Source organism: Trachurus japonicus, chromosome 6 (assembly GCF_045865225.1).
Source record: "Trachurus japonicus isolate A0001 chromosome 6, Traja_1.0".
In the NCBI taxonomy this organism is placed as follows: Eukaryota; Metazoa; Chordata; class Actinopteri; order Carangiformes; family Carangidae; genus Trachurus; species Trachurus japonicus.
The window spans coordinates 9,740,700-9,948,422 of record NC_140912.1 but is presented as its reverse complement, the minus strand read 5'-3'; the positions used below and the strand labels follow the sequence as shown (position 1 = coordinate 9,948,422).

Below are 207,723 nucleotides of genomic sequence, written 5' to 3'. Positions count from 1 at the left end.
TTAGTGGAATTTTTGCCAACAACTTAAGGTGAAAGCAGTGCACTTTCATCAAGAGTTAGCTGGCATTACATTAATTGTGCAATTGGAACATGATAAATTAGCATTAGCGCCAGGGTAAAGGTTAGCATTTAGCATTTGTGAGACCTCAGGATGTATGAGCTTTTTTAGTGCGCCCTACTCCTCCATGGGGTCTGACCAAAAGGAGTTGCTTGCGATTTCCGACAACAGCATGATGAATTGAAGCACTGGTGTTGCAGTGTCTGCTACAACTGCTACAGGGTGCTTCTGTCTGAATACATCATGCAAATAAATGCACGTATTCTACTTTACACAGCACCAGAGACTGATTTCAGTTTAATTTTATGGAATAAAGTTCACATTCTCCAAAATGTCAAAGCCATAGTGGATTCAAGTGTGAATACATGATAAGAAGTCATGTCTGCAAAAGTCAATGAAGCATACAGAACATATCCACTGATTCTGTGATGGCTGTTTTAGCAAGTTTGACAAGAACTTCCTCTCTGTTTTTCTGTGTAAATCTGAATGTTATTGATGTGGTGTGAATCACTGGTGCACAACAGTAGTTATTGCCTAGTCATAGTCCAGCAGAGTCATTCCTGTCTACACCAGGCTGTAATGGTTTGGCCTTCGGCCTGTCAGAGCCATTGGGCACACAAGTTTGATGTGATAATTCCCAGGCAGTGAACATGAAGCCCTGTATATGGCCCTTGTCTCTGCATCACTGCACTTCTCTCTCCACGGTCGGTTAGTTGGACTCATTTTGGAGTGAACAGAGCATGCGTATGTAGCTGTCAGTTTTTTACTTCTGTGCTCCTGTGCATCTGTGCATATTGAAGGGTCAATGGTGAATAAAAGATCAGCAGGCGGTGTGCGTGTGTGTGTGCTTGTCCGTGTGCATGACAAGCTCAAATACACCCGCACGTTTCTACTCAGATCACTTCTCTGTATCACAGTGTGATGTGCATAATCAGGGTTTTGTCTTAACCCAGGGCTCAAGTTTAGTACTTAGTCAAAACGCCACCTGTTGAGATGCTTAAGATGAGAACAGCTGAGACCTTTTGGGATGTGACTCAAACAGTGATTTGAATAGGTTGGCAGACCATGTTTTATTTTGACAATGTATTCCCAGCTGGATTTCCATTGGCTCATTTGGTATTCATTGGCCTGTAGGAGTTTTGAGTCTGTGGTAATGTCCAGTGTCAGGGGGTAAGTGGAAAGATGAGGAGCTCAGAAACAATGAAAAGTGACACAGACAAACATATCCATTTACTGCTAACTGCCTTTGCCAAACGTAACTGCAAGTTGTGAGAGGGAGGATGCCAGAGTAGGTGTTTAAGCATTTAAAGCAAAGGACTTTGAAACTGAGACACCTTTTATCCAGTATGCTGTTTTTAAACTACCAAAACATATCTATTCGCCAAAGTATTCAATCTCAACATTTAACAATCATTCTGTAAACCTAAGGTGCATTAAATTGTGTTACCTAAAATTACCTAGAATTTTGCAGGTATCCTCAGTAATTTTGCTTTTGACGTGCACATTTCAGATACAATCAATATAAACATGTCCTTATTTAATTTATCAAGTAAAGAATGTAATCCAATCTTAAACTTGATGTTTCCTCCTAAATTTACTTGGTTGCATATTAAAGTGAATGGCTGAAGATAGAGTTGCAAACTGGTCGACTGTTTATCACCTGTAATGTAGTCAAACAAAAAGAAAGAGCAGTAAAGTTGAATGGAAGCAACCGACACAAATACATTTATACACAATCTGTATCTCTGCCACAGATGAACATTGTTATACACATGCAGACACACACATGCACACACACACACACACACACACACACACACACACACACACACACACACACACACACACAGCTGACATCAGTTTAGAGGAGTTCATTTCTCATAGTAAAATGAAAGAATTTATCATACAATTTGAAAATCAGGGAACAGAATGAGAAAGTATGGGAGGAGTCTGCTGCTCATAGAAAATGAATCACAATTCATAGCTGCTTAGTATTCTTGCTAGTCCACTCTAGAAATATTGCCATAGCCCTGAGCAACTGGCCATCTGTTAGAGAAAATCACCATCCAGCAGTATGCGTGTTGTTGAAGCACCACAGTCATCTTTCTCAGTGCTAGTGTGTTGAGACAGGCAGACAGTTGGTTATTAGGAAAGATCCCTGCCAAGGGAAATCAGCGAGTCAAAGGAGCAGGCAGAGATATTAATTTGTTATTCAGCTCAGGATGGAGACAATGATACAGATCTAGATCCATCCTAAGGAATGTGTAACACTGATGATACATGCATATAGTATGCAAGAACCCACATGTTGTGACAGGTCCTCCTTATCCAGCTCATGCTACCAAAGCCAAACACCCCAGTTACTCAATTTCAGTTTGACATAAGAACGAGAAACAGAAAGAGAAAGACTTGTAAGGCAGTGTTATTGGATCTCAAATGTAAGTACCTCTCTTTTTGCCTGTGCTTATCACTTTTTTCTTTTCTTTCTGACAGGAGACACAGAGAATTGTTTAAAAGCTGACAGGGCTAACTCTCTCATGAACTGTCATGTTTTTTTTTCTCATTATGTTACTCTGCAATTTGTCAAAAGACTTTTAAACCACTTAAAGTGAGCTAAACATAATGAATTGGCCAACACTTTGTATAGCCTAATGCGGAGGAGTATAGCTATAATTAGAAAGCACTACTATGAAGAGTGCTAATTTAATTAATGCTGTTACAAATTACGGCATAATTGTCAAACTTTTGCTGACTGCTGTTTTAATTATAGCTGGCTGCAGCCAATGTGCAGTGATCCCTGGCAAATTACATATCCTCTCTGAGTCTCAGTGTGCTCTGCCCATCCATTTTCTCTGCCATCCTGCCCCATAATAGCCATGGGAGATTAATTGGTGTCTCTTACCCTCACTGACTGCGACGAGTGATGTGAGGGAAGTGCCTCCACCTGACCGGGAAAATTAGACTATTTAGCTTTCTATCGAGGTTCACGTAGCTGCTCCATCCTCCCAAATAATTCATGCACCCATATTAACCTAACTAGAGTTAGATGTCAAAATATGAGTTCCATCCCCCCCTCAAACAGCTTGTATTGTCAGCCATGTAAAAAATGATAGTGTTTTCGGGTCAGCCAATTAAGCATCTGTCTATACATGTTTATGCTTGTGTATATCCCTAACCCCTACTTAGCTGATATGAAAGGGAACCATCACTTAACTGTAGAGAGATGGAGCATTTCCTCAACTGTGTTGACAAACTGTCACAATGCACATACGTCATCAGGTACTAATGTTCTGAATTAGTAAGCCTGATTCAGTTTACAAGCCCCATTAGTGAGGGTGAGCGGCTCCAAAGATCTGGCTTTGACATAGATAAATAGGAAGTTCTCCAGAGCCAACAGGGGCAGTTAATGGGGAGTTTTAGGGTCATAGATTGTATTTTTATGAGGCAGGTTGTGAAAGGAAGGACTTCATAAACTGCTTCTTAAGCCACAATATTGTTTGGTATTTTTGGCAGATGCCTATCTCTGCCAGAGACACAGCAGGGGCTGTATCTGGCAGTCCAGTAGTACACTGCAGTTTTGGTGCCCATTACCATTCACAGCCCATCTGTGTTGACCAAGTCAACACAGCACAGTCCAAGGCTTGCTTCTATTTTGTGCTCATTATGCTGCTTTAGTAGGCAGAGGTGCATGCATCTTGTACATGTGTGATGTAATGTGAAAAGGTTGCTTAGCTACCTCTGATCCGAGTGAGTAACATATCCTCAGCCTGGAGCTCTGTGCACTGACACAAAGTCCCTCAACAGGGGCTTGTGTAGGACCCGGGAACAGCAGATCTTCACTGCATATTTAAGGGCCTCTCTCCCTGCAAATCGCTCAGGGTTGGTTATCAAAGCAACATGCCTGCATATAGGTTTCATACTGTGAACATCTTGACCAAAAATGGTCTCAGTTTTATCATCTAAATCACCGTTTAAATGAATTTAACATCAGCGTACTTAAAGAGCAATTATTATTATTATTATTATTATTATTATTTATCACATCATCTGATTTGGTTATCATTTCATCCATGTTAACTGACACTACACCCTTTGACTTGTCAAGCTGAGGCTGAGCTTGCCGTCACTGGAGCTCTCAGAATATTTTATGTTGACACCTGAGTGAAAAGGTGTCACGCAGATGCTTTGCATTTATGCTTTCTGACAGCTTGTCGAAAAGTCCACAACAGGAGGAAAAAAGCTCACTGAAGGTGTACTGGTAGATGTCAGTTGGGCAAAATTCATATTGCCATATACTGTAAGCAGTTGTAGATTGTCCATTGATCATCCATATGGATTTCACAGCACAGGCTAGTGACAAGAAAATTAAGGTATGGCTTTGTGTATCATTAACTCCTTTGTTGTGTGTTAACCAGCTTCATATCTAAAATGTAGCTTCAGTGATAATAACGAATGTCAAGGGACTAATTAGTGGGCATCACCTGTGTCCCTGCAACCCCTGTCAACTCCACTATTGTGTGTCACAATTATCTGTATTTAAGAGGATTAAAAGAAATATAACAACAAAAATCTCAAATAGATTAGCTACTCCAGCTTTACTACTCTGTTGGCTCCAGTACATTGCTTTGCACAGACTTTGGTTCGATTCATTTATAGTAAATGACTGACCGTGTTGCCATCAATCAACTAGTAAACAGCATATCCCTGAACACCTGTGCTTTCCCGCCCACCAACAGAGTAACTGATTACTGTTAAAGTATGAACCTGAAGCATCTGCCTCTCTGTTTGAATTTGTGATACCAGATTGTAGTCGATTCTGAGGAGAGACATATTTTAAAATTGTTTACACTTGTTTAATGATGAAGCAATCTGGACTTAATGACTGGATTTCACATTTTTGAGGTATTAATCCAAACCTTTTGCCTACCGCTGCTATCAACTTTGCCACTGTCTTATACCTCTGTTAGACCAAAGTGCACAAAAAGACCACCCTCAGACCACTGAGACTGAAACGCACTCTCCCATTCTGGCTCCACTGTTTAATTAATCAGTTGCTTGGCAACATCTGGCAGGGACATGATTTATGGCATACAGTCTAAACACCTGTTATGCTGAGGCAGGAATGGATGGAAGTTGAGTCATTGTGCAGCACATCGGGCCCTCTCACACTGTGTAAATATCTGGCAGCAAAATGGAGTTTGACTGGGACATTTACATATTTAGGCCTCCCTGTGCTCCGGATTTGAGCATATGATTGGGTTTCTATTCTAAATGAATACAATAGCCTGGAGGATGTTGCATCTCAAGTTTCTATTTATATTTTTTTCACCAACATCACCTCAGAAGATCACATGCTGCATGCCTATTGTGGTTTCTGCAAGTACAGCTAATATAAATAGAGGATTTTTTTTTTTTTTTTTTACTTTATACATTTTTCCCTCACACCCTCATTAATCTCTTATCTCACATCATATTCAAACAAAGCTCAACTACAAAGCAGAGATTTCCAAGGGGCACCTCCAATTATTACCAAACCTTTGTCCTGTTCTCTTGCAAATCCTCAAGCGTGCTTGTACCTGCAGGGACGTGGCAGTCATCCAGAGTATAGTCACATTTTTCAGGCTGCTTCCCTGGCATCTGTCTGCCTGCAAAAAAAAAGGTAGTCTGTGCCCTCTGCATGGCACTGACTCATTCTAAACAATAGGCTCTTTGCCTGTTTGTTTTTTTGACACAGATGTCATCTCATACAACTTCAGAGCAACAAAATACTGAATCTGTCAGTTGATCTGTAGCTTTATTTCTTGTTTCTACATTAAAGGTGGTGTGTGTTTTAACATTGAATTTAGGGCATATTATTCTTCTTTATCCCTAAATTTACACTTCTTTGACTGTGCCGCTCCCTCTCTGTCTCCTTCTTTATTCATACTGATGGAAAAACTTCACTTCCTGAAAGAGGATCATGCTTAGCCTGGATGGAGTGTTGTATGCTGCAGTCTGTCTCGGTGCACTGAGGGGAACTCATTCATCACAGCTCACTTAATAAATCAGGAATCCATTAATTGCATTTCACAGCAGTCATGATCTGCAAATTAGGAATCAAGGAGCTCATTTTGTGTACACTACTGTAATTGCATGGTGGTCACAAATGCAATTATTCTAATCTTCCTCTGACTTTTCTGTTTCTTTCATTTTCAATCATGTTGTATCATGAATAATGGGAATATTTCAACATTGTACACAAATAAACAGAAAAAAGGCCATAGGTTCACAGGGAGGCTAGAGGAAGTGGAGAATAACATTGCGTCATTTAAAATAAATATTTTATTGGAGCAGTACTCGTTATGTGGCTACTGAAAGCAGCTCATTTTCTGTCTTTCCTCATCATTACAATCTCTCTGAAGTAGATCACCTCATGACTCCAGGAGGGAACCTTTCGTATCTTAACAGAAACTTGTAAGTCATAGCGTTAAGGTGGATTCATTTAGAGTTGATGAGCCATTGGACAGATGTATGGACATTTTCTACCCTGTGGAGAAATTTGTTACTCTGGATCAACAGGATGGTGGAAATTAAGGAGGAGTGGAAACGCATGTTGCAGCTGGCACAGCATGTACAGAGATATTTACTGATGATATCTAAAAAGGTGTGCAAATCTTAACAAACCAAAGTAGTATCGTTCTTTGGAAATCTGCCAGTGGCAATTGATTTCATTGTTCATGAAGTTGCCTAATATCCCAGTTGTGATTAAGATTTGTCATCAGGAAGTGGTTATTACACCTGATGATGAGATTGTTCACAAGGAGAAAGTACATGTGCAATAATGTAAGTCAGCTGCTGACTATGTTTTTGGCTTTCTTGAGAAGCTCTGGTTTCTCTACCACATTGAATGTGGCTGAGGAAAGCAACATCTAAAACATCCCATTGAAACTGAGCAGGTGCTATCCAAGTTTCCATAGAGGAAGGATTAGATAGTGATTTTTGTCCTCAATCTGAGGATTTGATGCATGCATGTGTAAATGTGAAGCAGCTCGAAGGGGTGAAATATTGGTAAACAACACTCACAGAACAAAAGCTCATGCAGGGAGTTTTCTGTGGTACTGTTCTACCACCTTTATATGCCCTGTAAACTTTACTGTCATCAGAAAGCTCTTTGATCTGTGGCTATGGAGTGCACACATTTGCATATGTCAGTGTGTGCATGTAACCACTGCTGCTTTATTGTCACTTTTCAAATAGGTATTATGCTGCCATTGAAACTAGTTTTCTGCCTGCAATATCTCAACCTGTGCAGAATTAATCCCATCCATCCATCCATCCATCCATCCATCCATCCATCCATCCATCCATCCATCCATCCATCCATCCATCCATCCATCCATCCATCCATCCATCCATCCATCCATCCATCCATCCATCCATCATCACTGTCAGTTTGCTCTTTATTTATTTTACCTTTCTGCTGAGCACAGCAACTGCAGTGAATGTGAACCATCCAGCCGACAAAGCACTGATTAATTGTCAGCCTGCAACAAGAGAGGAGTGAGAGCAGTGGAGGGAGGAGGGGGCTTGGAGTTAGGCAGTAAAGAGGATAGAAGGGGGATAACTGTCCATGCAAGCTTTGACACGTCCAGTCGGAAAAGGGGGCTATAGTCTTCTGGCTGTGTCGCCCCCAGTGTATGTATACCTAACCCAAATCTGCACATACCTGTTCTTGTGTAGATCTGTCTTCTTGTCCTTCAGTGTTTGCCTATGGCTTCCTGTAAACCACAGGTATGCAAGTTTTTTCTTCTTCTTATGTCTGCGTAATGCGGTGTCTTTGTTACACAGCACAGCACCCACCCCGCTGACACCCATCCCTCGTTCTCCTCCCCCTGCAGGAGGTCAAATGTGTGACATCTCATCAGCCAAGCTGCAGTTGAGATAAGTGAGGAATCAATAGTTATTGATTAGGAAAGCTGCCACAAGAAACTCTTCCCTTTCCCTCGCCTGCTTTGCCTCAGCATCGTCCCAGTATGGAAAGCAGATGGCCCTGCTTACTCAGTGGTACTCAGCACACGAGACGTGTTTAGTGGCCCAGACACAACCTCTCCACAGGACCCAGCTGTGTTCGACCGCCCCTCCAACAGACTGACAAATTTAGATTCTTATGCAGACATACACATACTGTGTTACACTCTCATAGAAAGAGGTGTCAAGGGATAATAATTTTATGACCTTTAGGAATATTGTGTTGCATTTAATTTAATTACAGAACAACAGATTAAAATGGTGTTTCGTGTTTTTATTTTTTACTCTTTATTATGGTGAGTGTGTACAGTATAAACCATTCTTTAGATTTCTGTGCAATGTGTAGTAAATGTCTGAATGTTGATATGCTACCTATACTGGACCTCGACGAGGGAGGAAATGAGCTCAGATTTCCTGCAACCAATCACTCCTACTTATTGATTCAGAGCCAATTTACGGCCTGAGCCCTTTTACTGCTGCTGACACTGGTCATCGTAACAGATGGTTCAACTATATATATTTATCTTTTAGCATTTGGTGTAGTTTGGAACCCTATATTCAACACCCCACAGGAAACACTGAACTCACCATACCTGAGCAGGTGTGGAGTGCGAGGTAAAAGCCAAAAACTGACTCAGCGCAATATGCCACAAGCAGTCTGCCACATAAGCAAAATAAATAAGTCATCAGTTTACTTGTGAAGGGCAGGTATACAAAAACAGTTCATTCAGTGACTTTGTGTTAATAAATGACACTATGATTTGACTTTTGTTTGTTCCACATCTATTACTAAACAGAACACATACCAGGGGCACTGTGTCTTTGTCAAAGTTTTATTAAAAAACATTTCCTAAAACATTTGAAACAAACTTTGGTGTGTTTCAATAAAGCTGTGCCTACAAGACTCTTCTAATGTTTAACACATCAAACTATTTCAGATTTTTTTTTATATGCCATCCTAACCTGTTGACTGTGCTTATTTTGATATTCCGCTACATTAACACATTGTGTGGGAGTTTCACTTGTGACTTGTGATGCTGCAAAATGACTGAAAGGCACTGTTTTGCTTGGGTTGTTTTATTAACATGCAGTAAAATGCCAACCTCATGAGGTCTCTGAGGACAGATCGTTTGTGGTAGAACATTAAATCCTTGTCCCACATGTCAACTTAACACGATGGGTTGTATAAAGCTCTGTGGTTCCTAACGGCATATTACATCAATCATAGCCAGATCTGTCCTCTTAGGAAGTTACTACAGAGCATGGCATCATAATATATACAAATAAATAAGGCAGAACGCCCACTCGGAGTTCTCAGTAGTTTCAATTTCAGTTACACAATGCTGACGGGAAAAAAAAAAGATAATAAACTGTGACAAATATGGTCCACTTCGGATGTAGATGTTAGTCACTCGTTTTCTTTTTGAATTGACTATACACTTCACTGAAGAGCATGATTAAGTGCACACAGAATCAACACAGGCCCAGACAGACAGAGACATTTATTTTCTGTGGAAATCCACAATTTCACAATAACTTCCTGTGACTGAGTCGTTGGACTTAAGAACAAATCCAATGAAGAAATCCCCACGAGTGTGCAACTAAACAACTTTCCATGTAATACAAATAAGGACTTGACTGAAGCCATAATGTTACTTTGATCATGAAAATGGTTGTGCAGATCTTGCTGCTTTTGCGTGACCTTGAATTTTAAAAACTCCAGGCCCAAAATAGCCCCAAGCAGAGCAGATGTTCATACATAAATATGTGTGCGGCGATGTCAAAGACTGGGTCATATGTTTCCTTCCTTTTCTGGAATATGTAATTTAGACTTATTTTCCATAATTAATTACTTTGTAGATTACTCCAACTCATCTGGATAGTGGGATATATACTGTATTGTATTAACATTGTCTTTTAAGGTCACGAGTTGATAGACACATATGGGTTATGTTATGACCAAATCTCTGTGCTCATTTTGCTGATTCAGCATGACAAAGTAAGCCACTTTTGTGTTCCTATTTTTTTTTTTACACACAAGATGTCCAAATAATATTAAATATTGGTGATAATATTATATATATTTCCTTTAATTTATTTAGAAATAAATATATTAGCCCTGTATTAGTCCTCTTTTGGTTAGAAAGTATATGAGGCGGATTGATCACATGACCAAGAAGTCAATTTTATTGTCCCAAACCCCGGAATCATTTGGGAATATCAGTGTTGTCCTTGAGGAGTTTTTGCCGTCTGCCTTGAGGAATTATTCCTGGACTGGAGCCTTTCTCACTGTCGCTCACATGACCCTCGATGCCCTGAGAAGATGCTCATGACCTGTTTGTCACACTGTTCTGCTTTCCCATCAGACACAGGATATGTGTGTCAACAGGGGAGGACTTCATGCTGAGACATGCTGAATATTGCAAAACCAAACAGATGTTCAGATGTTGTGGTTGCACTGTTATACACATGTCATCAGCCTGTAAAAATAGATACCGTTTCTTTTTGTTCATAATGAGTATATGTAGTTATGGTTAGTTTCATACCAACCTTAATTAAGATTGTACATCACCTCAGACATTTATTGTGACCGCGGTGAAATGAGGCCTCATCCAAGATAATCATGCCTTTACATTACATCACACCAGCACTTGGCATATAGTACTTCTCCAGGAACTGATCTATAAACTGCTATACTTTACTGTAAGCATAAATACGCTGCACAGGCTTGCACTCATGAAGATGAAACCAGGGGTTGCTACGCATCACGATTTGTGATGTCAGCACATGAGATGAGCTTTAATGAGCCCTGTATATAGGAGAATCACACCACTTTCAGGTTATCTATGCATTATATCAAAGTGGAACTTAACCCTGATCAATGTTAAGTAGTCCTTCATCTTAATTAATAAAATGCTCTATTACTTAAACACCACAGCAGGGTCTTTTGAGTAATGATGGCAGCTGCAATCAATAGAGAGCCACTCATGTTGGTGTTGGATGATTTAAAGTGCTGAGCATTTACAGTTGCCTTTTGTAGTGCTTACTAAGTACAGATTGCAATTAATAAAGCAGTTTATGGTGCACAGAGAGCCGGAGGGAGCCAGGGTTAATTTCATTATGTGCACACAAAGGTCCTCATCTAAACCAATAATGCCTTAAGACAACATGTAGGTATGGTGATTATATTTGTTTAGATAACAAGCTCCTTAATCTTCAGAGGCTGAGCATAGAAATATGATACATTCCTACCTGGTTCTGCTTTTGGTCTTGGCTAGGACTCCTAACCTCAGTCTGCAGCTCTGCAGAAAGTAACACAGTCAACCTTTTGAGTGTGTAAGCACTTATAAACTCAGACTGAACACAAGTCCAGCTCTGTTTTTAATTTACATTGCTAAGTAAAACCCAGGCGTTGTGGGAAAAATAACTGCTGATTTTAAATGCATTTCCTCTCACAGTCACTACAGTCGCAACTGACTCAGGCCAGTTACAGGGTCCTCTAATTACAAAATAGAGTACCCACTCATTCGGTCTTAATGACACATATCACTAGTGGAAATCTCATAAAACTTGGAAAGAAAAACATTTGGACGGCACCCAAGAAAAGGCTGTGGATCCAGTGAGGTCATGTGGTGAACAGAGAGTCATTTGTGGGTTGGGTTTTTGTCAGACTGTGACTAGCAGTGATTCAGAGATGTATGTTTAATGATTCAGAGGTGAGTTGTGAGGACTACACCTCCCCTCATGGTCTGTTTTCCACAAACTTTGAAAGCTATAGTGACCAAAATTCCTATCATCTGCATTGCTAGTACTGTACACTACTACTGACACTACTACTGAATTAAGTATTATACCATTTTTTCATTGTTGCCTATTACCCTCACTGCTGACTTGACTGGCTCTAATAGCTGTACTGGTTTGCGGGTTGTGCATGCCAGTCAAATGATACTGTGTATTGCAATCGGAGAGGCACAGATGACATCATATTCACATCATTGAGCAATGTGTAAGGGATGGGATAAACATGCAGTCCCATAGGAAGTTATTGTGCCCAGGAAGTTGTTTTTTTCCCCCCAGTTACCCTGTGCTATTTATGTGGACTCAATATTGTCCTGCCTGAGGCCCTGTCTTTTATTTCTATTTAATCACATAATAACTAATTTTCCCCCAGTAGTTGTTAGCTGACTATATAATTAAATTCCTTCATTTACAATCCACTAATTTCAAAGCACAGTGTGCCGGCTGAGAGATGGCTCTATCTGCACAGGCTTTTGATTCCAGCAGATGAGAGGTCTGCACAGATGCCAAGTGTCTCCAGTCTAAAGAGGAGAGTCCTCCCTCTTACCTAGCACAGGCAGGCACAAGGCTACCGCTGAGCTGGCACCAGAACGAAGCCCTCCAACAGCTGCTTCATAATGTGCAACCATTAATTACATTCTGATGCCTCAAGTCTTGCCTGTGTGGCTGAGCAGAGAGCCCTCACCTTCCTGAGTGTGGAGCAATTATGTAAGAATGTGTTGAACAATGTTAACCAGACACAACACTGTGTGTATTTAATAACGACTCTCTCATGCACCTTTACATATTCAGGCCCCAGGTCCCCTTTAGGAGATGAATTAATATTTTGTGAGTTGAATTGAGTCTTTGAGTGGCTGGTTGCATTGTGTTATTCAGCTAATTGACTTTCTTTTACTCAGTCTACAACAAGGAAGTGCATTGTACTTGCAAGGAACAGAGAACATTAAAAAATTTCAGTTCCTTAAGACCCTTCTGAGTTTTGTATTTGCATACCACTATGAACAGTGCCTCACTTCAGTAGCGTCACATTTTGTGGATCCCAGAGAAATCAGTTTCTGACAAAATGAATAAACATCTAGGGCAAATCTGCAAGGTTCAAGGGCTTAATGGCTTCAGATCTGTTTGGCTTGCTCTCAATTTATTTCCCTTTTCTGTTATCAACTTTAAGGTCTATGCACAGCTTATCCTGCACAAGCGCTAACTATTCCAGGAAAACAAACATATTTTGTAACTCTCATTTAAGCTCCCACTAGTTTGCATAAGTGCTGATGATACACTACAGAGAAGCATATACTGTACTTCACCCAAGAGACTGTGGGACACAGTTGACAAATGTCTGTTCCAGCTATAAGAAGTAATGCATGAACTGACCCATAGAGTTAGACTTTCTGTTATGTCAGTACTGTCAGACCCTGGAAACACTAGTCCATGCAAATGTGCTTATTGACCAGGGCACCTGTGAAGTTCTCACTTTACCCTGTAACTCAAGGCCCTGTGGACAGTAGTCCAGTCAAGGCAAAATGAATTCAAATGAGTTTCTTTAGAAAGATATTTTATAGACCGAAGAATACTTTTGATTAATTTGCCAATTGATCCCAAGCTTTGTGTGTCAGATATCAGGCTGGCCTGAAATTTTAAGAGCCAGGAATAGGAAATAGTGTTTGTATATTTCACATTTCTTCTCTGAATTGAACTATGAATGGTAAGACACAGGCTTTTGTTGGCTAATGGTAAAATGAGAGGCAGAAAATCCTGGCTCAAAGACACTCAGATCCCACAGGTATAGCAGCACAAACAGGTGGGTATCAGACTCTAATCCAATCCTTTCCACCCTAATGGTTCTTTTTCATGGATGTTATGAAAGGGATTAAATAGTGATGGAAAAGGTGGCACTTGGGCCAGTAAGGTATTGAACATATTTCTTAAAAGATACATAAACTGTTTAGAAAAGTCTATAAGAATATACAGATTCCAATAGGGAGTTGGGGGTGGCTTGTATTTAGCCATGCATTATGCAACAGGGCTTCTGTAACCCCATCTTAAATCAATATGAAGTAAATTTTTGATTGAAGTTCAGCTTAGCTGAATATTGTTATCTTCTTTCTTCTCACAGACCATTGGATTAACTACCAGGGGGAAAACAGGCAGCTATTTTGTATGCTGCATTACCTGAAAGCTGTTCTGGCTCAGGTAAGTAAATACAAAGGGCTCAGTGTTTGACATCTGACCAGGGGAGGCATCACTCCCTGTTTGTCCTTCCTTGAGATGTATTCTCCAAAGTGAACGATTTGACAGTTGGCAGATACGTCCACTTCCCACCAACATCACCAGCCCTCTCAAAAGCTGTGGCATAGCATGTGTCCAGGACACAATGCAACACAATGCCAACGAACAGGCCAGGCACAGGTGTTGGATGACTTGTCTTTGTATGGTGTGAAAGGCTGATGCTGCAGTTTCACAGCACAATGACAGAAGGCGGAGACCAAGAACCTAAAGGTAGAGCTGAAAGTGTGGGTGTACAGCTGCCTGTTCGTGCCTCAATGCAAGGCTGGATTACTATATGTCAGCAGAGAGGGCAACAGGGCCCCAGAAGTCCAGAGACTGCAAAAACTCCAGCCCTAGTGGGTGGCATCTGATTTGCACTAATTTAATTGATCATTTAAGCCGTTTTCCCACTAAAATTAGCGGGTCGACGCAGGTTTTTTAAACGCGGGTCGACCCGCTAACAATCGGCATTTGGCCCCTTTCCCATTGACCAAAATAAGCCGAGTCTGACCCCCCCCGTGGGGGGATCAGACAGAGCAACCATGTCGCCCCGCTCTCATCCGCGGTGCGAGTCATGCCACAGCCGTCCGCCGCGGAGGTCTGTCGGCCGAGGCAGACGAGGCGCCTGGCCGACCTGCGGAGCACCAGGACCGCCGAGGACAGCGAGTCTGCCGCGGCCATATGACGGTTCGTCCGCGGCACAACACAACACGTCAGTTAAACACACTGTCGTTTCTTTTCTTTTTCTTTTTTCAATCGTTTTCGGTCAGTATTCTTTGATCTTTTGATCCCAGTCTCGTATGAGAGCAGAGCGGAGCAGAGCTTTGTTTTGGTACGTGATATGAGACGCGACCGGCGCGATGACGTGGCGTCACGTAACGCTCAACGTCGTCACGTAAATTAGCGGGTTGACGCGGGTCTGGCGTTCCCACTGCAAGCCGATCAGAGCCGAGCCGATTAAAGGTGATTTTAACCCGCGTCGCTTGCCGAGTCGTTTGACCCGCGTCGACGCGGGTCGATGCGGCTCAGTGCGCCTTTCCCACTTCCACCAAAAGCCGATTGTTAGCGGGTTTAAACGGGTTTTTTGGCCAGTGGGAAAGGGGTATTAGTTTGGGATATGTTAATGCTAAAGTTCAACTCTACCTTACATGATGGGATAAAAGGGGAAGGAGGTGCAATATTATTTAAAAATGGGAATTAAAACTAATCTTCTTGCCATGTGTTAGTGCACTGTTCATATAAAAAGTAAAATGTGACCAAATAAGAGAGGTCAGGAGGAGTGAAAAACAGACCAAGGGAAAGTTCAAGCTATGATTCCTCTCTCACATCTCCTGGTTGATTATGGTGAGCAATCAAATTCATTAATCAACATACAAAAAACAACAGTCATGCAGGGAATACTTGTTTTTTGAGGACCCTGCCTTCTGGGGCCCTCTGTGACTTGACTGCTTTGCCCAGTGGGTATCCACATGTGTTTATGTGTTTCATCTAGTTATAAAACATCAAATCTAGAGCCAGGCTATAATCCATGAAAAAACTGTTCACACTAAAGAATGACAAACAGGGTCTGTTTTAATTAAAGACATTTTGACATGTCAATTTGGGGATAGCACATGTGTAAATAGCCTAATACAATTTGTTATGACTGAAAATTATGTAGCTTCTTAAGTTTCAGGGTCCTGCTGTTGTGCACACTGGCTCGCTACACTGTCCTGGTTTAAGACAGCTTTATGCCAACTCGATGTATATTCATCTTTTGTGAAGAAGGGTTATGGGGGGGGGGGAGGGGGGGGCAGCATATCGATTTTGCCCTGTGGCCCCCTGCAGGTTAATCCGGCCCTGCCCCCATGGTTGTCCATACTGCTGAGAGGCGTCTTTCTTTTGAACAATAAGCATCCACAGCCACACAAAAGGAAACAACAACATAACCACAGGAAAACAATGTGCGTCGACAATTATACAGCAGACCACACCACAAAGCAAGAAAGAAAAACAACTTTTTAGAGTGGTGATGACACATTTTTTCATTTTTCATTTTTTTTTAACAAATAATAATACACATTTGTTATGTCTGTGAGTCAATTAAATCATCTCCCAGACGTATTTATTGAGTACCTGCCTCCCCTACCCCCTGGTCTCCTGCCCTCCTCACAGCCATCCGCCGTTGCCAAGGTTTCCGTGTACGCGCTGCCTGCGCGAGCTGAGCCGCGCGATTGTCATACAGTATTGGCAGACATGGCGGCGGACCTACAACCCGAGTGGATTTCTTGTCTCCCTTCTTCCTGGAGTTACGGGGTTACTCGGGATGGACGCGTCTTCTTCGTAAAGTAAATATCCCTCTCAGAGACAACGGCTCAAGTCATTTCTGTCCGTCTCTGTTACGAACAAAGTCGCAGTGTAGAGTAATGAATGCGTCTCCTTTTCTCAACAGCGAAGAAGCCAAGAGTACAACCTGGCTGCATCCAGTGAGCGGCGAGGCGGTAATAACCGGACACAGGAAAACTCCAGGTGAGGTGTCAGTCACTGAGCGGCTGTCAAGTTTCTCCTCCGTCTTTAACGGCTCGTGTCCGCCGCCGTCATGTGCTGGTTGTTGTCACCCACACAATCCCGACGCCGAGACTTCCCACGGCGTGTGTGTGTGGTGAGAGAGGCTGTGACATCCATGCCGTGTTTTCTTAATGCATGAGTGGGCTTTTGGCGCTCGTGCTGTGAAAAGTGAGCCCTCTCGTGCCCACCTCTGCCCCGGCTCGTGAGCCTCCTCCTCATGTTGGTCGGTCAGTCAAGTGGACGCGGGCTAACGACTCTCTACTGACCAAAGACACAACGTGTTAATGCATTTGGGAGACGTTTACTGTCACTTTGAATCAACTATAGCCGCTCGTGTTGACCGTGTACCTGTGCAGTTGATGTGTGCCGGTTAAAACGGAGCCCCGGAGCTCGCTCAACACTGGTCTCCTAAGTTGACAGGTAGATACAGCAACAGCTGCCATTGACTGGGGAGCTAGGAAAGGTCAGCTGTAAATCTACAAAATTAGCTTGGTGTCACCCACCCAAACAGCAGACACCGCTGTGTAAAATCACCTTATTTCGTGTGTGTGTGTGTGTGTGACGTTACCATGCGACTACACACACAGCAGCAGCCGCCACCTCACAAGACCTGAGTCTCTGCAGAGCATTCCCACGACCACTGTGTAGCCTCTGCATCTCAATAGGACTGCAACTACCACAGTTCTGCTTTTTGATTAATCTGCAGAATATTTTCTCAATGACTGATTTGTTTTTGATTCATAAAATTTCAAGAAATATTGTGTGTGGAAAGTGTGTTACAATTTCAAGCTGAAGAGGTTAAACAATACGGTGACTGACTGGCGGCAAGGATTTCAGCAGCAAACATTTTTATGATTTTCAAATTTCAAACAAAGATGCTAAATGTTCTTTAGTTAGCCTAAATCTTCTCAGTTGTAAGGATTTCTTGTTTTTATTTGTCAAGTAGCAGTCAGTCAAATGGTTCTGGGTTTGGACTGCTGCTCAAACAAAACAAGCAATCTGAAGACCTCACGCTGAGCTTTTGGAAAGTGTGATGTGCATCTTTGCAGACATTTTATAGACCAAACAACCACCTCACTGGGAAAATGGTTGATAGATTAAGTGATTATTAAAATAATGGTCAGTTGCAGTGGAATCGATAAATCTCTTAAATTTTCCAAGCCACCATCCTCAACTATTATATCCTCTGCTGTTATATTAGAAAAAACAGAAAATAATTGAGAGTTTAGTGCTGAAATCATATCAATAGTTGCCAAATAATGTCCTTTTGATCAACTAATTGCTTGGCTCTGCATCTCAGTGTGTAAGCTGACAGCTGAGAAGGTTAATGTAACACACACATCTGTTTGCTCCACCAGTTTGTATTCACTTGTTTTTGTCCACCCCCTGCTCTTTCACAGACCTACCCACTGGATGGGAAGAAGGATATACTTTCGAGGGGGCGCGGTGCTTTATCAAGTGAGTTAAACTCCCTCCCTCCCTTCACAAGACACACTCATTACAACCTCAGAACCCACGCACAACATCTAAACATGCAACACGTCACCATGAGGCCTGAACTATAACCAGGAATTTATCTATTTCCTTCTCATTCACCTCAAATTGAAGAAATGCTCTTTCAAATGCCTGCTACAACTGAGAACATGATCTATTTTAGAGCGAAATACTACATGGCTATAAACCTGGAACCTTTACCCCCTATTTCTGTGCTGTAGAAGCCTATTGCAAAAGTTAATGATTACACAGGGACATTGTGCAAATATGAGACGGACATGCAAAGTGTGGTTGCTGTCTTATTGCGAGCTGTTTTTATTTATTCAGACTTATCTCGCTCAAAGCTGAGCCTACTTGGGGAGTTGAGCCAAAGAATAATGCGTCCTCTTTCTGTGACAGTTATCCTCACTGTTAGGGTTTATATGGTCTGCTCACAGTTTACAATGACACTTGTCATTAAGTAGATGCTGGAAAATATTTCCGAGGTACATGCCAATGTACGGCATTACAGGATTTTTAGAGACTCCTTAGTTATCTTCTTCCATTGATTTTTCTTTGAACATCATATCCACAGCCTGATCCTTTGTTGTGCTATACTGTATGTGGGCAGGAGCAAATGTGATATAAATCCTCCATGTCCACCAAATGACTTTGGTTTGTTCAGTGTGTGCCCCCCTGTGTTTAAAAACCAGGATCTACATGAATTACATTAGTAGCTGTTACACAGTCTTTGAACTACACTATATTTCTCATTTTCCTCTCTCCTGCTTGGCAGCTTGATGCATGCGACTAATCAAAAGACATCACAAGCACTGTCATTCAGTTAGCACTGATTCATCATGTGTCCTCACTCAGAATGTTTTAAATCCAAGGATATGAGCTGAAGTATTTCTTTATTTTGCATGTCTTAATGAAATACTCCACTCACACAGCTGGTATAAATAGCTTGAAAATGGATTTCTGTGAGAAAAATACCAGAATGCCTATGTATGATTGAAGTCATTGCAATACACAGGCTATGAATTTAGGATATTATGTCTTATTATACTCACTGAATCTGCTCTCCTTCTTTGACTTCCTTATGAATTTGAGCAGCTTCATGTGGCAGGTTGCCAGACGGGTCGGACTGAAAGGCAGTAATTTTATATTCTGGTGTTTTATCAGAGCCTCTCAGTGCGAGGCAGACTTGTGGATGACATCGGTTCATCCCTGTGATTCTGGTGGTTAAAGTAGTCATATTGTCCCCAGCAAGGTGAGAAGACTGTATCTGTGCAAATGGAAAAACCACTGGCGTAATGCATTATTGGCATCTTAATGAGTTTAAAGTTTTAAGACATGTAAATTCTGTTGTTGTGTCCTTAGAAGCTGTGGATTAATTAACAGCTTTGTTTTATTCTAAAGCCGGCTGCTCTTTCTTCGACAAATTAGAGCTCACTGTGCTGTGTGCAAGATAAACCTGGTGCAGACACACTTTAACTGAGGATTGTGGAATGTACTTTGATCAAAGAGATATAGACGAGCTGTTATTTCTTTTACCATGAATGGTAAATTTATAAGTGATAAACAATATAATCTGCCTTTTATTTATTAGCTGACACATACAGCTGAATATAAAATAATATTGTGTGATTAAAATCTGCCTCAGTCTTCTTAATAGCAGTAAGGAGCTTATTGATTACCTGGCAGACCGAATAGGACAATTTAAAGCAGCCATGTATTAGCTGATGCACCACTCTGCTCAGCAAAGAGGACCTTCTGTTTCATCTGTTTGTCTGCAAAGATGCAGGTTAGCTGCACATGAATCTTTCAGTCACCTGTAAGTGACAGTCACAATAAACCGTTCAGCTGTGGTGTGCTGTAGAGTGCAGCTATGCAAGTAAAAAAATAAAAACTCCAGCATATCTCATTTGTTTGAAAACGAAAAAAGAGAATTTCAATTTCACGTTGTCAGTTTAAAAAATGTTACATATAGTAAACTCTTGTTGTGTGCCTACAGAAAATCCTAGCATATGGTGCACTCACTGCACTGCCTGCTCATTGCGTTCTATTTTAATGGAAGCTGGCGCAGATGGTGGAGGATGACATGTAGATAATAAACCTAAATGTGACCAATGCGCTGCCTTGTGTGGACTGTTTTTAGTAAGACACATTTTCCCAGCTTGTTGCCTGGAACTGGCCCAGGAGGTTTCCTTTTGTTGTTTTTACTTAGCAGGAGCATTTGGAATTCAAGTCATGCGGCCACAACTGTGAATGTCATAAAACTGGCTGCATGCAGTGATAAACAAGCATGGTCAATTAAAAGGCCCAAGATTGGTTTGACAGTCGCTAGCGACGTCTCTTAGAGCACTGCACATGGCCTTTGTGAAACCATGCCTGTTAATATCGTTGCGACTCATTGTTTTGACGTAGAGATTCGTTGACAGGTTTATGTGATAACTGCCTTGGATGGTGCTTGGAAAATTTTGAGGGTTTATGTGAGGCTGCCTCTGAAAAAGCCTGTGAAAACTGTCCAAAGCCATTAGCCTGGTGACAGCTAGATAAGTCTGTGTCTTGTATTTTTCAGTAGGCTATCATTACATTTCATTACCAATCCTTTATTCTGAAGTATTGCAAGTTTAGGGTTATAGTTTTGCCTTTCTAATCCAAATAAACAAACTGAAACCAAACCAAAAAAAAACAAACACTCTCCTCCTGTGTTCAGACTGCATCATTGATTCATTTCTGTGACTCAAGTCTTTTTGGAGCCTGCAAAAGGATCTGGCCCATTCACATGCTGGCTGCGTGGTTTCGCTGTTGCCATCGGGTTACACAGTGTGAGCATCAGCAAGCAGATTGTGCTGACGTAGGCTGTCCTCTGATGATATGTGTTGGGGAGGATGGAGTGCAGGTTGCTGGTGTCATTGCGTTGACATCACATGATTTGAAGGCAGCATACGCTTTTGATTGAGAGACATTAATTGATGCAGTCATTGTTTACTGCCCTCCTCTGACTGAGCAGTCTCTTTTGAGTTTCTGGGTTGAGTGCAGGTGGCCGGATGCCAGTGGACCTTTTTTTATTTTGGGAAGCGATGTGTCAACTGCCCAGCACTTGCTTCCCCGCTAACAATGAGTGAGATCGTGTGGAGGTGTAAATCTGCAAGCTGTTAGCTTGTCATTTTAATTCACAAGCAAACATGTAACAATCTGAAGTGACTCTTATTTTCATTGTTGCCAGGACAGTTGTCGACAGTTAAAGGTGCTACAGTAAAATACTTAAATGATGATTTAAAAAAAAATGAAATGATGCCTCTTTTCAACCTGACTGCTTTTTATTTATTTATTTTTTTCTTCATAACAAATACCAATCACACACACACTGTATTCCTCCTCTTCTCTGCTGTGGATCATTGAGCGGAAGTGAGGCACAGGTCAATATCACCCACAACATTAGAATACATTTAAGTTTTTGAGCCAGTGGCTTTTGACTCTGCGGTCGCAACTGCTGATCTTGGTGATAAATCAGAGAACACTGAGCTGCATCCAGCTACTGTGTTGTTTTGGTTCTTGAAGAGTTGGAACAATAATCCCCACATCAGAGTAATGGACACTTTCTATTTTCGATTAATCTGTCCGTTACTTTGTACGCCGGGCTGAGAGCTAGGAGGAGTTGGGAGATTTATATCCTATTGAACTGCACTTCTGTGAAAGGATCCACTCTAGAGTGAGGCTGTCTGATGCTGATGATAATATGCAGTTTTTTAAAGAACACATATGCCTCATATGCTCTATGCAGCTTGTTACATGCCAAGCCAAGCCATTGGTTGTTTCATCTCCATGACATTTCCTCTGTTATTTTCTACAGCCTCCCAAAGTAAGATATCTGCTTTTTTGTTGGTGACACAAAAACGTGTTTTGATGAGACTTTGCCATCTGGCAGATATGTGATTTCCTTTTTATCTCTCGAGCACATAATCCTCTCCTTTTTAATTTGAACCTCATCTTAAACAAGACAGGGGGACATGGTTTGGGCAATTTAACGTGCGGTTTGTCAAAGTTTTTGTCTGTCACTTTCTGTTAATGAGGATTTTCCACCTTTGAAGACCTTTTAGAGGTGTTTGTCGGGATAAATGGGGTGAAGTCAGTTTGGCTGGTGCAGAAGGAGAGTGATGACCCTAATTATGAGCTGGATGCAGGAAGTGCTCACAGCAATTATATGTATAAAATAGACAGGTGCAGGTCTCCTGCCAGTTGTCTATCTCTGTTCGTTATTTTTGTCTCATTAATTCTGGCTGGGAAAGGAGGGGAAAACCTCACTGTAGAAATCAGGGCTAATTGCAGTGGTTACACAATGAGATGGCTGACATCTTGTTTTGAGGGATAATGAGTGAGTAATAAGTACAGTAAGCTTCAAACAGCTGACCCTCATAGTGCTATAGGCCAAAAGTTGAGGTTGATTGCTCTCCAGTTATTAATGTTTCATTTGATGACATTTTGTGGGTGTCCTTTGAGGGCAATTTTCTGTTTCCAAGTACTCATCAGTATAAAGTGCAACATAAAATATAAATATTGTACCAGTCTGCTCTGGAACCAACACTTTCATTAGGCCGCTCACTTCTACTGCTGCATAATTCATCACTCACAACAGAGGAAAGCATGTCAAATGAAATTTGGCCAATTATTGCAAAAATCTCTCCAGTGGATCTCTGTTTAGCTGTAGGTTCATTTTCTGCTTTGAAGGCCCACACTGTGGCTCACTGTATGTGCATTTAAAAGCTGGAGTTACTGGGTCGCTCTCATGTGGATCAATATTCAATTATGGTAATTGTCACTCAAAGCAAAAATAATCGAATCCTCTTTTTGGATGGCTCGGTGTTTTTAAATTTTTTTTTTAATAACCTGTTAAAGCCTTTGTCTGTCAGAATGGCTAATGAGGTGAAAGCTGTTCTGAAACCTAATATTTCATGTGACAAATATTGTTCTTTAAAAGACACAAACGTTTCTGATTCAAATTTCATGATGGTGCTATTCCCTAAAATCAACTACTCACAGTTTTGCAATTGCTACATAGCCAATATTAGTATTGACAGATGTTTACTTAACACTCTTGCCAAGAGCTTGAGCCATCATTGTGTAGTACAAAAGGATTGCTTTTCACTACTGGAGGCAGCTCTCAGTGAGTCAGTGAAAGAAGTTTCTTTTAGACTGGCAAGTAGATGGCTGTTAATGTTGATGTTGGCTATGTAGCACAATCAAAACTTCAAAATAGCTCCTTCAACTAGATACTGTCGTGAAAACACCAATGTATGTACCACAATGTAAATGCAGTAAGGAAAGGGGGATCGGACTGTATGAGTTTTGCTCTTACCACGCACTGCTCTCATGCATGCACGCTTCTCTGTGTGTGTGTGTGTGTGTGTGTGTGAATGCCTATACAGTAACAGAGAAAGAGCGCTATGCAGAGATGAATGAACGGAACAATATTACGTTGGTCGAGCCAAAAGCCGAAAAATGTATTTGTGGCGGACGTGAATGGATGCACTGTAAACACTGACCCTGACCTCACCCTATATCAGCAGGAATTAGCTCCAGCTCCCCAACGACTCTGCATGAGTGTGGATGGATGGGTGGATATTGGTTTCACAGACAACATAACTTCAAATATTTTGACAAAAAACATATTAATTTTTCATATTCATTGTTGTTTCTAATTATCAAACCATTAACAGACAAGAGAATTTGGACCAATTAATGCTATCAGTTTAACAATTAACATATCCTTGGACAGTACCATCTGTGACAGTTAAAACTGTCTGCGACTAACCCCACAGCATTTTGCTACTTCTGGATAAAAACCAAGACAAGATGTCCTATATCCATGCTGAAGACTTTGGGTAGACCCGACCTTTTATTTCGAGATTTATTGCCAGTTTGACTGTGAGCAGTAGTCCAGCTGTTCACAGCAAAAAAAAAGCACATTTCTCCATGCTGGTCAAAAAGTGATTCTGCCTTTCTGCTCTTTTTTAATCGCATGTGACTTTTATAATAACCTCATGAGTTCGAGCTTTTCATGTATTCTTCGACAAGTTGGGCATCATCATTTCAGCTGTAACAGTGAAGTTGAAAGGACCATCTACGTGTGACAGGATCTGCCTGGAGGGGCTTCTTTCCTGTGTGTACTGTATGCTTGTGTGTGTGTGTGTGTGTGTGTGTGTGTGTATGTATGTACGCTTTTTCTTTCTGTTTAGACTCTCTGGATCGTTTCAGCACACTTACAGTACGTAACCCATTTGCATTGGCTGTGTTTTAATGGGTTATGTTAAAGGTTAAAGGTAGAGTCTGGAGTTTTGTTCGTGGCAGTTTGTAAACAAAACATTGAGACTTGGCCCCTCCTCTCGGGCTCAACTGTGTAGCCTCCTGCCCCAGACAGCAGTAATTGTCAGGACCACAAAGGAAAGGAAAATACAGTCCGAGTGACACGTTGGAGCTGTGGACCGATAGCCGTCCGTCAGCAACAACGGGAGCCTCCAGTGTTATGTTGTTATGCCGTTGTGGTGAGTTGGTGGCGGATGCTAACCGCTACCGCTAGCCGAAGTTAGCATTGAGCTAGCTCACGACAATGGCCCTCATACTTGTTACCAGTCGAGGCTTTAGTTGTCGGTGACATTCGGGTATTGGTCCGCAGCTCCAGCGCTTCACTCAGTCTGTATTTATTTTTCTTTGCGGTCCTGACTGCTAAGCTGCTGCTGAGAGAGAGAGAGACATGCTAAGAGACAGCTAGTGCGGCTAGCAGCCCTGAGCCCTCCTACTCTGCTGCACGTAGCATCACCTGAGCTCCGTCATTGGCTGGAGAGAAAACACAGACTCTCTCGCTCTCCACCCAGAAACGTCCACGTGCACAACAAAACAAAGCAAAAGACCAAAATACAGGCAGGGGGAGGGGGCGCTGCAGACACAGCCCCCACCACACAGGACTAGAAGCCCATAGGTGATGATTAAGACGGATTTCATTTGTATAAGTCTAGTGTTTATTTTTGGGCAAAAAACTCCAGACCCAACCTTTAATGGCTGAAAAAAGAAAACTGAACATTTCTAATCCAAAATGGTTAAAAATATCGGTAACGCTTCCTTTTACAGTACGGTAATTACCAGGCAATTACCAGGTAATAAGATGTATTTACTAGGTAATAACAGGTAATTAAATGCAATTACAGTGTAATTACCAAGTACTTACTAGGTAATTACAAGGTAATTACCCAGTATTTACAGATATTTTTCCTGACTACTACCAGGCATTTACCCAATAATTTCCTGGTAGATACGCAGTAATTGTATATTGTAGATTTTAAACCCGGTAGTTACAAATATTTACCTGATATTTATCTGGTAAATACCAACAAGTTACCTGGTATTTACTCAATAATTACCAGGTATATCCTGCAATTGCATATTGTAGACTATAAACCCACTGAATGTGTCTATATGTGACTTTGTTAGGGTGATAATAACTTATTACCAGGTATTTACCCCAAATCATCACATGTTTACCTGGTAACTACCACTTATTTACGTGGTAGTTACCTGATATTTACCTGGTAAATATCAACTAGTTACCTAGTATTTACTAGAAATATACGGAAAACTACCAGGTATTTATCCAGGAATTATAGATTATGTATTACCAGTCAACCTGTGTAGTGACAGTGAGGGTATAACTTGCAACTATTTACCAAGTAATTACTTTCTAATTACACAGTAGTTACACTTTACATTATCAGGTAAAACCTTGTGAATTACCCTGTAAGGAAGGTGGAACTGTACTGTAAAAGGAAGCGTGGTTTGTTTCAATGATATTACCATGTACTTTCCTGGTAACTGTTAGATTATAATCCTCTGCCCCCATCAGGGAGTGTAGTTTTGAACATGGTACCTGGCAAAAACTCCCATATCTACCTGATTAATTAACAGGTAAATATCCAGAGTTTTACAGAGTCGTTTAACCTGTAAGAAAGGTGGAACTGTACTGTAAAAGGAAGTGTGGTTTGTTTCAATGATATTACCATGTACTTTCCTGGTAACTGTAGATTATAATCCTGTGTAGTTTTGAACATAGTCTGGCAAAAACTCCCATATCTCCCTGATAATTATCAGGTAAATATCAGGGTGATATCAGAGTTTTACAGAGTAGTTACCATGTAAGAAAGGTGGAATTGTACTGTAAAAGGAAGCGTGGTTTGTTTCAATGATATTACCATGTACTTTCCTGGTAACTGTAGATTTATAATCTTGTGGAGTTTTGAACATGGTACCTGGCAAAAACTCCCATATCTCCCTGATAATTATCAGGTAAATATCAGGGTGATATCGGAGTTTTACAGAGTAGTTACCCTGTAAAAAAGGTGGAATTGTACTGTAAAAGGAAGCATGGTTTGTTTCAATGATATTACCATGTACTTTCCTGGTAACTGTAGATTATAATCCTCTGCCCCCCATCAGGGTGTGTAATTTTGAACATGGTACCTGGCAAAAAACTCCCATATCTACCTGATAATTAACAGGTAAATATCAGAGTTTTACAGAGTAGTTACCATGTAAGAAAAGTGTAATTGTACTGTAAAAGGAAGCATGGTTTGTTTCAATGATATTACCATGTACTTTCCTGGTAACTGTAAATTATAATCTTGGGAGTTTTGACATGGTACCTGGCAAAAACTCCCATATCTCCCTGATAAATTATCAGGTAAATATCAGGGTGATATCGGAGTTTTACAGAGTAGTTACCCTGTAAGAAAGGTGGAACTGTACTGTAAAAGGAAGCATGGTTTGTTTCAATGATATTACCATGTACTTTCCTTTACATAAAGATACAATGCATTTTGGTTACACTCTGTGACAAATACGCAAAAACATGTGAACTGTCAAAGAGACTAACTTTAATCCTCTTAATCTGCAAAACAGTGAACTTGAAGAGTGTAACTTCAATACTCTTAAAGGTATACGCAAACATTTTTTTTGTGTGTCTTGTCTCACTCCGAGTCCATGACAGGCAGATAGACACCATCCTTTTAACTGTGCGTGCAGTAACAAGGGAGAATACGGGCAGAAGCTGGCGCACCGCTAATTAGCTTAGCTCAAACGTTGGAAAGTATATAGGTAGTGTTAGCCTGCCTCCACCTAAAGTCGCTAATTAGCTTAGCTCAAACACTGGAAGTGTATGGGTAGTGTTAGCCTGCCTCCACTAAAGTCATCAGAGAAACTCTTTCAGCAACTCTAAACGGTAAACCGGCGGGCCGATCTTCGTCTCAGAGCTGACAAAACTCTCTGGTAAGACATCTTGAGCGGTCAAATGCCGTTAACAAGACGAGATCGGTCAAAACGGAGGGTTCAAGCAGAGACGGTTATTTTGGTTCAAGCGAGCTACATCGAGGGTAGGTTAGCTTCCTATTTCAAACAAAAGCACAAATTATATCGTCATGGTTTTCTGTATTGTAAAGAGCAACCGGTGTTTGGTTGGTCACACCGCAGCTTGAGTAGCGCCGAATTTGTCCTAACAAAATTGTAAACCACAGCTGGTATTTTGACAAATTAACGACACACTGCTGATCTAAACGTCTACTTTCTCGCCTAAAAAATGTTTGAAATGTTGATAAAGTGATATATTTACAGAGTTTAGAGCTAAAATGAAATCAGCTTCTGACTGCTGATTTCGGCTCAGGTAGGAGGCAGACTAACACTACCCATACACTTACAGCGTTTAAGCAAAGCTAATACCGACGATAGGGGCTCTGCCTTGTTACTGCACGCAAAGTCAAAAGGATGGTGTCTATCTGCTGGTCATGGACTCGGGAGTGAGGCAAGACACGGAAAAAAAATGCTGGCCTATCCCTTTATGTGCTAAACATACAATAACTTGCATATTAAAAAATAAATGAAAAGAAAAAACACAAAGTGCAGAGCTTTTTGCCTCCTTCACATGTCCAGTCTACACATTTTGGCAAATTACATCCGTAAAAACTATAACCTATCCACACCCCACCCCACCCAACAGAGATGGGTGCTCCAAGGCTATCCCAGTGATGCTTCTCCCTAGCATGAGGACATACAGGTATTCTGTGCTACTGCTTGTGGTCGCCAGGTACTGCACCATGTTTGTTCCAGGCTGAAGAATAAAGAAAAAGAAAAAACAAGATTCAAAAATTAGTTTGTACAACAGGTTAGGTTCATCTCTACAGGTAATGCTGTACCAGGACACTGTATCTGGAGTCTTAGCCCATAGCACATTTCTTTAGGCACATGTAACAGCCATCTCAGGTAGATATAAAAATCTGTACACTGGGTAACTTAGTTACAGTAGCCCATACTGTATGTGCACAGCTAACAAACTATGCATCTCTGCATTTAACCCTTCAAATACCCATCCTGTTGATGCCCATGTGGTAAAACAAATCATGAACTCTATTTTTTACAATAATGTTTTCGAAAATATCTATTTATTCCATTAATTTTTAATCAGGGCCCTATATGAATTTTGGGATGAGGGATTCCTTGATTTTTAGCCATAAGTCGAAATCAAATATGCATTTTAGACAGGGCAACACACAAACATATACTCACCATGCCTTGAGTGTCCATGAGAGGGAGGCCACAATGTCATTTGCCAGCACTTCTCACCAGTTATACTGGGTTCTGTAGTGGGCAGAGAAAAGAAAGACCACCATAATCTCAAAATAGCAAACCCAAATACTCCAACCTAGCACCAACAAGCACTGCTAGCAAAACGTCTCTGCTGCTAGTCACTATGGTGACGTCCGTTACGCCCCCCCCCCCTCCACTAACGACAAATAGACGGTGGGCCCTCCCTCCTCCCTCCACTAACGACAAATAAAAGCAAAAACAGTTCGAGCGCACATACACACACACGTCTAACAGAAAACTACACTCACCCTACACTCATAGACTTTGATAGACAGCTATGTGCAGCAGAAGCAGAGTAGGAGGGCTACTAGCACCACCAGATGCCTGGATGTTAGCCAGTGCTGGTAGCAAGTCTCTTCCTCTTAGCAGCAGCAGCATCGCAAAGGAAAGGTGAGCTAGCTCGATGCTAACTTCGACTAGCGCTAGCAGTTAGCATCCGCTGTTAACACCCACTTCCCAACTCACCACAACGGTCCTCCTGTCAATTAAAACACAAGACTGGAGGCTACCGTCATTTCCTTTCCTTCACGGCCCTGACAATTGATGCTGCTGCTGCTGTGCTGGAAAACTATTCTTATCAGGTGAAAATAACTAGCTAGCTAGCAAGTTAGCAAGCAAGCAACACGAGGAAACAATGCCTGGCCGCAGAGTGAGGTGAAGTTTTTAAAGTAACACTAATTGGCTACCACATTAAACTCCAAACCTGTAGGCTAATAATTATAAGTTTACTTACCAAACACTGTTTTCTGAAGCTGGAGAGTGATTATGTGTCGTCCAAATCTCAGCCCAATCTGTTGGGTCGAAATATTTAAACCCAACCTTGGAGTTTTTTACCAGGTAGCTACCATGTTCAAAACACCCTGATGGGTGGTAGAGGATTATAATCTACATTTACCAGGAAAGTACATGGTAATATCATTGAAACAAACCATGCTTCCTTTTACAGTACAGTTCCACCTTTCTTACATGGTAACTACTCTGTAAAAACTCCCATATCACCCTGATATTTACCTGATAATTATCAGGGAGATATGGGAGTTTTTGCCAGGTACCTACCATGTTCAAAACTACACAGGATTTATAATTCTACAGTTTACCAGGAAAGTACATGGTAATATCATTGAAACAAAACCTCACGCTTCCTTTTACAGTACAATTACACTTTTCTTACATTGGTAACGACTCTGTAAAACTCTGATATTTACCTGTTAATTATCAGGTAGATATGGGGAGTTTTTGCCAGGTTACCATGTTCAAAATTACACACCCTGATGGGGGCAGAGGTTTATAATCTACAGTTACCAGGAAAGTACATGGTAATATCATTGAAACAAACCACGCTTCCTTTTACAGTACAGTTCCACCTTTTTTACAGGGTAACTACTCTGTAAAACTCCGATATCACCCTGATATTTACCTGATAATTATCAGGGGATATGGGAGTTTTTGCCAGGTACCATGTTCAAAAACTCCACAAGATTTATAATCTACAGTTACCAGGAAAGTACATGGTAATATCATTGAAACAAAACCACGCTTCCTTTTACAGTACAATTCCACCTTTCTTACATGGTAAACTACTCTGTAAAACTCTGATATCACCCTGATATTTATCCTGATAATTATCAGGGGGAGATATGGGAGTTTTTGCCAGACTATGTTCAAAACTACACAGGATTATAATCTACAGTTACCAGGAAAGTACATGGTAATATCATTGAAACAAACCACACTTCCTTTTACAGTACAGTTCCACCTTTCTTACAGGGTAACGGACTCTGTAAAACTCTGATATTTACTGTTAATTATCAGGTAGATATGGGAAGTTTTTGCCAGGTACCATGTTCAAAACTTACACTCCCTGATGGGGGCAGAAGATTATAATCTACAGTTACCAGGAAAGTACATGGTAATATCATTGAAACAAACCACGCTTCCTTTTTACAGTACAGTTCCACCTTCCTTACAGGGTAATTCACAAGGTTTTACTGATAATGTAAAGTGTAACTACTGTGTAATTTAGAAAGTAATTTACTTGGTAATAGTTGCAAGTTATACCCTCACTGTCACTACACAGGTTGACTGGTAATACATAATCTATAATTCCTGGATAAATACCTGGTAGTTTTCCGTATATTTCTAGTAAATACTAGGTAACTAGTTGATATTTACCAGGTAAATATCAGGTAACTACCACGTAAATAAGTGGTAGTTACCAGGTAAACATGTGATGATTTGGGGTAAATACCTGGTAATAAGTTATTATCACCCTAACAAAGTCACATATAGACACATTCAGTGGGTTTATAGTCTACAATATGCAATTGCAGGATATCTACCTGGTAATTATTGGGTAAATAACAGGTAACTTGTTGGTATTTACCAGATAAATATCAGGTAAATATTTTTTAACTACCGGGTTTAAAATCTACAATATACAATTACTGTGTATCTACCAGGAAATTATTGGGTAAATGCCTGGTAGTAGTCAGGAAAAATATCTGTAAATACTGGGTAATTACCTTGTAATTACCTAGTAAGTACTTGGTAATTACACTGTAATTGCATTTAATTACCTGTTATTACCTAGTAAATACATCTTATTACCTGGTAATTGCCTGGTAATTACCGTACTGTAAAAGGAAGCGTTACCAAAATATCAATACATTTTCTTTTGACCTCTTTCTCCGAAAAAGTACAGCTCTTTTTAACATACTTTTTATTTTATTTTTATTTTTTTTTTTACATAATGTTGCTTTAAACTTGTAGTGACTCTCCTACCACTTTAACACATTTGAAGATGTTTTTCTGACCACTTGGCGACCTTAAGAGTACAGTAAGACACTCTCTTTTTAAAAGCTGTTTTCTTTTGTCAGCCTTTGTGGCTTGGAGCCTGGGCAGGTAGTGCACAGTGGGTTTTTCAAGTTTTTTTTTTCTTTTGTACTGAACACAATGCTTCGCGAGGAGTGAAACTGACCAAAAACTTTTGAAACTGAAGTTTGAAATATGGTAAAACACTCCATAGAACCGAGGAGACCTGTAGAGTCAGGTGATAGCTCTCTCAGTTCTCTACTTCCACATTGCTCACACAAAAATTGCCACAGCCACTTGAAAGAAACATTGCAAGAATACAATTGTTGGCCATATTACATAATCAGACGATAAAGACGTTGAGAGTTAATGTCTGCCTTTGTGGATTTGCACTGACTCTCTGTGTACTTTTTTTGGGCTGAATGAAGAGCATTGGTGCTTGAAATGTCACTGGGTTTTTGGTGCAGTAAAGACATGGAATTTGGAGCCCTGCAGTGTGTGCACTGTTCCTTAGTTTTATACTTACTATATCTTCACCTGGAATGTAGTAAAAATTGATTGCTGAAGTCTTGATCTTTCAAGGCAAAGGGCAATGGGAAGCACTCGTGTCCTCCATAAAGTCAGACAAACAGTTACAACAGACTAAAAGCACTCCTTTTCTATTAAGAGAATAATCCATGTTTCTGTGAGCCTCCTTATATCAGATCTGATTACATAACCCTAAAGGTCTAGACACAGTAGTGAGAGTGTGAGAGAGGCAGGGCCAATTGTTTGGACCTGACATTATTATGAATGCAACACAGGGTTGTATACTTATTAGAATTTATTAGATAAATAAGAGAGCACAGTTTTGGCCTCCATGTTCAGACTAATTAAACTGATAAACATTTGGCTTAGGGTTAGGGCATTTGGCTAACCCTACCCTATCATATTAGCCTCAGCTCTGGTACACTGAATCAAAAGCTCATAGTCAAAATAAGACTGTTACCAGTCACCAGTGTATTTCATTCATGCTGTGACTGACTACTCTGCTGCTGAAACATGATTGCAGCTGCAGGCAAAAGCATCGTCACCACACTATTAACCTTTCGTGTAATCCTCCGTTACAACGCCATTCTCTCCGTTTGTTTACGGCATGGACCTAGAAAAAATATATTTCTGATCAGCTGGCGGGTGTATATTGGGAACCCTGGGGGATAAATCCAGTTAAATGTTAAGGTACTGTTTTAAATCAGAGTGTATGGTATATTAAAGGGATACAGTAGTTCAACATTTTGTCAAATTGGCCCATTGCCATAATCCCTATAGTTTTAGGAGTAGGTTCGTTACCTTTAATTGTCGTTGCAAGCTATTTTTAGAATGGTGGAGCAGAGCCGTGAGCTGCTAATGGGATTTCTTGGTTTCCCTCATCAAACTCATCAAATACACAATCCAACAACTCCAAAACCTACTCTGAAAACTATAGGGATTATGGCAATGAGCCAATTTGCCAAAATGTTGAACTATCTCTTTAAACTTTGATTATCTGCCAGGTCCACCAGTGGCTCCATTCACACATGTGTTGTTTTATTTTGTGCAGCCACATAAACCCCCACCCCCAAAACGGTATTCCGTGCAAAATGCAAAAAAGGTGCACAAAACTACAACCATTTTGTTTTATGGAATTTTTCAGTCATAAAAATCCAACAATGCAATCAGCATAAACATCAAATGTGCCAAGAAATGTGGGAACAAGTGCACTAAATAGACCTGAAATTTGTTATTATTTTAAAATTAAATTAAATTAAATACTACTAGTTTACTCTCATTGCTGAAACTAGACAAATCAAACATGAACCTTATTAACCGTGGTTTATGCTGGGTTCCTGGGGCCTCACTCACATTTTTTTTTTTTGTTTGTTTTTCACATTTTCTTTTTATAAAATCAGTAGCAACAGTTCATTTTCACACCCAGGCGTCTCAGGCTCTGTTTTCCACAGTGTGTGTGTGTATTCTGGCTGGGAGCAACTTGAGTACTTCAAGAGATTTATTGTTAGGGCAACAAGTAGAGCCAGTTTCTTTCATTTGTTTTGCTGGAGCCACAGTATATCCCAGCACACACAGGCTGTCACACAAAGACCGATGACCACATTCACACTTCTTGGGCAAATCAGTTTCCAATTCTCCAAACCTACATGTCATGCATGTTGGAGGGAACTCGAGCACCCTTCGAGAATCCATTTTCACGGGGACAACATGCTGGACTGACTAGAAAACATGAAAGATAGATGGATGTCATGCTAATTTTCACCTTCACCACATCGTAACTACACACTGTTTTCATTCGAAAGGACTGTTTGTTTCTTAACGTTTCCATACACATGGCTAATATTAACAATGCTCACACTGGGGACAATGCCTTATTGAAACTGCAAATCTCTGAGTGAGTGTTTACTCACCTCCTTGGCAGGGAGAGACTGTGATGGCTGTGGCTGCTGACTCACAAAGTCTGTCAGTGCTCATGCAGCTCACTTTTGTGTGCAAGTTGATTTAGGAGGGAAACCAGTGGATCTGGATCTGCTGTACATCATGCTTGTCTGTGACTCTATAACTCTCTATTGTGAAACTGGGAGCTGAGTGGAAGACAGTCAGGCAGACAGGCAGTGAACTAGGCACTCTTTGAGCCGCTCTCAGGCATTTCGGTCTCTGTGGGGGTCCCTGCCATCTGGCATCGACTGGAAGAAAAGTGTGTGTATGTTTGGATGCTGCTCTGCGTGTGAACATATGTGTAAAAAGCTCCTGTGATGTTGGTGCCTGCCCCAGGTGCTGGTTAAGACTTGAGTTTCTCTGTGAAAATCCACATCAATCCATGTTAGCCTCTGTTTTTGTTCATGGCATTCTTGGCTTCCTATCTCAGAGTTTTGTAAAGCATTTTGTTATCTACAAATTGTGTGCACAGAAAGTTGATTGTTTCTCTCTTTATCTTTATCTCTTTATATGGGGAGGGATTATTTTCTCAACAATGGAAATCAGAGGCAAGGCTTCTTTTATTAGTATCGAGAGACTTTGTTACTGGTCCTGATTTCCTTAGCAAGAAGATGATGGCTTTTTAAGTGTAATATACGACAATCTTTTGACATTTTTCATTTCTGTTTTACAACTTGTTCCTTATTTGATCAAATTGTCTTTAATTGAAACTGAATGCAATGATTCGTGTCTCTAATTAAAGAGTATGTGTTAGATCCTCAGTATACAACATGTTGACTGAATGTGGGCCTATGTCTTGGGTTTAGGGGAACGTGTGGCGTCAGTAATTCTTTGGTCCTAAAGCCTCTTAGTTGTGTGGTGTCTTTGATTTAATGCTGAGAGAGATGCTGAAGTTGAGTAATCCCTGCAGTAATCTGCAATGAGCCGTCTTTTGCTGATGTTGTGCCAGGTTGAATCTGGGGGCAGCTGCCTTCATCGGTCATGTTGTTGGTTTACTATTATTCCACACATTATTGGGTCTATATATAAGAATTTGATATACCAGCCTCATTCCAATTTTTAGAGAACGAATCAGATTTCTCATAATTTATATTTCTTTAGGAACAACTTAAAAGTCTTGCTCTGCATTCTGCAGGCTGTGCAGTCCACTATTTTTAATCCCTATAGTTGGAAAAGCAGAGAGGAATATAAAGTTGGAGCGGCACAAGCGAGAACGATTTAGCAGCATCTGATCTCAGGCCATGTGTTGAAGTTCAGGATCCTGGCAGTTCTCTGCGCTCTTCTGATGTCAAATGTTCAAAATACCCTTCCAGCCTCACTAACTGCCTCTGAGGGGGCTGTTTAGTTGAGAAAGTTAATATTGCTTGAAGTTGAAACTCCCATTACAACCATTACAGAGAGCGTCCTGTGGTAGAGAAACTCCGTCAGTGTGGTTGAATTGCTCATGGTGAGATGCTGTGGAAACAAAAGAAGGCCTGATCTGCACATGTGCAGGTGGAAAGCAACTTTCATTATAGCTGATGATGGATTCCCTTTAGTTTCTATCTCTTTGTGGTCTTGGTGATAGCTATCTTTTAAGCTCTCGAAATGGTACGGCTGCCATATCGCACCATGACAAAGCAAATACTCCCTCTCCCTATCTCTTTCTTCCTCTCTCTGTTTCGCTTGTCTGTCTACCTCAGTCCAGTGGACAGCGCACGGCCCAGTTGTTTTCCAGATGGTCCGCGATGATTAGGGAGCTTTTGGAAGCCGTCACTCTGCTCAAATGCTCTACAGCTGTGAGCTCTTGGAGCACCACGTCAAAATGTCCACAGAGGGCCCTGGAACAGCATACTGTTTCCTGAAACCAATTGTTACAAATTCAGCCCTTTGAATTCATCTTCATCCACATCCAAACAGGCAGTCAGTAGTCCCCCCACCCCTTCAACTGCTAAACAGAAAGGGAAACCAAACCTCTGTTTTCATGGAGATCACATTCATGAACCAGATCCAGTAAAAATATTGCGGCATTACTCCTTTTTTACACTCTTCCAAAAAAAGATTGAATAAAGGCTGATTTGGTATTACTGATGTACCGGTCGTTGCCAAGTTTTCAATTTAGTAGCAGTAGTGGAGGGATTAATATTGTACCCTCCTGGTTCTGTGGCTTTGGCTTACTCTCTCCCTCCTCTCTCCTGGCAACAGCTGCACTGTCTGTTCTCCCTGCAGACCTCGCATGTCCCGTACAGTCTGCATACATATATAGTGTATGGTATCAGCAGGACATTGTTTCTCTCTGTGATTCTTTTAGTTTTTAATCCTTTTATAATTCTTTTCTGTAACTCTTGAGCTCAATGACAGCAAAGATGCTTTTTGCCCTATTTGTGTGAGCCTTTGATGTTTTCTCTCATTCACTAGAACCAAATAGTGAGTTTGTTTTGATATTTCAGTGTAGACCTGATGGCCCATACATTATCTCTAATGGTTTAATAAGTTATGAGAGGGAGAGTTTAGACGCACTGAGTGGCTCGTTTTCTCTCTAGTCCATAACTGGTACTGGTCCTTATGCAGTATCATAACTGTATGAAGCACTTCCAAAGCTATTCCCAACAAACATCAACCTGAAGGGAAACTGCTTTTTACAGCTACTTACCGGGCCTCTCGTACGTCTGTGTGCATTCATTTTACTGTGAGTCCCATCATGACTTGAGCGCACTGTAAATTCTGCTGCTAGGTGGGCCACTTGACAGATATAAATAGCACTCAGGTCATCACGACTGCCTCAAATAGCACTATGTTCTCTGAGGTGTATTAGTTCTATTAGACCCATCAGATTAGACAGAGAGCAGTGATACTCAAAGTTTCATCAGAGTCTGTGTGGTAGGCACAGTGAGTTACTTGATGGGGATTTGGCTGTGATACTGTGGACTGGGAGGGACTCGTAGACACTGACAGTGATTGGATAATACACTGCATTTATTGCTCAACTGTGGGGTAGTGAGTCTTCTGCTGTCAGGGTCCTCTCCCACGCTCTGTCCTCGGATCCAGCCGTCCCTGCCTAAACAAATATTTGAACTCCCTGCCAATTCTCTCATTGAATAATGTATACCTTCTGTGATTGATATTGTACATTTGTGTTTCTCACAAGCTTTAATGGCATCGCTGGAGTTACCAGAAGAGGAATGTGCCTTGCTGTGTTTGGAGTCACAGAAAACATAGAGAAATTTGTTGTCCCCCTTTTATAAATGAACAGGAGTGCTTTGCGAGGCAAACACAGAAACCTGGATAAAACAAACAGCTAAATGTGCATCCCTTGATCTAAATTAGTGCCTTGGAGGCACTGTTTGCTTCCTGCTTCCCGGAGTTCTCGCCGTCTGTTTGAGATCAGGTGATTCACAGATAGTTGAAGAGAATAGCACAGTTGGATACTGTACACGACCTTGAGATGATAAGATAAAATGTTGATATAAGGCATCGTCAAGGCCTAACAAACATGGTGAATGCATTTCCTACCTCATAATACATTTGCAAACCCTTTGTTATAAACTTTTTTAAACCTGCCTTGTTTATAGCTTAACTTTTTTTTAAATTTACACTCTTCACAGACATCTGTGTCGCTTCAGTCTGTGCATGTGCGTCCTGCGTGGAGACAAAAGTCGAGATACAAACAATAAGTGGATCTACTGTACACACTGTCAGTTGTGGTTAAAATATCCATAGATTACCTTTATAGGACACATGTAATGAAATCGATGTGTTTCTAACTTCATGGTGCGTATCGGCTCCATGCAGCCTGCCCTCAGCTTCAGTTAGGAGTATGAGAGTATGTGAGAGATAAAGCCAGCAGTAGAGCGAGCGGATGGGGGGCTTCATAACTGTAGTAATGGTCGCACCTCGTAGTGATCCATCAGTCTAATCAGCTGTCAGGCCTCTGCAGTGTGTTTCTGCAGCAGCAGGAGGAACCTCTTTGGAAGTCAAGCGTCTGGTTGAAATATCAGCACTACTTACTCAAGGATAAATGCAGCCTTGCCACCTCTGTGCTGCTATTCACAAACGGATGTGTATGCAGGCATTCCTCCTCCACTCTGGTTGAGAGGGAGCCCACTGTTTTCCAGGCTAAGACCTCTGCTGGTGGTTCAGATAAACACACTCTCCACTTCGACTGGGATGCAGTGATTGCTACGTTTTCTGTCTCTGTGCTTCTAATCGGAGGCAGCACGATTTAGCAGAGGTTGTTTCTTGCCTGTGTGACAACTTTATTACCGCCTGCCACTCGGCTGATGACGGTCCCTATCAAGTGTGTGGGTAGGTGGGTGGTATGATGTGAGCCTGGGGGGGAAGTATAAATGTCACAGTGGCAGAGAGATGACCTGTGATATGAACTTGACAATGCTTTTTTATTCAATTAATGAATTTGTCGATCACAATGTGCCTATTCTGATTGATTTAAAGCATTGATACCAGAATTAGATTTTTGCAAGTTTTCAAATATGTCAGTCTGTTGCTTTTTTTTTATAGGTTAGGCAGTAGGCACTGTTATTGAGATACTGTAAACCAAGAGGTTTGACAGGTTCTAGATGAGCAGTATCTTTGTAATCAGTACATTTATTTGAATGAGAATCAGAATTATATGAGGACGTTGTTTTGTTGTAGTTGTGTCAGGACAAAAAAGGAAGGGAAAAGTAGAAATGAAATAGAAAAATCTGACCTGAAAGCAGCAGAGAGGTATCGAAAAAACACCTGAATCTCTGTGTTTGACACTTGTGTCAGGGGTTTCTATAGGTTAGTGGGAATGGACATTGCTGTCTTAGACCATAAATGTTCAGGATGCTGCTGTATGCTTGTCCCTGTTTGAATGAACATTTAAAAAAGAAAAAGAAAAAAAGAAGCACGTTAGGTTGCACCCACAACCGATACCATTTTCCAGACTTAAATTTTCCTGCAGCACATTATTGAACAGCGCCAGTCTTGTGAATCTTCAGTTTAACTACCCAGAATAAAATACAAGATGTCATCTTTGATTTCCTTTGGCTCAGTTTTGCATAACAGTGATGCCCCTCTCTCTCAAAGAAAAACTTCCAGTCCTTGTCTAGGAAGCTTTCATGTTTCTTTGAGTATTTTTAGTCCTCAACACACTTGATGTGCACGATTTCGAGGAGTTTTCAGTTCTGAAACGCTTGGAAAAACACCGGCTTTGGTCCTTGACAGTACAGACAAAAATCTCAACTTTATCAAATCTAAAAGAAATTTCTGTGCAGTGATTTGGAACAATGCATTAGTGGACTGTAAGATCCTCTGAGCTGTTAGATTTGCCCCTCTGCCTATTTGTTTTCATCGTTTATGTATGGAGGAGGGAGGCTCATTAGTCATTCAGTGTGACAGAGTAAATGTGTACACAAGAAGTGTGCTCTTTGCCAAGAACTAAAGCACAGCTGAAGCTGGCTCTCTGCCAGACTTAAAATTGGCTTTACCTTCAGTTGAAATGGCATTGTTCTTAAAAACATGTTTATTTGTTTTATTCAGAAGCCCAGTGAGAACAGCGCTGACAGGAACTATTGTAATGTAGGCTGGTTCTTCAAGTCCCCAGCATAATCTTTAAATATTGCAAAACTGAGATTGATCTGTTTTTATTATTATTATTATTATTGGCAAAAGGCTAGTCTGAGTATCATGGTGGTTGTGTGGCTTTTAGCTTTCACACTACCCCATGAAAAATGGAAAAAGGACAGGCGGGTCCTTTAAAAAGAAGCTGCAAGAGCTTAAATGAATTCCTCTCTCTGGTAAAAGAGGTCTGTAGTGGTTATAACAGGTGTTCAGTAAAAGCTTTGATCATTTTTTGAATAGAAACTGGTAAGTGACTGGCAGTCAGAGGCTTGGATGGGCATGAAACTCTTTCAGGTGAATCATCAATACAAAAGATGAGCAGCTGTGTTGGAAAGTGATTGAAAGTCAAATCTGGTACACATAAAAACCTCAGAAGAGTATGAAAACAGCATTTTGATCAAGTGCATCAAAACCGTTGTCCTCGATGAAAGCTGGAATTCTGCTGCTTTTGTCACCAGCAGCTCCTGGTTGAATCACTTTTGAAAAATGGGGCAATTTTGGATGAATGCTGCAGTGTAGCATAGAAAAGAAAAAAAGCGCCTGGCCTGATGTGTCAGCGCAGAATCAGTGCATTTCATAAACAACACACAGTACAACGAGCAAGAAGATGTGTTTTATTAAAAAAAAAAAAAAGGAAGCTCGACCCGCCCTGACATGACCTGACCTGACCTGAGTCATTTGTATTTTCGCCCCGGACCAGCACATTGAGAACTCTCAGTTGTTAGGTACAGTAAGTGACAGAATAGGTCCATCAGAAACCTAGTGTTGAGGAGGCGGGCATGTGTCCATCAACTATTAGATTTTTTACCCAGTTGCATACAAACTGGGACAGGGACAGAATGAGCATAGCTTGACTTAGCTGTGCATGTAAACGCACTGACTGAGAGGCTTATTTGTTTCTGTAGTGGAGCTAGCTGTTCACTAAACAGACCAGTTGGCATGCTCAACCAAATTTTAACTGTAGGCAAGATGATCTACGGTGCAGACAGTAATATCTCTGTACTCCGATGTTCGTCTTTCTTGTTATCCTCATGATAACCGTGCACCTGAAACCTGTTGAGTCAAACCTGCAGGGAGGCACTGTGGTGCTGTCTGCTCCGGGCTGTTTTCAGCTTTCAGCTTTCAGCTTGAGCAACAATTCCAAAAGCTCTACAGTTACAGCATTGCACCGTTTCTCTGGAAGCATGAACTGGTATGTGGGTAAAGCCCAGCAGCCATATCAAGCCAAGAGGTTGTTGGTTATGTTCCAGCAATGTTAACAGAGTCATCCTTGTAATGAGGTACTAATGGAGTCATGTCGAGAGCTTTCCTCGGGGAGAGATGAGAGAGGTATGTGTGTGTATCTGGCCAGCTTTTCATTCTTATACTCCCACATCTCATTTCAACACTGCACACAGTTTTTAAAACTGACAAAATAAATCTCATAAATCTCTAGGTATTAATGAGTGTTGCTTGTCCTCAGTTGCTCTTGATAATTGTGCATTATGAACTTCAACCCAAAATATGAATCGGAGACATATTCCCTCCTTCCAGACAGTCAAAAACAGGAGCTTTTGGGTTTTTATTTTCATTCATCAACGCAACAACTGTGTGGCCTGATGTAACCTCACTGCTTGAGATTAGTGTGTCTTCTGAGAGGAGAGCAGCAGTGTTTTGTTGACAAATGCAAAAGCACTATTAGCGCTTGCATTAGTGTGTTTGTCAGCGGCGAGGTCACAGCCAGGCAGAAAGCATGTGGAGCAACAGAGGGACAGGCATGAGGCCTGATATCAAATCAACAACAGATTTTCTCTCATAAACTCGTCAGTGTTCACATCGTGCAGTGTTGACAAATGTCCAGCCAGGAGTTTTTAAATCAGTGACGTGCCACAAGCGATACTGGATATATATCTCCTGTCACAAGGAGTATCACAGTGCAGCGTGGTCTGGCAGTGCCTTGTTGATAGACTGCAGTAGGGGGGACAGTGCAGTTTTGTTTGGCATCGACGCAACAAATGTTTCTAGCGATGTTTGTAAGCATTTGCGCAATGTTGCCTCTGCAAACTTAATTTCTCCTTATAGCCTTTCTTTTGTTGTGACCTAACAAGATCTGACAGCTCTGTTTACTCCAAGGGTTGAGAAATTCTTTTAGGAAGTGTTCTGTTTTGTTTCATGAAGGACATTTAAAGTTGCCCCTGGTACTTACAGTATGTGAAAATGGTTGTGTTTCTTCTTTTTTTCCCCTTTTTCCTCCGCTCTTTTAATGCATCACAGTTACCTTCCTGTTTTACTGTACAGTAAGGCTTGGTGATACAGATAGGGTGGAAATCAAACAGTCCTTAGGGAAGAAGATCGTGCTCTGTCTGCAGAATTTGTCTCTTTTCCATCTCACTCTTTTCACGGACACTATTGTAGTAATAATAGTCACTGCTATGACAGATGTTTTAGTCTTTCTATATTACCTTATACACAGTAGAAGTTTAGTGAAGATGATTTTTCAGGTGTCTATTCTAAATCCTGTAATGTGTGTTTTGTACAGGAAGACAAGAGTGTGAGTGGCAGCAAGGGTTTCCCTGGCTCTACCACAGTACTCTCATCAAATGTGTTGAAATGAATAGTGAATGTTTAAGGAGAAAGTCCTATTTAGGATGGGTTTCAATATAGTTTTTTTTTCCATGCAATCATCTTCACTACAAAAAAAGTATTGACATTCTCAGTTTTCTTCCTGCAAGACATGTTTGAGAAACAGAAAGCTATTACCTCAGCCATTGTCTCCTGTCTGAAGTCTGACCCACGGTTCTCGTATAATAGCTGCAGTGGCAGAGGGGGGAAAAAAGCAATACATACAGTACAGTATGTACATTGTTCGTGCCTGTTTGCAGTATGTGTCAACTTTTCATTTAACCAGGCTCTTTGTGTTGAATCTATTCAAAATGAAGTGGTTATATTCAAAGGGAACTGTGTGTGGCTGTTTGGCAATACACATACACAATTTTTTGTGAAACAAAAAGATGGCGTCCCAGCTACCTCTGTCTTCTTGGGCTGTAAAGAAGAAACCCTAACACCACAGACTACAGTACATAGGCATTTTGTTTTTGACACACTGGCAAAATTACTTTACGTCTTCTTTCTCTATTCTGATTTGAATGTACAGCAAATTAAGACTGCACAGCTCAGGCATAAAGAGCAGCTGCAGTGTTTGTGATTATTCTGTTGGCTTAATTTGACCGCTATGTCCCACTGAAATTATATTGTTTTGATAATGATAATAATAATAATTCTTTATTTCTATAGCACTTTCCACAGATTGGAGTCACAAAGTGCCTTCCCCATTATTTTGTAAAACAAGCAGATTGTGATGGTGCCTGTGGCGTTTATGTGATAGTCAGTGGTATTGAGACGTGATTCTTCATGTCTGACTGTGGGGTTAAAAACAGCAACGCCTGACTCACAAGTTAGCATTTGTGGTGACCTCCTTGTGTCGACCAGTCTTTGGTAACAAGACCTGAGATGGAAGCTGCCAAAGAGTAAAGCTTGCATCACGTTTCATGTTTAGTTTAGTGGCTCTGCTGGACTCTGGAGTTGAACAGCTGATTCACTCTCTATTGAGCAACTTGCAGTGATCCAGGCACATGGGAAAGGATGGCCCCTTTTAGTTTCCCTTTTTTTGGAGGTTACTACTAGAGAGCAGATGACTGAAGGGAGTCCTGGGGGCAGACCTGTGATACAGTCAAGAGGCCAGTCGTTGAAACTGACCTGTGTGGCACTTGGGGAAGCCCTGTAGCATACACTCTGCTCTGAGGAGCCTGAAAGAGAAAACAGTGTTGTAACTCTGTGACTGCACCTGAAGTGGAGAGTAAATGGAAAGATGCATTGATGTTATTTGGAGGTCTGAATGAAAGCAGTTTTTTTTTAACAATGCCTGGGTGTAGTCTGTAGGAGACTAGTGTCTGATTGTCTCGGTGACATATACTGTTATTTTATTTCCCCCCAGCACAGCCATTAATAGAATGAGCTGCACGTCCATGTGTGCACAGAGATGAAAGACACTTTGATCTGAATTATTTTGAGGTTCCTTCATTTGATTGAAGTTATTTTCATAAATTAAATGTAGACTATCCTTTGATCAAGGTTTAGTTTCTGTCATTGTCTGATTGAGTTTTAAACATTTGTCTGCTTGATCTAAAAACTCTCTGCCTCTCTGATTCAGCTCTGCATGAAAGTGAGTCTATATGAAAATAAGACTTCACCTTTTTAACAATCCATCTGGGTATTGCCTGTACTAGTGCATTTTATTATTGAAAATACCACCTTACATCTTCTGTCAAGGAAAGCAGTATATTTCTGTTTGTGTGTGATGCTTAATGCCATAAACTCATAAAGATAATCTATGACCGTCTTGACTATCTCAATTGCCCTATTTAATTTTTTATTGCATGTTTATTTATTAATTGGGTTTAAGGACCCATTAATCATTTAGAAGAATAAAAAAGATGTGTGCACCAGATGCAGCAGAAAGCTAAATGTTTGCATGCTGTAGTTTACAGAATAGTGTATTTCCAAGACTTCTCCTCTAAACATAGATGAGTCTTCAGAGTCAATCAGCTGTACTCACAAATCTTTCTTTTTTTTAATATGTGCATAAATTTACTGAGATCATCCAGGCCTCCTGTGATGTGGGGTTAATTGTTTGTGCCTGCATGAATTCCCATGCTCATCTTCAGAAAGTGCCTTTCCTTTGCATCCTGTTCCAGCTGCAGGGATAGGCCACTGTGTTGCTCACAGTGGGAAATGAGCATAGAGATGGAGACCAGATGTTAGCCTGCATTCTATTAGTGGTTTTGTTCACCGGGTGTAATGACTCATATTCCCCAGCAGGGGGCATTAGAGTAGCATAACCTAGTCTAATCCAAACCCAATTTAAAATTCAAACACTGCATTGGTAGAGAGAGACCTGCAATGCTTTAAACATTTTAGATATGACAGGTTATCCCACCGATTGTATCAGTATGTTTCAGGGTTAGCAAATACTGAAAACTGTTTTAATATGAGAAGAGTTTTATCTCATCTATTGTGATGTGATCGCACAGCCTGAGTAAACTGAAATCAAAGTCTTAAATCTTGAAGTCATTTTTCATGTAATTACATTGACTATACTATACAGGCTCCTGCAGTTGCCACACTGTTTTTTGGCAATTAAGCGTAACTGGTTTTCCATGCCATCAGGGGGCAGTGTTGGATTTTCTGCAGATGTGATCTATTCCTGGTCTATACTGCTTATCTGTACCAAGGGGGCAGTTGTCGGTCTGAGAAGTGAAGCTCACTTCCGCGTTCAAAAAACTGCAATCCCCTCGGATTCCTCTGGGGGCTGGTGTCAGAAGGGAGCATTCCCCATAGACCCCCATGTTAAAATCGCCGATTTTACATCCTCAATAAACATGTTAAAAGCCTGGTGTCAGAAAGTTTTTTCGTCTCAATCGATAGTTTCTACCCCCGCACACACTCTGAGGGGGGTGAATTTTTTTTAAACTCTACCGTTTTACTGTTATTAGGTTAAAATTCTGGCCAATCAGGGCACGGAAACGTTGAGTGACAGGTCCGAGCAGCTCCGTGAACAGCTGCTTCGAGGCCAGTGGGCGGGTTCTCGGCCGGCCAATCCAACATGGCGCTGTTCAGGCCGCCATATTTGAGTCACAAAAACGACTCCCCAAAACCAATGGGTGACGTCACGGACGCTACGTCCATTCTTTTTACAGTCTATGATCTGTACAGGGGCACTGGGGGCTGGAGCTGATCCCAGCTGACAGAGGACGAGGGTGTGGTTATGGTACACCTTGGACAGGTCGCTAGTCTGTCACAGGACTGACAAAACCCAACAAAATCATTCACATTCACACCTACGGGCAACTTTGAGTTCTCCAATCAACCTGGAGTTGATGTTTGGACTGTGGGAAGCCTTAAGCGAACCCACATAAGAGCATGTAAACTCCGACCAATCAAACCATGAACCTTCTTGCTCAGAGGCAACAGTTGCTAACCACTTCTTCACTGTGCCGCCTTGCAAACATTATGTCATTGTAATTAGAATGAGAGCAAACTTTATTCTGGTGAAAACTAAGTGTCTAAGTCTGTTACAGAGTGTATCCATTCCACATGTGTTTGTGTGTGAGAGAGGGGCTGACTATACTTCAGACGATATTGCACAGTTGAAATAACGTCATATTTTGTGTTTTCCCCTTCTCTCGTGCTCTTTATCACCACTTTTTGTGGTTGTTGCATCATCAATCCAGGTAAGTGTCACATAAGTGCAGACCAAAGGCCTTGCCGGCGCCAAAAGTAGTGGGATGACTTGGTGTATTTGTCCTCAAGGTGTTTACAGTCGAGTGTGTTGTCCAACTGGGAACGTTTTGTTTCTCACACTGTCTGACTCTTCACTGCCGTTCACTTAACTGCTCACTCTCTATTTTTATGGAAATTGCTGCGTGCATTTGGCCCATGTTCCGGTAGAAACTGTTTTTATTCAGTCTTTTTTTAAGGTCTCTGTAGTATCACTTACCCTTCATATGAAAAGTGGGCAGCATTTGTTCCTGTTTTATATTGTTTTTGCAGTTCAGTCAGGTTTGTTGAACCATTCCCCCAAGTTACTCTCTGTGTCTTTCCCTCCTGTCCTTCTAAATAACCTCCTCCCTTCTTATAGTCTATGTTCTTGTCAGGATGTTGATGTATTGCCTTTGTGACCCCTAATAAGTCTACACCTGACACATGCAGCTGTTGGTCAGAGAGGACAGTAACCAGGAGGGAGCTGCAGCCCACAAAATGTGTAACAGATTTTTCATGGAGCTTGTTGATGTGAAACAATATCATCTTTCCAGAGTTATCATGAATAAGCTGGACGTGACTGCATGGTGGTAGGCGTGCTGAGCTGTAAAGGAATGGGGATTTAAACCTAGACAGAAGTAGCTTGTTATTCTTTTTCACAGAGGATTTGAGTAATGCAGCTGCTGCACCTACAAAAACAACAGCGGGTGACCCAAGAGGAGACACTCCCTTTAAAACAGATTAAAAAAAAACGTGGATTCTCCCTCTGATGAGTCTGTTTTTATACAGCAAGTCAAATTATGGAAATGATGACGAAATGTGCACCCTGTGATAAAGTCAGACTTTGTTGATCTGAATGAGGAATACGATGGGAGATTACACAGGAACGTGCCAGCCTCTTGGATTGAATCACTACTGCAACTGACTGCCCTGCACTGCAAGCTGCCCTCAATTTGTCAGCTGTGCCTTCCTCTGCACATTCCCAGTCGTTGTTTTAGACTGGCATTGATTGTCCCCGTTTCAAATATAGATTAACAGGGTGTTATAATAGAATATCAAATCAGGTTGTGAGAAAGTTCAGTGGGGACGTTATTTAGGATGCACTTAGGTAGTGTGCTTTTATTTTATTTATTACCAGTACTCAAGTTTATTTGTGCCTCGCACTAAAAATACCCTGTTGGTACTCAATGGCCGTTTAAGTGCTCATGAGTTACAACTCTAAAGCTAGTAATACTTCCACCTGAACATGAGACCGTCTACAGCTATAAGTTACATAAACTGTTTAAAGAGAAATTAAATACAGGATTCCTTGTGGCTGCAGAGAAATCATCTCCTGAGTCAAAGTCACTGCTGCTTCTCTGTCTATAACTGTTGACTTGGATCAAGCTAGAGCCAGTCCATTTCTTTCCGTGTCTGCACAGGACTTTGTATTTCAGATCACGTTTTGTGTCTTAAAGGAGAATTCCGGTCATTTTTAACCCCTAAATCGTTGTCCTGATGGTCACCAAGTGTTGGGGGGGAGCAAAAAACACGACTAAAATTGATGCAGGCAAACCGGAGTTACACCATGGCCAGACGGCGCTAGCGATAGCAACAACGCTAAACTATGGGGGCAATTTTTTCAACCGCAACAAATACTCAAAAAACAATCAAATATCTATGGTACATGACTCGAATCCTTATGACACACCACTGAACTCATACAGTGTACAAACAGTATAAACTTTGTGTTTTTGCATGTTATCACTCACCTCAGACAGCTGAACTCTGAAACATCCTGGAAAGACATTACTGTCCGATCGCAGAGCGCCTTCTACCCGCCACAGAAACAAACACTTTTTCCTTGTTGTGATGATTTCTTTACAAAAGTAAACAGTTGAGTAGTGCAGTGGTAATGTCCAGAATATCTCTGACCGTTTATTTTTGTAAAGAAATCATCACAACAAGGAAAGTGTTTGTTTCTGTGGCGGGGAGAGCAGGCGCTCTGCGATTGGACAGTAATGTCTTTCCAGGATGTTTCAGAATTTGGCTGTCTGAGGTGAGTGATAACATGCAAAAACACAAAGTTTATACTGTTTATACTGTACACTGTATGAGTTCAGTGGTGTGTCATAAGGATTCAAGTCATGTACCATAGATATTTGATTGTTTTTTGAGTGTTTGTTTTGGTCGAAAAAAACTTTAGCGTTGTTGCTATCGCTAGCGCTGTCTGGCCGTGGTGTAACTCCGGTTTGCCTGCATCAATTTTAATCGCGTTTTTTGCTCCCCCCAACACTGGGTGACCATCAGGACAACGATTTAGGGGTCAAAAATGACCGGAATTCTCCTTTTAACATGAGCCTTCTGTGAAGTTTTATCTATCACTCATCTTGTACTGTTGGTTTGCCTAATGCATACTATATCTCACCTGCGGAGTGGATAGGAGTAGATGCATGGCAAAGGTAACAATCAAATGAGTCACCAAAGGTAGGCTGCAGGACTCATTAGGTGAGGTTATGTGCTGTTTATTAACATCCTTCTGTTTCACATGACTAAAAAGTGGAGGAAAGAACTGGAATATGTGCTCTCCAAAATGTTTGTTTAGTCATCTGCTGTTTGCTTTCCTGCCGCCTGAAGCTGTTATTGACAATCCACAGCACAGGATGAGTGTTTTTGCTCTTGTTGCCAGATAGCTCATCTGGTTCAAAAAGAAGAAGGAGAAAGCCTGAAAGAGGAATGATTGTAATCAACAAATTTACATGTAATTGTGAGGTAACACTCATGTTGCAGTAAATATTTCCTTGCATGATTACAGGCACTGTGTCATTTTGTTGTAAACAAACACTATTTACCCCTACACATCTCCTTCCTTCTAATTTCTGTCACAGATAATTGTCTGAAGTCGTACACTCTCATTTACGTGAGTTTCCTCTCTTTCTTTCTCTCTCTGTCTCCTAAAGTTTCTTGGTCTGTCACTCTCATGGCTGACCCACTTCTGCTGGTCATCTTCTTCTATAATGAGTTAGACCGTTGTCTGAGTGAGACAGTGCTGGCCCGTCTCTATGCTCACGCTAGCAGCTATTTTTGCCTGGGGACTAGAGGAACTAGAGCCTAACAGATCCTGCATAGCGTTTCATTACATTGTCAGTTAAAGCCTGCCATTCTCTCAATCTCTTTGTCGGTCTGCAGTGGAAGCATTTTTCCGTGTTTGTGTGGTTGTGGCTTTTCCTGCAACTCAAGTATGTCCATAACTTTGCCTGTTAAACCGGAATGATAGATGGATCAATAATGCCCATCACCCACGGTGGTATTATTTGTTTGTGGCTGTGGTTGATGAGATTGGATTTTGCTCCTATATTGAGGGCAGACTCCTCTCTGTCACACATTCTCGGTCAGATTGACTCACACACACACACTGCATTGAAACTTTCCATGACATTACTGGTTTTTATCAGAAGTAGGCCAAAGCAGGAGCCTGGCCCTCTGGCAGGTCCACTGAGCATGCTCAGCACTGCTGAGGGCTAGGTAGTGGATCAGTTCTTCGTTCTAAGCTACTACCACATTTGTGTAGCTCAGAGTGGGTCTGTCACAGCTAAGGCTCAATGAGCTAGACACAGAAGGAGACCACATATACAGGATTTAAAGAAAGTTAGACAGCGCTTTATTCTAAAAGTGCAACCAGAATACATTTTACTATTAGTTTAATTTAGTTGATCATTGTTTTGCCCATAAAATGAGAGAAAATACTGAATCATGTTGAACCCGTGTTTAACACAGTTGCCTATGTGTTCCAGCAGTGCAAAATTGAAAGATAGCCAATTTTACTTTTCAAACAAGCCCGACAGATAGAAAAAAATAAAATAAATCCTCATCGTTGAAATACAGGTGTAATGCTCATTGCTCAACATCAAACTGATCAAAATTGTCAGGTTTACTTTACTTACTGTAAGACCGTTTATTGAGTAAGATGTGGTCTCCGAGTCAGTCTTGTGTGATGCGTTAAATGGATATATGGTATTAGCCAGGAAAATAGTAAGAAGAAAAACACACGCAAAGGGTTAGTAATGATGAACTACAGTCAGCTGAAATAGCTTGGCCAACTCCTATGGATCTGGACCCCTCCCATCCCAACATGTGGGTAAAATAACAACAACAACACACGGTCGAGGGGCATTTGAGATGATGTTGTAGTCCTTGAACAGTTGAAATGAATGCACTCTTTACACAGTTCTTTAGCAACGGAGGAAGTTGTGAGACCAAGAGGGGCCTTTGGAGGCAGTAAATTGTCCTCCTGACGGTGGCGAGTGGAAATCTGATCTGGATGTGGAGTCATCCACCTAGACAATAAAGTTACAGTTGTTTGGAAGGGAGGTTAGTGTAATATTTTATTATATGCACACATACAATAGCTCAAATCTGTGTAAGCATTTGTCTTGTTTGCGCTGCAAAAGCTGATGCTGCATCTCGAGCCTTTTCTACGATCAATCTGAAACTAAAATGTGATCCCAGGCTGGAAATGAATGGATAGAATGAGCTATGATACATGCTGCGCTGTGCTTCTGCAGTGCTGTGTAATCATCAGTTTTACAGTTAGTTATGGAGGCTCCCTGTGTATGTCGACAGAGTTGCTGTTATTGGATCTATCAGATCAGCTCCATGGCCTACATTATCCACTCCCTGCAGGCTCATTGCAGCAAAAGAAAAGAGTTGATACATTCATTAGACTCACAAAGAACTGTGTGCATCTTTTTATGTGTCCACTGTGGAAAATCAAAGTGAGCTAGGCCTGACTTAAAGCATTTCTCAGTGAGCCTTAACCTGGAGGAAGTGTGGGTGGATGTGAAAGGGGCTGTGTAGTTAAACTGCAAACAGCTATTTCATATTTTAGGATGATACCATCATTAATAAAATGCCATGGTTTATCATGCAATTGCTAATGTATTTACTTACACCCAGCTGAAACGAACACACCTCTCGTATAATGCAATGCAGGCCAATAGCAACTACATTCGCAAAAGTTAAATAACATTTCACAGTCTGAACAAAAAGTCAACATAAAATAACCCCCCACGAGGTACAGTTGTATTAAGACTGCGGCGGGTTTAGCTTAATGTACCTAATAAACTGCCAACTGACAGTACAATATGTTCAACCCACATTCGGCCTAGTTATATGGAACTGCTCACAGGTTAAACACTTTTTCTTACTGTTCACAGACTGCTCACAGACTGCAACTGTATTTCCTGACACATTACTGCACACCCACAGAATTACATAGAGTGATGTAACCTATCAAATAAAGACTCGGATTCACTTCTCTCAGTATGCCTGTGCGTTCTTGTTTGGAGTTGGTTAAATGTTGCTGAAATGCCAATAACAGATTCCCATCTCTGACTGTCTGCCAATGCTGCGTGCAGAGCAGCCTCTCGCTCCAGTGCACGTTAACCCTTTGAGGTCAGTCTCTGACTCAGATTTAACACATGTCACTGGGTTTTATCTGAAAAGGGTTACGAGGTGATATCTGCAGAAGAAAACAGTGATAGAAGCTTTGTGAGCGCTATAATGCATGCACATGAACACCTCCTCTTGTATTTATATGCAGGGCCCCAAAATTTGGAATCATTCTGCTGCTAGTCCCAGAGCTTACCATATATATATCATGATTTTTGAACAGATTCCAAAAGTTTTTTTTTTTTTTTAGCTTTCCACAGGACAGAGTGTAACATACTCGTGTCATCATTCTGCAAACTTGAAGCCCCTCAGATTGATGCCGTGCTTACTCGAAGATTTTACCATTTGCTTTGAACAGTTGAACTATAAATTATTCATAAGCAAATGATTACCTCTGTGTTTGGTTGCCTCTGTGATGTAAAAACAAAGTTGACAAGCTGATGCTGCACAAAGCTGACAGACTGATCCTGTCAGTTATGTGATCAGTGATGGAAAGTGTATGTACATGTAAATGTTTCAAGAGTGACTGCACTCTTTGTTGATGCATTAATGTATATAATAAAACTAAAGTCAAACCTGGTCAGTCCTGAGTTGTGTTGCAGAGACCTGGGCTCCTGCTAGAGGACATGGCTATTGGTGTTTTGACTTGTAAACTGTGGAATTTTGGGTGTCAGTGCTGCCAAGGCTCACAAAGCAGCCTGAGCAGTGAAGCGCGTCTGTCCGACCCCTCTGTTCTCATGCTGACCTTCTGCGATGTCACTCACCACAGCCATTGTGCAGAGAAAATCTGTGGGTTCAGTGATCCTCGGGTCTAATTTTCCTCTCTTTCCACTCTTAATTTTCCTCATCATTGTTGCGACTCGAGCATCTTGGTTTAATCCCAAGAAGTGCACATTGCCAGTGCCTTCCAACTTAGCATATCTGCTCTTGTATGAGACAAATCCTGTATACTGCCTATTGATTTTCAATGTGTCATTAGCACAGTGATTTTTTGGTCGGCTCGTGTAATTATGGTCAGTGGGGTGTTTTAATTCACGAGAGGATTTGGCTCTCCTAAACTTCCTGGCAGCCTGAGGGAGCGTGAGTTTGACTTCCTCATTGACTGGTCCATTTTGTAAGTTTCTGCAAAATTACCCACATTCCTTTTGATCTTTTTCTAATTAGTCGTTTCTTTAGTGTTGAAGTGTAAACACATTTTCCTTTCATTATCTTCTCCCAGAGATGTGGTTGGAAAGAAGGGCTTGCTTATCTGACTATGGTTAAGTATACTGTGAAGGATTGTGTCACTGATAAAAGAGATTTCTTTTTTTACGTTTTAAAGTAAGAGTCATCCAGACTGGCATTTCACCTTTAGTACAGTGACACAGTGTGATCATAGTCATTTTAGTTTTTTAGAGAGTTATACTTTCAGGTCAGTATCAGATGTAAATGCTTTCATCTCTTTAGTTTTAGTTTAGTTTAAGTTTAGTTTAAGTTAATCAAAGCAAAGGATGAAACATTTCTTTTGCTGAGACTTTTCAATTCCCATCAATCGTGTTTTTCTCTCTGTCGCTCTACTCTTTGGGGATCATGTTGGATAGCATCTGTCATGGTTAATATTCTCCCGTGAGCATACAGTACCTTGCTAGTCATAAATTAGCTTTAAGTCTTATTGAAAGTTGTCTGTTGTGCCATTTTACAGTTCAGTTTCCAAATTGAAATGACTTAAATTGTCCTTCACTGATGTCATTGGAGGGACGTCTGGTAGTATCTTGGGTGATCTGATCAGTGGACAGCTCAAAGTGCAAGTGTGATTGGATCCAAGACACATTACGAATAGATTTGAGATCCAAATGCTCAGAGCTGGTCTGAGCAACTTATGGATACATTATTTTATCAGTGTGTATTCAGATGTGTCCTGGGACAGAGTGAAGCATTTTCAAAAGCTGCTTTTATCCAAGATTTCTGAACAGCCCAGAGAGATATATTACCAGTGGGTCTTATTTGGTTTTCCTTGAACCGCCAAGAAATATACCCAGTCTGCATTGTTTTGATATTTTTCTTCTATTTTTAAATTTCTGGCAGACTAGCACAGGAACTGTAGGTTTAAAATAAAAACTAATAAAATACTAATTTGCAAACAGAAATTATGTATGTGGTTATGTGGAAGTGAGATCTGATCTAATGTACTCATGATTGGACCACCCACAATTCATGTTATTGCTAAGTATAAATCAAGTGTTAACCTCTGGGGCTGTAAAATGCAGTTCCTTGAAAAAAGGAGTCATTTCCCATAGACTCCAATGTTCAAATGCATATCTTTTATATCAGAAATAAAAATGTTTTTGTATAGCTAATTTCCCTTTTCATTGCAATGGTTGGGGAAGTGAATTCTTATATAACTTGTTTAAATTTCATGGAGGTTTTGAGTACATGACAGGTGGAGCATTTCCTTACCAAAAACAGGCATGAAAAGCTGTCTCAGAAACACTTGCCCCACCTCTACCCAGAAGTAAGCGGAATATTTGTGTTAATATAAGCAGGGCCTTCCCTGGGCCCTAAGCGAAAAAATTTCGTCGGGCCCTCCTATAATCGATTATAATGCAAACTACAACCACTAATACTGGCAGTTTAGCAGTTCTATACTTATACTAATATTAATAAAAAAAACTATTGCTATTGCTATCTATTATTACTATTATTGTCATTATTATCATCATTATTATTATTATATAGGCTACAACTACAATCCTAATAAAACATACTAATTCAGTACCAAAGAGACTGATATTTCAAAATGTAGCTACATTCAAATTTAGTTCCTTCTGTCAACCAAAGTATCAAATACACTCATTTTTATCAATATTTATCTCTAATATCTCCTCCAAAGCTGTCTGTCATAGATTAAATTCACCAACAGATCCTTGTATGGAGATAAAATTGATTATAAAGTTTAGCCGAAAATACGACCAACAACTGATAAATTTACCACTGCCTTTCAACAGAGGTGAATGCATATGCAGACAAAGGTGTTAACAAGACATTTACCGTAAAACTCGGAATATAAGCCGCACCGGTATATAAGCCGCAGTCTATTTTTTAGGGCCTCAAACTGGGAAAACAAGGTTTTCTATTGCTATTTGTTAATAAAACATTACACATGTTATTTCAACACTGTTTCCATTTATTTTAATTTGAAACATTCAAAACATAACCTATTCAGCAGGTTTACTTTTCAGATTGCAGTTTTTCAAAGGCAGTACAGGTAACCTCTTAAGTAAACAGTAGTACAACATCTAAACCATGAGCTTAAATTAACTTAAACATTCTTTAACCAAGTACCTTAAACTCATTTTCTCTTTTTTTAATAACAAGACTGTTTACCTTATTACATTGTGGAGGCTGTAGCTATAAATGCTTACTAAAATCCCCAAAACTCTTCCTCAGAATCGTCACTGTGTCCAAACATTGTGACCAAGTCATCATAGCGCTCTGCAGCGCCAGCAGATTCACATCACTGTCCTCCGACTCGGCGTTAGTCCCAGTTCCAGAGTCAAACAGAGCGTCGTCCTCGGTGGCATCCAGTCGGTTCGAAATTGAGCATTTCAGGAAGGCCCGTGTTATAAGCTCTGAGGGGATGTCCTCCCAGCTGTCTTTTACCCACCCGCACACTGTGGCCAGTGCGGGTCTCTTCAGATTACCCCGCGGTGTGAATGCGTGATCATCTCTTTGAAGCCAATCCACCCATTTCTGCCGAATCCGGTCTTTGAATGGTTTGTTCACTCCGACGTCCAGAGGTTGCAAAATCCCGGTCATCCCGCCAGGAATGATAGCCACATCTGTTTTCATGGTCTTAAGCTGTTCGCGCACAGACTTGTGTAAATGACCTCTGAATGCATCCATCACCAGAAGCGCCTTTTTCTTTAGAAGTCCACCGGGTCTTCTCCCCCAGACAGTTTTAATCCAGTCAATCATGCCCTGAGATAAAAAATTGAATAAAATGATATTATTATTTTTTTCATATAAAAAAAATTAAAAGCACAGCGCAAAGACATGGTTTAAAACAAACAAATAACCTACCGTTTCCTCCATCCATCCTTTCTTATGCACTCGTACACAGACACCTGCCGGCATGCGCTCTTTGGGAGCCGTCTTCCTTTTGAAGATGATGAGTGGCTGTAGTTTGGTGCCATCAGCGCAACATGACAAAACAACAGTGAAATGTGATTTCTCGTGTCCCGACGTCTTGATCTGCACTGTTTTTTCGCCTCGGTTATTGACGGTGCGGTCGGGCGGCATATCAAAGCACATCGGCACCTCGTCCATGTTTCCAATTTGGCCGAGTGCATATGAATTCTGCCGGCGCATTTTAATAATGAATCGCTGGAACGTTATCATTTTTTCTTCATAGTCCATCGGCATCTTTTGTGAGATGCGAGTTCTTCTTCGAAGGGACAGTGCTTTTCTTTTCATGAACCTGTCACACCAGCTGAGGCCACCACGGAAATCAGTCTCATCCAACTCTTTCGCTACCTCTATTGCTTTCATCCGAATCATGTTTTTTGACACGGGGACTAGTTTGCTTCTTTGCTCAGCGATCCACTCAAAAACGGCATCTTCCACCCGTGGCCACAGACATTTTCTCCCTCTGTTAGCTTTCTTAGTTTTCACCATGACTTCAAGTTTAGCTTTGTTTCTCCGCCACTCACAAACCTGTTTCTCATCAACATTAAACTCTCTCCCCGCGTGGCGATTTCCATTCTGTTCCGCAAACTCCACAACGTGGAGTTTTTGGGCTGCCGTGTAGCTCTTTCTTGTAATTTTCCCAGGCATGTGTAGTCGTACTGTCGTCGTGTCGGTGTCGTGCATGTGTCTGTGATAAAATGGCGTCTTACGCACACTGGCTGGCTATGACGGCGCTACGTAGCTACGTAGCGCCATCTTGTGGGTCAAATTTACAATGTCAGCATTTACCCTGGTATATAGGTCGCACCGGTGTATAAGCCGCACCCAACTTTTTAGATGAAAAAAAAAGGAAAAAAAGTGCGGCTTATACACCGAATTTTACGGTAATAAATGGTAAGGGCCGTTGGAAAATGACTTTCATCTCCAGACCACAGTCCACATCTACTGGAGGCTAGCATCTCTCCTCCTACCTGCAGCAGCAGCAGCTGTGCTGAGCATGGAGGTTTAATGCTTGATTATGCCACAAGTTTTACATTTTTACTAGTGCTGGCGTTAACACCATTAGCAGCGTTAACGGACATTAACGGTGGTAACGGCGCCCAGCAGCACTAACTTCAACAAATGCCCACCTTCGAGAGAAGCACGAGCTTCCTCTTGTTTTGCTTTTTTCCCCCTCTAACTTGGGCCTGAGTCGTAGGTTCTTTTCGAAGCCATGATCACGTCTTCACCTGCAGCTGCTTGACAAGTGCCTGCAGCGCATGCACATCTGACCAATGATTGGTCAGATTGACGCGTGACGGCGCGTGCGGTGTCAGATTACAAAAAAAAGGTCTCTTCTCCCTCTTCTCCTGCCTCACGCTGACAGCTGATCTAGTAGCGCGCACCACGGCTGTGCATATGCGCATCCTTTGTGCAAAACGGGGCCCCTATTGGATCGCGGGGCCCTACGCACTGTGCGTGATCTGCATGTAGGCAGGGACGGCCCTGAATATAAGTCTTAAATAGTTATATCTTCCGACATCACTTATATAGAGTGTTTGGTCCGAAACACGGGTCTGTCAGTCACTCTGCTCTGCTGTAAGCCGAGGAGAAAACTTTCCTTGTATCCTACAACCCTTATCCAATGAGGAGAGAGAACGGCATAAAGGGGCGGTCCTCTCTGTGTGTGCAGCCAAGGGATGCGTGTGAATGTGGTGACGTAGGGACGAGGGCGGGGACTGCTAACTCCATCAGCTGACAGGAAGTTAGCCAAAACGACTGGATCGCTTACTTCTGCTTTAAGCAAGGAGCCAGGTCAAGTCAAAGCCAAGCCGAGCCAAGACGGCAACAGTGGAGCAGTTCACTCTGAGCTTTAGAACCATAATTCAGAAACCTATGGTTGTCGTCACAGATGCAAAGTCTATAAAGTGTAAATGTACAGTATGAACAGAGCCTACATTTGGTTTGTTGGTCTGAATGTAGCTGCTCAGGGACTGAGGGGTCCATTGTTGTTTCTCCTGCTCCATTACAGCTAATTACTGGAGCGGGAGAAGACCCCTACTCTGTGCACTCACACACCAAAGCACCAACAGGTTGGACATTTCAGCCCATCCTCTCACTGGCTCCCTGAAGACAAGCTGCTAATGAAACTCTTCATGCATTCATCATTCTTTCACTGTCACCCAGTTGGAACAGAGGACCCTGCAGAGCACTGGCAAACGCTCTTGATTCCTGCCGTCTTCCTTACCATCATGTCTCAGGCCGATGTTGCTTGCAGCCAACGTACTGTATACCTGCAGCCGACCTGCGCCTCGGTGACAATGGAGAGAGCGTGGGAGTGTAGGTGGAAAAGGAAAGAGGCAGAGACGAGAGTGTGAGTGGGCAGGTAAAAGAGGATCCTCTGAGAGTGGATAAACATGTGAACACTTAGCAATTCCCTCTCCCTTCCCGTCTCTGTGTGACTCTGTGTGGGCAGTTAATGAGTCTGAAAGCTTCTCCTCGGCATCTGTCAGCCAAGAACTGGATGAAGCCTCTAGTGCAAGCTTCTGCAGGAAAGAAACACTCTGTTGCTCATTGATAATTGGTACAATGTATAGGAGGAGATTTTTTTAAAGGTATTTTTACCTTGCCACTTCATCCGTAGACTCCCCTATTACCTTGTTCTGTACTGCACATGACAACTGCTTATTAGACACATGAGAAGATTATGCATTCAAAGGTATTAATACAAGACCTCAACTGGAAACAGTACATCAGCACCAGAGGTGTAGTGCTGTTGGTCTAAGCACACCTTTGACATATTGACTGAAATCCAAAAACATAGCCAAGCAAGCCTTCATTTTTGCTTGTTCACCTTAGCCAGGTAGAAACACAGTTACTTATTTCAGTGTATGAATTACAGTAAGGCTGTGAAACAATCAACACACCTTACATATCAGTATGGCAACTTTGGTAATTTGGTTTGTTTTTATTTGCTCCCTAGCAAGACATAGGCTTTAGTGATTATTTGACCTTCAGTTGCTTAAAAGGTCTGTATGAATTTCAAATGGATAATGTGAAATGCAATTATTTCATTTCCACATTTAAAATATTAAACTGTTGGACTTATAATTAGCTAGTCTCTAAATTGTTTAATGTCTACCTTTTTATGAACAAGGGGCCTGAGGTGACCACCACCCCCCCCCCCCCCCACACACACACCTGTCTGATACCCCAAAAACAAATCAAACTTTATAAGCTTTTCTTTTCTTATGCTTTTATAGCATATTGTACATGGGTTTATACCGGATTACACTCTGTTACGCAGGTGTTGCTGTTGTTCATAGCCTTTGTACCTGCCCCCACGCATGGTGGATCTTTATTTTACAGGGCTTTCAACTCTGACAGCCTGACAGGAGTGGTGGAGCCGAGCCATTCTGCTGTGATAACAATCAACAGATCTGAGCTTGCCCACCGTGTTCTCCCTCCTTGTCATAAAGCCTAATGGTGTGGAGCAGTAAAATGGGGGAGTAGCTAAGTTTTGGGTTGAGATGAAACAGTTCCTATGACCTTGTTATGGTCATTCACCTCCCCCTTTCTAAGAGATTCTTGGAACAGTAGTCAGATCTCCCACTCCTCTTGAATGCCTGATGAGCTGGTGTAAAAGCGAGTCAGGATTTTTTTCTGAGCTTGGCACGTTTCCTAATTTATCAAAAGGAAGTTACAACACATAGCCTACAGAGCAAAAAAAATGAGCTGCAGCAGGAATTATGCTTTCAGTCTCCCCACATGACACTTTGTGCCATGAGGCAGCAAAATGTACAACATATTGAGCAACTTACATCAATGGCATTTGTGATTTTAAACCCAGGCTGAAGATGTATTTGTTTATGTTAGGGGTCCTTTAAGAAGGCATGGTAGCTGTGATAGTGACTTTCATTTTTTAATCATCTATGCCCCGACTTCAGATGTGTCAAAAACACGACCTGGGTGTTGTGAGGATCAAACCTGTATATTGATGTCTGTGACCGCCATGTCTTGTTTCCATCATAGCAATTTCACAGGCTCGACAGTTGTTTGAGTTGGACACTGACAGGAAACATTGATTCACTTATCCTGCACAATAAAAAAACCCACACACTGTCCTTTGACAACACAGCACATACACAGATGGCCTAACAGCTTGATTTGACTTTCCCCATCAGACACCTTTTGTGGGCGTTGGAGCACAAGATCCTTATTTGCTTCATTGATTCATCTTTTATGGATCGGGTCACTAAATATCATATCACGTGTCGTCCAGATACTCATTATTCCCTCTGCTTTCTCTTGGGGTATGGTGTCCATTCTGTGCCGCAGGTGGTGGTCATATCCCCTTGGCACCAGGCACCAGCATGGGAGGCCCACCCTAGAGAATGAGGGAGAGCTGAAGGACTGAATGTTTTAGTGCAGCCCACTCCCCCCAACTCCCCCTCCCTTTTGTGTAAGGAAGCTCAATACATTATTTATGCTGTACAGCTGGTCAAAGTATTTCACTTGTTACTGATAGAGTTAATGTCTTTAATGTATCTTCACTGTGTTTTCAACCCATGAAAATGCATTTAGCGTTTAGCAAGTTTTTATTTAAAGCTCAGTGACTTTGACAGCTACAGTGCTCTTAAGAAATGCTGAACTATCACTAAATGGAGGGAAGAGGGAGAGAAATGTGGCCATTAAAAGTGCGCATTGACTGTCTCTGGGTGTCTTCCTGCACCATTGACTGCACCCAGCAGGTTGATGAGCAGAGGAGGCTGTTTGGCTTCTAGGTTGGAGCTGAGGTCATTGTCCAGGCTTTCATGTCTTCAATAGCTTCAGGCTCCCTGCTGAACCTACTTAATATTCAGTTCTTTCTTTCTCTTCATCCTATTGAAACTAACAAGCCTCAGCTAGATAGCATAGCTCCGGTAACTGGATAATAACGGAATAATGAAAACCAGACATGAGATACAAGTATTGAACTCTTGTGGTCACAATGTTTTGCAACACAGTCGCCGCAACTTTTTATCAGGATGATCCAAAAATCTTCACGATGAGCCTGATAAATTCCCGTGCTGCCATAGTTCATTTTTCAACATGTCCCCTTTGTCGGGACTTGCTGGAGAATGAGCTGAGGGCAGTGCAGCAGCAGCAGCAGCCCACATTCATGTGTAAGACTTTAATGCCAGAACTAACATAGTTCGCAGTGGAAAAGAAAAGCTCAAATTCATCTATGTGCAAATTATTGACTTGCCTGGACGCTGTCCCAAAATAAACAATGGAGGAATGGAATATGTTTAAATAATCTGGGATATGGTGTCACTTCAGCTCCTTCATGTGGTTGTATTACACAGTTAACAGTTTTCCGTTGAAATTTGGTTGTCCCCTCACTTTTCCATACAATATTAAATTTCATCCATGTGTGGAGGGGTTTGGAAAAATTGCAAGCTGTATGTGACAGTGGTGAACAGTAAAAAAAAAAAAAAAAAAAAAGAAGTCCTGAATATTTTCTCCTGCTTGCTGTTTTTGTCCGTCTAGATTCAGTTGTATTTCATCTACTATGCACCGAGAGAGAGAGACAGAGAGACAGAGATACCGTATCTGTGTGTGATCAGTCTCTGTGTCCATTCCCTGTTTGCTCGGTGTGTAATTGTTGTGGGAGGAGGGAACAATAAAAGCGCCGCTGACCACCTTGCTTGCTTTACATCCGGACCGTGACATCATCGCCTCTCTCGGGTTTCACGGTGTCTTTACTACTGGCGCACGCGGCGCAGCAGTCAGCGCGAGCCCCTCTGCCCTGTGAACACACAGCAGTCACGGACCGAGAGCGCACTTCTCACTTATCGCTTCTCCAAAGTAAAAGAAAGAAGAAGAAGAAGAAAAAGAAAGAAAGAAACTCTGACGTTGTTCCATCTGACGTTCACATCTGGATAAAACGGTTACGCGTTTTTTCTCTTCCGTGTGACTTCGCCTGGACATTCATGGGAGCTTTTCATCGTAAGTAGAGAAGCTGCAGTGCTGTTCATGCGTGCTACATGCTGTCCACTGAGCGAGGGGGGGTTTGCTTTCAACGCCATGGTGTGTTTTTGTTTGGGTTGTTTAATTGTGCACACGATTGATGCTAGCAGAATGCTTTTTTTTTTTTTTTTAAACATGCAGTCCTCAGCTCCCAGCTCCTGCCAGGCTCTCAGTCAGCGTTTTTTGTTCCTCACATGGCTTTATGTACAATCTGCGCCTTTTTCCACAGGACACCACCAGATCCTGATCCCTGTAGTTTATTCATGGTGCTTTTAAGAACAGCCCGGTGCTGTTTAATTAGATGATCCGATGCCATGTAACTTGTGTAGCCCTCTGTAATTAGTTTCAGATATATCCTTCATAATAATAACTGTCCTTCTTCTCCTTTATTGGCAGTAAAAAAGCATGCTTAGTTTGACAAGCAGATTTCCTACACTGTCAAAAGGAAATTGCAAAGCAAATAAATATAAATTGTATCTTCCAAAGAACTGCACTCTGTTGGTCTGTTTAGCTCAGCCCCAGGAGGATCCATCAATTGCACACAACAGTAGATGCAAACCCCCTGGAGGGAAAATATTTTTGACTCTCTGTCTCTGGTTTGTTATTTTGAGCGTCAGTATGATGTTGATGCAGATTTGTTGTTACTCAGAGGACAGAGCTTGTCAAAAGCATTTCTATTTCCATTTTTTTCCTGAAGTGTTGGCCTTTACTTTACTATAAGTAGCACTTAGGAGACGCAGTCCCCCCCCCCCCCCCCCCATGGCTGCTTTCCATTACTTTGCAGCAGATGATATTTTCTCTTCTTGACGGTGGTTCTGGATGATTTTTAAAAGCTTTTATCTGTTAATCACAATCAGTGAGGCCATAATTATAATGTTGCTCCCTGTCTCTACTGCGGTGACCTAGAAGACTATGTGGTCTCTTTAATAACCCATTCAGCCCGGATCACATCCACTAGATCTTCTTAGCAACATGAGGTATATTGTCTTTGCTTTTTGATCATGCGGTTTGTGGCATGATTCCTGGAAACACACAGGGAGCAGTTGAACCTGTTCCTCATGATCCTGAGGGATGTTATTTTAGGCATGATGATTTTAGTTGTGTGGCGTTTGATCTTACAGAAGCATCGTCATCTCTAAAGCTAGTTTTACCTTATTTTTAGGTGTAATATTGCACATTTATTTTCATCCTTCGTGTTTTCATGGAAGTATAGTAGTGTGTTTGGCTTGTGGTCTAATTGATTGAATACTAAGTGCATGGTTGCATACAGAACAGTTGCTCGCCCTATATTAAACATCATACTCATAAAATGATGTGGTTACGCATGTGTGCAGTGTCATCATCACTTTACAAAGCCTACAGACCAATGTGACGCTTGTTAAAGCCACAGGAAAGAGAAGGAATGGCTATATATGTTGTCCCAAGTGTTTGTCCACTTTCCATACGGCTCATTCAAGGTTAGAGTTAGGCCATTGTTGACTGACTGCTGTTTTCAGCGTAGAGTCTGTTTTCTACAGACCTGAAACACCGATGGTTCAGCAGTGTTTCCCAATGTTTTCCTCCAGACAGAGTTAATTTGAGAGGGTGGGTCTGAGGAGGAGCGCACTGTTATCTAACACAACACAACTTCAAAACATCATCTCCTTCACAAGCCAACATCTGTTTTAAGGACGTCAGTTTAGTTTTCATCAATATGATAGATGACTCTCTATCAATTGATTACACATTCTTGTTTGGACGTGTGAGCAAAACATCTCGGATGGGCAAAGCTTATCCAGACCAACCTTCCAAATAATTATTTTAAATGAAAAATTCTAATTCTATCATCAAAGAGCTGGTCAGCAGTAATGGAGATAACCAGATGTGTGTTATTGACTACTGGTCTAGTCCCAGCACTGACTGAGCAGAAGACATCAAGGGGAGAGGAGAAGGGCGGGGCTGCATTTGTTTTCAGGCCTGGAGTCTTCAGAGATAAACCAGCAAAAAGCACACGAAGAGCCCTCCACATATTCAACCCATGCTTGTATCATCATATGCTTCAGTCCTTGCCAGGTATTTGTGTTTTTATTGAAAACTAATGTAAGAGGTGGCTTTCCAGTAAGTTTCCCCAACTACCCCAACTCAATGTGTGCGCAACATTATTGAAAGAAGCATTTTCAATTTTGCATGCATTCAAATGTTTCTCATTCAATTTGCCTATTTACTTCAGGGACTGGTGAAAAGGGGAACAAACTCCTTAAAGCATGTGCTACTTCCCACTTCTTACTACTTTTGTAGTAGAGGAATGACGGTAATGTTTCCAATGACCTTTTCACACAGCTTTAAAAGTACTTGTGTTTTTTGGTTTTGCCTTTTTTTTTCCTGCACCATTTTAGCCTCTCATCCATCTATTTCTTTAAGTAGCTGACCTTGATTTGATGAGTCTGACTATTTTGGTTCTTCTGCTCTTTGTCTTGCATTGGATCCGCAGAGATTTGCACCATGGGTCTGATTCCCACCTCACTCAAACAGTTCTCGATGTTGTTCTTTAAACAGACTGATTTGGGCTTCTTCCCATACTACCCAGAAAGCCATATTGAATGGCTGCCTGCCTACTGATGTCTTTAATGAAGCCTGAAATTGAACGGCAAGTACTTAACAAGAGTATTTCACAGATACTGAAAGTGAAGATAGAAACTTTAGATATGTTGCAACAACATTGCTGGAAAGTTTGTTTCTTTCTCATGAACAGAAATTTTAAGTAATCAGCCCCTTTGTGACATGTCAGCCTCCAGTCAGAAGGCCACGATAAAGCTTGGTTGGTATGACTGTGATCTGATGGCACTGCTCTGCACTCCCCCCTTAGCTGCTTCCTGATTTCTATCCACAAATAAGAAATTTCTCTTCTTGCAATCAGCGTTTTATTTTACCTCGAGAAGGCAGCTTGTTTCCATGGCTTTGAAATCTTCTTGAATAGCCTGTTCAGCTGTGTCACCTTGACACACAGCCACAGCTGCTGTGACGCTGCTAATTGAATTGTTTGTGGAAAAAAATCAGATTTGTTGCCCGAATGAGCAGCTGGTTTCTGTGTTTAAGTGAAAAAAGGTCTAAGGTGAAAGTCAAAGCCTAACAGGCATGCAGCTAACACTGTGGACTGTGTCTCTCCACAGTAATGTGTAGTGGTGCAATACTACTACAACATTTCGTATGTACTCTAATTTGTGAAGGACGTGCAGGCAGGTATTGGCCGTTTCATGACAACACGTTGCTGCGCTGCATTTCGTGTGGCCTCTTGTGACTGCAAAGCCCCTGTTTAGTCCCTTTTTTGTCTGTTCTCCTGCTGCCCCCCACATGCCCTCTCACAAACTGCCTATTCTGCTTATTCAGCTCAGCCTTTGTAGGGAGGGCTATTCATACCTCCAGTCAATGTCCGTGTGGTATTTAGGTGTTCCACTGCACCCCGACTCTTTTCTGTGATGGTGAAGCGCACTCACCTAATAATATGAGAGAGTTAATCAGTACCCACTGGCCTTGTCTCACATTGTATCCAGGTTCCTTCCTGTGTAATAGGATTAGATTTATGAGCATTAACAAGATAATTAATTATCACTGAAAGGTTGTGTTTTTGTGATTTGCAGTTGGATTTGTTGAAGGGGACAAGATGTTTTCCTGCTTGGACTCTGGAAGTCATAGCCTGAAGGTTTTCCTGTTACATGCTGGCAAATTTGTGTAATATTGGTAATACGCTGCATTTCCACAGTTGAGTAATAGTTTAGGTTAAAGGGATAGTTCACCCAAAATTTAAATTTCACTCATTATCTACTCACCCTCATGTCAACTAAGGGCTGGGAGAATTTTCAAAGTCCTCCGTGCCTTCTCTGAGTTACGGGGGGGGGGTCCGTGCAGCAGTATTTGTCCATATAATGTTTGTGAATGGTGCTCACTTTTCTTTGTCCAAAAAGACACGCCAAAAAACATCCAAATACCTCCATACTGCTCGTCTGTAATGTCCCTCTTGTATTGAAGCCCCGACATGAGAAATTGTTCTGAAAAAAATTAAATAAGTCTATATTTTAAGCTTGTTTGTAGCGGAAACTCCCAGTGTCTCAGTTCACTGCTCTTCCTGTGCGAGATTTGCACTGACTGGCGGAACAATTTCTCATGTCGGGGCTTCAATACAAGAGGAACATTACAGACGAGAAGTATGGAGGTATTTGGATGTTTTTTGGTGTGTCTTTTTGGACGAAGAAAAGTGAGCACCATTCACAACCATTATATGGACAAATACTACTGCGTGGACCCCCCCGTAACTCTGAGAAGCCACGGAGGACTCTGAAAATTCTCCCAGCCCTTAGTCGACATGGGGGTGAGTAGATAATGAGTGAAATTTGAATTTTGGGTGAACTATCACTTTAATTCTGCTACATAGACTCTGGTTTAAAGAGGGTGTGATCATTCTTGGCAGATACATCCTAAACTGTTCTCACTTTTGCTACTGTGAGGAGCTCTGATTAGAGCATCGATTGTGTGCCTTATCTGTCATCAGATGATCCTTGGGAAAGGAGGATGGATTGCATGATTGTTCTGACCTGCTATCTTCACTTCTAGTCAATAAGAAGGGCCGACAATAGAGGCCTTGAAGCAGCTTGAAAGGCATTCAGTTGAAAATAATTAGGATAAATACACTGGCTGTTGGAAGATAGCCCTTATAGAAAGAACAGTAAGCACAGAGAGGCATGGCTTACTTTGCTTGATGCTTCCAAAGGTAAAAAGCTATAGTAAAAGCACAGAATGAAATTAGATATGCCACATTTTGAGAGTAGTGTTTTTGTTATACAGCAGTAATGATTGAAGTGTTAATGAAAATCATCTTAAAGAGAATTTCTATGCTGTACACCGCATTTAGCCTTTTCTTAAAACCACCGACCACTAATCACTGGCGCACTTCAGTTTCAACTAACTTGACATTGGTCAAATAATAATGAATGGATGTGTGTGAGTCACACTTCCACTAAAGTCTTTCCCCCTCTCTTATTTAATATACAATACAGAGCAGGTAATAGTCTCTTCCAGTTGACTGTTCAGTATTAAGTGTGTCAAGAGTCACAGATTTGGTTCCAAAAGTTTTTTTCCCCTTAAATTCCCTCATATCCACATTAGCTACAGCAGCTCAAATGCTTCATGATGAGTTAGAGAGAAATTTGTTCCAGGAAATCCCCAGAAGTTTGTACAGTTACTCTTCACTGAAAGCTCTGACAAAACATACAACCATGAATAGTTTTATTTTTCTTCTGTCGCCCACAGAAACTAAGGATGTAATGATGTTAGTTATCCTCGTAATGACTCTCTAGTGGTTGACAAACAACACACTCTATTTGCTTCTCTTTTTCCGTATCTATTTTTACTCCACTGTACCTTCAAGCGAAAGGAGAGATTTAGGGAGAGACAAGGTTTTTGAGTTCAGATTTTTCGACAATGATGTAGGAACTCACCAGTCTAACACCTATGTTTTTATTTTTTTTAATGAGCTTCAGACTTGAATAAACATCAAAGGTAATTTTTTTCCTGGGTAAATTACTAAAAAAATTAAACAGCTGTTTTTGGCTTCACAGATGATACGAGTGATGTAGAATGCTAATGTTTGCCCCCACTTCACCTTTTTAAAAAAGGCATCAAGCCAAGATCTGGGGTCCAGCTCTGGTTTGATTATAAAATGAAAGATTTAGTCTAAAGACTTCCCAATCTTCAGTGTTACAACACAGTGATGTTGTCAAAACTCATGAAGCCCCTTTCCCCTTCTCTCTAGTGTGAAAAACCTTTTTTGGTTGTTTGTGGTTAAACTACAGTACAGTAGAAGATGGGGGTGGGGGGGCAGGCTCGAAGGCCCACCCTGAACAATAAAAGCTAAGCCTGTGGAGTGTTGACCCCCGCAGACCTTAAGCTCTTCATTACTGCAGCTCACTGCTAATTATTGTGGACAGGATAGTCCAGAGCCCAGAAACCGGCCCAGCCCTCACTGTAGCGTGGTTGGCTATTGGAGCCACTCCTAGTTCCCCACCTCCACACGTCTGAGGTCAAGAGGCAGGGAACCTCCTCACACCCCTCATCCATACCCACCCATAAACTAAGATACAAAAATAGGAGGAAATCCTGAGCCTACATGAAGAGCATACAAAGGCTTTGCCCTCCATTGAAGCAAAAATGATACCATATGCTCCCACTACTGTACAGCCCCACAGTTTTATACTTACTTAATCTTGACTGAAGTCACCACAGACCACATCCTTCAGAGCATGTGTGACCATTTTTCAGGGGGTGTTGTGAGCTAAAAAGGAGTTGGCAGAGGTATTTTTGAAAACATGTTTTGTCAAAAGAGGAGATTTAATTTTGAGCTGGTAGCTGTGCAGCATCAAGTGATTTTGATGCAATAATGGCTGCTGTCAGCAACTTTGTATTGTATTGTATTGTATTGTTATCAAGTGATGTTTTTCAGAGGGCCCTTGTGTTGTGTTGTGTTGTGTTGTGTTGTGCAAGACACGGAAATCAACCCACATGTTTTGTCAATAATTGTTTCGCAATATGATCCTGTCATGTTTGCAATCAGCTCCCGGGCTGCCATGTGGAGGCAGTCGAAGTGATTTTGAATTATATTATCCGTGTCTGCAGTGTGGGATGCCTTTTTTCTCAGTGTTGTCAAGCCTGTCACATTGGTGTGCTGACTGTCACACTGTGTAGTTTGAATAGGATAGCAAAATGGCTATAATGGCTATCTAAGACCACTACTGATTGTTGTGCTCTACATTTGTGGGTTGCCCAAAAGGAGAGTTTTCTACTAAACTGCTTTTTTCTTCTTCTTTTTTTCATCCTGCTCCGGCCTACACATGACCACAACCACCACGTTTCATCATTGCTCCCCTTTTTTTCCACTGAAGTTTAAGACCTCAGTGTCCTCTCATACCACATGGATCATGTTATGAATGTTTAGGACCCTCCCAAATAGCTTCCGTCCTTATAGGTGTAGAGAGTCTTTGATGTCCCATAACCTTCTTGTAAACATTGACCTTGCACACGTGTCAATCAACACATGTTTAACAACTTTCTCAACATCAGGAGGACCTCTTGATTTTAAAGATATATCCTTCAGATAGTGATATTTTGACACTTAAGTCAATAATGTTTGTTCACTTTTTCAACTATTCTTTATTTGATTGAAGTCAAAAATTGAATTTCATTAGAAATTAAAGTTATATGATAGATTTTTTTAAAAAATGTGCATTTGTAACCTCTCCACATCTAACTAATGTCAAACTGCTGGAAAGAAAGCTTAGAAATTTGATGAGATCCCAGAACACATGGTGCACATCCACCAGCAGCATACTGGACTATCATGTTTGATTGTGTGTCCCTTCAAAAAGTCTTGATGAACAGGTGTTGCTGACAGGGCTTGTATCACGTTACTTCCGCTAATATTTTAGCAAACACCTGTCAACCATCACTTAGATCTGCAGAAACAGAACAGCATAGAGATGATATGGTCTTTAGTACAGACTGAGTAGAGGCCATAACTTGCCTTGTAGCACTGGTTTGGTCTCTCTAAAGTTTTTCACCCGTTGACTTTGGCTGTTTTTCCTTTTTACTTTTCCACTGTGCAAGTCATTTATGTAGTGTACCATCATTTTGGGGGTGCTTGGATTTCACCATATGAATTGCCAAACCAAAACAACAAGGAAAGCAACTAAAACTGCATAGAGCTGCAGAGTAATAATACTAGCAATTATCCCATATTAAGCACTGTTATAAGGTTCAGTGTTGATGTAAAACAGCTTAAAGATGTGATGTGGACAGATAACCTGTCAATCGGTTGCATGCCACTCAAACATGGTGCATGGGAATAACGTCATCACTATACGTAGGTGGGCAAAATGGACCTTAGTTAGTGGTGCATGTATTAAACTGTTATTTGAGGCATTCAAGTATCAAAGCTAAAAGCTTCTAAAAAAAAAAGACATTGTTTGGAACCGATACATCGTTGGATCTGATTATAAATTCCAGTCCACATAACATCATCCTTTCATTGGGCTTCTGTGCACTTAAACACATTTTCAAACTTTCTTTCTCTCTGACTGTAGCCAGCCAATGTGCAGAGCAGTATAGGCATGTGTGATGGGATAGCAAAAGAAAAATGGTGCCACTGGTCTGCCCCAAGACCGCACAGAGTGCTCTGCTGCCAACAGTGCCTCCAGTAATTATAGACCAGAGCTGTGGAGACAGTTGCTCTGCAGGCTAAACTGAAACTAAACCCCCTATTTCATTCTTGGTATTTGCTCTTTTCAGTACGACTACCCCATGTTTAAAAATTGTTATTTTTGGGCTGTAGTTTGACTCTCCTCTGTTTATAGTACAGCCCAACTGAAATATAGAATAACAGCACATAAAGGCGGTAGTCGTCCTAAATACCATTGTTGACATTACAGTCCGTGACTTTACTCATAATCTCTCATGTTTGCAGCTGTCAGTATACTTGATTTACAGTACATTCACCTTAACATGCTCTTTACAGCTCCTAACTGTAACTCTGGCATAATAAAACAACCACTGATTTTGTATCTTTTAATTGCAGGGTATAAGATAGGAAGTTGATGACCTGGATCTTCTTGAATTAATTAGTCAGTCTTGTAGTTTCCCCTCCAAAAAGCACTGGTAAAAAACAAAGACTTGATTAAGAATGAACTTGCAACAGTGAAGAACAGTGACGCTTGTAATTCCCACTGGGAAGTTTACCGAGGCCCTCCACCACCCTGCAGGCAAATTCATCACACACACCACACTGACCAGGCTCAGCTTTACTGGAAAGCTGTTCTTGTTGTAAGGGCTCTGGTCCTTGGGTTTCCCCCACCTACAAAGACTGTGTGGTCTGTGTCCATCAGTTGAAAGGTCTATGATGGCACGTCAGCCTCATGGAGCCTGTAGATTTTGTGTGATTTCTTAAAGTTTAAGTTTGACACACTGATCGAGGTCTACATTTTTCTTTTTTCTATATTGTTTTAGTCATTATGAAAGTTAGTAAAGTTATGAAGCTCTTTTTGAAGATGAGGGGACCTTTTGGCGATTCCTTATATGGCATCTGTTTGTTTTTCCTTGTCATACTTAGTCTTTTCACTCTGCACCTGAGAGCCGTTGTTTACATCATCTGTTTGATCTGGTTTATGGTATGCCTTGAATGCTTGCTCCGGTGTCATGCTAAAACAATGTATGTGTGTGTGGTTCGACCAGTTTTCACAGTTTTATCCACAGGTTTGCTGTTTGAGACGTTTTTTAATAGAGAAACTCAATTTCCACAGCTCGCTAATATTATCTCCAATATTGTGTATCTATCCTGTCTCCACTGAATACTCTAATTTGTACCCAGGCAATACGAACTTCACATCAACCGCTGTCATGTTTTGCAAATGAAGTTCTTTGAAAATATGTTTGGGTTTTCAGGGCAATACGCAGCAACAACAAACCATTTTAAGCATAGATCAAGTATCACTGACGGGCTTTGCTTTTATTAATGTGTGTGTGTGTGTGCGGTATGCTCCGGCATTGATGACTCTTTCTTTTTTCTTTCTCCCCCCTCTCCCTATTCTCAATAGTCACAATGAGCGGAAGGTGACCTGCAAGCATCCTGTCTCAGGCTTACCCTCACAAGACAACTGCATCTTTGTCGTCAACGAACAGTAAGTCTCTTGTGCATGCCTTCAGAATGCCACTTGGTAGCATTTTTGAACATGTCTGTCGCTACTGAAACTCCAGATGTGTAGGCAACATTGCACCAGCCTTTTCCCTGCCATCCTCTATTTGTAGTTCTGCCCTTTCAGTTCAAAGCCTTTTCTATATTTCACTTCCTGTCTTCATAACAAATTCCTTAAATAACCACAAGAACAAACTTACTGTGTGGAAACAACACTTTTTCGATACTTCTGACTTATTCATATTGTTAAAAAAAGGTTTTATTCATTGCATAATTGGGCTGCTGTTGCTGTGTCAAGGCACTGTTAATAATCTAGCTGACGATAAAGGGCCATTTCATCATGTTTCCATCAGTAAGAGGGAATGCAGTGATTCACAGTTCCCTCTTTGAGAAGGCAAAAGTTCACGGCCTCCTCAGGTCATAAGAACAAAGATATGTCCAACAATGTTACGTCCATGTGATCATCTACACTGCTTTCAGCACAAGAGCCATCACATGCCTGCCCACATGACAGGATTGTTGAGTAGTCATCTTGAACTTTCACATCAGGGAGAACAAGCTCTGTGGATCTGCCGGACTAAACTCTGTTCAACACCATTTCATAACAGTGGCCTCCTTAGGTAGTTTCCCTCTCAGATTTGCTTTTGTGTCCCAATCTGAAAGTGCACAACTGTCTTAGTGTGTTTTCATCATAGCCCACACCATGACACTAGCTTCAACTCCCATCTGCCAATGGAGTCATATTAGCTTAATTTTCAGAAACACATTATTTTCTCACTTTGCTAACTGTCTCATTTCCCTCAGAAACCAGTCACAGTAGATTTCTCACGATATTATATTGTTCGATGAAGCCATGCCACCACAAGTGGTATCAGTTGGTAGATGAATGCTAATTGAAATCTAATGGCGGATGAATTCCCTGATGACCCATCGTTAGAAATTAAAATCCTTTCGTTATTAAGATATGATGTCGGTTTTTGCCTCACCAAATTCTTATGAGCTGCATTTTGTTCAGCAGAGATGGAATAATTGAAAAATGGTTGTGAAGAAGCTCGTTGTGCCAGAACTGTCACACTGCACTCTCTCGACACATTCCTCCCCTCACTGTGTTACTCTCACGTCTCTGCTGTTTTTCACTCCGAGAGGAGCAACATGCCGCCGCAAGATGATTTCTAATTTTGCAATTGGCAATTTTATGGTTGTAGGATATATAAACAAAATAAATCTTAAGTCAGATGTATGAGACGGCAGCTCGGTGACGGCAACGGCAAAGTGATAAACCTTAAACTTGACTCATTGTTGTTTTAAAATGTATTACAGCGCATCCCGTCCAACAGTTGGCTGTGTTTTAGCAAAAGTAATAAGGAGGAAAGACTTTACACTGGATGAGTAATAAAAGGCAAAGACGGATTTAAGCTGCCACAGGGATAAAGAGGCCAGGCTAAAAACCACAGCCTAATCTGCTCTGCACTTTAAGTAAATCCAAAACACAAAACTTCAATTTGGCATTATAATTTTAGTGCCTAGCATAGCCTAGTATAATGTGTGAAGAGCATGATCCCAACGCTCCTCAACCCATAACGTAAAGTATAAATATTATAAAACAATGCAACCAAAAAGGAAATATAAATAATTAAGAAGAAAACCTGGGTTTGATGCGAGTTGACAGATATTAAGGAGAAAGAGAGGAAAGAATTGAAGAACTGCCATGATGTGTGAATCCTATTCACACATCCATCATGGATTACATCATAGTGACAGGGTGAAGAGGCAACACAGAAGAGCCTAAAAGAAAGAAAGACACTGTGTTAGGGGTGGTTGGCAGACACTAAATGTTCTTGTCGAAAGAAGGACTCGCACCTACAATATTTTGACACAGATAAGGCAGAACTGCCTCCACCTCTACTGCTGGCCGAACAGGTGAATCATTGATTCCCAAGTCTTGTTGCCTTCAGTTTAATGTTCGGTGTGTCAGTTTAGTTTTCTTGAGCTTGCAGTCAACCCGCAGTTGGATAAATACACAGCAGGAACACACGGAGCAAGTGAACTCCCTGTCGGTGCTGTGACTGAGGGACCGGTTTAAGTTATTACTTCTACATCAGCCTGCCCTGATCTTCTTTACATTACTTATGGGGTACTAAAAGGCTATATTACACAGACAACTGCCACTCATCCTTACACTCTGAGCTGTGCTGTACTTGTTACTGCTAAAGCTCAGCCACATCTCTGACATGCCATGCCAGACACATGGCTTCACCCACCTCCATGGATGCCTCCCTCAGCATTCTACTGTCATTACTGTACATGATGTCTGAGGCTATTTTAGTGGTTCACATGGCCATGCGCAGGCTGGCGAGGAATATTTGTAGAACTCACATGTCAAACATGTTTACCAAAACATCATCTGACCATGTCTACAACTTACTTCAAGGGCAGAGTGTTCACAGCAGCTTGTACCATAATTTGCCTATTATCAGTATTTTGACAGTGGTGGATTGTTTTACAGTGATGGATTATTTTACTTAAAGGGATAGTTCACTCAAAATTGAAATTTCACTCATTATCTACTCACCCTCATGTCGACTAAGGGCTGGGAGAAGTTTCAGAATCCTCCGTGCCTTCTCTGAGTTACAGGGGGGCTCCATGCAGCACTGCACTGCCATATGACGGTTGAGAACGGAGCTCACTTTTCTTCGTCCAAAAAGACACACCAAAAAACATCCGAATACCTCCATACTGCTCGTCTGTAATGTCCCTCTTGTATTGAAGCCCCGACATGAGAAATTGTTCCAAAAAAAAAAAAAAAAGTTAAAATTAAAATAGTCTATATTTTAAGCTTGTTTGTAGCGGAAGCTCCCAATGTTGCTCTGCCGGAATCTTGTGCGACTTGCGGAGCCGTGAACTGGGTGTCAGTGCAAATCGCGCAAGATTTGCACGGACACAGGCAAAGCAGTGAACTGAGACACTGGGAGCTTCCACTACAAACAAGCTTAAAATGTTTTTTGTCTTTTTGGACGAAGAAAAGTGAGCCCCGTTTGCTACTGTCATATGGACATGCAGTGCTGCGCCGAGCCACCCTGTAACTTAGAGAAGCCATGGATAACTCTGAAACTTCTCCCAGCCCTTAGTCGACATGAGGGTGAGTAGATAATGAGTGAAATTTCAATTTTGAGTGAACTATCCCTTTAATTTGAGTACAGTATGCTCACTCCATGTATATAGAATTCAGTTTGCTAGATTAGTGTATCAATTCATAAACATAATGAAAGACTGATTCATGCGCTAATCAGCTCTGGCCACTACAAGCATCAGTCTCTTTACAGGTAGTGTGTTAAAGATGTTAAGGCCGACAGAATGACAGGTGGTGGACTGTTAGAATGTTTTATCTATCAACCAAATTACTTTTGCTTGTCCTTTTCCTTTTCACTTAAAAAAAAAAATCTGTATTAGCAAAATAAATATAAATTTGGACTCATACAAGATCAACTTAAAAAAATAACAACACAAAATACTGTTAATCCACACTTGAGTCTTCAAAATCGTCATTTGTAAAAAGATTTTAACCTTTATTCTCAACAAACTTGTCTTTCCTCTGTTTTGTAGTGTGAATTGTGGGAAATTGTGTCACCCAGCGTTTAGCAGGTAATACACTATGAGTTGCAAATGGATAACTCTGTCTTCCCCACCTTCTGTGTTTTATTTTGAAGATATGTGATCATTGTTTGTTAATAATCCTCGTTGTTGCACACTAACAACAAACTGTGGGTGGTTTGAATGGTGTTTTGCCTGACGACCTGTTATGCATTTGCATTCCGAAGTCTGTAAAGGTGCACCCTACTGTCTGAACCATTTGTTGCGTTTATGTAAGGCTGTATGAACGACTAACTGCAGGGACGTCATTATTCTCTTTCTTTTTTTCCTGAGCTGAGGGTCAAGCTGAACATCCTTGATGAGAACTGAGCTGTTGGACAAATATTTTCTATCACTACCAGTCAGCTCTCTTTGTTGGCAGGTTACTGAAGCTTTAAATCTGCTCTCCTGTCTGGCTGCTGGGTTGTAATAAACGGTTTCTTTATGTTGAACCAAAAGGCATCAAAAGGTTTGATCACTTCTTTGACACGCACGGGTCAGTTAAGTCCTCATTTTGTCTTGACAGCTTGTCAATAACCTTGACTTTGAGAAACACCACTTTACACTGTTCCTTATGGATATACAGGCTATTTACAGTAAGACAAGAGTCTGGCTCCTCTCCCTGGCTATGCTGGAACATCAGTGTCTTTTATTCATTAAAAAGTAAATACTCAAGGCAAGGCAAGGCAAGGCAATTTTATTTGTATAGCCCGTTTTTACAAACAGTTTGTCTCAAAGGGCTTTACATGGCATCGTAACAACATCCTCTGTCCTTAGACCCTCACATCGACTGAGGAAAAACTCCATGGAAACCCTTTTAACAGGGAAAAGTCGGAGAAACCTCAGGGTGAGCAACAGAGGAGGGATCCCTCACCCAGGACGGACAGACGTGCAATAGATGTTGTTACAGACAAGAAAACAGTTTACAGTTGACTCAGGATCACTACTGACAGACATTTTCTACCACTCTTACTTCTTTAGAAATGGTATGTGGTCATTTTGAAATGCACTCAGTCGAGTGTTTTCCTCCTTGGTTTTGCTTTGATCATGTACACCTGTACGGACTCACAGAAAAACAGTGTAATGATGGACCAGGCAGTGATGTGACTCTTAAATACATATGAGTTTGTCTTTGTATGTGGACTTGATAAAAGGACCTTGTCAGGTGATATAACCCTGAAGACAAAAAAACAACGCTGGTGGTTCATCTTCATGTCTCAGTCGGATGTTTTTTTATTTCATACAAATCACCTGATATAACTCCACCACACTTTTTATAGCAGTAAACCTATGCCAAACCTATACCCTCATCATGTTGTGATGCACTATATAACATTTAAAAAAACTTGCAAATTATAATGGGAATTAGTAAATCGTAAATACTTCGAAGCAGTTTTTTCTTAAAATGTAATGTTCGACTTTATATGTTTAATTAAAATCCTGCAGCAGCATAAAGCACTTAAATATAAGACTGGTTAGGCCCAATCCCATTTCACCCCTTGGCCCTACCACTTACCCCTACCCCTCCGTTTTGCGCGTTCACGTGTAGGGGTAGGGGTGTCCCAATCCCCGTTAGGACAGAGGGGTAGGGGGAAGTGGTAGGGCTACATACCCCTCCAAACGGAGATTTTTCAGAGGCACACTCCAAACGGAGGGGTATGAAAAGTTTCCCATAATGCATCTTGCGGCAGCCGGCAGCAGTGGCTGTAAAACGAAAAGCTGTTTTATTTCTTGCTGTAGCGCTGTTATTACGTCACTTTCTTAAGTTTTAATATTTTTTCTTGCGAGAAAGTAACTGTTTAGGTCCCAAATGTGCGGTTAGTTTACCCAAATGACGGCGGGTTAGAAGTTTGCTCCGACGATTTTTCGGAGAAGTGAAGCTCCAGGAGGAGCGGCTCCTCACAGAGGCAGCAGCCGGCCTGCAGAGCTGCTCCGCCGGCCAAATTACGTCCTCGTCCCGGTCCCGCCAGGAGAGAAGGCGGTCGTTAATTAACTTATCCGCGGGTTTTTTAGAGGTTTACCACCAGCATGTTAAATTCTTTTTAGCATTTAAATGTTGGTCTAATTGATGAAATCTGACAATTGTGGTTGTGGCAGTAGCATTAGTTATTTGGATGAAAAGTGAAGCTTCATGTATCAGACAGAGGAGCAGGCAGCTGCCTCTGGGCTCTGCACGTACAGAAATCACCACATTTACATCAGTAAATAAATGTTTTACAATGAACCGATCAGTCTGCATTAAGTTTTATCTTATTTTATTAAGTTATATGGTACACGGCTATTTGATTTCTGGCAAAAGCTCGCCGCATCAGCTTACGTAAAAAAGCCAGTGAGACTACGTGATGACGTATGTGACTGTTGAAGGGGTGTCCCAATTCGGAGGGGTTGACTTTCTACCCCTACCCCTTGTAGCTCCGTTTCAAGGGGCGAGGGGAAAGGGGTAGGGGAAGGGGTAGGGGTAAAAAAGAGAAATGGGATTGGGCCTTAGTCTTCTGTCCTGAGGCGGCACTTTCATCTCAGTGAGCAGAGAATGATTTGATCAGGGAGAGAGTCGGCTTGTTCTCTGTGTCCCTTGGTGTGAGTTGGTGGAAGAGCTGTCTCTTACAGACGATATGCATATATAATATAGGTTGTGTTGGATCAACTTTAACACTAAAACTAGGGTTGAGTGTGGTCATTTTTCTGTGATGGACATGCAAACTGTCTGCAGGGTTCTATGTTTTTCTCCGCTTTGCAGATAGACACATTATGTTTTGGTGGGATCCAGAGCATTGTGGCCCCTCCAGGTTTCAGTTTAAGATTTTTTGTATTTGCTGTTGACATGGAGCTACAGTATAAACACAAACATGGATATTTTTTTTAGCTCTGTTATTATACAGTTGCTCTGTCAATGGACAAGCTCCAACCTAAACTAAAGAAAATAGTAATTTCAGGCAGACAGACAGTCAAAACAACATGTTGTGGATATGCACAGTGACATAATCCATTTGGCATTTCATGTGAACACTGCAGCGGAAGCCAGTTAGAGCCTAGTGTAAAAATATAGATGTCAAGCATTCGGTGGTGTCACATTGCATGTGTACATTGTATTTACTGTAAAGGACAGAGAAATAAACACTGGGGAGGCCTAGCTAGGGAAGAACACGGGAGGTGGCCGGTGAATCCTGATCATCACAGTGTTATTTTAGCACAGAATGTGTTGCTGCCCTTATTACTAGTACCGGTGCCGCGTCGAGACTCCCTGATCCTCTCCCCGACACACAGCTGCTTCCAGCTGCAGCTGACCAAGGTGCTCTGCACCCTGCACACCGTGGCCCTGCTGAGCTCCTGGTCTTCCTCCTCTCCCCGACACACAGCTGATTCCAGCCGCAGCCTGAGCGGTCTCTCTGCACTGCGGTGCCGCGGAGCTCCAGGCCCCGGTCTTTCTGCTCCTCTTCCCCAGACACAGCACCCTGTGGCCGGTCACCCAGCGCGAGGAGTCTCCCTGTAGCATGAGGCTGTGCTAATGGTTGCTAATGGCGGCGCTGCTCGTACCAGCGGTCGCCGCGGTCCCGTTGCCGGGGATGGCGACGACGGTACTGGCACCGCCTCGTTACCGGCAGCTGGTGCACTGCTCCTCGTTACCGGCAGCTGGTGCACTGCTCCTCGTTACCGGCAGCTGGTGCAGTCGGCAACGGGACCGCGGCGACTGCTGGTACGAGCAGCGCCGCCATTAGCAACCATTAGCACAGCCTCATGCTACAGGGAGACTCCTGGCGCTGGGTGACCCAGGACAGGGTCCTGTGTCTGGGGGAGAGGAGCAGGAAGAGTCGGGCCTGGAGCTCCGCGGCGCCGCGGTGCAGAGAGACCCAGGCTGCAGCGGCGGTGCTGAGTTTATGTTGAACAGGTAATCTTTGATTTTATTGTGGAAGTTGTGACTGTGAATATGACATTTTACTCCGCATTCAAAGCCGCGTTTGGTTTCTGCAGGCAGCAGGCTTGTTGCTTGCTCCGCTCTGCTCTGTGAGGGGAGGGGAGGGGGGGGGAGGCGTGTCGCGAGGAGGTCCCCAGGGGCGGGCCATACGAGCTCAGAGGGGAGGGGCGGGGGTGTGTGAGAGGTGCTTTTTTCAAATTTTTCTCATCCTCTTTCAAAACGTAGACCATAGCTTTAAGTTACTTTGCATAATTGGCACAAGATTGAACTTTTCAGCAAATTTTGTGATAAGGGCAAGTCCACATTATCCACGTAGTTAATTGCTTCTCAGCCGTCATGTGACGACTTCATGTGGAAATGTCAGTAAACATCTCTTTGGGATACTTTTTTTTGTTGTTTCTTCATTTTTTAATTTAATTTTCATGTGTTTCATAGAAATAAATATCACAACAACCATTAGTCAAATGTATCTCTTCCTTTTTCAATTATATAAAAATACCATTTTATCTTTATTTGGTATTTTATTGTTCTTTTTTTCCCCACAATAAAACATGGCTGTTTTTGCTTATTGTTAATTACTGTATGCCAAATACTGCATTGCATGATTTCACTTTGTGTATTTGTACGTTGTGTGGTAGTTATCTTTGTGTTGTCACAGGCCAACTCTTTGGCTGAGGCAGCTAATTTAACACATTCACCGTTTTCAATTTTACTGAATGTATGTAGATTGATTATCGGACTCAAACTAATTATCAGCAAATCTCTGATGCGGACACTCACACGCACTGGAGCCCAGAGCCTGGAAATGGTCTGGTGGCTAAGAGAGCATCAAACAGAGCAATGTCTGCCCCTCCCAACATTTGTTTTGATGACGTGAAGTGGACACACTATTGATTATGGTTCATGTAGGATTTCTCTTGTCACTGGAAGTGCTGAGAGTCTTCACAGCTCATTTTCTGGAGCGAGCTCATTAGACCGAGAAGAGGGCAAATTTCAGCAGCTACTCATCACTTTGCACAATCGGCTGTTGGAGTAGTGATCTGTGCACGATGTGTACTCTAAGTCGAGGGTTTGTTAGTTAACTTGTCCACCGTATGACCAGAATGTGTCATTTTTACACATGAAAGTGCAACACTAAAGAAAAACATGACCGCAATTGGGATATCAATGTGGGTGTTACTTTTTTCAGACTGTATGAAATTCTCCCTTTTAATCGAGCATAAGTGAACAAGTACAGGTTCACAATAACAAAATACAGCTACTTATTGTAATTTTGCTTCTAAATACAGGTAAGAAAAAGTCAGGCCGTGATTGTCATTGTTGTGTGTCATGTTTTCCCGAAGGGTCTGCAGGTTGTTTCAGACCTGTCACTGTGCTGCACGGGAATGAACTTCTTGTGTGTGTTGCCTGCTGTTGTGAGCCGAGCTGATGTATCCCTTGTGATCCCTCTCCGTGTTTGTGCACCTTGAACATATCAGCATGGAGTCTGAATTGTTAAACCATCCTTAAAACTGACTCTGAGTGTCTTTTTTTTTTTTGTTTTTTTTTTGTTAAGTGTTGGCAGTCTTGTCCTGGTGTCTAACAGAATGACAGATTGAGGGACTGAACTCTGATATAGATGATGTAGATAGATAAAAAGTACATGCAGATGATGGATGAATTGAAATGATTCATATTATATGACTTGCATTCATACAGGATGGTACAGTATAATCTTAAGGCTATGAGTGTTTAATATTGATGAGCAGGTTAGATGGGAGAATTTGCAGTGCAGAGTTGGCAGTTTCTGTCCTTATTCAGTGACCTGAAACCAGTATATCTTGGAGATTTCACTTCTTTCACTGCTGCAGTATCTCTGCTCTTCTCTGGTTTCCCCTGCCGTGTTCCCTCTTAAGCGCGACGTTGTTCCCTTCCTAAAGAATGTAGGACATCTCCATGGGCACAAGGTGTTCTATCCTATGGTGAATGTATTGAACGTGGTATACTTTGAGCAACACGAAAAAAAAAAAAGACTTTAGAGACGTCGTGGTCTCATTCACTGCTGCAACTGCTGCTCTCCAATATGTCAGACAGACTTTTCAGTCCATTTAAAACAGTTGGAGAACTGGAGATGGATCTGCAGTGACATGGTGGGAGTAATTGTCTTCATAGGCCCATGTTGAGATCTCATTATAACAGAGATTGAACTTCATTGGAATGATGAGGGGACAGACCTTATAAGCTGCTTCCTACTTTTTCTTTTTCTTTTATTAAGGTCATTGACCACGAATTGGCAGTCTGTATTTCTGACTGATGACTTGCCTATGTGCTCTTGGCATGCTCTCTTTTTACTTTTTTTCATAGGTCTGCCTCCACTGTGCCAGTGAATGAGAAGAAAGACCGAGCAGTGAAAACCATGAGCGAGGCTTCCAACTACACAGGCGGCTCGGACTACGCCGCAAATCCCAGTAGCCCAGGAGGAAGAGTGAGTGACACGTGATTGTGATGGACTTGTCATTCATGCCTATTAAATATCTATTGTTTTCTCTGGATTGAGCTTTCTTTTCTGTTAACATATTCATCCTGTGTTTCTAGCCCTCAAGACCTTCCAAAAAAATCCATAACTTTGGGAAGAGATCCAACTCTATCAGGAGGAATCCAAGTGCCCCAGTAATCAAAAGAAACTGGCTTTATAAACAGGTATTCAAGAGTTCCTTACCAACATTATCAAGAACACTAGTACAAGTATATAATGATGTGATATGAACTTGGTACAGTATGATTTTAACCCACTCTAAAGGCTTGACTATGGATTTCCATGAAAATTGACTTCTGTATTTTATGTCTAGTGCACACATGTTGGTGTGCTAAAACACAAAACTGATATGGTAAACATTATACATGCCAAACATCAGCATGTTAACACCGTCATTATGAGCTACGTTCTATGCTGGTGTGCCCTTTAATTGCTGCTGTGCATTGGCAGAGTTGCAAAATGGTGCTACAGTACATGACTGTCGAGTATGAAAGTCTGTCGAGTTAGACTGAAAAGAGTCCTTACATTGCAATGAAATTTTTACTTGCAAGTTTTTTTTTGTCATAAGCAGAGAAACAAAGTAAAGATATAGTAACTCATATGTAGCTAAGCGTAAAGAAATAACTCATTATGAGACAAAAACAATAAAAAGTATAAAAATAAAATAAAAATATATGCCTATTTTTTTAATGATTGTCTGCAAATTCAAAGTCTGGTTTTGGATGTTCATTGGAGATACCGGTCTGAAGGTTAGTTCAAAGGCAAAGAACTCTGATTAAACCCACCTCCCACCCCCTAAATCCCTCACATGCAGACTAAATGTCCCAGAGACACCTTGCTTACATCAGAAGACTTATAGTACACATCATTAGGGGCAGCACTTAGGTGGAGCTTGGGGCAGCAGCAGGACACCGTAATGTGCCTTAGTAAGAGGTTTAAGGGGGTTTAAATGAGGTTTCTTTTTCCCTTGGAGGCCTTGAACATTTGCCCGGTCTTCCTCTCCTGAAGGTGCTCCTCTGTGTATGTTATCCAGACATTTATTTTAGCTAAATATGTTTGGTATTACAGTGAACCTGATATTCAGAATGAAGGGTATGTGGGAAAAGTGTCTGAATTGTACTTATTGAACAGGACGTCAACTTGTGAATTGTTATTTTTTCAACACGTTTCCTCTATTTTACACAGAACGGAGCTGACGCTCTCTCTCTCCCTGTGACATTTGTGGTGACAGTCTTAAGATAAGCACAAAGGAAGCTTTTTGATGTCTTACAGGATCTGAGCATTTCTTTGTCCAGTGTTTCTGCTCAGCCAGTCGACCGGCACAGGCAGTGTTTAAATACCAATCCCTCATCGCAGCTCCCTGGTTACTTACAGGAGGGTGAAAAGGGGATGCTTGAGGCAGCTCTTGGCCAGACAGGACTCTCTCATGCTTCCTAAGTGGGAGACACATTTAGTTTTGATTGCAGCCTCGCGGCGCAGTTTTGTGAACACACGATGGCCTCCTTTGGTACAGCTGCCAGCTGTTATTTCTTTGGGGACCTCAATCAGGGTGACGTAGATCAAACTAAAGACTCACAAATCTGCTACCCTGAATAAAAGCTGGATTTGCACTTTTATTTTCCTGCCTCATTGAAACCTGGAAGCTATTGAAGTCGTTGGCTAAGGGAAAAGCTGCAGCCCTTCAGTTGATCCACTGGGAGAACAGAATGCCACAATGATTGATGTGATTGGTGAAAGCCTCGTTCTTCTCCCCCTGCCTGAAAATGGAAAGCTCTGACAGTACTTTTGATAAAGAGTTACCGTGATACACGTTGTAAAATGAGTAGTTAAGATGCAAAGATGCAAGAAATTTTAATCCTATTGTTCTATTCACAAGTATCTCCATTATTTCCATATTGAACAGCGTCTTTTATTGTGTATTTTCTTGATGCTGATGTGTAAAACATGATGGTTCACAGAACCAAAATTTCCATTTAAAGTAAACTGCAGCCCACATGCCATTCGACCATAATGACAGACTTGCTGAGGTCCCTCCCCCTACTTTTGTCTCGGTGTGGAATCCACAAGTAAGGACCCTGCTCAAGTTTTTCAATAATGCAAATGGGGGAGTTAATACCCTTTTCCTCACCCTTCATCCTTTTCAAGCAGCAGGCTGAAAGCCCCTTTGATCACAGCATTGCGATACAGAAGAACAACTTAAGCACGGGAGGTTTATTTTTGCTGGCCACTGAACAACATCCTCTCGTTTAAAAGTGAAAGCTGGTTATTGGGTTGAAAATACAGCAGAGCACTTTCATTATTATGTTTACTTCAAGCCAGACATCAAATGTTTCCCTTGGGGAAAATAAATTACCCTTAATCCATCCCAGGAATATGTAAAATATGAGCTGTATAAAGTGGATGAAATCCACACTTTCTCCATTAATTATTTTCATTTACTCCCAAAATTAAAAATGACAAAACGTCTAATGCGGCATACCCATAAAGTAAAAACAACAAGGACAAATGGATACATTGTGTGTGTGTGTGTTTAACTGTGCCTTGTTCCTCTGGTGTCTTTGTAGGACAGTACAGGGATGAAGCTGTGGAAAAAGAGGTGGTTTGTGCTGTCTGACCTGTGTCTCTTCTACTACAGGGGTGAGTCCTGTCCTCTTGGCTATCGACGTGTTTCATTAGTATGGCACTGCTTACAACAGCAGCAGCTTTCAATTAGTTCAGCGTGCTGCTGTGACCTTCACAGCCCCACAAGCCATGCTCTTGGCCATTCTTAATGTATCTGGATCCAAGCCCCTGTGGTTAGCAGCCTGTCAGGACCAAATGAAGAGATATAACCCTACTGTAACCCACCCATTCTTAATGCACTCGATATTAATTGAAAAGGTTCTCCTGTCGTCTGATTTGCTGTTTTAGAGATAACTGTTTCCTCAAGCAATCCCCCAGCTTTAAACAAGTCTTAGCCGCAGCTGTAATTTTGAAAGCGAAAACTAAAGCAGGAAATTGGATTTCACACTGATGTGAAGTCATGAAACAAGAGTCCATCAATGACGCTCTTTTTTACACAATGATTGCATGCTTACGTAATACTTGGATTTAGATACATCAAACAGAATTTATCCAGCTAATATTTACAGATCCTCCTCTAATTACACATCATAGGGACCATCATTATTAGAGCGGCCACTCCTTTTGAATATCTGTGGTTTTTATATGCTTATATAATTTAGGGAAGACAACCTATATTTTTCTAACCAAGTAATTAAATGTTTTACTTTGATTGCAGGGGAGGACTTAATGTTTTATTTTGATGACTACTTCTCCAGTCTCAAGCTAGTTCACTTCACCTATTAAAATATGGCTTTCCCCATAAATCTCACTCATTGCTACTATTACACAGTAGGAACACATTTGCACAAGTGTTAGATGTGATCTTTCCTCTAAGCTGCTATTGACTGAACTGCTTTTGACCAGTCATTTTAGCTTCTCTCCATCATGCAGTGGTAATGTTCGCATCAAATATTGACACAGCTGTGTCCAGTGAATGTTTGAGAACTTTCCTATTGAAAAAAAAAGAAAAGAAATGATACCGTGGATCAATGAGCCTGTCAGGTCGGTCCTGCACGGCGCAAATCCACAAATCACAGTGAGCCCTGCTCGCTTGATGCGGATACAGTCATCATTTCTGCTGATCAGGATGACATCTAGTCTGTGTTATTTCTGGCGTCTGCCGGTCCTGTCGCCGTCTTTCCGCCCACTGCCTGACAAAAGCCACAGACAACAGCAGACCCACAGGCTTTATCCAGGCAGACATGCTGAGAGACTGTATCCATCAGCAGAGAGTGGGCAGAGAGGTTGTGACCCCCACCGCACCTCAGCTATCTGGTGCAGTTATCCGGCGCGCTCAGGATCTTCCACAACGTTAGCTTATGTTCAGAGACTGTTGTGCAGTAACTTCTGTGTATGTGTGTTTTAAAGAGAGAGGCAGGGACGCGGAGCCTTGATGAATAAATAAATGTGCAGCCAGTGGGCTGAAGTATAGCTGATGCTGGAGAATTAAAGAATCCTGAACTCCTTCAAACTCGGTCTGGGGTGAACAGCTCTCCATCTAAACTCCTAGAGGCTGACCATACATCCGCTACCGCTTAGTCCCCAATATATTACTCTTTATTTATAGTGAGCCTTACTTGTTCCAGTCACTACCGGTATGTGTTTAAGACTATATTGTTTTTGCATCACAGCTCCAGTCAACACCCGTATACAAATATTCACACATAAGCAAACAAATCAAATGCAAATATGGGACTGCAGCAGTGACTGCTTCATGTTTATGTTGCACTCTTTTGAGTAAGCAGTGCAGATTGCTTCTTATATCAAACTGGGAGGTTAAGAAATTTCCTGCTTAAAACTCTGGACTCAATCCCCCCTGTGGAGAAAGCTCCATTGTCAATATGGAGCCCTGTCTGTTAACTTAATGAGGATTAGAGCAGCCTAGTTGCATAGGACATTGAATCAATGCTCAGCTTTTCTGCTGATTCAAGTCTGTGCCCGCTGTTCGTCTCCTGTTTAGATTCTTATCACAATCAACTTGGTTTACAAAGAAATGCATGTACAAAACAGTCCCAAATGAATTGTGTTTGACTTTTATTTTTCTTTTCAGATGAAAAAGAGGAGGGGATACTTGGCAGCATCCTCTTACCCAGCTTTCATGTATCTATGCTGTCTGTGGATGATCACATTAACAGAAAATATGCCTTCAAGGTCAGTGTATGGTTTCATCCCTGTCAGATGTTTTATTCACATTTTATGCTTCAGTGCATTAAGAACAAATAAACATCAGTATTAGTTTTTGGGAAGACAAATATCTCATAAAATGATTAGAGCTTAAAGCAGGGGAATACAGAATTCAAGTTCAAAAGTAGTTTATACTGTGGTGGTCTTATATTGCAACTATGTTTACTTAAGCATATAAACTTTGTTTCTATATTTACTTTTCTTTGAACATGTTTTGTCTTTGCTTTGGAAATCATTTTCAGTCGCATGACAGTGAGGTAATGCAAGTCATTCTTTAAAAACTAAGAAGAGCCAAGAAAACACATGTAAGCAGTCGAATCTGTGCTGAACAGTCAGTGTGTGTGTAGTACTAGTGGGTCGTAATACTCTTAGCTGACTCGGAAACCCCAAGTAACTGGGCAACAGGCATATTTTATGGCATCTCAGTGGTGTGTAGAGTATTTCACTGTGGGTCCGTCATAAACCCGGAGAGACAACAGAGTTGTCCTGCCAAGTACAGCCAAACACAGACGCCCGGGAGTCTGCTCAAGGTCTCTCTAACCACACAGCCCACTCCTTTTCCAGCTAAAACTCAGGCTGAAGGAGGGTGTTGAGGTACAGCAGGGCACTACTTTTTCAGCCTACATTGATTCACTTTGGATGGGATGACTTTTTGACTGCATATTTTTCATTCTGAACTTTTCCTGTTTCTTGTTTTTTTTTGTGTGGCCAAAATAACCATGTCATTAAAAGTTACTTATTTCTCCAGATTATTCTGAGGTAATTGGAGCAATGACGGTGCTCTTTTGTTTTTCAGACAGTGGTAAACAGGATATTGAGGTTGTTCACTAAACATTCTGTTTTTCTCTTTCTGTGTCTGGCTTTAACAATGCATTGGACTGTTCACTGCGAGGGAGCAGAGCAACACAGAACAATGTGTCTGCCATACAATGAACTGCATGGTAAGTCCTAAAGTCCTGTGGCAGATTTACTGCCCTAATCTAGTGGTATGCATGACAGTGACTCAGATGACTCATGGTTTGATTTATGTGGATGGTACAGATGCCTACAACCAAGAGTATCTCACAAACTAGCTTTTTACATCAGTATTTGTTCAGAAACATGACGTGCAATTGTACAATGACTGTTGCCTTGCAAAGGGTCTGAACAGCTCTATATTCCTCTTATTTACATAATCAACATAACCACAGGAAACCTTGATTTACCCATCAGGGTTTAAGTCCTAACGATCACTACTGACCTGATTTTTTTTGTATTCTCTCCTTCAGGTAACCGTCATTGTCCCCGTTTCCAATCTTGTCACAACAGGCAACTCATCCCAACATGCGGACATACTATTTTTGCACAGACACAGCCAAAGAAATGGAATCTTGGATGAAAGTAATGACAGACGCTGCACTTGTTCACTCAGAGCCAGTCAAAAGGTTTGTAAGCATATCACTAATGCAGTCATTTTCACAGAATGCCTGCATTTTTTTGGAAGTTGGGAGATTACAGTGGGTTGTTTTGCGTTTGAAAGGAGAAAAAGACTTTTGAGGACAATTTTTAATGACTTGCTTGGTTCAGTCTTCCATCCTGATGTTCTTTTTTAGTGTGTACCATAAGCAAGTGCTTTAAATTTCCTCTGTTAAGCCTGTTAAGTTCTTTGGCATCAGTTCAATTCGCAATTCTTGACATTTCTGGTGTCTGGGTTTGTTGAAGAAGCGGTGACTTTGTTTAATGAAAAATGTATGTAGCTATGTGCTTTACTGTGTAAGTTTATAGCGCAACATTTACACAAAATGCCATGTGGATGTGAGCATGTGTGTGCTGTGAATGCATCGTGCAGGTGGCTCAGGAGCTCTTGTGCACAGCTGCACAAACTGATGATGATCAGTGACTCATCAGGATGGGGATTTTTCCTTTCTTTTAAAAAAAAACTCTGTTAAATGTCTGTCATTTGACAGCCTGCCTGTCTAATGTCCTCCTTTCTACATAGGCAAGCAGAGGCGTAACGGTAAAGTGCTCTGTAATTACACAGAGCAGTAGTGCCTGAAATCCACTGGATAGCACTGTTAAAAGAGACAGTAGCTGGGTTTCCATCCAAGTCGTATCGAATTTAAAAGCGGATTTTGTGAAAATGCGCAAAAAGCAAAGCGAATTTATGCCCGTTTCCATTCATTATTGTTTTGCGATTACCGTGAGATTACGTCATAAGAAAGCGTGAATGTATCCAACAGTTGACACTCAGCTGACACTCAACATCATGGACAATTTACGTACTTTCAGGACTATAGACGCACCTGTATAATCCGCACCAGCTACATTTTAAAAGAAAATACATATAGCCTATAGGCCGCACTTGAATATAAGCTGCAGGTTTTCATGTTGTAACATGAGATATTTACACAGAAAGACAGTAGGGAACTGTGACAGTCCGCTCTCTTTTCCGCTGTTTTGGTTATGCTCCTCTCGCCCATGTGCATCTGTTTACATACGAAGCCGGTGAAAAATCAATAAGTTACATAACGATGTTACGGCATGTGTTTGTGTAGTCTTAACCGTCATAAACAAAAGATTATGGGTTACGGAGCGCGTTTGTGTTGCGGTGTGCAGAGAGGAGAGCTGGGACACCGGGGCGTCGCTGGGTGAAGTCCAGCAGCTTCACCCACAAACTCTGCCTCAATTCGCATAATCTGTTTCCATCACAAAAACTCGCATTTCCTTTATTCGATACGCTGACAAATCCACCCCCTCCAAGCGTATAAACTTTTATGCGCATTTACTGCCTTTATTCGAATTTCTGGCGTTTCCATTCAAGTATTTATGCGCATTTTCACAAAATGCGCATAAGAAAAGGTGGATGGAAGCCCAACTTGTGACTCTGTCACAAGCCTATTTAACAGAATTATAACATCCATCTCGTTAAGGCTATCTTAATTTCAGAGTGGTGAGTGTCTTTTGATCTCTAGACGCTATCAGACCTTTTCATATTCTAAGCTGGCGTTTGGTGTTAAAGGAGATAAAGATGTAGAAATCAAAACCTGATCTGTTAAGGACCTATTTCCGTGTAAGTACTTCCATAGCCTCTTTCTAACAAGTGTGAGTAAATGCACTCAGACTTTCACGGTGCTAAATGTGTGCTCTACTGGGCTGGAGGAGCCAGAGAAGGCTGGAGAACACATTACGTGACCAGTGCTGCTATTTAAGAGGATACAAGTGGAAACTGTGAAGGAATGCCTTTCCGACTGCCTTCTTATTGGTAACCCAGTGAGCCATGCTGTGAGGGGGAATTTGCAGAACTTTGAAGTCGTGACCTTGAGTCGGTCTGAGGCCAGGGAGTAGTGGTGTCTATTACCTCTTGAGACCTTCCTAATGACCACAGAGCTGTAGATAGGTCTTCTAGAGGGGAGGTAGAGGGAAGTTGAAAATGGATTACCGGGGTCTGAGCACCACCTTTGAGATGTGCCCCGGCAGAGGCAGTGTTTTATTGAGGATATCTGATTTCCTTTTACACGCCTGGCGTCCTCTGGCAGCTGGAAGAGACATTGTACAACTCTGCCCATTTTCTTTGCACTTTCCTTTTTACCAAAGAGCTGCCCTTATTGGAAGAGCTCACAGAGAGAGTGTGTTAGGTCCAAACACATTTTACTGGTGATTTAACACAAAAGAATATCCTGTGTACTTATCATCTTCATATCAGGGGTGATCTTATCTGTCCTGATTGCTTTAGATAATACAGGGTCTTCTTGGATTGCTCCATTAATCATACTCAGGCCTTCCCTTTGTCTTTTTCAGGTTGGACCGGCTAAAAGTGGAGCAGTGTGGCCCACAAGAGATCAACCATGTGGCCAACCACAGGCCAGCACTTACACAGCCTGAAATCCAAAACAATGAGCGCAACCGAGAGGTCGACCTTGAGCACGCTGCAGCAGTCACCTCCTCCTCGGCAGAAGAGGAGAGGAAACAGCGAGACGCCGAGCGCTATGGTTTCCAGAAGGATGGGGAAGAACGTGAACGTCCACTCACAAAGATCAACAGCATTAAACTGCAGCCAGCCCAGGCTGCGGCCCTCAAAGCCAACATCATCTCTCCGCAGACTCCAACAGAGATAGATGGGTCACACCAGGTCAACGGATCTGGTGAGCAGTGTCTGGCCGATGGGACCAGAGTCCCCCCTCAGCGAAGTCCCACACATGAGCCGGAGCGCACCTTGAGTAGGACCAGCTCTATGCAACAGCTTGAGCAGTGGGTACGCACACAGAGAGGACGTAACCAGGACGATGACACCAGGAGGTTTGTCTGATTACATGACCTACTGCAGTTTTTGAAAACTTGTTTTATTGTGAGATCCCAAAATATGTATGCAGCAAAAAGAGAGGATATGCTAGCACATGTTATTTTTGTTATCTTCTCCAACAAGAAGTGGAACTTTGCTAAACTCGGTATAATCTCGGTATAAGAACTGCTGATTCACCTGCATCCTGAGACGGGAGGGATTCTCCGTGGCCGTGTGAAGTACAGACTCAGCATGCAGAGTCAGATTTTCCAAAAGCGTCTTGTTCCCATTTCTTTCTAAAGCTGTGTTGTTTCAAGCTGGGGGATTCACACTCATCAGCATGAGTTTAACACTTTGGCATTACAATGTGTAACAGGAGTAAGACCTGGGGATAAATAATAACAAAGCAGAGCTGTTAGCCAGAGTCACTGTCTGCCACTGACCCTGCTGAGAGCTGTCTGTCTGCCTGCCAGTCAATATGTCTGTCTCTCCATCTGGTTGCCCAGCAGCTCATGTTTGTGTCTTTTTTTTCTCTCTCTCCACTCACTCCCTAAGTTGATTTTGAGAAACGGACATACAGTACACACCTGCTTTGAGCACTGCATGCATTTAAGAAGATTATCATGGATAAAACCACAACAAGGCCTTGGCACTCGCCATTCCCTCTCCATTCAAGAGCCTCGATTACATGCATGTCCTCCAGAGTGATGTTTGCTTTCCACATGGTGGTTTATTAATGCCAGTGTTCAAGCAGGATCTGTCAGAGAGTCTTAATAAGAAGCTGTCATAATGCCAGCTGCACTCACTTTGAACCCACTGTGGAAGTGGGGCTTTTCATAGCTTTGATGTCATTGGAAAGGTCTAATTTGTCCTGGGGGGGTTCTCATTTGTCTCTATCTGCTAAATACACACTCAGTAAAACATAAGAAACAAGCATTTTTACACCTAATTCATGTCTTTGCTATTTGGATACATCCAGAGCAGAGGGAAGGACTGCATCTTGTTTTTTTTGTTTTTTTCACTGATTTGCCATTTCATAACATGAGCTTGTTTTGGTGAGTGTAATAGCTATTAGCTAGTGATGTATACTTAAGTTTTTATATCTGGCTTTTTTTTTTTAAATGCAGAGGCAGCAATTGTCCTCTTTATAGAATCACTGAATTGCTGTACTAACTTCCGTCCTCTAACAGCTGATGATAAAGCCATAGTAAACATATAATATGAAGATGATGATGAAGATAAAGAAAATTTTATTTCAAACATGTGAAAATAATACAATTAAACAAGGCAAACACAAATCAAAACAGTTAAGACAATAGTAAAAAAAAACAAAAACAAATGGCAGGTTTTAGTCAATAATAATAATAATAATAATAATAAATGTAATCAAATTTCTGTTTTTCTTTCTCCCCAGCATCACATCATACCAAACACTGCCTAGAAACATGCCAAGCCATCGGGTGCCCTATATGCCTCATTATGGAGACGGCTACCGGAGTATGCCCAGGAACAGCATGGCCCAGAGGGACAGCATCTGTAGTATGTCGCCATCATTGTATGATCAGGCCCTGGGTCCCTCGCCGGTGGACAAACGCCGGTCCATGCGTGATGACACCATGTGGCAGTTGTTCGAGTGGCAGCAGAGGCAGGCCTACACCAGGCAGCCGGGGCTCTACAGCAATATGGCCAGTCCCAAAACCATGATCAACCTGTCGGAGCATGCCGCGCCAGCTCACTCCATCCCCCCCTCGCCCTCCCACGGCTCCCTGTCCATGTACGGCGGCTACTCTCCGATGCGATCCTACAACATGAACAGCGCTCATTCTGAGGTTTCCTCCCCCGTCTACAAAAGAGACATGAGCATCGACAGACGGCACAGGCCTCAAGTCAACAAGGTCAGTTTAGGCACACATGCTGCACATGCTGACGGTGACGATGATGCAGCAACATGACAAAAAAAACACATTTATCACTTACATTTAGTGGTATGCAGTTATAAAATTTGTTTCACATCTTTGCCTCCAAACGAAGTACAATGCAACAATATCTGTTCATGATGATTCATGATTTAAAAAAAATATTACATCACAGGAACTGTAAAGTAGAAATTACCCTCATTAAAACTGTCAGCAGTGTGTATCTTTGAGTAAACATATACTTGAAAAAATGGAATACCTGGATAAAATGTTGCTGATTATATTTTTAAATGTCAATGTAAGTATGTAATTAGTTTGAGAGAACGGTGTCTGTCAAAGGTCCACCCACCAGCTTTTAGAGTGTTTGAGCTTATTTTGTTCCATGTAATTTTCTAAAACGTCATGCTCATGCATTTTTCGATATTTTGGGCTAGACAAAATAAAAATACCACTCATCTGTGCACCGTATTTGTGGTGACAGAAATCTGAGAGGGACATCTCAAAACAAACAAATATGCAGATAATTAAATGCCACGACAAAAAGTTCATTTGTATTTGGGTGAGTTGCTATAAACGTGTATGCAAAGCAAGCTGATAGGCATTCTTGTTTTTGATTTGCTGTGTCCTGCAGTATGCGTACCCACCTGACAGGAGGTCTATGCCTGTAGGGATCCCAGTTCAGACGATCACTGCCCAATCTCTTCAAGGCAAAACAGTAAGTCGTTAACTGAGTCGTCCCTTCTTGCATCCGTCACTGTCCACCAACAGCCCAGGTCTGAATCGGTGTTCTCCCTGCAGAAGATGCGAGGATGAATTTCTGAAAATGCACCATCCAGTAATTTCACGCTTGGGTTTTACACACACACACACACACACACACACACACAGGGAGACAGATTAGGCTATTTTCATTGCGCCACACACACCCTACCCCACTCCCTCTTCCCTCTTTTCTCTTTTTCTCCTTCATTTCCCTCCACGGAGACATTGTGACAGAATCTTTAGGCAGATTTGTGCAGAACTCAGATGTATGTTCCAAGTGGTTGGATTTAGGGTATGTTCACTTCAAGAGCTCCTTAGAGTTGCTGCACATCACTGGAAACTTAAAAACCCTGTCACTCACAGCTCTTTAAGCCATATCAGGAATTTATGTCAAAGCTGTACACACTGCTACAGTATGTCCTCATGGAGCTGGTAAAGTGTGAACTGGAATATGTACTGAATGTGTAAGTGTCTTTCTGTTTTGAGCGGGACCTGTAGATTATGCATGCTGGTGCGATGACACCTTGGGTAATCTCAAGGTCCTGAAAAACTCAGTACCTATAGCAACTCTTCACTTGGGAACTTGATACCTCTAAAATCTCCTGTCCTGGTGTGTTCTCTCCTTTCCTCTCCCACCCTCCCTGCGGTGTGTCCCCGTTTCATTGTGGCTGTATGTCCCTTCCTCCCTCCCTCCCTCCCTTACAGCCTGAGGAACTGACTCTGCTGCTGATAAAGCTGCGGCGGCAGCAGGCAGAGCTAAACAGTATCCGGGAGCACACTGTAGCACAGCTTATGCAACTAAACATGGATGGCGACAACCCAAAGGTCAGGCCCCCAGAGATGCCTCCGCAGGCGTGTGTGTTAGAGTGTGGTGTGTATGCCATCTTTACCCACTACCATTATCCATTTTAAGCCAGAGGATTTTTTGTGGTTTTCTCACATGGACGATTAATGAGCAAAAGGCTCGAAAGAAGACATTTTCACTGCAAAAGACCATGTGCTTTGGCTTGAAGGTGTCCACTCGTCACATACAGTACAGTAGGGGAATCAGCTACATTAGAAATCAGCCTTCCCCAAAATGTGTGGGATGTCAGCAGTTAAAATTGGAGTTGTTTTTAATTTAGGATCTGACTCAATTGATGAAATTGTCACATTTGAACTATTGCAACCGGGCAAGCAGCTGAGTGAGTCCTTTTACTTCCATGTCAAGTCCAGACAGATGTTTGCTGGAGATGAAACTTAAAGCCACTGGCGAGCTAAAACAGTTACAGGCTAAGAAGGTCAAGACAACTGGCAAACCTAAATGTTAAATCAGGATTTTTGCATTTTAAGTCTCTTCTAAGACATCAGGCTACAGATTTGACTGTTACTGATGTAGGTCAACCAGGCTTGAGGTTGCAAATGGTTGAGTTTGAGTGATTAGAGCTTGTAATCACTTTTGCACTGTTTTTTTTTTTACAGACTGCTCAACAATTTATTTAAAGTCTTCTTATACCAGTATAGATGAAAGATGGCTGCCTTGTCTAATTCAGTAAGAGTGGGCTTGAATCAGGATACCAACAGGTGCAGTTAAAGTATTCAACTTAAGCTTCCTGCAGTCTTTGTGTACACCATTTGCTCATAATGGAGCACTAGTCCAACACTGCACTCATTACCTTATGTAGTCCAGTTTTTTCACCTTCTCTGGTCCTACCTTACTTTCTTCCTTGTTATCTGTGGTTACACTGGACGTGTGTGTGTGTGTGTGTGTGTGTGTGTGTGTGTGTGTGTGTGTGTGTGTGTGTGTGTGTGTGTGTGTGTGGTGTGTGTGTGTGTGTGTGTGTGTGTGTGTGTGTGTGTGTGTGGTGTGTGTGTGTGTGTGTGTGTGTGTGTGTGTGTGTGTGTGTGTGTGTGTGTGTGTGTGTGTGTGTGTGTGTGTGTGTGTGTGTGTGTGGTGTGTGTGTGTGTGTGTGTGTGTGTGTGTGTGTGTGTGTCAGTGGGATTGCATGAGTGTGAGAAAGATAACACAACTTACTTTTTTCTTGTCTTATCTTTTCCTCTTCTGCTGCTGACGCTAGAATGACATTCTCTCCCATCACCTCCAAAGGAACCTCATGTTTTTGGACAATCAGGTGGGGTAATGCATGAATGCATGGCCCTGTCCCCTGCTGTCATCGGTTGAACTCATTTAATGCTTTGCTATTATCATATTAATACATAATATAATTACTTGCATAGATTAACACATGCAGAATTATTTCTATAGAGATATCTACATTGCATGGACCAGTGTCATGTTACTTGAGCATTAATAGGCTAAGCTACCCTGCAGAGCCTTTACCTAGATGAACCTTTTTATTCATTTGCTCCTCTGAATATAGACCCCGGACTCACTCCTGCCTATATTAACTGCATATTTGGATAACACTATTAGCAGCTGGGAGATGTGAACAAATGTAATGTTTTTCATATAGTGTGAAACATTATTGTACTTAAGTTCCTGCAAATGGATTTTTAACTTCTGATGTGCTTTGAGAATTGGAGTAATTACAATTATATACAATTTCTCATAATGATTTTAGCCAATATAGTTTTACATACTCATTTCTGTGTAACAATTGAATACAGAATGTGATTTTGATTTTAAAATTAAGCAATGAGGTTCAAAAATTATCACCTGCTGCCACTCACTTTTGCCACAACAGTGCTAGCCGTTTGCATGATGATAATACATTAACGTTTAACAGGAGCTTTCTGCTGCTAACAAGTAAGCGCCTCGGAGTTTTGCACTACAATCTCTTCCTGATCCCGTTTGTAAGCACCTCTTATTGCTTCTCATCGCTGTACCCATCCCTGTCCACTTCTAGATGCACGTGTTTATGTTTGAGTCTGCTTCATGAGGGAGCGCAAGTGAGGTGTAACAACATTGTGGGTGTTGTCTCTGAAGTGAAGCACTGCTGTAAAACTGACACTTGCTATATCGCTCCTCTCCACACTGGACTAGATGAAGGAAAATGACCCTTTAATCGTCATGACTCACACTTTGATTGAGAACTCTGCCCCAAGGCCTCAACTTTACCAGCAAGTAAGGCCAGCCAAAGGCTTTGCTCCGCCTCATCCTCACCAGTCACTGTTGTTCTTTTTGGTCTGTTTTGCAATGCTCCTCCTTCGATGTCCAAGTCCCCATGGCATCTTGAGACTGGTCTCCCTGTATCGCTTGTATCGCCAGCACCTCCTCATCCATTGCTTTTGACTGTTCCTCTCTTACTATTAGAAGTCATGCCGAATATGGACATGACTTGTAAAAGAGTAGTCTGATGTGTATACTTCACCACTCAGTTGAATCCCTATTGTACCTCACCCTCAGGTTTGTGTGTCTGAGGGTGAGGCCTGCTGCTCTAGTTCAGTCCAGAGGTTTTGTGTTGAGAAAACATTCAGCTGGCTCTGGGACCAAAACAAGCATGAAAGCTATGTTTACACCCACTCCATTTAGTTAGCAAAGCCTGTTGTCTTTGCTTGTCTTGTTTTGTCTAGTGCCTTACAAGTGAAGGTCGATGTGTGATTTTTCATAACCTTTTTTAGAGAGTGTTCCCTCTCATTAGCCACCTAGACTTGGCAGGAGGATTCTAATTAGTGTGACTTAATTCTGCATTGCCAGACTTTTCACATGTCAGTGCAGTTCATTACCAAATACTATGTCTATTTGTGAAAAAGAAAATACGCCCACTTTAAAGCCAGCTGGGAATTGTTTTTATAGCATAATTGAAGAACAATAAAGTTAATTGGTATCCACTTTAGGGTGCTTTCTTGTTCCATTCTGTAAAAGAGATATGCAACTCAATACCCAAATAACTCAAAAACTCAATACTCTGTTTTGCAGTTCATTTAGAGTTTAGTTTTTATTTATTTAAATCTGTTTCCATTCAGTCACAGTCACTGTTGTTAGTGAATGTAAGTGGTGTTGTAAGACGGGACATGCTTGAGAAATAACTGTTGAATAGACTTTATACCTAATATGGACTGATGAAGATGAGGTAAACCCATTCTTTTTACTTGTATTCGTTCCTTTCCCCACAACCCCCTCCTTGTCATTCTGCCGATGGAAAGGATAAACAGAGATGGTTTGTGTGTGACGATGGCTATGACATCACTTTGCCACTTTTGTCAACGCCTGTTGAGGTGTAAAAGTGACGCTGGAGACTGCCCCCACCAACCTTCACCCCATTACCCATTCATTGACATACCAGCCCGGCAACAGCTGCATTCCAACCTGTTCAGCTGCCAGAAGTCTGTCCTCCTCCTCCTCCTCCCGTCACGTCACTTGTAGTCCACACCTCACAACAACACACTCGGGCTCTCTGAGCTGTGGACATGTCTGCATGTTCTGTGTGGAATGCTTTGTGGTTCTTAGGTCCCACCTGCTTTAACTGTGCTGTGTGGTTCGACTGAGGAAAAGAGGTGCGAGGATGTGCGTGTGTGAGAGAGTGCAGGTGTGAGCTGGAAAGTTGCTATAAAGTGGTGTCTTAAAATATTTTGACAGTGAGTCTTTTTTTGTTGTTTTAACTCTGTAGACCAGCATGTGAGATTTGAATCAAGTAATGTCATTTAAGTTTAAGTTTCAAATTATAGCTTAAAGTTAGTTTGGTTGTTGAGTATATTTAGTTTCATTAATTAGCACTATCAAACGGGCCCAAAACAAACAAGAAATAGCTAGTTCGACCCTGGCATAGTATTACAAAAGTATTACAACTGATATGATGACCATTTATTTTAAACGCATGTCAATGTAAACCAAGAATGTAAAGCTAAAAGTTTCATCATTGTGTAATTTCATATCCAATGTGAGATCAAACACACCACAACACAGAAATATGTCACTGTCCTAATATTTATGGACTGCACCTTATTTTAGATTTAGAAGAATGAATGAATGAATGGTGAGGCATATGTAATGAATGCATTACTTGGAAACATGGGATCCAATGCAGTTGAAATCATTTCCCCTGTTTTTTTTGGCAGTACTGTTTTTTTATTATTTATTTATTTATATTTTGAATAAGAGTGGGAGAAAAAGAAGATGAGTGACGTTACTACAAGAGACAGAAGGGATGCTCTTTTTATTTTCTTGGCTTTACTACATTTATAGAGGTCTATAAATATGTAAACTGCAGTTGTGAGATTAGCAACATGCCTGGATTTTAGTCTGACTGTATTTTATCTTGGATTTAAGTAAAATGCGTACCTGCCTGTAATTGTTGCCAGCATCATGATGTTAAAACATCTTAAGAAGATCTGTGGTTAGCCTGTTATTCTGGGATTATCTCCAGGTAATATTACACTTAGTGCTACCTACGCTCAGTCGAGCCCATCTTAGAGAAAGGCACAGTCCTTGGGTCCCTCCAGTAGCTGTAGAGCATGTGCTGGATAAAACACAGTTGTGGTTAGAGCTTAGGGGCCGATTCTAGAGCTCAGTAAGAAAGCTTATCGAACATGCCTCCCCTTTGCATTTCCAATACATCCACTGCATTGTGCTGATGAAGACAAATGACTGTGGCTGATGTAACATGAGGCACCAGAGTCATCAGACTGTTTAGGCTGGCCGCTCTCCCGTTGCTGCTGTGCTAACTTAGATTGTCTGATTCAGTGAAATGTGAGTTTCTACTTAAGGACTAATACCATGGCTCAGTGAGACAGAGCCGCGTCATGACACTGCATTAGATCTCCAGATTCTATGCATGTGCGTATTCAGTGTCTTGGTCTGATGTTCTGTCTTTCTTCACAGCTGAGTCCAGAAGACTACAGAGAACACGCCTATACGTGCATGCCAGAAGAGGTGGACATTGATGTGAGTGTAGCAGCCTCGCATGACCTGATACTCGTTCAACAACTGTTCACAGTGGATCACGATTCTTTGTTGTTCTCTCTTCAGACCAAACTAAGCAGGTTGTGTGAGCAGGATAAAGTGGTGGGGACACAGGAAGACAAACTTCAGCAGCTGTACAGAGAGAAGGTGACTACACACTGCACATTTGTCGTCTTTTACATTCAACACTGCTTATGTGGTTGTGGTGCCAAGTGAAGAACGTATAAACTAGGGCCGGGACTTTAACGCATTAATTACGATTAATTGATTACACATAAATTAACGCGTTAAAAAAATTAACGCATTTAATCGCACTTATCTAAAAAAAAAAAATTTTTTTTTTTTTTTTTTTTTTTACACGTGTGTCTACGTGCGGTGCGCCCGCACGCGAGAGAGGCGGCAGTTTGAGAGGCTGACTGGTAGAGATGAGAGCTGGTGAAACACTAGCATGGTTATTTAAAACACCATCTCTGATCTCTGCCTGCACATAGATACACAGACACGGGCGCACGCTAAATGCGCTATATAGCGCTAATTGCTCAGCTGCAGCGCTATATCTATGACCTGTCACTGTCACAGGTGCATCTCATCTCATTATGATAGGACTTCACCCTCAGAGCTGTCTGTCTTCATATGGAAGTTTTTCTGTGCCATCTGAGTTTGAATATGAATTTCTAAGACTGAATTTTTTTAGCATCAAAATCAGATTTTGAATTTTAAAAACCATCAAATTTCTCGCACTGATTTTTTTTTGCCTCTTGATTTTTTTAAAATGTTGAAATAAATTCAGTGTAAAGAAAATCAATGTCTCAAAATATTCTGTTTTTCAAAATTCGACATTTAAAAAAAAATCAACATAAAAAAATCTGTATAAAAAGAAAATCAGTTTCTAAAAAAAATTCAACATCTCAAAAAATTCAGTGTCCAAAAATTCAACTACAAAAATTCAATGTCAAAAGAGTCAACATCCGGGTCACCAGGGAGAAGCAATCGATCCCTGTCTCAATAAGGACTGCTTCTGTGTGACACAGGTCACACACACACACACACAGGTAGGCCAGACCGGTCCCGGCCATGGCCACAAACTTAGGCGACGGTGCTTCGGTGAGTCTGTTTACTTTATTTTCCATTTGTGTTTGTTAAATTGAGTATTAGATATTAGCCGGATTTATTTAACAATATCTACAATTAACTTTTAATGAGGTGGCGTTCGTGCTAAACTACGTTAGTAACTAGCTAACGGTATGTGAGCATAGGTTGAGGCTAACTTACTTTCGGTTCTGAGGCAGCGAGTATGACGACTGACAGTAACTTACAGTACTAAGTTACATTAAACAGTGATAGTGTTAACTGGTGACACAGGATGTTGGGGGGGGGGGGTAAGTAGCGGCCAAGCGCGACCTGCCCGTGCGTGCGTGTGTGTCTGTGTGTGCGCAAATGGAAATTCTGGGACGCAGCTGGCCACAGTGGTCTATAACAGTTATTTAAGGAGCGCAGTCCGAGGAATAAATACTCAGAAATTAACTACGTTTCATTTTAGTAAGGAGTATGGAAAAATATGGGAAATGGGATCGTTCAGTCAAAGAGGAGCTGATGAATGCAGCTTCTGGTGAGCAGGCTGGGCCAAATACAGGTAAAGCAAGGAGAGTAGTCCAGCTAATGGGAGGACTGGTGGGTATAGACTGGTTTGTTGTTTGTAGCCGTTTGTCAACAGCTGCCATCACTAACTTAGCGCAACCACGATATGCTGTCACCCAGTGTTTCAGAAAAAAAAAGCGTTTCACCATCGTACACGCACACACAGACACACACGCACGCACGGGCAGGTCGCGCTTGGCCGCTACTTACCCCCCCCCCCCCAACATCCTGTGTCACCAGTTAACACTATCACTGTTTAATGTAACTTAGTACTGTAAGTTACTGTCAGTCGTCATACTCGCTGCCTCAGAACCGAAAGTAAGTTAGCCTCAACCTATGCTCACATACCGTTAGCTAGTTACTAACGTAGTTTAGCACGAACGCCACCTCATTAAAAGTTAATTGTAGATATTGTTAAATAAATCCGGCTAATATCTAATACTCAATTTAACAAACACAAATGGAAAATAAAGTAAACAGACTCACCGAAGCACCGTCGCCTAAGTTTGTGGCCATGGCCGGGACCGGTCTGGCCTACCTGTGTGTGTGTGTGTGTGTGTGTGTGACCTGTGTCACACAGAAGCAGTCCTTATTGAGACAGGGATCGATTGCTTCTCCCTGGTGACCCGGATGTTGACTCTTTTGACACTGAATTTTTGCAGTTGAATTTTTGGACACTGAATTTTTTGAGATGTTGAATTTTTGGACACTGAATTTTTTGAGATGTTGAATTTTTTTTAGAAACTGATTTTTTTTATACAGATTTTTTTATGTTGAATTTTTTTTACATGTCGAATTTTGAAAAACAGAATATTTTGAGACATTGATTTTCTTTACACTGAATTTATTTCAACATTTTAAAAAAAATCAAGAGGCAAAAAAAATTTCAGTGCTAGAAATTTGATGGTTTTTAAAATTCAAAGTCTGATTTTGATGCTAAAAAAATTCAGTCTTAGAAATTCATATTCAAACTCAGATGGCACAGAAAAACTTCCATATCTTCAGACTGTCCTGACCCTGAACATCACACAGGGACAACATGGAGCTGCCTGTGTGATTGGTTACTGAGTTTTATTAATGTTTACATCAGGCTGAGTTCAACAAATCAGTTTATGCTACTGTGATTTAAGTAGCCTAGTTAAATACTACAGTAATCATCATAGTGTATTGGCAGGAAAGACCATTTAATCTGTATGTATCAAATATCGATTAATGAATTAATCGATAATTTGCATCCCTAGTCTGTTGGTCTTGGTTAAGTACCACCTATTCAGTCATTCAATGGTATACTAAAATCCATGTGAAAAAAAAAATGCTTCTCACTGTCCTCAGGTCAAATATTTGTATGCGATTAAAATGTGATTAATTGCGATTAATTAATTACAAAGCCTCTAATTAATTCGATTAATTTTTTTAATCGAGTCCCGGCCCTAGTATAAACCAAAATGATTATACAGTTTATACTTTCTTAAAACTATAAGAATAGCTTGACTCAAGTTTATTTGCAGAAGACCTGAGAAAGAGAGAAAAACAAATGCCTTGTTTATCTGTTTCTATGGTTAACTATGGCCTAGCTCCTGCTGGCTTCAGTCAGGGCCAGAGGCATTATGGTTTTGGGTTGTCCACCCATCCGTCCCTCCATATGTCCATCCCAATCGCATGAATGCCATATCTCAGGAACATCTTCAGGGGATTTCAAATTTGGCACAAATGATTACTTTGACTGAATTTGGCCCAATTTTGGTGAAGTTCAAGGTCACTGATTTTATATCCAAAATAATCTTTTCTGGCCAATACTCAGTGTTGTAAATCAGGAGAGGGATATTGTGACCACATTTCCTGCAACTGTGCTATTTGGCAGATGCATTTGTTATGTTTTTTTTTCTTATTTTATTTTTATTTATATTTTGCACTAAAAACAAGGTCACTGACCAGAAAAGTTTGAGACTCTGCTGCAGGCTTAAATAATCTGTCAAGACTTTTTACTAAATTTAGCTGATCTCAAAGGTCATGATGGCAAATTACATACTCGTTCTGCATGTGTGTTTGATATTGTTGCATGTTTCTTCAGCACACCCTGGAGACAGCGCTGTTGTCGGCCAGTCAGGAGATAGAGATGGGCTCTGAAAACCCGGCTGCCATGCAGAGCGTCATCCAGCAGAGAGACTTACTGCAGAGCGGCCTGCTCAGCACCTGCAGAGAGCTGTCGAGAGTCAGCGCCGTGAGTCAAACAATACATTTACACACAATACACATGCTCGTGCTGGACACTGAGGGTGTATTCACACCTGCAGTGTTAGTGCGCACTAAATCTGGTGCGCACTAAATTTGGTCCAGTTTGGGTTGGTGTGAAAGCACATCGCACTCTAATACGCACCAAAACTAGTGCGGCCTGAGGAGGTGGTCTCGGTTCGGCTCCAGCTGAACTCTGGTGCGCACTAGTTTAGGTGTGAAAGCAACCACACTCTGGTGCGACCCAACTGCCAGGCGAACTCAACACGTTTGAGCTAAAAGGGCTCCCGTAGTCACTGACAACGGGTTAACGCAGCGGGGAGACCGCCCGGTGCTCCGGTGCTGCGGAGCTCTGTCCCCACAAACGAAGCAGCAGCAGCGGGGCAGCCGGTCGCTGCGTGTCCGCTGAGTCCGCTGCTCAGACACCGACAGGTCGGCGGCTCCGTCCCTTGTGTCCGCGGAGCAGCTGGTTACCGTGGTTACCGAGCAGCAGAGGTCCGCCCGTGTTTAACCGGGAACTAACGGGACCGAGCTGGGTGAACGCAACCGGAAACCAGCCAGAAGTACCAAACAGAGTTATACATGCAAACAATATAGAAATAAATGACCAGAGCTACTAACAACTTGCCCTACTTGAGTCTCCATCATGAAAGTTTTATCAATCAGCGCTTCCAGATTCCAACCGGTAGTCATGGAGACGTGACGTTCTCCAAGTTTGGTCCCGAGTGACAAAAAGCAGGTGTGAAAGCAACCGCACTAACTGAAAAATGAAACAATGTATCATTTTAACATTTGGTGCGCACCAGGGTGCGCACTAAACAGGTGTGAATACACCCTGAGGTTCTCTTTCTTCACGAGTGTTATTCAGATGAGACTTTTTCTTACAGTGTCATTCACAAAGTGCATTTCTCCCAAACCAGGAGCTGGAGCGGTCTTGGAGGGAGTATGACAAGCTGGAAGGAGATGTGACTCTGGCTAAGAACAACCTGCTGGAGCAGCTAGAGGCATTGGGAAGCCCTCAGGTAGGATAATTCTTGCTGTACTAAAAGCTGTACTTCTTGTACTACGCACCAGCTCTGCTGCCTAACACTGGCATAGAATAATAGTCGGGCCTTGGTTGGAGTGGATGTAGCACAAAGCTTCAAAGCGAGCTGAAAATGTGGCAGGTTTCCCTTGAAAACCTACTTATCCTTTTTGTCGGCACTTTTTTGACTTTGGGGAACAAGTAAAGAAGAATTCTCTCCTCCAATGCCCTTAGCTGAGTGTGGAGGGAGTTAACCGGGTGATCAAAGTAACATAGTGGGTGATTGATGAGTGTGGTGATGATAGAGCAGGTCTTGATTAAGTCTGTCTTTTATCTTGTCCTTCATCATGGGAGAGGTGTAGAAACAGAAAGAAACCGCTCCGACAGTTATTCCTGCTTGAGCCTGAGTCACAGAAAGTGCTAATTCAGAGTGAAGTCAGATGGCCAGCATGGGGTCTGGCCATCCTCTTCTTAAAGTGCCCTTCAGGCTCAGGCAGAGCTGTCATCAGTGAGAAGGAGTTCATTAGGTGTCCGTTTCTCTCCCTCTACCCTTACTTTCTTCTTCCTAGCTATAACCCTCCTCTCATCTCTCCTCTCTGTTCCGAGGCTAATATTTCTTGCAGACAGTAGGAGCTTGAACAGATCAATGTCTGCACCGACTGCACACCTGAGCACACACATAATCTCCACTCTCGCTATTGCATATTCCCATCTCTTTCATTTTCTTGTGCCTGCGTTGGGTGTTAATATTGCATCATTAGTCCATGAAGTCAGAGTTGGGGGGGATAATCTTCAGGTAATGTTGTGTGATTTGTGAACGTCTACGTGTTTTGTGTGCACACACACACAGACGGAGCCACCCAGCCAGCAGCACGTCCGCATCCAAAAAGAGCTTTGGAGGATTCAAGACGTAATGGAGGCCCTCAATAAACACAAAGCTCAGAGAAATGCCGTTGATGGAATGGGTTTCTACGGACCCAAGACCAACTTCAGTAAGCACAAAAACGAGGTGAGGCACCACTAACAGAGAGACCAAACAGTAACAGAAGATACTTTGTGAGATTTGTGTGAGATATTTGTGAAACAAACTTTCTGGGTCCTGTGAGGACCAGTTGATGTTGGCAGAAATAAGTTACCCAGAGTTACCCGGACCTCCTATGCTCATGGGCATGGAGCGTGGATGTGTCAGTCATGCTGTAGCATCTCTCTCTCTCTCTCTCTCTCTGTGGCGAATCAGCTGGTTTGCCCGCCCTGTGGGGCAAAACTGCTCAGTACCAGATGGTGGTTGCCCTAAAGCGTACGTGGTGGCACCATGTGTCACCTTGCTGCCTGTCCTGTCGTCCCCCCTGTATAATCCCTAGGAGGAGGACTTGGTACCGCCACGGCCACCCCTACCTCAGTCCTACGAGCCCAACCCCCCCACTGTGCCCCCTCCTATGTCCTCTCATGCTGGTGTGCGCCCATCATCACTCCACAGGCCGGAGGACAGGAAGTCCAGTCACAGGAATGGCACACACAGCGTAAGCTTGTTGACCCATTAACCTCATAGTTGACCCTGCCCTCAGCTGTGTCATCACACGTCATTGCTCGATGTGATGGTTTTCACTTTGATTTTGCTGGACATCTCACGTGATTTGGATTTGGTTTTGGTTGGATCGTATCCCTTTTCTCATTTGATGCCATACTCCCTTCATCTTTTTTTTTCAGGATAATGGATGAAGCCTTGTTTGTACTTTTTTTTTTTCTTTGCTCCCTCATTTAATTGAGTTGCCCTACTTTCCATTTCTGTGTACGTTTCTGTATGTTGAATTGAAACAGTTCTATTTTTGTTATGTCCTGTGGTTGCACATTATGACATTTGTCTCAGTTTGAATGTCTGTCTGCCTACTTTTTCTTTTGGTTGTTGAACAGTGTGTCAATCTCAAACACCATGGGGAGTTTTTCTTCAAGCTGTATATATTGTATATGTCCATATTTAAAGACCGCACTGTCTGTAAATACATAATTTTTGTGAAAAAAAAGAAAAGAAAAATTGCCATTATTGTCTTTGAAGTCACTTTGAAAGAGAAAAACCCACTGTTTTCCAGTGCTCGATATCTCAGTTTGGAACCAAACTCTCCATAACTAAATCAACACTACTCTGCACATATTTTAATTTTTTTGTTGTTGCTCACCTGCAGGGTCCAGACTACAGGCTGTATAAGAGTGAACCAGAGCTGACCACAGTAGCCGAAGTGGATGAGAGCAATGGAGAGGACAGATCTGAACATCCGTCTGACAGAGAACATTCTGGAAACAAAGGTACATGAGGGCAGAATGAGGCCAGGTAGCATGATGCCAGTGTCTGATAACTGCACATTTTACCGGTGAAGATTTTTATAAATAGATTATTAAAAAAAATTTTTTTTTAAATCTGTCACTTGTTTCCAGCGATAGTGGTAGCCATGGTTACCATGGCAGTTATGCATCACTTGACAGAACATAAATAGGAAGTCAGTTTTTTCTCTATGACAAAAGTTCATGTCAGTATATCACTTTGTAACTCTCATATCAGCCCTTACTTACAGTAATGTCTAGTTGTTACCATGGAAACAGTGGCATTTACACAGGAATTTGCTCAGAGTTAATTTACACTGAGTAAATCACCATACCACTCAGGTTTGTTATTGCTGGGTTGAAATGAGTGTCTGTGCTGGGATAACTTACAGTAGCTATTCCATTTATTTGACTTCACTTGGACTTTATGCTACAAGACATTCTCTGTGGCAAGATGGATTATAATTACCTAAAGAGCAAATGGGTCTAAATGCGATGAAACCACTTGCACAGCATAATTCAGGCCTTCTGAAGTTGAATAATTACACTGCAGCCTCACACTTGTTCCACATCACCACACAATCAATGTTGCAAGAAGCTGATGTTGCCTGAAAACACTGCTTGAAAAACTGTAATGGTCGGTACAGCTTTGATCTTATATTAAGTATTCCCACATTACATAGGTGCACAAATTGAATCCAGACGCTTTAAGAAAATGTTATTTGCCAAAATGACGAGAAAACTAAAGTAGCTGTACAGTATTATTACCATTCTCATAATAGGGCTCGTGCTCTAGTGTGTCCCCTACCGTTCTATTGGCGGGGCGGCCCGCCCCGCCTGCAAAGGCCCCCGCCCTCCTTGAAAAACGGGACATCTAGGAGCCAATCGCGGTCAAAGCGGACCTGTTGGTCTGATAAAACTGTAGCCGGCTTAATGGGTTAGCGAGGTATGTTGAGTCTAAAAAAACAGGCTCTCCTGTACTACAAAGGCTCTCTTTTAACCCGACTAGATCACCATAATTTATGGTCCCGACCAGGTTATGTTCAGAGTTTAATCATAAAACTGGCGATAAAAGCACCGCTGTTTCACTGTGTAACTCATTTACAGCTGGCATCAGCTTTACTTTGAAAGTCCAGTGGATCTGGATCAGGTTTGTACGGAGGGAGAGATCAGCTGATCCGCTGCTGTTGACTTTATCTCTGAGCGTCTCCGCCGAGAGTTGTCTCCGCCTCCTCGCCCGTTGAGCTGAGCGTCAGGAGCTCATTATAATATTAGACTATAGCCTATATCTTATTTTTTATACAGTCAGTCACCACTGAAAGAAGTTGTCCCCTCACAGCAGGACAGATGGATAATCGGTAAAGTTAATAATTTCACTTAATGTGGCCATGAATAAATCAATTTCGATGTTTTGCCTGTTATATTTCAGTGTTGCCCAAACGCAAATCTTGAATAGCCTAAGTCTTTGTTGTCTTTGTACAGAGACAATATGAGATTTGCTTGTAGCCACAGTGCCTAAAAACCCCACTATTTTCCTACGCACATACGCTCAATAAAACACACACTCGTATTCTATATTTTCGATCAGTGAAATATATGAAAACAATATAAAATACAATTTAAAATAACTTGTTGCTCTAGTTTATTTTATTTAAATGAATAAAGCTTCATATTTAAAAGTAGCGCAATGTTCAGCTGTCAGAAATTAACAGCAGCCTCCTCTCTTGTCATTTGCATCACTGATGCTTCAGGCTGCGATCGTGCTTTTTTATATCGCTTATACTCTCTCCATTAAAACAACCTGCTCCTCTTGGCTGAAATCAGCCCGTTGTGGATCCATTTCGTGCGGGAAAAGAATCATATGACGCCAAACGCCTTTGCCTTTGATGTGAACGCGCACAGATCATAAAACTGAGAGCCGGACTTAACAAACCAAGTTGATAACCAGCTTCGTAGTACCGTGTTAACTCGGGCCTGGGCTTCAGGTTTTGTTGAGCTGCATCATGAACACAAAGCCTGGCCATGTCGAGCCTCCTTCGCAGTAGGGGCCTCCGGTCAATTTTCAGACCCTTTTCAAAATAAAACACCGCAATTAACAAATACTAGAGGCCAATGTGTGTGTTTGTAGCCTATTTGTGTTTATTTAAAAATAAACTCATCCACCCCCCCAAGACAAAACGGCTAGGGGAAACACTGAATATGATATAATAAGTCTTTTCAGGTTCAGTTCAGATTCATCAAACATTATCTGCTTTAATATTGTGCATGGTCAATTAATTTAGAACAGTAAATGTCTTAAAATGTAGTTCAATTATCAGTGTAAATATGTTACAGCAGGTTCTTTGCCATTGAACCAGCTGGCTAACTGACTCTTCCTCTTCCTAGGCATGTCCTACCCAGTTGGCATTGTCCCCCCCAGAACCAGATCTCCAGTGCCTGAGTCTTCCTCCATAGCTTCTTATGTTACATTAAGGAAAAGCAAGAAACCTGACCCTAGGACGGTGAGTATCCGGCCTTCATTTCTCAATGTTCTGGTGTAACTTCAAGTAGCACTTGGAATTTGTTTTTAGCTAATTTTGACTCTTATTCTGTATAGTGTCAGATAATGCCATCAGCTGTTGAGAAAAAACTGAAATGTAAAATCTAAACTTTCTTGTGCATATTTTCCTTTGTGGCAAAGTACAATTAGCACTAATGACTACCAAATGCTTTATGCAACTCACCTTTGTTTGTTCCTCTGTGGACGAGAATGACGGGACAACCCCTTCATTTTCTGTGACTACAGTTAGTCCAATCTTAATTGGTTGTCCGTAAGCTGTTGGTTACATGTGCAGAAAGAGGCTGCTCATCACGTGGCCAGGGTGTGACTCATGCTCTTAAAACCAGGCTGTAATAAAATAGATGCCAAGCTTGGTTTATACAATTTCCAGCCTCAAACACTATCAACTTAAATATAGTAACCATATAATTAGTGCACCACACTGCTGGGTGTGTCCTGCTTTTAGTGTGTCAGTGTGTGTCTGTGTTGGAAAGGTGGACACACAGGGTAAATTAACCTATATGTGAAGTTAGTAATGTCAGCAGGACGTGTAGTCCTCCGTGGAGGGCAGAAAGACCATGACTGTGAGAGTGTGTTGCAGGACTGTAGAGTTTAGTACAGACTCTTGGATACCAGCCTCTTGAACAATCTGGACAGGGGGTGGGGGGAGGGGGGCTGTCCTCAGGCTCTTGACGGAATCCAGATCTGCCAGGCCCTCCAGCATGGCACAAACCTGAGAGTGAACAACTGCTCCTTAGTTCACTTCACTCCATCAGCCGTGGTCATCAGCTCTCCTGCACAGGCATTAGCAAGCCCCAAGCTTCTCCGAGTGCACCTATGTGTGCCGGGCAGGAGCGTGCGAGTGCAAAGCAGTCAGGTTGTTTTTATATGCTTTTGCACTCCTGCTCAGTTTGGTTCCAAGAGAGTGAATATTAAAGAGCCATTTCACCATCATTATTGTAGCAATTATGTCAATCCTGACTGTTAATTTTGTTTAAAGAAGCTAAATGTTTTTTCCAGTATTTGCAGTATGGGCAAGGAAAGTACGCTCATTCTGCTTGGTCAAGTTTAGACACTTGTCAGCAACACCCATTGTGGCTCTTAGTACCATTTGTGTCCTATTTTTGAATATCTGACAGTGATGCTATATTCTTATTAAGTCTGCATATTTGTGGTCGTCCTCTCTGGCTAACAGGAGCGCCCACGCAGCGCAGTGGAGCAGCAGCTGTGCGCTGCAGAGAGTGGCCGGCCCAGGATGAGTGTGGAGGAGCAGCTGGAGAGGATTCGCCGCCACCAGCAGGGAGCCCTGAGGGAGAAGAAGAAAGGCCTGAGCATTAGGGGTGGCAGCCAGGAGAACACGCCTTCTCGCAGTCACTCTTTCAATAAAGAAAACCATTTCCGCAGCGTGCAGGTACTGGATGACTGACGCAGATATTATTTGGACAAAGTGGTAACGCTGAAGTTCAGAACAGGTTGAAATCAAATCCCGGAGCCCCGTCGAATCGTTCTCTATCTTTAATTTGTCGGTTCTTTGTCTTTTCTAGTCCCATATGAGACGCAGAGATGAGGTGATGAGCAGTGACATTCAGGAGCTGGAGGCCTCTCTCAGGCAGCAGGAGGTAGTGAGGGAGCAGGAGACGCCCGCCGAGGAAATTGCCCGTCTCAAAGAAGCCTCACAGGCTGACCACCACTTTAATGTGGACCGAGAGGTAAGGCACAGGAGTTGGCTGTCTGACTCATCAGACTCAAGAGGGCTCACATTATCACAGGCAACTTATTTAGAAAATGTTTACCAACAAAACAACAAGACTTGTGGATGGTTTGAGCACTGAACCAGGAATAATTGGAGAGAGTGACATAATTAAATGGTATTACTGTATTGAACAACAAATAAAGGTAACAAACCTACTGCTATGACTATAGGGATTAATGGGTCATTAATGGGCCAATTTGCCAAAATGGTGAACTATCCCTTTAACAATGGTACTTATATATGGTATATGGCTGGACTAGATATTATGTTTGAAAAATGCACTCACTCACTTGTATTATGTATCACACTTATTGCATGTGTGCAAAACTCTGCAGCCAAGTTTTTTTCCCACGTCAAACTCAGTATTAAAGCAGATATCAGTGGAATGTTTTTGTTAATATAAGTCCTAAATAGTCCTATTTTCCGTCAGCAATCACTTACATGAAGTATTTCAGCCTAAACACGAGTCTCTCCGTCACTCTGCTCTGCTGTAACCCGAGGAGAAAATTTTCCTTGTGGGATACAAGTGTTATCCAATGAGGGGAGAGAACGGCATGAAGGGCTGTGTGTGCAGCCAAGGGATGCGCGTGAATGTGGTGACGTAGCACGAGGACCAATTGATGCCTGACAAGGGCGGGGGCTGCTAACTCATGGTGCGTTCAAGGAAACTCGTACTTTGTGTTTTTCCTTCCTGTGAAGTCATACCAGTTCGATCTGGTACGAGTTCACGGGTCGGAAGTTACGAGTGGCCGTTATAGGGAACTTTCCCAGACAACAGGACGGTAAAAACACGAGCTACGGGTTACCTGGAACGCTACCAAGTCGTAGTTGTGACTTGAAGCTGTAACTTACGGTTTCAAAAGCCTGCCTTGAACACAGCATTAGCCGAAACGGCCGTGCCGCTGTTATCTGCTTTAAGCAATAACTAAATTTTTCCGTAGGCTGCCTGTCAGCTCTAAACTTGATTTTAAGGTACTTCTTGCTGTTTAAGAAAAGTTCATGGCCTTTCTCTGGGTTATGTCAAAGAACTCTTTACAGTTGATGTCCCGCACTGATCTCTGCATGCTGCAGAAAGTCTCATATTGTGTTTCTCACTCTGGGACGTAGCTTACAGTGATGCTCCATTTACTTCTGACAGACAGCTTCAACAGTCATCCTGTACTGAATGATGATGACGATAATTAGCATCTGTGATTTATTCATGAATGTCATTTATTTATTAATTTACACGTCTAGCTTCCGTCTTTTTTTTATTTGCAAAGCACAACATTTTTCTCTCCATTGTGTGAAATGAGCTACATGAAGTGTTTGTTCTCTGGCTGTGTTTCCGCAGCTTTCTGTGCCTGACAAAGTGCTGATTCCTGAACGTTATGTAGAGTCTGACCCAGACGAGGCTCTGAGCCCGGAGCAGGAGGCTGATAAGCAGAGGAAAGTTGACCGCATCAAAGCCCTCATAGCAAAAAACAGGTAAACACCATCACGAGCTATTGTTACCCTTAACTATTTACTAGCAAGGACAATCTTGTGCTGGCCTTTTATGCTGGATTGGGATGCTTTGGTGAAAGGTCTATCTTTACCAGTGCGCGCTGATATTTCCCAGCAGATTTCATGCATGAAATTCTTTCGCAACCGAGGGGTAAGTTTGGGGTCATTACAAGACATAACCATAGATGGCTCAAAAGGGGCCACACTGCCAGTTTGCTCTTTCAGTGCCTTAGACGTGCAGAAAAGTGCACATTCGTATCTCTCAGTCACTGTGACATTTAATTCTAAATGCCATCCCCCTTGAATTGTTTTAAATGAGATGTCTTGTTTGTCCTGGAGTTACTACTGTACTGTATGTATATCCTAAAAGTATGTTTTAGAATTAAAGCTGTTGTATACTGTACACTGCAGAAGTCAGTTGTGTGTTTGTGTGCTCCTAGCATGCAAAATGTGCTGCCTAGCGTGGCTCTAAGCCCAGAGGAGGAGACTGAAGAGGAGGTTACTGTACAGGAGAAAGAGAAGATGATTAATATCTCCTACGAGCTGGCAGCTGAGGCCTCCAAACGCAGCAAGCTGGTAGCAGGTACATCTCTAGAGAGAAAGAGGGGCGGGCGTGATAAAAAACAATGCATGTGATAAAACAAAAGCTAGTGGGAGCCTCTTCTTACTTCATGTGGTGGTTTGTTTAACTGCAGCTGCTTCCATTGAGCATGTGTTCAGTCATTTATCATCGCAGTCTCATTTCTTTCTTCATTAATTTCATCGACTTTGATTATGATTATTTGTGTTTGTTTTTGTTCACGATCTCATGAGCATACAGATGGAATTTGTTTTTGTTATTTTGTGTGTGTGTGAGTTCATCATGTCGCTCTGTTCTGTTTGCAGTGAAAAGCCTGTCGTCCTCTTCCCCACCCCTTCCACAGTCTCCTAACACACCCCCTCAGCTTACTGACGGGTCTCACTTCATGTGTGTGTAGTAGCACCAGTAAGGGCCTTCATCACCTTGTTTTGTCCATACTTACAATACTCAAATGTTCTTGGCATTTTGATTGTTTCTGGGGGAGAAGAAAAACATTAATTAATATAATGGGATTGAAAACTTAAACTGAAGTAATGGAGGGGACAATGTTAGTCTATGGCATGTTTGTATGTATCCTGTGTTGCTGTAGCTGCTGTAGCTGTACCTGTATCTGACACTTTTTCACACTGTGTGAGATTTCTTTTGGTAGTCTGCGTAGTTATTCACAGTCTTTGTTGTTGCCTACTCATCGACCTCAAAAGACTGAAATATTGATTTCAGTTATTGCACGTAGGGAATCCTAGTCATCTTGAGCCTGATATTATTTTTGGAGCATAATTAGATTTTTCTCACTTTCTCTTTCTGCAGCACAGGCCCTGGCGTCAGTAAAAACCTACACATGAAGGAAACAGCAGCAGAGGTTTAAAGAAGCCCCTGAAGAATTACCCCGAGGACATCAGCACAAGGCCATAGGCCCACGGAGAGTGAAACTGCCCAGTCTTTCCTCTGGGGTCTTAACCTCTGACTTCTGTATGCTCACTGTGACGTCTTAAGCTCCGATGCCACAAAAACACACTTTCTTTGTGACATTTCTCTGCAATCGCCCCCGTTTTGGGCATCAAACTCTTCTTAATCTGGTGAGACAGCTTTGATTCTGTTGTTGTTGCAGTTCCGTTTTCAGTTTTTACAAGGCTTTTAAGTTTATTTTTTAATATTTATATGGTTTTATTAGGTTCTTCTTTGAATATGGGCTAAAGTCTGTCTGTAGATATCTATGAGGTTAACAGACAGATTTGCTGTAAGCTTCAGGGCGGGTGATAAATTCATGTTGCCACCTGTCCAAAATGTTACAAGAACACCTTTTCACATGATTTGAGTTCACTTAAGTCTTTACTCAATTTGTTTTTCAGGCATTGACCGTCAGCCAACCATTCATATTTATCCATTTATTGTAAAAAAACATTTGTTGATGCAAAACATGAGTATATAAGCGATATAGATTCCTCTATTATAATGAAGGAGGAGCCACTTGCTGCAGACTAAGGTTATTTGTATTTTCTCCTATTTCTGCGTTGTAATTATTTAAAATGGGATCCTCTGCAGTCCCTGTCACATTGTTGCTGACAATTGTGTGAATGTTCTTGCTTAAGTCACACGATCCTGTCTTTTTTATTGCTGAGATATCTATTTAATTGAGAGATGAAAAAAGATAATTTGGTTCTATTTTATGATATGTTGGTTTGAAGTCCTCTATCTTAAAAAAAGATGAGCACATGTAAAAAGCAATAAAAATGTTTGTGGATCCAGGATTAATTTTTTCGTGTGTATAAAGTGTAATTATCAGAGGTTTACTGTGTATATAATGTACATGGTAGAGCAGGATGGGAGGATGTATCCAACATATGGTTACGTGCTAGATTTGATTTGCAAATGTTCATATCCCATCTGTTTTATATCATGTTAAATAAATGTTGCCGTTTTAATGAGTTGTTGTATATTTGTGTCCTTATCACTCCTGAAGATAGTTTTAAAGGGAATGCTGAAGGTAAAGTTATACACTCAATGTGTCGGCTCATATGCAAACAGGTAATATATTTAACATGAGAACCTGTGTTTGGTTTGAGATTATGTGTGGAAGTGAACCTTGTTTTATGCTTTAATAATGTATGAATTATCAGGTTTATCAGAAACAATAATGTGGACTGAAGCCATCAGCTTGTATGATGGTTAGTTTAAATATGGAACTGTAGCTCCCTCTAGTGGTCAACAATTTTTCATGTCCTGCAACGTTGAGTACATTTTCTCCTCGGGTTACAGCAGAGCAGAGTGACGGAGAGACTCGTGTTTAGGCTGAAATACTTCATGTAAGTGATTGCTGACATGATTTATGGTGAAATCAAAATTTACAAATAATGAGAATACAGTAGAAAAGAGATTTGAATCTCTAGTAAGACATCTATAATATGAGGTGTAAGTTTGTGTTTCATGGAGTTGTATGAAATGGACACTATGATGCTTAATGCTTTATGTGAGCCATTAGAAAATGCCCTTTTCTAATAAGAATCTAGAAAAAATCTACAGTTGCACAAATTAAGATTGAGAATAGGGCCCAGATGGGCTGTGGGTCTTTTCCAGAATATAAATTATCTATGTGCATATTTGATAAACTACATGCTTAAAAAAGATAAATCATAATAGAGGTAAATAAACACCAGCTAAAAAGGGTTTCACAAACTGGCAACTTTAAACTTATTCTTACTCAATCAAACATCACACATTACGATATGATAGCGACTTCCAGTAACAGAAAACAAAAAGAAGGGAAGGTAATGCAAGCTACAATACACATGCAAAATCCAGCAGACATCTATGATCAAAGTTAGACTTGAAGATGATATTAAGGGCTGTAGAGAGACATCACATTATGGTTTTGATTCACTTGCCCTTTCTTATGACCATTTTCTTTACATTTTATTATTATTGTTAACAGGGAACATTAGGAGAGTTGATCAAAGTCATTGCATTGTCAAAAACGCTAAGCAGAGAAATACTCTGAAGCCAAACTAGAGTTATTATGAGTGGGTCCCTTGGCCTCAGCTGGGGGCCTCTCTTGTAGTAAACACTGACTCCTCTATTTAAAAGAACGGAAGAGACTGAAACACATGGAATGTTTAAATGCCAACGTCAGAGTTTGCCCTCCTCGTGCCGCATCTGACCAATCAGAGAGCAGACAGTGATTTGACCCAGCCCTCCCTCTGCAGTGAGGCGTTTGTCTGTGCCACGGGTAAATTTTAATACCGAAAGTATCCCACGGAACGCGCCGCTGAAATGGCTTCTGCGGCCACCGAAGAAACCCCCGCGCCGAGTGCGGAGAGCGATGCACCGGCCGTGGAGACGAACGACAGCAACGGCGAGGAGAAAGACAAGGGCCTCACCGAAGCGGAAACAGACGAACCAGACGGCAGCGCAGAACCGAAAATGGAAGAGGAGGGCGCGGAGGCCGGCGGAGACAAGCCCGCTGAAACGGCAGACAAGGCCGCTAGCGAAGCGGTTACACACGACGGGGTTGTGACGGTCACCCAGGAGCCGACAGGCGTCCCCGAAGAAGCAGAGCCAAAGCCGGAGCCAGAGCAAAGCTCCGGAGGCGGCAACAGCGAGCCCGCCGCCGGTAACGTGTTGAAAGACGCGAAGGAGGAACCGGGAGGAGACCAGCGGTGCTCGGGGATAGACTGCGAAAAGAGCAAAGCAGTTTGTGAAGACAGCGAGAAGCCCAGCGGCGGAGGTACGGAGCTGGGCGACAAGAGGCGGCCGAGTGTGGAGATATCGTCCTCGGATGGAGAGCCGCTGAGCCGGATGGACTCTGAGGACAGGTTAGTGTGGGGAAACTGACAGGGAGCTCTTGGCCGCTGGGTGGGTGTGAACATGTTACAGTAGTAGCCACTGACAGCATCACTCCCTCCATCCCAACTCTGAACAAATAGACAGAGGATAACAATGAAGTTGAGTTTTTGTTGTTCATTGGCTATACAGTTGATATCACCATCCAAATGATAAACAACCACTTTAACGTGATAGGCTAGTTGTTGTAAATATAGGTAAGACATGTCCTGAGATATATAAAATAATACTCTGGCTTCACCTTAAAAATGGTATGCTCTATTTAGTCTACTTTGTGCAAATATTTTCCATTTCCAGAGTGCTGCAGGTTTCACATTTACCTATCATACTCCTGTAATCAATAATGGCTTACAAACTATCTATGTTGCACTAACTTACTAAAAGTTTGACTTAAACTCAAGATACCATCCACCTTCATCTGAATTAATGAATTATAATCATCATACAGTAATTAACCAATTAATCTGCAGTTTAAAACTTTGCATGCAATGCAACATAATTCTGTACACCAGGGTCAAACACGAGTAGCAACAAGCAAAACACATTTTTAAAAGGAGTGAGGGTTTAAACATGGTTGGAAAGGAATCTATTGCTAATTATACACTATTTTATTCCAAAAACTAGCTAAAAAACTGTAACTTGTTGAATGAGTAATGAGTGAACTATTCCCTGTGAGCCCTTTGGTGAAGTTGACAGCACAGCAAATGAATGATATAGTGCAGGGAGCACTGAATACAAGGATATAATTGATTTGCCACGAGTGATGAAAGTGGCATGCATGAAAAATCAGTTGCAGCCTGTAGGCTTTCACGCATAGGGACAATGTAATGTGGGAAGTGATATCTGCACCTGTTCGTCATGGCTGTGCAAAGCCTGTTCTAAACTATGAAGAGATTCTTGATAGCCTTCCTGTCCATGCTTAATAACTATGGAGCTCTCTCTCTTTCCCCTCTCTCTGACCTCTCCACCCTCTCGCTCACAGTATCAGTAGCACCCTGATGGAGATGGAGAGCATGGTGTCCAGCGGTCGTTCCACTCCAGCCATGATGAATGGACAAAGTAGTGCCAGCTCCTCGGGGGCTAAGACAGTGGCTTATCCCTGCTGCTGGGACCTCTGTCCACAGTGCTTCAACTCCAGCCCTGACCTGGCAGAGCATATCAGGGGAATTCATGTGGATGGACAGAGAGGAGGGGTTAGTTGACCTTCAACCTGAGCCTTAACGTTGACATACTAGCAGGCCGTAGCTTTACCTTGTCAGCGCAGACACCCAAGACACAGTAGTTACTGTCATTACCATGCAACCATACAACATTTGTACGTAGTGTTAAATGGCTGGTTGAACTTGGCGTGAGAAGTTAGAATTAAAGCGACTTTATGCTGAATAAACACCAAGTGTTACTTACTTACTGCCCTTTATGCCAGCTGGCATGTGGGGCAGCAACAAAGGGTTTCCACTCCTGTCTGTTTTGGGCCAGTGTCTTTATGGAACCAGGTGTGATGCAGGGCCTTTAGCCCCTCCACTGTCCTACGCCTCTTTTTTGTTTACCATCTGGTGTCCACTGAAGATCATTTTGGATAATGTTGTCTCATTCTTTACGTGTGACATGCCCAATCCATTTCCAATCCAAACACCAAGTGTGCTGTGGGTTATTTTGAGTAATGACACTGTTTCTTGGTGGAGATGTTGCTGTTGAACCTTAATCAAATCCTGTCAATGAGTGCTGTGACCGTGGCAAACACAATTTGTTAAAGGGACATTGTGTAACTTCTCCTGTTATCTATTCACAAAAATCGATTATTTTGTTTTTCATTAATCAGTAATCACCCTCATCAACAAACTGAAGTGTTCCGGTAAGCTCTGAATTTGCCGTTCATATCATTCATATCTACATGGAGCGGGTAAGCTCGGTGCTGGCTGCCATGTGGTGTCGCCATGTTTTTACGTTCAGTGGCAGCGTGACGGTAGGAAACCACGAAAAGACACCAGAGTTGTCGGCTCAGGTCGAGGTGGCGTCTGTGAAAAGTCACCGCGGTAACGCAGTGAGGAGGAATGGCGCGTTACACTGATGCTGCATTCACCTGGAGTCGGGCAGACAGCCGTCGGTAACAAACCAGATGTCATTTTAGTCACAGAAGTCCAGAGAAAGCCGGTAAAACGTGGGTCAGGTAAACAATACGACATCGCCATGACAACATATTGTCACGTGTATTGTTTTGCCTCGTGCTGGCGGACCACTTGTTTACATAGAGGCTTGTTTATGCCGTTATGTGCAGCAGCTGTCGTCCGTCTGCCGTCTGCCCAATTTCACGTGAATGCAGCATGAAAAATACGATTGAGTTGCTTACGATATACAACCGCAACGCTAGATGGGAGTAATTCCTACACAATGTACCTTTAATGTCTAAATACCACTTGTGTGTGTGTGTGTGTGTGTGTGTGTGGTTTTTTTTTGTTTTGTTTAACCTCTATCGATTGCTTACCTTTTTGGCAAAACCATTCAATTATTAGCCGTATTTTGTCTCATCTGCTGTGCGCTCCCTACATTTTTAGGTTTTATTAAGTCGCAGCTGTAACAGTTATATGCTGGGAGTTTGTCTTTCTTGAGAAAGATGTATGAGAAATCACACCGACCTTTTCCACTTGTAGGCCACATGCAAGAAAGTCCTCAGACTCCAGAGAACAGAAATTCAGAGACCTCAGGACTAAGCAATTTCTATATCTATGTATAATCTGAGAGATTTGCTGTCACACCATCCTTAACCAAGCTGTTTCTTCGTTCACAGTGTTGTTTTATTGTACTATGTCTATTTTTGTCTGACTACTTCCATATAAACTCGTTGTCATGTCTTCTTCTCTGTCTGTCTTTAGGTGTTTGTGTGTTTGTGGAAAGGCTGTAAGGTGTATAACACTCCATCCACCAGTCAGAGTTGGCTCCAGAGACACATGTTGACTCACAGCGGAGATAAGCCCTTCAAGGTAAAACCAATAACTTAGGCATGCTGTGTATTTGTGGCTTTTTTCATATTTTGATTATTAAAGGTGTACAGAAAAGAAAATTGAATTTGAGCCCACTCTGGGTCATAAAATTAGTGTAATAACTCATCTATCAGACGATGTAGGCCAAACTTTGTGCAAAATTCTATTTTTGAGTAAATCCGTGATGAAAGTGTGTATTTTAGTGTAGTTTTTTTTTTTCGTATTGGATAATGCAGGCGCACGGATTATACGTCAGCCTGTACACGATTCACTAGCCACTGATATTGGATCCGTAATCCGTCATTCAAACGTCTGAGACACGCACACACACACGGAGCTCGGGCTCGCCCCAAACTTTGAATATCCCGCCCGCTCGATAACGACCAATCAAATTCATTTTCCTTACTCGGGTAAACTCGTGTTGCAGCTCGTGACAACTCGGCGCGACAAACGGGACAAACGGCCATTTCTGTACACCTTTAACATTCTTGTGTATTTGGTGAAATTCTACTTATGGATAATGTTTATATATATAAAATATATGTCAACATCTAGGTTGAGCCATCATCTTAGTTGTCTCATTTGTGATACATGTCAGTGAATGCATCTAACCAGAATCTGTTTAGCCATGCCATTAACAAAAATAAATATTTAACAGTAGTCAATTTGTAAAGTTACAGTAACAGCTTGTCTTTTACCTGTCAAATTTTGTTTCTCTGCTTTGCTGCAGTGTGTAGTTGGTGGCTGCACTGCCAGCTTTGCTTCCCAGGGAGGGCTGGCTCGACATGTACCAAGTCACTTCAGCCAGCAGAGCTCCTCTAAAATGTCCAGCCAGGCCAAACTCAAAGAGGAGTCCCCCTCCAAAGCCGGACTCAACAAGAGGAAGAAACTCAAGAACAAACGCAGGTGCTCCCTACGTACGTACCTAACAGGCACACAAACTAACCCCGTCTCAAAATGTTTTTCATCCTGTTTTCAGTCTTCTCTTTGATGGTTAAGATTACAAGCTTAACACTTTTTAGTTTTAGTGCTATTTATGTTTAGCTGAAACAGATGTTTTTTTGACTCCTGACCTCTCACATCTCTCTGATAGACCACACACACATACACACAGGAGAAGACAGAAAGAAAACGAAAGGTAAACTTGCACCAGGTAGACAGACAGATTCTCCCCATGGCAATGTTCTGCATTTCAGAGAACGACTTTTGGTGTTTTTTTCCTCTGATTCTCTCTGCTTATGTCTGTGGTAGAGGTAGATACTGATAGTTAGCCCCCTGGTGGCTTTGCCTCAGATAGCCTGTGTCTCATAGCTCTTTTTTTCTCCCTGCAACCTCTTCTGGCTCCCTGCAAAAGCAAATGTTTTTATCATTACAGAGTAGACAATTCAGAACCTGTAAAACACATGTCTCATATTACTGAAGATTTTATGAGGCCATTAAAAGACCATATCAGTAGTTTTGTGCATTTCAGTACACTGAATGTATTTTACATTATGTACATTATTTCCATCTGTTTTCACAATAGAAATTAAATAGAAAATCCAAATACAGTTGCAAACAGAAGAACTACCTGAGGTAATGATTTATGATCCATCAAAGTTAACAGTTTTAGTCTTATACTCATGCACAGTGTCAGGACTGGCTCCTTTTCCTGACAAACAACACGCGGAGAGGGGAAGGTGCCGACAATAATCTTATTTATTTATAACAACAATCAAAGGTAGACAATCAGTAGTGGAGGATATCAGTGGTGAGTGCGGGTGCATGGATGGATATGTAGGTGTTGTCTGTGCATTAAAACCAAGAGGACAGTCGCAGCGGGGGAGCTGCAGGACGCCAGGTCATGAATGGGATGAGAGAGAGGGAGACGGCGATCTCCTCCCGGCTTTTAGGAACATAGCCACGCCCCCCTACGGCACACACACCGGAGGCCCATGAGTAATCCTGAGGGAAGGAGAGACAGAGAGCGAGAGGGGCGCCGCACACACACACGCACATACACACAATCACTTGGGGTTGTCACACCCCCCCCCTTAAGACGGGACCCCAAAGGGGAACCGGCACAATAAACCCACAACCTATTAAGGGTAGCAGGACCAACTCCATGTTAACCATTTACAGTTATAACCATACTCTAAATAACATGAATTATATGAACAATTCCCACTGCAAACCCCAACCCAACTCACCCAGCCATCCCAGAACTCTGCAACCTGGTACCGGGGAAGCCTATTTAAGAGTTTGAAAGGACGGAGGAGCAGGAGTGTGAAAGCGGGGATAAAGTTACATGTCATCATACATACAAGATTAACAATGCACAACTGACCCAATACCCCATCAACTCTAAGGCAGAGGCGCCCTAGACAAAACATCTGCCAGGATATTATCTTGCCCTTTAATGTGGCGTATGTCTAAATCATAACCCTGCAAAAAGAGAGACCACCTGACCAGTCTCTGATTTGGAGTTTTCAAGGAACCTAAGAATGTCAAAGGGTTGTGATCTGTGTAAACAATTAAAGGTGCCGTCCCACCTACGTACACCTCAAAATGCTGTAAGGCCAGAATGAGACCCAAAGCCTCCTTTTCTATCACTGAATAGTTGGCCTGATGTCGATTGAACTTTCTTGAGAAAAAACAGACTGGTCTCAACAACCCTTCGTCCCCTCCCTGGAGAAGGACGGCACCGGCCCCGACCTGGCTGGCATCAACCTGTAAGACAAACTGTCGGTCAAACTGGGGAGCAGCCAACACAGGACAGGAACACAGTAAAGACTTTACATTCTCAAAGGCCTGCTGGCACGCAGTAGACCACACGAACTTAGCTCCACCCTTCAGTAGCTCAGTCAGAGGAAAAACAACAGTAGAGAAATTTCGGCAGAAACTTCTATAGTATCCAACTAGACCCAAAAACCGCTGGAGCTCTTTCTTCGTAGTGGGCGGTGGAAACTCAGACACAGCTTGCACTTTAGCCTGAACAGGAACAACATTACCCTGACCAACCACACGCCCCAAATAAGTAACAGTGGCTCTAGCAAACTCACACTTGGCTAAATTTACTGTCAACTGGGCCTCAGCCAACCTCTCAAACAACTCTTTCACTCTCTGTAAATGTGAATGCCATGTGTCACTATACACAACCAGATCATCCAAATACACTGAACAGCCCTTTAACCCATGCACAACCCGGTTCATAAGCCGCTGAAAAGTGGCCGGAGCGTTCTTTAAACCAAAGGGCATAACAGTATATGAGTAGAGGCCTGCAGGAGTGACAAATGAAGCAATTTCTCTCGCGCGCTCTGACAAGGGCACCTGCCAATAACCCTTGAGCAGGTCGAACTTGGACACAAACTTGGCAGACCCAACCATGTCTATACAATCGTCCATGCGCGGCAATGGAAATGAATCGGACTTAGTGACAGAATTAACCTTCCTCATATCTGTGCAAAATCGCAGAGTTTTATCTGATTTAGGCACCAAAACACAAGGAGACGCCCAACTGGACGCAGACGGAATGGCAATGTCATTCTTCAGCATGTAATCAATCTCAGTGTTCAAGTGCGTCAGCTTCTCAGGACCCATGCGGTAAAACCGCTGTCTGATCGGCTGCGCTTCCCCCACATCAATATCATGTACAATCCAGGAAGTACGAGAAGGAACATCACCAAAAAGCTGCGGAAATCTACCGATCAGCTCCACCAACTCGACCCGCTGCTCTTCAGACAGATGTGACAAAAGGGACTGCAGATTACACAAAGACTCAGAATTCTTCAACCTACCACTCAACAAACTGTCATCCGGCTCAGGAACGCCGTCTGTCTCCTGCGCCACACTACAGGTGTCCACAGCGAGCGCTGCACCAACGTCACCTTTTACGCACTCACCATGCCCCGAGCGTTGGTAATATGGCTTCAGCAGGTTCACATGATACAACTGGGACGACTTCCTTCGACCTGGTGTAGCGACAAGATAGTTAACATCAGAAATTTTTTCAGACACAGTGTATGGGCCAACAAACTTAGCCTGGAATGGTGACGTGACCAGCGGAGTCAGTGCGAGGACCTGGTCCCCAGGACTATACTCATGACGCACCGTACCCCGGTCATACTGGGCTTTCATTTTCACTTGAGCCTGCCCCAGCTTTTCTTTTGCCAACAGACCCGCCCGAAACAATCTGTGCCGAAAACCATTAACAAAGTCAATCAGGTTTCGAGGCGCCTCGGCAGGAACCAATCCACCCTTCAGCGCTGCCAACGGCCCGCGCACCGAGTGCCCAAAAACCAATTCGTTCGGACTAAAGCCCGTGCTCTCCTGCACGGCTTCTCGCGCTGCCAACATCAACCAGGGGAGCCCCTCCTCCCAGTCCCGATCCAACTCTGTACAGTAAGCGCGCAACAAGGACTTGAGCGTCTGATGGAACCGCTCTAACGCGCCCTGACTTTGCGCATGATACGCAGTGGACTGGTTATGGCTCACCCCCAGCGATTTCAACACTTCCGCAAACATATGCGAGGAGAAATTGGACCCCCGATCACTTTGTATGACCTTGGGTATCCCGAACACTGAAATGAACTGTGCAAGTGCTTTAACAACCGCTTTGGTGGTGATGGTTCGAAGCGGATAAGCCGCTGGGTATCGAGTACACTGACACATGACAGTCAACAAATACTTACACCCCGACTTGGCACTAGGCAACGGCCCCACACAGTCTATTATCAGATACTCAAACGGTTCACTCACCACAGAGATGGGCTGCAACGGTGCCGGTTTTACGCACTGGTTGGGTTTCCCCGTCAGCTGGCAGACGTGACATGTTTTAATATACGCCGCCACCTCTTGTTTAAGCACAGACAGATACGTTTTACGCACCCCAAAGTGACCACTTTCATCATGTGCTGCTCTCAAAACGTGGGAACGAAAATCCTGAAACACAGGCGCTCCCACAACATCCTCATCACAAGGCAACCATTTGCGGACCAACATCCCATCCTGCACAAAATAGCCCTGGGCTACATCACCAACCTGGTGACGCGGCACAACCTGATCCCACAGTGAGGACAACGAAACATCAGATTTCTGAGCCTTAATCCACTCCTCTCTTACCACAAGTGGAGGCAAATCAGGCAGCGCAACCGGTTCCACCGAGGCCGCAGCCTCCGCTGGCACAGACGCACGTTTACTCTGAGCGCGCGTCATGGCACAAACAGGAAAAACTTCAAGCGCTGAACTGTCAGACGCCACCGGTTCGGACACCACCACAGGTGGCGGGGGACCACTGGACCAAACCCGACCACCACAAATATCATTTCCCAGAATCATTGACACGCCTGGCAAAGGCAACTCAGGCCGCACGCCCACAGAAAACACACCTTTAGCCAGATCACAATCCAACACCACATCATGGCGTGGCACGGGAACGAAGCCAAGCTCCATCCCCCGCATCACAATGAAATCTCCAGACTGCGTATCAGAGGAAAAAGGGAGCACAGACTGCACAATGAAAGAATGTCGGGCCCCTGTGTCACGCAACACTCTCACAGGAACACATTCAGTACTGCCCACCAAGGACACACGCGCCTTTATGATGAAAGGCTCAAACCCAGACTTGTCACTGACAGTCGCCTCCACCGCCTTTTCCTCTCGCACACTTGCACACAACATAGCAGGAGCTGGGGAAGGCGCAAAATTTTTTCGCCTGAGCAAAGGACACTGGTCCTTCCAATGACCTTCCCCACGACAAAAATTGCACAAGTTTGAACGTCCTGGGCGCACAGAGACAGGCGCGCCACGGGCCGGAACAGGTTTGGAAAAACGGCTGCGCGTAAACCTACTGTCATCCACAGCGCGCTCGCGCCCCTCAGCAAAACCAGACTTGTGCGTCAGCAAGAAATCATCAGCCAACTCAGCTGCTTTAAGCGCAGTAGCTGGCCCTCTTTCATTTAAGTAGGCGGCTACGCGCTGAGGAACAACATTTTTAAACTGCTCCTTGATTATCAATTCACACAGACCATCAAATGAATTCACTTTTTTCGCGGAACACCAGCGGTGAAAATGAGTGGTCAAATCGCGCACAAACTCCACATTAGTTTGTTTATCAACCTTCACCCACTGTCTAAACCTCTGGCGATATGCCTCTGGAACGAGCTCATATGCCTTGAGGACGGCTGACTTCACCATGTCATAAGTCAAACCCTCCTGCGCGCACACAGCCGAGTACGCCTCCTGCGCCTTGCCCGTGAGGACGCACTGCAGCAGGAGAACCCTATCAACATCTGACCACTGCCTGGCATCTGCCACGCGCTCAAACAACGTGAAAAAAGTATCAGGATCTCGCTCATTAAATTTAGGCACAAGGCGCAGACTCGCCGTCAAGTCTCTGCCCTCACGCTCAGCCACAGACCCAGACGCGCCAGGATCCCTCTCATTTCGGTCCACAACCCTCAGCTTCGCCCGCTCCACCTCTAACTGCAACTCCAAGAGGTTTTTCTGCCTGTCTTGACTGTCCTTCTCTCCCCGCTGCATCTCTAACTGCAACTCCAAGTGGTTTTTCTGCCATCCTGCTCTTTCCCTCTCTTGCGCAAACGTGAGCCTCTCAGCCTGCTCAACCAGCGCCGCAGCCCCCGGCTCTCTCTTTGATCCAGCTGGCCCAACCCCTGGCCCTTTCGGAAACACACCTCTTTCAAACAATGTCAACAACACAAACACCTTCAACTCATCCTTCAGGATTCCCTCTTCCAACTCAATCTCATAATGTTCCGCAATTTCAAGCAACTCCTCTTTCTTACATGATTCCAAAAACACCGCAGAGGGCGCATCATAGAAAACTGACAAATCACTCATATTCACCGTAGAGCCGGATCCACACCGCTATGCGCACTTAAGCAGACAATGCCCCCCAGAGCGTTCCCCTCACTGCCTATCCAGAATCTAACTAAACTCAACCCTGGTCTTCATGTGGTTCTGCAGCGGGCTGATTAAGCACAAAACCAGCGGGGACCACCAGCGGCGACCCCACGGAGTGCCCCCGAGATGATTGCTCGCGCAACCAACGCTAGCCGCTCCCCACAACACTACTGACAAAAAAAAACAAACAGACACAATCCCAAAGGAGACGTGTCCTTCGCCTAACGGGAACCTCCAGAAAAAATGCGCATCCAGTGTATCACCTACCCTTCACAGGCGAACCAAGACTCGGACAAGCCCCCATTTGTCAGGACTGGCTCCTTTTCCTGACAAACAACACGCGGAGAGGGGAAGGTGCCGACAATAATCTTATTTATTTATAACAACAATCAAAGGTAGACAATCAGTAGTGGAGGATATCAGTGGTGAGTGCGGGTGCATGGATGGATATGTAGGTGTTGTCTGTGCATTAAAACCAAGAGGACAGTTGCAGCGGGGGAGCTGCAGGACGCCAGGTCATGAATGGGATGAGAGAGAGGGAGACGGCGATCTCCTCCCGGCTTTTAGGAACATAGCCACGCCCCCCTACGGCACGGCACGCACACCGGAGGCCCATGAGTAATCCTGAGGGAAGGAGAGACAGAGAGCGAGAGGGGCGCCGCACACACACACGCACATACACACAACCACTTGGGGTTGTCACAGCATTCCTGGGCACTCTTGACATTGAACTGTTTCTCCTGATTGCTTTTCTGTCAAAACTCACAGAATAAAAAAAATAAAAAAATAAAAAAATAAAACTACAAGAACCTTTTGTAATAGTAGAAACAACACTCTTAACAGTTTTTTAAATTGAAGACATATCACCATCTTTTGTAATGGAGCAACAAGCTAACAGATCCAATAACGAACACAGGACAGTTTCAGTTGCTATAGATCAGGGGCAGTATATCAAGCGTCTTAGAGTGACATTTTCTTAAGTGCTAAGAATTTGTGGAATTTAGTCCTCCTCTCAAACTTAAGAATAAAAGCTATTTATCCACAGTCTCAGGTCTAAGAATCACTCCTACTTCCTCAGATATTTAAGAAACCTCATGAGGTGTCCCAAGTGGTTAGGAGTTGCCAGTAGGAGATGGCACTGAGGCAAGAGAGACGTGCGCGAACATTCTGGGATGGATGTTCTGGCTTTGTTTGATGATGAGCAGTTGATCAAATGATCGTGTCGACAGGGCGGGTATCATCCTTGTAACAGATTTAAAAAGGATGTCACCTCACCAATAACCTCAGAAGAATTTTTTTTTACAAGTCAACTCTTAGCCGTGTTCTGAGGAATCATTCTAAGGGTGTATTCACACCTGTTTACTGCGCACCCTGGTGTGCACCAAATGTTAAAATGATACATTGTTTCATTTTTCAGTTAGTGCGGTTGCGTTCACACCTGCTTTTTGTCACTCGGGACCAAACTTGGAGAACGTCACGTCTCCATGACTACTGGTTGGAATCTGGACGCGCTGATTGATAAAACTTTCATGATGGAGACTCCAGTAGGGCCGGTTGTTAGAAGCTCTGTCATTTATTTCTATATTGTTTGCATGTATAACTCTGTTTGGTACTTCCGGCTGGTTTCCGGTTGTGTTCACCCAGCTCGGTCCCGTTAGTTCCCAGTTAAACGTTAAACACGGCGGACCTCTGCTGCTGCAGCTCGGTAATCAGCTGCTCCGCGGACCCGAGGGACGGAGCCGCCGACCTGTCCGGTGTCTGAGCGGACTCAGCGGGCACGCAGCGACCGGCTGCCCCGCTGCTGCTGCTTCGTTTGTGGGGACAGAGCTGCGTAGGACCGGAGCACCGGGTGGTCTCCCCGCTGCGTTAACCCGTTGTCAGTGACTACGGGAGCCCTTTTAGCTCAAACTTGTTGAGTTCGCCTGGCAGTTGGCTCGCACCAGAGTGCGGTTGCTTTCACACCTAAACTAGTGTGCACCAGAGTTCGGCTGGAGCCGAACCGAGACCACCTCTTCAGGCCGCACTAGTTTTGGTGCGCATTAGAGTGCGATGTGCTTTCACACTGACCCAAACTGGACCAAATTTAGTGCGCACCAGATTTAGTGCGCACTAACACTGCAGGTGTGAATACACCCTTACATTTGGCCCCCTCTAAATCCAGAATTCTCTTTGCCACCTCATTCCAAGTATAAAGAAAAATGTGGGTACGACTACGATCCTTGATTCCAGCTCTGCCTTAACAAACACATCACCTCTGTTGTCACCACCTGTTCACTTCAGATTTAAATTCACAATCCTTCTGCTAACTCAGGACCCATCTTACATCACAGATCTCATCCATTAGCACTCAGATCCTAGACATCTCAGATTGTGAAGCTCATTCTTCCTACATGTCCCATGAATTCATGTCTAAGACTAAAACGTGACAAAACCGTTGCAGGTGCTGCTCCAAAACTATTAACATCTGGTATCAGATGTGCTCCCTCCATCCGCATTTTTATAACTAAGCTAAAGACACATTTTCGTCACTGGCTTTTCTTTAGCTCACTAACCTTCTACTTTGGTCATACTGAATATTTGCTTCTTTATTTTTTTTCCTTGTTTTATAATATAGCATAATTATATGCCTCTTATTTAGTACTTTACTTGATTTTATTTTTTAGATTGCCACATTGCTTAGCTCAAGCTGTATTTTTACTTTTTATAGCATTAACATTGACCTGACTTCACTAATGCACGGCATTAAGACCCAAGTCCTGACTAAAAGGTGCACATGATGCATTTGTGTGCCAGTTTAGATTTAGTGAACCCAAATGGAACAGTAAATTAAAAAAGCAAAAACAAATGCGTCTTCTCTTTCATAGACTACAAAGTTCCTTGCATAGACCAGAACTACAGCTCCTGATTAAATGTATTTTATAATAACATCGAATTTCAAGAGGTCTGAATTCCTTACCACTGAATATGTGCAGTAAAGCACTTATTCAGAGCAACTAAACCATAAGAATTTCATTACTATAACTTTCAGTGGAGAGTTTCACCTCTTATTTTACTGACTTGGGACTTTTGTTGCTGCAAAGCAATATTTCAAAACCACAATGGAATAGCATTTTTCAGTCATGAGATGATTCTGACGTAGTTATGGTTAGTTAAAGAAAGACTTGGAGAAGCCATGGAATTTTTATATGTTGGAGCCACAGTGGGAACCCTGGTGTTATGTTTGTTTGAGTTTGGTCTCATCTGATTGTGTCCTTCTTCCCATCCAGCGAGGCCCCACGACTTCTTCGATGCCCAAACCATGGACGCTATTCGCCACAGGGCCATCTGTCTCAACCTCACCACCCACATTGAGAGTGTGGGCAACGGCCACAGTGTGGTCTTTCATAGCACGGTGAGTGCTTCACTACTTTACTAGGCAGTATTTACTGTACATGGCTACCTGTTTTTTGTTTTAAACTTCCTCTGCTCTGTGCGTTACAAGGCCAAATTATATTTTGACAATGATTGTTTTTCATTCACTTATTGTAATTAATAAACACAGCATGCTCCACAATAAAGAGTAGTACTCGCTACATGTGTCAGTGAATGTAGACAAAAATGTAGCTTGTATCAGATTTACTCAAACATAGTTAGCATGTCCCATCTGGAGCTGTCTAAGATTAACACAACCTTTGTCAGCAGTCAATTATGTGTCTCACTATGACTTTACATTTGAACACTCCACATCACATGGGTTAAATATATCCTGACTTAATAAGGAATCGGTGAATAGTTTATAATCCCTCATTAGTGTCAAGACATAACATAGCCAGCAGTTGAAGCAGTATTCTTCCAACACAACAGACAAATCAAAGCATCAACATATGACAACTGAGACATTGTCATGTTAAGTATTTATTCTGTTTCAGGGCTAAATCATAACCTGTGGAGTAATGAATATAGACAGTCTGCCTGGTCTAATATACATAATTGCTGTCATATTTGTGCCCCCCTTGATTTTTGAAATTGCTTTATTTTTTTGTTATTTTCTTTTTAGACAACAGGGGGTGTGAAAGAATCACTGGAGATTTTTTTCTCTGTGCACTTGAAGTGAACCTTGTGAATCGCCTCAAGACTTGACGTTGTTTTTCCTCTGAATCAGGCTTCACAGGAAACACAATTGGATTGTTTTTATGTATCACGCTCAGTCCATTCTGAGCCCAGTGCCTGATACATGATTAATGAGCTGTTAAGTGCCTTTGCACCTTACTATTGAGGGCACTTGGGAAACATTGTTTTTCAAGTGAAAGATTCTCTGTCTCTCACTGACAATGACTTAAAAGAGTGGTAAAGTGAGATCTACTGTATAGTAATACTGTAGAGTTCAGATGTAGTGACATTTTGAATGTGAAGGGTGTGAATCATAGTTGGGGTTTTTTGTTGTAATTGCTGTTCTTACTCATCCCCACTAGGGTGCACCCTGTCTCCTGTTCAGAACCCTGAATTTGCATGATGGTGTCATTTTTGCTTATAAGCTGGAAAAAGAAAGGGTCATCGTCTACTGCCTCATTTCGCCTTCTTTCACACACTCTTGCATGAAAAACCATTGAATCCCACTTGTTTCCCAGCATAGTCTCCCATTATATTCACAGAGAGGCTCCTCCTTTAATCAGCAGCAGTGATCTTGTTTACAGTGGTTACCTTAGGGCATTTGGCCTATAGTATCTTTTCGTAGCACAGGGCGAATCAGCACTTTGGTGTTTTTTTTTATTTATTTGCCCCACTGAGTTAATATCGACATACATATTACATTCAGTGTGCTGTTTTGCGTGCTGTTGCCACCACTGGCAAACCCAGCAGAAATAATTAGTGTGCTCATTAGCGGAGGAGTATACATTTCATATACATTTTCTCCTCTAAGAGAAAAGCAAAAACATATCCTGGGGTTCTTCATGTGTAATTAAAACCACATGGAGAGATAATCTACATTTAAAGACAAATACATCACAGACAGGCTGGTTGTTTTGTACAAATTATAGTTATCATGATATTGATAAGTCGTTTTGGATACAGTAACAGTGATAGGATGTGAATTTATGGCTAACTTACCCCAACAATTTTAAAGCCAGGAAACTGTAATGTCATCACACAATTCAAGAAATGTTAGTTGGGTCATTTACAGAAGTTCCGTGACCGTGGAGAGCGAAGGTTCATTTCTCACTGGATTTGTTATCTATGAAGGTTAAATAGAAAATTTAGCTAGGGTGCCCCGCCCAAAAATGTGGGGAAATTTTTTGAGAGCCCTAAATCCAAAATGGCTACCGTCCGCCAAGCTGGAAATGATCTTTTCAATGGTTTGGCCCACAGAGCTGCATAATACATGGTTTCTATGACTATTTGGGTCAAGAAGTTCATAAATTATGTAGATTTATTGATTTGATCTATTTTTGACCTTCAAATTCAAGATGACCACCAATTTTTGGCCCTTTAAATGGCAATTTTTCTAAATCGTCATAGAGCCTCAATATTAGGCTCAAATGAAAGCTCTGCTCATACTGAGTCCAGTTTAGGACAGTAAAATTACAAGTAGGCCACACAGAAGTCATCTCAAAGGTCAAAAAAGATCAAGGTTTGTGGTAAGAAACAAACTTTGCTGATGTCCTTTTCCATTAGTTACCTGAACTGTGTTGGTCAGTGGTCCCATCAATTCATTATGAACCAGGAAATCATTTTACACTTCTCAATAGCATAAAATATCTCTAAAGTTGTCTTCTGCAGTGATTCAACAAAGCTTACCTTACTCTTTAATAATACCTCACTCAACCAATGCTAGTGAGTCGGGCGGCTTGTCGGGTCCGAGCTTCAGCACTCATGTGTTGGGCCACATCGGGTTTCAATCAATACGGGGATAAACTTTGCACACAAGCCCTCCAAGCAAAATTTTAATTTGGGGCCCACTATTACTGCCAATAATACTGATTATTGATTATTTACACACCTACTACAAACTTATTTAATTTTTCTAATCAGTCATTACGAATCATCATCCTAGCCTGCCTTCTTTTTACACATCTAGCCTATGTTTTTTTAAAAATCAGAAATGGTACCAAACTCAGCTGAATGTGCAGCCTGGGGTTGATTTACACTTAAGTGTGATGCTATGAACTAGGCCTACAAAAAGTAACAAAATAAACCAATATACAATGCATTTGCTGTAAACACGTCATCTGCTTTTTAATCTTTGGTTTAAAATAAACTGCACAAGTGCATAAATTTGCAACAACAACTTGAAGTGCAACAACAACAACTAAGGGTAATTGTAATCATGCAGGATTTCTGTAGGGATCGACAGAAGTTACGCACTACAGATTTAAAAAAGTGAATTGTTTTTTGGGGTCCCAGTGGGCATGGGGCCCTAAGCAGGTGTTAAGTTTGCTTACGCTTTGGGCTGGCTCTGTCTGCAAGCATAACTAAACAATCACAAGTGGCTTAAGGGTCAACAGGTAGATCACAGAAAAAAAAAAAAAAAACGGTGACCGTGTGGCAGCCGCTGGCTGTCCTGGACTACCGGCAGTTCTGTGATTCTCCAGAATACACAGATGGCCTGTCCGCCCCTGCCCCTGACCAATATTCATGCATTCATTCATTCATTCATTTTCTATACTGCTTATCCTGCACTAAGGTTGCAGGTGAGCTGGAGCCTTCAGGCATGGTACACCCTGGACAGGTCGCCAGTCTATCACAGGGTTAACAACCGTTCACACTCACACCTATCAGAGTTAGAGTCACCAATTAACCTCACCTGCACGTCTTTGGTCTGTGGGAGGAAGCCAGAGTACCCAGAGAGAACCCACATGCACAGGGGGAACATGCAAGCTCCACCCAGAGGGGCCCCACGGGCCTGATCAATATCACCAATATCACCGCAATAAAAGAAATCCTCCTCCTCCTCACTCAGTCACTCCCACCCATTTACAGTATTATCTGTTGTGAGGGATAATCCCAGCTATGGATTAGCTTTAGTTGTGAAAAAATGTGACCATGTTTTACATTGCAAACAAACATAAAACCCCAGTCTATAACTCCTTGCCGTAGCTACATAGGTGGTTTGCAGGTGACGTCACGTGGAACGTCACAACTGCAGATGGGGGGACAGGAAGTGTTTTGCCGACAGGATAACGGTTGGAAAATGCCCAAGTTTTGCGCTGTTACGGCTGTACAAACCAGTCAAACCTGGAAAAACAAAATGATAACAACATTGAGGGAGAAAGAAGTTATTATCTCCATTATGTGACTGAAACATGGCATGTAATTCCCACCAGCCGTGTGGTGTTCACAGCTCGGGGCCGTTCACCGCCTGACGGTGGAGGAAGAGGTGTCATAAGACGACCAAGGCAGATGCGACTTTTCAATGATGCGACACAAGTCAGCAAGACTGAGACGCCCCGTCTGCCTCGGCCATCTTACCGACCCACCGTCCGTCCGATCCTCCGCCCGATCCTCCGCCCTTCCTGATCGGCTCCGAGCTGCAAACACCCCACAGATGAAAGCGGGGCGGTTGGTTTTTGCTCCAGTCCAGTCTCTCCACTCTGCTGGCCTTTTTTCCCCACTTTTCCTCAGTGTGTATGGATCACATCCGATATCTTTTTCTATTTTTAGACAATACCTGCTACTTGCAGGCTTACCCAACACTTTTAAGTACTCGCTTTCCATTCATTTCCAATCACCGTTCTCCACTTCCTGCCCCCCATCTGAACTTCACGCGTCATTGGAATCATGTGACTGCACACCACCTATTGGTGCACATAAAATATTACCTGGTTGTGGATTATCATTGAGCTGTCATGATTACATGCAAAGCAATTAGCTAGCGGTGATGTTACACAAGCATGACATATTATGGATTTGCACCGTCAACAAAATCGATCCACAATGACATTATGAATGGCAAAAAGGCTTTTTACATGTTCACCCACTCTTTAAGTTTCCACACGCTAATGTCATTGGAAAATTCCTAGCTGAGACACTTTGAGGAATTGGGGCTGACTGATTTGGGAATCACTGCAGAAGACAACTTTAGAGATATTTTATGCTATTGAGAAGTGTAAAATGATTTCCTGGTTCATAATGAATTGATGGGACCACTGACCAACACAGTTCAGGTAACTAATGGAAAAGGACATCAGCAAAGTTTGTTTCTTACCACAAACCTTGATCTTTTTGACCTTTGAGATGACTTCTGTGTGGCCTACTTGTAATTCTACTGTCCTTAACTGAACTCAGTATGAGCAGAGCTTTCATTTGAGCCTAATATTGAGGCTCTATGATGATTTAGAAAAATTGCCATTTAAAGGGCCAAAAATTGGTGGTCATCTTGAATTTGAAAGTCAAAAATAGGTCAAATCAATAAATCTACATCATTTATGAACTTCTTGACCCAAATAGTCATAGAAACCATGTATTATGCAGCTCTGTGGGCCAAACCATTGAAAAGATCATTTCCAGCTTGGCGGACAGTAGCCATTTTGGATTTAGGGCTCTCAAAAAATTTCTCCACATTTTTGGGCGGGGCACCCTAGCTAAATTTTCTATTTAACCTTCATAGATAACAAATCCAGTGAGAAATGAACCTTCGCTCTCTACGGTCACGGAACTTCTGTAAATGACCCAACTAGTAGTAGTTGAAACCAATACCTATGAAATTCCAGGATTATCAACGCTAGATTTGATACCACAGCAAGAAACCAAACCAATAGTGGCTGCAGCACACACTATGTTCATTTGTATCTTAGCCCACTCACACACATTAACATGTAGCATGCACCTCTATACAGCCAGTGTGAAACAGACAGAGCTGTTGTATGAAAATGTATTTAAAAGTGTCGCTTCAGCAGATGCCCACAGCTGCAATTTACAAACAATAACAGTTATATTTCAGGACAATAATTTAACAACATACAGTATTGTTATGTGGACAACAACTGAAACTCACCCTCTTGGATAAATTTGAGATATTTCCTCCTTTTATTTGAAACACACTGTTTGTGTATGGGCTTTTGGTTGTTTATAACTTGTCCCTGCTGATCTGCATCAAATGCAAAATATCTCATACAACAGTCTTTTTTGTTTTCCCCACAAATTTCGGCTGACCTGTTTTTACTTAACTTTTTTTCTGGAATACATCCCTGCACTTGCAGCTTCCATTATGTGTGTTGTTAAATTTTTCTGCTTGCCGTCTTCTTCTCCTCAAGTTTGTTGTCAGACAGGGAAGCTTGTCGGGCAGCTGCTGAAGAATCACACCACCGAGGCGTGTTATGAATCTTTCTCTTTCCTATGGCAATAATTTGAGCTCTTTTGAGAATGAGTGCTAAATGCAGTTTTAGGCAAGCCCGTGCTTCTGTTCTGTTCTTCTGTACTTTTTCTCAGTTCCTTTCAATTGTTTTCTGCTCCTGCAATCCTCAACTGTTCTACAGCAGCCAAGAATTTTAAAAGAAAAGCTCAGAAAAAAAAGTGAAGATAAAGCTTGGGAAGAGGTTAAGAGAGGTAACAGCATATTTGGACATGGACTGAGGAGGAGGAAGATCCAGCCAGGGGAAGGAGAGTAACAAATGGAGAGAAACAGAGAATTTGAGAGAAAATACAAGGAAAGGGGGTTAAATAAAGGTCAGGGTCATGAAATCGGAAGGAGATCTGGCCAGTTGGGCATACATTCTCCTTCTCTCCAGCCCCTAGAGGATTGTGGTGGAGAAAGACTGCTGCGTTGTGTCAGACCCTCGGCCCCAGCGGGCCCTCCCAGGCCCAGGGAGATGGAGCAGAGCTGTGGGGGTTCTGTGGAGTTTGGCCAGTGGGCCTGCTGACACGCCAGAGCAACTCAGTCATGTTTATGATGGGATATTTTTGTTATTGCGCCAATCTGCGTCATCCACTGCTTGACCCCTTGACATCAGACAGGCACCCAGTTTTAGCAGGCCTGCCCTCCCCCGGCTTTGGTCCTGCCGTTTTCACTGCCTTGTTTCGGAGCCGCACTAATATCCACTGTGTACTCCCTATTTCCTCCTGCTCCCCCCCCCTCCTCTCTCTCCCCTCCCCTGCCTCTCTTGGGTCTATAGAGGATAAAGATCTGTCCCTTTAAAACATCAACTGCTATCATCAAACCACTCAACTCACAAATCATTTCATGCTGCTTAAACACAAACCCGCTTTTTTCATTTCCAGCCTTTACAGACATGGCCATGGTCACTTCAAGTGTAGCCTGGGTTTGCGATTATTAACCTAGCGCTGTGAGGCGCCTGAGGGCACAGGTTAACAGCTATGTATTTTTAATTAAAAGGGCAGTAAAGCAGCTGCTGATGTACAGAGTCTCCGCCGCAGGGCTTCAGACACTTAAAGGCCCAGTGGCGTCAGTACTGGACTGAGGATAATTCTGCAGCCAGGCTGTGTTGTTGTCTCGTCGGCTGCCTCATGTGGATTTGCAGTGCAGCAGAAGTAGCTAGTCAAGCCCTGGTGGAAAGCTAGCAGATGAATAAGACAAACTCAGAGACAGTATTAATGTGTGAAGTGAAATTGATTCTCTGAGTCAGTGAACTGTGGGGATTATAAATAATATTGTCTCTAATAATAATTAAATGTTCTCTTCTTATTCCAAGGCTGTAATAGGTATTATGTTCATGAGAGAGCTTTGAATAATGTGCAATTTAAAATGAGGTCCTTAATTTTACAGAAATGATTTGAAGTATAGCTTGAATACTTCTTTTCTTCTGTTCCTTTTTTCTACTTTCACTTTACTCCCACACTTTTTTCCATTTATTTCTCCAACTGTCTCTTGTTTCATCTCTCCCCTCTGTGTGTATCGCACTCATTGACTAAAGTCGCAGTGATTGGCTGAGTAGCATCATGCGACAGGTGCCGTAAAGGCTTGAAAAGCTGCGGTGGTAATGTATTGTTTGATAGTGAGTCACTGTAGTGTCCCGTCTGCCCTGAAGCCATAGTGCAGCTCATTGGACATCGACGTTTTACAGACTTTATGTTCACAAATCTGCAAATACTGTAAACCTCCACCTTATGCTCACATTTTCTCTCGCAGTAGTTGAATCATAGGGCACATGGAGTAAGACAGGTCACACAGTCTAAATAATGACGTCTTCCCTTTTTCCCTACATGTTCACATATGTATTTCAGAGAACACAGGTGCACAGCAGGACACCCTTATACAACCGACTGAATCGCTCCATCTCATCCTTTTGTTAAGGGGATCGTTCACCCAAAATTCAAATTTCACTCATTATCTACTCACCCTCATGTTGACTAAGGGCTGGGAGAAGTTTCAGAGTCCTCCGTGCCTTCTCTGAGTTACGGGGGGGGGGGTCCGTGCAGCAGTATTTGTCCATATAATGGTTGTGAATGGTGCTCACTATTCTTCGTCCAAAAAGACACACCAAAAAACATCCAAATACCTCCATACTGCTCGTCTGTAATGTCCCTCTTGTATTGAAGCCCCCAACATGAGAAACTGAAAAAAAATTAAATAAGTCTATGTTTTAAACTTGTTTGTAGCGGAAGCTCCCAGTGTCTCAGTTCAGTTCTCATGTCGGGGCTTCAATACAAGAGGGACATTACAGACGAGCACCATTCACAACCATTATATGGACAAATACTGCTGTGCGGACCCCCCCGTAACTCCGAGAAGGCACGGAGGACTCAGAAAATTCTCCCAGCCCTTAGTCGACATGAGGGTGAGTAGATAATGAGTGACATTTGAATTTTGGGTGAACTATCCCTTTAAGTCACTGACAGGGAAAAGGATGCAGAACTCTCTGCAGAAGTCAGATTGTAGCACTCATATTTGTTATAATATGTCATAGAAAAAGGTTTAGATTTCATATCAAAACTGTTTGTGTTCAAGCATTTCAAGTCATTTTTCTCAGGTTCATCACTCATGCTGTTACTGCTGCTTTGCACTCCCTACTTGTCCTCTTGTCCACTCTAAGGAGTTTTATGTTGGAGCACTTTATTACAGACAAGAGGCAACAACTTGGTTGATTTGCCAACTTGGATGCTGTTTACATAGCTTCTCTTAGACAAATGTGATGGCACCAAGCCACCAAAAACAACATTTTATATCTGCTAACCTACTATAAATATTACTTCCAAAAAAGTTAATCAGTCAGTAACTAAATATGTTTGTCACCCATTTATTTTCCTACAGACGTCTTCCAACATCCTGTATACCTGGAAGCTTATCAAAATATAAATATGGATTTGCACATGTCTCTTCTAAAGCCTCTCCTGCATACAGGGGGGAGTGAGCTATTTCTTAACACATTAGCTAAGAGAAAGTATGAAAAGAGAAAAATGACATGCAGATATTTGCTTTGTGCTGGACAGACAACAACGCAGGTCAATGATTAGAAATATGGACTATTGTCATAATGGTGACTTAAATTAAACTGACTGAGGTTCTGTAAAACAAAGAGATTCATCCATGTTTTGGCTTTAATGTTGGAGGGTGGGAAAAGGAGAAGTAGTAGTGGAGAAGAGTGATTCTAGGTCTCTGTCTGTGTCTGTGTCTCTTGTCTCAGTGGAACCTCCTCCCTCCTGTCCTCAAACCAGTTTCCATCAATGCCGCAGCCAATCCCCAGAGTCATAAAAATAATTTGAGAAATTCATGTGCGTAAGAGAAGTTCTTCACATGTGAACTCATTCACGGCCCTAAAAATAGACATTCCTCACAAAAAAGAGCCAATTGACGCAAGAGGTTATATCTGGGGCTATTTTTGACACTCCTGGTTATTTTTCTAGCTTTTCTTCTCCCTACTGACAATATTTGTGTGGATTCCAGACCAGTTTTACTATAAACCAACACAGCGTGATAGATGAAATGTTATACATGAAGAGGGCCAACTATTCAGGAAATCTTGTATTGACTCGAGTGTATTTTCACAAGAAGGACTGCCTTGAAGCTTGTGGCTGTGTTGACAGATTAATTCTTGAGTAATTAAACCAGGTAACAAACACAGATAAAATGAACACATCATGTCATGTTATGAGGCAAACATTAGAAAGTGGGTGCTAGTTTCAGTCAGACACACTCTGGTGTAAAGTGTTGAAGTGTGCTGACATAATTCAAAACAAGAGCAGTGACTTGTTTATGGTGATAACTGCTCTGTCTGTGGCTCATTTCTATCTTCTTGGCTCTCGACAATGCCAGCTGTGATAAACAGTTCTCAGTTAAGTCCAAACACTCCGATTATATTCAACTTTTGTCTGAATTTGGACTCCATGGTATGTTGTAGGTGGATGTGGAAGAGATCCCGTTGAAAATAGAAATCTCTCTGAGCTCTTGCATGCATTATTAAGATTGCTCACATTGCTTATTAGTGTAATGATCAGCCACTGTATCACTGTGTGAGATGTTTGAAGCATGTAGCCTCATTATTTGTTAGAGATGGGGCAGGATGGGGGCTTGTCTTTGAAGCTTGTTCTCCACAGACAACGAGACTGCTGCAGTATGAGCGAGCAAGACACATTTATGCAATGTGATGCTTGAAATTGCAAACTATCTTGACATTTGAGATAAACCCTGATGCGTCGATAAAGGCATATGCCTTCTGTAAATAGCTGGTGATTACTTTTGATTGGTGAAGCCAGTTACAGTTACTTGGTTTTGCATACACCAAATGATGGCAGCGCAGCAGACAAATTGACTGAGTGAAATGACGACAAGATGACACAAATATTATTTTCTTGCTCTCAGTACTTTTTTGTGTCTTTTTGTAACAGTTTGGTTTTGCCTGATTGTCTCTGTGCAGGTGCTTGCCAGGAGGAAAGAGGGGTCCGGCAAGGTCAAGGTTCTCCTACACTGGACACCTGAGGACATGTGAGTAACACCTCTCCTACACTATAGACATCATCTGCTTAAAGGGATAGTTCTCACAAAATAGAAATTTCACTCATTATCTACTCTATTTCTACCCTCATGGTGACTAAGGGCTGGGAGAAGTTTCAGAGTTATCCGTGGCTTCTCTGAGTTACAGGGGGTCTCGGCATAGCAGTGCATGTCCATATAACGGTTGCAAATGGATACCAACTGTCTTCGTAACAAAAAGACACACCAAAAAACATCCAAATACCTCCATGCCGCTCGTATGTAATGTCCGTCATGAGGGTGAGTAGATAATGAGTGAAATTTAAATTTTGGGTGAACTATCCCTTTAAATTCATGAATTAAGTCATGAATAATAAGTTAACTTAACAGAAAGTTGTATCATTGTTGAATCTGTTGCTTAGAGCCTGTCTTGGTTCATTTGGTTTAACAAATAGATGTAGACAGGCACTAAACCAAAATACTTCATAGAGGAAGGTTATCACTCATCGTCTATTACACTCTCAGTGAGACATTGATCCTAACAGCAGCATGCTGTTCTCATTCATCAGTCTCACTGCTCTCTTCCTGAGCACCTCCCCTCTGACTCACTCATTCTAAAGACTACATACCTTCTCGAAGCTTGACAACTAATCAGAAGTCACAAATGACATCCTGTCACAGTGACACAGTGTTACAGAGAAAGTGTAGTTCTAGGGTTTATACCAGACAGAGAGATTAAGTGAAGTTTTCATATCATATGCCATCATGATCAATTTTTGATTGGTCCGTCATTATGGGTCTGAGTGACATAAAATTGAAATCTCTTTGATAGTTTTATGATTCTCCTTCACATCCAACCGTGCAGTCAACAGGGTAGCCTTCCTTTATGTCATGACTCACTGGATCAGCGAAGAGAACAAGGTTGGGTAGATTGATTGTATTTGTTGTGGAGAACTCTCAGTGTGAGGAGTCCATGTCCTCGTGTAAGCACCGGCTAGTATCCTCAATCAGTGTTACAAATGCGCATTCTTGCTTTCAGCGCTGATGGAGAGAAGACTGGAATGAGCATTAGAAAAATCAGTCTCTCCTTCTCTGGGTCTGGCTCCACTTCTATACCATCTGCTTGGTTTGGTCTTACTCGGATAAACCGTGAGTTGGTCGACTGAAGTGTATTTTAAACAGTGGCTCACCATCCGAATTTACTTGAGGGCTGCATTTTTTCTTTGTATCTCTCCAGTAAAGGTTTCATCAATCTCGAGTTGAGATAATAAATGTCCATCACAACATTTTGGTTTAACCTCTGGATGAACTTCCATCAAAAAAAAAAAAAGCATGCTCGGCCCACTGGGGCAGGAGCTGCTCTGTCCAATCCTCACGAGCTAAATACTGTACATAATGCCCAGGTCACCGTCAGCGGGCTCAGCCAACTGGTGGTGAATCTTGGCACCGTTTAGCCCCCAGCTCATTTAAGAAAACTGGGCAGAAGGACGGGCAGGTTCGGCACTGTGCAGGAAATGAAATGGGTCTGTCTCACAGAGAATAGGAGCTTCATAGAGCAGTGTGATTCTCAGCAGAGCTCTTGCTCCAGGGAAGCTCCCACCACGCTTGCAACACTCCCACACTCCCATTAAAGGGTTTGACTGCATGGCCTCTGAAGTTGATTAGAGAGAGGAGAGAGAAAGAATAAAAGGGAGGAAGACTGGGGGCAAAGGAGAGGTGGGAGATGAGAGGAAGGATGCGGAGGGAGGGGCAAGGTCAAAAGAGACAAAAAGAGGTTTGAATCAAAGAGAAAAATAGGTTTAACAAAAAGAGCAAAGATGGTACTGGACAAAGAAACATGGATGATGCATCGTGAAGTAAATTGCAGCTGACAACCTCCAATGAACATACTGTAGCTAAACCCTTGTGTTTCTTCTTCTTTCCTTTCCCCCTCTCTTATCCACCTCTGCAATCTCCTCCTCACCCCACATGTGGGAGTTTAATCTTGCGCATAGAGATATAATGAGGGAAAGGGATCAGAAGAAAGAGATGAAGTTTGGTGATCAGGAAAGACTCATCAGATTAATTCCAAACAGAGAGACATAGATGGAGATTGATACTGAGACTCAAAGGCAGAATGGATGAGGGAAGGAATGGGGGAGACAGAGAACGGAGGAAAGTGAGAAATGGGAGTGGGAACAAAATGGCTGTGGGAGAGAAAAATGCGAAGAAGCAGAATGAAACCAGAGAGAATGAATGATGGGGAAAGAATTAAACAGAGAGACAGAAAACAAGAGGGTGATGCTTTTTGGCTTGGTCCAAGCAGGAGAAATCAGTGATGCCACTGAGTCATACATTTGCTCTGCAGTGAGCAGATGCCTCGGTCATTAATACGCACTGCCAGAGAGGAGTGGTGAGGGAAATACACAGTGAAATCTTTAACCACGAGCCAAGGGTAGCTGTATTATCTCCCAACAGATAAAGGTCTTGTGTATATAAGCCTGTCCCCTTAGTTACTGTAACTATGACCATATGGGCCGGCCCCCTTTATGGTATGTAGTTTAAATGATAACATGGACAGGTTGACCACCCAAAACTTGGTCATTTCTGAAAGCTAATTAAGCTTAATTTAGCTCTAATATTAAGCTTAATTTAGCCAGTCAAATATGTATGATAAGAAAATATATATAGGGAGATGCACATACTTTTGTTCCAACATAACCCTGTTTAGTTGTTGCTGAGCTCTCACACTTGTCATCACAGCAGAAAAGGATGAGGACTAATAGATGTTGGGGAAATGTAGTGCTATTTTGGGTAACTTTCTTGGGGTCTTACCCAGTTCCACTGAAGGGCCTGGGAGAACTGCTAAAGTTAGCCTGAAAACACTAGTTTGGTAAACTATTTACCTGCCAATGCTAAGAATTACAGTTTATATGAGGGCTGATAAACACATTCTATAAACCATTACTTAAACTTACTTGTATGTCTTCTTCTCCTTTGTTTCTGTTTTTGGAAAGGCTAAAAAAAAGACCCTCAGTGTATGCTCTTTAAATGTCAAGAAACTCTATTACGGGAGTACACAGCACTTTATCATGTGGAGAAATAAAAACCTTGATGATCCCGTTATGCTAAGTTACAATAACAAAGTAATGGCTGGACAATTGCTGTTCAGGGGTCAGTGGTGAATCTTAATTTGGCCAAGTCGTTCTTCACAATCTGTTGGCCAAGTTAGTATTTAGTCTTTTTACTCAGTGTAATGCCCTACTGGGGGTCATTTAGTAAGCCATCAAGTATTGAGTGGGATAATAGTAACATCAAGTACTATAGTAGTGTATGTGTACGTGTGTGTGTGTACACGTGCGTGTTTTCTCAGTCACTGAGTAAATGATTAGTCATGTGAATGTGGGAAGTCATGTTTATTAATGTTAGAGCGAACCATTCACTTTCTGACTGACACTCATTAACTCCATTTGGATTAATGAGTAACTGATTAACATGAACCATTCTGAACATGAACTACCAGCAGCTCACTGAGGAGGAAAAGGGGGCTGGGTGGGCTGAGAGAGAAAGACACAACCATAATTGCTGTCTAATCTTTGATGGATGAGTGAATGGATTCCCCTGTTTGTTGCTGAATGGTTTTGAATAATAAACAGTAGACTACATAGCCATTGACACCAAGCTGTTTTACCCCTTTGCATCCTGATTCCTGACACATTATTTGGGCAAACTACATGGTTATTGTTTTATTTTTATTTTTTTTAGATGGATAGCAAAAGCAGTTAATAAAGTGCTCATTGGTCATACGCTTGCCAGTTACTGAGGCATGGGGCCTTTTGAATAACCCTTACCCCAATGGTAAACTGAATAAATGGTATTGTTCAATATTACATTGCATTGAGCTAATGATACCAAAACCCATATAGAGTATAAAAGTATAATCTTTAAAAACAAATACAGAGACAGTTTTAACAAAAAAGAACGGACACAACATGGACATCTGCATAATTTCAGAAAGAGACATAACGGGGCAAACAAATGCAACTTACACATTATGTATTTAAAACACATAGTGTAGCTCATGAAACAGGCATAATGTTTAAGAAATCAGATTTGTTGTACAGCCTTGTGTCCTAGAATTATTGTGTAAACCTCCCTGAAGAAATTTTGATCATGAATCAAGTTGTTAATGCTAAAGCTGTGGAATCCAGTATGATCAATGTAGTACCTCTACTTTTTTTTCAGATTTTTTCAGATTCCAGCCAGGTCCAGCATTCAGCAGCAGCGACCTCTGAAACTTCAATACACTGTTAATACCAGAGTAGTTTTGTCGATGAATCTAAATCCTTTGAGTACAAATCCATTGATGGATCAAACGTACTTCACATGCATTTTGGAGTTCAGTTGCAAAAGTGAGCAACTCTCTGGACTGTAATTGTACTTTTGTTCTGCGGTCCTCTTGTTTTTGCCAGACAGGGTTTTCCTTGAGGCTGCAGTGACCTTTCACTCCCCTACCCGGCTCTCTGGGCCTGCTGTCTTCTGTTTTGCAGAATGAGGCAATGTATAAGGACATTGAACTCCTGCAGTCGCTCTGGCTGAGTCCAGTATAAAGCAATTTAATATGTTAGTGATTTAATATACACTTTGCCTGCTTTGTGATGAACTTATTGCTCCTATCACCATGGGGAGCGTCAGGGCCTAAAGCTGGCCATCAATTCAGGGTGGAAGACTGGGCTTCGCTCTGGCAGGCACCCCCAGTAGCTCTCCCCACAGAGGCCTCATTCACAATATACATTTCTGGCTCATAAAGAAGCGAGGCAAACAGTCTCCTCTGGAAAATGAAATAAATCCATTTGTCTTTATTTGGCTTGGTGTGACTGAATGGAGTCTTAGGTTGGAGATGCTTTCTAGCTCTTTGAAAGCCTGTGTGTGCGTGTGTTAGTAATACATGTGTGACACACTGAATCCACCACCAGTGCAGCCGTGCTGTGTGCTTCCCATCGATCAGAATATAATAACTCATCAGTACCACAGCACACTCGGCTCTGACATGTTTATGGTGACTCTGGAGGGGAACGTGCTTGTAACTGTGCATGTACACAAACACACGAGTGTTTACCACATATTTAACACTCTGCAGGTCCTCCTCTGTCATTTGAGGTTTGCTTTTCACAAGGACAGTAACTCAAGACTAACCCAAACTTTAAAGCTGCTTTGAAGGGGGCTGTTTCTTGTCTTGTCCCTCCTTCTTTTCAACTTCCTCTTTTCTGCTCTTGCCACCATTAAAGGGGATACAAACACTTTTGCCATGCACTACAGAGGACAGAGAAAATTCATTAACAAATTGGTATCGACTTTACATTTTAGAAGTAACAATTTACATACCTTTTTTAAGCTTAGACAAAATTAAGAGGGTTATCCCTAATCCTGTTAGTGCTCAACTATATATAAGCTTTAAAAAAGCTGCGCTCATGGGTAGAAACTGCCAGCATCACATGCCTCATACTGTGCATAAATATTTCATATGGGTAAATTTCTCGATTTTAGTTTTCGTTTAATTGGTATGAACTTGACATGTCATCTTAATTTTCCTTAATGTCAGTCGTTATCATTTGTCAACCTTACACCATGTATTTGCCTTCAGTTCTAACAAATGCTTGTAATATACAGTATGTACACACTTTTGTCTTTTTTTTTATCAATTCTGGTTTGTGTTTGTCTGTGCATGTGTGTTTATGCAAAGGAGCAGCACTTCAAAATCAGAATCCCTGGTTTTCTGCAAATTTACAGTATTGACTAAGTTGTCCCATGTGGCTGGCCCCGCCCCCAGGGCACTTTAACATGCCATAAAAGGATTTGCAACCTCTATGGAAGTGAGTTGTCTCCCCTCCCTCCCCACTTTCCCTTTTCCTCCACCCCTCTCTTACATTGTCCTTCATTTGTCAGTTTTCCATCACTTTTTCTGCATTTTGTTCTCCATGTGTACCGATGGCTGTGTGTGTGTTGAATATGCTGTGTGTGTGTGTGTGTGTGTGTGTGTGTGTGTGTGTGTGTGTGTGTGTGTGTGTGTGTGTGTGTGTGTGTGTGTGTGTGTGTGTGTGTGTGTGTTGTGTGTGTGTGTGTGGTGTGTGTGTGTGTGTGTGTGTGTGTGTGTGTGTGTGTGTGTGTGTGTGTGTCTGTGTCTCTGGGGGCGCCTTTGATGACGCACATAGTGACGGGGGGAATGCTGGGGGTGGAGACAGGGGAGGCTGAAGGAGGGAGGCGAGGTGCAGTCAACTCGCTAAGCTCTTTGTTTCTTTCTCCTGCACCTTGACTCGCCGCGCCAGTGCTGACACACTCCCTTCTTTCACGGGGAACACACACTGCTATGGGTACAGTAAAGTACAGCTCTGCAGTACAGTACATCATGTGCACACGGTGTGGATGTGTGCGTGTGTGTCTCCCTTTGAAACCGTCACCTCCAGTTTCTGATTATTAGGTGCCAGGTATCTGTTTGTCAAGCAAATATTCATTTGATTTTATTTTGCATTCATAAAACATTATAAATCCACTGTATAGTGTAGTTTTTTGTTTTGTTCCAGTGAGGTAGGAAAGCCATCAATGACTTGTGCTAAACCTGAGTGTAAACTTCAGTGTAAAAATAAAAACTACATCATACAAAATGAGAACGGGGGAAAGACAGACAGGGCATGAAAACACAGTTATTAAGTGTGGGACCAGGGAGTAACTAAGTGCGCACTAGTGAACAAAAAGTAATAATGACGGTATTGTGTAGTTACTAAATGACTGTCAACATGGGAGGACTGTGTGTGTGTGTGTGTGTGTGTGTGTGTGTGTGTGTGTGTGCCTATGTGCATATCAGTCCCGGTGCTTTGGTCAAGGCCGTGTTACTTATGGAAATGTACTCCGTGTTCAGCGGAAGGTGTCAACATGTGCCCTGGACTCAATGAGACTCTTTGTCCATCTCTCCCACCCACTCCATTCAACCTAACACCGACTCCATCCCCCCTTTTCTCTCTCTTTCTCTCAGCTTAAAACCTGACCACATGTCCTCACTGTATGCATGATGTGTGTTTGTTGTCTTGTCTTGCAGACTACCTGACGTGTGGGTGAATGAAACAGAGCGATGTCAGCTGAAGACTAAAGTGGTGCACTTATCCCAGTTACCGCAGGACACAGGCGTACTGCTAGACCCAAACATCTATAGGTGAGTGTGTGTGTGTGATGATGCCAGTGGCCTCTTGGGGCATACGGACACATGGACAAGCAAGCATGCATTGCTCCAAAGAACAAACACAAGTTGTTCATGTGTGAATGTTACTCGACCTCAGTTTGTGAAGCATTAGTGCCACAAGAAAGTGTTTGTAAGCCATTGTCTTTGCCCACCGTGTGTGTATGCACACGTGTGTGTTGCACTGACACGTTCTCACTTTCTACCACCAGGTGGCACCAACCATTGATTTCAGTAATCAGGTTAAAAAACAAGTGCAGGGAAAACACTTTGTTTGGTTTGTCAGTGTGAAGAGGCAAAAACATTGTCTACTGAACATCCTGGATGTTGGCTCTTTGACAGTAGCCACATATGATGGTTATATTTTTACTTGTCAACAATCACAAACAAAGACAAAGGGGCCTGTTTAAATATCTTTCACGTCAGATATATTCAGCTTGCATTTCATGCATATACCTTTTTTTATGAACTTGTTCAGCTGAGCTGATGAATACTTTGAGAACAGAAGAACTGCAGTCACAATTTGATCATAATCTATTTTTTCTCTATTTTCATGTTCACCAAATTCCATGAAAAATTAGCTAAGATATTTGATTTGTGCAGCTCTGCAGCTTAGCACACTCGTCACTGACATGAGAAACAGAGTTAGCTTTATGGTACACCATAAAAGGCTGAAAATGAATCCTGAAAGAGGAACAATGTGCCTAAAATAACAGAGTGGTCATCTTACCGGAGATATATGGCACACAAGTGTGCTGATCAGCACACAGGCTGACTGATTTTAATTGGACCTGAAGGCTCAGTAACTGCAGGGCCTGCTGCTGGACTCTGGTTTCATAGTTGGATATAACCATCAGCACTCAGCCAATTTATGTCAAGGTTGTCCTACTGCATGAAATCCCTAAACAAATGAGGCGATTGGTGCCTGTGGTAGTAAATATTGTGGGGCGAACCCCTGTTCATGCTGATGGGATGGACAGAAAGAGACTGACATAGTGGCAGTTAAGGATTATTAGGCAAGGCAAGGCAAGGCAAGGCCATTTTATTTGTATAGCCCGTTTTTACAAACAGTTTGTCTCAAAGGGCTTTTACATGGCATCGTAACAACATCCTCTGTCCTTAAACCCTCACATCGACTGAGGAAAAACTCCTCCATGGAAAACCCTTTTAACAGGGAAAAATCGGAGAAACCTCAGGGTGAGCAACAGAGGAGGGATCCCTCACCCAGGACGGACAGACGTGCAATAGATGTTGTTACAGACAAGAAAACAGTTTACAGTTTGTGCGAAATATGGAAATGTTAGCAGGAGTTGATGGAGGCAGTCTCTGGTGAGGGGTGGGGGTGGGGGTGGGGGGGGGTGGGGTGGGGAGAGCCGGTCAGCTCAGAGTCGGACCCCGCGGTGACGTCATGAGTTTCGATCGCCGCTTTCGACCGTGACGTCACACAGGCAGGTCACAAACAAAAATCATAACAACAACGGAGAAGGATGGAAGGAGCTGAGGCGGTGGGCGCGTTTCTGGTTTGTGTGTTTGTGCACATGGCAGCTGATTGTAATCCTGCTTGAGTTTTTTTTTTTTTTTTTTTTTTAACTTTTCACGGCATTGTTTTGCGGCGTGATGGATCCCCAGTGTGTCGAAGTGCGCTGATATTTTCATTTCGCCGCGATGACTCAAACCCCCTCAAACTCCTCGGTGCCATAGACTACAATCAATGTCTGCACCTCGTCGTCGGTCCATTTGTGTACATCTTCCTGCTGTTTTCTTGTTGTTTACAGCGGTGTCTGCTAGGCTAATGCTCCCCTTCTGCTCCCCCTTTTAAAAATGCCGGTTGGTTGTTTTGGTGCTTTCTGGTAGCGTCAGAGCCTGCTCTAGCTTTAGCCAATCAGTGCCGGGTTAACCTCGAGCCCCACCCAGGAGCTTTTCAGGGCCGAACGGAGTACCTACCCTGGAGTAGGTACTCCGTTGGCCCCCGTAAAAGTTCCTGTAAATGGCCCTGTGGGGGAGGTTCCTGCAGTGGAAACACGCACCAATGGGGCTGGCCCCATAAAATTACCCCGAAGTTCCTGCAGTGGAAACGCGCCTAATATACTGAGGAGAGGAGTGGAGAGGAGGGGAGAGGAGAGGAGAGGAGAGGAGAGGAGGAGAAAGGAGAGGGCTCTGTGTAACCAGATGTGTCCCCAGCAGTCTAAGCCTATAGCAGCGTAGCTATAAAATGGTTCAGAGCTACCTGAACCAGCCCTAACTAAAAGCCCTGTCATAAAGGAAGGTCTTAAGTCTAGACTTAAATGTAGTTAGAGTGTCTGCCTCTTTGACCCATGGAGAGAGCTGGTTCCACAGTAAAGGAGCCCGGTAACTGAAGGCTCTACCTCCCAGTCTGTTTTTAGAGATACTGGGAGTCACTAACAGACCTGCATTCTGGGAGCGGAGTGCTCTGGTAGGACAGTAAGGAATGATTAGTTCTTTCAGATAGGTTGGAGCTTTATCATTAAGAGCCTTATAAATCAGCAGAAGGATTTTGAAGTCTATTCTAAATCCTACAGGAAGCCAGTGGAGAGAAGCTAAAGTGGGAGAGATGTGCTCTCTTCCTAACTCCTGTCAAAACCCTTGCTGCGGCATTCTGGACCAGCTGGAGATTTTCGGACATCCTGACAGGAGAGAGTTACAGTAGTCTAGCCTAGAAGTGATAAATGCATGCACTAGTTTCTCAGCATCACTCTGGGAGAGGATATTCCTAATCTTAGTGATACTGCGCAGATGGAAGAAGGCGGTCCTAGTCACGTGTTTTATGTGGGAGCTGAAGGAAAGGTCCTGGTCAAAAATGACTCCAAGGTTCCTCGCAGTTGTACTCGGGGTCAGGGTGATGCCATCTAGAGTAGCGATCTGATTAGAGAAAGTGTCCCTGAGATGTTTAGGTCCAAACACAATGACCTCAGTTTTATCTGAATTCAGTAGCAAGAAGTTAGAGGACATCCAGGATTTAATGTCTTTCAGACAGTCTTGCAGGCTTCTGTCATCTGGCTCCATGGACAAGTAGAGTTGCGTGTCATCCGCATTATATTTCAACAGTGTTTCCATGTTGAGACCATTGTATTTTGAGTCATGAATCATTCTGTCCTGAAATCAGCTCAAATACATGATTACATTGTATAACATATCCGAGCACTTTATCAACTCATAAGCCTTTATTTATTTTTTATCTATTTATTTATTTTATTAGTGATAGGTTACCTTTTTTGTGTGCCTTGTCTTTGTATCTGTTGCTGCTGTGACACAGTGAATTTCCCCCTTGGGGGATTAATAAAGTTTTATTCTATTCTATTCTATATTACAGAGATGCTCATACATTGTGGCCTCACAAACATTTTCTTTTTCTTTTTCAGAGCACTTCCTCAGAAGCGACTGAAACACAGGTAAGCTGAGCCAGTTCAACCTGTGTACATGTAAGATATAGGTTTAAAACACATTGATATACACTTAAAGATTTAACTAGAGATAGATCATATACATACAGCACCATGGTGATTGTTTGGCTTAAACACCTCCACTTGGTAGCTTCTAGTGACATTTATAATTGTGTTGATCGGTTACAATATTAAGTGCACAAGGGTTTTGGTTATAGATCATATTCACAAGGTGGCCCTTTTCCTTTGATGTCACAAAGGAAGCCTGTTTAAGACATGGTGAAATGGTTGATGAATGTGTAGATTAATTTGCAAGGATCCCCAAAAAGATTTTTTTTTTAAAGATACAGAAACTGGACTGAATCATCTTACATCCACAATGTTGAAGGTAAGTACAGCAACACTGGAAACACTGTTTTCCAAAAGCTTCTCCATTGTCTTTTTTAGTTGCTGATTGATTGAGAAGCAGTAAAATGACACCGATATGTCAGATTCTTTACTTTTGTACAGGTTACAAGAGGAAAATGGCCATCATGTGAATATGGTGTATTGATATAAACACATCAAACTGCACAAAAAAGGCACAATAAGCAGATGCTTGACAAACAGGACCTCACACACTGTGAGAAAAGTCACACAGCACTGCATGACAACCACATAAACATGCTGTGAGCAGAAATTAGTATTTCAACTATATAAGTTCACATTTTATCAATGCACATAAATAAGAAAACTGAAACTGAAAACATCTTGCAAAAATTAAATCACTCATTTTGTTATTTTACAAATGTTTTTTTAAACTAGAGAAGCATTGGCATAGTTGCAATTCAAAAATATACAGAAAGACAAGACTGGTGCATGAAGACAGAACATGTGACAACATCCTTGTCCTTTAAAAACATTTGTGCATCTATGCACAACTTTTGAATATCAGTTGTGTTCTACTGTGTCCAACACACAACTGCGTGTTAAAACTACATGTCTCTCCTGTAGTATACACGCAACATTTAATTGTTCTTTTGTTATAGACAAGATCAAACAATGCTGATGTCTTCATCATGCGGAAATAGTTTTGCATCTGTAGTATTATCTGTTGCTGTAACTCTCCTGTGGTGAAACCTCCTCGTAGAGGATTACTTATCACACCTCAGTTTCACTGTTTCTGTATACTGTGAACATGCCATTTTCAAGCCACGACCCTTGGCACTCACTGGTCTCACTCAAACGTGAGGTCATATTTGGCCATTGTTCATTATTCCATTAATTCAACTCAGTAGCTCAGCGCAGCAAAAGCTCTAAAATACACTGTGTAATGTGTCTGCAAAGGAAGTCAGCTCAATGTCTGAACATCCAGGATAAAGCCCATTTCTCATACTGTAATCTCTCTTATGACACACTGGGAACAACTCATTCTCTCCCTCTCTCTGTCTTTCTCTCCTGTCTTTGTGCTCAGCCTGTAAGGAGTCATCTGTGGACTTGATACTTAAGGGGAAATCCCTGTTCATAGGAGGTTTATCTGTATGGGATGGGACGCTCTTCATCTGTCTCTACAGAACGGGGGGAAGTAAAGTGGCGATAAAAGGAAGTGAGACTTGGCTAAGCTGCAGCTCTCCCTTTTCCCCTCTTCAATGTATTTGTATATCTGAAATGACTGTTGTAGCCAAGTGTGGTGTAAAATGGGACTAACAATTTTTAAACAGTTTGTGTTCATCAAAAACTTCAATGAATGTTTTTTTTAACTAGCATCAAGCTGAAAATATTCTCAATACCCAATGGTGTAAAAAAACTGTTTTATGTAACCTTGTCAGAAAAATGCAGCATATTTTATAACTGTTTTGTGTAAAATATTTATGCAGATTTGTAACTTATTTTTATACCTTGAAAATGCTGGTGTTCTGTGGATTTTTGTGGAGGTTTAAATAGAACCGTATTTACTGTGATATTCCATGTTAACTGTCACTTGTAGGGATATTTGGATATTTCTAGTTGTAATTATGTTGTACATAACAGAAGTCTTAACAGATTATCCTATTTATACTAACTGAATGCAGTACGACTACCTGTGTGTATGACAATGAAGTGTGTGGTTGTGCCAGTCATGTCACACTTGGATACAATGCGATGCAAAGTGTTACAGCAGCAATAACGCAGTAGTTAAGGGCACTACTGTGTAGCTCTTAATCTCACCCTGACTGTTGACAACACAGCATTAAAATGACTCACACCGTTCAGCACACACTTTTCTCCCCACCTCCTTTCCCCCAAGTAACATGAATTGTGTATATCATAATCATTATGACAACTTTTCATCACCTCTACTCAAGCACTCGAACATTATTGTTTAAAAAGTTGTGTTTTCTACTGTGTTGTCACTGTTGGAAATGGAATATTTGTTTGTAATAAAATGGGGGACTCAATGTTGATGAACGCAAGTTGTTTGGACAGATGAGGATGCAAGGTGTTGGAATGGCAGAAATGCGTCCATTGTGGTATGAATATGAGTTCCTTATGTGTGCGTTGGAGGGATTGGTGGGGTAATTTGGCGTCCATGAGCAGAACAGCTTTGGGAGCATGCTGTGGAGGAGCTAATGACTGGGCTAGCAGGGCAGAACCCCTGCCAGCCTCAGCTGTTAGTGAACATGCCTGCAGAGACAACTAAGTTCAGACAGAGGTCTGCTGTAATACGCTGTCCTACGCCTCAGTGTCTTATGCACATACCTGCTCCTATAAACTATAATTCACTGTAATATAAAGCTCCAGTATTTGCTGTCAAGAGGTCTTCAGGTGTTGTTCAGTCTTTTGTGGAGAAAAGCGCAGAAAGTTTGGTGACCCCCTGCTGTGTTTGTGAGCTTTGGTATACATATCTCATGTCTGCAGTGGTCTGTGGTGGATTAAGAACTATTTGGTGGCAAACTGATAAGACCAAGAGATGAAAGCTGCACATTCTTCCTTTATTATATAACAATTGTCCTTCAGATGCCAACATAAACCCAACTTAAATTTTGTGCAGTAATCTTTCTGAGAGACCTACATCAAGATTTAAGTATTTCTGAAACTGCTGATCTCATAAAGATTTCGATAAAGTTTACTCAAGGCTGTGCTTAAAAAAAATGTGAGCGTCAGTCTTGCCGACGGAAACACTTTGTTGATGACAGGGAATTGGAGGAGAATGATCAGATGGTTTGGAGCTGACAGAAGATAACTGGTCTTTACAAGTGTGGTGAGCATAAAAGCATCTCCAGAATGAACAAAACCTTAAACCCTAAAGCTGAACATCAACAGAAAAGTATCCTTATGTGCCATGCCCATGTCCAAGGTAAAAGTCATCTTAAACTGGTTTTGAGTTCATTGTCTGAATCCAATCCTTTTGGAATCTGGTTGCATGAATGTGTATCTGACATCTGTGTGATACAGATGGACCAGTATGTTTAGACCTCTTTCCAACATTTTGTGGAATCCATAGCATGAAGAACTGAGGCTCACCCCACCATTAGTATGGGGTTTCTAATGTTCTTGGAGAGTGTATTTTTCAACCTATTTCGATTGACAACAAATGTAGTCAGGTCAGCTTAAGCCAATTAACTTGTTCAGTCAAAGCAATATTCGTATACTTCTCTACAGAATGAATAAAAAAAAAAAGAAATACTTGGATGTCTTGACTACAATTTCAGGGTTTTCATACTCAAATCCTTTAAACAGTTAAATTTAATTAAATGGATGTCATGAATTGGTTTGGTAATATGTTGCAGTTTTGTTTGATGAGGCAGACATAAAAAACTCAGTATGGAAAGTTTCATGAGTTTGGACAGAAAATATTGAAAATTAAAGGTTGTATTCGGTCCCTGTTTATCCTATTTAGAGTGTGGGACTTACCACAGGATCACATAATATAAGTCATCTGTTAGCAGGAAGTTCTTGATAAGCTCATCCTGTGAGCTTGGAGTGCACACACTGTACAATAATTTGGTTGCTCATGAGTCATAGTGAGAGACAGTTGAATAGACCTGGAGTGTTTGGAGTGAACAACATTCCCACAGTTCTGTCAACGACACTCAGCTGATTAATTTCAGAACATTGGCTGAGACAAAATTGTCCAAGAGTCCATGGGGCCACATCTGCTTTCTCTAATAATGATTGCTGTTGCTCAGTAGGATGGCGGGTCCTTTTTTTCCCCTCATTTGCAATGTGCTCTGCTTGATGTGCGCTTGTTTTTTGGCTCTGACAATTCCTGTTTGCGGCTTTATTTGTTTAAAAAAGACTGCTGCTTTGCCTTTTGTGTTCTGTCCTCAATTTTCTCCAGCATTGTTGAGCCGTAGCTGAAGGAATCTGCTTTTGACATCATGTCTGCTGATCTGGCCTTAAATCTTACACCATACTTTATTTATTTCTTTGTTTTCTTTTGCAACGGCTGATACTTGTTACTGCGAAATTACTGTAGAAATTACTTCAATTTTTGAATTTATTATGAATTAGTTGACAGATGTTCCTTTCATCATTTCATAGGTTTCTTATTGTGTTATACCAAAACTGTGACCTGAAACTTAAATTTGACTTTATTGAAAATGATTTCATAGCTGTCATATTTAACTGTTGTTTTTCAAAGATCTGAAATCACTGTAGTTGAAATGAGTATGCTTCGTGTCTTCTTTTCTCTCTGGTAGATAATATTTCAAGCATTTTCCCAAAGGTGATTATTTGCAGGATGTGTTTGAGTATAATAACACACAGTAACAGCACATTGATACCAAGCTTTTGTCTCAAGCATGACTTAAGAAGTTGAGGAGTGACATCAGCTGGAGCAAACAGAATGATAGAAAGGCTGGCAGGCGGATTTAGAAAGCAGACAGCAGCACCGCCTGCAGAACCTAATCCTGTCTGTGAAACACTGAGGAAACTACCCCGAAGTGACGTCTGTTCGCTCAACCCAATAAGATGAACCCCGCCCCCTTCATCTCATCTTCCCCCAAACACCCATTATGATGCCAATCCCTTCCCCTGTATCTTCACTGATAAATACCAAAAAAGTAGTTTTTGTTTTGGATTCATCACAGCATGTTTGCAGATGTGACCTTATTGATGACATGTACTTGAATTTAGAAGTTGCACCAGATATGGAGACAGTCTGTTCTGTGACATGTGAACCTCATTAAGCTGGACCATTAATAATGTGTGACGCAGTATCTGTGTTGTCCACTGGTTTTTGTTGTCCAACCGCTTAAACCTGGAGCCATTTAATTCCACTGTCTGCAGCTCTACTTGCACTTGGTCCTGAATTATGCGTCTCTGAGTTTCTCATTGTGCACAAAATCTTCCCTCTGCTTTGGCTGTGTGCACTGCTGTCTAAGTGAAGAATGAAGGCATTACATCAAGAACAAAAGTGATGAGCTGCTGCTCCAAATCCTGGACTGGAATTGTTTTTCCTCACCATCTCACATGTTTCGGGGAAAGAATTGCAAGGAAATGAGTGGGACCTGTTCACTGAAGTGATTTCATATTGGCTGATCAATAAGCCTTCAACATTAGGAGCAGAGGTCGGTTTCAGAGGAAACATTAGGAGCAGAGGACGGTTTCCTGACTAATACATTTTTTACTTGTCACCCCTTGCAATCTACATACATGTACACTCTGGCCTCTTGCCAAACAAAAAAAAAACTTTTTTACCAACATCATCCAGAAATTGTATTACATAAACAGTTCAGTTTAATATGCATCAGTGAAACAACAGGCCATATAAGGGATTCATTCAGGGAGCTGGAGCAATATGCACATGACGCGTGCCTGTAAAATAAGGACATAAGGCATATCAGCTGCAAGACCATTTGTAAACTGCCCAAGTCTTTCATGTGCTACAGCAAAAATGCCTAATGGTCTTTTTATTGAGTGGCCTCTCCATCTCATGTTTTACTTTTAAGTCTATTAGAGATGCCGCAAGCCTGTGTTGTGACATAACTGTCCATCCACTCCTTGTATTATTCATTCTGATGGCTCGTTCATTTGTTTAAGCGCTGGGCACAAATATATTTTGACAGCCTCGGACCCTTCCATTATTGCAGACAGCATAGTGGAGAAACAGTCAATAATCTCTCAAGTGGCCCTGACTGTTGACCCCTCCTGTCAACACAAGGACCTGATCCTGTCTAAACATCTTCCAGCTGGGGAAGCCAGTCGAGTTATGGTCTCTAGCTTGCTATCCAGCAGGTTATTGAGCAGATGATCCCGTCTTTCAGCGTATCTCAGACGTTGTGGATCTCGGGGATTATTCTTCCCTCAGCACAGAACAGTTTGACAAAAAAACAAAGGAAAAAAACCTCAGTGCAGAGATTTGCCAATGAAAACTCACACAGCAGAATTCAGTTAAAGCAGAAGTAAGCGGAATATTTGTGTTAATATAAGGCCCAATTCCGATTCTATTTTTCATCCCTACCCCTCCCCCTAGCCCTACCCCTAGCCCTTACCCTTGCCCTTGAAACGGAGCTACACGGAGTAGGGTTGAAAGTCAACCCCTACGAATTGGGACACCACTTCAACAATCACATGCGTCATCAGTCGTCTCTGCTGGCTTTCACATAAGCAGACGTGACGAGCTTTTGCCACAAATCCTCTATTCAGAACCACGTTAACTTAATAAAATAAAATAAAATTTAAAGAAGAATGATCGGTTCATTGTAAAACATTTATTTATTGATGTAAATGTGGTGATTTCTGTATAGGCTACAGATCCCCCAGGCAGTGCTGCTTCTGTGTCCAAAACACATGAAGCTTCACTTTTAATTCAAACAAATTAATGCGACAATTGTTACATTTCATCAATGAGAAGAGCATTTATCTCCTAAAAAGAATGTAATTACGCGGCGGTAAACCTTTAAAACCCTGCGGGTAAGTTAATTAGCGGTCCTCTTTTCTACCGGGACGAGGTCGGGAGGTTGGCCGGCTGACAAGCTCTCCGGACGGGGTGGTGTCTCCGTGACGAGCCGCTGATCTGCTCCACAGGTGGAGGCTCCACCGGCAAACGTCTAAACAGCCTCATGTGGATAAACCTAAACAGCTACTTTCTCGCATGAAAAAATATTAAAACTTAACAAAATGACGTAATAACAGCGCTACAGTGAGAAATAAATCAGCTGCCGGTTGCCGCAAGATGCATTCTGGGAAACTTGCCATAGCCCTCGGTCCGTAGTGTGCCCCTGAAAAATCTCCGTTTCGAGGGCGAGATAGCCCTACCCCTTCCCCCTAACCCTCGTCTGAACCAGAATTGGGACACCCCTACCACTTCACGTGAACGCGCAAAACGAAGGGTTAGGGCCAAGCAGGGGTACCCAAATACATTTTTCGAAGGGCCAGAATTTTTCTTAACAGACACCTTGGGGGCCGCACATTCAAATAGGCCTAGATTGAAATTAAATTCACCTTTTTCGTCTAATAATTTAAATATTTTTTATTTTACTTGTAAGCACATAATTTTTATTTATACACTTCATGGTGTTTTGTATGATATAAAATGAAAAATCTTGACATTGTCATATCATCATTTACATATCATGCTGGAGCTTTACACTGCTGACTTGTATCCTCAGACATGCCCTGTGATTTTCAGCTTAAATATGAAAGGAGGCTGACCATCACAGGACATGTCTGACTCTGTTCTGAGGATACAAGTCATTGGTCCTGAAATGTGTTTCTCTTCTATAACACACATTCTACATCTCGGAGGCGACGTCTTTCCACACATGGGCTTCCTTCACCTTTCAAACGAGGCAGAGCTCAGTGGAAAACATAGGTGACACAGGCCGATGGGACCGGGACACAACAGCGGGGGAGAAGCAGGTCGTGCAGCTGTGCACCGCTGACGTGCACGAAAAAACAATTGCGTCTCATCAAATGCGCGCGGCTACGGCTTTTGAGTTGTGAGCGTGCATGACTCGCGGCTACATTGAATGGGTTTGAGCGCGCGCAAAAGACGCTTCATCTGAACGGCCCCCCATGCATGATGCACACACAGTTGAACCAAGACGGCGGTGAAAATCACCCACGGTCTCTGCAGACAGGCAGGGAAAATCCTGCAGTCCAGCCCGCTCCCCGAACACTCGCGCATGGTGATTTGGGTTCGTCAGCGTTTCTGTATCCCAGTGCAGCGCCTCACAGGCACACACAAACGCTCCGCACGTGTTTCTATGTCCCAGCGCTTTGACTTACAGGCGCACGGAGCCCGAAAATACAGTATACAGTAATATGTAAACTAGTAGAACTCAGTCGCGGGCCTGATTGGAAGGTTCGGCGGGCCGGATGCGGCCCGCGGGCCGCCTATTGAGTACCGCTGGGCTAGGGCTAAGGGGAGAATCGGAATTCGGCCTAAGTCTTAAATAGTTATATCTTCCGACAGCAATCACTTATAGTGTTTGGTCTGAAACACAGGTCTGTCAGTCACTCTGCTCTGCTGTAAGCAGAGGAGAAAACTTTCCTTGTATCCTATAACCTTTATCCAATGAGGAGAGAGAACGGCATAAAGGGGCGGTCCTCTCTGTGTGTGCAGCCAAGGGATGCGCGTGAATGTGGTGACGTAGGGACGAGGGCGGGGTCTGCTAGCTCCATCATCTGACAGAAAGTTAGCCAAAACGACCGGATCGCTTACTTCTGCTTTAAGTTTTGTAAGTTTAATGTTTTGCACCTATTCATAATTATATAATAGTTAATGCTATGTATGTGTTCTTATCCAGGATCCATGATGTGAATGAATGAAGCTGGTAACAATTTTGTTTAGTATTGATTAGATATTGATGGTGATAAATAATGGTATTTTGAAATGTAACAGTCCAGTGAATCAGTCAAAAAATAGTTCCCCCTCAAGAGAAAGAGTGAGAATAGGTGAGGATAGAAGCCCCCAAATTAGGAGTAAATGTATGAATAAAAGCTCCGGTGAAAACTGACAAACAACTGGTAAAGATGCTAAAATACTAACGTGATGGCATGCTGGAGGTCAGCAGACACTGACATGACAGCCAGCCAGCAGCCATCTTGGTCATGGCCATGTTGGTCAATGTTGGTCAATGTTGGTCAAATATGTTAAAGGGACAACGAGGAGTTTTGGAAAAGCGAAGCGTTTTCACACTACATTTATGAGCCTCCGCGCGCACCGTAAAATTCTTTGACCGGCGCAAGACATCAATAATAATAATAATAATAATAATAATATTCATCAATAATTAAAGTCGGAGGTTCAAAGAGGTTGACATACCGTCGTAGTTCCAACCATAAACGGCGATTCGGCTACGTTATTCTCATGACTCGCCATGAATGAAATGCTGGTCGGCTCGACCAGCATTTCCGCCACCACTAATAATAACAAAATAACGATAGAGACAGAACGATATATTTATCGAAAATGGGCCCATTAACAAGTGTGGGTAACGGAGATTCATCCACATTAACGTGAGACTTTTTTATAACCGAATAGAAACTCCTCGTTGTCCCTTTAAGTGTTAAGTTTTGGACAGAAGACAAACCCGTGATTCAATGTAACATAACCTATTTAGCTTGTTACAGCTCAACACAGATGTATAGGGCTGACAGTTTGTCGGTTTACAGGTAATTATGTATCTTAAAAATGAATTCTTGACAAAGAGCTCCTTTAATATATCGATTCCGTCATCACGGTGTCCAGTCCCAGAGAACCACATGGGTAGTGTCTCCATACAATCAGTCCAACACACTCTCGGTCGACATCTTGTAAATATCACAACAGGACCCTCAGAGGGGAGAGTCACTGTGTAGATGTTATGTAAGTCATCATTACAGTTGACCTGCCAGGAATGGGACAGCCTGCATTAATGAGTTAATGTCAAGCTCTGTCTTCGTGCTAAGACTCATTCACTGCCGCTTCACCATTCAGGCTCTGCCACAGTGTCGAATGGCCCTTTGGCCATTTACCCAGCATCATGCTCCCTCTCTACTCTCCCATTAGGCTGTGCAGCTGAACAATAGTAACAGCTTTTATTTATAGATGATAGTATTTCATCAGATCTGCACTCTGTCATCAGCACCGGAGGAAAAAAACGGCAACAATGGGGGAAGGAAGCGACACAGTATATATGATGATTGAGGCATTATGTGCTCCCCACTACAGCTCAGAGTAGGGCTCTGTGCTTTGATGTGTGGTAGAAAATAACATTCATATCACATCTCTTTTTTCATGTTTGTTTTCTGGTTGTGGTGGGAATAAGTGCAGATATGGTTGAATTAGATTCAGCAGAGAGATAAAACTGTCCGACCTCCAGCTGGTGATCATCATACGACAAATAATCACCAGTATAAACTTTTTCAAAGGAGGTTAAATCGAAGGCAACTGGACTTAGTTATTTGTCTAGGAAGACGTTTCACCTCTCATCCAAGAGGCTTCATCAGTTCATGTACGCATCTGACCAGGCTGGGACTGGTCCGAAAAGCAGTCCCAGCCTGGTCAGATGCGTACATGAACTGATGAAGCCTCTTGGATGAGAGGTGAAACGTCTTCCTAGACAAATAACTAAGTCCAGTTGCCTTCGATTTAACCTCCTTTGAAATACTATGACCTGGGCAAATGAGAATATGCACCGGCTTCACCAGTATAAACATAAACTAATTATACTCCCCCACTGGCTTTCATTTATATTTCTGGCCTCTACTCATGATTGCATTTCCTTTCTTTTATTTATCCTCTATTATTTATCTGTAAATCTGGTTTTGTACTATATACAGCAAGGTCAAAGTTAATTTACATGCTTAAGACTTATTTCAGTTTACAAACAACTGTGAGAAAGTAAGAGTAAGAGACAGATTTATGGAGCCTATATGTCTACGTTCAGTTGTTTCAGTTTTGACGGTGTGTCTTAAAGGGATAGTTCACCCAAAATTCAAATTGCACTCATTATCTACTCACCCTCATGTCGACTAAGGGCTGGGAGAAGTTTCAGAGTCCTCTGTGCCTTCTCTGAGTTACAGAGGGTCTTGGCGTAGCATTGCATGTCCATATAACGGTTGCAAATATATGAAATATAGATTTATTTAATTTTTTTCGGAACAATTTCCCATTTCGGGGCTTCAATACAAGACGGACATTACATACGAGCAGCATGGAGTATGTGGATGTTTTTTGGTGTGTCTTTTTGTTACGAAGAAAAGTGGTATCCATTTGCAACCGTTATATGGACATGCACTGCTACGCCGAGACCCCCTGTAACTCAGAGAAGCCACGAATAACTCTGAAACTTCTCCCACCCCTTAGTCAACATGAGGGTGAGTAGATAATGAGTGCAATTTGAATTTTGGGTGAACTATCCCTTTAATTGGGGCAGGCTTATTCCTGAGGGTCAAGGGCTGTGGATGGGGCGATAGGATGATGGTAGTGATTGCAGCGTGCTGTGCGGTGATGACAGATGCAGGAAGAAATGGTTAGGGCTCTTTTCTGTGGTCTGAACTCAGACCCTGGGGAGAACCAGTTAGTGAAGGCACATTAGCCATGCCCAGCATTGGCTTCTCTTCGACCTCATGTGAAACTGAGTAAGTCTCTCAATCTTTCAGATACTGTGTCATAACATACTGTAGTTCCAATACATATGTCTCTGGGGGATAGCGGTTTTCTGCGTGACTGAGGTCACATGGGAATAATCCATGCGCCTTGTCTTTCTTTTCACCATTCCCCTCCTGTCAGATCGCCTCTAGAATCACAAAGGGCACACATGACAGGGAAGGGAAAACACAGTGCAATTGTTCAGTATAACACCAAAAAGGAACCACTCGGAGGACATCAGGTTGTACACCAATCATTTGCCAGAGCAGTGTGGCTTACACTCATCAGCACTATCTCCACATCAGTGGCCTCTCCCCCATCATCACGATAGGTATCAGTGAAGTAATTGGGGCTTGCTGGTTGTGTTGAGTTTCCTCTTCTGTCTAAGATGGACCCCTCTTTTTCTCTGATGATCAAACACATTTGTCCTTGAAATGTGATTGGTCCACTACCTCTCCTCTTACAGCCTCCCATTTTCCAGGCTTTAGCGATTTATCAGCATTGTTGCCTGGCATTCTGTGTGGTCCCTCTGTCTTTATCTTTCATCCTCTCTCCACCTTCTCCTCCCTTCGTTACCTTATGATACGGTGCACTAGACTCTGACAGATACAACTCTATTCCTCTTTCTCTACTCACATTAGCAAAGAGTAAGACGGAAGTCCATCAGTCCCATATGGATTTAGTCTGCCAACAGGAAATGGAATATGACGTGTGATTTACCGCGCATGGGAACCGCTTAGTTACTGTGCAGCAGCCTGTTTTATTTGGTTTCACAGTACACATCTCAGTGGCTGTTGACACATTACTGTCATATAGACAAACAAAGTAAAACATATTGCTAGCAGGATGTTTTATTAGGTATGTTATGGATCGTGTGCCGACTTGATCGCACTCTCGAGAGTTGTTTATTTGAAGCTGGATCTCTCAGAGCTGCTCATCATTATTAGTCAGGTGGTTTCAATCTGCATAATTTATAATCAATCTGCTCCCAGATGAGACCAATCAGAACAGCAGCAGACTAAACTGACTCCACTAGAGAATAAAAATCTGCCTCAAAAAGGATTCAGTAGGGGAAAAAAAGGAAATCACATTGAATCTGGTGCATCACACATTTAATACAATTAATAAATTATTCAAAAAGAGCATTTTTCATAACTCTGTTAACCACATTCAGCTTATCACTGTTGTGCTGACCATGTTAGATCCAGCTGACTTACACGGTTAGTGTTTAGCTGCCTGCTCAGGTCAGATTACTTAATGCAGTGGTGACCAGTCTCTCTCACCCTCGCGCACACAAGGAATGGGCATGTCACGCTAACTCTGGCATGGATGCTACCTCTTTCATCTGAGGGCCAGCGTACCTCTCTGAATGGGCTCCCCACCTCCAGCTGCATTGCCTGATATGGAAATATCTCTTGTGGCTGTAAAAGTGTTACTCCATGTAAGTGGACGCCTGTGTCTTTTTCAAACTATTGAATGGCCCATGTCCAAAAAAATAAAGTCTCTGTCTGTACAGCACTTTTAGATATAGGATCATGAAGCCCCAGACAACATGAGAGTGTCTCTGTTGCCAAGTACTGTGAAGCTTTCCAAGAATGGCTGGGAGGGTTTTTTAACTTGTCAAAATTAGCAGTGTTTGCAGACAGGTAATAGCTTAGCCAACCATTAGCCTCTGATCTTCTCTGTGACCACTTGACAGCTGTATCCTCCAGATAACATCGTGAGACTCTGTTTAAGATGTTTCCTTGAACACAGCATCAGAAGATATTCAATCTCTGATGACAAAGCAGTAAATTCTGAGCACTCCTCTTCTTTTAGCTGACACAAGCCCAACATGGAGCTTTAAATGCAGTATGTCTCTTGAATGTTTCTTTTCCTTTCTAAATCTGTTTTCCAGGACTATATGTCATGTTTGTTAGTTGTTATTGGTCCCGGTTGTGTGTTAAATCACAGTTAGGGAAACAATGGTTTAGAATGCGGACAGAAAAATGGAGGCTTGTGTAAATACCTGAGCAGGATTAATGTTGGCTATCTGTCAGTTTTGTTTTGGTCAGTTATTTTAATCCAAAGGGAGCCACCAATCAGACGCAGATCCCAGTTCAAAATATAAACACTGACGTCATATTTGCTCATGTAATAGATTGACTCAACGACGGACAACTTATATCTTTACTCGCAGTGGTTCCCAGGTCTACAGTCTCATCGTCGTGTCCTTGCTGATCAAACCTTAACCTCACAATGAGATACATGGCATCCTCACATAGCAACAGTGGCCAAAGGCATGATGACAAGCTGCCTCCTGCTCTCAGAGAGACTGAGGGAGGACAGTGATGATAAGGGCTGAACACAGAGCGCTGCATTGTGTCTTTGTGCTGCAGTTGGGGATGACACGTGGAGAGGGGGGCCTTTGCAGCCTCCTGCCTCTCAGGGCTCCTTTGGCCTGTGTATAATTGATGAGTGGAATAAGAGATGAGTTTGTGACTGTCAACCAGCCTGATGGGGATGGACAGAGCTCAAGTTTGGCTCTCCTCATCTGGCTGATGATGACAATGATGGGGATGATGATGCCCGTGCTTCTTCCGCGACTCTCTGTCCCGCACACGTCTCGGGCCGTGCATCACCGCTAGCGTCACTGCTACCTCATCTGGATGGCAACACAAAGACAGAGGGACGTGCCAGAAAACGAAGAGGCAAGGGGAGGAGAGAAGGACGAAGGCGGGGTTGGTGTGTGTGTGTGTGTGTGTGTGTGTGTGTGGGGGGGGGGGGGGGGGGGGTGGGGGGGGTGGGAGGGATGAGGAGTGCAAGAATGGAAGATGGATAAAAGGAGGGCAGAGGATAGGAGTGGGGGAAGGGAGGACTGCAACAGCAAGTGAGTGGAGAAAATCGTTTAAAAGAAAAGATGACTTGGAGGGGGAACTCATTTGGAGAGCAAATAACTCATCAGAGTCCAGAACTCGTATATATTTGGGATGTGGGAGATGATTCATTGTGCAATAAATCTTTTGAAATAGCAATCTATTAGCATATGAGCTGACCAGGCAAAATTACCCTCACTCATTCCTTCTTTCATAATTATACCATGTTTGTTCTTCCATTGCTCTCTGAGGAAATGGAGGCCATTTGAGTCAAAAGAGCGCAGGATGTTTGTGGGTCTTCCCTCATGAATATTATGAATGGTATCATGACGAGGTCAACTGGAGTCACCAGGATTTGGTTTGCCATAAGCCTTTAAAACCCATGGTCTGATGGAAAGTTATTACATGGTGAGATGAGCTGTCTCTGAATGTACAGATCATTGTTGCACCAGTACACAGCAGGGGTCAGGACCTTTATTGTACCTGTGCACTCCACTGAGCTCTACTGGAGACTGAGATTGATGTGCGCGCGCACAGGTTAGGGATAGGGAGAGGGAAAATGTCAGAATATACCCCTGTCACATTAGAGCCAACGTCAGGATATGAGATGGCAGAGAATAAGGGCAAAAAGCTAAAAAGCCTCCGACAGCTCCGAGCAGGATTGAGTGCTATACTTTATCTGAAATTTTTATTTTGGAATATTTGTGGCACAAGAGTTAAAAATACCTCAGAGGGAGCCGTAATGGCTACTTATTTTTATATTTAGAATATCTATTTTCAATCCTACGCTGCTGTGGAGTGTGTGATGGAATGATTTGGGTAGAAATGAGCACAAACACAGTAGGTTAAAACAGCCATATCCCTTTAACTCTGCTCTGTTGGAGATGTATCAAGCAGGATTATAAAGTAATGATTGCCATGCAAGTGTTAGCGATGGTGCATTACATTTGAAATGTTAGGACAGTGGTGTGCTGTGGCATGAATACATTACAGAGGTCGCTCCTGAATCATTTTCAATCTGTGTCCGCTTTTTAATAACCATTCTGCCTTTCTGAGACAACAATTTACATATCAATGCGTTCCTTCAGAGAGGGATTACCGACAGAAGATGGACTTGTTACAGATTTGATGGAAAGAAACGTTCTACAAATGGCTCATAAAGAAATGCATTTTCTTCCTCCCTGACATGAATGCTGATGCTAAGTTGTCATTGTTGTGTCCACTACAGGTCCCATACCAGCCTGCCTTTGAGAGGTTCCCTACAACTGTTAATGAGATTACAGAAAAATGGGATATTTACTCATTTGAACATATTGGGAAAAAATATATTCACCTACAGAGGCCTGTAGAATTTACGTAGTAATTTCAAGGTCATGATTCATTTTATGGGTGCCAGATGGGTCATCATGAAGCAAATCAGTGTGAGGGAGCAGGTGGTGTCTGGGTTGTTGTATCCTGTAATTCGTATTGTACAGAGGAATTAACGATTAATGCTGCAAAACGATGTAATCAAGACCACATTTTTTCTGAAAATGTAATCTGTTGTAACAACTGAATCAATTCTCAAACAAAAATTAAGATGTTACATTCCTTGAATTTTACATTGTAAAGAAGATGAGAAACCTCATCTGACCACTGCTTTTGAATAGCTCTAAAATACAGAGGATCAATGTTGACTTGGTCGCCCTGTCCACCTGTCCTGTTCTGTCCTGCACATCTGTGGACACTTTCCACCATTTGAAACACCCCGACACAGAATTAAAGCAGTTCTTATAAAATTAAACTTTATTACATTTCATTTATTTCATAAACTACATATTCAGTGCAACAGACCTACAGCATAAGAGAAACTCAAGTTAGCGCTGTCCTTTGAGCGCTGTCCATGCAGCACCGGCAGCACCCCACTTCCCACACTAATACCTGAATTAGGGCTGGGACGATATGCTTTTCTCCCGATTCGATTCTTCTACGATTTTTTGGATGGCGATTCAATTTAAATTGCAATTCTACGATATTGCAGATTCTCTCGATTTTTAGTCTGCTTTTTTAATATTTATCTGCACACAAATACTGTAGGAGCCTATAAATTAACATACTCCATTATAAAGTGAACTTAAACCCTTTTCAAAACCTGTACTCTCTGTATGTAAAAAAGGCTAACAAATGCACATTGCACAATATTTTTAAAAAATCCCCCCCAAAAAAAATAGATTTTTGAAAAAAAAAAAAAAACGATTTAAAAATCAAAAAAAAGATATCGTGATATTTATGTGAATCAATTTTTTCTCCCACCCCTAACCTGAATGTGGGGATCTTGGTCAATCGGTTATCTTTACAACTAATGGTGAATTTGCAATATAGTTGTGTATGGATATTCATGGTTCGCAGCGATGATTGACTTTTGATCCGCTCAGTAACAGCCCGTCACCCAAAGCCTTGTTTCCACTGTCAGTACGGTTCAGTACGGATCGGTACGGGTACTGTTCGGGTCGGATATGGTCAGCTTTGCGTTTCCATTGTATAAAGGGGACCTTCAGGGGTAGGCAGAGTGCGTGTTGTAGCGTCACTACGTTGACTTACGTAGCGACACTGGCTCGCGGTCCGGTTGAACCCATTCTCTGCCACTTTTACGGCAACCAGCTGGAAAACCTTCTCATTCCGCGCAGCGTCATGGAGCTCCCGCTGCACAGCCTCCTCACCAACAATAGGGAGCAGAGCCTGCACCTCCTCAGCACTCCACACTCCGTTGCTAGCAGACTTTTTTTTTTAAATGGCGCGGTTGTGCTGTTGTGCTTCAGATATCCGTCGCACTGCACGATGACGCCATATGCTCGACCAATCACCGGCTTGCAGTGCTTTGGCTCCTCTCCAAGGGAACCGGTCCTGTGTGCTAGGTACCCCAACCAGAAGGGTTACAAAAATGGTAATGGTTGGGACCAGTACGGTTCCATGGTAGTGGAAACGCTGAAATAAGCGTACCGTTCCGTACCGACCCGTACCGTACCGCATAGTGGAAGTTTTTCATGCTGCTTTTCTCCATCCTCTTTGCTTTCTTTACATTCTCTCCTCAGCAAATGCTGCAGTTTTGGAAAGCATTGGTTTGTCCTTTTTATTTGTGCACTTGTTGCAGACCGTGGACAGACTTTGGTCCATTAAAAGAGGTCTCACACTAGTTTTTAATGCAGACTTCCATGATCCCTCGTGGATGAATGTTAAACAGTCTTTGTAACCCGCTGTTGAACCCCAGCTGTAAACAAGAACAGATTTCCATGAGATTCACTGAGCAGCTGGGAGCTTGCTGGTGATTGAACTGTTTTCAGTTCAGACTTTCTCACCCCCCTCTGTCCATGATGTTAAATCAGTACACTAAAAGTACATTGTTCAGTAAACTCACTGCAAAACAATTTCTCCCCAACCTCTTTTATTTTTATGACGCTACAGACCCTTTGTCCATAAGGCCAACCTCAAACCTATCTGAAGGATTCAATGCCAAATTTCGATTTTTATTTTTTTAATTGAGACCAGAGCGTACAAGCATATGTCACCTATAGCTGTCTGTTCCGTCCTTTGTAAATGAAATGGAGACATGCTATGGGAATCTGTTGGTTTAGTGGATAGCTGTGGTGGTGGTGCTATGGAGAAAGAAAAGTCTGCCCTTTACACAACTGCTGGGACTGGGTGACTGACATTTCTGTTAATGCCATCACATGAGCCATGCCATTTCAATGAAGACGTGGACCCATGCCACCCTGTGCTCACACCGCTGTGACCACACAGGAAACTCCATGTCTCTCTGTGTTTTCAAGTGAGAGCCTGCAGAGGTAGATTCTTCTAGCCATCTATGGACGTACGCCGCCTCCTTCAACGTCATATGTTGAATTTCTCAAATGATCAACGAGTGCAGGTGACAGGGTGGCGGAAACGCTGGAGGAGTAACAGTATAGCCTGTATACTCAGACATCACGTGGCTACAGCAAACATCGCTTCGGTGAAGATTTTATGTGGTGCATTTTACAGCTTTAAATGGATTCCAGACATGACGAGTCATTTTGCGTTGCATTGACCTCAGACCAATCCCGTTCGTTAACAATACATCGTCCACTTTCATGGCCCTCCTTGCACACGGGGTGGAAGAGGAACGAACAGGGCTCAAGGACTCTCTCTGCTCCCTGAAAGACTGTACTCTCCCCCCTCTCCTTTGTGTCTTTTGGGGGAAGGTGTTAGTTGGATATGAAGCAGGCAAGTAGGCAAGCAGTGTAGTGAGGGGAGCTGAGAGTTTCAGCTGAGTCCAGCGTTTTTCTCTCCGCTCCCTGATGGCTCCCAGATGTTTTTTTAAAGCAGGCGCTCTCACTCCGCTCTTGCTCCTTCTATCTTTTCCCCTCTGTGTCTCTCTAGCTTTCCTTTCACATATAATGCCCCCTCCTTCTCTCTGTCCCTCCAATTTTCCCTCTCTTCAGGGATCACACCCTTCACAAAAGTACTGGCTTCACCTTGTCTGATCGTAATCACCCCTCGCCAAATAAACAGTTGTTCTCCACACTTGTTCTCTTTATTTCTCTTTTGCTTCTCCCCTTTTCCCTCTTCTGTATTTCCTTTATTTCCTCCTTTCTCTCTCCTTCATCATTCATCACTCAGCATTCATCTGGTCTGGTCTAGGAAAACAGCATACTGTTTCTTCTATAATATACCAGACCATGTTATGTTTTTGCTGTGTTTAACCACAGAACCAACTGTCTTCGCCATCAAATGCATTGCACATGTAAAATGCATGTGATTCTAATGCACCCTAGCTTCACTGTGATTCCTTCCTCTGCTCATTCACCGGGACTCCAAAACATGGCAGACAACAGCCTCGGCCATTGGGTTTCAGTGCTGAAATGCCTGTGGTTCAGGTGCAGAAATAACGGGAGTGCTTGCTTCTGAGTGCTGTATGAAATCCAACTTCCTCAAGCATGAATTAGTGTATGCGTGTGAAACTGTAAAGACAGATATAGAGAGAAAGGCAGTAGAGTGAGTGGGAAAATATGTAACGCCCCCCTCCCTTCCTTAGCTATTCTGAAAACATAGGAACTGTACCTATAGGAACTATACGGATGCAGACAACAGTGTTGGTGGGTGACTCATTCATCATTCAGCATGTGCATATAGCATTAAAAGAATGAGTACTCATCAAGCAGTGTTATTGTAAAGAGACTAAACATCAAATCAATATTAAGACATCCGAGGCCACTAAAAAGACACAAGTAAGATGATGGCAACATACTGTCTCCCAGCTCTTAGGTCAAGTGATAAATACAGTCATTTGAAATAGTATTATGTACCTTATTATATATATTTATGTGGTGATTTTGCTGGAGACAGGTGAATACACAGATAAAAAAAAGCTCATCAGGAGATTGTCCCCAAGTCAGTTTTTGTGTCCTTTGGAAAAGCTTTTGTCTCTCTCTTTAAAAGCTTAAAGTTAACTTCCGCTAGCAAGAGCATATGTTTTCCATGAGCACAAAATAACCCTGAAATTAAGATTTCTAAATAAGATTATTTTCTGAAAATGATGTCCATGCCTAGACATGCTCTTTGTGTCCACTGTCCACGAGAGACGCTCTAATCGCACTGAGTCTTACAAGATAATCTGTGGCTTGGCTCCAGCGTATGGGCTATAAAGTTAATGATGCATCATACACTGAGACAACTGACGGCTCCAAGGGGAATAACAATGTCTTTTTAAGCGCTAATATCACTGCTGATTTGATTTGGACAAGATTTAAGGGACTTATTTGTCTCATTGCTCTATTTGGGCACATTTAAACTACCCTGATTAACCAAAGAGGGATGCCACGCAATTTTGCTGCTGTTTATGTCTCTTATTCATATTCTCCTGAAGAACTGAATACATAGGGTCATAATGTTTTTGATGGATGAATTATAAGCAGATTTCTGTCACAGATTGCAGAGGTTTTTGTGACATACAGTTTTTCCTTTCTCTCTCTCTAGAAACAGGTTTCACACGAGTGTTCACAGTCAAGTTGACTGTAAACAGTGGGATATGTTTTGATGACGCACAACCCACTGCAAGCTCATTGATATGGAGAGGGAAATGAGGGCATGGGCTTCCTCATCAGCAAACACATTCCTGTGATGTTGACCGAATGAACTCCAGATTCTAACACATAGCACTGAAGTGTGTGTGGGTAGATGTGCATAAATGGAGCTAAAAATGCCTTCAGACAACTTCAGTTACACTGATGTACCCTGCTCACTGCAACATACAGTATATCCGACTCTTTTTGCCCTTCGTCTAGTACTTTGGTGGTTCATTTCATTTCAACCTGTAATCCTCAAATAGACATTTCTATTCAAAACAAATCTGCTGTCATCGAGTTTCAATCAAGCGTTTCCTGTGTGTTATATATATTTTTTTGTCCTGCCCCAAATCTTCTAGGAGGGGATACACTGACTTCTGTTAGCTGTTCATTTGATTTGATAAATATTTATTAACTATTTTATACTAATGCTAGCTTTTTCTTCTGTGTTCATGGGCTGCAATGCACCTGCAGGGGCTGCATGCATGTGTTCAAAAGTTACGGCACTGCTGATGTGCATCTCCACTGCTGCGACAACTGTGACTGGCTGCCGATGTTTAAGATAAGATAAGATAAGATAAGATGGATATTCAAACAAACATTTTGTAGCTAGTAAGATTATGCTAAATAAACGTTGTGGCAAAACTGTGGAGTGTGTTTCTCAGTGTGGAATTGAGGCATTTGCGGTTGTCACTCCTACAGTAAATCATGTGTGCGGGGCTTTTGTGGATGCTTGTGGCCAAAAAAAGTAATGAGGTCAGAGCCCAACACCAAATATCAACTCTGAACAGTGTGTACTCTGAATTCACATCATTTGTTTCATGCGAGTTGTGCGTCTGAAATGGTGTCAATGTAATTATGAATCACGCAAATATGCAGACTTCGAAAGATACAAGGGAGGAATGTCTCATACATTCTTTAAGCAATCACTACTTCCTATTTCACATAACTCTCTTCAAATGATTTTTTTTCTATTTACTAATCCACAACCCCTAAACCATTAATGAAAAACAGATATGTTTGTGGTCATGTTGATACTGGAATTTTGAACTATGTGATGGAAGACATCCATAGGGACAGTTTTTCCTCTTCAAATGAGACGAGTATGAATGTAATTATCACACAACAGTGTATAATTAGCACTTTAGCAAAATGACGAGCTGTGCTCCAGATTTTTTTGAATCAAATAGTTTTTTCTTCTTGTAAAAATATTCATTATCGTTTGGTGAACTGTTGACCTGCCTCATCTCATTCCAGTCATTTTTCCCCACTATGACCTCCCCTTTTTGTTCTCCTCCATCTTTTCTACTTTAGATATCTCCATTTTCCAAAAAGATGTTTACCCTGCTGTTTTTTTTCTGCTCACACTCTCCGCTGATTACCACTTACTGTAAAGAGTCCTTTTTATAATCTACCCCTTCCGTTCCCTCTCCTCCCCCTGTCCCTCCCTTACCTTATTAAAAACTCTCCCACTTTAGTGCTGCCCTGGCCTGGGTCCCATTTGCCTACACTGAATGATCCGAGGCATCCCATCCTCCGGGTGCTTTGACTCCTCTTTTTCCACCTTCCCTCTCTACCTCCTCTCTCTCTCTCTCTACAGTAGTTCCCTCTCTCTTTCTCCCTCCCTCTCCCACTCTTTCTCTTTCTCTCTCACTGGCTGGGCATGTGAGGAGTGACGCACGGCTCTGCTGTCAGGGAGAGATAGCAGACCTGACTCTGGCTGTGACGTCATTAGGTTATCTCCAAGCTGTCCTTCTGCAGAGCTCAGACCTGCTGTACACATGCACACACTTGCCATTTGCACCTATAGTATTGGGCTTCACACAAGCACATCAGGCGTCAAGATTATGGAGATTGTTCTTATACAGTGTATGAGACAAATGCACACACATGCGGCCATGTTTCACATCTCCAAAGCCCCAGAACAATTATCAGTGCATACGTCTCATTGCCACACTCTTACCAGTCACACTGTGCAAATCCTTTACACAACACATCCATATATAATTATAAACATGCCTGATATATCCTTTCCCCAGGTCTGCAGTTACAGTGGACTTGTAATTTAACACCAGAAGCCATGCATCCTTTAACAGATATACTGAATGTGTTAGGATAAGACTTCACACTTTTAGTATTGCTCAACCAAAGCATATCAGTTTGTGGTCTTCGCCAAGGCCATCACAAATATGCAACAAATGACATTTAAATTATATAAAACAAAATAATGTTGTTACATGCATTCACAAGGATATCAACCAAAAATGCTGCTAAAAAGCATCGGCTGCCAGGCATACTGTATGGTCATGTGCCCAGGCTTCAGGCTAATCCTTGCCCCAGGACTGCTGGGGAATGTCCAACTGAGGACAAGGGTGACACCAAATTTGGTCTAGTGTTGGGATTTGGAAGTTTGTGCAGAAGGGGTCTTTGATGTGGTGTAACCAATCTTTAAAAGCACATGTCAGGGCTATATTTTGAAAGGGTAGCAAGTTCATGAAAAATATCATGTAAATACATAACAATATCCAAATCACAAAATTACTTTTCAAAGTAAAAGTACTTTTCACTATTGCCTACAGCTAATGTGATATCTTCAGGTTTCTCTCTCTACGACCACCAGTACTAAGCCCTAAAATGTTTATTAAATTTACAATGAAATAAGCAGAGAAAAATAAAAGAAAACCGCCTATTAATCAGCAGAGCAATAAAAAACCAAATTCACCAATCTGTGATGCAGTTGTACCAACATGTTAAGATGCCAAGTGAAGCTCTGCTCCAAAGACAGATGATGGAAAAGCATCCCAGCTGTCCAACCATGATTGGGGTTAATTTGGAGCCAGTGAGCTCCATTGCTGCACCATCTCCTCTACTAATGGGAGGAGAGGTGCTGCGTTTTCACAGGTGGGCAGTGGATACAGAATATCCATGATGGATGGATAAGGTGGTCACCCCTGGACAGCTGTTTCATAACCACTCTCCCTTTGTACTGTATTTGTTCCCTCCATATGATTTGTGTGTGTGTGTCTTTCTTTTTTGTTTGCTTCTCTCATCAAATTAAGTATTTCAAGTTCTGTCTCAAAATATGAAATACGATGCAACACTTCACAATATGGCTGTATAAGGGTTAATGTAGGTCAGATTCTGTTTATTCATTTGACACTGTCATTTGGGATGCAGTCCCTTATGTCCCTTCCAGTTTGAACCTTTCCTAATATGCCCTGCTTCTAACACAGAGGTAGGCTTCGTTCTTCTTCTTTGTTAATGTGACAGCATTTATCCCTGAGGTGCTATCAAAAGTACGCTGGGTCCACAGAGGGCTCCACAGGAAGAGGAAAGATTTTTTTTTTTTTTTTATAAAATGTTCGATGTCTGATTTCACATTTACCATCAGTCTTAGGGTAAACCCCAACTGGGTCCCAAACTGAAATGAACCCTTACTCACAAAGCAGAAAATAGGGCCACTCTAAATATTCCTTTGAAGTGGAAAATCAGGCAGTGGTGAAGTTGAGTGGGTTTGGGTGGGATTCACATGAATAAAATTGGACGGCCCGCTATTTTTCCATTCCATTGAATTCAGATCAGGACATGACGCCAACTCTTAGATGTGTCGCAGAATTTGGCAATGCCAACGATGGCAGAGACAGCTGTATCCAACAGCTCCCCTCCTCCATTAGAATGGTAAATGCTATACCGACCACAACATTTCTGCATTCTGATCATCCTTCTCTTTGTAGGAGTTTATCGATCCCTCTCTTTCATTAGAATCATATCCTCTGCCGGTTTACTTGAAAAGAAAAAGACTGTCCCAGATTTCATGTTGTAGTTCTCCGGATACATTGTCATCATCATCCTGTCCAGCACTTGGCTGAAAGGGATCCTCGGTCTTAACCAGAAATGTGACAGCCAGATGCAGGCAGATGTTTGGATTGGTGTCTGGGTGCGGTCAGGGACTATATCAGAGGAAAATAGAAACAGCAGGGACAGGCTTCCCCAAAGTAATGACGCCGGGCAGAACAGCAGAGCTGCTGAGGGCTGTGAAAGATGGAGCCCCTGCCTTTTCTTTTGTGTTCACCAGCTTACATCAGCCCGCCATGATGCAACACTGTAAAGCAGAAGAGCCTCATAATAGACACTGCAACGTTACAGAACAGCACTTTGAACGTGAACTTTGTGTGTGAGCATGATGTGACATTTGCAGCTTGTCAGGAGTAGTCGGATCAGAGTTTTCTTTCAAAGCTGGGGCGTGGAGCTCGTAATACTCTGACCATTTGATCACACTCTCCCTTTGTTCGCTCACGTTCACTTGAATCTGAGCTGCGTGGAGCAGGAGCAGCGTTACAGTGGCGTCAGCTTAGAAAGGCTGGAACTGACGAAATAAGAAGGAGATAAAATGTACTGAGCAGCAGAGATTTATCATGAGTGAACAACTTTACTCATATCAAATCCATGTATTCAGATGTTTGGTTTGTGATGCAGATGGTAAGACTGGCACTTCTCCTCCAGCTCTGGACCCTACGCTATTATCACTATCAGTTCCAGTTTTCAGCCCCCCAATATTGATCTCATTGTCAAACTGATATTAGCTGATATTGATTAATAGCCAATACCACTTTCCCTCTTAATTTCTCATGTCACAAGCAGTGCACACCACATCGGCCCACTCTTGTATGTGTAAGGTGACACTGTAACCGCAAATCATTCTTTTCATATGATCAGAGAATTTGCTGTCTTGCTGAGTCGGTTAGCATAAATACTGGGGTAACAGCTGTCCTGGTTCTGTTCAAAGCAGCTCACTAATTAACACATTTCTTTTAGATCCATAAAAAGACTGAAGTGCGAAAATGGCAAAATGTAGTTTAATTGTATTTTTTTTTTGACAATCTTTCAACCACAATATAAATCCACAACATCATTTTATACATAGTTAATGCAATAATTAAACAAATAGTAGTTTATTAATTGATGAATAGATAATTTTCCTTGTATTTTTTATTTATTCTTCAGTAGAATTTTTTAAAGTTGAGTGTGAAGAGTCAATTGAAGAACCTCAGGGTTAGGGTTAGGCAGGATTTGTTTTGAAAACAAGCCTACAGCTCCCAGTATCTTTGACCAATCAAATCTACTCTGGTCTGGGGGTTCCTGTGATTGGTTGAAGGGCCGGCCCTACTCTGTCCTAACAAATCAGGAGGACATTGGTTGAGGGCCAGTCCCAACCAAAATAGATTTGATTGTTCAAAGATACTGGGAGCTGTAGGCTTTTCAGGCTGACATAGAGAAACACTGTGATCGGCCCAAACACAGAGACATTTCCTTACTGATAGTTGGAAAACACAATTTTCTTAAAAAAAAAAGTTAATATTTTGTTCTTAAAACAAATCCTGAACTTCAATTTGTCATTATTATGTTACTTATGTACTGGCAAACACACAGATACAGATGTGTGACAATCTTATAGTGGCTGGTTTATAAAGTATTTAATTTGCATTATGCGTCATCATCAGCACCAGTCTTGATCTTAAGTGTTTGGTCACTCCCAAATTATCACACAGGAACTCACCTGCCATTCCTCCTATCCCACATATGCTACAGCGTAGTAACAATACAGCAACACAATACTGTATTTACTATACACCAGGCTGAAGAGCAGTCATGCCATAGCCTACTCTTGCAGCATAAATCAAACAGCTCTTACATGTCTTGTATATGTAGCAGATAGACTTGTGGTCCATTTCTCTTCCAATATGCAACATACATTGATGTCATCTGTCATGTTTTAGATGTTCTAGATTCCGAATCCCCCTCATTATGCAGAACTTGATTTATTTTAACCTATAAGTAATTCAGAAGCATAAACAATACCCAGTGAACAATGAATGAGCATGACAACTGAAGTAAGTTAAAAGTGAAGTGATTACATGGAGAATAGATGGAAGGAAGTCACCTGAGAACGCTGACAGTCACTCCTGATTACATTATAGCGCTCACCGTCATCATATATTCATCATCTCAAGAAACAGGTATAAAGATGTGACACTGAAAGTAGATTATGTATCCTTGTTATTTTATTTAATAACCGTTCACCTCATGATTCAAACACACTTGCTACTGCTCAGTTTTGTTTAGATTGAGATATTAATCTGGATCCGGTAAAAGAATGCTGAGAATGCTGAATCAATCCACATGTAGTGGTGGTATGTGCTCTGCCGAGAGCCATTCTGTCTATAAGGCGTGCATTCATACATGATGCTAAGATGTTTACAGTCTGGCCAACATGAATAAAAGAGAATAATTCATACGGTATGAATGAACGGGTGGAAATGGGAAGAGCTTCAAAGATGCTCAAGTGTGTCTTGCATATTTCTGGGCTCCTTCCTCCTGAACACATGTGACACAGCATCAGGCATCACAACAGTCTTTTTGGCGTTGATACATAACAGCAGGCGATGTGCGGTGACGACATCCCCCTCTTTTTTTTGGATGGCGCTCCTGCAGGCGTGAGCAGAGTGATTCATAGCTCAACTGACTGTTCGTCAAAGGAAGGAGAGAGCAGAGAGATGGGCAGTGACCTCAGTATCCTCTGATGTGCCAGTGAACCTTTAGCTCTCGTTTATAGTTATAGAGAGAAATGAACAATGTGAAAAAGGAAGTTTGTCTCCTTTGCTCCGAGCACTTAACCTGACAGAGAGCGAGAGAGAGACAGAGAGAGATCCTTCACAGTGATCAGAGGCATCACAGGAGACATAGACAGTGCCAGAGCTGGGGAACATCTTCATTTCTTGACATCAAAAGCTTGTGCTGTCTGTGAAGGTAATGGCTTTAAAGAGGACAGGAAAGACATTAGTGGAGAGCTTCAAATGGGAGACAGCTAATCGTGTCCTCAGTTTGCTTTGGCAAGATCCTTTCCTTACTCAGCCAAAGGTGGCGTGAAGGCCAATGACCAATTGAGACAGATAGCCCTAACTGAGGATTCACATAATTGGACGAAGCAATTTTACCCCTCTCTGATTACAGCAGTATATCAACTCAGTAAAAGTTGTTGTTGCACACTTCACTTCATGATGACACTGCGAGACTGAATTAGTTTGGGTTTTGAAAAAGTACGTTCATGTTGTGTATTTCATATCAATGCTTCAGAACAATGATTGAAACTACTGAACATGTAGGGCTCAGTGTGCTAAAGGCTAAAGTGTGTGTTATCTGTTCCAAATGGCCTGTTGGCACAGAGAGGGGTAGGAGGCAATGAATTCTGCAGATGAGAGTAATAGTCCGTACTTTTGGACAAACTGGCGCATGTTTCGTCAGGGCACCGCAATTGCGTAATTGGGGTTGGCATGGGAACCCGGCACGTGCCTCTCAGAGTTTGAAACGTCAGTCTGTGGCCACACTAACTGTGGATGATTGACTGGTTGGTCTGTGGAACCCCCGACCAAGTGGCTTTTTTTCCCCCCTCACCTCCTTCTCGTGTACACCAGCAGAGGATCAACATATTTTTAAATACAGGAAGAATAAGGAGGTAAATAGAAAGCAACACACATTCTGTTCAGTGTCATCATTTAGCTGTAGGTCATAGCGGCACGCTAATGGCAACCACTGCAAAGACAAGAGCGCAACTATCGCGAGTTATGTGCTTATTAATTATTGCAGACGTTGCACATATAGCCACAGAGACCATGAGGTTAACAGAGGTTCAAATACCTCCTCACCTGTTCTTACCATCTATGCATGAAGTGGCCATTCTCAATTTTAAAAAAAAAGAGGAAACGGTAACTACAGCCACTCCAATTCTTGAGAGCTGCTGGGGGGGTTTCCAGATGCTGGTAGATAATCCAACTCTGCTTGAAGCACACTCATCCCTTATCATTCTCATCTGTTTCAGTTAAGTGAAAGCCTCCAAAATGTCAACTGCTTAAGGCCTGAAGGTGGTGAAGGTGAAAAGCCATCAGATCTGCAAACAAAGGGGAAGTTACACAGTTTCGGTAATTTCACAAATCCAAGGTAGGGCGGTGTGTAACAACACAGTTTCCAAGTTAACAATTGATGCATTATCGAGTCTTTTTTGTGTGTGTGGTTATGGATTAATGTAACCTCAGAGGTTACACACATTGGTGTCTTCACTGTGTGTGCAGTGCTGATAATACCTCTGTTGGTATACTGTAAAGCATTTTAGGTAGAAGTTGCTAATCTATGTTTTGTAATCAGTAGTTTTGATAATTATAATGTAAACTTTCGCCAAAGCTAACAAACAGATTTACCGTAAATGTATAATTGACAGTAAAAACTATTTTAAAAATGTGAGATTCACACTTCAAGCAGACTTTGAGTCCAATAGTGACAGAGGTTGTTTGAGGAACTGCACAAAGTTTGGAGACAAATCTTCATGCTTTAAAGCTGCTTTCCTCTATGTTTCTAATTGTTTCCCTGCAATTCTGCACTTTCACGGGCTGCCACTCTCCAGGGCGTCCGGTGATCAGTTAGATAATCTACTGGTGTTGTCAGCATGATAGTAGAAGGCCAAACCCTGAGGTGGCTGTGATAGATGACTATGGTGGCCTCTGTGCTGTTTATCAGACCTCATCCTTTTTACTGCCTGCATCTATCAGACTCACAGTAGTTAAATACTGAAGATAAAAGCATATCGCACAGGCCCCACATAAAAACAGCCACTGCAGATTTATTAGGTTGTCCTCCACCAAAGATCTGTGATTCTCAGGGCCACAGTGCAATGACGACTGGCCCGCAACATGCCATGTAGCCAGCGTGTCGTAGCTACTGACAGCTCTATCCATGCTGTCTCCTGGCAATAATTGTCACCTCCTTAATGGTTCTGTTTTTCTGCTTTGATACATTTTCTCATGTCCATGAAGCATGGAGCTACTTGGTACATGGTGTTCTTTAACTTGCTGATTTTGCACTAAAAAAGACTAGCTGGTGGCACATGTTGCTGCACAGATTTGCTGCACCGAGAGTGATTTTACTGTAGCAGGGCTGCTGCTTCTTATTCCCTCTTTGAAATTCAAGGTGTCTTCATTTAATAGGACTTGGGGAAACACGTCTCCCGTCTCTTGCCCGTGGCTAATCTGAAGCTGACACCGCAACGGTTGTTTAAAATGTGTTGCCTGCAGTTCCTCTCTCTATTTGATTGACATTTAGAGATGGCTGAGGCTGATGGAAAGGGTCTGTTTGCTCACAGCAATGCAGGAGGAGGTCACGGAGAGAGGGAGAGAGAGAGAGAATGAGAGAAAGAGAGGGGAGAAGATAGAGTGATAGAGAGAGAATGGGAGAGCAGAACATCCTGAACTGCGATAACCTTACGTCCTCCTCTGATGACACATGCTCCCGTCTCTGACTGAGTTGATTATGGTGACAGCAGCCTTTGCTCATCTGAGTCTAGCCTCCACACCACATTCCTCTGATGAAGACACTGGGAAGGAAAAACTGTCTTTGTTGTTTGCTTTGGGAGCAATGCCTCCGTGTACTCTGTCTCACCACAGAAGAGGGGTTTCTTTTTATCAGACGGCAAAATCTCCTTTAGAAAACATCATTTTGACAAACCACAAGATTTTTATGTTATACATTTGAAAAACAAAACAATTCAGACAGGTTGAATTCTTTATTTTGCAGATCTACATTACACATATATTACAGGTATAGAAAACACATCAGAAAAACAGTTAAATTCAACTCACCATTAACATTGACTTAAGCATCTAATACTTCCCAGCAACAGATGAGTGTTGTTGTATATTATCCCCTTTCCTACATTGTTTATGTTTAATTTTATTAACATTATTGCAGTGTTCATGTTTAATGTTATTAGCATTATTGCAGTGACCTTTCTTTTGAAGCCAAATGAATATTCTCTGAGAAACAAGAGCAGTTAATCTCTGAGAAATGACCAAACAACACTTTATTTATGGAGGTCCAAGAGGAAGTGTGCAGCATGACTGCAGATAACTTCACCAGGCTGTTGATAGGGATTGAAAGAGTGCTCTTTGGACTTGCCGAGAGTTTTATGACACTATAGTGAACTATAACAACACACTGTCACTGTGTTTTAATCAAGATGTCTACCCAATCTGATTTGATAAATTCTCATCATTTGAATTATTAGGCGCTGAGTGGTTATGCGTAGGGTTAAATAATGGTTGTGTGTAGTGCTGATTATCTACCATGATCATGTGTGGGCTCATCTTAATGAAAAGCTGCCTTTAGAGTTTGTGTTACTGACTAAAGTGGAATGAAATCATAGATAAAAAAAGATTAAATGTAGTATTCTGACGTCTGCATCATTGGTGCGGGCTTGGACGTCAGTTCTCTGAAAACATCTCACTGTGTGGTCGAGCATCTATTCCTCTAACGCATGCTCAGCGGTGCTTGTTGGCTTCAGTGACGTAGACAGGAATGTGATGTGCCTTTTTATTGTGAATATTACTTTGTATGTAAGAGAGAGAGAGAGAGAGAGAATGCATTTTATTTTTTTATTCGACTGTTAATTATCCAGGATCATCCCTGGAGATGGAAATCCGGGCAAAAATGACCACACAGTTTGCTCGAGAAAAACCAACATCCACAGAGGAAAAGGAAAGTCAGAAACGATGGAAAAACAATAAAAGCATTATAAGACTTTAATGGGGATGGGCACATATATACTGCATGCCCTATGTGTGCGTGCATATGAGTGTGCATGCATGCATGGCTCAGTCTCAAGAGATTCTCCACAGCCACTGGCATTTTTACATTGCATCATGTTGTCTTATTCCGTCTCTTACATGAGATCATGAAGGAAACACAGTGAGTGAGGTTTTTGTTGAAGCCTTTCACATTTAGTGGAACATGATTCTCGCATGCATTTTCATTTCCATCTTGTCGCTGCTCTCATTCAGGAAATTTAACATGCATGCTACAGTAGACACAGAGATATATGATTGGAATCTTCCAGCCCGACCACAACCACCGCTGCCGTCACCACTGCTGCCACAGTCCTTCTAAGAAATAGATCACCTCCAAATATTGTGTTATGTAACCTTTAAACAACTGCAGATTTCTCCCTGTGCTTCTTTCTTGAGAGTCGCCGGACCGCAAGCGTGCCTGGAGGCCAGAAGCAGATGATGGTCTGTCAGTTTGCGGACCCATGGTCAGGCCATCATGATGACATTAACACTCCAAGAATGTCTGTAGCACTCACTCTCAACCATCTTTCCACCCTCAGCTCGAGCAATGTAGGCTAATTCTCCCCTGCACAATGTGGATTGTTATGAGGGATTGTTAGTTAGACCGCAGTGCTCGTGCTTTAGGTGAGGCCCTTTTCTTATGTGGTGTATGAAGCTGGATGAATTTTTTATATATATGACACACATAGAGCCAAAAGTACGGATGAACCTTCAGGGTTAGCGAATCTTGACTGAATTCCTTCTGTCACCAATCAGCTTTGATTCGGAGCGCAAACATCTGCTGAGTTATGTGTCAGATGGTGGCAACAGCAGACTGTCAGACAGTTTTGACCATTCGAGCAATGCCGTGCAGCATCCGGGTGTGTAAGTGAGAACAGATGAAAAGAGATTTTTCACGCATCACAAAAGTCCCTGTGGATCCGCTCATGACATGCACAAGAGCTTCAAATACTTTGAGGGGGTCGAGCTCATTTCCATTGGCTAAACTGCACCACCTGATTCCAGCCTCTCTTCCTCCTCCTCCTCCTCCTCCTCCTCCTCCTATCCGTTCTCCTCTTTTCTTTCTCTCACTGACCTTTTTTGTGATAGCAACCCTGATATGACGAGGGGTTTCATGAAAGAAATATTTAGACAGATCACAAGCTTGAGCCTGTGCTTTGAAACCCATGATGGTGGTGTTGACGGCAGCTACTGCCTAATTAGGCTACGGAGACTGCACCTTACTGAGGGTTTCTCTGATGCAACTTGGAAAGATCCCAGCTAATGCCACCACACAGTAACACTGCAAAGATAAAGCCTCTGAAATAACTGATTAGTCTTTACACTGTGTCACTTACATCTCCAGCCTGGATTTACATTTAGGATGTAATTGCTTTGGCGCTTTGGCGACTATCCGGGTGAAGCTGTTAAGCTGTTAGTACATGGATCTGAAACTTGAGGTTAGCAGAGGTGAAAGAACTGGGCTTGGCATATCCCTCATGTTTGATGTGCAACTTGCTGAACATAAATCTAGGCCCTGAGCTCCATCTTGATAAAATATCTGAGGCAGGAAAGTGGAATGGCTGTCGCCTGTAAAGCCAGCTTCCTGTATGGAGGCTCGCTCTGCGGGGCTTGTATGAATTAAACATGGACCGGGGCCATTATAAATGACGGGGTCAGGACAGCCAAATAGGGATGTTTGAAAAACAATGCAACCAACAGAATCCATCATCTCTGCCAGCTCGGTGAAACTTTGTCAAGTAAGGCCAAGTCAGCAGCTCTAGTGAACATTGTAATACTGAAATAATCAGAGCCTCAGTCAAATGAGTGTGACACTAATGGCTGGAGAGGAGTGCAGTGACGTTGGTTGTGCACTGTGGTATTGCTCTTGGTATGGTTTGAATGATAATCTGATAGAGACTGCTTATTACCCTTCTATTAAGTTACATGTGCACAGAAAATAAAGATTTAATGCTAAAAACCATCTAGGTCACCTACACATGGCACATTGCACATAAGTTTAGGAGACAATTCTATTTTGCTTTCAGCATTCACCCGTATTTCCTTCAGGAAATGCATTCTCTGGTTTTGTTTTGTATCTCCCCAATTTTACAATTATTCTTGTCAACGTAATACTTTCAATGCTATTTTCTCCGATTGCAGATGACACTTGTTTTCATTATCTGTTAATATCCATTGTATTTTCACATTTAATTCATTAACCAATTAATTGGTCTGTAACATGCCAGAGAATAACAAACAGCCCGTCACAATTTGATCAGACAACAAGTCTAAACACTCTTTATACTATTTATTTTCAGTTTTTGAAATTGATTATATCAAACTTTGTCTTATATGACAGTAATTTGAACATTTGAAAAACTTCATAATCAATAACAAAAATAATTGTTAGTTGCAGACATAATTAAATGATATCTGTACATGACATGACTGATGTTGTTTAAGTTAAAAGTAGCTGATGTCCAGGGTGACATGTTTACATGCTCTGTGGCCAGCGAGACACTCTCGTCTTTTCCTTGACAAATGAACTGCTCTTTAGTATTTAATAGATTTTCAAACAAAGCCACACTGGCTTTTCCTGACATCAGTGACTGGCCACTAACAAAACATCTCTTCAGACACATTGTTTTTAATGTGAAGTGGTTTGTTTTCACACGGCCAGAAGAAAAAGAATGGCTGTATACAGAAGTATATTTCACAATGATCAAAGAGATAATCCTCCCATATTAATTGTCATCTATCGGTTTCTTTCATCTTCACTCGTCATCAAACGTGCCATGGTATTGTTTCCTCTTAAGGCGCTGCCTTGTCACGTTCGTGCAGACCATCTGCAGATGACGGGGCGACACCGGGTGCCAAGACTCTGGCAGCTCCATCCAAGTCCCTCACTGGATAAAACTTGGACTGCCTGTTTGTTTCATATGTCTGAGCTCTGTTATCTGGACCAGGAACAGACACTTTGATGAAGTGGACTCTTGAAAAACGGTGGAGGTTGACCAAAACACATCTGTCTCTCTTGTCATGAAAATAAACCAAACAAGAATATAATTAACACTCAGTAGAGGCTGATCCTTACTGAGCTGAGCTGAGCAGTAAACACTGTTGGTTTTGTTTAATTCTGAGAAAAATTATAATGAAGGAAAAAAGTTGTAATTTATAAGACACCACATCCCTTACCAGTAATTCACAGCCACATTCTTTGTGCCTCGATAAGAGGGTTATTGTTGATAAATGTGCATGATGCTAGTTGTTTTTTTTCAGGCCTTCAAAAAAGTCAAGCTGGGGAAACAAGTAAATGAAAAATTTGTTTGCAAACAGTGGTTTATTTACATAATACAGCAGAAATATGGCTTACTGTAAGTCTGTAACTGTGCCCATCTGCTGTTTGGTGCTGAGCAGGTAGTATACCGTGGTTTTTATTTAGAATCTTTTTGCTAAAAACAGAGGCCTGCTGTACTCCTACCTCCATAAACAACTCTGTGATGGTGGTGAGTGTGTCAGTCAGTAAAGCTATGGGGCAAACAATGAGCTGAGACTAGCAGTACATTTCTGTAAAGCCGAGGGGAGCTAGGACAAGGTTAATCTTGGTTCAGATGTTTTAAGCAGGGACAAAGTTTTGCTGAGTTGTTGTGTGAATATATTATTATTTTTGGATGCCATCATCCACTAACAACTAGGAGCTCACTTGTAATCAGTTGTGTGATCTTTGGAAACTGAACTGGTCCTTTTCGTCCCTTCACTTTCAACGTCAGGCTTTTTCCCAGTCATAAATCCAGTCTCTAACAAAATGCTCTAAAAACCATTTAATTGTACATTTCTGACCAAACAGATTCCTCTGTTGATTACTGTGCACACAGCCGTGCTGGAAAGTTTCCCCTTGTAGATTTGGTGCTGAGGACAGAAGAAACGTTGGTGTGGTGTGGGGGGACAGACTAGGTTCATGTTCAGAGATAAACTGGAGGGTCAAGGATTTCATCTGCACTCCGGCCAATGCAAGAACCCCCAGAAAAAGTTAACAAAAAATTAAAAATACAAATAATATTGAAAACGTTTATTTCTCCTTTCCTCTTGATGATCGCCTGGGAGATATTAAAAGTCATGCTGATAGGTAGATTGAACTGTGGTCTTGTATTGGTCAAATTAACACATTAACATCTTGTTTCTCTTATCTTTTATGGAATATTTCTACACATATTTCCTTTTTTTCTTATAACACGTACTGTATTTCACTGTGGGTGTCCTGCAGTGTTAGAATGGCTATATCTCTCAGATTCCTCCTTGTCAGATAGACTGTCGTCTAGTGTGGTCTGAAAGGTAAACAAGACCCAGGGGGGTCTGGGAGCTCCGGTCTGCATTTACTGCTCAGTGTCAGAGTCAAGTGTTGGCTAATGGAGCCTGTCAAAATCCCTGTAGCCTAAAACCACCTGCCTTGAGAGGCCTTGTGTGTGGATGTCAACTCGCTATATACCCACCAGCCATGCAGCTAGACTCAATACTGTGCTGTCACACTTGATTCATACACCAAGTGGGGAGAAATAAATGCTACAATTAATCTTAATTAAGCCTTAGTAATCCTGATAGAACTCTATTAGCTATGACTTGTGTGACCTCTAAATTGAAAATGCCTCTGTTTGGACTCGGTCAATATGGTAACAGGCCTGCCAACTGAGAGGTAACTGTGTTGTAGTTTTTTTCATGTTTCTTGTAGTGATTTTTTTCTTTTTTCAACATCATTGAAATTTGATATCCTGTTGTGTGCAGGGCTGTATTCATGTCTCAGGAGATGGAAGAAACACAAAGAGATGGACTAATTGAGTAGACTAGTCAGGAAGTTAACGTCACAACCAACATACAGTAGTGTAGCGACGCTGTGTACTGTTTTTGTGATATCGCATGTGTTGTTACTTTCTCTGTGGTGTTAGCTCACGTGACTAGAGCTGTTCACCATACTCCTCTAGATACAGAATCACAGGCGTGCGCTCCTGGTTTGCACTAGCACTGCTCATTCATGCTGCAAACACCCTGCTGGTGGACTGACTGAAACAGGCTCTCTCAGCTTGCATTACCAAGAGCTATTAGCTTGTATGAGCTGTAGAGCTGTGGAACGTTCAATAATGCCCGCACAAAAAGTCCTCTATTTGTCCCAGCAGAGTTGATCATTCCCTCTATTGTATTTTTTTCTTTTCTTTCTCCTTTATTTCTACAAACTAGGTTAGCTGAGCATACATTCTCTTTTAGAGCAGTGATCTGAAGGATAGATAAAACACTGTCAAAAGGGAAGTCACACACGGAATTCATACACAATAAGAATAGGGGCTCTGTTGTATAGTTAACTATTGAGAAATTATTTCAAGGCCATAAAGTTACAGCATAGTGTGTTTTGATTTTTTTAATGTGGTTTTGCAGATTATTCCATGAGCTCAGTTTGCTTACAGAAAAGCACTCTTTCAGAGCGAGTTAAGTACGGACCAGAGTTCCAAAAATGAGATATAAGATTGCAACAGGAGCTTTGTAGATAAATAAATTCCAATGTTTATTAGGTCTCTCATTCAGGAAAGACCAGCCAACCTTATCATATAAAATGCAGTGGTGAGTGTTGTAATTATGTCCAGTAATGAACCTGAGAGCAGAATGTTAGACCGGATCCCAGCGCCTGAATTTGGAGGCAGCACTGTCTATAAAATTAGATCCCTAATACAGAGAGGAAAACTTCAGTAATCTTATTCCCACAGCTCAGACTCTTTTTGTTTCTTTAAAAGAAGTCTTTGTTGATCGAGTCTAGTTGTCTACATCATACCTAAATGTAAAGCTGATGTAACAACAAGATGGATCAGTATGAAGATACTGTGTTCTGAATCTGGAGATATTGAATGAATAGCAACACAGGTTTAAATAGCATCGTCTGCATAAAAATGTATGTCATCCTTAATCAGCTCTTTTCATATGTGGGTTGTGAACAAGACAGGATCAAGTACTTTTTCCAAAACCCATGAGAGCTGAATTTGTTGAATGTTGACATCTTACCAACATTAATGCAGCATGTGGCCAAATCTTGGCACACACCAGTATGCTCTTAACATCATTTTGACTACGCACTACTTGTCTGACGATTGTTCTTTCTGGTTAAAAATTGCAGTAAATAAGGGGATGTACTAGTTCTAGTTCTCATGATTGGATAAATGTGAACCCTTGTCTGTCCAAGTTAAATCAAATGGATTGCTCAATGTATTTGCCAATTCATTGCTCAATCAAGCACACACAATGAAGATCTGGAAAACAACATCATTTCATCGACCTTAGTCAAACTTTCCATTGATTAATGGACACTGACATTGACATCTGGCTGTTTTTTGGTCGTTTCCCATAAACCCACGGCGGATATATGCTGAATATCTGCGGATATTGTCTAAACACCTGGGACCATCTCTTACCTTGGGTCATCCCAGGGTTTATGAAAGTGTTCACATGATGTCGATGTGTCCTACAGAGCACTCTACACAGCAAGTGTTTCTCCTTCTTGGTGTGATGGAAACTCCATACGGCTGCTTTGCCAGTCATCATGGATCAGCAAAATATCCAGCCAAGGAAACTTGAAAACACTGAGTATGTTCTTCGCAGATGGTGTGCCTGCTGTATCAGCCAAACATGATGTGCATGTGCCCTCAGCTGCACATACAAACAAATATAAAATGCTCTCGTACACATGCAAACGTAGCCACAGGCTCGGTTTGTCACACACTCTCAGCCATGGTTACATGCTCATACATCTATCCATGGGCATACGTTCCCTCAACAGACTTTATCTTTGGGTAGCTGAGTGGAGGGCCTATCTGGCTGCTGAGACCATAATCAGAGTGCACGTGTAGGGGAAGGAGCACTCTCCTCGTGCACTAGAGGAATAACAAGCCCTGCTGCGTTTTCTTGCCCAGCACAGATTAGATCAGAGCCAGGGCCTGATGGTTTGTTCTGTCTGAGAGCTCCAAGTCTTTGGCTTTTACCTCTTGGACTACGCAGAGGCCCACTCCCCGGGGAACAGTCCAGTTGAGGCCAAGCGGAGTGGAGTGCTGCGGGGAGAGTCCAAGTCCAACACACAGTGGTCTGAGCACCAGGAAGTACAGACAGGAAATGACCTGGGCCTTTGGAAGTCATTAAACCCTTAATCGGATACCACAGGGATAGGACACACTTCAGCAGCTCCCATCACCACTCCTGTGGATGTTTTATTCAGTTTTTCCAGTGAATTTTTCAGTTTGTAATTTGAGTGTTTTTGCTGCTGGAGGCCATATTTGCTTGATTTGATTTCTGATGATGGCTCAGCTAAATTATTAAATGCATTAAAGTGTTTTATCTTAAATATTTAAAAATCTAAGATATTATGACAAAGTCATTTTTTCATCAAAATACCTCCGAAAGAGATATGATTATAATTAGGAGAGTCAAAGATTGATCGGTTATAAATCGGTTAGGGATTTAGAAAAAAAAAGATTATATCTTTTATTGGTTCTTTGTGAGGCTTCCCTTTTTCTTTATTTTTTTTCTTATCTATGTCTCTTATACCTCCTTTTGGTTGTTGTGTGTGACAGTTGTTAGCATTGTCTTTAAGTTGCTGTATGACACATCCCCCATGAACATTAAACTGGTTGGATAGTGAGAGGAACAGTGCATTGCACAAGTCCAGCAAAAGGGAGTGTTTAAATTTTTTAACGTATGCCATTTTAGTGCTTTAATTATTGAACGCTGCCAGTGAGCTGTGAATAACTTGTGCATAATGCAGTGCCAGAGAAATGTTTCAGCACCATATATTCTGAGAAATTTGGCTCATGCTTGTACTCACTTGTGTGTAGTGTGGTGTAGTACTCATTACAGTTTTTTGAAAGGGGACAAAGGAAACGTCTCAACAGTCTGCAAAATGCATTGTCAACATGAAAACAAATTTATAGAGAAAACAGCATGGACCTAAAAAATTACCGATCTATTCCTTAGAGACCCTGCAGTCAGGTGAATACTGATGTAAATGTATCAGAGCTGATAGAAAAACATGGCAACTCAGATTATAGAGGATAAAGGACACAGAGGAGTGTCCAGATGCCATTAATGTCTTTGTCTCAACTTAGTCCTACAGATGCAAACAAAATACTAAATGGCTGTTTTGTTTACTTCTGATATGCTTAATGTTAGTGCACGTTTGGGAATGTTCACAGATCACATCTCAAAACACCTTTCATTCCCAATCATTATTTCAACAATAACATTTATCTCCACAGGCTTTGCCCTTAAAGGGTAACAGGGATCTGCTGGCACAGAGTGTCTGTGTATGCACCAGGCTCTTATAAACACTCCTGACACGGGGTAATGTTCAGTGTATCCTGGGGCACACACGCCTCCTGTAAATTGAACCAAATTTCTTTTACTCTAAACAAAAGGAGCTAGACAAAGCTCAACATCCTGTAACAAAGGAAGACAAACATTACAGCTTTCTAGAAATTAAAATTGTGCTCTTTTATTCCTTAAAGTACAGCGATGAAATCTAGATTTCATGGTAAATTAAACACACGCTCTCTCTCCCTGTGCCAACACCGAATCTCTGTTTAAACAACATCAGCGGTGAAATCTCTATTACCAACAAAGCTCTGTATGTACAGATTAATCCAGCCAAATACTTTTGCTGAGCTGCTGCTAACTGACAACGTTGTATTTGTGTCGATTTCCATGACAATCTCGTAAATATATTTAGGAGGTGAGTGCTTGACCAGCTGAGGGAAAGTGACTTGACACATGAACATTATGAAAACAAATGTAGGAAAACGTGGGGAGGATAACGTGCTTCGGCAAACATGAGAAGTGTTTACGTTGTCTCTGCCATCACTTTGGCATTTTGGCACTGTGCTGGGTTTGTGGGTGTTGGGCCTGGTACTGCTTAGACTGCAGATAATACAGATATGGGATAAATTCATTATCAAAAGAGGCAAGTTTGCCGTTTTTTTTTTTTTTTTGGAGGTAATATAAAGTACAAAAGTATACAGACCAGTTCTATAGCACACCTGGAAGCTTTTTACTGCTGGGGTCAGGCATTCTTTTATCAACAGCATGATGTTTTATGTCATGCTACATACAGTATATCTGCTTGGATCTCTCAGGTTATAACAAGGTGTGAGGTGTTTTCATTCCAGTCTTATGAGGAGAATAATTAATATCATTTGAAACTCTGCTGTGTAAAACTTTAACTTATAGTACATATTGTACTTGGCAGAGGCTCTTGAGCAGCAAGGATCATGCACGATTTTCCCCTGATGTTTACAATGCTCAGGCTTAACCAAATGACAAGTGTAAGCTGTTAGAGAGGTTTCTCATTTTTGTCAGTTTACTTAAGACAGACTTTCCTCCATTAAATGACGTCAAACAGCCACTGGGAGGACAAAATAGGGCTTTTTAAAGTCTGTTGCCGTCTACACAACTGTCCTCACACTGTTCTTAATAGGAGATTTTAAGTCCCTCCTACTCAGCTGATGAAGGAGGAAAAGTGAAGGGGTGGAGATGCTTGATATTCTCAAATTAAAAGCTTAAAACGTTGCCTTAAAAGTCTCTGTTTAGGCTATCAACTGTGTAGGTGTTTCTCATAAAATGTTATTGATAGAGGAGGGATTGAGAGAGGAGAGTTTGGAAATGGAGTCCTGGATCTGCCTGTTTCCTCTTGAGGGACCACACACTTTATGGATAACTTCCTCCTGGTCTCTGGTCCAAGAACGGCCTGACGTGTGTCGGCGCCATGCTCTGTGATGGCAACCAGGATAAACGGTGTAAATGGCAGGGGATACATGGCAGCTTAAAAGCCTCTGTCCCAAATAAAAGTTACAAAGAAACAGAAAGAGACACGGCTGTCAGAATCTAAAGATGAAGACCAGCCATGTGAGATGGAGGCTTATTGGACAAAGCCAGACTGAGGCTGAGCCTGCTGCTGCTGCTTTGTTGGGGACAGGAAGTCTGCTCTGGTGTCCTGTCTTCTCTCTGCCTCTCCTTCTGTTTAGGTGCCAGTTTGACTGTCTGCCGTCTTTGTCTGTCTGCCATTTTAGTTCTAAGCTTCGTAAGGTCGGCCAACATCAAGCTGAACTCTCATTCTTCCCTTTTCATCAAAGAGCAGCGTCATGTTTTACAGTAAATCACCTGACAAGTTATTCAGAAAAAGTGACTTTTATGAAGCTCTGCTAAAGTTTGAAGGATTTGGCCTGGGGGAGAGGAAAGTTGACTTGCATGCTTCACTGAAAGCCCACAGCTGTTGGCTGATTCCGAGTGGTACCCTAAATTGTTCCGTAGGTTTTCATCCTTGATGATTGTTTGTGTCTGGCATTTGAAAGACCAATAGCATGTACTTCAGATTCCTCTGCGTACAAAGTTCTCCCTAAGCAGCCAGACACATTCTCCACTAGCATATTTACACATCAGGAGAATGAAGTGGCCAGCCAGCCTAGGCAATGTCACTAAATTATTACTTACAGCTTGGAATATGACCTTTTCTCTCCTGATACTGATTTGAATACATAAACTCAGGGTATCTGCCAATACAGAGAGCCAGTGCCAGAGTACCAGTGCTCTTTTCTTCTCAGCTTTGAAATATGTAAACCCTTGCTTGGAATTTAGAGGGATAAGTTGGATGAAAGGTAACATAAGGCAGAGGCATCATACACCTGATGAAAAATTTTACCTGCATTAACTGGTTGTTTTGGCCTGCTGGGTCCAGCAGAAATACCGGTAAATGAATTGTAAAGTCATAGATCAGGGCTATTCAATTACTGGGGAACTGGGGCCAGTTCATGAAACTGAGGCCAAATAAGGGGCCAGAAAATTAGTAATCATGGTAACATATGAACAAATTTTAACAACATACTGAAGGAGTTAATATAGAATTTATTTTGTAAGTGCATGGCAACATGTGCATTGTGTTATATTAAGACACATAGGTCCAAGGCACTGTTAATTTCAAATAGCAACATCATGTTCAAAAATCAGAGCCATATCACACATATTTAATATTTCACTAGTTTGACTGACAGGCAAAATCAGAACTCCACCAACAATGATAAAACCAGTGAATAGAACAGCAAATAGAATAGAATTATAGCAACATATCACTGCATGCTATTTTATCAAGGCAAAGTATTTCAAATTGCATCACTCTGTTAAATGAATAAAATACAATACAATACAATACAAAGTAAACTTCAAATGCACCAACAAATACAAAACAAGACTACATACTATGCTACTGAACAGAATTATACCAACTAACAGTGCATGGTATTTTATCAAGCCAAAATGTTTCAAATTGCATCCAAAACTAATCACTTCATCCAGGTTAGTCCTGCTAAAACATGAGATCCTGAGATGAGATGATCAATTTAACAGTCCCTTAGTTGACCTTGCTTGACAATACCAATGTGAAACTCTTCCTCTGCTCCAACTACTCAGCCAAAAGCAGACACACTGATAAGGAGATTTGGTGAGGGCTTTTCATTCTTATCTGTCCAAAAATTGTACCAGACACCTCAATATTCAGTTCAGCTGAGCCATACCACATGAAGAAAAACATTAAGTGCATAATATGGCATTATGGGGTGAATAACATGTAAACTGCATCACACTGTTCAAAAATGAGTCCTCATTGCTGGCTTGACTAACATGCCTGTTACCTCATCCATCTAATGAGAGAAATTGCACTTTCTTGACTTAGCAAGAGCAGTGAAGTCAGGGGTATATGTTGTCAGAGCAATGCGCAAGCAGTGTTGCAAATGCTGGTCAGTGAGAGATATCCGATTGTGAGTTTTAATGGCATTCATGTGTGAGAATGACGATTCACAAGTGTATGTTGAGCCAAACATTGTAAGGAGAAAAAGTGCAAGACCCCTTGAGAGTGGAAATTTCTCTTGGCTGACTTCATGAGTCCAGAATTTTTCAAAACCTGCCTGCTGCAATGACTGTCGCAAGTCTTCTGATGACTGAATGTCAATGAGTTCCAGTTGTAAAGGTGCCTCGTCCAATGACGTGATCAGCTCCTTTGCTTTCATTGCAAAGTCTGCCTCAATGTTCACACAGAAAGGGTCCTTCACAAATCTCATCACTTCATGGGGGATGCTGAAATCATCAAACCTAGTGGCAAAGTTGTTTTTTAATGAGTCAATAAAGCCTGACATCACTTTTGTGATTTGTAGGCCTGATTTCCTCAATGTGGGGAAGTGGAGCATCTTCCCTGGACAAAGATCAGCTGAGAAAAGTGAGAGCTTCCTTTGAAAAGCATGAAGTCTCTCCACAAGTTGCGTGACTGTTTTATCTCTGCCCTGCAGTTCCATGTTGAGTTGGTTCAAATGATGGAAAATATCGCTCAAAAAGCATACAGCAGCATTAAACTCGTTATTTTCCATCAGAGACAGGAACTTGCCAGCTTTTTTCAGCTTTGAATTCCGGAGAAACACCACAATCTCCTCTCTTAGTTCACAAAATCGTTTCAATGCGTTTCCTTTGCTAAGCCATCTAATGTCATTGTGAATGAGCAAATCTTTGTATTCAGCTGACATGTCAGTCAACAACTTGCGGAAAAGTCGGTGCTGTAAGCTGGAGGTACAACGGATAAAGTTTATAATTGCCATGACGGAGTCCATGGTCTCTTTTAACTCACCACTTAGCTTGGCACACAGGAGGCTTTTGTGGATGAGGCAATGAACCGATCTCAGCTGCGGAGCCGCGGCTGCCATCCTCGCGGCGAGCCCCTGCTCCCTGCCCGCCATCGAGGGCGCACCATCCGTCACCAACATGTTAACGCGCGCCAAATCCAACTTGTTCTCTTCAAAAAATGAAGCAATTTTTGTGAATAAAATCTCACCGGTGGTGTGTCCTTCCATGGGAATTAATCCAAGCAGATCCTCACGAAAGCATTCCCCATCAAAAAATCGGACGTAGAGGCACAGCTGTGCAACATCGCTGTTATCCGTCGATTCGTCCACGGCCAAAGACATCACCTCCGCCTTCCTCAGCTTGTCCAAAAGCGTCTCGGAGACGTCCGATGCGAGGGCCTCCACTCTCCTCATATTTGACGTGTCAGATATTGGAATTAGCTTGATTGAATCGATTATGCTTTTTCGGGTTTTCTCATCTGTAACCACTTCCTCGATGGATGCCAGCATACACTCTTTGACAGTCTCTGAGTCTGTAAACGGCCTTTTCTTTTTGCCTAATATCCATGCCACCCTTAACGATGCAGCCGTTGCTCTCTCCTGATCCGTACAGGCCCGAAACAAGGTGCGACGTCTTTGCTCATAACAAGATGTAAGCCCCGATATCTTCTGGCTCCAAGCAGCAGAGCCCGGTGGGAAAGTAGCATCAAAGTTAGCATGTGTTGTCTTGAAATGCCTTCTCAAGTTGTACTCTTTACACACGGAGAGGCACTCGTTGCAGATTAGACACACAGGCTTCGCACTTACAGCAATAAACACATATTTCTCTGTCCATGCACTGTTGAACTGCCTATTCTCTGAGTCAACTTTTCGTTTTTTTAAAGTAGAGAGAGACATTTTGTCTTGTCAGTCGAGCTCCGTGCTTCGCTTGAAAGAAGAAACAAATTAAGAGCGCGTATGGGCAACTTTGATTGGTCCATTGCGGTCCCCCAAAATATGTGTCCGGCCAAAACAGGTAGCTATTCTCCCGCCTCCTTTGATTACGGGGTGCATACCGCCACTTACTATACCAGAGACTGCATGAGGCATAGCCATGAGCTGTATATGAAACTACCTGCATGTATTCCCTATAGTCCGCCCAAAGGGCCGGCACAAAATCCCCCGCGGGCCGGGCCCGCCCGGGGGCCGCCAATTGAATAGCCCTGTCATAGATGTTATATGAAGGTAGGTTTCTGAAGAGCTCAGAGCAGGCTCTCCGGCTGTTGCTATCAATGCCTGACTCTGCCAAACTCTGAGCTTATCCACAAATAGGTAAAGACGTTGGGCGTGTGTGGGAATCAAGTACTTGCCTGTTGCCATCTGTGATCAGTATTCCCTAACCCACCTGTCACTCAGCAGCCACACTCTCAACTATACAGAACTATAAGAATCAATATAATTTAAATGGGTTAGTTATGTACTGTAAACCTCATGAAGTGGTACAGTTGTCATGAAGGGAACAATTAGCTGTAGAGAGCAAAGCCCTTTTTGTACCAGGTTGAAAACATGTTTATTTCTGTGGTAAAGTTATTTATATATTTAGATATTTTAACATGTGAGCTTTTGGAACCAACCTCAAGCACACATTCGAAAAATTACAATTGTTGGTACTTTTTTTCCCACTCCTGGACATTGCTGTTTGCTGTACGTCAATGGATCAGTGACACCATCACCTTTTAAAGGGACAACGAGGAGTTTTGGAAAAGCGAAGCGTTTTCACATTACATTTATGAGCCTCCGCGCACACCGTGAAATTCTTTGACCGGTGCAAGAAGGACTCATGTTTGGGCGGTGTTTAGCTCAGTTGGTAGAGCACCCGCCCCATGTGTAGAGGCTATAGTCCTCGCTGCAGGCGGCCCCGGTATGGGGTGAAACCGATGTCAAAACAACCGGAAAGACGCGCAGCGACGTGTGTGTGCACACATGGTTACTTTGTTACGCGTGCGTGCGTGCGTTGTTACGCGCAGGTTGTATTTCACGCGTGACAAGAAGCTGCGTACGTATGAAGCAGCGTGTGCACGTCTGTCAGTCACTGTTTGACAAATTATGTTACGCGTTCACACACACGTGCGGTCGCAGATTTTGTTGCTGCGCAGCAGGAAGTTGATCTGCACCGTGCGCACCACTCCACGTAACTTGACGTGTAATGTAGTTGGCCTTTTCATTTTAGTCAACCAGGGGAGGCAGCAGTGAGCCAGACTTTGCCTGCCGGACGAAAAGAAGAAGAAGCAGAGGGAGGAGAAAAAGCAGAAGGAAAAGGAGAAAGGAAAAGACCCATGAGATAATTATATTATAGACAGGAGGAGGCTCAGTGATGTCATGTCTTTTTATGCTCCATGGTTGACACTGATTCTGCTGATTCTGCATTGATATTTCAATTTCAACCTTCCTGATGGCTCGACAGTTTTGTTACAGTATCTATATAATTATTAATAAAGTGTAAAAAAAAATAAAATAAAAAAAACTCGGCCGGGAGTGTGTTGCAGCCTCTGTGCAGCTATTCAGGTGCACAAACCTAACGCACATCTCCGACCGGGTCTGTGTACGTTTCGTTAGTTTGATTTTTCCTTTAAACGGAACTGTCAGAAAACGAAAGTCAGCTGGTAATTTGGTTTTCCGTTTCAAACCAAAATCCAAAAAACCACAATTCAGGCTGGTTTTTTCGTTTTTTGGTTTTTGGTTTTAAAACGAAAAAACGAGGAAACCAAAATCAAATTACGGTAAAATTTTGATTGTCTTTTTGTTTTTGATCTTAAACAACACATTAACGCCGATGACAGACCGGAAGTGTCGGAACTTCAAAATAAAAGCTCAGTGAATTGCGTTATAGCCACAGACTGTAGATGAATGGCCTATAAAATCTTTTTTTTTCTTTGTAAATGTTGTGTTTTGAGCACATGGGTACATTTTCACAGCTGTGCTTATTTTTACACATAGCGAAGCTGATCGTTAACTCATCTTCCTCATGTACTGTTCTCCTCGCTGCGCTGGGTCTCTGTCTCCATTGCGCACGCTGTAGCGCTTAGCTTCCACTCAGTCAGATCATTTTCACAGCGGACTTCTGTGACGGCTCCACCATGTCATGAGACAAACATGCAAGAAGTAGCGCAGTTTATTGTGTTTCACCGGCGAGGAGCTGTCATTACGCGCGACCATTACGCACGGCGATTCCCCTCATCTAAGCTGGGGACAGCCCTCCATTCCGACACCCCTCCATTTCGACACCCCGCTGTTCCGAAATACCCCCACTTCGAAACACCGCTGTTCCGACACAGTCCCCCCGCAGCTGTCCAATGTCGAAGGTGCTGAACCACGTGATGTTGTTTACATTCTGCTTTGTGGCTTGTCTGTGAAACGTGCGCTGCTCAGGGACTGGGCAGATCTGTCCCACTTGCTTTCTCCCCGACTCCGTTGTTGGAGATCTCCACACAGTAAAAGGAATACACTTTTTTCTCCCCCCCTGCGCCGCTCGAGCGCGGCTGAACCCGGCTTGAGCTCACAGGGGCGCAAGGCTGCTGCAGCCGCCGCTCGTGCTGACAGCTGACTGAGGGAGATGCTTTGGTTGGGCTTAGGCAATGAAGAAAGGAGTTGGTTAAGTTTAGTAAAAAGACCAGGTAGAGGCTAGACGGGGACAGCTCTCCATTCCGACACCCCTCCACTTCGACACCCCGCTGTTCCGAAATAGCCCCACTTCGAAACACCGCTACTCCGACACCCCCTCCTCCCCCCCGCAGCTGTCCAAGGTGCTGAACCGCGTGACGTTGTTTACATTCTGCTTTGTGGCTTGTCTGTGAAACGTGCGCTGCTCAGGGACTGGGCAGATCTGTCCCACTTGCTTTCTCCCCGACTCCGTTGTTGGAGATCTCCCACACAGTAGGTAGAAATACACTTTTTATCTTTTTCTCCCCCCCTGCTCCGCTCGAGCGCGGCTGAACCCGGCTTGAGCTCACACGGGCTTAGGCAATGAAGAAAGGAGTTGGTTAAGTTTAGTAAAAAAGACCAGGTAGAGGCTAGACAGGCTAGAAGCATAATGAACGTTATATGTCATTAATATGAAGTATTTGCTTGTTTTGCAGTTAATTATGCACATGATCCGTTTGACCCCAAAAAGGAAAAAAGGATCAATGCGCACTGCGCACTGGGGGTTTCCCCCAATAGCCTTTTCGGAGTAGCGGGGTCTTTAGAAAAAATAGAAAACCCCGCTATTACGATGAATGGAAGTCTATTGTCGGAAAGGCGGGGCTTCGGAAAGGCGGGGTGTAACCAGGCTAGACAGGCTAAGCATAATGAACATATGTCATTAATATGAAGTATTTGCTTGTTTTGCAGTTAATTATGCACATGATCTGTTTGACCCCAAAAAGGAAAAAAGGATCAATGCGCACTGTGCACTGGGGGTTTCCCCCAATAGCCTTTTCGGAGTAGCGGGGTCTTTAGAAAAAATAGAAAACCCCACTATTACGATGAATGGAAGTCTATTGTCGGAAAGGCGGGGCTTCGGAAAGGCGGGGTGTAACCATCTAAGCTGCCAATAGAGTGCCCTGTGCCGGGAAGGGAGCCTGATGAAATCCTGGACTGTAGCCGAGGTCTGGGACTGGATCTCATGTGACTGAAAAGAGTAGAAAAGAACCATAAAGGGGCCGCTGCCACCTGCCAAATATGCCCGGGGTTGGAGATCTCTGGGTCGGGTTGAGTCTCTGAGAAGAGCTGGTCTATCACCCAGCCCCATGCAGCATTATTCCATAAGGTGGCGAACGTTACTGCAGCAGATCGTAATATAGCTATATTCCTCAAATAACAAAACAATCAGCCGGTATTCAATTAATAGCCGGGTCTCATATAATGGCGTTCAAGCCATAAAAAAAAATAAATAAATAAATAAATGAAAAACTATCTGCCGCCGCCTGGGACAAACTGAGGAGGAAATGTTCAGAAACTCTTAGTGGACTGTCTGTGAAGACTGACTGGAGTGAAGCTGACCTCATCACGCTGTGAAAATGCTCTGACTGACCTGGGAGCGAAGCGCTGCAGCGTGCGCAACGGACAGACCGAGGCACGTGAGGAAGATGGACTAATGATGAGCTTGGCCGCTAATGTGTAAAAAATAAACACAGTTGTGAAAATGTATCATATGCTCAAAACACAACATTTACAAAGAAAAAAAAAGATTGCATAGGCTATTTATAGGTTACAGTACAGTCTATGGCTATAACTCAATCCACTGGGCTTTTATTTTGAAGTTCAGACACTTCCAGGCTGTCATCGGCGTTAATGCGGGAGTGAAGCTGACCTCACCCTCTGCTTCAGAGAGGGACAGCCTGTCCGGAGCCCGGTTGGGACCGGAGACGGGCCGCAGAACACGTTGTGAAAATGATCTGACTGAATGGAAGAAAAGCGAAGCGCTACAGCGCAACGGAGACAGAGACCCAGCGCAGCGAGGAGAACAGTACATGAGGAAGATGAACTAATTAACGATCAGCTTGTCACTCATGTGTAAAAAATAAGCACAGCTGTGAAAATGTACCCATGTGCTCAAAACACAACATTTACAAAGAAAAAGAAAGATTTTATAGGCCATTCATCTACAGTCTGTGGCTATAACGCAATTCACTGGGCTTTTATTTTGAAGTTCCGACACTTCCGGTCTGTCATCGGCGTTAATGTGTTGTTTAAGATCAAAAACAAAAAGACAATCAACATTTTACCGTAATTTGATTTTGGTTTCCTCGTTTTTTCGTTTTAAAAACAAAAAAACAAAAAACAAAAAACCAGCCTGAATTGTGGTTTTTTGGTTTTTGGTTTGAAACGGAAAACCAAATTACCAGCTGACTTTCGTTTTCTGACAGTTCGGTTTAAAGGAAAAATCAAACTAACGAAACGTACACGGACCAGGCTGTCCCAGCAGTTGTCAATGAACTGATTACGTGCGGGGGGCGTGGTTAACTTACAAATGTTTGTATTCATTTGTGTCTGCAGGCCATGTGTAAGCAAAGTAAAAGAAACAGAAACAGAACTCTTTCGTTTTTCCGTTTCAAAACCAAAAAAAACCCAAAAAACAACGTTGTTTTTCTGTTATTCTGTTTTAAAACAAAAACAGAATAACGTGGAAAATTAAGTCTTTGACTTTTTTTATTGTTTTGTTATTATGATATTTGGAAACTTCGCTCAACAGCGGCCAGGTCCCGGAGCAACTCTCTCCACACCCCCGCTTGCGTCCGCCCCACCCCCCGGCCGGAGCTCCGTGGTCCATATGCCATCCCTGCACCAGAGTTCCCCGGGTCACGCTGCTGATCCGCCCCGCGGAGCAGGCAGCTCACAGCGGCCTCTTCCTACAGCGGATCGCTCCGTCCCGGACCGGGGAGCGACGTCGCCGCAGCCGCCACTGCCGCCACTGCCGCTGTGAGCTGCGAGGTCAGTGGGGCGGAGCAGCAGCATGACCCGGGGATGGCATATGGACCACGGTCCACAGCGGCTCAGACGCAAGGTGTGGAGAGAGTGGCTCCGGCCGGCCGCTGTGGCCAGCTGGGACACGGATTATTCTCTCTGTCTTCATTGAACAAAATAAATCATGTCATGCAACAGCCTATATATCTGTATCTCGTATTGGATCGATTGCACCATCTACTGGATGAAAATGGAACACAGAACAACTAAGTTACACTACGCGTCACGTTACGCGTAGTGGTGCGCACCGGGCAGATCAACTTCCGGCTGCGCAGCAATAGTCTGCGACCGCACGCGCGTGTGAACGCGTAACAACATTAGTCAAACAGTGACAGACAGACGTGCACAATCTGCTTCATACGAATGCAGCTTCTTGTCACGCGTGACACAGTTTGCGCACGTCGTTTCCGCGTACGCGTGAGCGCCTGACAAAAATGTTCAATCATCTTCATGCGAGCGATAATGCGTGCGTTCGCTGAAAAACGCATGAATGTTACACGTGGTCACTACGCGTAGTGTGATTACCAGTGTGCAGCAGTCATCACGCGTGAACGTGCGCGTGAACGGGGGCCATTATAAGTCAATGAGGAAACTACATTACACGTCAGGCGCTGTCTGCTGCAGAGGCGTCAAAGCACGCGGGTGTGACACGTCCAGTTGATAGGTGCGTACGTAATATGACACGATTGTACCGGCATAGCCCCGGTTCAAGTCCCGTGTCGGACGGCCCTATCCTGCGTGTCATTCCCCCCTCTCTCTGCCTCCCATTTCCTGTCACACTCTGAACTGTCCTACAGCATGACAAGCCAAAAAATATACTTAAGAAAAAAAAAAAAAAAAGAAGGACTCATGTTTTCATTCATCAATAATTAAAGTCAGAGGTTCGAAGATGATCACATACCGTCGTAGTTCCGACCATAAACGGCGATTCGGCGGCGTTATTCTCATGACTCGCCACAAAACCGAAAGTAAAGAAACGCTGGTCGGCTCGACCAGCATTTCCACCACCACTAATAATAACAAAATAATGATAGAGACAAAACGATATATTTATCGAAAATGGGCCCATTAACAAGTGTGGGTAGCGTAGATTCATCCACATTAACGTGAGACTTTTTTATAACCAAATAGAAACTCCTCGTTGTCCCTTTAAGTTGATTATGCAAACTTGTCAGAAAACAGAAAACGTCACAAATCTCACACACAGATCAAGATTATCATTCATTTGGAGTCACCTTTGTGTCCACCTGATGAATGTAAATTCAATATTTACTCCCGTTTTAGCATCATCTGGCTTTAGCTGCAAAATAATCCACTGTGTTAATCATACGGTGCTGCTTTTCTGTATGGAGTTTGTTAAGCTTAGAGTAAAACACATTTGTCCATGCAGTGCTTCATAATGACCTCTGGACAAAAAGGTTGTTGGTAACATTAGCTAACCCTGAATGGCATTGATAGCACCTCTGGTGTCACAGTAAAGGCCTATTTAGCCCTCACATAATGCCTTATTGTGACATAGAAGAAGAAAGGAATGGTTAGAAGCAGCTTGACTACTTTACTGAGTCGGCTAACAGCCTGTCCAAATGAATGTTAGTACAGTAGCAGCAGAAAGACTGACATTTATGGCAGCTTGTATATTGATCATAATAAACAGGTATGATCAATTTCCAGTCTGCTCAGTAAAGACAGCTTCAGATTACCATGTGCCCATCCCCAGTGCGCTTGGAATATTGTTGATTGATCAAATAGAGATGCATCAATAAAGGTCATATTTTCTAACTTCAAGCAGGAACTAGGAAAATATTCTCTTAGAAATGATTGTGTGTTTAATATTTTTCAAATAATCTATCAATTGCATTTTGTTGCAGCAAAGTGAAAATGCTGTTCTCCCAAATGTCAGTTGCTGAAGGCTGGACAAAGCAGGCTTGTTTTTAGCTCGACAGTTGTGCATTTTTGAGTTCATCCAGTTGGCTTGGAAAGAGTTTCATCAGCCCAAGTGTTATGGGATTTTGTCATCCCATAAAGTTTCTTGTGATCCTTCAGCTGAAGAAAATCAACAAAACTGGAGTTGCACACTTTCTCCCAGTAGTGATGACTCCTTTTGAGGGATGTTCCAGGTTATTAGTTATTTAAACACAGAGAACAAGGTAGAAGTATGCTACAGTCAATAAGAATTAGCTTGATTGTTGTTTGTGATTATGCTTTTGGAAAAGGTTGTCCATTAACCTCATCCTTTTTCCCGACTGGAAAGATGCCGTGAAACACTTTACCCATGACCCCCTGTTTCCCTGACAAGTGAATAGAGCCTAAGGATCTGTTTCTGGGCCTGAGCTCCGAACGGCATTCCTCATGTTTAGGAAAACATGTAAACTGACGTCAAAAAAATAAAAGTGAGCAGTCAGCTCCCTTGGCCTTTCTCGCAAGGCCCAGATGCCCATATGAAAGCTGACTTTTGTGTGCTGGACAACTCTCATACAAGGTGGACGGCCGGTGTTTTTCCTGGCATCTCTTGAATAAACACAGACCAATTACATTGGGCTGCCTGGTGTGTCAAACCATGATCTACGGTTTTATTTTGCATTATTTGAGAAGGCTTAGGAAGTAAATCTGGACTCTGCAGAGCAAGAGAGAGAGAGATATAGTATAATACAAGTTCCTGCAGTTTCCCTGGGTTAGCATAAATCCCAGGATCAGGCAGATATCTAGTGTCAAAGACAAGCACAGTGTCCCATGCCAGCTAGCTGCCACATGGTCCAAACGAGCTGCGGTGGCAGAACAGCTCTGAAAACTTTGATCTGAAATGTTCAAAACTTATACATGCAACTTTCCTAACTCCTCTATATGCAATGGCTCCTTCCACACTAAAACCTTGGAAATTGCATTATTCATCTGAGGCAGTGTTTCAACTTTCTCTCGTTCTCTGCCCGCAGCGCTCCCACCCACACCAGTGAATTAAGTACCCGACTTCTAATTCAATCCCAATATTCTTCCCCATCATTCTCCAAAAACTGAGCCCCCTTCGTCCACGATGTGTTTATGTGCACATTATACCTGAGGCTTTGGGCAGATTAAGCTTATATTTTGACTTTTTCCATGATTACTGTATAATTGTGTATAATTCATAGTGTTGGAGGAAATATTAAAATCCACTAAAAGTAGAAAATTCACAATATAAAACTGTAGAACAGGCTTTGTATCCTGCTATATATTACACTATTGGATTAATTTTGCATTGACATGTAAACCCATTTCAATGCTTCAATTGGTAAATGTGGAGATAATTTTACCTATGGTGCAAACTGTTGGTTGGTTGAACTGTAACAATGCATCATATTGTAAAGTACATATACTGCACTACACTTACAGCACCAGAGAAAACAAATACATTCCACCACTGATTATAAACATGTGTTAGGATTATGCAGTCAATATGACCTTTTCATATGATACGATGTGTCATAACTACCATCATCATATTTACCTGAAGCAGTTCTGTACATCATTGATTTATAGTTGCTCAATAATGTGTTCTTAATTCGTTGCTGCATTCATCTGTCAAACAGATCTAGACCTGCTAAAACAAAAAAACTAAGTAAAACTCTATCACTGGTTTCAATTAAGTGTAAGAGGAAATGTTTGTCTGTATGCATATATCTTTGCATACATTCATATACTGTATGTGTCATATATAGACAGTTACATTGGTGTGACATTGTATAACCCTTATTCTGGATACAGTATGTTACAGTCTGATATTTCTAGAGAGTCAGCAGTGCTATTTACCAACAAGCACAGAGGGAAGGTGGCAGAGAGAGTCCTTCCTCATATACCACAAACAACTGTGAACAGTGGATTATTGTCATCATTGATTAAACTGCAGATTACTTTCTTTATTATTCAAGCCACTATTAATTCTCCTTAATCCTTAAGTGATGTTGCCTGGTTTTGTAAGACCGATAGTTAAAAAGCAAAAGACACCAAGTTGAGAGTGAAGTTAAACAAGGGCAAGCAAATCGTATCTGTTTGAGAAGCAGCAGAAACTGCCAAACATTTGGACTGATTGATTATCAAAATTGCTGCCAACTTATTTTCAGTCAGTTAATGCTGCAGAATGTAAGAATTTCTCATTAAACCACAATGGTTTTTCCAAACAATACTACAACTCTGTGCTTTGGTCCTTAGCATTTATGTCAGCATGATGTAGGGATCTCGAGACATTTAAATCCTATAGCTCTCTCCGGCCTGTGAATCCCTGAGTTGCTCATGCTTTCAAGTGGAATATTGAGGAACAGTTTGGCAGATGTTAAAATCGTTGACCCAGACTCATACATAATGCAGTTGGCTTTGCTGTAGGTTCCTGCTCCATTTTCACTGTGATTGTGTAATACAACATAGCACGACGTCAGGTCAGATGCACGTTGCTACTTTCTACAGAAAAAGGAAGCTCTTTGATTCCTCGGGTGTCCGGCTGAGGAGATCCCTGATCAGTGCACACTCCTGCAACTAAGTGCGCACACACGTGGAGAGACAAATGACGGTGTCAGGAGGTGTATGCACATGGAGTTTTGTGTATATGATGGCAGTGGCATTTGTATGTGTGTATGTGTGTGTGTGTGGAGAGGGGTGTCCACGGCACCTCAGTGGAAACTTGGCTACGAGCCGAGCGTTGCCCATGAGGGCTGGTAAACACACAGCAGTGGATCTCACTCTGTGAACACAAGTGCCAAACACAATGTAAACTTGTTTCCATCACTCCATTCAGCTGCTCGCACTTTTTTTTCCTTCTGTTCCCCAGTCTTTCAAATCTGAATAACACTGTACTTGATGATATATCTGTAATACTATAACAATGTTGAGGAAGTAGCTCAACCTGCTTTTCAAGTCTTATTAATACTTCTTGTCAAAATGTGATCAAACAGGAAACTCCTCTTCATCTCTGGTTATGTTTACGATTATTGAAAGGTTTTTACAACCTAGTGTGCCTTAAGTATAAATCAAGTAAGAGGTGTATCATTGGTTTGTTACCATTTTGATATGAGCAGGCTATAGGAGGCTGCAGGGTGATGTGGCGTAATAGTAAACAACTCTGTAGGAAACCAGCCCTGGACACTTCACGCTTCCTGGGTATACATCAGATCTGTCATCTGCAGCCCCAGAGGCCAGCGCAGGTCTGAGCAAGGTCACAGCAGATGACCACCCCCCATGCAACATCCAAACCAGATGTGATGAATTGCTTCTCATAAAAGATTCCTCTTTTACAATGGACCATGGCATTGCCAAATAGGGTAAGCCTGTTACGTGTGAATTCCCGAGTCATTAAAATTCTTCCGCGTAATTCAGAGTGGCCTCTAGACATGTTTGTAGAGACAAGAAAGAAAATTTAGCTATGATCTTATCCTTAGGTGCTGGGTGTACAGTAGTAGATACTGAGGACAGAGGTGCCTGGTCTTCATCTGCCAAAAAGTAGATCTGAACCAGGCAGTGATGCTGTCCTTAGGAGAAAAGATGCATGTTATGATGAGTTTCATTCTTCCTGGCAATTGACAGTTTGCAGGAAAACAAGGCCAGCTGCTGGCTTTCACTTCTGATAGTATGGGTGTTCTTGTAGCTATTCCACATCTGGTAGTTTCCCCCTTGTTCTCCAGCCTGTGATCTCGTTGAAGTCATTTTATATTAAACATATATTTGTACAACATTTTGCTCCTTGCATGATGGATTTGCCCCTGAACTGTAAAAGAGGAGCAACAATGTCACAACATGTGTGCACCAGGCATACCCCACATGTAAAATGGATCCCTGCTTTCTGGTCAATGTCAACTCCGCTCTCTTTTGTCTTGCTCTTATCTACAGTTTGTGGGGAGGAAATGTTTCTGTACCTGTCACTAATGAAATAAACCTCTCGGATGAAGCTGCATTGTTTCAAATCTCCCCGAAGAAAAAAGTCACCTATGCTGATAAGGTGAAAAAACAGATGTTGTTGAAGAAATGTGCACACACTTGGTGCCAGCAGCTGTCCTGTGTGACACACCGCATTGAGCGGACTGTCTGGCTCTCAGTGAGCATGTGCTGAGAGATGATGGACAGTACCTGGCCTCTTCCTGCTCCTATCGCTCCCTGTTAGCGCTTCTTCTCCCCTGCTTTCCACTAATCACAGCTGACAAGCGATACACAGGACTCTGTCTACACCAATGGATAGGAAGAGTTGTGCCGACCTGTCTGATGCAGCCCTCCTTATGGAGAATTAGAGCAGGTTGACAAAGGGTTGAAAAAAGGAGCCAAGATTTCAAGAACAGCAGTATTACAGCCATGAGTCCTGCTAAATGTGCTGCTTCTCTCTGTTGAGAAGGTTGCAGGATTCCCATGAATTAATTAAGAACAAGAGCAGGGCATGACAGAGTGTTTTAAAAGACAACACTGTCTTCATTTAGGTGCTGCGAGGAGACCAGATGTTGAAAAGCTTCAGGGTTAAATGTAGAGGATAAAGGTGTGTATGTGTGTGTGAGTGAGTGAGAGAGAGAGAGAGAAGGAAGCAAAGTTGCAGAGTTGAGAAAGAGGCAGAGAGAGTTACTACACGCGGTTTGTGCGTCAGCTCCTTTGTACTGTATGTGCATCAGCAAACGTGAGCGAGATAACATGTGCTTGCTTAGCTGTAGATGTCTACATATTTGCATGTGGTGCAGATATACAACATGTGAGAGGGTGAGATCCCATGAGAGCATTACATGCACATCTGAGGGGCTGCACATGTGCCTCCTGCACACAGAGGGTCTGTCCGTGC

At 42.2% G+C, this 207,723-nt stretch overlaps 2 protein-coding genes across 32 annotated transcripts; both read left to right on the top strand.

The window, feature by feature from the left end:
• The first annotated feature begins 16,349 nt into the window (after positions 1-16,349).
• On the top strand, positions 16,350-114,402 carry LOC146985570 (pleckstrin homology domain-containing family A member 5-like). 30 transcript variants are annotated; one of them, XM_085778673.1, is made up of 30 exons: positions 16,350-16,454; positions 16,559-16,635; positions 18,075-18,132; positions 71,196-71,279; positions 74,897-74,935; positions 81,180-81,300; positions 81,411-81,515; positions 83,916-83,988; positions 86,006-86,106; positions 87,448-87,563; positions 89,917-90,414; positions 91,812-92,292; positions 92,945-93,028; positions 93,781-93,900; positions 95,133-95,186; positions 96,059-96,139; positions 98,837-98,899; positions 98,984-99,064; positions 102,627-102,776; positions 103,708-103,809; positions 104,662-104,820; positions 105,173-105,331; positions 105,992-106,112; positions 108,513-108,628; positions 109,862-110,077; positions 110,211-110,375; positions 111,753-111,886; positions 112,345-112,487; positions 112,790-112,871; positions 113,292-114,230. In XM_085778673.1, exons 1-30 carry the CDS (start codon positions 16,363-16,365, stop codon positions 113,347-113,349), a joined length of 3,933 nt encoding a protein of 1,310 aa, XP_085634799.1. In that variant the 5' UTR covers positions 16,350-16,362; the 3' UTR covers positions 113,350-114,230. The 30 variants fall into 30 exon arrangements, 28 of the variants coding, with proteins under 28 accessions (XP_085634799.1, XP_085634784.1, XP_085634771.1 ...); XM_085778658.1 differs by lacking the exon at positions 96,059-96,139 and having other exon boundaries at positions 16,350-16,449; positions 112,790-112,889; positions 113,292-114,402; XM_085778645.1 differs by lacking the exon at positions 96,059-96,139 and having other exon boundaries at positions 112,790-112,889; positions 113,292-114,402.
• A 1,223-nt stretch (positions 114,403-115,625) lies between these two features.
• LOC146985569 (zinc finger protein AEBP2-like) lies at positions 115,626-152,658 on the top strand. 2 transcript variants are annotated; one of them, XR_015035977.1, is made up of 9 exons: positions 115,626-116,293; positions 117,304-117,514; positions 119,192-119,299; positions 120,030-120,205; positions 129,466-129,590; positions 139,987-140,054; positions 147,115-147,228; positions 150,633-150,662; positions 152,107-152,658. XR_015035977.1 is itself a non-coding variant. In XM_085778644.1 (9 exons), exons 1-9 carry the CDS (start codon positions 115,752-115,754, stop codon positions 152,111-152,113), a joined length of 1,392 nt encoding a protein of 463 aa, XP_085634770.1. In that variant the 5' UTR covers positions 115,657-115,751; the 3' UTR covers positions 152,114-152,658. The 2 variants fall into 2 exon arrangements, 1 of the variants encoding a protein (XP_085634770.1); XM_085778644.1 differs by having other exon boundaries at positions 115,657-116,293; positions 120,030-120,216.
• Positions 152,659-207,723: the final 55,065 nt, after the last annotated feature.

Coding starts and splice junctions, on each gene's coding strand:
- LOC146985570 (XM_085778673.1), top strand. CDS start 16,363: ATGGCGGCGGACCTACAACCCGAGTGGATTTCTTGTCTCCCTTCTTCC. Junction 81,301..81,410: donor CCAGTAGCCCAGGAGGAAGA/GTGAGTGACACG, acceptor CTGTGTTTCTAG/CCCTCAAGACCTTCCAAAAA. Junction 92,293..92,944: donor ACAGGCCTCAAGTCAACAAG/GTCAGTTTAGGC, acceptor TGTGTCCTGCAG/TATGCGTACCCACCTGACAG.
- LOC146985569 (XM_085778644.1), top strand. CDS start 115,752: ATGGCTTCTGCGGCCACCGAAGAAACCCCCGCGCCGAGTGCGGAGAGC. Junction 117,515..119,191: donor TGGATGGACAGAGAGGAGGG/GTTAGTTGACCT, acceptor GTCTGTCTTTAG/GTGTTTGTGTGTTTGTGGAA. Junction 120,217..129,465: donor CAAACGCAGGTGCTCCCTAC/GTACGTACCTAA, acceptor CTTCCCATCCAG/CGAGGCCCCACGACTTCTTC.